The sequence below is a fragment of the Hyperolius riggenbachi genome, chromosome 1 (assembly GCF_040937935.1).
Source record: "Hyperolius riggenbachi isolate aHypRig1 chromosome 1, aHypRig1.pri, whole genome shotgun sequence".
Classification (NCBI taxonomy): domain Eukaryota; kingdom Metazoa; phylum Chordata; class Amphibia; order Anura; family Hyperoliidae; genus Hyperolius; species Hyperolius riggenbachi.
Genome location: NC_090646.1, coordinates 442,080,251 through 442,368,608, shown reverse-complemented (window position 1 = coordinate 442,368,608; position 288,358 = coordinate 442,080,251). Strand labels below are relative to the sequence as shown.

Here is a 288,358-nt window from a genome sequence, read left to right as displayed (position 1 = left end):
CATCAAGTCGGCCTTTCGCTTACTCCCAATTCACCCTGATGCTTTTAATTCGCTCGGTTTTCAGTTCCGTAATGCTTATTATTTTGATCGCTGCCTGCCCATGGGTTGTGCCCTGTCTTGTAATTACTTTGAAAGCTTCTCAACTTTTTTAGAGTGGGTACTTTATGCTATATCCAAGAGAGAGTCATTCATACACTATTTGGATGACTTTCTTTTTATGGGCCCAAAAGATGCTGATACTTGCACCAACTTATTACGGCTATTTGCAGCTATATGTGAGCATTTTGGAATCCCATTAGCTGGTGAGAAAACGGTTAATGCATGTACATGCCTTGAATTCCTTGGGATCACAATTGATACCGTTCACATGGAATTCAGGTTGCCTGATGCCAAAATACAAAAAATTGAGCGTTTAATAGCCATGTGCTTGCGCAGAAAGAAAATCCTGTTGAAGGAAATGCAAGTGTTGCTAGGAAATTTAGTTTTTGCAACCAGGATTATGCCCATGGGCAGGGTATTTTCGCGGCGTTTATTTTCGGCAATGAAAGGTTTAAAATCCCCTTATGCGCATATCAGATTAACTTCGGATTTGAAGGCTGACCTGATGGTGTGGGCTGAATTTTTGCAATCGTATAATGGCAGATCAATCTGGCAAGACGGGTTTTTATCAAATACAGAACTTGAATTCTTCACGGATGCACCTGGCAGTGTGGGCTGCGGTGCATACTGGTCAGGAAAATGGTTTTGTTCTCAATGGCCAGCAGAATGGCAGCAGCCAGAAGTAACAAATAATATCGTGTTACTTGAGCTATTTCCAGTAGCAGCAGCATTGTACATTTGGGGTGAGTATTTTCAGGGAAAACGAATAGTAGTTCATTCTGACAATAAAGGAGTGGTATTTGCCATGAACTGTCTTTCTTCTAAGTCCCCTTTGGTAGTTAGGTTGTTGAGAATTTTGGTTCTATACTCTCTGAAATTTAATGTGTGGATTAAAGCAAAACACGTGCCAGGTTCAAAGAATGATATTGCCGACGCTTTGTCACGATTGCAGATGAACAGATTCTGGCAGTTGGCTCCAACCGCTCAACCCCGTGGGGAAGAAATTCCGTCCTTTCTATGGAATCTGATATGGAACTAATCAGTATAGGAATTCAACAATCAGTTTCCATGGCGACCTGGCAGTCATACTCTGTCGCATGGAGGGAGTGGAAAATATTTGTTAACAGCTTGGGTATTAATGAATGGAACATGTCAGAAGCAGCGGTATTAAAGTTTATTGCAGCAGATATAAGGAAAGGTTACTCACATTCTCATATCTCAAAAAGGCTGTCGGGTATTTCATTTTTTCTTAAATTACACAACATTCCTTCCTGCACTTCTTGTTTTTCAGTGCGACAGCTATTGAAAGGATACAAACGGGCCACTAGTCGGCCAGATACTAGGCAACCAATAACGCTAGATATCCTCTCTTTACTTTGGGATAAGGTAGAAGCGGTATGTGAATCCAATTTTGAGTTGTTGCTTTTTAGATGTGCTTTTTCGTTGCTATTTTTTGCGGCATTACGCATTTCAGAACTGGTATCCCAAAGTTCAAGCAAGGACACAGGTTTGAGATATGAGGATGTGGGTAGATCTAATGGGAAGGTTAGTTTGTGGATTAAGAAGTCAAAAACAGATCAGGCGGGTAAAGGAATGTTAGTTGAATTGAATTCCTGGCCAGGCAACAGCAAGCTCTGCCCTTTGATAAACTTAAACCAATTTTTGTCAGTCAGAGGATCGGCCCCGGGTTCTTTGCTTAGACATCAGTCGGGTCGCCCTTTAACAATTTTTCAGTTCAATGCAGTTTTGAAGTTAGTCGCGCTGCAGGCAGGCTTAGATAATAGTAGGTTAACTGCGCATTCATTTAGAATAGGTGCAGCTACAGAAGCAGCTAGGTTAGGTTTAGATGAGAGTGTTATCAAAAGACTAGGGCGTTGGAAGTCAGCAGCTTTCAAGTTGTATATCCGTCCTTGACAAATTTTAACTATATTTTACAGGAAAGAAAACTATAGTGTGGATCGTTGGACACTCTTTCGTCTTTTGGGCATACGAGAGAGCCCGCAAGAGATCTTATACGTCCAACTTGAACCTGGACCCTCGTTTCTTTGCAGTATATTGGTATGGTGTACGTGGAATGTTGTGGTCTCAGTTAAAAGTTGAGCTTTTTCTTTTGTTAGAAGTTTTTCCAGTACCTGATGTTTTAATAGTACACCTGGGGGGGAATGACATTGCAAAGAAAAGACACTTGAACTATTTTTTAATATCAGGGATGATCTTAGAAGTTTTCAATCATTTTCCAAAGAAACTGCTATAATTTTCTCTGAGATTATTCCGCGGCTGAAGTGGTTGTCATCACCAGGTCTGGTTCCTTGTGAAAAGATTCGGAGACGGCTTAACCACCAGTTAGCAAAGTGTTTGCCAAAAATTGGGATCTTTACTTACAGGCACATTGACTTAGAAGGGGGTGTGGTTGGGCTTTATAGGCAGGATGAAGTACACCTCAGTGAAATTGGGTTAGACATCTTTAATTTAGACCTCCAGTACTGTGTTGAAATGGTCGTGGGTGGGGTGCCAGCCTAGGAGTCTGGCTGGTGGGGTCTTTTACTGATCAACCGTATCTGGGCTGTGGTAGTCAGATACGCAACTGTTGTTTCTTATATATCAATTTAATTGTTTGACAATAAAGTTTGACACTGACCTCAGTTATTTATTTATTATTACAGTTTAACGTTCCTTAATAAAGATGGCCACGGCCAATTTTCGCCAGTCTGGAGTGTCTTGGTATTTATTTTAGATTTAAGATTATAGTAGGATAAGAGGTATTGTCTACAGTCCCATAAAAAGGGCCTAAACCATAAATTAGGCCCTGCATGGGTCTGTGACAATCCTGAGGAGAAGTTAAGTTCAGCCTGTCATGAGGTGATTTTCATATTTCCCTCACTATGAGGTAAAGTCAGAGCTGATTGGCTGAGCTGTGGTGCAGTGAGTGTGTGTGGTAAACGTGTGCCTCACAGGTTTAGTTCCCCCTGATTGGTCGGCTGTTAGGTAGGTCTATTTCTGCAGGTGTTACTGAGGCCTGGGGCAGAGTTCAGCGACCAATCAGGGCTGAGTTAGGTGTATATAGGTAGGGTCCGTTCAACACTAGCTGCCTGTCACCTCAGTGGCTACTAGGTGAGCTCTTCCCACCCCCCCCCTTCCCCCTCTTTTTCCTTAAAATGTCGTGGTCAAAATCTTTATTGGAACGTTTGGGGTCTTTTACTGATCAACCGTATCTGGGCTGTGGTAGTCAGATACGCAACTGTTGTTTCTTATATATCAATTTAATTGTTTGACAATAAAGTTTGACACTGACCTCAGTTATTTATTATTACAGTTTAACGTTCCTTAATGAAGATGGCCACGGCCAATTTTCGCCAGTCTGGAGTGTCTTGGTATTTATTTTAGATTTAAGATTATAGTAGGATAAGAGGTATTGTCTACAGTCCCATAAAAAGGGCCTAAACCATAAATTAGGCCCTGCATGGGTCTGTGACAATCCTGAGGAGAAGTTAAGTTCAGCCTGTCATGAGGTGATTTTCATATTTCCCTCACTATGAGGTAAAGTCAGAGCTGATTGGCTGAGCTGTGGTGCAGTGAGTGTGTGTGGTAAACGTGTGCCTCACAGGTTTAGTTCCCCCTGATTGGTCGGCTGTTAGGTAGGTCTATTTCTGCAGGTGTTACTGAGGCCTGGGGCAGAGTTCAGCGACCAATCAGGGCTGAGTTAGGTGTATATAGGTAGGGTCCGTTCAACACTAGCTGCCTGTCACCTCAGTGGCTACTAGGTGAGCTCTTCCCACCCCCCCCCCTTCCCCCTCTTTTTCCTTAAAATGTCGTGGTCAAAATCTTTATTGGAACGTTTGGGGTCTTTTACTGATCAACCGTATCTGGGCTGTGGTAGTCAGATACGCAACTGTTGTTTCTTATATATCAATTTAATTGTTTGACAATAAAGTTTGACACTGACCTCAGTTATTTATTTATTATTACAGTTTAACGTTCCTTAATAAAGATGGCCACGGCCAATTTTCGCCAGTCTGGAGTGTCTTGGTATTTATTTTAGATTTAAGATTATAGTAGGATAAGAGGTATTGTCTACAGTCCCATCGAAGGGCCTGGTGAGATTGATTTAATTTTTCTTTCTCCGCCATCCACCTGTTTACTTCTGCTTTTGTGCTTAACCAATCTTTCCTATTTATATCGGTTGGGTGTTTCTGGAATTTTTTACTTATTTCTCTAACTTTTTTTACAGCTTCCATGTAGGCTATGTTTGCTTGCTTCTTTTTACCCGCTAAGTTTGAAATGATGTGACCTCTCATCACAGGCTTCGATGCCTCCCAGAACAGATAAGGGTTGTCCATGCTGGATTTATTCTCCTCAGAATATTGCATCCACCAGTTTTTTATCAGGGCTTTAAATTCTTCGTTTTCATACAGTTGCGTTGGGAATCTCCATAAGATGTCTGTGCCCCTAGGAATGAGTTCTCGAATCTCTATTGATATTGGAGCATGGTCTGATATGACCATATTGTGTATTTCGACTGTCAGTGTTTTCTTAAATGTGTTAGGGGATACTAGTAAGTAGTCCAAGCGTGACCACGTCATGGGGCTGTGAATAGAATGTATATTGTTTCTCACTTGGATGCAATATTCTCCAGGAGTCCAGTAGGTTCAGCTCCTCTGCAAAATTGCTGAAATGTTCAGCTTTCTTTCTATATAACCCCTGGATCTTTTTTTTCGTTGTTCTATCCTCTTGTAGGTCTAATACTGCATTGTAATCACCTCCTATTATGACATTGCTAGTATTCATTATTGTAATATTATGATTTAGTTCCTGTAAAAAAGAAGCGTTATCATTGGGAGCATATACATTATATAGATCAGTAGTTTCCGAGCCTTGTTGGATCTGAATCCGTACCCATCTCCCCTTGGCATCTGCGTTTGAATTTATTACTTTTTGGACTATTCTCTTATGGACTAATGTTATTACACCTGCTTTCCGGTCATCTGCGGCAGCACAATATACTTCTCCCACCCATCTTTTTTTTAAGAATTTTGCACTTAAGGTATTTAGGTGTGTCTCCTGTAGGAGTGCAATGTCTGCATGTAATTTCTTTAAGTGTCTCAGCACTTGTGATCGTTTGGCTGGGGTACGCATTCCTTTGGTATTCCATGAAATTATTTTTAGAGACATTGTGCCAGTAAGAATGAGTACGGATTTGGCTCACAACCCCTGTTCCTGCATGTTTTCTTTGTTCGCCTAAGTGCGCAGCAGAGAGTTCCCCTTTCCCTTTTAGCCCCTCCCCCTTTATAAACAGTTTAAGGTAAGTAATAATATAATTTTCAAAACAAAATACCCCCAATTTAACCGTGTAAATGACTTCACTTTTTTCCTGGTGAGTGAAGTAGCTCTCCATCATCTCTCTTCTTCACAGACTCTTGTGAAGCAGACTTACTCAAGACACAAGTCTTTTATATAGAACAGTGCCCCTCCATTTTAAGATAAACACTTTTTATAAAGTTACTCTCCTTCCTATGTATTGTCAGCTTTTGCTGATGTGCCTTGATCTTGGCTGGCTGTTAGATGTGCTGTGGTTGTCAGATATTTATCTGCCTCCTCTGGGCTTTTAAAGACATGTTGTTTCCCGGCACCATCTGTTACTCTCAGGATGGCCGGGTAGAGTAATGCGAACTTCCACTGTCGCTTGATGCACTGAGAGCATGCATTTGTAAAGCCTTGCCTCTGTTTAGATATCTCAATTGAGTAATCGTTAGAGACGGAGCGTGGCGCCCTGGTGTGTGAGAGGTTGCTGGAGTTGTCTGTCGGTGCGCATTATGAGGTCCTTGTCTGCGTAATCAAGATATTTGACCATTATTATCCTCGGGCCCTTGTTTTTAGATCCGTCTCTCGGTGGGCCTACTCAGTGAGCTCGCTCCACTTTGTAAGACGTAGGTAGGCCCAACAGTTGTGGTATTGTTTCAGCGCAAAATTGCATTAGTGTGGCTGCTGCATGTGATTCAGGCAGGCCTACTACTCTTACATTGCTTCTCCTCGATCCGTTTTCCAGATCTTGTAGTTTATCCTTCATGAAGGTGTTTTCTGTCTCAAGCTTTTTAATCTTCGTTTTGTATATTATGTGTTTATCCTCTAAAGATGAAGTAGGCTGCTCTACCTGCTTGATTCTGTTTGCTTGAGCTAGGATGTCTTTATGTACTTTTTGCAGGGACTGGGTCATGGCTGCGTGTATCATGGCCTGCAGATCTGGAGTGAGCTTCTGCACTCAGGGCCGGATTTACAGCTCAGGAGCCTATAGGCACAGAAGTTCTGGCGCCCTAAACTCCGCCTCTCAACAAAAGCCACACCTCCAAGTCACACCCCCAAATGTATGCAGCTTGAAAATGGACCAATCAAGTCCCACCCAGGTTTAAATTGATTGGTCCCTTTTCAAGCTGCATACATTTACATAATTATGCATAAACTCTGAACTATTTGCATCTCATTGATCATCCCTAATTTAGAAGGTAGCAGGTAACAGATGACACTGATAAATTGAGGCCTAGGCAACAAACCCTTTTATAAAGTACAGGGTGGTGCACAAAGGATCGTCCCAGTTGCCTGTCATAAAGGCAAGTATATAGGCAAATGCTGGGCAGCCTGCTGTGTGTGCCCTCTCAAGCTTTATTGAAGCCTGTGTCACCTGCATTTATGTAGAAGAGCATTACTCATACAGCAGCAAATACAGGCAACACAGGCTTTAATAAAGCTGGGGAGGGCACACGGCAGGGATAGAGCAAAAGGTGCACGGGGACTGGCCAGAGTCTGCCTGTAAACTAATGCACATGACAGGTAACAGGGCCGGTCTTTTGAGAACACCCTTATAAAGCCCCCTTAATGGAGTCATCAGGCAAAAAAATGGGTCCCCCGCTCTACTTACCTGGGGATTCCTCCAGCACCTTGCAGAAGACACGTCCCACGCCACAGCTCAGTGCTCAGTTTTTGGCCTGAGGTCCCCGCAGGTGAAGACAGCAATCTCCTCTAGTGTGCCTGCACTGCTGTCAATCAAGTCCACATTGTTCACGGTGTACTGCGCAGGCACAGTAGTTCTGCGCCTGCACATTACACCACGGACAACGTGGTCTTGATTGACAGTGGCACGGATACAGTAGAGAGGACCTCGAGGTCGCCCTCAGCACTGGCGAGGACCCTGGGCTGAAAACTGAGCGCGGAGCTGCGGCGTGGGACGTGTCATCTGCAAGGGGCCGGAGGAAGCCCTGGGTAAGTAGAGTGGTAGACCCATATTTTTTGCCAGATGACTCCTTTAAAGCCTACACAAGAACAACCCTTCCCAGGTCACTTCGTCCAAACAGCCCCTGGCCTAGGTATTAATACCATCCCCCCAGGCAAACTGCAGCCTGGACAATAGCCATTCCATTAACCCCCCCTTCCCCCACGCAATAAAGCATGCTTGTTTAAAGTAAACTTGAGAGGTTAAGCACTGTGGGATTTATACTTACCTGGGGCTTCCTCCAGCCCCATGTAGGCCATGGGCTCCATCCCTGTTCTCAGGGGTCGCTCTGTTGCCCCCTGGTCACCTCTGCACGTGTGCCCTCCCGAGGCACAGAGCACTCCCAGCCGCAGGAGTGTGACAGGGGTGCGTACACAGCAGCGTTGCGCATGTGCAGTGAAGCACAACTGGCCAATTTACCGGAGGTGACAACCGAGCGACTGGTGAGGGCGGCTAGGAAGCTCAAGGCCTACATGGGACTAAAGGAAACCCTAATTAAGTATAAAATGCTGCAGTATTTATGATCTCAATAACACTTTAAACAAACACACACAATACACACACACACACACACACACACTTACACACACTTTCATCTCTGTCAGAAGACTGGCTGCATCCATTTTCTCTGTATCCCCTCACCAGTGCACAGTGCTGCCACTGGACCTGTTCCTCCATTCCTGAACCAATTCAGCTTATTGAAAGGAGTGAGGGGCAGGGCAGAGTTGATCAGCTGGCTGCCAGCCTATAGGAGTAAGCGTTTTTCGGCTCACAGGAAGATGCTGCTGAACTAATGCCTGCACTCTGGCTGGCCACAATATACACACACACACACAGCTCACAATACAAACACACAATCACTTACTCCATTGCCAGCAGACTGGTTGCATCTATTTTTATCTGTGCAGCCTAGGGTCCAGCTTTTTTTTTTTTTTCCGTCTCTCTAACCTCCGATTACTCCTCATTCTGGGCGCAACGGTGCAGGCAGGGTAATTTCATCGGCATACATAGGCAGCGCTGCGTGCAGGCATGAATAGGCGGCCGGTGGGCGGGGAGAGCAGGATGCACTGGCTGCGTGTTTGACTAGCCGCCCGCCCCCTGACTGTAGTTGCAGCCGTGGCCGCCGGATCAGATGCAAGTGGGCGGGGCAAGTGGCGCTGTCATGGACGATCGCGTTCCAAGCCTTCAAATTAAGAAGGGGACATTATTAGAAGCCGCCCCTGCTCAATCAGGCGCCTGTAGGCACGTGCCTACAGTGCCTTATGGTAAATCCGGCCCTGTCTGCACTACAGCGGTTGCGAGGCTGTGTAAATGTGCTGGGTCTATGTTGCCATCCAACTCATCCTGCTGGTCTTCCGACTCCGTGTCCCAGTCCTTGTCTCTCGTCTTGGCTTGTTCCCACTCCTGCGACTGCTGTGAATGCTGAGAGCTCCGGGATGTCTCCTCATGCTGTTTGTGCCCGGCGGCCATCTTGGGCGTAGGCGAACGGCCTCCCCGCTTGCCGCGTTTCTCCTCCGCTGGCAGCAGGTAGCGGTCCATTGGCCTGTTTGTCTTGCCGGGTTTCCTCCGTGAGCCTCCCAGTGTGGCAGGTGAGCACTTGGGAAATGCTAAGAAGGATTTTCTCTTTTTTTTTACTGTAGAAAAATCACTAAAATCAAATTGTGGACAGTGCAATACATGTTATGTAAGTAAAGCAAGAATTTATCTACTTACGTATGTGTTTTTCTTTTCGAAGATAGTATGGCTGACAGCTCCTCTTTAAAAGGAAATAAATATGGCAGCCTAAATACCCCTCTTGCTTCAGTTGTCCTTTAAATAGAAACCATAACCAAGAATTGAACTTTATCCTAATCAGTAGCTGATACCCCCCTTTTACATGAGAGATCTATTCCTTTTCCCAAACGGATCATCAGGGGGCTCTGTAAGGCTGATATTGTGGTGAAACCTCTCCCACAGGAAACTGTGAGGACCATGGCCCTGGCAGTTTCCGGTCTGTGAACCCCGTTGCATTGTGTGAAATAACTGTTTACAGTTGTTTCCAACTGCCAAAAAAAAAGCAAGCAGCAGCTACTTCCAGTGACATCACCTGCCAGCAGTAAAAATGTCACCATGTGATAAATGTCAGGATGTAAATCAGGGAGAGGAAAGCTTTTACAATGGGAAAACACTGACTAAATCATTTATACATAATTATTGTGAAAATGAAGCACTTTTTATCACGTTTACTGGAGTTCCTCCTTAAAAAAGGTAATTTCCAGGCATCTTTAAAAAAAAAAAAAAAAATCTACTTACCCGGGTAAAATAAATTTTATATATATATATATATATATATATATATATATATATATATATATATATATATATATATATATATATATATATATATATATATATATAAAAAAATTTTCTTTGATGTCTGGACATTTCCTTTAAGTGTCCTCATTAGGGAGATGAGCCTGGATTCTGTGTGGGAGGTTTATCAACGCATTACCGACAGTCTTTTCTTCTTAATCTGTTCTAACCAGCAGGGAGAACCGTTCTGCATGATAAGAACCTTCTTAAATCCTAGGTAATAGTGGCAGTTTAGCATGCATTTCTAGAGCTGCACTACAGTTAAGAGAAGTGCAAATCCATCCCTAAACTTGTGCAGATTAAGAAGTGCTTGATAGTTCTACAGATGTAGAACTGCAAGCTAGACATGATTGCAGAGTGCAGGCTAGACATGATTTGTGAAGTGCTCCTCCCCCCTGCTGAATTTCCCCTCAGGCAGGGGTCACACTTGTCTTTCAGTTTCTACACTTTTCAGAAAACTGAAAGACAAATGTGACCTCTACCTTACAACAGCTAATGTAATTTATAGAGAAAACTGACAAATTGCGCAAGATGTCAGTTTTTTTTCTGCATGCGAAATCTGCATTAAAGTGTGACCTAGCTCATTGATTAACATGAGTTCGCAGTTGAAGTCAGTTTTTCTGTGCAGAAAACGCGTACGAAAGCCGGTAAGTGTGACCCCTGCCTCAGAGTCTGCTGCTATCATTACAGCAGGTATGTTGGTTACCTCAGCAACAGCAATTCCCCTCACACACTGCACTGTCTGAGAGACCTTCTTAGCTCCTCAATTTTACAACAGTTTTGGAAGGAATCTGCACTAACGATTTCTTAAGATGCCTGAGACAGTTCTGCATGGATTTCTAAAAACCTACTAATATTTTGTCTCAGACACTCTTGAAAAATCTGGCCCTGTGTGCTTTGTGTCTGCATAGGTAGGATGCAATACTGATCAAATGTTGTGCATAAAAATCAGTGGGAACACTATCATAGAAATCAATTTCTTCTATTTTTCTGGCATTGCATGATCATTCAGGGGCAAACGCAGGATTTTTAAGGGGGGGGGTTCCTGAAAGGTCCAGAAGCACATATGTCCCCGAGTGCTTCCGAATACAGGTGGCTCCATACTGCCCATGCACAAAAGTGCGCTGGCGTATTATGGAGCTGCCTATCTTTGGAAGTACTCAAGGACACTAGTGTTTCTGAGGGCTTCTGGTAGCAGCAAATTTGAACGGGGTACAGCGCTGGAACAACTCCCCAAGAGAGGAACAGGAGATAGACTTAGTTTGGACAATTCAGTGGAATATGCTACATAGTGTCACATAGCGCAAGCAATACCCATATGATGCAGGGATATATGCATCTGCGGAAGATGGCGGCGCTATATAAATACTAAATAATAATATTTTGCCTCACCAGGATTGCACTTTTATTTAGCTTTCCTGTATGACAAGAAGACACAGCCAGCCAGCACTAGGGGAAGAGGGAAACAAAGGTGAATGAAGGAGGCTGGTGCACACCAAGAGTGCTTCTGAGCGTTTTTCAAATCAACAGTGATTTGAAAAGCGCTTGGCTAATGTTACCCTATGTGGGTGTTCCCACAGCAGCGTTGTGATTTTTTCAAAATCGCAGGTATACTGCATGTAGCATGTTTTTGAGCAATTCATTAAAAAATCGCTCTGAAAATCACTTCACAAAATCACGCTCACAAATTGCTAGCGATTGCTATTGTCATTTTGGCGTTGCACTAGCCCAGAGAGAGGAGTGGAGAAATTGAGAATAGCCTGAGATGGAGCAGAGAACTTATCTGTATTGCAGTCCCACATCACACAGGCTACTTGCCTGTAATCGGACTTCTGTCCCTGTCAGTCTCTCACACAAGTCAGAAAGAAGCCCTCCTGGAGTCTAGGGACTGTCAAAAACTTTTCAGCTTGTTAAACACCTTACCCACACATGCAGTCATTATAACAATAGGGAGAGACCAGACAGATGTTTGCCCACAGACCCTGAGTCCAGGCAAGCTCTGCATCATGGTGTGCATATTTACCAGCTTGCCTGCACTCTAATTTCATCATGTCTGACACTTCTGTGCTGTGGAGAGTCCAGGACTCCATAATCAACATTCTCTCACTGCAGGCTGCATCTTCTTGTGAGGGAAGCTGGGCTGCCTCTCTCATTCTATTAGCTGGAGGGAGGCACCAGAAGTAAGAAGGGAGGGAGAATGAGGCTGTTTATATTATGCGGGCTTCCCTGGCTGAATACACAGCTCAGTGCAGGGGGGAGGTTCCAGACACCCGGAATAGCCCCCTCAGTTCGCCAGTGGAATCATGCTCCTGATGACATGAAGAAATGCATAGTTTAACGTTGATGTGAACTCAGCTGAATGATTGATCCTTGTCAGCTTGATTTACTTATCAGCAATTATTAGTTTCCAGATCTGTGCATCTTCAGATTGTCCTTTCAGTTATAAATTGTACAGCGCTTCTAAATAGCGTTTCAGTTTTTTTTAATCAACACATCACGCCAAACGATCAGATCTCCGTGACACGTCACCCTCAGACTCAGTATAGGTAGGTAGTTAGCCAAGTGTAGGAGCCCCCAGCATAGGAAGTCAGGTGTAGGAGCCCCCAGCATAGGAAGTCAGGTGTAGGAGCCCCCAGCATAGGAAGTCAGGTGTAGGAGCCCCCAGCATAGGAAGTCAGGTGTAGGAGCCCCCAGCATAGGAAGTCAGGTGTAGGAGCCCCCAGCATAGGAAGTCAGGTGTAGGAGCCCCCAGCATAGGAAGTCAGGTGTAGGAGCCCCCAGCATAGGAAGTCAGATGTAGGAGCCCCCAGCATAGGAAGTCAGGTGTAGGAGCCCCACCATAGGAGGTCAGGTGTAGGAGCACCCAGTAGATTTGAATGTGCAGGCAGCGGCCACAGATCACTCACCAGCCCAGTAGATTCCAACACTGACGTCTCTCTTCAGCGCCCACTCTGTCTCCCTCTGCTCATGTTTTCTGTATAGTTAGAGCAGGGCTACAACAAAATGTCCGCTGATGTCCACATTTGTGGACATCGATGGTAATTTTCTTGTAGCCTTGCACTAAATCTAAACGGAGCAAGGCAGAGCAGAGAGGGAGCGAGGCAGAGCAGGGGGATGACACATACCGGAGGCTGCAGCGACCAGCGGTGGTCTCACGAGTGATTACTCGTGATTCAAATGAGTTGTAAATGCAGCAGCTGAGCTTCTGGATGCAGCGGGGTTAATTACCCATAATGCTGCCATCCACCCTGCGTTTCAAAGAGCTATGGCACACTTCCACCTTTCGGGTTGAAGGAGGAAGTGCGCCATAGCGAGGCTTGCAACGTGGCCAATAGGACGCGTGCAAGCTCTTTGAAACGCAGGGCGGACGGCGGCATTATGGGTAATTAACCTCGCAGCATCCGGCCGCTCAGCTGCAGCAATTACAGCTCATTTGAATCACGAGTAATCACTCATGAGAGCACCGCTGGCTGAGACACATGAATATGTCGCGGCACATGGGTTGGGAAACCCTGTCCTAATGGAAGAGGTCATAGGTGCTTCTCTAAGCCCACTCAGAGTAGCGCCTGTGACCTCTTCTGCTAGGAGGCAGGGCCACAGATAGAAGCTGGACATTGGGACACCCAGAAAGTATTATTAACTTTAAATTTCAAATTGCTTGGCCCCCCATATTGCTGCAAAATCGCTTCTCAAAGTGATTTTGCAGCGCTTCTATTCTCACCATTGAGTGCAAACGCGCTCAAAATGCTGCATGTTGTGCGATTGCAATTAACCCTAATCGCAATCATACTAGTGGGTTCAGCCCCATTTAAGTACATTGCAATTTTTGGAATAGTCTGCAATCCAAAAACGCTGCCAGAAACGCCCTTGTGGGTCCAAGCCCTTATGGTTTTACACAGGCATGATTGCTTTCAGAATTAGAGCCTGTTTAACTTTGGGTTTAGTTGGGTTTTAGATGCAAAATTTCATGGAATCCAGCAACTATTGTTCATTGATTAAATGTATTTATTTATCTATTTATTTTAAGAAGGAAGTCCGTAATGGCAGCCTCCATATTTTTCTTTCAGTACAAATGCCAGCTAGCCAATGAATTAATCTACCAATCCTGATTCAATTTAATCTCCGGTAAACATTTCATGCTGCATATGCCATGGACAGTGTGTGGGAATTATTCAGAGCAGATCTTTGAAATCTGGGACTTCCTTCCTCCGAACTACTGACTACAATTGGCCCTCAGCTTCAAAATTTGTTGGAATCACAAAAATGTCATAACAGTTCCATTCTTCCCAATCTGCCAAGGCTCCAGAGGCTGAAAGCGCAGCAAAATCCTGCAAAAGGTGACAAAAAAAGTAATCAAAATAATATTAAAATATAGGTTCACATTATACTCTTAGGGCTCAGAAACACTGAGCATTTGTGATTAATTGCGGCAATCATGTACGTTTTTACGCTTACGTGATCGCGGCAATCTTTACCGCGATTTTAATGCAAGTGAATGGGAGAGATTTTAAAAAAGCGCTCAGAAAGTGCTAAAATCAATCGCAAACGCTCAGAAAAGCGCTTAGTGTGTCTGAGCCCTGACACCTGTAGTTGTTCATCATAGTCAGTTCATTTCTTACTGAATTTAGCAAATACAGGCTCCAAGAAAGACACCCATACACATTCCTGACCCACTGCTTTTTAGACCCTCTGAGGGCTGGTGCACACCGAGCGGCTTTCTCTGCGTTTCTGCAGCCGCTTGCGGCTGCGGATACGCTTGGTCAATGTATCTTAATGGGGTGGGTCACACCAGAGCGGGAGGCGTTTTGCAGAAAAGCACACTCCCGGGGTGAGGCATTTTTTGGATTGTGGATGCGTTTCTGCCTCAATGTTAAGTATAGGAAAAACGCAAACCGCTCTGAAAAACGGCAGTTCAGAGCGGTTTTGCAGGCGTTTTTGTTACAGAAGCTGTTCAGTAACAGCTTTACTGTAACAATATCTGAAATCTACTACACCAAAAACGCTTCACAAAACCGCAAAATGCTAGCTGAAGCGCTACAGAAAAAGAAAAAGCGTTTCAAAATCTGCTAGCATTTTGCGGATCTGCTAGCGGTTTTTGGTGTGCACCAGGCCTCAGTCCATGTATTCCAGGCCAATTACACCCTAAGCAACATAGCAGGACTTTGGATTAGTGCCACACAACCATCTGTGACCTCCATTATAAGGCCTCTTTCAGACTGATGACTGAACTGCATGCTTAGCGAGCCTGCCAGTGCAATTCGGGTGCAATTTAAATGCAGCTGATTTGCAGTGGTTATAAAGCCATGTGTATCCAGCACCATTACCGAGCACTAACCAACGCCCAGCCAGTGCAGGAGAGCAGCTGACATACGGTGAATTTTATGCCTATTAGATTCCCATCTGAAAGAGGCCTAAAGGCCAGTATACAGCCCCTGGCGACGCGTATTCTTGTTCGCATTGCCAGGGCTGCGCAAGAGCAGTGGCCACGCCGACTCAGAGTCGATGAAAATGAAACTAGCTGGCGGCGGGGGAACGGAGGATCGTTGAGGACCGGCACGGACACAGGGCGGCTGCAGGGGGCTGGTAGAAGCCCCAGGTAAGTGCAACTTTTTTTTTCAGGAGACCTAAGTATCCCTTTAAGTTTGTAGAAGTTTCCAATAACGACTTCCTCAGCCAATAATCAGGCATGTGTACGGCAGCTGGCAACCCCCAACCTGCAAGCGATCTGCCTGGCGGATCTACTCACCCCCAGGGATACCGATCCCATTGTTCGCCCCGCTCCCGTGCGTGACGTCATGCATACGCTGCTCGTCATTCCTCCGTTGCCTTCCCCCATAGCAACACAGCGTGTCGTCAGCTACACAGTGTGTGCAGTCTGACCCAGCAACTGAAAAATATATGGCGATTTTGATATGGATGCCAGTGGCAAGTTTCACAAAGGAAAGGTATGTTTCCATTGTGCTGCATTCCCTTCTAACAAGAACATTATGAACATCTGGAAATTAAATGTTGTCCCATTCTTGCTCGATTTAGTATGCTAGCTCATAGTTTGTGGCCTCCTCTCCTTAGCACCCAGCCAATAGCCAGTCTTTTAATAACTTGCATTGTCTTACTGAAATAAGCAAGAACCAGCACCACACATAGGAGATGAATCACAAAACTACAGGAAAATTGCCATGCGCAGGCAAAGCATAGCAGATTTACCAGTATTCACACAAACCATGTAATGTTGTAAACTTCCATTTATTCCAAAAGGTGGTGACACATCATATCAATACAGTGTATCAAAGGTAAACATACCATATACAGAGGCCGTGCGGTCACACAGCTCACAGCCTCCGTAGAAGCGCGCACTTAGCGCGAAACGCCGGAAGGCTTCTCTGGCCCAGCACCTACCACCACCGCACGGCCTCTGTATATGGTATGTTTACCTTTGATACACTGTATTGATATGATGTGTCACCACCTTTTGGAATAAATGGAAGTTTACAGCAAGTGCCGACTTATCCACTCTGTCCTCAACTGCGCATCTCTTGTATACATTTAAGCCTGAGCACGCTGTCTACACCAAAGGGCAAGAAGGCTGTGTTCCCAGCCACCTCCCTCCTGTACGCAGAGAGAGCTGTAGTGCCGACTCTCCTCCTCCTTTCCTGCCTACAACTTTTCACAAACCATGTAATGTCCGTTGCACACAGCACAACTCACATTATGTACTTGCATATACCTCAGAAATATGACAAGAGAATGGAACTATTCCCAATTGTCACCGAGATGGTAATGAGAACACTATTTTTGAGAGCTGGACAAGTCTTGGGACTCACTGGGAGCAATTCTGCAGCGCTCACCTTTTGCCTGTGATCTGCAATGTGCCACACCAGTGGAGCCTTATTGGCGTAGTTCTACTTACTGCGTTGCTTGCAGCATTTTGGGAGCAATCAAAATAGGACTTCCACAATTATGGAAATCATAAATCGTGGATCCCAAGCCTTAAAGTGAGTCTGAAGCGTAATTATAAAAACAAAAAACCCCCAGATATTTACCTAAGGAGAGGGAAGGCTCTGGGATCTCACAGTGTCCTTGTTCCTCTGCAGACTCTTCCATTTTCATCTCCTGTCATGGGAGACTTTGGAAGCACTCAGGCTCCTGAAGACCGGCGGCTCTGTACTGCACTCACGCATGTGTAGTACGGAGCGGCCCATATTTGGAAGCAAGAGTGCATCTGAAGACTGCTGAAGCCCACCCAACGTGGAAGAGAAGACCCATGCTTCATAGACTGTGAAAGGGGGAACCTGCGAAGTAACGTGGGGATCATGAGGAGACCAGGAAGGCTCTATAGGACCCAGAGCCTTCCCTCTCTTTAGGTATCTGTTTTTTTATGCTTCAGACTCCCTTTAATGTACGGTTAAAACCACTATAATTTTTATCTGTATAAGCACTGGAGCAATTTCTACTCCTACACTTCCAGTCCCAGCGGATAGGCAAAACTTTTTCATCAGAACTGGCATATCATATATTAAGCAGAATTGAGCTTCAATAGATACTTTACCTGTTCTGTTCAAGGTTCAGTTCTTTGGTCAAAAATGCAAAGAATTTCGAGCTGTGCCCTCTGTTCTCTTCTGCTGTCCCCACTACTCCAATGGAGGAGATTATCAGCTGGATACCTGGTGCAGATGAACCGCCAATCAGCAATGTGGCTCCACCCCTCACAGTCACATTCACCCTCTGTCAACAGAAAATAAAACAGGTTATACTGCATTAGGAAAATAAAGGCTTTAGCTGACCTCATGGTCTTCAGGGAGGATAAATATCTGCTACAGTGTAGCCAGATAAGCAACCTTTCATCCAGATACTAGACTTTGCTATGCAAATCAATCATTTCAGCCAAAAGCCTGCTGGCAGCCCTGTGACAGTTCATGCGTTCATGCCAGAGGCATAGAAGACTCTCTGCAGTGCCCGTACACTAGCAAATCTGACACATCCCTCTTGCCCTTACTTTTAGGCCCTCTTCACACACACACACACAACAGACTTAGTATGCGAATTGCATTTTTCCAAATTTGCGTTTGCCAGTCAATAACACCATATTAGCGTGGTTTAATGCAAATTTTTACATCCGAGTCTTCTGCAGAAAAAAAAAAAAAAAAAAAGCCTACGGCACATGTGCCGTATGCTTTTTTCTGGAACAGACATGCAAATTTCATAAAACGCAAATCAATGGAAATGCACATTTTTTTGTATAAAAATGTAAAGTTAACTACACACTGATTCGTGCATGCGGGAAAGAACATGCAGAAATCGCACTGACAAGTGTGAATGGCTTCAGTTACTCCATTTCAACCTCCATCCCACTTTTAACAAACTCTGAAAATTAGCAGTATGCAGCCTGGAGTTGGGCCAATTAAAATTTCCTGCTAACTATAACTGTGTACCTCATTAACCATTTCTATATATAACTTGATATGTGAAGTGAAAGTCAAAGGCTGGGGGCACACTAGGCAGTGCAGAAAACCATGCATTTTCTGCATTGTGAGCTTATAATTTTTTAGTGTCTTTTTTATGTGTTTGGCGTTGTTTGCGGTTGTATTTTGCATGTGTTTTTAGTTCGTTGGCATTTTTTTCAATATTTTCTGATTATGGAGTAAAATACAGTATCATATGTAAAAAAAAAAAAAAAAAAAAACAGTCCTCTGCACCACCATTGCAATATATTATGTGCGTTTTACATGCATTTTCAAAAACTATGCAGCAAGTCATACTTTTTCAAAAAAGCACATTGTAAACCGCCCTAATATGTGTTTGTACATGTGGCCCATAGACTTGCATTATCAGCAAAACGCTAGCATTTTCCGCATTGCTAGTATTTCTGCCTAGTGTGTTCCTAGCCAAAACATCAGTTTTTCTTGTAATTAGTAGCTTGTTCAATATATGTCCTTGTGAAGGACAAAAACTTAACTGGTGACAAGGTTATGGGGGCCCAAGGCACATGAAGAGCAAAGACTAGGTGCCCATTAACAGTGCGATTTCTAGTGAGCAACTATAGTTTAGATAGAATTATTCAGCTTGTAAGAAAATATATTTAATGGATTCAAACCACTAAGGAATCCAAATAATCATACTGAACCTAGCTGTGCTCATATCTATGAATAAAATCCACCATGGCGATAGATCATTATTTAAAGGGACTCCGAGCAGTGCAGAAACTATGGAAAGATGGATATCATTTTAAAGCTCTCTTTCTCCTCTTTCTAGTGACACCTAAATCGTTGCCCTACGCCTTTTAGTTTTCTTTATTTTCGCGATTGAAATCCCAGTCACTGCAATTTCAATCGCGAAAATAGCGAAAACTAAAAGGCGTAGGGCAGCGGTTTATATATGATTGGAAAGAGGAAAAAGAGAGCTTTAAAATGATATGCATCTTTCCATAGTTTCTGCACTGCTCGGAGTCCCTTTAAGGAAACCATTGATAATACATTCATTCAGTTTCAACTGGACCTACCAGCTTCTCTGTTTTCACGCAATAAAATATGAAAAATCTGATAAGAAATACAATCATTCGCTAAATTTGTATTGTTAATGGGCACCATTAAGCTAGTTAAACACTGGGGATTTTCGTTGTAGTTAGGGTACTGCGGGCAGCATGGTGGTGTAGTGGTTAGCGCTCTCGCCTTGCTGCGCTGGGTCCCCGGTTCGATTCCCAGCCAGGTCAACATCTGCAAGGAGTTTGTATGTTCTCCCCGTGTCTGCATGGGTTTCCTCTGGGTACTCCGGTTTCCTCCCACATCCCAAAAACATACAGATAAGTTAATTGGCTTCCCCCTAAAAATTGGCCCTAGACCAGGCATGGGCAAACTTGGCCCTCCAGCTGTTAAGGAACTACAAATCCCACAATGCATTTGCCTTTATGAGTCATGACTGTGGCTGTCAGACTCCTTCAATGCATTGTGGGGCTTGTAGTTCCTCAACAGTTGGAGGGCCAAGTTTGCCCATGCCTGCCCTAGACTATGATACATACACTACACAATAGATACATTCATAGACATATGACTATGGGAGGGACTAGATTGTGAGCCCCTCTGAGGGACAGTTAGTGACAAGACAAAATACTCTGTACAGCGCTGCGTAATATGTCGGCGCTATATAAATACTTAAATAAAAATAAATAAAAGAAAATCCTGGCTACCTATGCTGCGGCCACCTACTACCGGCTACACCTATCTCTGGCTCCCTATGCTGCGGCCACCTGCTACCGGCTACACCTATCCCTGGCTACCTATGCTGCGGCCACCTGCTACCGGCTACACCTATCCCTGGCTACCTATGCTGCGGCCACCTACTACTGGCTACACCTATCCCTGGCTACCTATGCTGCGGCCACCTACTACTGGCTACACCTATCCCTGGCTACCTATGCTGCGGCCACCTACTACTGGCTACACCTATCCCTGGCTACCTATGCTGCGGCCACCTACTACTGGCTACACCTATCCCTGGCTACCTATGCTGCGGCCACCTACTACTGGCTACACCTATCCCTGGCTACCTATGCTGCGGCCACCTACTACTGGCTACACCTATCCCTGGCTACCTATGCCGCGGCCACCTACTACTGGCTACACCTATCCCTGGCTACCTATGCCGCGGCCACCTACTACTGGCTACACCTATCCCTGGCTACCTATGCTGCGGCCACCTACTACTGGCTACACCTATCCCTGGCTACCTATGCTGCGGCCACCTACTACTGTCTACACCTATCCCTGGCTACCTATGCTGCGGCCACCTACTACTGGCTACACCTATCCCTGGCTACCTATGCTGCGGCCACCTACTACTGGCTACACCTATCCCTGGCTACCTATGCTGCGGCCACCTACTACTGGCTACACCTATCCCTGGCTACTTATGCTGCGGCCACCTACTACTGGCTACACCCATCTCTGACGCCACCAGAAGCACCCTTTTGCAGGAGCAGGGTGAGCCTTTTACAGTTTTACCCGGCGCCCAAATCTCCCGGCGGTTTAATCATATGTATGCTGAAGGAGTGGGGCACCCCACATTGGGGTGGGCATATTATTTCATGTAAGGGGGGAGGGCGGGTCCAAATAATTGTAAAATACTGTATACTGTGGTATTGTTTAGACAGTTATCATACTGTGGAATTTCATACCATTGCAACCCTAGTTGCAGTTGCTATAAAAAAAAAAAAAAAAGGATAAAAGTAGCATTGTGCACAATAGTTCACTGCCACTGTAAGCGTACATATAGTCCTGTATTGTACAGCAAGCCTCGCATTATGCTAACAGACCCCATCACAATGCTGATGTCTCTCTATGAATGTACTAATACAATATAATCTCATTGCACTTGCTAAGCAACTTGAAATTTGAAGTGTAATCATCTTGTCTGATCCATCAGAGGAACTGCTGTAGCAAATTGCAGACAAACCCTCTGGTAAAATGTGAGATTACACACAAAATATTGCAGCTTACTAGCTGCAAAGAAGTTTACACTTGCTAACTCATTCCACCATAAGCATAATGGGCAACACAAGAACGACAGAACTGGACAATGAAACTACAGAATAGGTGGTCTGGCTGATGAATCATGACTTCTTTGGGACTCCACATTTCCCAGATGTCAATCTGGCACAGTGTGATATGCAGAGAAAACATGTGATCTGGTTTTAATGTTGTGGCTGTATAACAGTATCACAATAAAGTACATTTGATAGCTGGAGGTCACAGCACATTTCTACTCACATCCTTGGGCTTGCCTAGGATGGTTGCTGCAGCTGCACAGAGATTTTCAGCAAAATCTGCTGGAATGTCTTGTTGGGGAATGTTGGTATCAAGGTCCAGGAAAGGCATGGTTAGACTTGGCCGCACACAGGAAGAAGAAGACAGGCTGCTAAACTAGCAGACGGTAGGAAAGGGCAAACAGGACGTATCTGATTGGCTGAGTCTGATACGCCTCTCAGTTGATGCATGCTTTCACTTAAAGGTGCATACACGCATAGCTATGGTGAATTTAGGGAACCTAAACTGAGAAGGATATTAGAGATGCGAAGTTCGGATCTTTTCAATGATCCGGATGATTCGAATCGGATCATTGAAAATATCCGGATCTTTGATCCGAATCTCGGATCATTTTACTAGAGAAGCATTCAGGGGAGAAATGACTAGCAGGACAGGAGTAGGGGAGTGGGGGGGAGGGGGGGTGGACACACAGAGAAGGGAAGAAGATGGACAGAGGGCAGGGAGTGGACAGAGAAGGGAGGAGGGACGAGCAGAGAACATAAATGTTTGTTTGCACACAATACCCACATACATGCTGCAATCATATGCTTTACATATATTTCACCTATATGTTCATCTGTACTCTTTGAATGCAAACGTCGCACAGTGAAAGAAAGCATTCCCCAAAGCATTCCCAGAAGTGAAGTGCAGCTGGCTAGTGCCGAGTGCAGGAGGATCATATTGCCCTGCAATCACAGTGCCTGCAAAGTTACTGAGCTGTGCTGAGCTGAGCCAAAAGTTTCCAATTTGTTCACTGTGCACAACTACAGAAAAGACAGCCTGTAATGAGCAGCACGTTATAGCCAGTATGTGTGCTCTACACATATCTGGCAGTGGCACCCATGTCCCCTCTCTCTCATCTACCTGTCCCTGGCTCCCCTCCAACAGAGCGATCTATCTCTGCTCTGCTTCCAGGACCCCGCTGCCCGTGGAGAGGGGGCGTGTTGATCCTGGCCCCGCCCCTTTTGCAATCCGAATCACTCATTTTGATGATTCGGATTATTCGACTCACAAAAGAGATTCGGATCAAAGATCCGAATCGTTCATGATCCGGACAACACTAAAGGATATGGATTTTTCCTTTTAAAATAATACCAATTGCCTGATTCTCCTGCTGATCCTGTGTCTGGAACACTTTTAGCCACAACCCCTGAACAAGCATGCAGATCAGGTGCTCTGACTGAAGTCAGACTGGATTAGCAGCATGCTTGTTTCAGGTGTGAGGTCCAAATACTACTGCATCCAAAGAGCAGCAGGACTGCCAAGCACCTGGTATTGTTTAAAAGGAAACATCCACATCCCTCTCAGTTAAGGTTCCTTTTAAGTCATCAGCATGCATTGTTATGCTATTAAATAATAATAATATAAAAAACCTTCAATACATAAAAGTACATTGTTTGGCGTATGTTGTAAATGGCTGAGGAGATTTTTATATATATATATATATATATATATATATATATATATATATATTTCCCTATGCTTCCATGTCATCACACATGGGTAGATGCCCCGCCCACTCTACCCCACAGGATCTTAATTAGTATAAACATGCGAAGCTGCTGGCCCCCCCCCCCAGTCTTTTTTTTGTCCTCGACTTCCTCACTCACCTCACACAAGATCGACGTGAGTAGGGCAAGATTTGCCTAAATATTTTTATTTTTCCCCCTACCTAACTGTGTTTACAGTTCTTTTTCCTATACTGCCTCCCATTCAACTATAAATTAGTTGGGGAGTCCCCCACTCTGCTGGTTCTCATGGGGATAGGGGACGCAGGATAGTGTACATAAGGTTTAAATAACCTGTTGCTGCGTCCCCTCTAATGGCCTACCTGGAGTCTTAGGCCCATAAACAATACTAAATGTGTTGTATTTCGAAACTGGAGATCCGTTTTTTTTCTCACCTATTTACTTCTCCCTGGAAGCGCCCGGGGCGGCAGCGGCGAGTCCGGCATGTCTTGTTTCCTCCTGTGACGTCAGCCGCATTGGACCTACGGACTCTGTATGGCCGGGCTGGCGTGCGCTCCACACTCGCATCCCTTCCGCGTTCCATCAGCACTGTGGACGCCGCCGTGGGTGCGGATTGGGCGCTTGCCGAAAGCGGTTCTAACTCCCGGAGGCTCCACGGAAGTATATTTAAAACCCATGGCGGCGGCAGCTCTCTGAGTTCGCTCGGGAGTTAGCGTCTGGATGCCGCCATGGAGGAGGATGCGGAGCAGACGGAGAGGCAGCAGAGACACCACGGGCAGCAGGCTGGAACATCCTCTGTGGGGGAAAGAGAGACAAATCAAGGTAAGGCAAAACGCTAGTGGCTCGCCTTACAGGGACTGTTCTTTCTCATATACATACTCATACTTACCTCCTTTCTTCTTTCTTCAGCTGTGTTAGCTGGATCTATGGATCCTCCAGATCCCTCAGCAGACCAGCAAAGGGCTCTAAGGTAGGGGGTCTAAAGGTAGGTTCTTAAGCCCTGAAAAATAAGAGAGCACAAAATTAATATGGTGATTCTCTCTTAAGTCCTAGAAAACATCACAAGAAAAAGTCAAGATCAAAATCCAAGACAAGGACGACGGATCCATCTACAGAGTGTAGAGAGAGGAGCAGATCACCACACAGGAGTCATTCTTATAGACTCTGTTGGGCTTGCAACAATGAAACCATGCCTGATAAAAATGTGTGTAGATCCTGCTTTGCAGATATGGCTAAACAGTCATCGTAAACTCCCATGGATAGAGGTGTAGCGAACGGTTCGCCGGCGAACGGTTCCAGGCGAACTTAGGGGGTTCGCGTTCGCCTGCACCAGGCAAACTTTTGCGGAAGTTCGATTCGCCCCATAATGCACTATGAGGCTCAATTTTGACCCTCTGCATCACAGTCAGCAGGCACAATGTATCCACTCAGGCTACACTAAGCCCTGGAGCCCCACCCCCCCTTATGTAAGGCAGGGTCTGGCGGCCATTAGCCTCACTCGTGTGCCTGCTAGAGAGAGGAAAGGGACAGCTGCTGCAGACTTTTTCTCCTAGGGACAGATTAGTTAGGTTCTAGGCTGCTTTGCTTGCTCCTGACTGATTATTATTGCTTTTAAAGGGAAGGTTCAGGGAACTCTTGAAAAAAATAAAAATCCCTATCCACTTACCTGGGGCTTCCTCCAGCCCGTGGCAGGCAGGAGGTGCCCTCGCCGCCGCTCCAGAGGCTTCCGGTCGTCTTCAGTGGCCGACCCGACCTGGCCAGGCCGGCTGCCAGGTCGGGCTCTTCTGCGCTCCATGGCCGGGCTCTTCTGCGTCCCACGCGGGCGCGCTGACGTCATCGGACGTCCTCCGGGCTGTACTGCGCAGGCGCAGAACTACTGCGCCTGCGCAGTACAGCCCGGAGGACGTCCGATGACGTCAGCGCGCCGGCGTGGGACGCAGAAGAGCCCGGCCATGGAGCGCAGAAGAGCCCGACCTGGCAGCCGGCCTGGCCAGGTCGGGTCGGCCACCGAAGACGAACGGAAGCCTCTGGAGCGGCGGCGAGGGCACCTCCTGCCTGCCACGGGCTGGAGGAAGCCCCAGGTAAGTGGATAGGGATTTTTATTTTTTTCAAGAGTTCCCTGAACCTTCCCTTTAAAGCACCCAGGAACAGCTCTTTTCAGAGCTCAACCTGTACATTTTTTTTTTTTCTGTGTGTCAAACTGACACTTTTGTTGCATGCACAGCCTTGCTAATTGATAGTGTGTGCCACTGCCAGCAGCCCAGCACATTCAGTGACTACCTGTGTGTGTGACAGGGATCTGCACATTGTACTACCCAGTACTGCATATACCCCAGTACTTGTTGTGTTTACTTAACCCACCTCATCACTGCATATACCTAGCGTTGTGTTGAGTGAACCCAGCTCACTGCATCTAACTACCCAGTACCTGTTGTGTTTACTTAACCCACCTCATCACTGCATATACCTAGCTTTGTGTTGAGTGAACCCAGCTCACTGCATCTAACTACCCAGTACCTGTTGTGTTTACTTAACCCACCTCATCACTGCATATACCTAGCGTTGTGTTGAGTGAACCCAGCTCACTGCATCTAACTACCTGTTGTGTTGAGTGAGAACCCACCTGGCCACCTCGCTGCATCTAACTACCTGTTGTGTTGAGTGAGAACCCACCTCAGTCACTGCATCTTAAGTACCTTTACTGTTGAGTGAACCCAGCTCACTGCATCTAACTACCCAGTACCTGTTGTGTTTACTTAACCCACCTCATCACTGCATATACCTAGCTTTGTGTTGAGTGAACCCAGCTCACTGCATCTAACTACCCAGTACCTGTTGTGTTTACTTAACCCACCTCATCACTGCATATACCTAGCGTTGTGTTGAGTGAACCCAGCTCACTGCATCTAACTACCTGTTGTGTTGAGTGAGAACCCACCTGGCCACCTCGCTGCATCTAACTACCTGTTGTGTTGAGTGAGAACCCACCTCAGTCACTGCATCTTAAGTAACTTTACTGTTGAGTGAACCCAGCTCACTGCATCTAACTACCCAGTACCTGTTGTGTTTACTTAACCCACCTCATCACTGCATATACCTAGCGTTGTGTTGAGTGAACCCAGCTCACTGCATCTAACTACCTGTTGTGTTGAGTGAGAACCCACCTGGCCACCTCACTGCATCTGACTACCTGTTGTGTTGAGTGAGAACCCACCTGGCCACCTCGCTGCATCTAACTACCTGTTGTGTTGAGTGAGAACCCACCTCAGTCACTGCATCTTAAGTAACTTTACTGTTGAGTGAACCCAGCTCACTGCATCTAACTACCCAGTACCTGTTGTGTTTACTTAACCCACCTCATCACTGCATATACCTAGCGTTGTGTTGAGTGAACCCAGCTCACTGCATCTAACTACCTGTTGTGTTGAGTGAGAACCCACCTGGCCACCTCACTGCATCTGACTACCTGTTGTGTTGAGTGAGAACCCACCTCACTGCATCTTAAGTACCTTTACTGTTGAGTGAACCCAGCTCACTGCATCTAACTACCCAGTACCTGTTGTGTTTACTTAACCCACCTCATCACTGCATATACCTAGCGTTGTGTTGAGTGAACCCAGCTCACTGCATCTAACTACCTGTTGTGTTGAGTGAGAACCCACCTGGCCACCTCACTGCATCTAACTACCTGTTGTGTTGAGTGAGAACCCACCTCAGTCACTGCATCTTAAGTACCTTTACTGTTGAGTGAACCCAGCTCACTGCATCTAACTACCCAGTACCTGTTGTGTTTACTTAACCCACCTCATCACTGCATATACCTAGCGTTGTGTTGAGTGAACCCAGCTCACTGCATCTAACTACCTGTTGTGTTGAGTGAGAACCCACCTGGCCACCTCACTGCATCTAACTACCTGTTGTGTTGAGTGAGAACCCACCTCAGTCACTGCATCTTAAGTACCTTTACTGTTGAGTGAACCCAGCTCACTGCATCTAACTACCCAGTACCTGTTGTGTTTACTTAACCCACCTCATCACTGCATATACCTAGCGTTGTGTTGAGTGAACCCAGCTCACTGCATCTAACTACCTGTTGTGTTGAGTGTGAACCCACCTGGCCACCTCGCTGCATCTAACTACCTGTTGTGTTGAGTGAGAACCCACCTCACTGCATCTTAAGTACCTTTACTGTTCAGTGAACCCAGCTCACAGCATCTAACTACCTGTTGTGTTGAGTGTGAACCCACCTGGCCACCTCGCTGCATCTAACTGCCTGTTGTGTTGAGTGAGAACCCACCTCAGTCACTGCATCTTAAGTACCTTTACTGTTGAGTGAACCCAGCTCACTGCATCTAACTACCCAGTACCTGTTGTGTTTACTTAACCCACCTCATCACTGCATATACCTATTGTTGTGTTGAGTGAACCCAGCTCACTGCATCTAACTACCTGTTGTGTTGAGTGAGAACCCACCTGGCCACCTCGCTGCATCTAACTACCTGTTGTGTTGAGTGAGAACCCACCTCGGTCACTGCATCTTAAGTATCTTTACTGTTGAGTGAACCCAGCTCACTGCATCTAACTACCCAGTACCTGTTGTGTTTACTTAACCCACCTCATCACTGCATATACCTAGCGTTGTGTTGAGTGAACCCAGCTCACTGCATCTAACTACCTGTTGTGTGAGAACCCACCTGGCCACCTCGCTGCATCTAACTACCTGTTGTGTTGAGTGAGAACCCACCTCGGTCACTGCATCTTAAGTATCTTTACTGTTGAGTGAACCCAGCTCACTGCATCTAACTACCCAGTACCTGTTGTGTTTACTTAACCCACCTAATCACTGCATATACCTAGCGTTGTGTTGAGTGAACCCAGCTCACTGCATCTAACTACCTGTTGTGTTGAGTGAGAACCCACCTGGCCACCTCGCTGCATCTAACTACCTGTTGTGTTGAGTGAGAACCCACCTCAGTCACTGCATCTTAAGTACTTTTACTGTTGAGTGAACCCAGCTCACTGCATCTAACTACCCAGTACCTGTTGTGTTTACTTAACCCACCTCATCACTGCATATACCTAGCGTTGTGTTGAGTGAACCCAGCTCACTGCATCTAACTACCTGTTGTGTTGAGTGAGAACCCACCTGGCCACCTCGCTGCATCTAACTACCTGTTGTGTTGAGTGAGAACCCACCTCGGTCACTGCATCTTAAGTATCTTTACTGTTGAGTGAACCCAGCTCAATGCATCTAACTACCCAGTACCTGTTGTGTTTACTTAACCCTCCTCATCACTGCATATACCTAGCGTTGTGTTGAGTGAACCCAGCTCACTGCATCTAACTACCTGTTGTGTTGAGTGAGAACCCACCTGGCCACCTCGCTGCATCTAACTACCTGTTGTGTTGAGTGAGAACCCACCTCAGTCACTGCATCTTAAGTACTTTTACTGTTGAGTGAACCCAGCTCACTGCATCTAACTACCCAGTACCTGTTGTGTTTACTTAAAGAGGAACTCCAGTGAAAATAATGTAGTAAAAAAAGTGCTTCATTTTTTACCATAATTATGTATAAATGATTTAGTCAGTGTTTGCTCATTGTAAAATCTTTCCTCTCCCAGATTAACATTCTGACATTTATTACATGGTGACATTGTTACTGTGGGCAGGTTATTTAGCTGTTTCTAGCTGCTCTGTCTGTTACAGACAGCTAATAACAGCTATTTCCTGTCTCTGAACATTGTTACATTGTGGCAGTTTGCCAGCCATACCGCGGTATTCAGAGCCTCTTGTGGGAGGGGTTTCAGCACAAAATCAGTCACACAGCGCCCCCTGATGGTCTGTTTGTGAAAATCATTGTCTTTCTCATGTAAAATGGGGTATCAGCTACTGATTGGGAAAAAGTTCAATTCTTGGTTGGAGTTTCTCTTTAACCCACCTCATCACTGCATATACCTAGCGTTGTGTTGAGTGAACCCAGCTCACTGCATCTAACTACCCAGTACCTGTTGTGTTTACTTAACCCACCTCATCACTGCATATACCTAGCGTTGTGTTGAGTGAACCCAGCTCACTGCATCTAACTACCTGTTGTGTTGAGTGTGAACCCACCTGGCCACCTCGCTGCATCTAACTACCTGTTGTGTTGAGTGAGAACCCACCTCACTGCATCTTAAGTACCTTTACTGTTGAGTGAACCCAGCTCACTGCATCTAACTACCTGTTGTGTTGAGTGTGAACCCACCTGGCCACCTCGCTGCATCTAACTACCTGTTGTGTTGAGTGAGAACCCACCTCACTGCATCTTAAGTACCTTTACTGTTCAGTGAACCCAGCTCACTGCATCTAACTACCTGTTGTGTTGAGTGAGAACCCACCTCACTGCATATAGCTAGCATACCCCCGAGATGGACAAAATGGACAAACCAGGTAGAGGAAGAGGTAGAGGCAGATCCAGAGGAAGGCCACCAAGCACCGGCAGGTCTGTGGCTGTGCGAGGTGGTGTTGCTGTGATTTCGTGCGGACTTGCCCCAAAATACAGTGCTCAGAAGAAGGCACGTGCCATCACTTCCCAAAATCGTGAGGAGGTGATTGAGTATTTAACACAGAACACCTCATCTCCCGCAGCCACCAGCGCTACAACAAGCACCACATCCGCTGCATTTGACACTTCGCAGGAGTTATTTGGTGGTGGTGGTGAAATCACTGATTCCCAGCCACTACTGCAACAACAACAAGAAGGCGTAGGTACACCACCTCCTACGTCTGAGTTAGGTGGCGATAGTATGGACGTAACGTGTGTGGATGGGGATGATGGTGGACCACCTGAAGTTGGTGCACTTGAGGAGGTGTCTGAGGAAAGCGCAGCTGGCCAGGAGGATTATGATGACGATTATACGGATACCACATATGTTCCCGGTAGAGGAGATGACCAGGTGGATAGTTCAGAGGAGGAGTCAGAGAGGAGTAGGAGGAGACGACTCCATGATAGAAGCAGAGGGAGCTCGTCCTCAGAAACAGCTGGGGGCAGTGTCCGGCGCCATGTATCACCAGCTATGGCCAGCCAGCCAACATGCCCTTCAACGTCAGCTGCTGATGCCACCCTAGCGCAATCACCCCAGGGGGGTTCAGCGGTTTGGAAATTTTTTAACGTGTGTGTCTCAGATCGGAGCAAAGCCATCTGTTGTCTCTGCCAGCAAAAATTGAGCCGTGGAAAGGCCAACTCTCACGTAGGGACAAGTGCCTTACGAAGGCACCTGGAGAGAAGGCACAAACAGCTATGGCAAGAACACCTGAGGAAAAGCAGCACCCCTCAAAAGACAAGCCACCCTCCTTCTCCTCTTCCTCCTTCAGGTGCATCGTCTTCATCCACTTTCTCCCTTGCACCTTCACAGCCACCCTCCTCCACACCGCCTCTTCCCTTGAGTGGTTCCTTCTCCTCTGCCCACAGCAGTACCCAGCTGTCCGTGAAGGAAGTAATTGAGCGGAAGAAGCAAATGTCTGCCAGTCACCCTCTTGCCTGGCGTCTGACAGCTGGCATGGCGGCACTATTAGCTCGCCAGCTATTACCATACAAGCTTTTGGAGTCGGAGACTTTCCGTAAGTTTGTGGCCATTGGTACACCGCAGTGGAAGATACCAGGCCGCAATTATTTTTCACAAAAGGCCATACCCAAACTGTACCGTGCAGTTGAGAGGCAAGTGGTGTCATCTCTGGCACACAGCGTTGGGTCAAGGGTCCACCTGACCACGGATGCCTGGTCTGCCAAGCACGGGCAGGGCCACTACATTACATACACAGCCCATTGGGTCAACCTGGTGACCGATGGCAGCAAGCAGGGAGTACGTGGCTGCGCAGAGGACCGACTTGTCACACCTCCACGGCTTGCAGGCAGGCCTCCAGCCACCTCCTCTCCACCTGCTATCACCCCTTCGCTGTCGTCATCCTCCTCCTCCTCCTCCTTGGCTGGTACCGCCATCTCCTCTCCAGCTACACAGCCCCAGCACCCCAGGGCCTATGCTGCATACCAGGTGCGACGGTGTCATGCAGTGTTAGACATGTCTTGCCTGAAAGCGGAGAGTCACACTGGAGCAGCTCTCCTGGCTGCTCTTAACAAACAGGTGGAGCAATGGCTGACCCCGCACAAGCTTGAGATCGGCAACGTGGTGTGTGACAACAGCAGCAATCTCATTGCTGCGTTGAATTAGCTGACACACATACCCTGCATGGCACATGTGCTTAATCTGGTCGTGCAAAGATTTGTGTCCAAGTACCCAGGCTTAGAGGACGTCCTGAAGCAGGCCAGGAAGTTGTGTGGGCATTTCAGGCGCTCTTACAAGGCCATGGCACGCTTTGCGGACATTCAGCGTAGAAACAACTTGCTGGTGAGACGCCTGATTTGCGATAGCCCGACTCGCTGGAATTCCACCCTGCTGATGTTCTCTCGCCTGCTAGACCAGGAGAAAGCCATCACCCAGTACCTGTATCATTACAGTACAAGGATTGTGGGAGGATGGGGATGTTGTGGCCCAACAACTGGACACTGATACGAAATGCATGCAGGGTCATGGAGCCATTTGATGAGGTGACCAAACTGGTGAGTCGCGATGAGGGCACCATCACCGACTTGATCCCCTACGCCTACTTCCTGGAGCGTGCCGTGCGTAGAGTGGTGGATACAGCTGTGGAGGAGCGTGAACAAGAAGAGTTAGGGCAGCAGGAGTCGTGGGAGCCATTTACACACGAACCCGATGTTTCCACAACACCGGCGGCAGCACAGAGGGGGGAGGAAGAGGAAGAAGAGGAGTCGTGTGGGGAAGGAGAGGAGTCAGACTCTGATGATGGTGATGATGAGGAAGGTGTTTCTGTGGAGGAGGAAGAGGCGGCGGAAGGAGAACAACCGCAGCAGCCATCACAGGGGGCGTCTGCTGCTCCACGTTCCCGTGGTATTGTTCGTGGCTGGGGGGAGGAAGAGGAGTTGCGTCCCGTCACTGAGGAAGAGCAAGAGGAGATGGAGAGTACGTCTGCATCCAGATTTGTGCAGATGTCCTCTTTCATGTTGTCCAGCCTGTTGAGGGACCTCCGTATCAAAAAACTCAAGACGAATGACCTGTACTGAGTGGCCACGCTACTAGACCCTCGGTACAGGCACAAAGTGGCGGACCTCTTACCAACTCAACAAAAGGAGGAAAGGATGCAGCACTTGCAGAACAAGCTGTCGATGATGCTTTACAATGCATTTAAGGGTGATGTGGCTGCACAACGCAATCAAGGTACCACTGGCAGTAACCCTGCTCCTCCCAAGTCCACGCAGGCAAGAACAGGACGCTCCAGCGATCTCAGGGTGATGTCGGACATGCGGACGTTCTTTAGTCCAACTCCTCGCCATAGTCCTTCCGGATCCACCCTCCACCAACGCCTGGACCGGCAGGTAGCCGACTACCTGGCCTTGAGTGTGGATGTAGACTCTGCGAAAAGCGACGATGAACCCTTGGACTACTGGTTGCGCAGGCTTGACCTGTGGCCAGAGCTGTCCCAATTTGCCATACAACTTCTCTCTTGCCCTGCCGCAAGCGTCCTGTCAGAAAGGACCTTCAGTGCAGCTGGAGGCATAGTTACTGAGAAGAGAAGTCGCCTAAGTCACGACAGTGTTCAGTACCTGACCTTTATCAAAATGAATGAGGAATGGATCACGGAGGGCTACTGCACGACCGAAGATTAAGTCAGTCCCCACACACAGCATCTCTGCCTGCAGGCCGCTTGACTGCCTTCTCCGCCACTACCAACAGGGTCCAGGACTCTAGGCGGATTCCTGAATTTTTAAGGCTGCTGCTAGCAGCGGCCGCTACACTAATTTTTCTGGTGCGTGTACATGTGCCCATCCCCCTTCGTGATCATTACCTTGCCGCGGTGAAGGGGCTTGCGCATCACAATGAAGCAATGACCGCCGGCTATTTGAGTGTCTCGGGTGGGGGTGGCACACAAAAGATAATAAGGTCGTTGCTTCATTGTGGTCAGACCAAATTTGATCAGCTGGACAGTCACTGTTCTGTCATTCAGCTACATCAGCCGGGCGAGCATATGGGCTGAAAAGCCACCATCACCTGCACTCTCATCATGGTGCGCACCAGTCCAGCACGGCCGTCACTACACAAACGGCAGTTTGCAGTCACTGCATACCTTTCACTGCATCTGTGACTGCACATTATACCTGGCAGTCAGTGCATAACTTGCACTTGAATGGATATACTTTCAAACAATTTAAAAATACAACCATCTAAACTTTCAAACAATTTAAAAATACAACCATCTATCATTTTCAAAAAATTAAAAAAAAAGGGCAAAAAAACTTGCCCTCCGTAAAACATTCTTGGCAAATGCTTTCCACTTGGTTTGTCTTCCTCTGGCTCAAGGGTCCATCTGACCACAGATGCCTGGTCTGCAAAGCACGGTCAGGGCAGCTACAGCATGGGTCTCAGCAGGCTCCCACTTCGGGCCGGAATCCAACCTTCATTCCCCGCGGTGACAATGGCACGCTTGCCCTCCATAACGGATTCCCGTTAAAGGATTTAAAGTTAATTCATTTCAATTAGGAAAGCAAAAGGTCCTCCTGAGTCCTGTATTGTTATTTTTGGTCACTACCTCGGAGCGGGCGTGCATGCCTGCCTGCCTCCCTCCTTGCCTGGATGTGTGGTGGTAGACGTTGATCAGGCTCCAACTCCGGAACGCAATACAAGAGGGAGCTCGTCCTCAGAAACAGCTGGGGGCAGTGTCCGGCGCCATGTATCGCCCGCTATGGCCAGACAGCCAACATGCCCTTCAACCCCAGCTGCTGATGCCACCGTAGCGTCATCAGCCCAGGGGGGCTCAGCGGTTTGGAAATTTTTTAACGTGTGTGTCTCAGATCGGAGCAAAGCCATCTGTTGTCTCTGCCAGCAAAAATTGAGCCATGGAAAGGCCAACTCTCACGTAGGGACAATTGCTTTACAAAGGCACCTGGAGAGAAGGCCCAAACAGCTATGATTGGCAAGAACACCTGAGGAAAAGCAGCACCCCTCAAAAGACAAGCCGCGGAGAACAACCACGGCAGCCGTCACAGGGGGCTTCTGCTGCTCCACGTTCCCATGGTATTGTTCGTGGCTGGGGGGAGGAAGAATGAATACACTTTGAAAGTTTAGATAATTGTATTTTTAAATTGTTTAAGAGTGTACCCTCGTATGCGTCATCACGTAGAGGACGTGAGGTCAGAGAAAGGGCGGAAGTACCACAAGGGTACTACCACTGAACCGCCCGCTGCCCGGCCTCAACGCGTCTCCTAGTAGTCACTGCCAGCCAGCCACAGCAGGTATTGTTAACTTTCCGCAAACTTTACAGCAGGTACTATTAACTTTCCGCAAACTTTTTTTTATGGGGAAGCGGGCAGAGGGGGGAGCGCTAGCGGAGGGGGTGGGGGGAATTTCCGACTCCCCCCCCCCCCCCCCGCGATCGGGGCATGCTCCCCCCTTATGCCTGCGACCCTATAGGGGGGCCGTATTCGGGCGAACAGGGCCTGGTTCGGCCGAACAGGGGCCCTGTTCGGGGGGCATTGAGTAGTTCGGGCGAACCCGCACTAAAAGGCCGAACACCATCAGGTGTTCGGCCGAACTCGAACATTACCCGAACAGGGTGATGTTCTGCAGAACCCGAACAGTGGCGAACACTGTTCGCCCAACACTAGATACCACACACTGAAGGTGCACGTTTCCGCTCTATCGGCATTGACTGGTACTCAGTGGGCCATACAACCTTTGATTAAGCAATTCTTGAGAGGAGTATTAAAGATAAGACCGCCTAAAAAGGATATCTTTCCTAAATGGGACCTGCCATTAGTCCTCGAAGCACTAACAAGACAGCCTTTTTACCCCACAGCTGATAACTCGCTATGGAACATAACCTTGAGGACTGTTTTCCTAGTGGCAATTGCCTCGGCAAGAAGGGTGTCAGAGCTACAGGCCTTAGGTTGCATGGAACCTTATTTGACCTTCTTTCCTGACAGAGTGCTACTTAGACCAATTCAGCAGTTCATACCAAAGGTTACCTCCACATATCACCTCAATCAAGATTGGACTCTACCAACATTTACTCAGGAAGGCAGAGAAGAAACTCACCCTCTGGACGTAGGCAGGCACTGAAAACCTATTTGCATCTAACATCAGATATAAGGAAAACTGAGAGACTGTGGGTAATTCCCGCAGGTTATATAAAGGGGCAACCCGCCTCTGCGAGAACAATAGCCACTTGGATCGTTAAGACGATTCAGACGGCTTACAAATCGATGGGGTTAACCCCTCCTCAACAATTAACCGCTCACTCCACTCAGAGTATGTCAACATCATGGGCGGCTTTAAACAAGGTGCCCGCAGAAAAAGTGTGTTAGGCAGCAAACTGGTCTTCAATTAACACCTTTATGCGCCACTATAGAGTTGATCTAGCGTCACAGTCTACTTTGATGTTTGGAAAAGTTGTATTGGATGATGCACAATATATGAATAATTAAACTATTTTTTTTTTTTTGATTAAGCATTAAATATGGTGTCCCTCCCTTCTTATTTCCTAGTTAAATCCCATGTGTGATGACATGGAAGCATAGGGAAAATGGAAAATTGTTACTTACCTATCGCTAATTTTCCTTTCCCGATGCTTACATGTCATCACACCGGTCCCTCCCTTCCTGTTAGCTTCGGTAAGTCGAGGCTTACGGAGACTGGGGGGGGGGGGGGGGGGGAGCAGCAGCTTCACATTTTTATACTAATTAAGATCCTGTGGGGTAGAGTGGGCGGGGCATCTACCCATGTGTGATGACATGTAAGCATCGGGAAAGGAAAATTACCGATAGGTAAGTAACAATTTTCCGTTATATATATATATATATACAGTATATATGGTACTTATCCGTTAGCCGGGCGCATCCGGTAGGTGACGACAAAACTCCACCAGAGTTACATCTTTCCCTACTATCCATGTCGGCCTGGAGGGGGAATAGTAATTAGCGCCACCTGCCGGATGCGCCCGGCCAACGGATAAGTACCATATACATATATATAATTTTTTTTTTACTATAGCCCCTTCATGGCTCTTCCTGCTACTATGGTCTTTGTTGCTTCTGGTCCAATCACACAACTGAGCAAACTGGCTGAACTCTTCCTCACTGGTTCTTGCAAACCTAGGGTTGGTTCACAGTTGGAAGCTTTTGAGGAGTGTTTCAGCAGTGTTAGGGCTAGTTCACACTCGGGGCTCAGATCGCCGCTAGCCCGCGATTGCATTCGGCTCGCAATTGCGATTTTAACAAAAAGTCCAGCAATTCTTGCGTGCTTTGCTCTTGTGATTCCTGTTGAATAGAACGGGAATCACGGCACAATGGCCCCCAAATTGTTGCATGCAGCAATTGCGATTTTAACAAAAGGTCCAGCGATTCTTGCGTGCTTTGCTCTTGTGATTCCTGTTGAATAGAACAGGAATCACAGCACGATGGCCCCCAAATTGTTGCATGCAGCACGTTTGCGATTAATCGAAATCGCAAGCGATGCAGTGTCAATGTATCCATAGGGATACATTGTAGCAGCGCTTTGCTGATCGCCGGCGATGAGCAAAGCACAGAAGAATTGCCCCAATGTGGATTAGCCCTTTATGGCAATCAGCAAAGTTCTGTAACAAATGTAACCCTATGGGACCATAAATTGCAAACGCGCTGCACACCACAGCACTTAAAGGAGTTATCAAGCAAATTGTGTAAAATTAGCTTTACTCACCTGAGGCTTTCTCCAGCCCCTTGCTGCCTACTGTCCCACGCCGACCGCTCTGCTCCCTGCCGCTGTCCTGGACTCCGTGGTCGGTATTCAGGCTGCGCGAAGTACCGCTGTCAATCATGGCCAGGTGGGCCGCGGCGAACTGCGCAGGCGCATAACTACTGAATACCGACCACGGAGACCGGGACAGCGGCGGGGAGCAGAGCGGTCGGTGTGGGACAGTCGGCAGGAAGGGGCTGGAGAAAGCCCCAGGTGAGTAAAGCTAATTTTACACAATTTGCCTGATAACTCCTTTAAGGCCGTTTTTAAACTGCATGTTGGCAGTAGCTGTGCAGTGCAGTCCGGGGACCGCCCCACTCTGCCAAAAAAAGTCCTTTAGGGGTTAAGACGCAGTAATCCCCTTCTGGCAGCAGGCCATACAGGAAGTAAGGCTCCCTAGAGCTTACTTCCTGTGACCGGATCGATGACATGCTCAGAAGTGTATTGTCAAAATACGATTCCATGCATACGCAACACAGAGAACTTGCGGTGGTTGTTTCAAAACATGCACGTCTCCATAGACTTACATGACTTCTAGTCCGCCACAGGTCGCTGCGGGAGCCGCATGGTAAACGTAGGTATGCGCTCGCATTAGATAGGGTACTTCTGGTGCAGTGCACCACAGTGCATCCAATGTGAACTACCCCATAGACTTTTATAGCCCAGTTCTGCATCAGTGTGAAAAGGCCCTGAAATTTGTATAAAACGCAAACGCGTGGCACAAACCATTTTGGTGATGATCGCAATGTGATTCTTGTTCCTCTGAATGAGAATCGCAAAGCGTAATTGCCAAAAATGTACCATTGTATTCTGCAATCTGAGTGTGAATAACGCCTTACATCCCCCTCACCCAGCCCTTCTTACCATGTTTGTAATCCCTTCCTCACAGCAGCTGAGCACAGAGCACAGGTGTCAAACTCAGGGCCCGCAGTCCAAATCTAGCCCTCGTCACCATTTTTATGTGGCCCTTCAAGAGCTTTAATTGTGCAACATTGTAAGCAGTAAAAGAATGACCACACACTGCCTTCCCATCCCAAAGAGCACACTGGTTATAGTGTTTCTGGTCCTGTACACACTGGCTGCCTTGTGCTGCATTTTTAAAGTCGCGTGCATTTTTTTAAACGCAAGGTCTTTTGAAAAATTATGAAAATCGTGATAACCTGTACACGGTGGTGCGATGCGATATTAAAAATATTTTCAAAATGAGATATCTTATATAATATATAAAGTATACTTGAGACAAATACAAACTAAGCATTTATACTTACCTGGGACTTGGCATTTCAGGGTAATGATGGTTGGTGATCCAAGCATTAAGAGTCCTTCAGTTAATCCAATTGCTAAAAAGTAAAACCTTTTGGTCAGTAGGATTGTAAGCCCGCCCACCACGTCACGGTAGACTCTTTTAGGGCAGGTCATACACGATACTACGCTTGCCTACTTTAATTGGTGCTAGTCACCCTAATAATCCTATGCTACTGTTGGATACATGTGTGCGGTATGTGTTTCCTACTCTAAACCTACATCTCCTGCTCTGATGAGTGTGTGAGTGTGTGTGTGTGTGTGTGTGTGTGTGTGTGTGGGTGCGTGTGAGATTAGGCCTAATCTAATCCTAATCTCATCTATGTGGTTAGCCCTACGCTACAGTCAGTCTATGGAGTGGGGTGTTAAGGTGCGTATACACCTATGGATTTTATGAGGCCCATTGGGGATCGGGAACTGATCCCCTTGGGCGACACAGACACGTGTCAGCTATGTAGCTGACGATGCATTATGTTGCTATGTGAGCGGTGTCACGATTCCGCGAACGCCATTGCGGCAAGCGCATGTAATTGCGCACAAAATCGGTTCTGGAGTACCCCTTTAAATGCCTTAGCCTGCTTTTAGAAAAATGAGTGTTCTTCCAGCTCACCAGCCCTGCAATGAGGAATGTGAGTGCTTATTTACACTTCCTGAGGATCCCCAATAAAACCCAAGAAACCAGAGCATTCACATAGCTCACAGATCTACTACAAGGAATTGCTGATAAGAAGCAGGATACAGGAACGCATCGTAAAATCATTAGGTGACATTCCTGCCTGTCCTGAGAACACCCAGAGACATGTCCCTGGCTTAATGAGCTTTTGATATCTCATTTCATAGTAGTCCATAATTCGATGGATATTGCGGAACCGTTTGGGCCCAGCGGTCCACAACTCACAGTACGCCATGCGACTAGCGCAGCCCACCTTCTGAGACGTTAATCGATCTCCTAGTCATCTCACAGCCTGAGATATCGATTACATAGGCAGGGAAGGTGGCACTCCAAGCGAGTTTGAGAATTATCCGGAGGTGGTATATAGATATCCTTAAAATTTTATTAAAATTTCTCCTTTTCTTCCTCTTTACAAATAAATTTTATAAATAAATTAAAATTTGGAGTTCATATAATTACCCAGATACTTGAGCATATATCCTGTAATCTATGCAAAATTGTGTTTTTGTTTTTTTTATTTATTTTCTTTAGCAAATTTGGCGTTTTTATAACATTTTTAGCACTTTAGCGTTTTTACCGCGTTTGTACCGCGTTTTTGCCGCGTTTTTCGCGCGTTTTGCCGCGTTTGCGCGTTTGTTTTTGACGCGTTTACGCGTTTTTTTTTTGACGCATTTGATTAGTGTACACGCGAAAATAGGTGTTTAGACGCATGTACCATGCGCGTAAGGATGCACATATATGTAAATTATGCGTATTCCATGCGTATTTTGAGCATATGGTTAATATAACTTAAAGTATGCCAATACGCATTAATTTAAGAACAAATAGTTGTTGAATAATACAATTGTTGGCCAAGCCATTTAGATAAATATCTTAGACTCTAAATTAGTTTTATTTAATGATCCTTTAGTTTTGAAATTTAACACCACAAGACTAGATATGCTCCTTCTACTTTTATTGTGGAGTATTTATGTTTGTAATATTTTTACTTTCTGTACATCTATGCTGATTGTTAAGAGTATTTTCAATGTTGTTTTATGTTAATATTATAACAATGTTACTGTATGAATATGTCCGAAACATATTGTTTGTAAAAAAAAAAAATTTAAAATTCCAATAAAAACGATTGAAATCCAAGCGAGTTTGATATCGATTGGTTCAGCGCATGCTGACGGAATGTAAAATGTTGGGTTTTATATGATATGTCAGATATCTGCTGAGTTATGGCATACTTGGAGAAACTGCCAATTCTGTCCCTCAGACAATAGGGGCGGACTTCAGCAGCCTGAGGTCACATTGTTAGGGGTGGAAACCTTTCTTGTTACCAGCCACACCCTCTGGCAGAGAAAGAGCTAAAACTGACTGACACTCAGCCTGGAGAGAGAGTCTTTTGCCCAGCCATCCTGTACCATCACGGATTTGGGCTGGATGATAAAAGGATTAATACCTATTCCACAGAACTTTCCAGAATTGGACTATATATCTCTGTGGGACCTACCGCAAAGGACACGGTAACTTGACAAACTGCTCAGACTGTAATCAGCTATTATTTTCATATTGAACTCTTATTATTTCTGTATCAAATTGTTTCTATTGCTATATTTTGTTTCGCATTATTTCTTTAAATAAACGATTTAAAAATCGTTCGTCTAAGTGCTGTTCTGAAACAAATCTCCGCCAAAAGAATTCACATCTTCAGAGAGACATGTTACCATAACTGTTTTGATATTAAATATTGTTAGTTTTGCTATCTCTAGAAAGGTTGTCTAATTAACCCTTTTTCCTACAGGATTTAGCTAGAGTTAGAATTAACGCATTCGCACGCTTTTATTGCGGATTGGTGGCAGCGACCTGGCCTCTATATGAGAGCACAGAGTGTATCGATTGTATATACAATCGAAATTGGACGGTGTGTGGACTCACCAACCAATCCAAAAGGTTACTTTGCCTGCAGTTCTGACTGCCTTCAGGATTCCCTCTGGGTCTGAGGCTTTATTGTAAACTGCCGCAAAGGGAACAGGAATTGGTGGTTGACTGCACATACGTCACATTGCCGGCAGCGGTGCGACCAATCTTTGGCGTCACTCTGTTCACCATATTACAAACCATCGGATGTGTCTATTCCCCGAATGGTAACGGTGTCAGATTAGACAAGATTGGCGCGCGTTGTCGCATTATTACCTGACGACCCAGCAACCGCTATTTTAACGTCAACTTGCTCACCGTCTTACAAGCCATCAGAGGCGATTAATCCCTGATGGTACTGGAGTAAGTTAGACGAGATTGCGGGGCTGTTCGTCACATTGGTGGCAGCGGTGGGATGGAGCCCAAATTGCTGTTAGTTTTTGCAGTTGTTTGGAGATCATTTTCAGAACAATAGAACATTGTTATTTAAGTAACTGTTCTACAGAGCTTAAGCTCTGAGCACATAGACGGTGCATCTTGATATAGCATAGAACCAGATTGTTACAGCTTTTATTTGGCTATGTCTGAGCAAGTCAATTACCAAAACATGTCCTTGCCCGACCTACAAAACCTTTGTCAGGCTCGGGGCATCGATTTTCGGGGAAAACCCCAAGCTACACTGAGGACCATCCTCATGGAAGCCGATGGCCAGGTGATGGATGCCTTGCCACAATCCAGTCCAGAGAGACAGGATTCTCCTGAGCCGGAAGGTGCTGATGTTGTAGACGCAGCTCAGGAAACTGAAAGTACCCACAGGGACTTTGATGCACACAGAGAGGCTGCAGGTGACACTCACAGAGAGACCGACAGCCCTGTTCCATCCCACCCTGTCTCTGATCCAGTGGAACAGCAGCTGCTGCAGCACCTGAGAGACACTGGCGACCAGGCATACCTGCAGTTCCTTCTCCAGTCCCGGAGAGAGGAGCGACAGTTCCAGCTCCAGAGAGAGGAGTTGCAGCATCAGCGTTCCCTTGAACTGGCCCGGATGAGACAGGCAGAGCAGTCTTCCACCCCTAGCCATCTTCTTGCAGGGGGTACACCGATGCTTGTGCCTGTGACCCCCAAAGCAAAATTTCCTGTCATGGAAAAGGGGGTGGACATTGATCTCTATCTGCGGTCGTTTGAGAAAGCGTGCCGACAGTTTCGCATCCCAGAGGCACAGTGGGCCATCCATCTGACACCCCAGCTGACTGGTAAAGCGCTGGATGCCTATGCCGAGATGCCCACCGATCAAGACTGTGATTATAAAGCTATCAAGGAGGCTATAATCGCTAAGTTCCAGTTAACTCCTGAAGTTTACCGGAAAAAGTTCCGTGCCTTGCAGAAGGCACCCACAGACTCTCACACAGATGTGGTTAGCCGTCTGGGCACCACCTTCCATCAATGGGTTCGAGTCCTTAAAGAAAAGACTTTTGAAGCTATTGCGGATCTGATGATCCATGATCAGTTCCTCGCTATATGTGCTGCAGATGTGAGGCAGTTTGTGTTGGAGCGGAAGCCTCCGTCTGCCAAAGAAGCTGCTGAGCTGGCAGACATGTTTGTTGCCACCCGGGTGCCAGATCTTCGCAAATCCGCGGCCCCGGAGACCCGCAGACCGGCGGTACCAGATATTCACCGGACCCTGGTACCTGATGGCCGTAAATCCCCAGTACCTGACTGGGACAGAGCCATGTCACAGAACTGGCGAGAAGGCCGGCCTGCTGGCCAGGCAAACCGTGAGTCAAGGAAGCCCTGGTGTGAGCTGTGTCACAGGCCCGGACACACCAAGCAAAACTGCTATTCGAGGAAGTCAGCTCAGCCATCTAGCCCACAGGGGGCTAGCAACTCCACACCACCATCTGGCCCAGCCGGGGTCAGCAACGCCGCACCTCCATCCAATGTGCTGCTCGTCGGTGGTCCCCAAATGCAACAGGGATCCAAAAATCACCAGCCTGTCGTTGTGAATGGGCAGACCGTCATTGGATTCCGTGATACCGGAGCCGATATTACCCTAGTGCGCTCAAGCCTTGTTAAGGAGGAGGATATCCTCCCAGGAAAGTACCTCACCCTGACAGGAGTCGGAGGTACTCGCACCCATGTTGCCCAGGCCCGAGTTGCGATCGACTGGGGAGTGGGATGCCAAGAGCGGGTTGTCGGGATCTTGGATGATATTCCTGTTGAAACCGTGCTTGGCACGGATCTGGGCACCCTTGTGTGCCGTTACGAGTACCCTGCTGACATGCAGGAGGCCCAAGCCAGACTCCCTGAACCAAACCAGGTACTGTGCAAACCTTTGGGGAAACAGGGGGACGGGGACACTTTAACTGTTTTTTCTACCGTACCTAACGCAGCTGTGCGGGAGGTATCAGATTTAAACGTACAGCCCACTGATTGTCATTTACATGTTTCTACACCTGTCGTTACTGATGAAAATGCATGTGTCCATGATAACTGTGATGTGAGTTGTACTGTACCTGTTCTAGCCATTACCCGTAATCTGGCTAAGAGCCTGAGCTCAGAGACACCAGAGGAGGTCTCGGCCTACTCTGATCACTTTGACAGACAGGCTTGTGATAATGTTGAAAGTCATATACTGGTTGAGAAAAATGCATGTGTCAGTATTAACAATTGTTATGTAAATGCTGCTGTACCTGTTCTGGCCAGTACATTAGCCAAGGCCAGCCGCATGAACTCAGAGCCGACAGGAGGGATCCCCTCGGACGATTCTGACCTTCCGGCGGGTGACACTTCTGCTAAATATGACATGTCATGTTATGCAAATGTTTGTGATAATGTTGTGCATGATTTTGAGAGTACGCTGGATGATGCTTGCAGTGTCCTCAGCAGTCTGGACTCAGGACTATCTGGAGAAGTCTCGGTTTCCCCTGATATCTCTGACCCCCAGACCAATGTCAATATTGACGTGATTTACACAAAATGTAATGAAGATTGTGTTGTGCCCACTTTAGCCAGTGCATGTCATATGGCTAAGAGCCTGAGCTCACAGCCACCAGAAGGGGTTCCAGCCCACTCTGATCACTGTGATCACCAGGCCTATGACAAGTCTGTAAGTGACATATTGTGTGATGATGACAATCCCTGTGTAACTGTGCTGGAAAACACTCCCAGTGTTTCCAGTAACCTGAGCTCAGAGCTCACAGGCATGCCTGTCAGCTCTGACCCCAGCAGGGAGTACGTTTCTCAGCAGCTGACCTCAAACCCTACTAAACCGCTGACTGAGACTTGTAGTCCCACCTCCGTGAGGATACTACAGAGCAACTCCAACCTGGATGTGCTTGCGGGCCTGACCGCTAAGCTGCCAGCAGTTGCAGCTCAATTAAAGGTGTGCAGGGAGAATGGTAAATACTCCAGTGACCCCATTCTCCAGGTAGCAGACACCCCAAGTGAAAGCATGATCCCTGTGAATGTGTTAGGAGCCCATGCAGACAGAACACGGGAAGTCCTAGGAGTGTACAGCCAGTTAGAACAGGAAGAGACAGATTCCCTGTTAGGCTTGATAGCTCCCACACTAGAAGTGGCGGATGATGTGAACGTCACCCCCCACCTCTCTTACTCCCAGAAGGCCTCGCTGGAGCGCACTGCGCACCCACAGCGAAATCTTCGCCAGGACCCTGGGCAGACCAATACAGCCATTCACAGAAGGGACGCAGGGACCCACAAGCCCTTAGGGCAGATCCCCTATCTCACCGCTCCTGCGGTGCAAGCAAAAGAGAAAAGGAAGTTTAAGGAGATGTTACAGATAGCTGTCTTCCAAAAATCCTCTAGCCCACAGGCCACCAGGTTCTGTGAGGTCTATAGGAGGCCGGACGACATCACCATAACCGTTGCATATTTCATGCCTCAAATCGGTGATCTGTTGGATTGGCTAGCGTCTGCCAACTATCTAGCAATCATGGATCTGAGTCACGGATACTGGCAGATTCCAAGCATGTCCGAAGCGTGCAAGGAATCCGCGTTCATCATGCCCTTTGGCCCACATGCATTAATGCAGATGCTTTCTGGTGTGATGAATGCCCCAGCCACCTTTCAACAAGCCTGGAGTGACCTGTTGAAAGGCCAGCGCGGTTGTGCAGACGCTTACCTGGATGACATCACTGTGTTCCGCCCAACATGGGAGCAACACCGCGATCCCTCATCCCTGGTACTAGGACAGCTGTCAGCTGCAAATCTGACTGTTGGAACAGACACAGATCAGATTGCCATGACTGAGGTGAAGGGAGAGAGTGGGAAGATGCTGCAGTCAGGAGTCACCCCGTCTACCGGAGTAAACCCCGGATCAGATGGTCTTTCTCACTGTGGCGAACCCTACAACACCAAAGAAGTAAGTTGCTCAGTACAAGGCATTGTGGGAATGCCTAGCCCACCGCAACGAGTTCGGGGGGAGGTGTCACGATTCCGCGAACGCCATTGCGGCAAGCGCATGTAATTGCGCACAAAATCGGTTCTGGAGTACCCCTTTAAATGCCTTAGCCTGCTTTTAGAAAAATGAGTGTTCTTCCAGCTCACCAGCCCTGCAATGAGGAATGTGAGTGCTTATTTACACTTCCTGAGGATCCCCAATAAAACCCAAGAAACCAGAGCATTCACATAGCTCACAGATCTACTACAAGGAATTGCTGATAAGAAGCAGGATACAAGAACGCATCGTAAAATCATTAGGTGACATTCCTGCCTGTCCTGAGAACACCCAGAGACATGTCCCTGGCTTAATGAGCTTTTGATATCTCATTTCATAGTAGTCCATAATTCGATGGATATTGCGGAACCGTTTGGGCCCAGCGGTCCACAACTCACAGTACGCCATGCGACTAGCGCAGCCCACCTTCTGAGACGTTAATCGATCTCCTAGTCATCTCACAGCCTGAGATATCGATTACATAGGCAGGGAAGGTGGCACTCCAAGCGAGTTTGATATCGATTGGTTCAGCGCATGCTGACGGAATGTAAAATGTTGGGTTTTATATGATATGTCAGATATCTGCTGAGTTATGGCATACTTGGAGAAACTGCCAATTCTGTCCCTCAGACAATAGGGGCGGACTTCAGCAGCCTGAGGTCACATTGTTAGGGGTGGAAACCTTTCTTGTTACCAGCCACACCCTCTGGCAGAGAAAGAGCTAAAACTGACTGACACTCAGCCTGGAGAGAGAGTCTTTTGCCCAGCCATCCTGTACCATCACGGATTTGGGCTGGATGATAAAAGGATTAATACCTATTCCACAGAACTTTCCAGAATTGGACTATATATCTCTGTGGGACCTACCGCAAAGGACACGGTAACTTGACAAACTGCTCAGACTGTAATCAGCTATTATTTTCATATTGAACTCTTATTATTTCTGTATCAAATTGTTTCTATTGCTATATTTTGTTTCGCATTATTTCTTTAAATAAACGATTTAAAAATCGTTCGTCTAAGTGCTGTTCTGAAACAAATCTCCGCCAAAAGAATTCACATCTTCAGAGAGACATGTTACCATAACTGTTTTGATATTAAATATTGTTAGTTTTGCTATCTCTAGAAAGGTTGTCTAATTAACCCTTTTTCCTACAGGATTTAGCTAGAGTTAGAATTAGCGCATTCGCACGCTTTTATTGCGGATTGGTGGCAGCGACCTGGCCTCTATATGAGAGCACAGAGTGTATCGATGGTATATACAATCGAAATTGGACGGTGTGTGGACTCACCAACCAATCCAAAAGGTTACTTTGCCTGCAGTTCTGACTGCCTTCAGGATTCCCTCTGGGTCTGAGGCTTTATTGTAAACTGCCGCAAAGGGAACAGGAATTGGTGGTTGACTGCACATACGTCACATTGCCGGCAGCGGTGCGACCAATCTTTGGCGTCACTCTGTTCACCATATTACAAACCATCGGATGTGTCTATTCCCCGAATGGTAACGGTGTCAGATTAGACAAGATTGGCGCGCGTTGTCGCATTATTACCTGACGACCCAGCAACCGCTATTTTAACGTCAACTTGCTCACCGTCTTACAAGCCATCAGAGGCGATTAATCCCTGATGGTACTGGAGTAAGTTAGACGAGATTGCGGGGCTGTTCGTCACAAGCGGCGCGGAGGGAAAATGGAGCAGTGTGTGCCTGATGTCACGTGGTGGGTGGGGGAGTGACGCAGACAATGCAACCGGCTGTCGCAGGGGTGAGATGATCACTTGGGGGTCGGCAGCTGCTGTACACAGGGCCGGTTTAAGCAACAATGGGGCCCCAGGGCAAAATAAACCTGGGGGGCCCCCCCAACATATACCCCGGAACAAAAATCGGCATTAGGGGACCTTTTTTGCAGCTGGTATAACAGGGTGTGAAGTCCCAATCGGTCGGAGCTCCACATTCTGGCTATCCCAGCCTGCATGGGGGACAAGGGGTTAAAAAGTTTCAGGAGGGGGGACCCCACATAATTAAAAAAAAAAAAATCCCACACTCTACACCAGGCTTTCTCAACCAGTGTTCCCTGGAACCCCAGGGTTCCTTGAGGACTCTGCAGGGGTTCCTTGGCATTTTACCCCATCGCGGGGGAAGTATAATAGAGCACACTATAATAGGTGGTAGTGTAACAAGAAGCACTACATTGGGGGGTCAGGAGACAGTATAAGTGGCATTGTAATAGGAAATAGTGAAATTAGCAGCCTAACCTACTTTAAAACCATGCTTCCTGAAAAATAAATGCAGGGGTTCCTCGAGACCAAAAAATTGTTTGCAGGGGTTCCTTGAGATCCAAAAGTTATTTACAGGGTTCCTCCAGGGTAAAAAGGTTGAGAAAGGCTGCTCTACACATAAAAAAAAAATTGGGAAAATAGGAAAAAATGCCAGGGATCTTCATACAGTCATATTGCGGCTGTATAGCGATCCCTGGCCAAAGCGCTGCGGCTGTGTATAGACCCCCTGGAAACCCCGTCAGGAAATTTATTGCGCTTTTGTTTGATGCATGTAAAATTACACTACCGTTAGGTTTGCTACTAAAAGTGACATTTACCGCATTTAAAAGTATACTTTTTTCCTTCGAAACTTTAAAATCGATTTTCTCAAAAACTATAAGGTCTTTTTGAAAAATTGTTTTTTTTTCTCTTATTCCTAATGATCTCCTTAACGTATCCTGCAAATTTAGGGTTTCTAGCATTTAAGGTGGATTTGCTATTAACCATTAAAGTCGGCAGGTTTTTAAATGTGTATTGTTTTTTTCCTTTGAAACTTTAAAATCGATTTTCTCAAAAACTATAAGGCCGATTTGAATTTTTTTTTCCTCCTGTAGCCACTGGGGGCCCCTACAAGCTCTGGGGCCCTGGGGCAGCTGCCTCCTTTGCCTTAATGGTAGCGCCGGCCCTGGCTGTACACATGCCTGACTATTGGCTCATGCAGTCGTTATTGGCCGCCTTAGTCAGGTGTGTACTTATAATTGAAGGTGACGTTCACTGCAAGAGATGACAGTCACTGCAGGAGATTAGTTGAAGGAGACGTACACTGCAGGGGATGGCAGTCACTGCAGGAGGAGAGGACATCCAAGAGAAGACAGGACCAGCAAGGATTATCAGGAGTAGGAGGAGATGGTAGGAGCTGGTGACTGCAGGAGTTGCAGATGGTGATCAAAGCTGCTTGAAATGAACAGCAATGGATGAGGAAGAGGAGGTGCTAGGAGCTGCATGAGAGGGCTGGAGCTGCTGTAGATGGTACAAGCTGGAGCACATGTGAGAGGATGCAGGAGGTTTCACTGCAGATATTCACAGTCAGTACAGAATACAGCCAGGGCCGGCCTTAGGTTTCACAATGCCCTGGGCGAAACTAGACTTTGGCAGCCCCCCCCCACCCCATATTTGGACCGCCTTGCCACTAAAGATTGCAACGCCCCTACAAAGAACAGGTTAGTAACGGCTATAAATGGAAACCTGGGAGCTGGGGAGCTTGATAAAATAGCGGGTGTTGGGGCCACCCGCTATACACACTGTGGCCCTTTACAGTCGCAATTTGTAAAGTGGCTGGCCCCAGCGCCCAATAGCCTATTAACATGAGTGCCTATGGTGTGTGGAAGAATTTGATCCCTCTTAGATCAGATTTGATCGGAAAAAGATCAATCTCATGGTCAAATCTGGTTTCCATCTATTATTGTATGACAACCTTTAGGATAATGTAATCCTTTACATCGCATTTACAGCACCACCAAATCAAGTCTGCAAATCACTCCGTCTAGTGCCCAGCTGTCACCTCCTCTCTTAAAACAATTTTATAATCTATACACAGTTGTTAGTTTGGTACCTGTCTGTATCTCATAACTTACTGACACAAGTGACGAAATCAAAGCTACACTTGGTGGATGGTGCCTGTCTTCTGTTTCTCCTGAATGGTGAATTTATGTATGCTATATGTTGTCCCAAATTAGTGGTAGTCTAAGGATCAATGTTGCTCACAATATGGAATCCAGCAATAGCCATACATTGATCCTTCTTTAGTAGCAAATCCATAATAGTCTAAGGGTGCAACATTGCTCTAAACAGGGAGTCCAGCATATGCTATATGTTGTCCCATATACAGTGGCAAATCCTTACCTGTATTGGGGTCTAACGTCGCTCTGTGTAAAGAGCCCAAAATGTGTATACGTCCCTCATCAGGTGGCAAATCCATAATATGGGATCCAATGTTGCTCTTTGCAAAGAGTCCAGGATGTGCCATCCATTGTCCCCGATTGAGAGGCAGCACAACATGGGAAGCAGCAGAAGAGACATCTCAGTCTTGGCAGTCTCTCAGTCTTCTTTTGTAACCAGTTGATTGGTCGTATTCTCCTACCACTTCTCTCCTCCCCATTTGTGTCATGCTCCTCTGCCTGATGTCCGGGGTCCTCAAGCAGATACTTCTCTTACCTCGCAGCATCTCCTTTAGCTAGCCAGCTGCTTGGTGTTCTGCATTCTGCTTTGTGTTCCCCAAAAGAGTTACTTTCAATAGTAGAAAGGCTTGGTTTCCATTTGCAAATTTTGTAGTATGCCTCGTCTTCTTCCGTCCTCATCAGAATCTTCCTTCTCTACCTAAAATTCCTCTGCTTCATATTCCTCCTCTTCCTCACCCTCCTCTTCCTCCACTTTTAATGCGATTCTGTTCTCGCATGTGGCTTCCTTCACATGGATGATCCATGTTGATTTTGTTTCTTCCTCCATATTTTTCGTATGAGATGTGGGGTTTAAATGCAGGTACTTTGGGTGCGGGTACTTGTTATGTGGGTGCTTGGTGCAGATAGTCGGTTCCATATGGACGCGTGAGTAGTAGGTGCAATGTCAGGCCTGGGTGCAGGTACTTGGTATCATGTGAGTGTGAGTACTGGGTGCCAGCTATGGGTGAAGGGGAGTGGATGGATGTTGGAAGTAGAGGTCAGTGTGGGTGCTGCAGGAAGGGGAAGTCATTGCGGGTGCTGGGGGAGTGAGAGATCACCCGGGGGTGCTGGGGAGAGATATGTATGCACATAGCTTAAAGAAAACCTATAATGAAAAAAAAAACCTCTAGGGCAGTGGTCCCCAACCTTCTTTGCCCCAAGGAACACTTCAGCATCAGGAATTTTTTCCAGGGACCGGCGTTGCGTGCGAGTGACCGGAAGGGAGGGGGAGGGTGTCAGTGTCATTACATAAAGAAGTCCTGGCAGCACCATCCCTACCCAACTACCACCATCATCACCCTCAGCAATTTGGAAAGATGCTCTGCTGTATAACCCACCAGCACAAGGTACATTTGTTGTGACAGCCAAGTTGTGAAAGAGGGGGGTACTTTCTGGGCATCCCTATCTACTGGCACTGTCACCTTCAGCTTTTTCCCACCCCACAACCCATCCCTCCTCCCCAGACTCACTTCACCTTTCCCTCCTCCCCACACTCACTTTCTTCCCTAAGCCTTCGATTCTTACTGCACCTGCTAGTGATGTCCGGTTCATGAGTGATTGGTTCATTTGAACCGGTTCTTTCCTGTGAATCGAGTGATCCGACTCATCACACTGAACTGAATCAGTTTAGTGGATGAGTCAGGAACTGCAGCTTCACAGGGTCCTTTTCCACTGCAAAACGTTTTTGACCAATTTTGATGTGCGTTTTTTATGCGTTTGCATTTTTCTAATTGGCAAGTATTGTCTTGATTTTTCAAAAATAGATACTAGTGGTTAAATCAATACAGAAAGTAAATTGTTTTTCATGCGTTCCTATACTTTACATTGAAACGCAAAGCGCATCATAATCGCACAGACATGCGTTTGCGTTTTTTAGAAATCAGAGCGCAGCAGTGGAAAAGGATTATTATTTTAAACAGACTGCACTTAGGGCTCTTTCACACTAGAGCCCTTTTTCTGCATTTCAACGCAAAGTTAATACTTTGCGTTAACCAAGGTAAAATGACAGTCCATAGGCTTTCATTTTACCTTTCACACCCGACACTGCGTTTCGATGCGTTGTGGCATGACGCACCCGGGAGCTTTTAATCGTTGGGAGCCGGCGGTTTCCCGTCGGGTTAATTAATTACTACCGCCACTGATTGCGTCGCACCGCAGATTCCCGACAACACGCCGCAGGTTATTCAACGCGTGCAGGAGAACAGCTCCTGCACGTGTTGTCTAATGTGAAAGAGGCCTTAGAATCAGCAAACACATGCGTTTTGCGTTTTTGGCAAAAACGCAGCTAGTGGAAAAAGGCCCTGTACACACACAGCCAGGCCCAGATTTACCTCACAGGAGCCTATAGGCACAGATGTCCTGGTGCCTTAGATTTCGCCCTCCATGACCCTATAAACCCCCACCAAACCGCACCACAAGTGGGCTGGCTGTCCCAGCTGTCCCTTCTCCCTTAGAATTAGGTAGCAAGACGTACCCTCAATATTAAGTAGCTAGTAGTGCCCCCAAGTATTAGATTGCTAGAAAAACCTCACTATTAAGTAGCTAGAGATTCCCTTGACTGAAGGTAAAAAAAATACATATATCCAGGCACATCGCCTCTAGTTAGGACATTAAATAAGTTATTAAGGAAAGGGAGGTGCTGAAGGGGGTGTGGCTAGAAAACAGCAAAAATCTATTAACCCTTCGCACTCTCACATGCAAATGTTCAAACAAATGCATTCACAGATGCACTCATCCAGGCACAACTGTTATCCCTACAGCTAAGTTAAAAGCCGGGGTTTTAGTTCACAGAAGAATGCATTCTTATGCTTAGTCACCTATACTGCGCAGAAGTACCCAGGTAAACATAGGTGTCCTAACTCTGGCCCTGTAACATGCATATTGCAGACATGCAAACACATTCATTGCATCAAACCTCTCAATGGATCAGGAGCACACATCCTGACGTCCTCTCCTGGGACAGACAGTGCATCTTACCAATCGCACAAGGGAGCTAACGTTATGTGTCCATGTGCACTATGCACATACACCAGCATAAGTTGTGTGCATGCTGACAAACACATACAGGGGAAGGAGGGAGTGCACCGAATTAGACCCTAGCCACAGGAGTCAGTAATAAGAAAAAAATACATATATCCAGGCACATCGCCTCTAGTTAGGACATTAAATAAGTTATTAAGGAAAGGGAGGTGCTGAAGGGGGTGTGGCTAGAAAACAGCAAAAATCTATTAACCCTTCGCACTCTCACATGCAAATGTTCAAACAAATGCATTCACAGATGCACTCATCCAGGCACAACTGTTATCCCTACAGCTAAGTTAAAAGCCGGGGTTTTAGTTCACAGAAGAATGCATTCTTATGCTTAGTCACCTATACTGCGCAGAAGTACCCAGGTAAACATAGGTGCCCTAACTCTGGCCCTGTAACATGCATATTGCAGACATGCAAACACATTCATTGCATCAAACCTCTCAATGGATCAGGAGCACACATCCTGACGTCCTCTCCTGGGACAGACAGTGCATCTTACCAATCGCACAAGGGAGCTAACGTTATGTGTCCATGTGCACTATGCACATACACCAGCATAAGTTGTGTGTATGCTGACAAACACATACAGGGGAAGGAGGGAGTGCACCGAATTAGACCCTAGCCACAGGGGTCAGTAATAAGAAAAAAATACATATATCCAGGCACATCGCCTCTAGTTAGGACATTAAATAAGTTATTAAGGAAAGGGAGGTGCTGAAGGGGGTGTGGCTAGAAAACAGCAAAAATCTATTAACCCTTCGCACTCTCACATGCAAATGTTCAAACAAATGCATTCACAGATGCACTCATCCAGGCACAACTGTTATCCCTACAGCTAAGTTAAAAGCCGGGGTTTTAGTTCACAGAAGAATGCATTCTTATGCTTAGTCACCTATACTGCGCAGAAGTACCCAGGTAAACATAGGTGCCCTAACTCTGGCCCTGTAACATGCATATTGCAGACATGCAAACACATTCATTGCATCAAACCTCTCAATGGATCAGGAGCACACATCCTGACGTCCTCTCCTGGGACAGACAGTGCATCTTACCAATCGCACAAGGGAGCTAACGTTATGTGTCCATGTGCACTATGCACATACACCAGCATAAGTTGTGTGCATGCTGACAAACACATACAGGGGAAGGAGGGAGTGCACCGAATTAGACCCTAGCCACAGGGGTCAGTAATAAGAAAAACATACATATATCCAGGCACATCGCCTCTAGTTAGGACATTAAATAAGTTATTAAGGAAAGGGAGGTGCTGAAGGGGGTGTGGCTAGAAAACAGCAAAAATCTATTAACCCTTTGCACTCTCACATGCAAATGTTGAAACAAATGCATTCACAGATGCACTCATCCAGGCACAACTGTTATCCCTACAGCTAAGTTAAAAGCCGGGGTTTTAGTTCACAGAAGAATGCATTCTTATGCTTAGTCACCTATACTGCGCAGAAGTACCCAGGTAAACATAGGTGTCCTAACTCTGGCCCTGTAACATGCATATTGCAGACATGCAAACACATTCATTGCATCAAACCTCTCAATGGATCAGGAGCACACATCCTGACGTCCTCTCCTGGGACAGACAGTGCATCTTACCAATCGCACAAGGGAGCTAACGTTATGTGTCCATGTGCACTATGCACATACACCAGCATAAGTTGTGTGCATGCTGACAAACACATACAGGGGAAGGAGGGAGTGCACCGAATTAGACCCTAGCCACAGGGGTCAGTAATAAGAAAAAAAATACATATATTTCCTTAATAACTTATTTAATGTCCTAACTAGAGGCGATGTGCCTGGATATATGTATTTTTTTCTTATTACTGACCCCTGTGGCTAGGGTCTAATTTGGTGCACTCCCTCCTTCCCCTGTATGTGTTTGTCAGCATGCACACAACTTATGCTGGTGTATGTGCATAGTGCACATGGACACATAACGTTAGCTCCCTTGTGCGATTGGTAAGATGCACTGTCTGTCCCAGGAGAGGACGTCAGGATGTGTGCTCCTGATCCATTGAGAGGTTTGATGCAATGAATGTGTTTGCATGTCTGCAATATGCATGTTACAGGGCCAGAGTTAGGACACCTATGTTTACCTGGGTACTTCTGCGCAGTATAGGTGACTAAGCATAAGAATGCATTCTTCTGTGAACTAAAACCCCGGCTTTTAACTTAGCTGTAGGGATAACAGTTGTGCCTGGATGAGTGAATCTTGACTGAAGGTAGACCTCATTAGTGGAATGCCGAAAGCAGGGCAAGTTACTTCTCATTTACGCTCTCATCAGGATACTGCATAGCGAAAGAGGGAGGCACTCTGGGAGAGGAGTGAGCCATCTTTCCATCATCATGCACCTGTAGGCAAGTGCCTACAGTGCCTTATGGTAAATCCGGCCCTGCACACAGCTGAGATAGAAGGAGCCAGGAGGAGGAATAATAAATGTCTGGGCCAATTAGCAGGGGAGGGGAGTGACTAGCAACCAGTTACTGCTAGCTACACCCTCCCCAGTGAAATGAATCAAATGATTTGAATCATGATCTGGTTCTTTTTAATGAATTGAATCAAATGAATCGATTCATTGAAAAGAGCGGGACTTCCCATCACTAGCACCTTCTGCTCAGTGCTCACCTTCTGTGCTGCCTCTGTGGCTGGTAATAGACCAGAGCGTCCCAGTCATCCTCACTGCTGCCACCCAGTGTCCGCATAGACAGAAAGCATACTGTAATACAAATTACTGACACCAGGTGGCAGCAGTAACAACGGCTGCAGACGGCTCTGCTTTCCTAGTATCCTGTCGAGTTCAGTGACTCACTCGCTACTTGCAGCTTCCTTGCACTGCAAAGTCAGATGAGTACGGCCCTGCTCAGCACATCCTGCGGCCCGGTAGTGGGCGGACTGAGGGTTGGGGACCCCTGCTCTAGAGGATACTTACCTTGGGCGGGGGAAGCCTCTGGATCCTAATGAGGCTTCCCCCATCATCCGGTGTCCTGGCAATCCAGCGCTGCAGCCCCTCGAACAGCGCGGAGGTAAATATTTACCTACCGCGATCCTGCACAGGCACACTAGTGGCTCTCCATTTGGGTTAAGGCGGAAATAGCCAATCCTGATCGTATCTGCTCTGCTGCGCAGGCTCGAGTCCTTTGCACCTGTGCAGTAGAGCGGATATGATCGGTTTCGGCTGGATGGTGGATGGCTGGATGGTGTAGTGGTTAAGGGCTCGGCCTGACACAGGAGACCAGGGTTTGAATCTCAGCTCTGCCTGTTCAGTAAGCCAGCACCTGTTCAGTAGGAGACCTTAGGCAAGTCTCCCTAACACTGCTACTGCCTATAGAGCGCATCCTAGTGGCTGCAGCTCTGGCGCTTTGAGTCCCCCAGGAGAAAAGCGCGATATAAATGTTATTTGTCTTGTCTTGTCTATTTCCACTTTACCTGAATGAAAAGCTGCTATTGCGCCTGCGCAGGATCACAGAGAGGTAAATATTACTTGCGCATTCGCTGCATTGTCAGGATTTGTTGAAGGACTTTTGGGGGAGCCAGCGCTGGATTGCCCCAAGCTGGGGAGGATGGGGAAGCCTCATTGGGACCCTGAGGCTTTCCCCTCCGGAGGTAAGTATCCTCCGGAGGTTTTTTATTTTGTTACATGGTCTCTTTAATGCAGGTTATGCTAGCTATGGGTGCATTGCTAGTATTGCAAGTTGTGCTACTGATGAAAGGCCTGCTATAAAACTTGCAAAAGTAGCTGTAAAAGTACTATGAGCTGCCTATGCACAACAATTTTACTGCTATTTAGTGAATATGCCCCCAAATGTCTCTTGCTCATGAATTCAGCAGTGTATAAATGAATAGAGATGCTCCATGTTCTTATCTCAGAGACTTGGCAGGTTTGCTAGAGCTGTACTTTCTAAATTTGGATCTGAGTGGATTGGTGTAGTTGTCCAATCAGACGGATCCCTGGAGAGTCAAATTTTTTTAAACCAAGTTTTAGCTCAGAAAATTGCCCCTCTCCTGTACTCTTTGCTGCAGTTCTCTACAAAAATTCCATATATCCCTTTTCCCTACAGCTATCAGTATGAATTCCTCCAGTGATTACAAAATTGAAGTGGATGATGACCAAACATCAGGACTCCAGACACAGAGATAATTTTGCACAATTGTTAAAATGTACCTGAGGTGACACGTAACATGAGGAGATAAGCATGTGTATGTACAGTGCAAAACCTATTAATAACCTGGCTGTTGTCCTAGTTTTATTTTGCTGCCTGAAAGAGATCTTTTCAGGCATGGAAGTGACATCTTCTGTCCTGTCGGTACCTTGTAGGGAATATAGTAATCAATTAAAACCATAAAAGTTTTCCTAGCAGAATACAACTTCTAAATGCAGGGTAGAGATAGAAAAAGGTCAATAGTTCATGTATGTTAACGCTAAGACAGTTAATAGGCTGCCATTAAAGCGGTATAAAACCCTGACATAATATTCAATAAAAACGTTTTCCTATTTTTTATATGTCCTACGGTTATCATATTTGCTTTTGTGCATAAGTGTTATTATTCATTTAGAAATTATACGTTCCCAAAGTACACTTTTTTTGCTCTGAAGGCTGACTTTGTATTTTATTCATAACTGCTTTATTCATCTTTTAACGTAAGCAGAAATGCTTTCTGATTGTCTCACTGTCATCAGGAGAGTTTGCAGTGTCAGAGAAGGGTTTGTTTACATTTCTTACTTGATACAATTAAACACAAGATAACATTATCTCTAGTTCAGATTCATCCAGCTTTACTTGCAGGGAATCTTCTAAAGCCTGTGTTTAACCATTTGAATGCTGTTCTAGTGAAAAAAATGCTGCTTGTATATAATATGATGTAAACAATCTATTAGAGCAAAGAAGAAATGCTGGGTTTCATTCCGCTTTAAGCTGAGACAATAAAACATTCAATATACTTTGTAAATGTTTACGTACAAAATAAAACCATAGGATATCTAAAAAGTTATTTTTAGGCGTAGGAGGATACCTACAATTGTTTATCTAATTAGTTTATTTTCACCTTGGGTCCACTTTAAAGTACAGTTTTATATGTTATGGCCAAAGCCAGAAGTGTGGCCAGTTCCCAAATTGGCTAATAATTGTGGAAAGTGCGGCCAAGAGATGTGGGCAATGTCAAATGTAAGAAAATACAACGTACCTTGGCTGGTGAGGTGACAAAAAAAAGAATTACTAACGAATATGTGACCTGCAGGCCTATGCCCACTACTAACTGTCACCTCTCTATTGCCTAACACTAATATCCCCTTTCCTCTGCTTAAAATTAACCTCCACTTTTCTATGCTTATCACTAACCTTCCCCCTTTCCTTTGCCTAACCCTAACCTTCCCACCTCTCCAAATTCTGTCATGTCCAAGAAAGTGACACAACATCAGGCAAAGAGTAGAATAGCAGGAAAGCCATTTGGCACACTGGCCGGCCAATGTTGGACTTTAGCCGGTGATGTTACATCTAAATTTGCCATTTGAGAAATGCCCGACCAGTTCCTACTTTGGCTGACTTCTGGCTTTGGCTGTAACGTATATACTTTATCCTTCCTTATTGTTTCGATGTTAAATAAAAGTCATTAGCAGCTGGCTGTGCTGATTAATGTGCCTTGATGTTTTATTGAGGTAACAGCTACGGTTTATCATTACTTTGATGGGCAATCTCTAGGTCTGGGCCTGGTCTGTCAATGGCGTATGCCAGGAAGATGTGATCTCTGCATGAAGGTAGAATGGCCTGGCCAGGCCTTATGATCTCAAAGCCGATGTATGAGAAAGTTCGCAGCAGTTGCCCTATGGAAGAGAACAAAGTTTGAGTAATCAAGATACAGGGGACCTTGGAGGGGTACACCATCTTCTTTATAAAAAATAATAATTTGTAGTCTGCATTTCTTGGAGGTAAAATGTAAAAAAAAAAATCTAATTTACAAGCAGCTCAGAGAGCCTCATTTCTATCTGTGCTGGTAACCCTACTTGTCCCACACTATTTACCACTGTATATCATAGCGCAGCATTTACTCTGTATATACTAGACTGCTTTATGAGCATATTATTGTAGATTATGTTTAGATCTTTGAGACTAATACTATTAGCAATTTTTCAGTAGAGTAAACATTAGTCCAAAACAACACCAAACCAGATACTATTACACTGGGGGGCTAATCTGGCTACCTATATTAGGGGGGGCTCTCTGGCGCATACCTTTAAAAATGGTGCATGATAAAAATTGCATCAGAGAATGCCGGTAGTAGAATATCAGTAAAATTACCGATATTCTAATAATTCCTATAGTAAAATGTGCTGACTATCTTTAAAGAAGTGATCCAAGCTAATAAAAAAAAGAAAGCTCCACTTACCTGGGCTTCCTCCAGCCTGTGGCAGCCGTCCTGTGCCCTCGCCGCAGCTCCAGTGGCTCCCGGTCTTCGCCAGGTCAGGTTCCGGGTCGGCTTCTTCTGCGCTCCACCGCGCGGGTCACGTGGTCTCTCCGACGTCATTAGGACGGTATTTAGGACAGCTGCCATGGGCTGGAGGAAGCCCCAGGTAAGTGGATCTTTTTTTTATTAGCTTGGATGTATCCTTTAACCAATCTCCCCCTCCTGTGCCTAAATGTAGCCCCCCTCCGTGCCTAAACGTAATTACCCCATGCCTAACCTTACCCTCACCCCGTGCTTAACCTTAACCCCGTAAACTACCCCACTTCCGCCACAGGCAGCAATAGTAAAAGCCGTGAATAGTGCCAATGAACGATAACTATGGCGCCTGATAAATCGCTATTTATTGGGCGCAATAATTACAGTTCATTGCCACTTATCACAGCTATTTTTTTTTACTATTGCCGCCTATAGCAGGATCATTTTTACATAGCTGCTTGTGCGCCATATTTACCTGATCCGCTCTCTGGCTTCCTATACTGGAAAGGCTCTATGGCTACATATACTGGGGGGTACCTCTGGCTACCTATACTGGAAAGGCTCTCTGGTTACATATACTTGGGGGTATCTCTGGCTACCTATACTGGAAAAGCTCTCTGGCTACATATACTGGGGGGTACCTCTGGCTACCTATACTGGAAAGGCTCTCTGGTTACATATACTTGGGGGTATCTGTGGCTACCTATACTGGATAGGCTCTCTGGCTACATATACTGAGGGGTACCTCTGGCTACCTATACTGGAAAGGCTCTCTGACTACTTATACTGGGGGATACCTCTGGCTACGTATACTGGGCGGGCTCCCTGGCTGCCTATATTATTATTTATTGTGTTTATAAAGCACCAACATATTACGCAGTGATGAACAATGAATACATACAATGATACAAACAAACGGTACAAGATAAATGATCATGCAATTTTGGGCTGGTTAGGTAGGCCCAATAATACTTTACTACAAGTATGTGGATGTCATACCTACTACAGAAGTTTAGTAAGCTTGTACAATTAAGATTGTATCGTTGTTGGACACCTTTAGACCACCAATACAAGACTCAGTACCCCATCACTATCTCTAGCAGATTGGAGTCTTCATCAATAATAAGGGATTCCCGGTTACCTTTGTTCTCCTGTTCTCTGCGAACACTTAGAAGCACCCAGATCACATCCATCTTCAGTTCTATAAAATTCATCAAAGCCACCAAGCTGTGAAAGAGAAAAATAACATTATCTAATGAGTTCAGTGTTATAAATAGCTGCTAAAAGGTGGATAACCCATGTACGCTTGCGATTCAGTCAATCATGCTGTGCCGTTTGGCTGGATCAGTTCATGAGGAAGATGACAACAATTAAATCTAATACTTATCTCTACTTGAACGTTAATATGATCATCTTAAGCAGTGTTATAGGAACAGGAGTCAAAGAGGCTGCAACTGGGCTCCTTCTTCAGGGTTGCCCATCTAGTCTAGCACTTCTCTCCTCATCCTTCATGTGGCAAGATCCCAATGATTAACACTCTGCTATACCTTAAAGCAGTAGGATTAGCCATACTATGCCAGGGGGAAAAACACATATATACTGTAAGTAGATAAATACTTGATCTACTTACATAACACATGTATTGTACTGTCCACATTTCAGTGAATGTTATATAGTAAATGAAGATAATTCTGTTCCTGGTGGGGGCCATGTCTTTTTCCCACAGTTTAGGCTAAATCCTGATGTAATTTCTGCCCTTTACTTTTCTTTCTTTTCTCCTCCAATCTCTGAGTCACCTCAGCCTCGCTTGTAAACACAAGTGAACAGGGGATTGTGTTTCAGATAAGCAGCTAGACAGGGAAATAAACGGAAGAGGAGGAATATATTATAGATAAAAAGAACCCCCAGCATGCAACTGTTTGGCACTGACTACTAAAGGGCCAGTGCTCCTTAAGTATGTGATAACTCCAAATCATAACAGCAGAAAAAGTTTTGAAAGTTTTGAATGCAGGATTAGCATTTTTATTACTTAATACACTCAGACCAGTTGCCGTTGAAATTTGATTTTTATGATAACAATCCCACTTTAAGCTTCGTACACATCTATGACAGTTCTAGGCCAAGCCGGTTGGTAATCAAGCATGTAACAGTGGCCACCCAAACCCCTCCTTTATGTGTTGACAGTTGATCTGCCAGGCAGATTCAGCCAGGCACTGGACTAGGGCATTGTCCTCTGCCTACTCTGTTGTGTGCCGCAATGTCAGCCCTCCTCCCCCTCCATACCAATAGAGCATACAGGCTAGCAACAAGTCTACATAAAGTAGGCCCGTACTGTCACCCAATCCCTCCTGGGCTCAGGGCTGTGGATTCAGAGTTGGAGTCAAGGAGTCGGAGCAATTTTGGGTACCTGGAGTCGGAGTTGGAGGTTTCATAAACTGAGGAGTCAGATGATTTTTGTACCAAATCCACAGCCCTGGTAAGTATTAGACTACAAAGGAGTCAGAGTCGAGGAGTCGGAATCGGAGCCATTTTGGGTACCTGGAGTCAGAGTCGGTGGTTTCATAAACTAAGGAGTTGGAGTTGGATGATTTTTGTACCGACTCCACAGCCCTCCCTGGGCTGCATTCATTGTATGTGTGTACCCAGCTTTATGTGACTGATTAGATGAAGCTAAAAGGCATCCCTGAAATCCCAGGAGAACAGTCTCGTCTAATAAAATCTTAGCGGGGCAAGAAAGGCATGCCGTGCATATAGGCAAATATTATCAATATATATTGCCAAGTCAGCATACAGTACTTGAGTAGTAGCAGCGGCGTAGCAATAGGGGTTGCAGAGGTAGCGACCACATCAGGGGCCCTTGGGTCATAGGGGCCCCAAGGGGCCCTCCCTCAAGCTCAATATTAGCTCTTTATTGGTCCTGTGCTGGTAATAATCACTTCTATAGATGCTTAAAATAGTAGTAATCATTAACAAACTGTTCCCCATCCCCTACTTGCACCTCTGACACTGTGGAAATCAGGCAGCACATAGCAATTTTACTGTTACTTGCACCAACTACATAGCGTGTTGCACAATTAGCCAACCCGCCTTACCTGGGTAATGCTTGCGTTGCTAGAGTAATGCACACTATGCTACTTGTGAAGCGTGCATTACCCCAGCAATGGTTGCACTGTGACGCAGTGGTTAGAACTCTTGCCTTGCAGCTCTCCCCATGTCTAGGTGGGTATTCTCTGGGTACTCCAGTTTCCTTCCACATTCCAAAAACATACAGATAAGTTAATTGGTTACCCTCTAAGGCCTGGTGCACACCAGAGGAGTTTTTCTGAGCGTTTTGAGTTTTTGAAACCTCCTGCTAATGATATCCTATGTGTCTATGCACACTGGAGCGATGAGGTTTTGTAAAAAAACAACCCATGGCATTACATTGGGAAGAGCTTTTAAAACCTCTAGCGTTTTGGGAGCTTTTCTGGTGTGTCTCAGCCCCATAATTGGCCCTAAACTACAATACATACACTACACAATATAGACATATGACTATGGTAGGGATTAGATTGTGAGCCCCTCTAAGGGGCAGTTAAGTGGTAAGACAAAATATTCTGTATATCGCTACTGAAGATGTCAGCGCTAAATAAATACTAAATAATAGTAATGTGGATTTTGCTTATTGTGCAATATACACTATGTAGTCAGTGTACATAAATTGCCGTGTGCTGCCTGTGTCCGGCAATCTTTCTAATATTTGGTTAATTTTGCCCATTATTACTCAACAAGATGTTTATATACTACAGCCAGTCAAGCCTCGTACACACGCCAGATAAAACTTGGCGAGACGGCATGAGTACAGCCACCCTTGATTCCACTCAACGTCTTGGCCAGCCATCATCCCAGCGGTATTCAGTTTTACACACTGCCATCACTTATTTCAGTCAATTATTTCTTAGTTTCTGAATTAAAGATCTCCTAATTTACATACCATTCAATACATTTGTTAGAAACACAATCGCAGTGTAAGATTGTGTAGACAGCTTGTTACAAAGATGTTAAGATATATACAGTGTGTTGGTGTTCTATAAGGCCTCACCTCTCCCGATCTCCACAGCTCAGAATATTGGCTGCAGAATCTAATAGCAGTCGCTGATTGGCCAACAGTCCATTCCAATTTAGTGTCTTAGATCCATGCCTGAACTGGAACATCACCAACGTTGGGGAGGCAAATGAGAGGCAGTCTGCAAGGACTCTTAGACTTCCAGCCTGCAGAGAAACATGAAATGAAACAAATAAATAAGGACTACTGCACAAGTGCACATTAACTTCTTGCTATTGCAGAAGCGTACCTAGGGAATTTGACACCCGGTGCTGATTATTTACAGACACCCCCCCCCCCCCTCCCACCACCTCCCCAAAAAAACAACCAATTTTTTTTTTTTTGATGGGTGGGTTGACGGGTTGGGGCGCTGAGCGTGTTGCTGCAAATTTAGGGGGATTTTGGGGGAAAATGAGTCGTCAGCATGTGGACGGAACTAACCGTTATGAAACTCTGTACTCCATACAGTGTTGCAGAAGATGTCAGTGCTATATCAATACACGATAATATTATGGTAGGACATTAGACTATGACTATCAGAATCAGAATTTATTTCGCCAAGTACAACGGTGGATTGTACCCGGAATTGGTTTTGGCGGATACAGGGTCGTTGATGAAAACAAGAAAATAGCATGGTTAAGCATGGTACATACGTAGACGTGGGACAAGCATACATTGGACAACATTACAGTTTGTGCGTACATTTAAGCAGTGGGTCATATACAGTTAAGCATGGTACATACGTATAAACAGTAGAAGCAAAAACAAAAGCAAAACAGAGAGCATTACAGCATACACGTACAGTTAACGTAATTCAAACAGAGCATTGCAGCATACACGTACAATTAGCGAATACAAACATAGCAGACATACACTGATAGCAGGAACAGAAAAGAGTGGGACTGGAGGAGCAGCCTGAGAGCTGATACGAGCGCTGCCATTTTCGGCACTGGACGCTACACAGCGACACGCTCCCAACTAGACAGGTGCTACCAATTGTCCACGAAAGTAGAGAGGGTAGTGAAAGAGAGAGAAAGAGAGAAAGAGAGAAGGGATAGCTAGAGAGAGAATAAGGAAGAAGAACAATGAAAGTGAGAGTGGGAGTGGGGCCCCTTGGGCAGTGCGGTGTGACTGGATAGCGTCCCGTTTGGCTGTCTATGCCGCAGTGGTGTGGGATGGAGCTGGTGGGTGCACGGGCCCTGCCATGAAGCTGATGGTTGCAAAGGGCCATGCAGCCGGGGCCGATTTGGTGGAGCAGGGAACAGCGTAGGTGGAGCAGGTAATGGCAGCCGAGGGGGCCCAGAGGTCGCCAGCAAGTTCAGCCTGCCCAGAGGACAGAGAGAGCTGCAATGGGGAACTGGGCCAAAAATCCATATGGATGGTGGTTACAGGCAGAGGGGACCTCGTGCTCCCGGCAGCTGAAACCCAGAGCCAGGACTGTAGAGAGAACCAAGCTCTCCAGGGCCCATGGGGATCCAGGGCTGCCATGTGGACAAAAAGGATACTCCGGCCTTGGTGGATGAGGCCTGCCCTGGCTTCTCCCACATGCAGTGAGGGGGCTGGGGGCAGCAGCGGAGGACCAGCTGTGACCCACCTCTGTGCAGCGGCCTGGATCCTCCGGCAGCGCTTGCTGGCTGGCTGTGAGCGGTGGGGGAACAGCTGTGCGTTCCCTCCTAGTGTCCTGGTCTCCATAGCGGCGGCTTCCTGGTCTCCATGGCAGCGGCTTCAGGGGACGGCTGTGGACGCTGGAACCAACCAGTGGAGCCGTCCTGGATGATGCTGGGAGCTGTTCTGGGTGACAAGCTGCGGTGCCTGGTGGAGTCAGCGCGGGTGATCCGGAGGTGGCGGCGGCCGATCAGCGAGGTTCCGTGCCGCCTCTCCCATGCCTGCACGTGGTCCCCGTCCATAGCGGCGGCTTCCTGGTCTCCATGGCAGCGGCTTCAGGGGACGGCTGTGGACGCTGGAACCACCTAGTAGAGCCATCCTGGGTGATGCTGGGAGCCGTTCTGGGTGACAAGCTGCGGTGCCTGGTGGAGTCAGCGCGGGTGATCCGGAGGTGGCGGCGGCCAATCAGCGAGGTTTCGTGCCGCCTCTCCCATGCCTGCACGTGGTCCTTGTCCTCACGCCGACCCGCAGGCTGCGATCCGTGACCGGTTCGCAGCAGGATCAGCCATGCCCATGTCCCTCGCCTCCCACCTCAGCAAGAGCGGAGCTCAGAGGTGAGTGTAGGCAAAGATAGTGCCTTAAAAAAGCAGAAAAGGCCGGAGCCCTGGCGTCCGAGTCCGGCGCCATCTTGTTGTTAATGGTATGATTAGATTGTGAGCTCCTCTGAGGACAGTCAGAAAAAGGGGACATACGAAAGAAGGGGATACATAGGAGAAGAGGGGGATAAAGAGGTAGAGGCACAAGACAGAGCCTGCTGGGAGAGGAGAAATGGCAGGAAGGTCTCTCATCAGGACTGAAGACATCACTAGTGCTGTTTGGCAGGGACATGCTATTAAAATCTGAAAAGGGGAAAGGGTTATGGGGGAAGACAAGGGGGTGGGAGGGGGAGCTGGGAAATGAGATAAGATTACCTGCAATCAAGCTAATCTATATTGCCTGAAGCTTGCTTCTCTGCTCACTACAGAAGTCGGCTGTCAGCACCTGTATCACTGGCTTCTGCAACAGTAGACTGCCCTGCATTATTGATTAATTATGCTGATCAGCATAAATAATCAATAGTCTAGGGCACTTTGTTATTGCAGCAGTCAGTGCACATTGCTACTAATGACAGGTAACTTCTGAAGCACTAAACACATCCTGCCACCTCTGCCCGCTAATGTCCCAGCTGCAGCAGAGCAATCATTTTTTCTACTCACCCTGCTACTCTGCACATTCACTCACTGCAGGCTGTGTGTAGAGAGCAAGGAAACACATGGCCCACAGGGACAGGAAGGGGGGGGGGGATGCTACATCTAGAGCAGGAAGTAGTACAGTCCCCTGCACTGCCTGCTGCTATTTTCCCAAATATTGCCCAAACTATGAAAAAAGGTCCCAGGTGGAAGAACACAGTGATTGAGTACCACAGCGGCACCCCTAGCCATGGCTACACCCGGTGCTGTGAGCACCTGCAGCATTATGGTAGGTACACCACTGTGCTACTGTTAATTTACAAAATATTACCTTGATTTGAACGAAACTTGGTATGCAGATCCCTTACTACCTGGGATGATATGTTCTGGGGGTCTCGCGTCCCCCCTGCACACCTGGGCGGAGCTACAAACAGCAAATCAGATTCCACCCATTCAAGTCAATGGAAAAAATGGAAAAGGCTGCCATTCTTGCAGTATTCAAGCCAGAGTCCCCACACTTGGCACAGTTGGTCACTTGGTGACCGAGGTTACAAATCCAGGAAAAGTGGGCGGACCATAAAACAGCCAATCAAATTTCAGCCATTCATTTTAAATGGGAAAATCTCAACTGCAGCCATTCTTAGACTCGCAGGGTTTTCAAACTTGGCACCCTTGGTCACTGGGTGACTGGGATTAATATTCAGGAAAGTGGGTGGAGCCTACAACAGCCAATCAAAATTCACCTATTGATTTTCAAGGGGAATATTTAAACTGCTGCTATTCTTACACTTTTAATGGCAGAAGCTTCAAACTTGCTACAGTCATTGGGTGACTGGGGTCCAAATTCACTAAAGGGGCGTGGCCACATACAGCCAATCAGATTTCCTTGGTGGATAAACTGCTTCCATTCACACAAATTTGATGTCATGAACCTGACAGCTCACAAACTTGGTCATTAAGTGACTGTGTGTCCAGGTTACAAAAAGTGGGCGGAGCCAAAACAACTTTTACTGGGAGAATATAAACTGCAGCCATTCTTACGCCGTTAATGGTAGGGTTCTCAAACTTTGCATAGTTGGTCATTGGGTGACAGATTAAGATTTTGGAAGGTGGGCGGAGCCTACAACAACCAATAAAAATTCACCTTTTGATTTTCAAAGGGAATATTTCATCTGCTACCATTCTCTTATACTGGTAAAAGCAGATGCCTCAAACCTGGTACAGTTGGTCACTGGGTGACTTGGGTCCAAATTCAGGAAGGGGGCGGAGCCACAAACAGCCAGATTTGTTTATTTTTCAATGGGAATATACAAAGTATTGATACCAAAGACCCCAAAGCTGATAAACTTGATAATTGAGTGACTGTATGTCAAGGTTAGAAAAAGTGGGCGGTGCCAACAACTTCATTTTTTACATTGAAGGGTTCCCAAACTTTACACAATTGGCCACTGGGTGACTGGGATGAATATTCAGAAATGTGGGTGGAGCCTACAACAGCCAATCAAAACGTACCTATTGATTTTCAAGGGGAATATTCACATTGCTACCACTCTTACACTGTTAGTGGCAGAGGCCTCAAACCTGATACAGTCAGTCACTGGGTGACTGGGGTCCAAATTCACTAAAAGGGTGGAGCCACAAACAGCCAATCAGATTTGTTAGATTGATTTCAGCCATTCTGTTATTGGCAGGGTTTTCAAACGTGACACAGTTAGCCACTGGGTGACTGGGACTAATATTCAGAAACGTGGGTGGAGCCTACAGCAGCCAATCAAAATTCACCTTTTGATTTTCAAGGGGAATATTTACATTGCTGCCATTCATGCAGTCTTAATGGCAGAGGCCTAACATCTGCAACAGTCAGTCACTGGGAGACTGGGGTTTAAATTCTGAAGGGAGCGGGCCAAAAACAGCCAATCAGATTTGTTTAATTTCAATAGTAAAATGCAACTTATTGATGCCAAAGACCCCAAAGCTCATAAACTTGGTCATTAAGTGACTGTATGTCAAGATTAGAAATAGTGGGCGGAGCCAAAAACAACTAACTTTTTACATGGGGAAATGTAAACTGCAGCTTTTCTTACACTGTTAATGGCAGGGTTCTCAAACTTCACACAGTTGGTCACTGGGTGACTAGGATTAATAATCGAAAAGTAGGCGGAGCCTACAAGAGCCAATCAAAATTCACCTATTATGATAGAGAACAGAGGCGCCAAAAGGATAAAAACAATATTTAAAAGTTTTAAAATTATTGCTTAGGAGGCAGTGGTGGACTCACCTCCCACAAGCAGACACAACAACTGTGTATTCACAAAAGGGAAATTTATTGGTATACTCCAAATAGGATCGCAACGCGTTTCGCAGGTCAAACCCGCTTCATCAGGCAATTGAAGCGGGTTTGACCTGTGAAACGCGTTGCGATCCTATTTGGAGTATACCAATAAATTTCCCTTTTGTGAATACACAGTTGTTGTGTCTGCTTGTGGGAGAGGTGAGTCCACCACTGCCTCCTAAGCAATAATTTTAAAACTTTTAAATATTGTTTTTATCCTTTTGGCGCCTCTGTTCTCTATCATAATACTGATTGTATCCACCTTTGGTGGAGGGGGATACCCCTTCTTGTTTTTCAAGCCTACAGAGAGCGACTTCTTAATCCTGAGTGGGGACAGGCTAATCTCCTCACCTGCCTATACAGTGGTTACCTGGAGGTAACCCTGGTTTGTGAGTATACAATTCATACTCTTTCTAATAATCCAATTATCTTGACATACTACACCATATCGGGCTCTCGGTTCTTCTCTTTTTCAAAATTCACCTATTGATTTTCAAGGGGAATATTGAAACTGCAGCCATTCCCACACTGTTAATAGCAACCCTCAAACCTGCTACAGTCAGTCGTTAAGGGCTCTTTCACATCAGACAACGCGAACAGGAGCCGTTCTCCTGCACGCGTTGTCTGCCTGCGGCGTGTCGTCGGGTATCTGCGGTGCGACGCAATCAGCGGCGGTAGCTGGTAATCAAACCCGACGGAAACCGCCGGCTCGCGGGTGCGTTGGAGGAAAAACTGCGCCCGGGTGCGTCGGAACCGCAACGCATCGAAACGCAGCGTCGAGTGTGAAAGGTAAAATGAAAGTCTATGGACTTTCATCTTACCTTGGTTAACGCAAACGGCTTCCGTTTGCGTTAACGCAGAAAGTCTTCCCTAATGTGAAAGAGCCCTAAGTGTTTGGGGTTCCAATTCAGTGAAGAGGCAGAGCCAAAAACAGCCAGATTTCTTTGCTGGATAAACTGCTTCAATTAGCACAATTTTGATGCCAGGAACCCAAAAGCTCACACACTTGGTCATTGAGTAGTGACTGTGTCAAGGTTACAAAAAGTGGGTGGAGTTAAAAACAGATTTTTCTGGGAAATTGTAAACTGCAGCCCTTCTTCACTGTTAATGGCAGGGTTCTCAAACATATCATAGCTGGTTACTGGGTGACTGGGATTAATATTCAGAAAAGTGGGTGGAGCCTAAAAATGCCACTCAAAATTCACATGTCACTTTTCAAGGAGAATATTAAAATTGCTGCCATTCTTGCACTGTTAATGGCACAAGCCTCAAACCTGGTACAGTTGGTCATTGGGTCACTGAGGTTCAAATTCAGAAAAGGGGACAGAGCCACAAACAGTGAATCAGATTTGTTTCATTTCATGGGAAAATACAAATTATTGATGCCAAGGACCCCAAAACTCACAAACTTGGGCATTGAGTAGTGACTTTGTGTCCAGGTTACAAAAAGTGGGCGGAGCCAAAAACAAATTTCACTGGGAAAGTGTAAACTGCAGCCCTTCTTACACTGTTTATTTCAGGGTTCCCAATCTTTTCCCAGATGGTCACTGAGTGACTGAGATTAATATTCAGGGAAGTGGGTGGAGCCTATAGTAGCCAATCAAAATTCACCTGTTGATTTTCAAATATTTAAATTGCTGCCATTTTTACACTGTTAATAGCAGATGCCTCAAACCTGCTACAGTTGGTCATTGGGTGACTGGGGTTCAGATGCTGGAGAGGGGTGGAGCCACAAACAGCCTATCTGATTTGTTTAATTTCTATGGGAATATACAAATGATTGATGCCAAGGACCCCAAAGCTCACAAACTTGGTCATTGAGTGTTTGTGTGTTAGGGTTAGAAAGTGGGCGGAGCCAACACCAGTCAAATACATACCCGGGCAATGTCGGGTCATAAGTGGGTGGAGACAAATACAAATGTCACTGGGAAAATGTAAACTGCAGCCATTCTGTTAATGGCAGGGTTTTTAAACTTTGCACAGTTGGTCGCTGGGTGACTGGGATTAATATTCAGAAAAGTGGGTGGAGCCTACAAAAGTGAATCAAACTTCACCTGTTGCTTTTCAAGGGGAATATTTAATTGCTACCATTCTTGAACTGTTAATGGCACAGGCCTCAAACCTGGTACAGTTGGTTATTGGGTGACTGGGGTTCAAATTCAGAAAAGGGGGTGGAGCCACACACAGCCAATCAGATTTGTTTCATTTCAGTGCAGATTATTGATACCAAAGACCGCAAAGCTCACAAACTTGGTCAGTGAGTAATTGTGTGTTAGGGTAAGAAAAAATAGGCGGAGCCAACACCAGCCAAATACATACCCGGGCAACGCCGGGCAATTAGCTAGTAAACTATAATTACAACACGTTTGCATAGCTCTGACATATGTCACAGCATTGTGAAGGGCTCACTGATCCATTACATCAGTTTCTGCACCATTTACAATCGCTTTCTTTCACTGCACAGGCCTGAACTCACGTTTGCACAGTTCATTAATTGCTCTGCACTGCTCAGAGGAACTTCCCGGGTGGGTGCAGAGGAGTGGGGACAGAGAGGACCAGGGACGGAGGGGACCCCAGTGACAATGAGCAGCAGCAGCAGCACACCGAGTGAAATGTAATCTAGCCCACCATGGGCTTTATTTCACACTTTTAACACAGTTCCGGGGTACTTTAAAGGGAAGGTTCAGGGAGGGGATTAAAAAAATAAAAATAAATTTCCACTTACCTGGAGCTTCCTCCAGCCCGTGGCAGGCAGGAGGTGCCCTCGCCGCCGCTCCGCAGGCTCCCGGTGGTCTCTGGTGCCCGACCCGACCTGGCCAGGCCGGCTGCCAGGTCGGGCTCTTCTGCGCTCCATTTCCTGGCACTTCTGCGTCCCACGCCGGCGCGCTGACGTCATCGGACGTCCGCCGGGCTGTACTGCGCCTGCGCAGTACAGCCCGGCGGACGTCCAATGACGTCAGCGCGCCGGCGTGGGACGCAGAAGTGCCAGGAAATGGAGCGCAGAAGAGCCCGACCTGGCAGCCGGCCTGGCCAGGTCGGGTCGGGCACCGGAGACCACCGGGAGCCTGCGGAGCGGCGGCGAGGGCACCTCCTGCCTGCCACGGGCTGGAGGAAGCCCCAGGTAAGTGGAAATTTATTTTTATTTTTTTAATCCCCTCCCTAAACCTTCCCTTTAAATAATATAATCAGATTATGTAGGTAACCTCTCATACTACATGGTGGTGGTAAAATTAGCCAAACATTGACAATTTAAAATTGGATATGTGTACCCTTAGTTCCAGAGAAGCTACCATTATGTACTGGGTATTATTATTATAGTACTATACACTATACTATTAGTACACTACAGTATATAGTACTATAGCACTACATATCTCCCAACTTTTTGAGATGAGAAAGAGGGACACTTAAGCTACACCCTTGACCATGTCCCCATCACACCCCCTAGTCACGCATACCATAAAGATTTCATAAGAAAAATATGGGTTTTATCATTCTACACTGGTCCTTTCTGGTTCATTTTCCTCCATATTAACAGTTTAAAATTAGAAATATATCAAGTTAAAGGATGGGGATAAAGTTTAGAGTCAATCAAACATTTTTTTTAGTAGAGAAATATATATATTTACATACAAAGAGGGACAAAGTCCTGAAAGTGGGACAAATGAGGAGGAGAGAGGGACAGGGCTCCCAAAGAGGGACTGTCCCTCCAGAAGAGGGACAGTTGGGAGCTATGGCAGTACTATACTTACTGAATGCAGTTGTCTAAGAAGTGACTGCCCCTTTTTTGCTCTCAGTTGGTGACGCCTCAACTCAGGAATGCCACTGGCAGCACTGGCAGTAGGAGACTATTGGTACGACAGGTAACATTACGTACAGAAAACCAGAGACGGTGGTCTCTCTCACCTAGAGACCACTAGGTGCTGACCGTGTTGTGAATGCTGGTAAACCTCGGCAGTTATGACGCGTATGGCAACTGAGAGACTATCTCTGAAGCCAAAGAAAATGATGCCATATAATAAAATAATTAGTATGTTATTATACAAATGTAATGCTTGACACAATATAACAGCAACAGACATAAAATGAATGCAGTTGAAACTATTCAACTTGGCGTAGGATGGCTGCACTAATTCCTCCGGCCACCAGGTGTCGCCCTTCCTCAGCTGAGTAGCTGACAAGTTATGCTGCTAGTAGTTCTCGGAAAGGAGAAGGAAGTAGGGAGGGAGAGTGCAGGTAGGTCTGAGGTCGCCCACAGTACGGGACGTATACGGTGTTGGGAGGTGGGTTTTGGTAGGGAACTATGGGTGGCAATCTGTGCATAGCTCAGGGAAGCTGCTGAAAATATGTTCTCCATCGGAGACCAGTGTTCTCGGGATTTGTGGGACTACAAGTCCCATCATGTCCTTGCGGCCATTGATCATCACTGCCTAGGTACTGCCTGCCCAACAGCAGTTGGAAAACACTGTGTCTTGTGTGTATTACAAACAGGCTGTCAGTTTTTATGTTGTGGTAAACTTAAACAATGTGCTGTGGCAATAGTCATGTGTTTACTTGAGATTTGGGTCTGTAATGCCCACTTAGTTTGCTTCCTGTATGGTGTTATTCACCTCTGCTTTACATTTAAAAATGAAAGTGATAATAACCATCTCCCGGAACCTATCATAGTCTCATAAGCAGTTCTTGTTTTTAAAGGCCTGAATAAACAATGAATGTTGATTCAAATGACCATTGACAATCCTATTGGGTGACAGTTCAGAGCTACAGAGAGCCCAGCAAGCTCATGATGAACCAGAACTCCTAGGAGTGTGTAAGGGCCTTCTTATTAAAATGCTATATGCAAAACAAAAGTTTGCCTTCTTGAAGGACATCCCAGGTGAAAATAAACTAATGAGAAAAACAATAGTATCTATACTCCTATTAAAATTACTATTTTTTTTTTTTTTAGATATCTCATAGTTTTATTTTCTGTTTAAATTCAGTTTATTATGTTTTTACTGTTTCATTGTCTCTGCTCAATGACCCTTTCATTAAAGGGGTTCTGTGGTATTTGAAAATTGAAAGAAGCTGAAACTTACCTGGGGCTTCCATCAGCCCCCTGCAGCGGTAATGTCCCACGCCGTCCTCTTCTGATGCGCCGGTCCCCGCCACCAGTCCTGGTGTAATCACGCGAGTGATTACACTGCAGCTGCGCGTCTATGGCCACGCGTGTCATTGGGAGCTTACTGCGCAGACGCAGTACAAAAAAAGTTTGGTTTGCGCAGTAAGCTCCCAATGACAGGCGTGGGAGCGAGCATTATTCGTTTGTTTAGACGAATATTAGACATGGACCGGCGGCGGGGAACGGATGATCGGAGGAGGACGGCGTGGGACATGACAGCTGCAGGGGGCCGATCGAAGCCCCAGGTAAGTGTCAGCTTGTTTGATTTTTACAATACCACAGAACCCCTTTAACCCCCCTGGCGGTATAAAAAATTCTGCCAGGAGGGAGCGCAGCAGTTTTTTTTTTTAAATTTCTTATATCATGTAGTGAGCCCAGGGCTCGCTACATGATAGCCGCTGCTCAGCGGCATCCCCCCGCCCGCTTCGATCGCATTCGGCGATCTCCGATCAGGAAATCCCGTTCAAAAGGGATTTCCTGGAGGGCTTCCCCCGTCGCCATGGCGACGGGGCGGGATGACGTCACCGGCGTCGGGACGTCATTGGGAGTCCCGAACCACCCCTCAGCGATGCCTGGCACTGATTGGCCAGGCAGCGCGCGGGGTCTGGGGGGGGGGCGCGGCGCGACGGATACCGGCGATCGAGCGCAGGGCGGCGGCGATCGGTGTGCTGACGCAGCTAGCAAAGTGCTAGCTGCGTCCAGCATAAAAAAAAAATTAAACAAATCGGCCCAGCAGGGCCGGAGAAAACCACCTGCGCGGCTTACCCCGAACCGCCAAGGAGGTTAAAGTATGCTAGAACTCAAATCTATTAATTATTGACCCTTTTTATCACTTTTCTGCTCTCAGAAGTCATTAACTGACAGAAAAGTGGTTTATGGATGTAAGTAGTTATCAGTGAGGTTTATGCTACAGTCTGACCTAGTCTGACACAGTCCCGACCCAGACAGAAACTGTCACATGCATACCTGAAGTTTAACTCTTTCAGGCAGAGAATGAAAAAAAGGAGCACAGCATATTTATTTGTGTGCTTGGCATTGTCCTTTAAAATATATCAGAACCAAAATAACCTGGAGAAAGGGGGGGGGATGGAAGGGAGCAGGCATTTAGGCATTGCTGGAGGGAGATTTAGGTAGGAAGCGGGGACAGAAAGGAGAATGGATGAGCGATAGGAATGATATCAGGTCGCAGTATATGCCTGCTTCCCTCCCCCCTGTTTCTCTAGGTTATTTCAGCTCCATTATTCTTTAAAACAGAAGGTATTTGTGATTATTTAGCTTGGAGTGAGTATATGAGGTGTCCCATAATGCATCACTGCAGAATATTCAAATCATCTTTGTTATCCCTGATAATAAAAACACCTCCAGAACCACGGAATGCAATAATGTGTCAGCTTGTTAATATTACAGAGCCAAACTAATCCAACACGCATACAGACTGTTTTGTCATCAGTGCATGGCATGGATTAAAGTGGAGCTGTCAGCCATACTATCTCAGAAAAAAAACCACATATATAAGTACTGCTAGGTTTCAGATAGGTTGTACTAATAGGCCAATCATAATGCTTCTCTGCTGTAGAGGGTATTGTGATTGGAGAACTGTACCCTATGAGGTATGCTGCTGGGTCCCCTAAACTAGATTGGTGGCATCCCCCAATGTGTATAGACTGGTTGTTGCCAAACAGACATACTGGAAAAGCAGGGCTGTGGAGTCGGTACAAAGATCATCCAACTCCGACTCCTCAGTTTATGAAACCACTGACTCCAACTCCAGGTACCCAAAATGACTCTGACTCCTTAGTCTAATACTTACCGGGATGTGGATTTCGTACAAAAATCGCTGTATAGTGAATCAAACCCCTGTGTGTGCTGTGAAATACATGCAAAATCACAAACCCATTGTGCTTTTTTTTTTTTGTACACATTTTCATGCTCATTCTCTACAGTGACAGGTACCAGGCGGAATTGCACGCCAAAATTGTTCTTGAAGTCTTCTTCAAAAGCGTGCTGTTTACATTCCCTATAAGGCCTGGGACCCACTAGCAGCACTTTTCTAAGCTCTCGTGATTTGTAAAGCTCTTGCTAATGTAATGCTATTGGGGGTTTTAGAAAATCACATCCCTCAAGTGGGATCACACGGATAGCATTACATTAGCAATAACTTTTCAAATCGCAAGCACATTTTCAAATCCTGCTGAGGTAAAATGTGAATAGTCTATTTTCAAACTGCGTGAATCTGCATACAAAATGTGCATAATCCTGCATCAACTTCAAATTATTTGCATATCATTGGCCATCATTACACTGGAGGCCAATTCAGTGGAAAAATGTACATATACAAAGGTTTTGTCCATGTATTTAGTGTGCACAAAGCCTAAGGTCAGAGATGTGCAGCAGAAATCATTTGATGCATGCACTTTCAAAAGTAAAATATTTTTGTGTGTTTTTTAGGCCTGCTGTCGTGGCTTCATAGAAAAAGCCATGGCAACGGGGCAGCTCAGAGATGTTTTGGAAACTGCCTTAATTCATCAGCCAGACAAAGTCACAACTGAATTGCTGGACAAGATGTTAGACATTCCTTTCAAAGATCGTTATCGTAGGCTGGATATGCACAGTCTTCTTCCAAAAGGAGCACAGGTACATTTTAAAGTTGTGTTTTTTTTGTTTTTTTGTTTTTTTTATTATCAAGCTCGACCACACCTTTAATAACTAACATATTTCTATGTAAGTTCTGCTACTGTGTTTCCCCCGAAAATAAGTCTTCTATCAATTTTACCCCCAAAAGATGTGCTAGGGCTTATTTTTGGGGAGGGCTTATAATTCTGAGGCGTGACACCAGGGCTGGTTCTAGACTTTTTTGCTGCCTGAGGCAAGCTTATGAGGACGCGCCCCCCCCCCCCATCTTCCCCTTCCCGATTTGGAATGATCGCACAGCACCCAACAATTTACTCTGCTTAATTTAATGTTCCTGGTCAGCAAGGGAGCATATGCAACAACTTGAGACATGACATGCTGCAGCTCAAAACAATAACACATTAGCTGGCTGTGATAAACAACTGCTCGCCCTCAACCAGTCGGCCATCCTCCATTCCTCCCCAGTCAGCACAGCAGTGCCACTTCCTCTCTTCTACTGTGCAAGTCAAATGAAACACTGCTGCTCTCCTGCCTCCCCTCTCCTCACTCACTGTCAGACTCTTTACACTGCACAGCCAGCTGCTTTCCCCCAATGATGACCTCTTCACCTCGCTAACTCTTCTCTCACTTCTCCACCTATTCTGACAGCATGCTGTAAGTAAAAACACACGATTGGTTCGCACTATGGCCAGGGGCCCCGGACCTCTCTCACTGGCCGGGGCCACAAGGCCAACATGCGATACCTTGAGGGGAGTGCAGGTGGGCCTGGACCTCTCACACCCAGGCTCTGGACCTCTCACATCCAGAAAACCCACCAACACTGCCTCCATACTGAATGCTAAATTCAACACACACAAGCAATAGAACACAGCAGTACATGCATCCAGCTACATTTAAAGTGGTCAGCACTTGCTCATCAGCCAATCAGGATGCACTATCATACACCCTTTACCTGCCATACCACATCTAGCAGCCATTAGCATTCAGGTCGGAGGCTTCAGTTGGACGCCATCGCAAGATTGCGTCGCTAGCAGGACCGCCCCGTGCAGGCATCCCTCCCACAGGGGTCCCTCCCTAACCGCTCACCTGTCCGCCATGTCCTAGAGCTGAAAGAAAACGTTTAAAAACACACGATTGGTTCGCACTATGGCCAGGGGCCCCGGACCTCTCTCTTGCGATGGCGTCCAACTGAAGCCTCCCATCTGAATGCTAATGGCTGCTAGATGTGGTATGGCAGGTAAAGGGTGTATGATAGTGCATCCTGATTGGCTGATGAGCAAGTGCTGACCACTTTAAATGTAGCTGGATGCATGTACTGCTGTGTTCTATTGCTTGTGTGTGTTGAATTTAGCATGCTGTAAGTGTAAACACACAGTACAAACATGCTGTTCCTGCATTCTCTCTGCACCTGATGCAAGTGTTTTAGGAAAGACAAGTCTAAGGATGCACACCCCTACTTAAAAATGTTTATAGTATACAATTATTGGGTTCAGTGTCAATATAGCTATAGTAACAGTATATATACAAGGACATGCACACCATGTGAATACATTTGCATTGAAAGCATATATTTTGCGAAGGACCAAACAATCGGTCAGTGAACAAGTAACAAATATACAAATTTACATAAACATCAGCAGTAGTAACAATAATCAGATTCACTTGTGATAGTACAAGATAAATATAATGAATCCTGCATAACGGCAACTATAGCAGATACTGGTACAACCATAAGATTATATTGCTACCTTGGGCCGCACGGTGGCGTAGTGGTTACTGCTCTTGCCTTGCAACGCTGGATCCCCGGTTCGAATCCCAGCCAGGTCAACACCTGCATGGAGTTTGTATGTTCTCTCCGTGTCTACGCGGTTTTCCTCCGGGTTCTCCGGTTTCCTTTCACATCCCAAAAACGTACAGATAAGTTAATTGGCTTCCCCCTAAATTGGCCCTAGACTACAATACATACACTACACAATACATACAGTACATAGACATAAGACTATGGTAGGGATTAGATTGTGAACCCCTCAGAGGGGCCCGGTTCACACTTGCGGTGGCCCTCCGGAATCGCCGTGCCGGAGCCGCACCGCCTGCAGAACGGACGGAACGGACGCACGGCATAGCAATTAAAGCCTATGCGTCCGTTCACATGGGTCCGTTCTGCAGAACCGGAGCCGGACCGGATCCGGGCCGGATCCGGACTCCGGCCTCCGTTCCAACATGCGCTATTTTTTCATCCGGCCCCTCCGGCAGCCGTATCCGGGGCGGAGCCGGACTGCACCATCCGGCTAATACAAACAAATGGGAACCGGAGGCCGCACAACACACTGGCTGAGAAATCCGGATGTTCTACCCCACTTCCTATGCGGATTTTTGCGGCGATATTGGCTGGGGACACATGGGCAAGCATTTTGGAGTGGAGCAGCACGAGCTGGAGATGTTGGCAGGATGTTGGCAGCATGTCGGAGGTGGAGGTGAGTGCTAAACAGCAGAGGGCCTGATTCCACAGGTCCCCCTTCTGCTGACCTCCCAGACCCCAACATTTTTTTTTTTTTTTACGTTAACTTTGCCAAACGGATCCGGATCGCATCCTGATTACCACCTGATGCAACCTGACCGGATCCGGATCAGAACCGTACGGTTCCGATCCGGATCCGGTCCGGATCCGGTCAGGTCATCCGGTCCGTTTGGCAAACAACCGCTAATGTGAACCGGGCCTAAGTGACAAGACAATATATACTCTGTACAGCGCTTTGGAAGATGTTGGTGCTATATAAATACTAAATAATAGAAATAATTTGACAATACACAAATGCAAAATGAAAATATACACATAGTTTGGATAGACAATGCATGAAATGCAACATCAGAGCGAGATATAGGAGAACATTAACCGCCCATATTACCTAGATGTTGTCATTTAGAACTCAAAAAGTCCTTTATCAAACTCAAAATGTCCTTTATCAATGGGATACAGCATAAAAGTAAATCAGCAACAGAAGCAAAGTGGCGGCTGCCACTTTTCTTCTGTTGCTGATTAACTTTTATGCTATATCCCATTGATAAAGGACTTTTTGAGTTCACACATGGGGCTTGATTTAGTAAACCGTGCTAAGTGTTAGCACGCCTGTGAAAAGCCCTATATCACGCCTAAAGTTAGTTTAGGCATGATAAATTCACATCACCCAATGCGACCTTATAGACGCATCGGGTGCACCATTTTGGTCGCACCGCGATGCGACGCTTCGTGCGCACTGTGCTGTGTGCACGCAAAGTTTTTGCACCCGGGACTTGAATTCAGTAAACTGTGCTAACCTAGTTAGCAGATATTCCACCGAGACACTGCGCTCCCAGCTTCAGAATGCCTTCATTACAGGATTATAGCTCGGGAAGGGAGACATAAAGAAACATAGCATAATACTGCTTCGATAGCTTGATCCTTCCCACAACACCCAGTGCTGCAAGCAAACAAACTTGTGTATAGACACCACACGGGTATCACAGGTCCTCACCATATAGTGTGGCTGCCAGGTCACAGACAGCTAGATAAGCCTTATAGTGCCACCAAATAGACAGGTACTTTCTCCTCCGCAATAAGTGACACTCCTGGATATCCCAACACCAACACACATGGACTCTCACCTATTCCAAATGCTATCCAAATTATAAGACAGCATAAACGCTTTTCATACTCTCATATCACATCAAGAACGTCTTCTCTGCAGATGGATCTTTAATACATCCTTTACTCTGATTGCCTGATGAACTAAAGAGCCTCATATAGTGTAAAAACGTACTTTAATTTAAAAGTTTTAAAACCAGTGCACTCACATGTTCCGGATAAATACAAGCATAAAACAATGTCCTCCACGCCAGCTCTGCACGCCTGTAGCTCCGCCCTACGCGTTTCGTGCATGCGCACTCATCAGGGGCTTGAGGCGTGTGTCCAGGCCGGCGCCTTAAATCTCATGTATCCCACTATCTCATCCAATGGGCTATCCTGCCCATATCCAACATGGCCGCTAGACAGCTTCCGCCCTTCCATATTACGCTACTTCCGCCTATCAGCGTTGCCAAATTACCCACAACCCTTCTATCCACGTCAGACTGGGCAAGGCTAGAATCCATCTATTACAGCCCAACCTCCGCAATCCTTACGGAAAGCATACCGTCATTAAGACGTATGAGGTCCCGCCCAGCTCCATCATATCGTGGATGCTCCGTAACTCCTAAGCCAATCACTTACTCATGCCAAACGTCTGCTACGGAGATTGGCTCAAATTCAGCAGTGATTGGACTTAATGCACGTCCAATGCTACCCACATCTCTCTACTCACACTCTCCTCAAACCCTTGATGACACAAATAAAACAGTCTCCACATACGTTAGCATACATATATCCACTTAATGAAATCATTACAATTCCAGCATATTCAGTACATAATGACTCCCAAATCCAAGTTCTTAATAGAATAGCCACATGCCCACTCTCCCAATCAATCTAAACAACGATTCATCCCAAACGTTGGGCAAGCCAGCCACACAATAGTCATGGCTGGCTGTCCATCCCCCTGTCCCTCACCCCCTGCCTGGCATCATCCATCCCACTACCAACCCACAAAGCATATCCCCACCCCACCCCCCTCCCCCCAAAACACCAACCCGTGGGACACATGCATGTCCCAAACTTAAAAGGGGGGCATGCATGTATCCCACTCTCAGTCATCAGAAATGAAACAATTGAGGTCAAACTCAACATTCAGACCTCTTGGATGTAGAGTTTTCATCTCGTATATCCAGCGCGACTCCATCCTGGACAGCTCCCTCATTTTATTACAGCCCCGCCACTTGGCTCGCAGCCTATCAATACCACAGAATTTCATTAACCTGGGGTCGCATCCATGTTTCTCAGCAAAGTGTTTGGACAGATTGTGCCCATTATTCCCTTTCTTAATATTCCTTACATGTTCACCGATTCGTTCCTTCAGCCTCCTAGTGGTCCTGCCAATGTACTGGTGCCCACAGGGACACCAGCACATGTATACAATGTGACTTGTGTTACAGGTAATGCAATCTCTGATTACATAATTCTTGTTATTGACATTCCCCATAAACCCATTTCCCCTATTTGGTCGAGCTTCCCTACATCCAACACAATCTCGACAAGGAAAAAAACCTTTATTCCCCCCCAAATCTCCCCTGCTGATTTTGGGGCCATCTACGAAGCTTGGGACCAGAATCTGCTGTAGATTTTTGGCCCTTCTATATAAGAAACGTGGTTGTGCAGGTATCACCTTCCCCAAAACCTTATCAGCCCTCAAAACCCCCCAATGTTTCTTAAAAACCTTTTCTACCTCCGCATGTCTACAGTTGTAGTCCAAGGTCACCGCATAATCATATCTATCCTCTCTTCTTCGTCCACCTCCACCTGACATCACCATTAGTCCTCTGTCCTGCCTTTCTGTGGCCTCACGTATTTGTATAAGTGTCTCTCTATCATAACCCTTCTCTACAAACCTATCGATCAACATGTCTGTTTGCTCTCTAAAGTCAGTGATCTCAGTGCAATTACGTCGGATCCTATACATCTGCCCTTTGGGAATATTTGTTAGCCACTTCTTGTGGTGGCAGCTAGAATACGGAATATATCCGTTTCTATCCGTCTTTTTGAAGTGTGTCCTCATCTGTAACCTGTCCCCCTTTTTATATAAATCCAAATCTAGGAAGCAAATTCTGTTTCTATCATGTTCCACAGTAAGTCTAATCCCTTTTTGATTATGATTAAGCCATTCAAAATATTCATTCAAATTTTCTTCATTACCCCTCCATATAACGCACAAGTCGTCTATATAACGAAACCAGTGTCTTACTGGGTTACTCCTGTAATCATCCAGGACACTCCTCTCCCACTCATCCATAAAAATGTTCGCCAGGCTTGGGGCGAATTTCGCCCCCATAGCACATCCCGTGATCTGCCGAAAAAACTCCCCGGCGTACCAAAAATAATTGTGACGTAACACAAAATCCAGTAGCTTTAGTATAAACAGAATTTGCTCCCCTTTTATATTCCCCTCATTCCCTAGGGCCTTTTCAACTGCCCTCATCCCTTGATCATGTGGTATTATAGTGTATAGTGAGGCCACATCTGCCGTCACCAAAATGTCATCCTCCTGCACACGTATTTTTTCTACCTCCTGGATCATTTGCTTGGTGTCTTTTATCAGATAAGGTAATTGGCTCACAACAGGCTGTAAAAATTTGTCGATATATAAGGCTTATCTAGCTGTCTGTGACCTGGCAGCCACACTATATGGTGAGGACCTGTGATACCCGTGTGGTGTCTATACACAAGTTTGTTTGCTTGCAGCACTGGGTGTTGTGGGAAGGATCAAGCTATCGAAGCAGTATTATGCTATGTTTCTTTATGTCTCCCTTCCCGAGCTATAATCCTGTAATGAAGGCATTCTGAAGCTGGGAGCGCAGTGTCTCGGTGGAATATCTGGACTACATCTCATGCTTGGTGACTGACGCTGCGATCCAGAGGACTCATTTTGTTAAAGAGGAGCTGTTAGGTATAAGGTCTCAGAGAAAATAAACACATATATCAGTAGCTAAAGATTGGCTGTACTTACATTACATATGCATTTCACTGTCCACGTTTGGATTTCACAGAATTTGTATATAGTATATGCAGAGAATGATGCTCCTGACAGCCCATGGCAGGTTCCATGTTTGTGAAGCCAAATGTGTCGTCATGTCCTGCCTGCTTCTGATCACAGAACAGCTCCTACAGAATAACACAGTGTGCAGTGAATATTAATGAGCCATGTGGCTAGGAACAATAGCGGACTCCTGCAGAGTAATCTTCCCGGAGATTTATCTGTGCTGTGAGTTTAGAAGCTGCTGAAACTTGATCCCGTCTTCTCCTTAGCAGCCGAGGGGAGGGCCCCAGAATGCTTTGCAGTATGGAATGCGGCTTGCGTCCTCCTTAGGAGCTTAGCTTTGGTGATAAGCACACATTAAATGTAAGAGAGATTTTTATCTTTAGTAATGTCTTTTGGCTTCTGTCTAAACTGTTTAACACAGGAGAATAGAGGTTTAAATTAGCTTCTGCAGCCTGACAGTTACTCTTTAAGTAAAAGGACTCTTTTTGGGACTATTGAGTGAGCGCACTGATACATTGTTGGATTCTGTAACCTAGTTAGCACACTAGCTATCACGTCCAAAGTCTTTATGCGTGCTAACTGGGTCAGCACCGTTTGCTGAATCAAGCCCATGGTGTGCATGTCCTTGAGTACCGTATATACTCGCAAGCAAGCCGAATTTTTCACCCCCCAAAAGTGGCCCAAAAGTTGGGGGGTCGGCTTGCTTGCGAGTCATGTGCCAGTATGGGTAGGTGGGTGGGTAGGTAGTGCCCCTCCCCGCTCCCACCGCGGCCGCCGCTGCTATTACCTTAGGCGGCACCGCTTCCTCTAACCCCGTCCTGCTCCGGTAACTAATTTACAGCAGCGCGCCCCTCGGTGGCTGCTGTGATGACGGAGGAAACCATAGAGAGCGGTTCCCATAGTAACGGCGATACACATTGCCGCTACAGGAAGCTGCTCTCTATGGTTTCCTCCGCCATCACAGCAGCCACCGAGGGGTGCGCTGCTGTGAGTTAGTTACCGGAGCAGGACAGGGATAGAGGAAGCGGCGCCGCCTAAGGTAATAGCAGCGGCGGCCGCGAGGGGAGCGGGGAGGGGCACTACCTACCCACCCACCTACCCATACTGGGACTATACTAGCCATACTGGGCACAATGCTAGCTATACTGGGGCACTATGCTAGCTATACTGGGCACTATGCTAGCTATACTGGGCACTATGCTAGCCATGCTGGGGCACTATGCTAGCCATGCTGGGGCACTATGCTAGCCATGCTGGGGCACTATGCTAGCCATGCTGGGGCACTATGCTAGCCATGCTGGGGCACTATGCTAGCCATGCTGGGGCACTATGCTAGCCATGCTGGGGCACTATGCTAGCCATGCTGGGGCACTATGCTAGCCATGCTGGGGCACTATGCTAGCCATGCTGGGGCACTATACTAGCCATGCTGGGGCACTATACTAGCCATACTGGGGCACTATACTAGCCATACTGGGGCACTATACTAGCCATACTGGGCACTATACTAGCCATACTGGGCACTATACTAGCCATACTGGGCACTATACTAGCCATACTGGGCACTATACTAGCCATACTGGGCACTATACTAGCCATACTGGGCACTATACTAGCCATACTGGGACACTATACTAGCCATACTGGGACACTATACTAGCCATACTGGGACACTATACTAGCCATACTGGGACACTATACTAGCCATACTGGGACACTATACTAGCTATACTGGGGGACTACCTACCCATATTGGGCACTTTACTAGCTATACTGGGCACTATACTAGCTATACTGGGTCGCTACCTACCCATACTGGGACACTATACTAGCTATACTGGGACACTATGCTAGCTATACTGGGACACTATGCTAGCTATACTGGGACACTATGCTAGCTATACTGGGACACTATACTAGCTATACTGGGACACTATACTAGCTATACTGGGACACTATACTAGCTATACTGGGCACTTTACTAGCTATACTGGGCACTTTACTAGCTATACTGGGGGACTACCTACCCATACTGGGGCACTATGCTAGCTATACTAGGGCGCTATGCTAGCCATACTGGGGTGCTATGCTAGCCATACTGGGGCGCTATGCTAGCCATACTGGGGCGCTATGCTAGCCATACTGGGGCGCTATGCTAGCCATACTGGGGCGCTATGCTAGCCATACTGGGGCGCTATGCTAGCCATACTGGGGCGCTATGCTAGCCATACTGGGGCGCTATGCTAGCCATACTGGGGCGCTATGCTAGCCATGCTGGGGCGCTATGCTAGCCATGCTGGGGCGCTATGCTAGCCATGCTGGGGCGCTATGCTAGCCATGCTGGGCCGCTATGCTAGCCATGCTGGGCCGCTATGCTAGCCATGCTGGGCCGCTATGCTAGCCATGCTGGGCCGCTATACTAGCCATGCTGGGCCGCTATACTAGCCATACTGGGACGCTATACTAGCTATACTGGGACGCTATACTAGCTATACTGGGCACTTTACTAGCTATACTGGGGGACTACCTACCCATATTGGGCACTATACTAGCGATACTGAGTCGCTACCTACCCATACTGGGACACTATACTAGCTATACTGGGCACTTTACTAGCTATACTTGGGGACTACCTACCCATACTGGGCACTATACTAGCTATACTGGGACACACTGGGGGGGGATCACGCGGCCAGCATTTCCTACCCCCGGCTTATATGGGGGTCAATCATTTTTTCCTGTTTTTTTCAGGTAAAAGTTGGGAGGTCGACTTACATGCGGGTCGGCTTGCTTGCGAGTATATACGGTATATACTGATGCAAGTGTTTCACCTTGCTTCATGAGAGAACCAGCCCTGGGTGACGCTATGTGCTCCCTGTAGTAAAATTTTGTGTCCCGGTGCCCAGCCGCAGCCCTCAGCCAGTTCCCTTCCTCCCTGATGTCCTTCCCTGTAGTCAGGTCTCCCGGTCCCCAGTATAGGCAATCCCTCCCTCTGCAGGCAAACTTATGGCATGCAGAGCATTTCCTCCTTTGTTCCCTGAAATGTCCCCCCTTTGCTCCTTCCCTCCCCCTGCAGACTGGCAAGCAGAGCATTACCGATACAGCAAAAGAAACTCACTGGCTTCCAACTTGCCAGTGTTAACATCTCTCCTCAGCAGCGCCCGGCTTCCTTTCCTTGACAATGGCAGCTCTTGTCATGTGATGCGCCAGGACGTGCACGCGCCACATGACAAGAGCAGCCATTGTCAAGGAGAGACCAGTGAGCTGCCCTCCTTGCAATAAGCTAGGTCTTATTTTGGGGGAGGGCTTACATTTCAAGCATGTTTGAAATATAAGCTAGGTCCTATTTTCAGGGAAAGACGGTAGCAGTCATCTATTAAATGTTTAATGTTAACATGTCATACACTCTTCCAGGAGCCATATCTGCGGTCCGTTATTACTGCTCTGAATATCCTGGAGAAGTATGGCAAGAACCTTCTCTCGTCACACAGGCCTAAGTTCTGGAGAAGTGTTAAGTTTAACAACCCTGTTTTCAAGACCACAGTGGATGCTATTGAGGTACCATATCTTCTAATAAATTACAATCAGTGTGTTTTTTCAGTGGACATTTATTTAGAAGTATTACCATCATATTTATTTTAGAGTACACCTATTTTAGTCGAAACTTTGCCGATAAAATGCATCCCAAACTAAGCATCAGTGCTGCTCATCCGGATATCCAGGTAAACCGGATATCCGAACTTTTGGGGGCTATCTGACCGGATTCAGATTCCGGATACCTGGGCCCAAATCCGGATAGCTATCTGCGGATATTGCGGGTATCTGGATCCGAAATACTGTAACGAAGGAGATGACGTCCTGGATCCAATCAGAGGGCTCCCAGCAGAATCCCTAGCAACCAATCACAGAGGGGAACCTTGGCCAGCCCCACCTGACCTCATTGAGCCAATCAGAGGCCTCGCAGCCTAAGCCCTGGCACCCAATCACAGAAAGGAACACTGGCCAGCCCCCCTGTACAATAAGGAGGGCTGCCATGATGAGACAGATCGTCCTAGCTTGCTGAATGCTCACTGTGAGACATGCTCCAGTGCTGATGGCCTACAAAGGGCTGTACGCAGTGATAAACCTAAGCTGTTCAGTGATTAACCCCTTCACTACTATCACTACAATATTGTTAAATCGTTAATTAGCTTGATTGATGTCATAGTGTGGCAATTAGTGTGTGCTGCAGTGCTGCTAGCCTAGTAAGGGCTGTACCCAGTGATAAACCGAAAGCTGTTAAGTGATTAACCCCTTCACTATCACTTCACTATTGTTAAATCATTAATCAGCTTGATGTCATTTGTGTGACAGTCAGTGTGTGCTGCATGCAGCTGCTATGTGTCTGTGTGTGTGCTGTGCAGTGTGCACAGGCCAGCTGCTGCCTGCTGGCCAGCGATTAGCCTTAGGTATAGGTTAGTTTAGGGATTAGGGGATAGGATTACTGTGTTATTGTGTAGTTAGTACTGTAGTACAGCAGTCAGTGCTAGTAGTTGTTAGAGTAGTAGTACCGTGTTAGCTTTCTACAGAACTGCTGTACTGTGAGCAGTGCCAGTGTTGACAGTTAGTGTGCACTAGTGTCTTCTCCTCTGCTGTCTGACTGTCATTCGGCACTTGCCACGTGTCACGTGTTTAACATGGACACTAATTTTTACTTGGTAAAACTGCATCAGACCTCTGCACAACTGCTCTTCATATCTTACTGCTGATACTGGGAAAACTTTCACAACTACTTTCTTAAACTTGAAAGTGGTAAAATTGGCCAATCAAAATTGGATGTGTGTGCACTATAAAGCTTGTTCACAATACCACTTCTGCAAGATTATGCATGTTACCACCTCTATGTATTATGAGGGTTTTTCCTACACAATCGAATATATTTATTGACCTTCATACTAAATGGAGGTGGTAAAATTGGTCAGTGATTGGCCAGTGATTGATAGTTGAAAGTGTGTACCAGGCTTTATTCACTGCTGAAACTGTATTTAGAAAACCACAGATTGCAGTATACAATGTGGTCATGTGAACTGGCTCAAAGTAAACAGTAGGGATGGTCAATGAGATGCAAATCATTCCGAGCTGAAAAATTAGTATGCAAATAAAAAAAAAAATATATCCTGTCAAATTCCCCTTTGATTGGACTGGTCTATTTTCAAGTTGCATACATTTGCATAATCCCACATCAATTTAACCATTGTTGGACCACGTCACACTGATAGGCATGGCAGCCCAGGACCGCCTAATGCCGATCGGCGTAAAGTCCTGGGGCTGGCTTTTGCAGGAGATTGCACGCATCTCCTGCTTGGTAGGCGGAGCTCCGCTCTACCTTCAGTCTCCCAGCGGCGATCGCCATTAGGAGACTGTTAGACGGCGACCGCCGTCTATTTAGTACGCAGAGCACTGCGATATTAGGCAGCGCTGTACAGGGGACAGCCGTGTCACTCGGCTGTCCTCTTCAGAGGGACAAAAGCGATCCGCTGTGACAGGCTGAAGCCTATCACAGCCGATCGCACTGATTGGCTGGTGGAGGGAGGGGAAAAGGGGGGGGGGGGGGAGGTAAAAAATATTACAAAAATAAATAAATATTTGTAAAAACATACGTTGGGGGAGCAAAAGGAGGGGGGGGATTCACTTGTGTGCTGAGTTGTGCGGCCCTGCATTGAGCTCTTAAAGCTGCAGTGGCCATTTTTGTGAAAAATAGCCTGGTCTTTAGGGGGGGTAAAGCCTGTGGTCCTGAAGAGGTTAAGACGCTTTGCATCTCAGTGACAATTCCTAGTAAACAATCATTTCTAACTGCATCGTATACTCTTAGGCGGGGAGCACACTTGCATTGATGATTTCACTGGCGCTTCCGGGAGTTTGTGGTGCTCTTCGTTTGCGATTTTTTCCTACTTACTTTTTTCCTCATTGAGTCACAATTTTTCAGATTACAGACTCAACTTATCTGTCATAATTGTCAATATTTTGTCCCCAAATTTTTGGATACAGGGGCAGTCCCAGGTCATATGCTCAAATGTGCCCAGGCTTTGCCCACACCTCCATCAAATATCACTTACACCTCTCGAAAACTTAGAGATTTAAACAGGAGTATAATATCTGATGAAACCAGCGCAGATGAATCAGCTTATCTCGAGAGTTTGAGATATCTCACCATCCCGCAGCTTTTGAATTTTTAGTCGTGAAATGCCCCAACCATTGGTTACTAAGGGCATCCATCACAAATAATGTGATTTAGGAGAGGGCTGCCCAAACTGTGTCTTTAGGAACAAAAAAAATGGCTTTAGCACATTAATTGGACAGAAAACCTTAACAATATTACTTTACCTTTAAAGGTAAAATTATTTTAATTTATTTCATTTGTTGTGTTTTTAATTTAATAAACCACCTTTCTGTTCTGTCAGTCCTTGTATTTGCATATCTGTTCTTGTGTCATGAATTGTTGGTAACTCCTGATTTTTCCTTCTGCCTGTCTAGGGTGGTCGCCATGTGCTGTCACTATATGGATACACACATTCTCTTCCAGATGGACTTAGCTTTCCAGAATCTATGCAAGAGCCTGACAGTGCAAACGTTGCAGCTGTAACTGCTGATGTCATTATCCTTTATCGGGAGCTCAACCTTCTAGTCTCTGTGAGTATTGTGTATTAGTTAGGTGGGTACTTGTGTATTAGCCTGCCTACCTCATAATCCGCATGAATGCCTATTAATCAGAAGATCTAGTATTAGCCATCAAATAATTGAGATTAGTGTTAGGCATATGAGAGGTGAAGTTGATGTTAGGTATAGGAGAGATGAGGTTAGTATTAGGAATTGGAGAGATGAGGTTAGTATTAGGAATTGGAGAGATGATGTTAGTTTTAGGCATTGGAGAGAGGAGGTTAGTAGGTCAGTTAGTTAGGCAGAGGAGATAGGAGGACAGTGTTTGGCACAGGAGAGGGTAGTGTTAGGCATTGGAGAGATGAGGTAAGTATTAGGCATTGGAGAGATAAGGTTAGTATTAGGAATTGGAGGGATGAGGTTAGTAAGGCATTGGAGAGAGGAGGTTGGTATTAGGAATTGGAGAGATGAGGTAAGTGTTAGGCAGTGGAGATAGGAAGACAGTGTTTGGCACAGGAGAAGGTAGTGTTAGGCATAGGAGAGATGCGGTTAGTGTTAGGCATAGGAGAGATGAGGTTAGTGTTAGGCGTTGGAGAGATGAGGTTAGTGTTAGGCGTTGGAGAGATGAGGTTAGTGTTAGGCGTTGGAGAGATGAGGTTAGGCGTTGGAGAGATGAGGTTAGTGTTAGGCGTTGGAGAGATGAGGTTAGTGTTTGGCGTTGGAGAGATGAGGTTAGTGTTAGGCATTGGAGAGATGAGGTTAGTATTAGGCATTAGAGAGATGTTAGTATTAGGCATTGGAGAGATGAGGTTAGGGTTAGGCAGAGGAGATAGGAGGTTAGTGTTTGGCTCAGGAGAGGGTAGTGTTAGGCGTTGGAGAGATGAGGTTAGTGTTAGGCGTTGGAGAGATGAGGTTAGTGTTAGGCGTTGGAGAGATGAGGTTAGTGTTAGGCGTTGGAGAGATGAGGGTAGTGTTAGGCGTTGGAGAGATGAGGTTAGTGTTAGGCGTTGGAGAGATGAGGTTAGTGTTAGGCGTTGGAGAGATGAGGTTAGTGTTAGGCGTTGGAGAGATGAGGTTAGTGTTAGGCGTTGGAGAGATGAGGTTAGTGTTAGGCGTTGGAGAGATGAGGTTAGTGTTAGGCGTTGGAGAGATGAGGTTAGTGTTAGGCGTTGGAGAGATGAGGTTAGTGTTAGGCGTTGGAGAGATGAGGTTAGTGTTAGGCGTTGGAGAGATGAGGTTATTGTTAGGCGTTGGAGAGATGAGGTTAGTGTTAGGCGTTGGAGAGATGAGGTTAGTGTTAGGCGTTGGAGAGATGAGGTTAGTGTTAGGCATTGGAGAGATGAGGTTAGTGTTAGGCGTTGGAGAGATGAGGTTAGTGTTAAGCGTTGGAGAGATGAGGTTAGTGTTAGGCATTGGAGAGAGGAGGTTAGTATTAGGAATTGGAGAGAGGAGGTAAGTATTAGGAATTGGAGAGATGAGGTAAGTGTATGGCACAGGAGAGTGTAGTGTTTGTCATAGGAGTGGAGAGGGGAGCGTAGTGTTGGGCATAGGAGAAAGGAGGTTAGTGTAAGTATTTGGAAAGGAAAGGTTAATGTCAGGCATCGGAGAGGTTAATGTTGGGCATCAGAGTGGAGAGGTTAGTGTTAGGCAGAGGAGAAGGGGGGGTTAGTGTTGGACAGGTGGCAACATGTTTAGTACTGGTAGGTTATCGCAGCAGAATGTTTGTTTGCTGAAAGATCTAATGCCAGTAAAAAAGGTCTCTGGTATCCCAGAATGCTCAGGAAGGGGGTGTAAAATTCTGCATAATAAAAAGCCTAGGCTAAGCCTCAGTGGGACGGTGGGCTACACACCAATATAGCTAACGGAAGTGTTTCTGATGTTGAAATATATTTGCTGGACTGGAAATCCAGTGATGTCCCCTTAATTGTCATGTACCAGCTCAATGCAGAGGCCATAGAGCAGTCAGGTGGGTTAAAATCTGGACTGCATACAAATTACTACCTGTTCTTAGCAGTCTTTCTGGAAGCTCTGTACTCACTCAGGAAATGTCACTCAGCCTGTTATTCCATATATGGGTTGTGGGGAGAACGCACAGGAGGAGCCATGTTTTAGTGTCATATAAAACTGTACCACTAACGATGTTCTACGACAGCTATACTCACGGCTGGATTTCTGGAAAGGCCCTATAGGCCTGGGCCTTGAGCAGCTGCTGCCCAAGGGGGCTGCTGGACACGGAAAAGATATTGCTGCATATGGAAAAAGAAGCTGCTAATAGAGAGGGGAAGCTGCAATGAGAATGAACACACGGTAGGGGGCAGCTTTTTGTACCTATTTGCTAGACATGGAAGAGGGGGCTGCTACACGTGGAAAAGTCGCAAGAAGAAGAAGTTGGCCCAGGGGTGGAAATAGCATAAATTTGGCCACGTCTATACTCCTGCTATATTTTCAAATAAGGTGATTACAAACTATCATGTTGGGTGACTAAAATATAATGAATGTATACGGTTTTAACGTGGACATTAGCGATACAATTTGCCAAATGATAGTTCTTTTCTGATCATTCGTATCATCGATCTGAAACAATCGTTCAGGACCACTAACTGACGAATATCTCCTAATCAAACCCATCAGATTGGCGCGATTGATCCAAAAAAACTATTTCATTAATCCGATCGGATTTGTTAGATTTTTGTCCATTAGTGGACCGAACGGATCATTTTCAATCGATAAACCAATGATTGGAAAGAATGATCGCTTTGCCGAATTGTATCGTTCATGAAGAACAGCAGGTTTGGAAGCCTACAGTTTATTACTGGAATTATTACAGTGCTTTGCATAACTTTACTGGCACATTTACCATTTAAATTCAAGATACAGTAAGGATTTTTGTTGCCAATAGTTGATTTTCTTTACCAGAATGTACTAAATATTAGATTAAAAACTGTACATCATAACTGCATGATAAACAATGTTGCAAATAGTGCTATTACGCAAAGAAAAACTGTGTCACCGTGGTGCATATTAAATGAAAAATGATTCTGTTGACATAAAATCACTAAAATGCTGATGTACCTTTGCAATGAATTTCCCTTGCAGAATTCACACCCACATCAAGAAGAAGCTGTACGAGACCTGGGAGCAAAACTGCCACAGGTGAGATATAAGGCAGGAATAAAGCTAAAATTGTGGTAAATAATGGGAAACTCAAGTACAAGTAAAAGTACAAGTAAACAAAATTGTTTCCACTTTCATCATCCCTTACTTGTCAGTGCAATGTGTTTACATAGTTTTGATATTTTCTGTTTTGTGATAGACTGCATGAGGTGAATTTTTGTAAAAATCCTTGGAAAAGTCATTTTCAGTGGCCAAAGTTGAAAAAAAAAATACTTTACCACTTAATAAAGTTATGCAGTTCACCTACCTTTTCCTCTTTACAACCCCAGTGGAAGCCACTATCATAGTAGATCTAATATCATAGGTCCCAATGACAGTCCATGCTGCATGTTCTGCCCTTTTGCGATATCCTGCTGTCACAATTGCCTGACATCACTTGACTGACAGCTTATGCCACCTGGAAAGCTGCATGGTCACTTAATGATTTCATTTTAAAGTTTGCATCAGACTGTCACAGCTACTGCTTAGAATGCACATTCTGCCTTGTTAAGCTGAAAAAGAAGCAGAAATAATGACCCTTTGAACTTTCCTGCCATAAAACCACATTGTCTGCCTTTTCCTTCACAAATAACACTCTTTTGGCTTTCATTTACTTTTCAGGGGACTTATTTCACAAGCTGTTCCACAACCTTTTTTTTGCATGGATTACCTTCTTTTACTCTTCCTGTACTGGAAAACAGAAAAGGACTTCAGACAATTAGAACTAGCACTATATGTACCTATGGTTATCTCATCATGGGGTTGATTCACTAAAGAATATTAATCTTAACATATGCAAATAGTGCGTGTTAAGATAACCGACATTTATGCAATTAACATAGCGACTTGCGCAAATTTTTGTAAGTCAATAAGTACGTTGCATGAATGTCTGTAATCTTAACGTGCACTTTCTGCACAAACTAAAATTAATGGTCTTTAGTGAATCAAACCATGTCACATGTCACTTCAGGAATGCTTTAAGAAATGATCTGCTATTAGGTGGCAAAACATTGCAAACCTTCCCTGAATCATCTTAGATCATACTGCAGAAAGGATTTAAAAGTTAGTCAAAGGTAGCCATTCTGTTAGTTAGACGCACGCATAAGAAATAAAAAAAAACTGAATTTATCACAAAATGTTACCTCCACAGATGTATTCACTTAAATTAGATGTCACATCTGCTTTTTCACTACATTTTCAGTAGTCCTTGGTATGTCCCATGTGAGGATTGCAGTGTTATTATTGAACAGCACTTCACTGCTCTACAGCCTTGGAAAACCGTAGCAAGTCAAGTTTATTGTGCCCTGTTTTGTAGGACAGTAGGCGTATGCCAATGGTACAGGAATTCAGGTTTATTGATCAGTTGAAGATGTGTCCTACCTAGAAGATCACACGATTTTTCCATCAATAGCTTAGGTTTTGTAAATAATTTTTACGTTAAGACATGGTAATTTAAAATGTTTTGTGTTTGTCCAATAATACTATCTGTCTCCAATTTAGATTTAAATGAGGTCTGGTAACTTATTAGGATATTTTCAGGCAGAAATGTATTATGCATAATCATTCTCTGTATTTTGAATACACAAAAGATTGCAGAAGGAATGTTTTAAAACACAGCTATCTTCTTTAAAATGCTTTGTATTGTTTTCTGCCCTTCTAGCAGTCCTTGGTTACAGATTCCATTCCCATCTCACAACCTCACAAGTCAGGTAAAAAAGATACTTATTTACAGTGAATTTATAGTTAAAAATATCTAGTTAAAGAATAATGCATTTCTGCAGACTTTTTTAGTTAGCGGTGGCTGGATCGTGTACTGGTTAAGTAAGGGCTCTGCCTCTGACACACGAGACCAGGGTTCAAATCTCTGCTTTTCCTGTTCAGTAAGCCTGCACCTATACAGTGAGGAGACCTTGGGCAAGACTCCCTCATTCAACTTCCTTTAAAGCGAGCCCTACTGGCTGAAGCTCTTGTGCTTTGAGTCCACCAGGTGGAAAGCGCAATATACATGTGTCTTGTCTTTAGTTTCATTCTACCCTTTCTCTTTAATTAAACTACCCACCAAGACCTCCATTACACTCAATGTTTGAGATCACGCTATTCCCACTCTGCATTGCACTTTAGCGTTTATTGCACTTTACTGGTTCTGCCCCTCCATAAGCCCCCTGCGCTGTGTCCCAGAACCTCCCATGCTGATCTAGCATCGCCCCCCCACCCCACCTAGACTGGAAGGGGATGATCACTGGCTGTAATAGCCACTCCTCTTTGGAATGACACAAGTGGCATGCCCCCACTCAGAAGTAACAGTAGAATGCTGGGCTGTAGCAATCATTTGGCAGCCTGGCTCCCAAGGCTGACAGAGACCTCAGTGTCACTACTTTGCTATTACATTGCAATTCTGCATCAGCATAACTGGGTTTTGTGGGTGGGGATATCATGCTGAGTGTTAGTGAGCATGTGAGGGTAGTAGGAATAGAAAATGAATACAGCTAGGCTGTAAGATACGTTTTTATTGGTGTCACTTATTGCCTGCCCCTATGGTTACCAGTAAAGCAGTGGAGATCCCAAAAGAATGAGTGACGCCGTACCCTCTAATGGAGGATGTAGACAGCATGAATAAACCGACATGTTAAAACCTCTAACTACTCTATTTAAAACTCACACAAGTGATTTGAGCTCTGTAATGCATTCATGTGTCAGATTACTTATGCTGCAAACAAAGCTATTGATTAGTTAATAATTTGTATTTCAAAAGGTGCCTCAGCTGGATGTAGCCTCTGTGGTATGAAGAATAATTGCATATTATGCTCTTCCTGTAATGAAACCCTCTGTGTGGCGTGTGATCAGAGAGTACACAGTCACCCCAACAGATCAAATCACCGGCGCTCACCGTGCACCATATCGACTACTCTCAGGTACTGTTTTCTTGCATGTTTGTCATTTTGCCTTTAGCTTAGTTATTTAAGATTGGCATATTATCATCTTGTTGGTTTTGTTTTTCCTTCAAGGCCCAAGGAGGAGGAGTTTATTTCCCACGTGTCTTCTCGTCCTCCCTGGTCATGCATGACTTGTCACACATTAAACAGAGGAGGCTCAGTATTATGCATGACATGTGAACGTCCCCGAGGGTGTAACAGCCAAATGTCTAGCATGGTATCAGACAGCTCCATACAGAAAGACATGTGGGAGTGTCAAGCATGCACCTTACAGAACCCCTCTTCTGCTGTACTCTGTGCAGTTTGTGACAGACCTCGATTAGCCCGAAAACCATCAAGAGAAATGCCTGAGCCCAGTACATCATCATTACCTTGGAAAACTGGCATAGAAACTAAAGATCACTACAAAACAATGCCAAGCCCTAGGAATACAAACTCACTGCTGTCGGAGAGCAAAACAGCAACACCGGTTGCACTTGGTGATAAATTGCATAGCATGGACCCAACTAACCTAAAGTCAGAGGTATACCCATCAGGAGATAGCCGTGCTTTACCAGTTAAGGACATCTTCAGCAGTGACTTTGACCTCTCTTTAAAAAACAGCTTGGCAGTTTGTGACGAATCTGCAAGAGAAAGCACTGAACATGAAGTAAAACTGAGAAGATTGGAGGTAACAGTGTTGTGTGTATCCCAATTATATGGTATGTTATTATGTTCAGTAGAATGTATTTAACTACTGTCACATTATCTCTAGAGTTGGCAGTGCCCCCACTGCACCTTCTGCAATACACATAGTGGACATGTCTGTGAGATGTGTGCCCGCACCAGTGAAGTGGTTATTCCTGCTGGAGGGAAGAGCACTTTGGACTCACAGAGTCAATCTCAAAACCAGGAGTTGATGAGACAGAAGCAGCTGAAGGAGAGTGGAGCTAAATTAGTGGCCTTGATTAAGGTAGGAGGTGTTAATCACTATGCTACACATCCTGAATTGCCTATTTATAACACTGACTGAGGATTAGTTAATCACTTACAGAACATTTAATACTCCCTATAAGTGTTAGTGGATGACTGGCTTTAGATATGTAAGGAAAGGGACCAAGACTGAACATTGTGACGTAAATTGCCTTTCACAACCTGAAATCTGAGTGGGATCAAGTGAGTGATCAGTAGATTGCAGGTTAAAGTGAACCAAACTCTTGCACAGTAAACGATGAAAAGTCTTTATTCCACATACACAGTAGTTGCTGAAGAAATCCACTGCTCTGTGATGTTTACCCAGATCAGTTTCTAATTAGTTCTGATCAGCAGTGGTGAATAGACTGCAGGAGCAAGCAGCTCTCTCTCCATACAGTAAACATCGAGCCTTAACCCATTCAGTGCTCCCTGCAAAGTGAAACCATGTTCTAAACTATTTTTTCAAGGATTTTCCATAGTGAAGAAATGTTTTTGTCCATAAAAGTTATCATGCTAATCTTTTTGAGCAGAGAGGAAGTTCTGAGTTTAGATTCACTTCAAGCAATTATTGGCTCATGTGGCTAGGTGTAGACAGAATTTGGACAGTAAGGGCTTGATTCACAAAAGAGTGCTAACTGTTAGCACAGCTGTTTTCGCGCGAATTTTCGAATTGCGCGCAATCGCGAATTTTCACACTAAACGATAACGTTTTCACGCGCAAACGATATCGATTTCGCTGTAAAATTCACGTTTGCGCGCGAAAACATCGTTTCGTGCGAAAATTCGCGATCACGCGCAATGCGAAAATTCGCGCGAAAACGGCCGTGCTAACAGTTACCACTCTTTTGTGAATCAAGCCCCATAATTATTGAATGGAGTGATGAATCAAATAGTCTGTGGTTCAACTCTGCACCATGTTACTTATATAAAATATCAGTTCTTTGCTGATCTAACCTTTGTATAAATCCTTCACATCACCCCAGAAAAAAGTCTGAAACTGAATATTTTACATTTAGGCTAGACTTGGTGTTTAATTTGCTTCTGTTCATTTCAATATTTTTTCCTGTGACCAACAGGAAGGGGAGGCAAATGGTGTTAGCCCTGAAGAGGTGTACAGCGCAGTTCGATATTCTGGGACTGAGGTGCCCTTACAGTGGCTGCAGACAGAACTCCCTTATGTCCTGGAACGAGTGATTGATGCAGCACAGAAAGTGGCGTCTGACCTGGGAGCTTTCACAGCAGAGGAAGCACGTAGTGCGTGGGTGGCAAGTGGTGGCGACCTGGAGGATGCTGTGCATTTATGTATTATTCAACGAAGGAATAAGGTATTATGAAGAAGATTGTTTTTGATTTTCGTTTTTCATTATAAAATAAGCCTGCCTCAGAATGCTCTATTTCTCCTTCTCCACAATGCTAGCTCTTACTACAATTCCTGAGCATACCATTCAGACTCCTGCATCAGACCACTGCGCATCCACAGACCCCCAACCATTGTACATAAATGTCTATACGTATTCCTTTTCCCCTCCACAACACTTGGCACTATATTGGTTTTAATTGTAAAGTCCCTGAAACTTGGTCTGCCTCAAAACCTGATTTTTGCACACAATGTTTTTCTGGCTCTGTGTAACAACTTATTTTCATCTGTGCATAGGCCTAAAGTCAAGTGAAATACTTTAAAGGACAACTGAAGTGAGAAGAATATAAAGGCTGCCATATTTATTTCCTTTTAAACAATACAAGTTGCCTGGGATTCCTGCTGATATCTTTGGATGCAGTAGTGTCTGCATCCCACATCTGAAACATGCATGCAGCTAATCTTGTCAGATCTGACAATGTCAGAAACACCCGATCTACTGCATGCTTTTTCGGGGTCACGACGCTGAATTCACAGCTTGGTGCCCTGGGGAGGGGGGGGGTGCAGACAGTGGGTACATAGGGGGACACAGAGGCATGTAATGCCGCAGGGAACATGCCTCTTTCCCATCTGCTCCCCATGCGCAGCCTCGGTTACACTTTAAAAAGGAAATCAATATGGCAGCCTCCGTATCCCTTTTACTTCAGTTGTCCTTTAAAGAGAGTCTGAAGCGAGAATAGATCTCGCTTCAGACCTCATAGCTAGCAGGGGCATGTGTGCCCCTGCTAAAACGTCGCTATCCCGCGGCTTAACGGGGGTCCCTGTCCCCCCAAATCCCCTCCGTAATGCGGGGGAGCGCTTCCGCATTGGGGCAGGGCTAACCGCCGCAGCCCTGACCCACGCGCGTCTGTCAGCGCGTATCTCCGCCTCTCCCCCGCCCCTCTCAGTCTTCCTTCACTGAGAAGGGCGGGGGAGAGGCGGCGATGCGCGTCTGATAGACGCGCTGTGAGGCAGGGCTGCAGCCGTTAGCCCTGCCTCTAGGAAGGGCTAATCTGCGACCAAGAAGACGACCAAGGTTTGCGGGGGGTGGGTTGGGGGGGTCAGGGACCGTCGTTCAGCCGCGGGATAGCGGCGTTTTAGCAGGGGCACACATGCCCCTGCTATATATGAGAGCTGAAGCGAGATTTAGTCTTGCTTCAGTGTCTCTTTAAGGGCTTTTTTCCACTGCACCCAATTTTTTTATTGCAATCCCATTTTGCCAATTGCAATGACCGTTGAGATCACTTTGCTTTGAGTATATATGCTGTTCATGACCCTGCTATACTAGTCAGTAGAAATTTGTACTCAAACTAAAGACAAGTAACCATGTACACTAGCAACTGAAGTCAGATTCATACATAAAGGATGTTGAACTGTACCTGGCCAGTGAATCTGCACTGGGCTTTGCGGTAGCAGAGACTGAAGGCCACAATTTTCTCAGACATTCCTGTCTGTATCCCAGCCTACTGCAGTTTGTAGATGCAGACAAAGGCGCCAGAAGAATAAAATGTTCTAAAAATGGTAAAAACGAGAGGAGCCAGTGGTGGACTTACCTCCTCCAAGCAAACACACACGAGTGTTGTGTATATTCAAAACCACAAAGATTGTTTTCGCAGACAGAGGTTACTGAGCTTTGTACCAGACCTGTTTGAGTTTTATGCTCCTTTTCTATTGCCTGATGAAGTGGGAGATGCCTGCGAAACGCGCTGCATTTGCACTTTCTGGAATAAATAAATCTTTGTTGTTTTGAATATACACAATACACGTGTGTGCGCTTGGAGGAGGTAAGTCCACCACTGCCTCCTCTCGTTTTTAACATTTTTAGAACATTTTATTCTTCTGGCGCCATTGTCTGCATATACTGTACAGTTCCTGAGTCCACCCTTGGTGGAGGGGTGTTGCCCTTACTTTCTATCTACAGAGAGCAACTTCTTAATCCTGAGTGGGGACAGGTCTAATCTCCCCACTTGTTGATATAGTGGTTACCTGGAAAGTAACCCACGTTTGTGAGTATAAATATGTACTTACCTGTCCTATCCATTTACCAGCACATACTACACTATATTGGGCTCTCCGTGTCTCCTATTTGTGTTCTTACTGCAGTTTGATCAGTGTGATGATTTAGAGGCAATACGTTTTTAAAATGGGATTTTAGCTGCAGTACCTTTTTTTTTTTTTTTTTTTTTTTTTTTTTTTTTTTTTTTGGCTGGAAAAATATGGCAGTGTGTAGATGTTTTGGTAACTAAGTTTTCAGACTGTATGTGTGGAAGTCTAATCTCCATCCATTTGGCAGGTGGAAGAGCTATGTGCTATGGGATTTCAAGACATAGATAGGGTTGTTGCTGCCCTTTTTGAAGGTGCTGGAGATGTTGGAAGAGCACTCTGCGTATTACAAAGATGCCTTTTGGAGCCTTTTCTGAGGCGAGTATGGGAAGATGTAGATGTTCCCTTGCAGCTGGATTCAGCAGACAAACAGGTAAATCTACAATAACTGTAACACTAACCTGTTGCCCACATAAAGTGTAGGGCACAGCCCATTCATTGAATGGAATAGTATATTGTATGTTTGTGTTTCCACAGGCACTTCTCCGCAGATTGCTAGCAGAGCACTCTCTACATAGCTGGGGCCGAGCTGAGCTGGCTTTATCCCTGCTTCTGGAAGGGGAAAATCGTTATAATGTACAGGATGTTGTTGAAGCTGTGAAAGAGTCACAGGACCGAGACTTTATAAAGAGAATGCTCACCCAGGAGTGTGCTGTCTGTGGATGGGAGCTTCCCCGCAACAAGGTGAGTACTCCTCCACACACTCCCATAACCTATTGCCACCTGTCACTTCTTTACTACGATACAATATTATAGACAGGAGACGATTAACACCACATAAAATCACGTCTCAGTGTAGACCATTGTCAAGCTCAAGTACAAATTGGGTCGACATGTAACCCAGGGACCAAGTCACAGGCCAACCTCAATGTCTAGTGGCAACCTCACTCCCCTGTTAAGTTCCCAGGTGTCTAGTGCTCCCCTTCCATCACCTATACAGTTCCTTGGTTTCTAGAGGCCTCTTGCCTCTTTTCTACCGTTCCCTGGTGTCTAATGCCTTCATCCTCCCCTATACAGTTTCCTGGCATCTAATGACCCCCTTCCTCCCCTAAACAGCTCCCTGGTTTCTAGTGGCCCCCCTCCCACCCCTAAACAATTCCCCAGTGTCTAGTGCTCTCTCTCCCTCCCCCCCCCCCCCCCCAATATGGCTTCCTTGGTGATCTAGGGCTTTGCCTCTAATATAGCTTCCCTGGTGGTCTAGAGTGGGCCAAACATGATGCAAAGATGCAAAGTGGGGAAATCACTTGTGGGCCTGCAGCCAGAGTTTAACATGTATAGTATAGACCAGGGATCAGGAACCTTTTTGGCGAGAGGGCTATAAACGCCACATATTTTAAAATGCATTTCCCTGAGAGCCATACAATATGTTTCAAACTGGGACAGTGTGCATGCGCAGGAGAGGGCTTTCCCTGTTGCCATGGAGATGTGTATACAGTTGATTCGCCCGGCAGCAGAAGTGTCACACACGTCTTCAGCTTCTCTTGGATTTCAGCAACATCAGCAATTTCCCCGAGAGCCAGGCTGGAGAAATACCGATTAACAGCTTGTACATTTAGCTAGCTGACTTAGGCTTTGATTCACTTTGTAGGACAAGATCCCCGCACTTTAGCCCAATAGGCTGCCTGTTCAATGACTTTGTAGAATGAGTATCTCGTTCTACAAAGTCACTGGACTTGACAGGGTCCAGGGTGGGACAATTGGACCGGCTGTTAGTTGGGGGGGGGGGGGGGGGGGGGGGGGAGGAGCGAGTAAGTTCGTAGTACCTGTTACAGCAGTAGAGTGCCTACTTTGAAAATTTTACTTGTGCTGTCACACTAAGTTACGCTGCTTGAGCAGTGTAGCTTAGTGAATCAACCCCTAACTGTGAGCCAGGTGTAGCCATCAAAAGAGCCAAATCTGGCTCCTGAATCATAGGTTTCCTACCCTTGGTATAGACAACTTATTTTGACTAGGGTTTGAAAAGATATTTTATTTTGATTAAGGTATGAAAATTACTCTTGTGATAAAAATCAGCTGAAAAGTGTATTAAACCAGGGCCCAGATACCATGGTAGTAAAATAAGTACCATTCACATTTTTTTGCAACTGAGCTAGTTAAATAAAATTAATTGAATTCAAAGAGAGAAACAGAAATATGGAGAATACCATCTATGTTCAAATAGTGTTCCCCGACTGCTCCGCTCGTCTGTTTAGATTCAGTAGTGTCTGACTCACGCCTGAATCCAGCATGCTGCCGCTAGAGTGAAACTTGCATCTGATCTTCATCCTTGTTCTGGGCTGTGGCTGGAAGTCTTAGATGCAGAGGATTAGCAGGACAGCCAGGCAACTGGCATTTGAAATATAGCAGATTTCATAGTCCTCGTACTATGGCACTCCTGATTATCAGATGTCACAAGTTATTTTTCTTCAACCCAGGTATAATATAACCAAAGTTTCTGTATAATCTCTAATTTCATAAGGTAGTTTATATAAAAAGTGATAATGTTTCACTGAAATACACATTGGGTGAATAGTGCAAGGTGTTTTGAGCCTTTCCATTTTAATGCTTGTTTTTAAGTCCAACCATCCAAGAGCTAAAACCCCATAATGGACACTTTGTGGATAAATATATTAGCAAGTGAAAGCTTGTAGGACATCATCTCCTCTATGTTGGAACATAATATTCACATTCTAGGATGTGTCTCTACAGGTAGTCCCCGGTTAACGAACGAGATAGGGACTGTAGGTTCGTTCTTAACCTGAATCTGTTCTTAAGTCGGAACACTGTGCCATCACTGTCCCCTGTACTTCCTCTGTGCCTCCAGTGCCCCCCTCTGTGCCACATCTGTTCTCTGTACGTGCTTATACAAGTTTAAAAGCCATTTTTTCTTTGAATTTTTTAAAATCAATTTTCTCAAAAACTACAAGTCCAATTTGAAAATTTTGGGGGGGCTTGTTCCCGTGGAAAAACTGAATCCATGCCGTTCGTAAGTCGGGGACTACCTGTACTATGTCTTAAAAGCATGTGAGTCTATCTGCTTATTAATTGCAATTATGAACACAATGCTGTACACTCTTCCTAGTAACATGTTCGATTACAGGTTCCATGTACTGTTAAAATATTTTACTTGGAGGTACCGGTACATTTTATTTGTCAAGGTGTTTGCAGCGTGACCATTTGCCACAAGCATTCAGACAGTCTTGTCTTCAGATTTTCAGGGTACTAGTGTAATATAGAGCAACCAGGAAACACCATTTTGGGTGGCGGCTTAGTGCAGTGGTTGTGTGCTCGTGCAAATGTGCATAATTACAGTCACTGATTTGTATATAGGATAAATTCAGAATCATATTGGCTGCTCTGGCCATCAAAACCATACACTTTGAAAAATAAGATCCGAAGGTCTTTTTTTTTTTTTTTTTTTAGCGTTGCAAATAAATTAACATTATTATAAAGCTGGAGGCATCCTTACCATAATGCTCAGAAGGTTATGGCTTTTGAATACAATAGAAGCAATTTTCTGTGATCTGAATATCCATGCTGTCCTACAGAATAGGTCCAGTGACCAGACCCAGCTAACCTTCCTGCTTTCTTCTGTAGATGCGCTCTCTGACCTCGTGTGAATGTTGTATCTGCCCTGACTGTTTCCGGATGCACTTCACAGTTGCTTTGAAAGAGAAGCACATTAGAGACATGGTGTGCCCAGCATGCGAGGAGCCTGAAATCAGTGATGAGGGGGAACTCCTGCATTATTTTTCTACACTGGATATTCTGGTGAGTTTATTCAAACTGCTTTTCTTGTCCAGGTGACACCAATGCCCACATTCTGTGTGTAAAATGATTAGAATATATCTTCAACTAGGGAAGCTATCATTTAAAGCACAACTTAATCTAGAATTGAAGACCCATTGGGAAAACCTTTGTTGGTTATAGACTAGTGTTATTGCAGCTATAGCTATTTTTGCTGGATAATCTGTCATATTCTTATTAATGATTTATAAAGCGCCAACATGTTCCGTGATGCTGTACAGAGAAAGAAGCAAACATCGGGTACAAACAGTGTTGGACACAAAATATAGACAATGGTAAATATTACAGATTTGGTAGCCATAGTAATTTCAGTGACAAATGTAACAGGATTATCAAAATGTATAGCAAATTCCAAGAAACAAAAGGATGCAAGAGCCCTGCCCTTGTATGCTTGCAATCTAAAGGCCACACTGACCAATACTGACTCTTTCACCATTACATTACAATAGCTGCATAGATGTTTTACAAGAGGGATTGGTTGGTTTTGCCATGTAAAGGTTTCATCACATGCGGAAATACAAGTAGTAACAGCTAATATCACAGCTTGCTGACTAATTTTGTGTAACAAGGGTGCACCTCTTGCTTTGCCAGTTTTGTTTTATTGATTTTGGTGGATTCTTTGCTGGTCAGTAAGAAGTGGATTAAACTAATATTTTATACTGCAATATCTTGGGGTTTCCAGAACTCACAGGTCACCAGTAGTGAATCAGCATCCTTTGCTATTGTCAGCAGGTACCAGGAGCAATGTAACCACATAACATAGCTGTGTCATGAGTGATTGTGGACTGTATCTTGAGGGACCACCCCTTTTCCAGCTTATACTCGTAATGTACTGCTAGTGTATGTTGAGGTGACTGCAAGTCATTGAACAAAATATAAATTCTAAAGACTGGCAAAATAGCATAGAGCCTAGTTTGTTTGTTTGTTTTTTTAGTTATGCCCCCTATCAGTGTTTTTATGCTGGCATTACACGGCTCTATTCTCGGCCATTTAGATGGCTCGATAGATAATTTCCGACACGTCCGATCTCCAGCCCGATTGTTTCGCTGCTCGATTCCGCATTGAGGACAATGTAAAAAGATAAGAAAAACGAGTGGAAGATAAGAGAATCGCCTGTGGAATCAAGCGTGGAATCGATCGAGTGCGAGAATCGAGCTGAAAAATCGAGCCGTGTATGCCCAGCATTAGACTCCTTAGTTTGTTGCAAAATTGGTGCATTATGGGAGCAAATGCCCAGAGGAAGGTTTCTAATTGGTCCATGCGGGCAATTGTTTCACGTATGCATTTTTTTTTTTCACGAGTTTTGCTCCAATTTTCCTTGCACTGGTTTTGATAACTCTCCTTCACTGTTTTTTCATTTGCACACATTCCCAAAAAGCAGCTGGTTTTGAGTTTTAGGTATATTCAATCTGGGCAATCTGTAGAATCTTGTTATAGTAAACTCCGATATAGTAAACCTCTGACTATAGTAAACACAGGTCCCGACCATGTGCCTGTATGAATATGCAATGTATGACCAATTCTGATATAATAATCTACTGATCTAGTAAACTACAGCACTTGGTCAGGTCCCTTGAAGTTAACTATAAAGGGATTCGACTATATACAGTAGTTTAAATGCTCTGTATACATCACAAGCATTAAGGGGTCCATACACTGGTCGATTTCAGCGATCGATTCTATAGAATTAATCGATCAGAAATCGATTCTTTCAAATCAGCAAATCGATCAATTTGCAGCTGATTTCGATCGATTTGATCTATCTGACAGGATGGAAAATCTGGGTCAATCTGCTGCTGGCAGCAGATCGATGGCCCATATAGTTGCATTGGATCTAATGGTGCATGTGCAATAATGCATTTAGATGGGTTTTCAATAGATTTCATTCATTGGAAATCTGTTCATAGAGTGTGGCACACATCAGATAGATTCCTGTCAGATTTGACTTGACAGGCATCTGACAGAAATCTATCTTATGGTCGAATCTGCTGCAAATATAAGTGTATGGCCACCTTTAGCAGTTACACAGGAAGATAAGAATGTGCTGTAGTTGCTCCCTCAAAACAAATAGATCACACACATTCCTGATGTAGCAATGTAAAAATTTTTTTTGTCATTCTCTACCTGTTATTTGCGCAATTACTACCTGCTACATTTCAAATTATTTTTACTGACGAAGATGTAAAGATTTTTTTCAATTTACTTTTTTTTTTACTGACAACCATGCTCCGTGCCAAAAAATGGTTGTGGTTATGTAACAGAACTGTCTCTGCTTACTTACACCACTCTCTCACATTGTTGTTGTTTATCTTTACTTTGTTGTCTAATCTTTACTGATATTTGACTATGTCTTAACCTAACCCTACTCTCACTCAGAACCCTCCCTCTATCCCTCTACCAATGCCTAACCCTAAGACCTCCCTCTTCCTATGCCTAACACTTCACCCCCAACCCCCTGTGGTTCATAACACTTGACCACCACCACCTCCTAACCGTAACCTACGTCCTGGGGGAGGGGGGGTAAGGGGAGTGGCCTGGCACTATTAGTGGCTACTGGCTCATCTCATGCTCTTCCTGTCCCCAGCAGCTGGTAATGACAGACAACTCACTTGTCGGAGGCGCGTGTGCGTTCACAACTCCGGGGCAGTGCTTCCTGTATGCGGTGGGAAAGGGCGCTGGAGTTGGTGTCTGGGGGGTGGAGGGAAGTGGGACAGCGAAGGACTGGCCTGGCACTAGTAGTGGTTACTGGCTGCAGCAGTATGAGCCGAGGGGTGGGATTAACTCGCAGCCACATCCCACCCCGGAAATTAGCCAAGTGCGCATGCGCGCAGTGCCAGTTTTGAAGCCAGCAAAGGCTGCCACTATGGCAGTTACAGATATCACGGACACAGACATTCAACAATATATTTAATACTCCGATAATCCGTAAATATATGGACGGTTGACAACACTGTTGCAGAGAAACTCTGATCCTCTGCTGGACATGTTTGATAATGGAAGTCCGAGGATAATGCAGTGTTGCTTCCGTTTTGCAATCCACGATTGGGCAGTGAGTATACCATTTCAAAAAATATTGGGTTTTCCAAGCTGTATTGCTATGGAAGAGGAAGCATGGCCGAACTGTCAGTCACCACCCTTCCAAAACAGGACAATGTAGGAGGTGTGGCCAACCCTCCACACATCCCCCTTTCCTTTCAGGTCTAGAGAGGGCTGTGGCCTTGAAAATTGGAGGAGGCATTTTACGAATAGACCAGCTTAGCCAGTCTGCTGAGAAAAGCTGTCCTGAGACTGGTGAACTACTGGGAACTATTCCAATTGACAGTTGAGGTGTTTGGGGTGCAGGGATATTATTACTTTCTCTTCTTATCACATTTTATTGAAAGGCATGTAGTGGCAGTTCCCATAAAATCCAAGTCTTCATACCAAGTAGTTGTATTTCTAGACCAGTCTCTTGCATGTCAAGACGTCCATGCACTTATCACATTTCTTATTATCACTCAATTGAAAGTGATGTTTATGTCCGGTGCTAATTTAATTAACCACGCAGGTTATCATTCATAAGTTCCAGATTTATTACGAAATTCTACCTTCGTAGTTCAGTTTTTAATTTCCTTATCATGCATTTTAAAATGCCACAAGTTACATATTGTACTTATTCCTGAATGTACTGGTTCTAGTTTAGAAGTTAGTGAAGTGTTCTGTAAAGTTCTCTCCTCCTTTCTGGAGAAGTTACAGTGTACCTGTGTCTTCTGCTTTTCTCCACAGTTGCGGGATACTCTGGAGGTGGACGCATACAATTTGTTCCATAAAAAGCTGACTGAGAGAACTCTCATGAAAGATCCAAAATTCCTTTGGTGCACCCATGTGAGTATTAAAGAGAATCTGTATTGTTAAAATCGCACAAAAGTAAACATACCAGTGCGTTAGGGGACATCTCCTATTCCCCTCTGTCACAATTTCGCCGCTCCCCGCCGCATTAATAGTGGTCAAAAACAAATTTAAAAAGTTTGTTTATAAACAAACAAAATGGCCACCAAAACAGGAAGTAGGTTGATGTACAGTATGTCAACACATAGAAAATCCATACACAAGCAGGCTGTATACAGCTTTCCTTTTGAATCTCAAGAGATCATTTGTGTGTTTACCTTCTGTCCCCCTGCAGCTCTCATGCACGGAAGAGTAACAGGCTTCCTGCAGACAGCTCTGCCTGTGCCTGTGTTTGTAATTCCTCAGTATGTGTCAGCCCAGCTCCTTTCACAGCCTTAAGGCCCATACACATGTCTGATTTTTCGGAACGACTGGTCGTTTCAACGTCCCGTCGTTCAGACGTCTGCCCGCTAAATCGAGCGTGTGTACAGACTGTCGTTCGCGTGATAAGACTGAGTTTGAGCGATCCGCCCGGGCCTTAACAGAGGGGCCTTAACAGAGGAGGATTTATATCCAGCTCTCTTTCACTGATATCAGATAGCAGAGACGCTGCTGGCTTATGTAAATAACACACACTCTGGAGTGTGCATAGAGGGGCCTGGAGAGGGTTGTGCATAGCAGATCAGCACGGAAGAGTTGGCAGCCTTCCAGACACAAAACGACAAGTCCGACAGGGAAAAGATGCATTGATTTATTACAGAGACAGTGATAGTAGAAAGTGCTGCAGTAAGCCAGAGCACATTAGAAAAGGTTTAGGAACTTGTAGCATGGTAGAACAAAGCATGACATTTTTGTTAGAGTCTCTTTAAGTATATGAATGTCTGGCCATGTATAAGTTAAAATAGATGCTTGCATATGATCTCCATAGCAAAGACTCTCCAAAGTGAGCAAAGGTTAAGTTGCATTTTCCTTTGTTCATCTGGCCTCTTATTCGCTGGCAGGGCTAGGTGCATAAAGCAGATAAGGGTGTGAGGACCTGAGAGGAAGGAATGTGGGGGGTATACAGAGAACTCTGCCTACTGTACTTGCCAGCTTTGCCATTCATCACTTTATCAGCCACCAAAGATACCAATTGTGTTTTGGCATCTTATCCTTTCTAACTACATGCCAAAGGTGGCAGGTTCATATGCCAGACCTTTATATTTGGAATTTTCAGCTGCCCTCATTGTATGATAGGAGACACAAAAGGCTCAGCATGAGCATCAGTTTATTTACAAAAATCCTCGAGGTAAGTGTGTATATCTGGCCAGACGTGGTATCACAAGCTCAAACTGTAACATGCACTGCACCTACTAAATATGAGTGTACTGCAAAACTAGTATCTGTACTAGGCATTTTAGTATTAGTACTAGTACTCTAAAGGTATAGAGGACTGCTTAGGCTCATATTATTATTATTACAGATGTGTTGTCCATCCTTGAGTAATAGGTTGCTTTTTGCTGCGGTTGCTTGGTTGTTGACGGTGCCTATTTCTGTTAAATAAAATCAAATGATTTTGGGTATGCCCAATATTTTTGATAGAAGTAGGCTACCATGCATAGGTAGTAGATTTTACATATGTGTTAACTATCTTATTAGTTGTTATCAGCAACTGCCAGTAGACTGCAGGATAACCCTGCCAAGGCAGCGTTCCACATAGTAAACACTGATGCTTAACCCTTTCAGTGCCTTCTGTAAAAGTGAAAACAAGTCAGGATTTTTTAGGATTTCCATAAACTATAATGAAGACTTGTTTTTCATACAGGTTATTATACTGTGGCTAATCATTTAGAGCAGAGAGGAAGTTCTGAATTTAGTTCCACTTTAATTAGTTAAAGATATTGTGGCATGGAAAGTAAAGCACTGGTTGTTTTTCTGTTTTAGTGCTCATTTGGATTTATTTACGAACGAGATCAGCTAGATGTCCAATGTCCTCAGTGCAAATGTAGCTTCTGCAGGAGCTGTAAGAGAGCGGTAAGTGCTGGAGCCATTAATGTATAGTAGTGATCAAACTGTTAAAGCTTGAGTTTGAATTCTTCCCCTTTTGCCTGAGTTCTAATGGGCAAGCTAAGGATTGAATGAGGATGTGTTTAACCCAGCTCACTGTTCATCCTCCTTAGCGGTGTTCACTCAGCGTAATCCCTTCTCCTGATAAACGACTCATTAGTCTTTATCTAGTCCCCCCTGCAAAATTGTTTTGTTTTACAGGGTGCATCTGTTATAGAAGATGTACCCGACATTAACTCCACTGCTGCTGCCCCTTGGATGGGCGTCCTCCACTATTTCATAGTCCCAGGGCTGTTAATTCTGTGATTGTGAATTCTGAAAGGGAAATATAGTTGTATTTTCTGCACTTTTATAATTAAGCTCTTAAAAAGCCTATGGAAGCATGTTTTAGCATCCAGGAGATTAATTTTAATTTTGACTGATCAGCAAATGAAGCATCAGGGCTCAGAAGCTGCTTGTGAAATCATACAGTGTACAAAGACATTCCATAAACATAACCTGCATATTGTTTTGCCTTTGGAAGTTTTTTTTTTCCTGTCTGATTTCCAGTGCAGTGTCATAACTAACTCCTTCCTCTTTGTACGTCTATCTCTTTTATTACGGTCATTCAGTGGGAGGAGCAGCACCGAGCTCTCAGCTGTGAAGATTTTCAGAACTGGAAGAGAGAGAATGATGCTGAATATCAGGCACAAGGCCTGGCTGTGTACCTGCAGGAGAATGGCATAAGTGAGTGCATCCTTTTCCAGTGCCTCTCCTCTTCATCCTGCCTGCAATGGTTATAGATCTAATTTGTCTGTGTGTGCTTCATTTTTAGCTTGTCCACACTGCAAGTTTTCTTATGCCCTTGCACGAGGCGGTTGTATGCACTTTATTTGCTCTCAGTGTCGGCACCAGTTCTGCAGTGGATGCTACAATACATTTCACCTCAAGAATGTGAGTCATTTATGTAATGATATATTCCTATAATATTTTAGCAAAAGCTTCTCTGTTGCAGTTAAACTTGATAAACGGACTAGACTCTTGGGTGATGTTACCTCAAGGCCATTTCTGTCAAAATCAGCACATAGGACCTAAGATGCATTTGATCATTAGGGATGATCAGCGAGATGCAAGTAATTTCTCCTTTCCTTCTAATTTCATATAAAACTTATTCTGATTGGCCTAATTTCAAGCTGCATATAATTTACATGAAATTTGATTTCAAGGTAAAATCATTTACATCTCATTGATCATCAATACTAACTATAATTCAAACCAAGGTTTATAAGGGAAGAAAAAAAAATCTAAATTGGAGGCGCAATCAGGGTGCTGGAGCACCTTCCTCCCCTCGCCCCGGAGCTATCAGGTCTCTATCAAAGGTATCCAGCTGTCTTCTGGTCTGTCAGGTCTCCCGCCAGCCCTGCAGTGCCCAGAGTAGGTCACTATTAACTTTATAGAGGGCGGAAAAGGGCTTGGTTGGGGTAGACCTGGCTCACCCCTACTGTATATTTGGTTCATAAGATGCAGACATTATCCCCCCCCCCCCCCCCATTTTTGAGGGGAAAAGTCTGTCTTATGGAATGAAATGTACAGTGGTCAATCATCATGAGGGCAACAAGCTACCAACTAATACATTGCAAGTATTAATTGGAAGTACTTTTAACATGTATCCCCATTGTTAGTGTACCAGAGCAGTCAAAAAACAAAGAATTGATACTTACCCTGGGCTTCCTCCAGGCTCATAAGCATGTGAGTCCCTGGTCCGCCCTCCCACGGTCTGGCACTCAGTCGCAGAGGTCCCGCCCATGCGCAGGAGACCACGACTGACGCAACTGAGCCAGTTACCAGGGCTGATCACAGCTGAACGGCGGACAGCGAGGGACTCACACGGGCTTATGGGGCTGGAGGTAGCCCCAGGTAAGTATTGATTCTTTTTTTTTTTTTTTTTTACAGCTCTGGATTCCTTTAGGGCACGTTTCCACTATCGCGAATCTGCATGCGTTTTCTGCACGCAAATTCGCACAACCAATACAACTTAATTAGCCTGTTTCCACTTGTCAGGAAAACGGAGCGTTTTTCTGTGCAGGAAAAATCTGCACAGCAGGGCCATCAGAATTCTTGCGGTGTGCGATTCGCATACAATGTAATAGGAAATTCGCTTGTGTTTTCGGATGCGAATTGTACAGCGAATTTGCGTACGTTTTCTCAGGAAATCTATGTAAAAGCACACAGGCACTGACATGGTTAAATTTGCATACTTAAAAAAACGCGAAAACGTACGCGAATTTGCGGTAAAATTTGCATCCTTATTATTTAGTATTTATATAGCGCCATCATCCTTCTCAGCGCTGTACAGAGTGTGTGTGTATATATATATATATATATACACACACACACACACACACACACACACACACACACACACACACACACACTATATTGTCTTGTCAATAACTGTCCTTTAGAGGAGTTCACAATCTAATCTACACAATCCGCATGCAAATTTGTTTTCGCGTTTTCCGCAACGAATTTGCACCGCACAAGTGGAAACGGGCCCTAAAAATGGGTAAGAATGCTCAGGGTCACACAATGTCACAACCAAACACTTGTATAGGTGTACACTCCCACAGCTAATAAGCATATTTAGAAGGGAGGGGCTGGAGGAAGGAGCTGGACGGCAATTGGCACATGCCAACCAGCATATGGAGGTACACTCCACCAGATAGCAGACATAAAATGACAACATCAGACCAGTAAAAGAATACATTGATTCCTTTATTTGCATTAGAGTAGTAATAGTAATAAGAATCATGCCTTATGTAATAGTTAATACATTTCTGTGACTGCACATAACCTGCAGCTCCAGTACATAGTGTGTTTTATTGTCAGCATTCCTCTTTGTCACACAGAAATGTACAGTCCAGTCTTGTGCAGTGAGGATGTCTCTTCATGCCCATCATCCCAGAGACTGCCTGTTCTATCTGCGGGACTGGGAAGTCTCTCGCCTGCAGAGACTTCTTACAGTAAGTAATCATTTACTCGCCTTTACTGGTCGTGTTACACGGAAAGTCTGTAATGTTCAGAAAGTGTTTATTCTTCGCAAATCATGAACAGCTTTGCGGAATCCATCGCTGCCATGTTTGGAGTGCCAGCACCGTGCACATCACCTTGGCAGAATTATGTTCTCTCTCTTTCTCTGCACAGTGATTGGACTGGTTTATGTGAGTTATTTGTTACTCACAGCAAATGCTGAAGAGAGAAATTTTTTTTCCAATTGAAACATCTCACTGAAAATATTGTTAGCAGATTATTTTTGTATCTGCATTGCTTATCTTTGCATAACGTTTTCAGCAATATTAAGCTGAACATCTGTATGTTTTAACTGATGTCTTATTAGAAATTATTTGCTAGTGAGAGGTGTACTTTTAATAGCCTCAAAAAGAAATTGATCAGGCTGGATTCACACTGTACCGGATCCGTTTAAATGGTTCCGTTTCTTACATTGTGCACCAGTCTTTCATCTGTTTTTTCCGATCCATTCCTTCCGCTACCCGCATTCTCCTCCTGCTGCCACTGGGCTCCCATTGGTTGCAACAGACCAATGGAAATTGTCCCTTCCCAAGAATGAAAGATTTTCATTGGTCCACAATGAACCAATGAAAACTTCCATGGGGAGGGATGACTGATTGGTCTATTGCAACCAATGGGAGCCTGAGATGTTTTTGTTGGTGCCTCGGAATCAGCAGCGAAATGAGAACGGACACCATCTGCTCTCATAGGTTAGCATTGATTCCTTCAGCCTCCGCCACCATCCATCGATCTAGAAAAATTCTGCTGGACCCATCCTTGCTTTTCGCTGGATAGAACACACCAAACAGATCCCTTACAAAACGGACTGATGTGTACAGACCCTATTGCTTAAAGGGAACCAGAGAGGAACGGTAATAAAAAATAGAACAAGCTTTTATACATACCTGGGGCTTCTTCCAGCCCCATAAGCCTGGATCGCTCCCACGCCGCCTTCCTCCGCTTCCTGTATCGGCGGTACCGGGTCCCGTCACTTCCGGCGGACGCGGCCAATTGTCCGCATCACAGGGGCTCCCTCTATACCCGTACGCATGAGCCTGCGCAGTAGGCAGCCTCATGCGTACGCATATGGAGGGAGCCCCGTGTGATGCGGACAATTGGCCGCGTCTGCCGGCCAACTGGCCTACTCGCGGCAATGACGGGCTGTTGTCTGATCTGTAATCTGGTAATAAAACCGAGCCTCTAGAAAATGTCACTGAAAATAATGGATTGACTTTTTTAAGAGAAAAAGTTATAAACATCGATAAATTGATGGTACCACGGGACAAAAAAAGAGACCACAACATTTTCTAAAATAACTTGAAGCTGATGAGTTATTGGCACCCATCATTGTTTCTTCTGTATATAACAAAAATCAGACTGCTTTAGAATTGGCACAACCTTAAAGGAATACTATCGATGTATGCATTTATTTTTAAATGCTGTATGTTGTAGCACACATTAGGGCAAGTACTAGGAGCAATTTGATTCCTCACACAGCTGTTCCTCTCAGCTGTAAAATCCTCTGTCAGTTTTGACGTCAGTGTTGGATACAAAATGTATCTAATACTGAGCTCCCAGAGGGCTAGACCATATCTCTGCACAGGGGAGTTGCTATCAACTCTTCAGTTTATAGTTTAATTATCACCTTGCTGAAAGAATCTTATTGATATGGTGGTAAGGGGTTAAAGATTCTAGCAATGTGTGTTTATTATCTTTGCTTCTCTTGACTGATAAAGATACTAATAATGCTAATTGTAGACAGTGGTCTGCCCCTCTCAGCAGCTTGTAAAGTGGATGCAGCCTGGAGTGAATGCCTCAAGCAGGCAGCCAGTCTGAGTGTAAACACAGACTCCTGGTATAGCTAGTTATATTCCAGCAATATTCCAGCTCATTTAGTTACCTGTTACCACCTCAGCTCAGCCTATTTCTCATGTCTGCTGCATGCTGTGAGTGACACAGTGAAATATATTTGTGAGCTGTGTGACAGAGTAACCAAGCAGCTCAGGGTGACCCAATCTACTATGAGCTGTGTGAGAAATGAATTTTTAAGCAGGGATAGTGAGAGAGAGACCTGGGTGAATAAATAAAGTGCCCCTAGCACTAGTGGTAATGTGTACACTAATATAGAGTATTAAAAAAAAAAAAGTCGTTTCAATCGATAGTATTCCTTTAAGAGCAGGGATGCTCATCCGGATCCGGGTACCTGACCATTTTTACGATATCTGGGTCGGGTATCTGGCTGCATAATCTGGATACCCTTGGGTACCCGACGGATATCCGGATCTGGGTACTGTAACAAGGGAGATGATGTCATTGAGCCAATCAGAGGGCTCCCAGCCAATCAGAGGGCTCCCACCAGAAGTCCTAGCAACCAATCACATAGGGGAACTCTGGCCAGCCCCACCTGACCTCATTGAGCCAATCAGAGGTCTCCCAGCCTAAGCCCTGGCACCCAATCAGAGAAGGAGACCCTGGCCAGCCCCCCTGTGTAATAAGGAGGGCTGGCATGATGAGACAGATCGTCCTTGCTTGTGTGGCTGGCTGGTCACTGACAGACTTGCTCCAGTGCTGTTGGCTTAGCATGTGCTGCCTGTATAAAGTGATAAACCTAAAGCTTTGAGTGCTAAACACCTTCACTACACTATTGTTGATTTCATTCACTCAGTTAGGTCCTGTCTGTGTCTGTGTGTGCTTTGCTGGCCAGCAGGACAGTATAGGTTAGGGAATAGGATTACTGTGTTATTGTATTGTATTATATAGTTAGTTAGTACTGCAGTTAGTTGTTAGAGAGAGTAGTACTGTGTTAGCTTACTAGAGATTACTGCAGTGCTGCTGTGCTGAGCATTGTCAGTGTGACAGTTAGACAGATAGTGTGCACTGTCTGTCCTCTACTCTGCGGTCTGTCTCTCCGTGCTGATTTGATTTAAAGTCTAACCCCGATTTCATTAAAGTAAAAGTATCCCACATCATCTGGTGACATCATCCCGTATAAGTTGTACTATGTCTGCTGGCACCGGCAGCCGGGGGAGGGGCAGCAAGGGCAAAAAGGACAGGGAGCAACATTACGGCCACCCTCAGAAGGTCTGCCATGTCAGTGTCGACCCCAGCGGGCAGCCTACCCTCAGTCAGCGAGCTTTTCACTCCAGGCGCCACGATTGAACTCAGGGCTGTTAGCCGCAAGGAGTTTGAGGAGGATGTTCTGGGTTTTGAGGAGGGGGGGTATGATGTTGATGATGGGATGAAGGACCGTGACTACCATCCACAGGATGGGGATGTCCGCTCTGACTCTGAGGAGGATGCGTCGGTGAGTTTGGCACGGAGGATCAGCATTGCAGACAGTGGCCGTGGAATGCGGGACCCACATCCTTCTGCCGCTACCACCAGCCGCACCACTCAACCCCCAACCGCCACAGGGAGAAAAGCAGCAGCATCCCATTCAGGCCACAGGGGAATCTTCACCTCCCCAATCTGGCGGTTTTTCACTCTGCCCTCATTGGACAGCAAGTTTGCCATATGCAATGTGTGCAAACTACAGATGAGCAGAGGTTGTGACCCCTGCAAGTATGGCACCTCCAGCTTCATCACCCTTCTGGCCAAAAAACGTGTTGTTAAGCATGAGGAGTTCAAGAGGCTGAAGCAAGCTGGCGCTGGCTCCCACTGCCACGGTGCCCCAGGCCACTGCTGCTGCTACCACCACCTATATTCAACCCAAAACACAATTGCGGTGTCATTTTTTTGGAGGTGTCTGGGCTGAAAACTGTCATGTCCCAGTTGTGCGATTGGACTTTAGACACAATGTGGGCTGCACGACCGCTGTCTAAAACCTAGTCCTGATGTTAATTGACAGCTTTTTTTTTTTTTTTTTTTTTTTTTTTTTGTTTTATGTCCACCAAATAATAGATTAGTGTTTCCATTTAAAAAAACATGATGCTACATGCATCATTTACCCTAAAAACCCTTTTTAAAGCTATTTAAAGGGCACTTCCGATTTTTCTATCCAGATACCCGAATAGGTCGGGTACCCGCGGGTAATTTGGTTGGATACCCGAATTCACTCGGGTATCCGCAAGGTCGGATCCGGGTACCTGAATTGGATCCAGATATATGGGTACCCGGATCTGGGTCCGGGCGGGTATTAAAAAGTACTACCCGAGCAACCCTGCTTAAGAGGCAATCACTGCAAACATTCTATTCTACTTCACATATAGTAGCGCTCAGCTCAGAAGTTCCTTCTGGAGTTGGAATCCACCCTTAAAGTGAACCTGATAATAAAAAAATAAAAAAAAATCACTTACCTGAGGATTCTCCCAGCCCTCTGCATCCGTCCTGTCCCACACTAGTCCGCAAAGAACCTCCGGTCCCCGCCACTGCTCCATTTCTTCACCACCGACTTACAAATCGACGGCCATTGTGCCTGCACAACCCTGGCCCCTTGCATCTTTGTTCACGCTTCTGTGGCTGGGAGCGTCCTGTGCAGACGCAGTACGAGAAAATCTCGCCTGCGCAGGATGCTCCCGGGAATGGGAATGAGGACAATGCACGGACAGGGCTGTGCAGGTACAGTGAATGGCAACGGAACAAAGAGAAACGGAGCTGTGGCGGGGACCACAGGATTGTTGTGTACTGGCGTGGGACAGAACGGCTGCAGGGGGCTGGGGGAAGCTCCAGGTAAGTGAATCTCTTTTCTTGAAAACTTATTTCAGGTTTGCTTTAAGTAAACATAGCAAGACACAATAGTGCAGCCCATTTCAACCTGAAGAATCACCCTTTTTCTGACAGGCACACCTGATTTCCAGTGATAGGGCAAAGACATAAGAAGTTCCACCACCTCCCGGGTCATTCACTCCCCCCCCCCCCCCCCCGTTTCCCCTGCTCACCAGAACTAGTCTTTCACACAAGCCAATGTCCGCCACCATGGCTTACAAATAAGTTGCTCTGCAGGTAAACTCAGACAGCTATCATGTGTAAAACCTCTTTTTAATAAAACATATAAAATAAGTAATTGTCCGTACATGGTAATAACCTATATGGCTCTAAATGTCACCATCTCCCTGCTGAGTAGATTGTAGCATCCCGCTTGTCCTCTCCTTCGGACCCTGACTCCAGGGTCACGCATCCTGAGCCAGCTTGACAGAGAGGAGCAGTAGAGGAAGAAAGATCCTCTCATGCTTGTCTCCTGAGCAATCTGCTCCTGCTCTGTAAGGATTGAAGTGTGTCTGCATGGTTCAGTTCTTTTGGAGCTTATATTTTGATTATCATCCGTTCCTGGGTGCTTTTAGCTGTGTATTTTGGGTCATTATTCTTTTGGACTATGTCTTGAAACCTTTCTGACACTGGGCAGTGCATTTTGCTCTAGAATGTCTTCGTAGACTTGGCATTTAATTTTCTCCTGTACAGGCTGATGGCACACTCCGAAACAGTGAATTTGGGCGCTCAGCACACCTGGTAATTTTGGGCACCACCATATCCCACAATGTAATTAGGGGCTATGGCAGTGCTTGCAGGATAGTTTGGGCGAAGGGTACCATATTTCTGCTATATAGCCGAACTCCAGCTTACGACAGGAATTTGCTGACTGCTTGTCCGCTATATCTTATTTCATGAACTCTCGCTTCTTAAAACGTAATACCGAATGAGTAAAACAGAAATTATCCTTTTTCCACCGTCTCTGTCCACCTTTCCGCCTAATATAACAATAAATGTTAACAACCCCATAACTTCAGTTCCCAAAGCACGGTGCTTGGGGGTAATATTTGACTCCTCTCTCTACATTTGGACTATAAGAAGCAGTGACTTTTTTCCCCCACTTTTGTGATGAAAAAGTGAGTCCAAGAAATACAGTATATTGATGTACGCTATTGTCTGTATTATTATGTACCCTATGTTTGTTTCTTTGTACAGCACCACATAATATCTTGGTGCTTTATAAATCAATATTAGTATGGGTGCTGGAGTTCAAAATCACTCTGTCTGCAGTGGATATATAGGCCATGGAGTTTGACTATTATATAGCTGGAGTCCAGGTAATGCGGTGGCGAATGAGGCATAGCAGCTGTGTTGCGATATTCGTGCTTGGATATACTGTAGCCAGGTGCCAGTTGTCTGATTTCAGCCCTGGAAATAGGGGTGTTGCTTAGTTGTAGTATAGTTGAGGGACGGAAATGCAGTAAATCTGCAGTTTGGAGGTACATAACTGGACACCTGAGTTTGGCTAGGTAAGGGAGGTTAGTGTTAAGGTGCGTACACACGCCGGACTGGAGGCAACGACGGGTCCGTCGTTACCTCCCGCTGGGTGGGCGTGCCAACGACAGTCCGGCGTGTGTACGCACTGTCGGCACACTGATACGGCTGCTTATGAGCGATCCGCCGGGCGGATCGCTCAGAAGCAGCCGTATCAGTCCGCCGACAGTGCGTACACACGCCGGACTGTCGTTGGCACGCCCACCCAGCGGGAGGTAACGACGAACCTGTCGTTGCCTCCAGTCCGGCGTGTGTACGCACCTTTAGACATATGTAGGGGGGAGATTAGTGAGATAATTAGGTTAGTTAAGGTAACTTAGTCTCCTGGTTTCGCAGTAGGTATGGTGTACTTGCAGCTATGGAGCCCTGCTGGGTCTTCTTTCATTAAGCCTATTAAGCCCACTGTCAATCAAACCATGAAAGATACTGCCATAAGAATTGTTAGTATCTGTTCTTGCCATGTTGTATTTCATGCATATTGAAACAGAATAGACATTTTGTACTTTCTACTGCAATGGAACACTATACTTTATTTGGCTACAGTTTTTATATTAAACTGCATGTATACTTTCAGAATAGCAGTTCACTTGTATTTAGCAGAAAAGCTTATGGCCGGAGAAAGCCCATGATATGCTAATGATTTTGGTGTGCATGCAAATATAATACTGATTGTAAGTGTCTTGGAACTGGCCCAATACAATAGCACGTGCATTTGATTGGTTCAAGTCCAAGATGCAAACAGTTTGTATTAAACCTGCATGCAAGCTGGAAATAGTATAATACAATTAACCCTTTAGCATTCAATTTATTTAGAGGCTTGCAAATTCTTCAGGCACATTTTATTTTAGCACATTTTTTGTATTGGTTACATTTGCTTGCTACTAAATTGTACTGCTGTAATGTGTAGTTATGGTCACTTTCACTAAGGGTCAGTGTGAGACAATAACGGGACTTCTGCTTACAGTTTCAGTATTTTTTGCTAGTAGAGAGAGATCAAAGCATTCCAAGAATTTACAGCACAAGTTCTCCCGACTGAGGTCAAAAGCAGTGTACTTATCTCAAGCAAGATAACTCTATTGAAGCTGCTAATGGGTTAACCATATTTACTTAGTGGCTGGGTAGTGTAATGGCTCAAATCTCAGCTCTTCCTATTCAGTAAACCAGTACCTATTCAGTAAGGAGTTCTTGGGCATGGCTCCCTAACACTACTACTGCCTACTGAGCACACTCTAGGATAAAAGCACCATGGAAATGTTGGAATTACTTTTGACTATTAACACTGTATTTTCTTCTTTATTAAGATTTCTAATGTGCAGTTTAATACGGACCCTCCTGCTGGAACACAAGCTGGTCCTGGAGGTGAGCAATAAACAATGCATTGTAAAAGTTGTCTTGAAATGCTCAATGGGGTGATGGTGCATAGAAATACATATACATTGTATACATAATATAGGAGGTGGGAAAGGAGCGATAAATTAGGTTTACTAATACTATACTATAGATGTTTTCCAATTGTATAGTCACCAGTAATTTCAACACCTAACCTGCCACCTAACTTAATCCCTGTAGTTTTGCCTTTGAATTACTGAAATTAACTTTTGCACAATATTCTAATTTTTTTGAGTTTCACCTGTAGAGGGTAGTAGTGGGGTTGAGGCACTGGGGGGGGGGGGGGGGGGGGGACCAAAGGGGTCCAAAGGGGTCTAGATATAGCAAATAATTATGAGCTTGCCTGATATGTTGTTTCTTGAGGGCACTTTCGAAAATTTCCAGGCTTGGAGCATGACGGATAGGCTGAGTTAGGAGAGTTGACACTTGTGAGAAGTCCTATTTGCCTAGCCCCATTATCCTAACCTTAGCTAATGAAACTAATGCTTCTCTACCCCATCCGATACTCTTTCCTTTTACCCCAACATTAAATCCAACCATGGGGAGCCATTATCTACAAAGATACTATTTCAGTTTTGCACCAGCTGAACACTGGTACCCATATCAATGTATGGTGTTTGGTTATGCAACATCTGAGCACTGATGCTGAAATTATGTGCAGTCTAAGGCTGCATTTCCACTTGTGCGGTGCGAATCGCCGCGGTAAAAATTTGCATGCGTCATCCATGCGAATTTTTATGCGAATTCGCATGGATGACGATGTACAGTGGAGGAAATAATTATTTGACCCCTCACTGATTTTGTAAGTTTGTCCAATGACAAAGAAATGAAGTCTCAGAACAGTATCATTTCAATGGTAGGTTTATTTTAACAGTGGCAGATAGCACATCATTAGGAAAATCGAAAAAATAACCTTAAATAAAAGATAGCAACTGATTTGCATTTCATTGAGTGAAATAAGTTTTTGAACTTTCTAACAATAAAAGACTTAATACTTAGTGGAAAAAACCTTGTTTGCAAGTACAGAGGTCAAACTTTTCTTGTAATTGATGACCAAGTTTGCACACATTTTAGGAGGAATGTTGGTCCACTCCTCTTTGCAGATCATCTCTAAATCCCTAATGTTTCGAGGCTGTCTCTGTGCAACTCTGAGCTTGAGCTCACTCCATAGATTTTCAATTGGATTAAGGTCCGGAGACTGACTAGGCCACTCCATGACCTTAATGTGCTTCTTCTTGAGCCACTCCTTTGTTGCCTTTGCTGTATGTTTTGGGTTATTGTCGTGCTGGAACACCCATCCACGACCCATTTTCAGTTTCCTGGCAGAAGGAAGGAGGTTGTCGTTCAGGATTTCACGATACATGGCTCTGTCCATTTTCCCATTAATGCGATTAAGTTGTCCTGTGCCCTTAGCAGAAAAACACCCCCAAAGCAAAATGTTTCCACCCCCATGCTTGACGGTGTGGACGGTTTTTTGGGGGTCATAGGCAGCATTTTTCTTCCTCCAAACACAGCGAGTTGAGTTAATGCCAAAGAGCTCTATTTTGGTCTCATCAGACCACATTACCTTCTCCCAGTCACTCACAGAATCATTCAGGTGTTCATTGGCAAACTTCAGACGGGCCTGCACATGTGCCTTCTTGAGCAGGGAGACCTTGCGAGCCCTGCAGGATTTAAAATCCATTGCGGTGTAATGTGTTTCCAATGGTTTTCTTGGTGACTGTGGTCCCTGCTAATTTGAGGTCATTCATTAACTCCTCCCGTGTAGTTCTAGGATGCTTTTTCACCTTTCTCAGAACCATTGACACCCCACGAGGTGAGATCTTGCGTGGAGCCCCATAGCGAGGTCAATTGATGGTCATTTTGTGCTCCTTCCATTTTCGAACAATCGCACCAACAGTTGTCACCTTCTCTCCCAGCTTCTTGCTAATGGTTTTGTAGCCCATTCCAGCCTTGTGCAGGTCTACAATTTTGTCTCTGACATCCTTGGACAGCTCTTTGGTCTTTCCCATGTTGGAGAGTTTGGAGTCTGCTTGATTGATTGATTCTGTAGACAGGTGTCTTTTATACAGGTGACTAGTTAAGACAGGTGTCCTTAATGAGGGTGACTAATTGAGTAGAAGTGTCTAACCACTCTGTGGGAGCCAGAACTCTTAATGGTTGGTAGGGGTTCAAAAACTTATTTCACTCAATGAAATGCAAATCAGTTGCTATCTTTTATTTAAGGTTATTTTTTCGATTTTCCTTTTGATGTGCTATCTGCCACTGTTAAAATACACCTACCATTGAAATGATACTGTTCTGAGACCTCATTTCTTTGTCATTGGACAAACTTACAAAATCAGTGAGGGGGTCAAATAATTATTTCCTCCACTGTATGCGAATTTAACCATGGCAATGCTGGTGTGCTTTTCCATTCTTTCTATGCGAATTCGCATGAAAATTCGCATACCCAAACCTCATGCGAATTTCCTATTAAATACATTGTATGCGATTCGCATAGCGGTATGCGAATTCTGATGGCTCTGCCATGCAAATTTTTTCTGCACAGAAAAACGCAAAGGAATCCTGACAAGTGGAAACAGTCCCATTCACTTGTATTGCTATGCGAATTTCGCGATAGTGGAAATGGGCCCTAAAAGTTGACACCAAACCAGCTGTTCAGCTACTCATGCACTATAATTATACACTTGGCGCTTCTGAGTCCGTCAACCCTGTTGTGTCTGTGGTGGTGCCGAATGCCGTGCACCTGGTTTAACTGTTTCCATGGGAAGAGGAAGAATGATAGAAAAGTTTTCTTACTACATTTCATCCATTAATGTTTTTTGAGAAGTCACTCCTGATTTGTTATTATTTCTGTGTTAGGCACCCTGCACACTGCAAATCTGATTTGCGTTTCCCAAAAAAACGCAGCATGCAGTACTGATTCAAAATCGCAAATCAGTATTGCATGTAAAATTGCATCGAGAGTGCAGATCAGAATCGCATGTAGTGTGCAAGAGGCCTAATAATGCACTTTGCTTCCTAGGTGGGTGTCGTGTAATGGAGCAGAAAGAAACTCTTAATGGATTGAGCGATGAGGCTTGTGGAAAACAAACTGCACTGGGATATGCTGGATTGTGTGAGTGAGTATTCCACTCTTCCAGGTGTTAGTATAATAGCCTAGTGATCTACTGGATAGCACACTTACCTGGCAACACTAGGGCACTCTGGCTATATGATAAAATCAGCCCAAATTAGCCCCAGATCTCTCCAGATATTGGCATAAAAAGTCATTATACCAAACTAAACTCATGGAATTTGTTTTTAGTTGACAGAGCAGTAAAATGATATAACAAAAATGTTGACCTTTGGGGCCATTTCAAATATACTTGAGACCTTTCCTACTTACATTTTATGGTTAGAGGACCACTGGTGAAGCCTTGGCATCAACATAGAGCTGTCCTTGCTTCCTATCTAGTACCTTCCTATCTTTAGGCTAAAAAGCAGGTGAAAATTGTTCTCACAAATCAGAGTTGTATTGGAACTCTGCATTGCCACATTCTGAAACAGGTGGCCTGTCTGCTTAATCTAGCCTATACTTTGTAAGCATCTTCCATTTGACTTCAGCAATACCAGTTGCCTGGCTATCCTGCTGATCCTCTGCCTCTATTGCTGGGAATACACGGTTAGTTTTTTAGCTGTTTAGATGGTTCGATAGATAATTTCCGACATGTCCGATCTCCCTTTCGATTTTTTTTTGCCGCTCGATTTCTGGCAGAAATCAATGGAAAAAGATAAGAAAAACGAGCAGAAGATAAGAAAATCGACTGCAGAATCAAGCGGCAAAAGCGATCGAGAGCAGAAACGCATGGCAGAAACGAACTATGTATTCCCAGCATAATACTTTTAGCCACAGACCCTGAACAAACCTGAAGCAGATCTGGTGTTTCTGAAATTATTGGCAGATCTGAAAAGATTAGCTGAATGCTTGTTTCTGGTGTTGTTCAGACACTACTGCAGCCCAATAGATCAGCAGGGCTGCCAGACCACTGGTATTGTTCAAAAGGAAATAAATATGTCTGCCCCAATATTCTTCTCATTTCAATTGTCCTTTAAGATTATTACATTGTGTACTGGAGTTATTTGATGTCCCAAGGTGCTAGGGAGACAACAGTAAAGTATGGTTTCCAGTTGAAGGAGGTTATGCCGTGCTGGAAAAAAACTTTATGAAAAACTGTGTGCAGCAGTCACATTTTTACTAAATTAAAATACCCAGACAATGGTGTGTTTATAAAGCATGTGTGTGGTTTCTCGCAAAAGGTGGTTATTCAAGTGTATTCAAGATTGATTTTTGAGACTGGCATATTTACAAATGAATTGTGTGACTTCGGCTTGCTTGTAGGTTTATTATAAATGCAGATGCATACAATTTAGGAGCAACAGGTTCCAATGCGTTTCACACTATGACGTGCTTAGTCATGGAAACCATGAGTGCTTACTTATGAAACCATTAGTTTCCAGACATTTTTTTACGGATATTGTTCAATGAACATTGCCAGAGACTATTTGTATTGCATCAGTGAGCAATATCACTGTATCTATATTCTACTTTGGTCAGCTACTGACATCGCTAGGACATCATCTCAAATCTCCCAGTAAGCTGGGAGCTAAATTCAGATGCTGATTAGTCTCTGGCTGTTTTTTTCTAGTATACATCAGGTGTAATCTCCTGGAACTCTATTCCTGCACCATTGGTTACACCACACCATGTGACGCAGAGGACTCCGATATGGGGAGTGTACCAATCAAACAGGGCAATCTTCCTGAATGTCTACATAGATATGTGTCCCACTTCACAGTCACACAGTTCAGTCTCAAATTATCAATTTGCTATGACCAATTTGCAGTCATAGGTTCTAATGGTATGGATCCTGGTCACTGCTTCCTTGTCTGCATAAAGTAATCAGTCCAGTTCCATTGTGTTTCCCTCATAAAACAGAAAAGACGTATATACATCCATAGCACAACCCTGCTTAGTGGTTAGTCAAGTCACCAGCACCCATTTTCACGCCATTCAAAACCCGTGATAACACGTGATAGTGAGAAGAGGTAACGCCTGACCCCCTTTGTAACATTCAAATCTGCTCACCGCTTTAATTGCTGTTTCATCACAAAACCAGTAATATGATGCTCAGAGAGCTCTTGCTTCTGCAGAAAAGATGCACTAACTTCAGTGCTAAATTATGTGCATTCCTCCTAGCCAAAGCCTATGTGTCAAAATTGTATCCGTACCATACTTGGCTGTGATAAAGGTGCACTAACAAAGGATATGGTTGACACCATGAAACAGTGTTTTTAACTTGTTGTATCCACTACACTCATTCTGATGATTTGGAACCAGGGAGATTCCAACATTTTTGCGAACAATATTTAGTGATCTGCTTTCTTGATCGTTTCTTGGTGGAGAAGGACACAGTTCATTTCATGAGCTTTATCATTACTACTGGATTTATATCTATGGAGTTTCAGAAAGTGTTAAGGTGGGTACACACGTCAGATAAAAGTCTTTGGAAAATGAAAGATCACAGACCAATTTTACCCCCTTCCATGTAGTATGAGGGCATACTCTACACAGTCTATTCTATGGAGCTGAACTCTCCATCAGACATAAATCTTTGCAAGATGCTGCACACTGTAACGGACAATTATCTGCAGATCAGATCCACCAGGATGGATCTTCAGATAGGCAGATAATTGGCTGATCTGCAGATGAATGTCAGTTAAACAAGGTGTGTATGAGATCTGCAGATATCATAGACTATCAATGCATTTCGCAGGAACTGATATTTGGCAGGAACAGATCTTTTGCAGATACTGATCTGTTGCATGTGTACAGCATCTTTGTGTGCAGCATCTTGCAAAGATTTTTATCTGATGGGGAGTTCAGCTCCATAGAATAGACTGTGTAGGTATGGCTCTTATACTACATGGAAGGGGGTAAAATTGGTCTGTGATCTTTCATTTTCCAAAGACTTTTATCTGATGTGTGTACCCACCTTTAGTGGTCTTGGATTGGCCACGGCCAGCCCCTACAGCTTCCTGGGAGTTTGAAAATTTCTGACATAAATTTTATAACTACTTTTTTAAACCGTTGTAACCCCCGAGCTTACTAGTTGTAATGTCTCCTTCCAATAGCCCCTCAAAGCTTAATCAGTACTTTACAGACTGAAAGCACTTTTTATTTTTATTTTTTACTACAGCCTCTATTTTACAGCATCCTAAAGATGATGCTAGCAGTTGTAAAAAAATAAATAAATAAATAAAAAAAAAGGTTGGTGCATCTGAATCCACAGTCAGTGCTGTCCCCTTTCAAAGATATGGCCCTAAGGACATTTAGCCTATGGCCTTCTCATATAAGATGAACTCTGCAGAAAAGAATTACGATATTGTCAAAAGGAGGTCATTACTAAGATTTAGAACACTGGCACTACCTGCTGGAGACAGCTGCACACCAAGCACTCATTCTTATAAATCATTCACTTTGAATATTCTTTAAGCCCCAACAACTATTACTCTGCTTTTTTTCCTTGAGTTTCAAGTAACTTGCCATCCTGAAACTGGAACATGAGCTAATCATGTCTTTTAAGTTGTAGAGCATGTTATAACAGCCTCTTACAAAACAAGTATGGTATAGTAAGCATTGACCAAGTTAAGCAGACACTGACTGCTACAATATATGAGAAAGTGGAGGACACGGGTGGTTTTTATTAATGCATATTGTCAACAGGGCTTTCATTGAAGGAATGAGGTTGTGTGGATTTGTTTTTTTCTTTTACATGAAGTATATTGAGGTTTTTTTTTTAACATCATTAGAATGTTCTTCTGAGAATTAATTAAAAATGTTTGAAATTTATTCCAGAAAATGTTCACTTATGCACCCGCACTGTACCATCTCTTCCAGGTCCCACTATAAGGAGTATCTGGTCAGTCGGATCAATGCCCACTTTCTGGACCCCTGTGTTCTGTATGACTTAGATGAGGCCATCACTGTGTGTAAGCGCTATTTACCTGTGTGCCCTCCTAGAGATGACAATGAAGATGATGGCAATTTCAGAAACCGCCTTTTACATGTATGATCGCATTTTATTTACTCTGGCATTATGTTTTACTGCTAAGTACTCAACTAATATGTTTCTCTAATGGGTCTCTACCCTTAGGTATTGACGACTGAAATCCCACTGAATCTTCACGTCCAAAGAAGTCATCACTCTTAGCTGCCTTCTCTCTGTTCACATTATGTCACAAGAGCTTTAAAATTAACATGAGCTGAATTCTAAGAATCAAACTGGCAGAGAGCATTACAAGCCGCTTTACTCTCCCTTGCCTGGCACTTGTTAATATTTTCTCTCTGGAGTAGACTTATTATGACTGAGGCAATAAATTGAAAATCGTAGAAAACTCCTGAATAGAATGCTTGCTTTATCTATCAGCTGAGAGCAGATAGGTAACCCTAAGCAAATGTTCCAGTTTTCTTTGCACCTAATTTGGATGGCTGTCCCTCTCTGCACCCATGTAGTTGGTTATCTGTAAACAAAAAAAATCTTGATGATGCCAGTACATGTGATCACACTTTGGACTCTATTGGTGCAGAGGTCAGCACACTTTTGGGAAGGGCAGGCAGAAATAGGAACCCGCTGGTGCTCATAAAGTATCTTTACAAGCATTTGCCATACTTATGCAAGCTTACAGCTAATACAATCTGGCTTTTTTTACTCATTCAATTCAGTTCTGGGTCAGGGTAAGAGTCTTGTATGCAGATATAATATCTATGTTCATTTATGTATAATCCGAAGAGCTTGAAGAATATTGTACAGAATAAAATTATCTTTACAAACTGATGTGTTATGCATTATTTTAATATTGTTCTCTAATGATGGACTATAACTGCTTGCACATTTGTAAATGGCACACACTATTTTACTATCTAAAACATATTAAAACCTAACTTTTAATAGATCAGATATCTCAATACCATTCTGGGGGAAGGGAATTAGGAATCCCTGAAAACCATGCATAGTCTTTATTTAGCGCTGATCAGCAATATGGTCTACCCCTTTTCCCCGGACTGATATAATTACTACATGCTATACACACCTCACCCCACCATAACCTGACATGTTTCACCACCTTTAAAGGAGGGGCTTCATCAGGGGCATATATAAAAGTGCAAGGTGCTACCAGTGTCAATACATAAAAAAAACTTTAAGATTTACATTTGTAAATGGCAAAATAATTAGTGTTACCCAAAACATTACAAAAATATTACAGTGCATATTGAAGCAGGAGTGGCAATATGTAAGTGCCAGTGGAAGAGAAAGCCAACAGTGGGCCCCTATGCAGAATAAATGTAGGGGACCCTGTGTGAGTGGGCGTGGTCATAGCAGTTCATGGGTGTATCCAAAAATTGGCAATAACATAAAAATGTGAACTTGGGTTGCATTTGTTGGCACTGTATTAATGTAGCTCATATTTTCTACCTATCAATTATGTCTCATACTCATGCAGCAGTATCACCCATGTTCCTTATAAAAAGATGAAAACTTGTAAAAATGTAATTGTTAAAACAGAAAATCTACCATTATTATTATCATTCTGTATCTATCTAGATTGATAGATATATAATTGATAGATATATGTACAGGAAACAATGTAAGGGCTGGTTTCCACTTAGCAGGGCATATGCCGGAACTTGCTGTGAATACAATAACATTTGTAAAGCGCTTTTCTCCCATAGGACTCAACGCGCATAGTTGTGTCTCAGATTAATACAGGGTTGCAGGCTGGGTTGTGTTACAGAGGAGATAGTCAGATGTTCATGAATGCCAAACTGAAGAGGTAGGTTTTCAGTTTATACTTAAATGCTTCCAGGGATGGAGCTGTCCTGATTGGGTGTGGCAGGGAGTTCCAAAGTGTAGGGGCAGCATGACAAAAGGCTCTGTCTTCAAAGGTTTTGAGGTGGGCTCTGGGGGTGACCAAGGTGTTACGTCCTTTTTGATCTAAGATTGTGGGGGGTGTGATGCAGTTGCAACAAGTCCTTCAGGTATCCAGGGCCCAGATTGTGCAAGGATTTGAATGTCAGTAAGTCAATCTTAAACAGAATTCTCCATTTTATCGGTAGCCATTGGAGTGAGCACAGGGTTGGTGTTATGTGGCAATGGCGGGGTTGGCTCGTTAACAGCCTTGCGGCGGCATTCTGTACTAATTGCAGGCGGCATAAGTCTTTCTTATGCAGGCCTGTGTAGAGGACGTTGCAGTAGGGTATACAGCTGAATGGCTTAGCCGTGCCATACTCGTCTATAGGGATTCGGGCGCATGTTGCAGAAAACTGTAGCATGTCGTCCAGAATTGCACCGAAGTGCGTTTCGGGCTGCAAAGCATTGGAGGAATAGGCCGCCTGAGTCACCTGCAGGTAAATGCTGCAGGTTTGTGCCAGATTCAGCCCTAGTGGAAACAGGCCCTTAGATTTCTTCTCTATGTAACTGCAATGTAACTATAACCGGCTTCTCTATGTAACTGTAACTGGCTAGCAGATATCTAAAGCTTGCTAATGTTTCTAACGTGAGCAGACTCCTATTCAAGGTTGAAAAACAACTTGTTGCAAATGTAAGAACAATGGTTTAGCTGTGAGCAGCTGAACTGCGTTTTATTATTGCCTGAATTGGGAGGCTAGACAATCAAGGTTGAAAAACAAGCGCAACACAATAACTGTAATTATCTGAGCTATAAAGCATTATAGTCTGAATAAAGGTGCCCATTAACGGTACAATTTTTTCCTTCAGATTCACTTTTTATGATCGAATAGTATAGAAAACTGCGCAGTTTGTGGCACAAATCAACATGATATAATTGTTTGGCCGATCGGAAAAGGAAAAATTATCAATCCGGAAGTTGGATTTTCTGATCGAATTGGAATGAAAACCTTCTTAAATCCTTCCATTTATGGGAACAATCGATAATTGCCTTCCAATTAGTTATGATCGTTCAAATCATGTCGAATCTGATGAAAAAATTGTACCGTTTAAGGGCGCCTTTTGAAGGATCGGCCAATACAATTCATTATGGTCTGAATTAGAAAGTTCGGTCAAGTGCAATGGATTATGGTCTGAATCGGTCGGCTCAGCCTACTGCAAGGTATTAAACTGAGTTGATTGAGGTAAAGCATGCACAAGGGAGCTAACGTGATGTATCCATGTGCACCATGCACATACACCAGCATAAGCGGTGTGCACTGGTTTTAAACCCTGGCCACAAGGGTCAGTAACAAGAAAAAAACACATATTCAGGCACATCGCCTCTAGTTAGGACACCTAAATTCCTTCCCCTGTTTGTGTTTTTTTGTCAGCATGCACACAGCTTATGCTGATGTATATGCATGGTGCGCATGTATACATTACGTTAGCTCCCTTGTGTGATTGGTAAGATGCACTATCTGTCCCAGGAGAGGACGTCAGGATGAATGTTTGCATGTCTGCACTATGCATGTTACAAGGCCAGAGTTAGGACACCTACGATTACCTGGGTACTTCTACGCAGTGTAGGTGACTAAGCAAGAGAATGCATTCTTCTGTAAACTAAGACCCCGGCTTTAAAGGAGTTCTGTTAGGGGTTTCTGAGGAGGAAAACAGACACTTACCTTGGGCGTCTATCAGCCCCCTGCAGCGGTAATGTCCCACGGCGGCGTCCTCCCATCTGCCGTTCTCCGCCGCCGGCCCCGGTCTAGCGCGGCATGGGATCCAACTGCGGCTGCGCTACAGTGGCCGCGCACCCGCTCGCTTCCGCCTGCGTCATCGGAAGCTTACTGCGCAAGCGCAGTACAAGGCTCCGTTGTACTGCGCCTGCGCAGTAAGCCTCAGATGACGCGAGCGGAGGCGCGGCAATGCGCATCATTCGTCTGTGACAGACGAATAATAGCCCGGTGCTGGCTGCGGGGAACGGCGGATGGGAGCAGGGCGGCGTGGGACATTACCGCCGCAGGGGGCTAATAGAAGCCCCAGGTAAGTGGCAGTTTTTTCTCCTCAGGAAGCCCCACAGAACCCCTTTAAACGTAGCTGTAGGGATAACAGTGGTGCCTGGATGAGTGAATCCGTGAATGCATTTGTTTGAACGTTTGCATGCGAGTGTGCGAAGGGCTAACTGTAAATAATTCTAAACTGAGGCAGGATTCTGCAAATTTTTTATGTAAATGTATGTAGCTTGAAAATAGGCAAATCAAATTAAGCCAAACGGTTCCATTTTCAAGATGCAAAAATTTGCATAAGCCTGCATGAACTGCATGAATTATTTGCAACTCATTAACCATCCCTAAAAGGGAGGGAAATTTTCTATAGCTTGGACAGTGACAAATTAAGAAATCCAAACCCTTCATCCTACACCCCTGTAGCACCCTTAGGCTGGGTTCACACTGTACCTGATCTAAACCGTATCCCTCAGAAACTTAACTGTTTTCCATCACGACTGATCCATTGACACGTTTACGTACGTTTTACATATGTTCCGTTCCACTGTAATATGTTCCGCTATAATAAATGAAGGAAATCAATTATCTTTTTGTATGATGCAGGTATGTTTTCAAGCCAGTCTGATCAGTATTGTCCGATTTCCATTAAGATACATTGCATACGTCAATCCTTCAGGACCGTGTCAGTTCTTTAAAAATGGTACAGGTCGGGAACATCCGATCAGTTTAGTGGAATGTAGAAAGCGGATCCGTTTTAAAATACCAATGTGAACTTTCCCATTAGAATTGCATTGCATCCATTTACAGATACGCTCTTACGCTCTGCTTAACGGTACGGTTTTAACCCAATGTGAACCAGCCCTAAAAGTATACCTGACCTGACAGACAGCAGTGGATGGACACAGCACATCTTACATAGAATCCACTGTCACCATCCACTTTGGGAATGTGGTGAAGTGTGGACCTAGCCTACGTGATTCCATAACCATGTGTGCATTATTAAAGTACACCTGACCCAAGACAAAGCTTCCTAATGGTGGCCATACACGGTACAATAAAAAACGTTCGATTTTACCGTTTATTCGATCTAAATGATCGAATTGAAAGTTGAAAATAATTTTTTTTCGATCAAGAAATTTGAACGATTATCCCGTTTTTTCGGGAAAAATGATCGGACATGCTGGAAAAATCTTTATATTCGATCTAACGAAATAATCGAACTAAATTATCTAATTGAAAAATTGTACCATGTATGGCCACCTTTAGGTAAGTACAGAGATATGCTCATGCTGGATCCACATACCTCTTTTCTTTCTCTTATATGGCTAAAGTAACATTTTCAGACAGGAAGACATTGGCTTGCCATGATGATCCCTCCTATCACTCTCCCTTGGGGGGGGGGGGGGGGCTGTCTGGCTGTGGGAGGTGAGGCCACCGAGCTGGAGGGGGTAGCAGCCAGGAAGAGGGAGCAGTGGGGAGGGGGATCGAACCCCCGCTCCCTCACCTGTGGCTTAGTGATAGTGTAGAGTAGGACCTGCCCAATAAGAGTCTACTTTAGCGTGGTGGCAGGCTTACGGACTTTTGGCCAAAAATGTTCAACAGAACTGGGTAGCTACAGCACCATAACAAAAGCCGGAAACACAACCAGATTCTGTTCTAAATTTGATCCAGTGTGAGGCTTTATCCAATCTAACTTATCTGGGCCACTGGACATTCTTCAGCCCAAAACTTGGGATCACATGAGCCAGAATTAACAGTTGGCATAACACCAGATGCCATATAACAGGCATGATTGAAGGGGGGGGGGGGGGGGGGGGGGGGGGCTGGCCAGTGTTCCTTTCTGTGATTAGGTGCCAGGGCTTAGGCTGGGAGCCCTCTGGCTCAATGAGGTCAGGTGGGGCTGGCCATGGTTTCCCTTTGTGATTGGTTGCTAGGGCTTCTGCTGGGAGCCCTCTGATTGGCTCCGGGACGTCATCTCCTTAGTTACAGTATTTCGGATCCGGATATCCGCGGATATCCACGTTATGCACCCAAATATCCGCAGATAGCTATCCGGATTTCTACAGAAATCTGGGATCTGGATCGGATAGCTGAAAAATGGTCGGATATCCGGGTTTCCCAGATATCCGGAATTCGGATGAGCACCACTGGTGATAAGTGCTGTACATTAGGTTGTTTATTCACAAAACGTATCTCACAAATTATCTTGTCATTCTTATTTTTCAACTCATCTCACCTCAATTCATTAAATTAATCTGATAACTTCTAAGTTGTATGTGTTTACGTGTATTTTACATTTTTACAATTTTTGTGATAGTGGTCCTTTAAAGAATCCAATTTGCAATCATGTCTAACCTATTATTGATCATATGTATGAAAAAAAAAATCTTGTTGTGCAAATTGACCAATACAATTCTTCAGGATCGATTGGACCCACAAGTTCCTCTGTTTTCATTCAATACGATTTTAATACTCTGATTGAAAATAAGATCGTTCACTAAAAATTGTACCATTAATGGGCTCTTTTAGGGCTGGGTCACACTGCTAGCACACTTTTTAAAAGTTACATGAGAGAAAAGTAATAAATGCTGATTACTTACCTGGGGCTTCCTCCAGGTCCTTAAAGTCTCTGTGTCCATCACGCATCTCAGCTGGCAGCTGCTCTTCTGGGGTTCCCTCCTTAGCGGGCGCCAGCCAGTGGCGTAGCAATAGGGGGTGTAGAGGTAGCGACCGCATCGGGGCCCTTGGGCCAGAGGCCACACTCAACAACAGTATTAGCTCTCTATTGGTCCTATGCTGCTAATAATCACTTCTTAGATGTATTTATTAGTAGTAATCATTAACAAACTGTTCCCCGCCCCTTCCTTGCGCTTCTGACACAGTAGTTATCTTTGGCAGGTTTTGGTGCACCGTATCAATTGTTATGTATAGAGCGCTGGGGGGGAGGGGGTTGGCCAATGTAAACCTTGCATCAGGGCCCACAGCTCCTTTATGGTCGGAATGCCAATTTCCGATTCCGTTTTCCGCTACCAATTTCCGCATTCCAATGCGGAATTTCCGCCGGAAATCGCGGAAATTCCGCCCGACTTTAACATCGATTTTCTCAAAAACTATAAGGTCTTTTTGAAAACTATTTTTTTGCATCTTGTTCAGAAGATTCTGTTTAATAAACCCTGAAAATTTGGTGTTTCTAGGACTTACGGGGGCTTTGCTATTAACCGCTAAAGTCGGCGGATTTTTACTGTAATGTAAATGCAGAAAATAGGCAGATGCAGACTTTCTGCATTTTACATTACAGTAAAAATCCGCCGACTTTAGCGGTTAATAGCAAAGCCCCCTTAAGTCCTAGAAACACCAAAAAAAAGGTTTCAAAAAGACCTTATAGTTTTTGAGAAAATCGATATTAAAGTCGGGTGGAATTTCCGCGATTTCCGGCGGAAATTTCCGCGATTTCCGGCGGAAATCCGCTTACGGCACTTGCATTACCGATTTCCGCATTCCGATGCGGAAATGCAATTTCCGATCAGAATCCGAATGAGCATCCCTATTACCTATGCCACTGCTCAGAGGTAAGTTGTAGTTGTATAGCTTTCCCATCCCCATGCAAGCCGAGGGTAACGATCTGGGTACCTGTGAGCTCATCAGTAGTTTTGATTTTTACATTGCAGGAAAAAAAATCCTTTTCTGCAGTGCAACTTTGCATGCATATTTTCTGTTGCATTCTTAGCAAGAAGCATAAACAATTTGAAAATGAGTTATGGCTTTAAGTATAGTTACTACTATTCCAACTTCGTATTTTAGCATGCTACTTGAGAAGAATGTGTTAAAAGTAGAAGTGTCAGTCTTTCGAGTGGATTACACATCTCTCTCCTCACCGCAGCATTGCCCTTTGAAGTCTAGCAGTGTGGGACAGGCAAGCTGCTGTTGAGACTGTTGTGAGCTCAGAACAGATCACGTGGTTTCTGGGAAAAGGAGGAAGCATTAGAAGTAATACATAGCAGTGACAGGCATAGAAGAACTGTGGGCGGTGAGAGACGAGGGAGAATAGAAACTGAGAGGAGCAGATTCTAGAGTGGAAATCAACACTACACACAGGCGTAAGGTAGGTGCTGTGGTTTTTCTAATGTGTCTTGTTTCTATTAATCTGATTCCCAAGTGGTGCAGTAGCTGATGTGATGTAGTTCTGAAAAGGGTCTCCATGGACAGACAGAGGGGGAAGATCACCCACGTTCTGTTTATGCAAAAGGAAACTATAACAGGAAGCAACTGGGTTAAGGTTCAGATGAAATGCTACGAGAGCCCATAGCTTTATCTTATGTGCAGAAATGACTGTATCATGTGGCTACTGTATAAATATTATGTATTTATGTAGCACTGACTCTTACATTGTCCTTTACAGAGTACTGTACAGTCATGCCACTAGCTATCCCTGAGAGTGAGAGCAGCTAATAATCTAATGTTCCACACAAGCAAATGCTATGTACACACGGTGCAATTTCCAGTCAGATGGTCAGGTAATCTGACGGGAAGTTGCATCATGTGTACATGTCCAAACTTCTCCCAATCTGTAACGGGATACATTTTCAGAACTTAACTGCACAAAATCAATCCAGTTGTCGATCAGGAAAAGATAGGACAAGTTGGAAATGATCGGTGCAACCCATCGATCTGACAGGACATTGAACCGTGTGTACCTAGCACGAACCAGGGAGCACATGGCAAAGCGCACACTGCCACCCTGGAGGTTGAAGTCAATGGCCTGCTCGGGCCGCCTTCTGCCTTTTTCCACGTATGGCGTGTGGCCCAAAGTATAATGTATTTCATTGCAATCTGGAAAATTACAAGTAAATGTGGAAAATTGAGCATGGGAAACGCAAACGCGATCACAGCGCCAGAAACCCCCAAATCGACCGCAAAATGCTAGGGCAAGCATGCTTCCTGTTCATTTATAGTTAGCACATGGCGATGGCCATAACAGATTGTAATACAGTGCTACATGCATTTCTTTCATGGACTGCACATTGTAATGAAAATGATGACTATAAATGTAACATACAAACTCCATGCAGACAGTATCCTGGTTGAAATCCAAACATGAGACTAGCGCTGCAATTCGGGAGTGCTGTACACGATGTCACCATGCTGCTCCACACTACAGCACTTTTATGCTACAATTATAGAATTGTTGGCTGTGTTGCTGCTGTCCTTCCTATTCTAATACCTGTTGAAAAAAAGAGTCCACGAAACATAAAAGTATCCCCAAGTTATATCCCTTTTTGCAATTCACTTACTAACACCTCCCCCCCCCCCCCCCTTTGTAAAGTTAAGCTTGCCATACACTATTTGATTTTCTCAGTGGCGTAGCTAAGGAGCTGTGGGCCCCGATGCAGGTTTTACAATGGGGCCCCCCAAGCACTCTATACATGACAATTAATACGGCGCACCAAAACCTGCCAATGGCAACTACAGTGTCAGAGATGCAAGAAGGGGATGGGGAACAATCTGTTAATGATCACCACTATTCAAAGTATCTATAGGAGTGATTATTATGAGCACAGGACCAATAGAGAGCTAATACTGTGGTTGAGGGAGGGCCCTTCGGGGCCCCTCTGGCCCAAGGGCCCCGATGCGGTCGCTACCTCTGCACCCCCTATTGCTACGCCCCTGGATTTTCTTATTAAAATACATGTTATATTCAATAACATTTGTATTCAATAACATTTGTATTCAATAACATTTGTTAAAAACAAAGGCCCTCTTGATGGATGGAGTGGGAAAGGCCTTTCTTATTAGTATTGAGTGGGGTGCGACTGATGGTGATACAACGGTGGTTGTGCTCTGATCAATATTCATCTAAATGTGATCAGTTACCTAGTGGTGCAGGGCAGTTATCCAGGTAAACAAGCTCTCCACTATCTCTATCCCCTGTACATCTTCTCACTAGTTTCCAGATAGCCACCCAACTGCAATCTCAGGTCTGCACTTGACCTTCTTTATTCCTCCTGCAGAATTACCTCTTCGCATTCACATATACAAGATTTCGCATGTGCTTCACCCCTCCTCTAGGATGCCCTTCCACAGCACATGAATACCACCCGATAACATTGCGGGGAGTTAATAGTTACCAAAGCAGGGTTCCCTGCGGGCTCAAATTATTAAAATATTTACTCGTCCAATGGGGTTGCGTGGGCAGGGCCACAACCCAATGTGCTGACGTAGATGCATCAGGAAAGGAAAATTACCGGTAGGTAAGTATTCAATTTTCCGCTATCCAGTGGTTTATCATATTAGTAGTATTGTATACCCCAAACCTTCCCCCCCCCCCCCCCCCCCCCCTCCATTCCTTTAGATTGTAAGCTCGCAGGTGCAGGGCTCTCTCACCCTTTTGCATCTTGGAATTCGTTATATATTTTATTCATCATGTTAATTGTGTCACTGTAATTACCAATTCTGTATTTTGTATATTGGTGTATACTATTGTCTGTATTATTATGTACCCCATGTTTGTTTCTTACTTTGTACAGCACCACGGAATATGTTGGTGCTTTATAAATCAATAATAATAATATCAGGAAGGTTTCAATTGTTTAACAAAAATAAAGAATGGGAGGACCTAAGTAATCTTATTAATGGCAAGATCAACCTGCCATAACACAGTTACCAAGCCATAAAAAGCTTGAGCAGGGAGTGCATGAAAATTAAATTAATAATTTATTAAATAATTGTAAGTTCTATCCACATATGACAGGGAAAACTATTCACAGCCTGATTGTGCATAAAGTGTAAATAAATAGTGCAAACAGGTAAAAACTAGTTGAGGCAACAAACAATATGCATAATTTGTTAAATTCATGCAACAAGCACTTAGGCTGCTTTCACATTAAGACGTAAATGTAAGGAAAAAGGAGGGTTGGGGAGCATATGTCACAAATGACAAAATCCAAAAATAAGTGAAAATTTACAAAAATTTATTAATGTTATAATTAAACATATTAAAAAAGCACCAATGTAACCTGCCAAGAAGCCACGCTCGGCCACCAATCACACATCAAGCACACCACTGCCTGAGACCACCTAGTGTGGTCAGGGATCCCAAATAACATATAAAAATAGGCCTAGACAAGTATGTAGTAAAAAATGGGGGTAATAGGAAAATGATGGTTGAAGCAGGCCGGTACAGATAACAGAAGCAGAGTGAGTCAATGCATCCAGCAGAGGCTAGAAAGCCAATATCGCATCTGCAAATCAACAGTTCAGATGAAACAGCACAGCCAGCATGGACAGATGGAATGCAAGTAGCAACAAGCACAGATCAAAAGGAATGGCATAAAGCATGAGCCATACTATACCCAATCCTGGTACAGCGATGCGGAGTCCAGTTAGCTCCTAAAGGTTGTCTGGTCGCTCAGCCCCATGTGTAGAAGCCCAAGGCTGGGGAAGTGATTAAGAATCCGGTAAAGGAGTCAGGTCCAATATGCGGGTATGGCAGGCTGTAATGGCTGTAATGATCAAGCAGAGTCCCATATGGCAGAGTCTCATGTGTGCAGGAAGCTAGTAGCCTTTCCAGGTGGAGGTCAGAAAAGTGCCTCAGGCCAGCAGAGGGTGGATGCGGAGGGTGGGCGGGTGGCAGAGCAAGGCAGTCATGTGCTAGCACCACGCCGGCAGCCCTGACATGTTTCGCCGGGTCTACCGGCTTTTTCGAAGGGAGGCGTGGCTAGAGACGTGTGCCGCCCGAGGCTCCTTATAGGGCAGCGTCATCAGCCGCGCTCACGCACGCATGCGTAATTACGTACGCGTCAACCAACGCGCACGCGTACACATGCGCACTAACGCGGCGACGGACACGCAGCTCAGCCTCGCCCCCACCAGAGCCCAATAGGCAGGCCAGACAAATTAAGTCGGCCTGATGCGTAGGATGGCCAAAATACGTGAGAGGGCAAGGCGGGGGCGAGGAGAAAGGGGGCCATATGGCGGCACACGAGAACAAAAGAATTTTTTTATATATGTGTAAACAACCAAACATATATGAAAATAAAGTAGTGCAAAATCATGCAAACACAACAGACACAAGCAAACCAGAAGAAATGTATATATAACATAGCTCAGAGTCAGCAAATATTATCATGCTACCATCAGCGACTAAAGAAGTTGGATCAAGGGGGACTGTGAAAACACAGTGCCAAGATCCAAACCGTGCAAGAAATCAGCGCACTCAGAGAGCAAAAAAACTGAGCAACAACATATGCCAGCTATAAACGGCGAATGTCACAGGGGAAAACACATGGAGGCAACAGTTCGGAGCATATACAAGCCCGCAAACACGGGGCAGTGGAGGAGCAGAGCAGCGGAGGGGGGCAGGGAAAGGGACAGCAGGACAGGTAGGAAAAAGTGATGAGCATCAGTTAGGCAGAAAGGCAGCAAAACCGACCGTTTCATTAAGGCCAGGATATTCAGTGGCCTCTAACTCGTAGATCCACCTGGATTCTTTCTGTAACAGTAAGCGATCGAAGTTACCCCCTCTGATCGTAGTATGTATACGGTCGAGACCGACAAAACGTATACCTGAGGCCCTACCACCGTGCTCAGATCTAAAGTGCCTCGCAACGGGTGTGGTGGATGCAATGTTTTTAATATTGGCGATATGTTCGCCAATTCTAGACTTCAATTCACGTCCGGTCTTACCTATATAGAATGCGCCACAAGGACACAATAGGAGGTAGACCACAAATTTGGTATTGCAATTCACAAAATGTTGTAAACGCCAGTGATGACCGTTGGGGAGGACAACCTCCCTCCCAATAAATAAAAAGCGGCAAACAGTGCATCCACCACAGCTGTATGTCCCGGTTACAGTGCTTTCACATTAAGACGTTACAGGTGCACGTTAGTGCAGCCTGTAACGCAGCCCCACCGCACAATAATGAAAAATCAATGGGCTGTTCAAAGTGCCCACGTTGCATTACATTGTAACGCAGCACATCCGTTGAGAGTGCTGCATGCTGTGTGCGGCGATTGGCCGGGCGGGACCACGTGATGCCGCATGCGTCCAAGAGTACGCATCACGGACGCCAGAGTGAGCTGCACAACGTGGCTCACTCTGACGTCCACATCAGCGAGCACCAGGCGTTGAGTTAGGGGCACGTTATGTGCCTTATAACGTCCCCTAAATGCAACGTCCTGGTGTGTAAGTAGCCTTAAAGTGAACTAGAGGTGGCTTTAAAAAAAAAAAAAGAAAGCCCAAACCCACCTTGCGATGTTTCCAACGATTTTCCGGATGACAGGTGATTGTTTGAGCGGCGAGCGGTAGTTAGCGTGATCACGCAATGTTGGTACAGGCGCTCAATCACGTGAACGTCGCTAAGCGTCGCGCAGCGATAACGGCTGTCAGGGCTAATAAGATCTTTAATATCCCCGATGACTCCCGCATAAAGTACTGCGATTGCTTGAAGTCTCGTTGCGCCCGTTGTGTAACATCATGCATACCCGCTGGCCGGAAGATGGGTCGAGGGAGTGCTCATCGTCAGGGAGACGGCGCTGGATCCATCTCCCTGCGTCGTGAGACGTGTACTTAGCATTAGGTACTTCCCTAAGTAGATGGAAGCATTTGAATAGTCCAGAGGCTTCCCCTGACCACCTAGCCCCCCAGTTTTGCCTCACACGAAACCATGTGGGCACGCTCCCAACTGTGTACCAATGCAGCTGTGCTGTGCCTGTGCGATTACGCCTGCATGCTCCCAACCGTGTACCAATGCAGCTGTACTGTGCCTGTGCGATTACACCTGCATGCCCCCAACAGTGTACCAATGCAGCTGTACTGTGCCTGTGCGAGTACACCTGCATGCTCCCAACCATGTACCAATGCAGCTGTACTGTGCCTGTGCGATTACGCCTGCATGCTCCCAACCATGTACCAATGCAGCTGTACTGTTCCTGTGCGAGTACGCCTGCACACCCCCAACCGTGTACCAATGAAGCTGTACTGTGCCTGTGCGAGTATGCCTGCATGCCCCTAACCGTGTACCAATGCAGCTGTACTGTGTATGTTCGAGTACGCCTGCACGCTCCCAACTGTGCACCAATGCAGCTGTACTGTGCCTGTGCGAGTACGCCTGCATGCCCCCAACAGTGTACCAATGCAGCTGTACTGTGCCTGTGCGAGTACACCTGCATGCTCCCAACCGTGTACCAATGCAGCTTTACTGTGCCTGTGCGATTACGCCTGCATGCTCCCAACCGTGTACCAATGCAGCTGTACTGTGTATGTGTGCGAGTACGCCTGCACACCCCCAACCGTGTACCAATGCAGCTGTACTGTGCCTGTGCGATTACGCCTGCATGCTCCCAACCGTGTACCAATGCAGCTGTACTGTGCCTGTGCGAGTACTCCTGCATGCCCCCAACCGTGTACCAATGCAGCTGTACTGTGCCTGTGCGAGTATGCCTGCATGCCCCTAACCGTGTACCAATGCAGCTGTACTGTGCCTGTGCGATTACGCCTGCATGCTCCCAACTGTGTACCAATGCAGCTGTACTGTGCCTGTGCGAGTACGCCTGCATGCCCCCAACAGTGTACCAATGCAGCTGTACTGTGCCTGTGCGAGTACAGCTGCATGCTCCCAACCGTGTACCAATGCAGCTGTACTGTGCCTGTGCGATTACGCCTGCATGCTCCCAACCGTGTACCAATGCAGCTGTACTGTGTATGTGTGCGAGTACGCCTGCACACCCCCAACCGTGTACCAATGCAGCTGTACTGTGCCTGTGCGATTACGCCTGCATGCCCCCAACCGTGTACCAATGCAGCTGTACTGTGCCTGTGCGAGTATACCTGCACACCCCCAACCGTGTACCAATGCAGCTGTACTGTGTATGTGCGAGTACGCCTGCATGCCCCCAACCGTGTACCAGTTCAGCTGTACTGTGCCTGTGCGATTACGCCTGCATGCTCCCAACCGTGTACCAATGCAGCGGTACTGTGCCTGTGCGAGTACGCCTGCATGCCCCCAACCGTGTACCAGTGCAGCTGTACTGTGCCTGTGCGATTACGCCTGCATGCCCCCAACCGTGTAACAATGCAGCTGTACTGTGTATGTGCGAGTACGCCTGCATGCTCCGAACCGTGTACCAATGCAGCTGTACTGTGCCTGTGCAAGTACGCCTGCATGCTCCCAACCGTGTACCAATGCAGCTGTACTGTGCCTGTGCGAGTATGCCTGCATGCCCCCAACCGTGTACCAATGCAGCTGTACTGTGCCTGTGCGAGTACACCTGCACACACCCCAACCATGTACCAATGCAGCTGTACTGTGTATGTGCGAGTACGCCTGCATGCCCCCAACCGTGTACCAATGCTGCTGTACTGTCTGTGCCTGTGCGATTACGCCTGCATGCTCCCAACCGTGTACCAATGCAGCTGTACTGTGCCTGTGCGATTACGCCTGCATGCTCCCAACCGTGTACCAGTGCAGCTGTACTGTGCCTGTGCGATTACGCCTGCATGCCCCTAACCGTGTAACAATGCAGCTGTACTGTGTATGTGCGAGTACGCCTGCATGCTCCCAACCGTGTTCCAATGCAGCTGTACTGTGCCTGTGCGAGTACGCCTGCATGCCCCCAACAGTGTACCAATGCAGCTGTACTGTGCCTGTGTGAGTACACCTGCATGCTCCCAACCGTGTACCAATGCAGCTGTACTGTGCCTGTGCGATTACGCCTGCATGCTCCCAACCGTGTACCAATGCAGCTGTACTGTGTATGCGCGAGTACGCTTGCACACCCCCAACCGTGTACCAATGCAGCTGTACTGTGCCTGTGCGAGTACACCTGCACACCCCCAACAGTGTACCAATGCAGCTGTACTGTGTATGTGCGAGTACGCCTGCATGCCCCCAACCGTCTACCAATGCAGCTGTACTGTGCCTGTGCGAGTACACCTGCACACCCCCAACAGTGTACCAATGCAGCTGTACTGTGTATGTGCGAGTACGCCTGCATGCCCCCAACCGTCTACCAATGCATCTGTACTGTGTATGTGCGAGTACGCCTGCACGCTCCCAACTGTGTTGCAATGCAGCTGTACTGTGCCTGTGCGAGTACGCCTGCATGCCCCCAACAGTGTACCAATGCAGCTGTACTGTGCCTGTGCGAGTACACCTGCATGCTCCCAACCGTGTACCAATGCAGCTGTACTGTGCCTGTGCGATTACGCCTGCATGCTCCCAACCGTGTACCAATGCAGCTGTACTGTGCCTGTGCGAGTACGCCTGCATGCCCCCAACCGTGTACCAATGCAGCTGTACTGTGCCTGTGCGAGTACACCTGCACACCCCCAACCGTGTACCAATGCAGCTGTACTGTGTATGTGCGAGTACGCCTGCATGCCCCCAACCGTGTACCAGTGCAGCTGTACTGTGCCTGTGCGATTACGCCTGCATGCTCCCAACCGTGTACCAATGCAGAGGTACTGTGCCTGTGCGAGTACGCCTGCATGCCCCCAACCGTGTACCAGTGCAGCTGTACTGTGCCTGTGCGATTACGCCTGCATGCCCCTAACCGTGTAACAATGCAGCTGTACTGTGTATGTGCGAGTACGCCTGCATGCTCCCAACCGTGTACCAATGCAGCTGTACTGTGCCTGTGCGAGTACGCCTGCATGCCCCCAACCGTGTACCAATGCAGCTGTACTGTGCCTGTGCGAGTACACCTGCACACACCCCAACCGTGTACCAATGCAGCTGTACTGTGTATGTGCGAGTACGCCTGCATGCCCCCAACCGTGTACCAGTGCAGCTGTACTGTGCCTGTGCGATTACGCCTGCATGCTCCCAACCGTGTACCAATGCAGCGGTACTGTGCCTGTGCGAGTACGCCTGCATGCCCCCAACCGTGTACCAGTGCAGCTGTACTGTGCCTGTGCGATTATGCCTGCATGCCCCCAACCGTGTACCAATGCAGCTGTACTGTGCCTGTGCGAAGACGCCTGCTCACTCCCAACCGTGTACCAATGCAGCTGTACTGTTCCTGTGCGATTACACCTGCATGCTCCCAACCGTGTACCAATGCAGCTGTACTGTGCCTGTGCGATTACACCTGCATGCTCCCAACCGTGTACCAATGCAGCTGTACTGTGTATGTGCGAGTACGCTTGCACACCCCCAACCGTGTACCAATGCAGCTGTACTGTGCCTGTGCAAGTACGCCTGCATGCCCCCAACCGTCTACCAATGCAGCTGTACTGTGCCTGTGCGAGTACACCTGCACACCCCCAACAGTGTACCAATGCAGCTGTACTGTTTATGTGCGAGTACGCCTGCATGCCCCCAACTGTGTACCAATGCAGCTGTACTGTGCCTGTGCGAGTACGTCTGCATGCTCCCAACTGTGTACCAATGCAACGGTACTGTGCCTGTGCGAGTACGCCTGCATGCCCCCAACCGTGTACCAGTGCAGCTCTACTGTGCCTGTGCGATTACACCTGCATGCCCCCAACCGTGTAACAATGCAGCTGTACTGTGTATGTGCGAGTACGCCTGCATGCTCCCAACCGTGTACCAATGCAGCTGTACTGTGCCTGTGCAAGTACGCCTGCATGCTCCCAACAGTGTACCAATGCAGCTGTATTGTGCCTGTGCGAGTACGCCTGCATGCTCCCACCCGTCTACCAGTGAAGCTGTACTGTGTATGTGCGAGTACGCCTGCATGCCCCCAACCGTCTACCAGTGCAGCTGTACTGTGCTTGTGCGAGTACGCCTGCATGCCCCCAACCGTGTACCAATGCAGCTGTACTGTGTATGTGCGAGTACACCTGCATGCTCCCAACCGTGTACCAATGCAGCTGTACTGTGCCTGTGCGAGTACGCCTGCATGCTCCCAAATGTGTACCAGTGCAGCTGTACTGTGCCTGTGCGAGTACGCCTGCATGCTCCCAACCGTCTACCAGTGCAGCTGTACTGTGCCTTTGCGAGTACACCTGCATGCCCTCAACCGTGTACCAATGCAGCTGTACTGTGCCTGTGCGAGTACGCCTGCATGCCACCAACCGTCTACCAGTGCAGCTGTACTGTGCCTGTGCGAGTACGCCTGCATGCCCCCAACCGTGTACCAATGCAGCTGTACTGTGTATGTGCAAGTACGCCTGCATGCCCCCAACCGTCTACCAATGCAGCTGTACTGTGCCTGTGCGAGTACACCTGCACACCCCCAACAGTGTACCAATGCAGCTGTACTGTTTATGTGCGAGTACGCCTGCATGCCCCCAACTGTGTACCAATGCAGCTGTACTGTGCCTGTGCGAGTACGTCTGCATGCTCCCAACTGTGTACCAATGCAACGGTACTGTGCCTGTGCGAGTACGCCTGCATGCCCCCAACCGTGTACCAGTGCAGCTCTACTGTGCCTGTGCGATTACACCTGCATGCCCCCAACCGTGTAACAATGCAGCTGTACTGTGTATGTGCGAGTACGCCTGCATGCTCCCAACCGTGTACCAATGCAGCTGTACTGTGCCTGTGCAAGTACGCCTGCATGCTCCCAACAGTGTACCAATGCAGCTGTATTGTGCCTGTGCGAGTACGCCTGCATGCTCCCACCCGTCTACCAGTGCAGCTGTACTGTGTATGTGCGAGTACGCCTGCATGCCCCCAACCGTCTACCAGTGCAGCTGTACTGTGCTTGTGCGAGTACGCCTGCATGCCCCCAACCGTGTACCAATGCAGCTGTACTGTGTATGTGCGAGTACACCTGCATGCTCCCAACCGTGTACCAATGCAGCTGTACTGTGCCTGTGCGAGTACGCCTGCATGCTCCCAAATGTGTACCAGTGCAGCTGTACTGTGCCTGTGCGAGTACGCCTGCATGCTCCCAACCGTCTACCAGTGCAGCTGTACTGTGCCTTTGCGAGTACACCTGCATGCCCTCAACCGTGTACCAATGCAGCTGTACTGTGCCTGTGCGAGTACGCCTGCATGCCACCAACCGTCTACCAGTGCAGCTGTACTGTGCCTGTGCGAGTACGCCTGCATGCCCCCAACCGTGTACCAATGCAGCTGTACTGTGTATGTGCGAGTACGCCTGCCCACCCCCAACCGTGTACCAATGCAGCTGTACTGTGCCTGTGCGATTACGCCTGCATGCTCCCAACTGTGTACCAATGCAGCTGTACTGTGCCTGTGCGAGTACGCCTGCACGCCCCCAACCGTGTACCAGTGCAGCTGTACTGTGCCTGTGAGAATACGCCTGCACACTTCCAACCGTGTACCAATGCAGCTGTACTGTGCGAATACACCTGCACGCCTCCAACCATGTACCAATGCAGCTGTACTGTGCCTTTGCGAGTACGCCTGCATGCCCCCAACCGTGTACCAGTGCAACTGTACTGTGCCTGTGCGAGTACGCCTGCATGCCCCCAACTGTGTACCAATGCAGCTGTACTGTGCCTGTGCGATTATGCCTGCTTGCTCCCAACCGTGTACCAGTGCAGCTGTACTGTGCCTGTGCGAGTACGCCTGCATGCCCCCAACCGTGTACCAATGCAGCTGTACTGTGCCTGTGCGAGTACACCTGCATGCCCCAACCGTGTACCAGTGCAGCTGTACTGTGCCTGTGCGAGTACACCTGCATGCCCCCAACCGTGTACCAGTGCAGCTGTACTGTGCCTGTGCGAGTACACCTGCATGCCCCCAACCGTGTACCAGTGCAGCTGTACTGTGCCTGTGCGAGTACACCTGCAACTGCGCAGTAAGCCGAAGCTGCTCATTCTGTAATCAGTGGATGGATTTTAGAACTTACAATTATTGAACAAATCATGAATTTGAATGCACTCCTTGCACTTTGATTTTTTGCTATGTTTCAGTTGTTTACTTGATCTACCAAATATCTAAAAGTCTATGACCAGCTATAGCATGTTTTTGCTTTGCACTTAACCCTTTGCAGTCCTATTTCCCAATCACCCACGTCTCCCCCCAGCACTTAAAGTAAACCTGTAGGGAAAACAAGGAACCTGGGGGGACTTACCCCAGAAGGAGGAAGCCTCTGGATCCTAATGAGGCTTCCCCGTCCTCCTGGGTATGCCCGATCCAGCGTAGGAAAAAAAACAAAATAATAATAACATTCCTATTAACCACTGTGCGCACGCCCAGTAGCGGCTTCCCTCTCAGGCTCCAGCAGAAATAGCCGAGCCTAATCAGGTCCACTCTACTGCACAGGCGCGAGGTGCCGCCATTATTATGGGGGTCCTAGTGGTGGATCCCCCCTACTATGGAGGACTTTAAAATTCAGAGGCTTGCCCCTCCTGCTATAAGTGGTACTAGGGGTACTTTTTTCAGTACAGGTTTACTTTAAGTTTTTCCCAACTGTTCGTTGGAGATGTGGGTAATGGGGGTGTACTACTGCTCCAGGGATCCGGGTGGTCTGTGCCTCCTTGCACTAGAGCAAGGAGGTGACCTGGCATCAGAAGGGTGGGGCAGGACAGTGCCAGCACAAGTGCTGTAGCTCCACCCCCTTGCACGCACACCAGCGTAATTTTGTTTTTACATGGTGCTGGGGAGGATCTGTTGAACCACATAGGAAGATTCCGTTCCAGACTAGATCCAGCAACAGTGACCCCTAGTGATCAGCCCAAATGCGCCCACGTAATATCTATATTATTTGTTGCATTGGTGGGGGGCGGAGCTAGCGAGGACTTAGTCCGACACTTTGATCTGAAGGGGCTGACACCGTGGCCCTGTTTTACTGTGCCTATATTAGACATTGGACCTATAGATGGACCTGTAGATGAAAAAGTCCATGATATAATTTGACATACAAGTTTTTTTTTTCTTTTATTTATTAAAAGGTTATTCTTTCGTCAAAAGGTTGTTTGCGCTTTCTGTGCTAAGAAATATAGATAATTTCTCCCAACTTTCCAGGCAAGCTCTGTTGGTCTTCATGACTCTATTAACTCTGAAGCTATTTCTTAAAGTGACCCGAGGTGAGAGTAATATGGAGGCTGCCATATTTATTTCATTTTAAGCAATGCCAGCTGCCTGGCAGACCTGCTGATCCTCTGCCTCTAATACTTTCAGCCATAGATCCTCAACAAGCATGGAGCATATCAGTTGTTTTAGCAGATCAGTTGTTTCTGATAATGTTGTCAGTAATGACAAAATTAGCTGCATGCTTGTTCCTGGTGTAATTCAGACACTACTGCAGCCAAGTACATCAGCAGGACAGCCAGGCGACTGGTAATGGTTAAAAATAAATAAATATTGCTGCCACCATATCCCTCTCACATCAGGTTCACTTTAATCTATCTCTGACTAAATTTGCAGGCATTGATCAAGTTTATTACTTAGACATATGTAATGAAAATGATATGGAGGCTGTCATATTTATTTGCGATTAAGCAATACCAGTTGCCTGGTTATCCTGCTGATCCTCTGGCCCTAAAACTTTTAGCCATAGACCCTGAACAAGCATGCAGCAGATCGGGTGTTTCTGACATTAATGTCAGATCTGACAAGATTATCTGCATGCTTGTTTCTGTTGCAAGTCTGACACTACTGCAGATAAATAGACCAGCAGGGCTGCCAGACAACAGCTACCGGTATTGTTTAAAAAGAAATAAATATGGCAGCCTCCATAACCCTCTCATTATAGTTATCTTTTAACGCTTTTTAGAATTTTTCCTTTAACATTTCAAAGAAAGAAAATGTATAGTTATAAATTAAAATTTAATTCTTTAGTTGAAGTCATATGTAATATGTAAACTTTCTTGTGGCAATTAAAATGTAATCTGCAGAATATGTTTGTGCTAGTTGCCAAAAGGGTTGACGTGCTTTAGTGCAATGTGTTGCGGTCTTTTCAACACTGGGCATGTTGTCACTTCCTCATTTCACAAGCAAGCCTTGTACTATAGGAATATGGCTGCTGCCTTTGCTGACTTTTTCTTTTCCTTCTTTTAGGAGTTACTGTACTACTGGGCGTCATGCTTATCCTGTGGCTGAAGTAGTTAGGGGCATGTTCAGAAAGAGTCACATTTACTATTGAACAACTTTTTGGTGTTTGTAAGCTAGTCAAAAGAATTATAAAATCTTTATCAACTTACAGAAGGAAAGCTTCCAGTCTGCACCAGGCACAGCCCCGTCCCACACAGGGTTGGGTTGTAGTAAACACTATTTAGCACACTCAGCAGGAAGTTTTGAAACAGGATGATACCATTTATTGGCCAACTTTGAAAAAAAAGAAGAGTGAGCTTTTGGCTAATAAGCTCTCTTCAGACTCAGATGCCTTAAAGCGGCCCCGCACTCATACCTCCTCTCTGTTCTAAAAGATACACAACAGCATAATAACCTTTAGGGCTCGTTCACTCTCAGGCTCGGTTCACATTAGCTTTTGCCAACGGAACCGGCCATACGGTTCCGTTCCCCGTTCCGCTGAATGGACAAAAAAATGCAGCAGGACCCAATTTTCCGGACCATTTCTCTCAGCGGAATGGAAACGGAAGGTTTTGCAGCTACATAGGAACAAATAGAAGACCGGGCCTAAGGGCGTTTTGCCCTTTTTTTCAAGCGCAGGCGATTTTCAAAATCGCCCTAAAAACTCTTTTGCAATGATTCCCTATGAGAGAGTTTACAGCTGAGCAGTTCGTTTGCGATCCGCTCAGCAAAGCGGTGCCTGTACCATTTTGAGGCGATTTTGCCTCAATGGTATAGGAAAAACGCAAAACGCTTACAAAATCGCTTTGTGCAGCGATTGCATGAGTGTTTATAAGAATAAATACATTGTATTTAGAGTTCACTTCCTTACTTGTGTCAGGGAGTGAATTATAAAACCCCTCTGGAAAATTGCTTTTACCAGAAATGCAGCATGCAGTGGAGAGCCAGGAGGGGAAAAAATGCACAAAATCATTCCAATTTTAGGTGTGAATGAGGCCTCAAACAAAAAAACATGTATTTGTTACACATGATACGAATCCTAAAATACATTTGCTCAGTTTCTACTTCCTGATTCATGGAAGCAGACATATTGTTTACCTCCTGTGCTTTCAAATGGGTTTATCTGCTTATTTGCCATAGGCAGTCATGTGACACAGGGGAGGATCAAATTGCAACTTATGATTAGACACAAATGAGGGGAAATTAAACAGGCTAAACTCTCTAAATACATACAGGGTGCATATCTCTACATTTTCCTTCTGTGCTGTGCAAGAGTTCAGGTCCACTTTAATTACAACAGGACATCAGAAAGGTTTTTGAAAGGACGTTTGCTAATTTATGACAAATAGATAAGACTCTTTATTTACTTAACCCTCACATAACCTATGACTCAGACTGACATAGAGAGATCATACATTCCAAATGCAGAAGTAAACTTGGAAAAATAGTAGGGGAAACAATATTTGCTATAGGCTAAAAAGAAATGTGCTATTTGAAAACCATCAACGTCATAAAAAATTTCTATCCTTGTTCAAGCCTCTTATACTGTACTTGTTTTCAACCAATGCATACATTTTGTTTCACCCATTAGTCTTTCTTTATGTGACTAGAACCCTCCCATTAATACAGTAACCATAAAGTTTTTTAATCTGTGTCCCTGGAAACAAAAATGTGCATTCCTTAGGACACGGGTGTCAAATTTAAAGAGAAACTCCATTGAAAATAATGTAATGAAAAGTATTTTATTTTTACAATTATTATGTATAAATGATTTAGTCAGTGTTTGCCCATTGTAAAATCTTTTCTCTCTCTGATTTATGTTCTGGCATTTATCACATGGTGACATCTTTACTGCTGGCATATGATGTTACTGGAAGGAGATGCTGTTTGCTTTTTTGGCAGTTGGAAACAGCTGTACACAGTAAAACAGCTGTTATTTCCCACAATGCATCAAGGTTCACAGACAGGAAACTGCCAGGACCATGGTTCTGTGGGAGGGGTTTCACCACAATATCAGACATACAGAGCCCCCTGATGATCAGTTTGTGAAAAGGAATAGATCTCTCATGTAAAAGGGGGTATCAGCTACTGATCGGGATGAAGTTCAGTTCTCGGTCACAGATTCTCTTTAAGGCCCATGGGCTGAATTCGGCCTGCCATACCATTTTATGTGGGCCTCAAGAGCTTCAAATGTGTCAAGTTTTCCAAAAGTAAAAGTTAGATTGGATCTTTCAGGGTCATCCCTGCCTCACCTCTCTGTTCCAGCGCTGTTTCCTCCCAAAGCATGCAGCTGCGCTCGAGAACAAGGGTGGCCGCACTGCGCCTCCGCAGTAGCACGGACCAGCTCTGGCTTGCCAGTGGAGGACACAGTACTGTGACAGCCGGGGAAGGAAGATGGGTAAAGCCTCGGGATTAGGCAAAGGCTTCCCTTTATTGAGGTATGTACCCATTTGGGGCACTTTTTTTCCTACAGGTACACTTAATAAAAAGAGAGTAGGAAATTGAGAGCAGCAACTTGTGCTGTATACTTGTGCTTATACTGGTGGCGCCTGACGTTTCCATGGAGATGGCAGGCTATAGCACATCCACATGTAGTTTTTTGGCTTCGTACGTATGCATGCACCCTCACCATCTCACATTGGCATTGGTCATATAGAGTTAGGGGACAGATATACAGTTGGCCCCCATTCACAGCACGCAATTAAAAGCACAACGTTTTTGCACTTCCTGCCCATACCTCCAAAAGCTGCATGCAAGCCTTCTTTTTAAGTAAAACAGCTGTAAGTTGTTTAGAGCTGCTGCCCTTGTCATCCACTTGCTGTGAGCTCTAAAATAGCATGTGTTGTTGATTACTTTTCCACATCTCCTAACACTCATATCCCAAGAAGTCTTATTAATATGATCCAATTTCCTATCCTTCTTATTAGGCCTGAATGATTTTAGGAAAAAATTGAATTGAGCGATTTCTGTCTGAAATTGCGATTTCGATTCAATTCACGATTTCCTTCAAATCAAGCTTTGTTCCCCTTTTGTGTCTGTTTGTTTCCCCTGTCATCGTCTTTTTTTGTGTCCCCTTTGCCTCTTTATGCCTCCTCTGGGTCTCTCTCTTGCCCCCTTTGTGTCTCTGTTCCCGCTCTGTTTCTCTCTGTGTCTCTCTTTGTGCCCCCTCTGTCTCTGTGCCCACTCTGTGTCTCTCTGTGCTTCCTCTGTCTCCCAAGCTGCATCAGTTCTGGACATAGCTTCCAGCACGAGTCCAGCAATGCCAGTCTATCTACTTCGCCTCCTGCAGGCTCTAATGCACGGAATACTTCCTGTATGTCATGTGACATACAGGAACCTGGAGTTTTGCCAAGCACAGTCGGCAGACGGCGACAGCGTTGGACTCATGCAGAAGGTATGTCCAAGGCTGCTGGCCGCACGGGCTGGGACTTTGTGGAAGTTTGAAGCCACTTCTTCAAACTTCCCCATATGGAAATGATGTGATCGCGATAATTGCCGCTTTGACGATTCCAAAATTGTGATCATGGTGATCGCGATTTCGGTTTAAATTCGATCTATCTTTCAGGCCTATTTCTTATTCTCATTGCTGGTGCTTTATAGAACATAAACCCAATACTCTACAATCTACATAGCTATGGACACTGTAAGTTGCTGCGGAAGATATCAGCCCAATATAAGTATACCATAATAATACAGTACACATGAAATATCTTGTTATCTCCAGTACCCTCACTTTCACTGGCAAGACAGAAAACTGCATGATATGGCAAGCAATCTATTAGTCCAATCAAGCAGTATTATCTTGCCCACTCACTCTCAAATTCTCATTCTAGTGTTAATATGGGTCTAAGCTCAGCCAGGCTCATGACGAGAACGTGATAATAAAAATGCACAAAGTTCAAATGCTTGCACGAACCTTGGCAAAAGAATGATCCGCACCAACCACCATAAGGCCTCTTGCACACTGCAAGTGATTCCGATTCAGATTCCGCTTTTTAATCAGTTTTTACATCCGATTCAGATTCCGATTTGCAGTGTGCAGGGAGCAAAATGCAAATCTGAATCTGAATCAGATGTAAAAACTGATTAAAAAGCGGAATCTGAATCGGAATCACTTGCAGTGTGCAAGAGGCCTAAGTGTGCTCAATGCCCGCAATGATGTAACAACTATACTCCCAAAGAATGGGCTCCACTTATGAGTCTGCATTCTTGTGAACTATGGTTGTTTTATTATTATTATTTAGCATTTATATAGCGCTGATATCTTCTGCAAAACTTTTCAGAATACATAGCTAAGTCACTAACTGTCCCTCAGGGCTCACACTCACTAGCAGCCTTTTCTAAGCGCTAGTGATTTGAAAAACTCTTGCTAATGCATTGCTATGGAGGTTTTTTATAAAATCACATTGCTCAAGTGGGATCACACCCATAGCATTACATTAGCAAGAGCTTTTCAAATCACAACTGCTTAGTAACTTAATGATAATGGGTTCCAGGCCTCAGAGGAGCTCCCAATCTAATCCCTACCATAGTATTTTGTAGTTGAGGGCCTTATTCAATTCAGATCCTTGGTAAGGCCTTTATTGTATTACAGCAGCAATATGGACAACAATAGTTCATGCGTTTCAAGCCAAAAGGTGTGTCTCAGTCATAATGCTAATAATAAAAAGGCTTAACAAAGATCTGGCTGGTGCTGGCCCTCATGCTTTGTGCATTGTGCAGGCTCCCTGCGTAGGAGGGCAATTGCTGCATTGCCAAATGGTGCATCCACAGGTTGAGCTGAACTTGTTTGCTTTTCACATGATAAATATGAAATTAAATGCACAACCGATAAATTAGCAAAAAGGATAAATTAATTATTATCATACATAAATAAAGCCCCATCTACACGATACAATTCTTTGTACGATTCGATTACGATTCTGTTTACGATCCGATTAAATCCGACATGTCCGATCGGGATTCGATCCGATTCAGTTCGATTTGCCATTATTTTGCAATGGCAAATTGAATCGAATCCCGATCGGACATGTCAGATTTAATCGGATCGTAAATAGAATCGTAATCGAATCGTATCATGTAGATAGGGCTTTATATAGTGCATCTATCATACTTATTCAGAAGCTGAGTTAAGAAAATGATACATACCGTAGTAATTATTATAAATTGATTAACAATTCTAGTTGATCTAGTACATTTTTTCAATGTATTTGTAAAAAAAAAAAAAAAAAAAAAATGAAAAAAAAGAACAAAACAAAAACCAAACCTGTGACTTTGTATTACTTTGTAAGTAGAGTGTATCATTTGTCTACATATGGTTTTTACACACCAGTTCTTGATTTTGCTTTAAAATTATAACTCCAACTGAAGATATTAATATCAATTTATACCATCCTTATGCTTGGATACTGAAAGAGTCAAATAGTTGTTCCTTGATGGATCTAATCTGGCTCCTTAGATCAAGCAAAATGGTAAATTTGTAGTTATTCACTTACTGTACGTAATCATGTTCAACACAGTGTTACCTTTTATTGCTTTAGTTTCATTTACCAAAGCAACCACATGAAAAGTACTGTTGTTCTTATGAAAGCTGCACTGTGCAATGCTGTGTACAGGTAGTAAGTAGAAGAATTGGTTGGAGGATTCACGGTATGGTTATTTGCAGATGGCCAACGGCCGGGCTCGCAATACACGGAAGCTGAAAGACTGGTTAATAGAACAGATTGAAAGTGGAAAGTACCCTGGACTTGAGTGGGATGATGACCAGAAAACGTGTTTCCGAATCCCATGGAAACATGCAGGGAAACAGGACTTTCGGCATGATGAAGACGCTGCCATCTTTAAGGTGATTCTTTTACCACAGACATTATTTTTTTTACTTAGTGAATCTGAATAGATATTTCACGTTTTTAAAGTTTTATTAAATGTAATTTTATTTCCAAGTTCAGTAGTTGTTTAAAGCTCCTGTCCAGGAAAATATGTTATTAATCCTATGGCTACCCCCATTGCCATTAGACTAGCAATCTGTGTGTAAACGTCAGAAAAAGTCTGTACTGGACTTTATATTCTTGCTTGATAGTGTTGTGCTGCCTTTTGTGAGAGGACGTTTTGCTAAGCTGCAGCCATTGTTTGGAAGGGTCTTCTAAAGAGAGTCATCCCCTTCATTTAAGGAACACAACAAATTATCTTTGTAGCATTTACATAATCACCACAATTTACTATTTTAAATAAATGTATTTACATGCATTTAAATATATTACTAGTATATTAAAGTGGAATATAACCCAGTATTTTTTCTTTGCTATATACTAACACAATGTTTTTTTTTTTTTGGTAAAACAGCATTTAAAGAGACACTGAAGCGAAAAAAAAATTATCATATTATGATTTGTATGTGTAGTACAGCTAAGAAATAAAACATTAAGATCAGATACATCAGTCTAATTGTTTCCAGTACAGGAAGAGTTGAGAAACTCCAGTTGTTATCTCTATGCAAACAAGCCATTAAGCTCTCCGACTAAAAGTTAAGCTGGCCATACACTGGCCCGATTTACCGCCGTTTCGACAGCAGATTCGATCACTGGGATCGAATCTGCTGCCAATCGTTCGCGCTACACGCCGAATTTCGATTCATTTCGTCCGATCGCGCCGTGCGGAAAATTACCGTCGATCGCCCGCGGGTAAAGAGCGCATCGCTAGCGGCGTTCGAGTGCCCGACGACCGACGCAATAGAGCCGCATACATTACCTGCTCCGCCGGCGCGACTGCCCCCGCTCGTCTCCGCTCTTCTCCGCTCTGGTCTCCGGCATGCCTTCACTTATTCCTGCCCGGCAGGAAGTTTAAACAGTAGAGGGCGCTCTACTGTTTAAACTTCCTGCCAGGCAGGAAGAAGTGAAGCATGCTGGAGCCGGAGACCAGAGCGGAGAAGAAGAGCGGAGAGAGACCCGGGAGTCGTGCCGGCGGAGCAGGTAATGTATGCGGCGGGGGGGGGAGCAGCAGCTCCACCACCACAACAGATTGTGATCGGTTTCAGGCTGAAATCGGTTCACAATCTGTTTGCAGTAAAGGTAGCCATACGATCCCTCTCTGATCAGATTCGATCAGATAGGGATCTGTCTGTTGGTCGAATCTGATGGCAAATCGACCAGTGTATGGCCACCTTTAGTTATGGAGAGGGCTGTTATCTGACTTTTATTATCTCAACTGTTCCTGGACTATTTACTTCTCCTCTGCCAGAGGAGATGTCATTACTTCACAGACTGCTCTGAAAGAATCATTTGAATGCTGAGTGTTGTGTAATCTGCACATATTATAGAATAATGCAATGTTAGAAAAAACACTATATACCTGAAAATAAAAGTATGAGAATATTTTCTTTGCTGCGAATCTTCTAGTAATTATTCATAGTACACAACCAATTCATTATATCATATTTTTTTTTTCCCTTCAGTGTCTCTTTAAAGGGTTACATCATAGGACTGACTTTTTCTTCTGCAGGGGCTGCTGCATCGGAACTGGTGATTAGCTTATCTTCTGTATACATTCTTCACTTGATACAATTAAGTAAACATTCTCTGGCTGTGCAGAAACTTATGCTAGTGAGTCCTGGAGTGAAACATAGGTCAGAAATCACTGATGGCTGCATTTAAAACAGAATTACAGTTATACAGTTATGAATAAAATGCACCAGCAGCCTTCAAAGTAAATAAACTGAACTTTGGGAAGTTATAATATATAAATGAATTATAATACTTGTGCACAAAAGCAAATATGATAATTGTATGGGTTATAAAAAGTAGGAAAACACATTTTTTTCAATATTTTGTCAGAGTTTTAAACCGCTTTAAGAGGGAAGAAAATTATTAGTCAAATTACATTTGTGCCTAGATGCTGGGGCTTTAAGTGTTAATTTTCTGTGCACATGTCAGATTATAAACATAAAGGGCTCGATTCACTAAGAGTTTTCAGTGGTGATAATTATAATTTCTAGAGATATTTGCTTATTTGCACATGATTCATCACCGAGGTAAATTCACTAAGCTCTTTGTTGTTATTTTACCACGTGCGGTGCTAAAATAAAGACTATTCTCAAAATACAGATAAAATTCATAAATTATAGACTAAATTCATAAATTACTGATGACATTCATAAAATAAAGCATGTATGTCTCCCTTACCTATGGAGAGACAGAATAGTTATGTGGAAGTGAAGCCTTTTGAGCATGTTTTGTACAGTACATTTTTAAAAGGCTTCAGAGAAGGTGGCAGACAAGAAGAGTCTGTGAATAATATAAATTATTTTATTCGATTTCTTATTATTTTATATTGATTCATTAGGGACCAGTCTTTTTCTATTAATTATATTACCAGTTACAAGAACAAATGTTTTACCTTGACAATAGGAAGTTCTTATCCTTCACAGAACAAGTGTGCATTGTGAAAAATCCCCCAGTGTTGTTGATCAAGTCTGTTAAAATGTGTGCTATTTGCTAAAGGAGATACCCATTGATCTTGTGACCACTTATGAAAGCTAGAATGCATTGTTTCTATGAGTCTTTCTATTGTGTTAAAGTAGAAAGCATTGCTATTGGGTATGTAAATATAATGACAAACTAGCCAAACATGTATGCCATCCTGTAAAAAGTATCTGATTGCTCTGTAAACACACTGAAATGTTTAAGCAGCTGATTGGACTGTAAAATCCTGCATTCACTGACTATCTATATATGCCCTCTTTTCAAATACATATATCAGAGCAATATCGTTGTACTTAGGGTGTGCTTCGTTATTGTTCTCCTGCGCAGAAAGATCACACTCATGGGCAACTTGGGAATTTGAGGGTGGAGCTAAGAAAGGCGAGTTCTATCAGGGTCTGTGTCATTTTTTCAGCTCTTAAAGAGTAACTGTTAGCCCCAAAAATGAAATTGAAATCTCTATTGCAATGTTTTATTTAATATTTAAGTGAACCAAAAAGGCAATGCAGAAGTTAAAAATCAATCTATTTTTTGTAGCCTTTTCCCCAAGCTCCGGACGCAAAGCCGCATATCAGATACTGATGAGCATGCAGAGCATGCCTATGTCTGCCCGACCCCCCTCTCTCCCCCAGGACCAGGTGCCGATATATTCTCACCCCAAACAGCTGACCGCTCTGACAGAGAGAGAGCGGAAGCACTTCCAGCGCCGCCACCGCAGAGCAGCCGCCGCCGTGCATCTCTCTCCTGCTCGTGATTCTCTAGCATGTGACTCGGCGGTGGCAGCTCTGCGGTGGCGGCGCTGGAAGTGCTCCCGCTCTCTCTCCGTGTCAGAGCGGTCAGCTGTTTGGGGTGAGAATATATCGGCACCTGGTCCTGGGGGGGGAGAGGGGGTCGGGCAGACATAGGCATGCTCTGCATGCTCATCAGTATCTGATATGCGGCTTTGCGTCCGGAGCTTGGGGAAAAGGCTACATAGTAAAAAAAATAGATTGATTTTTAACTTCTGCATTGCCTTTTTGGCTCACTTAAATAGTAAATAAAACATTGCAATAGAGATTTCAATTTCATTTTTGGGGCTAACAGTTACTCTTTAAGATGGCCATTAACAATACAATTTGTCGAACTACCTTTTTACGATCAATTCTTCACATGAACGATCAGAAATGATTGTTTGGAACCACTAATGGATAACCAATCCGATCAGATTGACAGAATCAATACGAAAATTGAATCAATTTAAAGGGACTCTGAGCTCAAAATAAAAACAAAATCGGTATTCACCTGGGGCTTTCTGCAGCCCCGTGTAGGTCGGGAGGTCCCACGGTGTCCATCCGGCGGCTCCTGGCAACACTGGGCCCTCTTCCTGAAACGTCACGGCTGTCGTCACCACGCCGCCCGCCTCTTCATCACGGCGGGCGGCGTGACAGTATGGCGCATGCGTGATTAAATCGCGCATGCGCAGTACTGTCATGCCGGCCGCCGTGATGACGCGAGGCGTCCGGCAGGATGACGACACGTGATGTTTCAGGAAGAAGGAGCCCGACACTCGGGCCCAGTGTTGCCGGGAGCCGCCGGGGAGCCATTTCTGACCAGGCCCTGGGTGAAGAGCCAGATGGACGCCATGGGACCTCCCGACCTACACTGGGCTGCAGAAAGCCCCAGGTGAGTACCGATTTCGTTTTTATTTTGAGCTCGGAGTCCCTGTAATTAATCTGATCGGATTGGTTAGGAGGTTTTTCTCCATTAGTGGTCACAAACTTTGTTCATACAAAGAATCCCTCATAAACGATTGTTCAGCAAATTGTGTCGTTAGTGGCCACCTTAAAAGATTATAGTGATTTTGAACATATCACAAATTACAATTAGCCAGATCCCTGCAAACGACAGTCTTTGTATGTGTGTGTATGTATCTGAAGGGTCTGAGCACATCAGTGCATTGCTGATATGCAGTGACATCAGAAAGTGCATAAACAGCGCTGTCTGATGCTCTGGAGGTTTCAAGCAGCATAAATTTACACAGAAAATGTGTATCACCCTGCATTAACATTAACAATTATTTGCATCTCACTGACCGTCCCTAAGAAATACAGTTTATAACAAATGTTAATTATATCGCAGCTGGTTTCTATTTTTTATGTACTGCAATAATGGAGTACTACCACTTGCATCCTCAATAAAGAATGAAATACCACATGAATTCTTATATGACACACCACATGTATTCTTGAAAGAAGAAATCCATCTTTAACCACTTGAGGACCGCAGTGTTAAACCCCACTAAAGACCAGGCCATTTTTCTGTTAATTGGCCACTGCAGCTTTAAGGCCTAGCTGCAGGGTCGTACAGCTCAGCACACTCGTTTCTCCCCACCAACAGAGCTTTCTGTTGGGTCTGATCCCTGCTAGGATGTTTATTATTTTTTTTTATAAATATTATATTTTTTAAAAATAAATGTCCAGAGGGGACAGCCGTGCCCCTGTACAGCGCTGCCTTAGATCGCAGCGCTGTACCCTGTTACAAGACGGTGATTTTTGCCATCTAACAGTCTCCTAGCGGCAATCGTTGCTGGGAGAATGAAGGCGGAGCTCATTGAAGTGGGGATGCGCGCGCATTAGTGAGCGTGATCCGCTACAAACTCCGCCCCCCAGAATGCACACCAATTGGTGTGGAGCGGTCTTCAAGTCGTTAAATTAAAGCATGAGGTGAAAGCCATTGCAAATTGACATGAAAAGTGTGCTAATTTGCTGTCTCTAAAATATCACCAGTGAGGAAATACAGGGAGTGCAGAATTATTAGGTAAGTGGTATTTTTAAGGAATAATTTTATTCTTGAACAACAACCATGTTCTCAATGAACCCAAAAAACCCATTAATATCAAAGCTGAATATTTTTGAAAGTAGTTTTTAGTTTGTTTTTAGTTTTAGCTATTTTAGGGGGATATCTGTGTGTGCAGGTGACTATTACTGTGCATAATTATTAGGCAACTTAACAAAAAACAAATATATACCCATTTCAATTATTTATTTTTACCAGTGAAACCAATATAACATCTCAACATTCACAAATATATATTTCTGACATTCAAAAACAAAACAAAAACAAATCAGTGACCAATATAGCCACCTTTCTTTGCAAGGACACTCAAAAGCCTGCCATCCATGGATTCTGCCCGTGTTTTGATCTGTTCACCATCAACATTGCGTGCAGCAGCAACCACAGCCTCCCAGACACTGTTCAGAGAGGTGTACTGTTTTCCCTCCTTGTAAATCCCACATTTTATGATGGACCACAGTTTCTCAATGGGGTTCAGATCAGGTGAACAAGGAGGCCATGTCATTAGTTTTTCTTATTTTATACCCTTTCTTGCCAGCCACGCTGTGGAGTACTTGGACGCGTGTGATGGAGCATTGTCCTGCATGAAAATCATGTTTTTCTTGAAGGATGCAGACCTCTTCCTGTACCACTGCTTGAAGAAGGTGTCTTCCAGAAACTGGCAGTAGGACTGGGAGTTGAGCTTGACTCCATCCTCAACCCGAAAAGGCCCCACAAGCTCATCTTTGATGGTACCAGCCCAAACCAGTACTCCACCTCCACCTTGCAGGCGCCTGAGTCGGACTGGAGCTCTCTGCCCTTTACCAATCCAGCCACGGGCCCAACCATCTGGCCCATCAGGACTCACTCTCATTTCATCAGTCCATAAAACCTTAGAAAAATCAGTCTTGAGATATTTCTTGGCCCAGTCTTGACATTTCAGCTTGTGTGTCTTGGTCAGTGGTGGTCGTCTTTCAGCCTTTCTTACCTTGGCCATGTCTCTGAGTATTGCACACCTTGTGCTTTTGGGCACTCCAGTGATGTTGCAGCTCTGAAATATGGCCAAACTGGTGGCAAGTGGCATCTTGGCAGCTGCACGCTTGACTTTTCTCAGTTCATGGGCAGTTATTTTGCGCCTTGGTTTTTCCACACGCTTCTTGTGACCCTGTTGACTATTTTGAATGAAACGCTTGATTGTTCGATGATCAAGCTTCAGAAGCTTTGCAATTTTAAGAGTGCTGCATCCCTTTGCAAGATATCTCACTATTTTTGACTTTTCTGAGCCTGTCAAGTCCTTCTTTTAAACCCATTTTGCCAAAGGAAAGGAAGTTGCCTAATAATTATGCACACCTGATATATGGTGTTGATGTCATTAGACCACACTCCTTCTCATTACAGAGATGCACATCACCTAATATGCTTAATTGGTAGTAGGCTTTCGAGCCTATACAGCTTGGAGTAAGACAAGATGCATAAAGAGGATGATGTGGTCAAAATACTCATTTGCCTAATAATTCTGCACTCCCTGTAATATTACAGCCTTAGTGAATTGAGCCCAGCGTGTTTTCTACTTCCTTTCTGGATTCCACAGAAAAGTGCCTTTTTTGCACTAGTTGAGTTTTGATGCTGTCACCATAAATCAGCATCCATCAGTTCATCATACCTGGAGACTTTCCTGCATGTCGGTGCAGGTAAATTAAGAGAGCAGCACCTGTAGCTGTCAGGCATGAAGTGGATTGCCTGGCTGCGGTCTTCTGTAACACTTCCTTCACTTACCAGGAACAAGTGCTAACATAGGGAATGTCAGAATGTTTATTCAATTAGTATGTTTATTCAATGTCAATGTCAGAATTTTTATTTAATTAGTTATGAAATGTTTCATCAAGGTCAGTTCCTGCATGTCCTTATCTTTTTGTATTTAAACAAATGTAAAATGCTTTATTATGAAAAGCACAGCATAGCTAAGCCCAAAAAACAAATCAGTTTTACAAATATGAGCTTAGTTTATCAGGTTCAGATTATGACCACATACTGAACATTTCATATCTGGAACAAGATAAGCAACACCTGAAGTCTAAAAGTCCTGTCTTGCTTGCTTCTTCCAGATCAGTGAATCACTAGCTACCTGTGTTTCCCATGAAAAAAAGACAGTTTCTTATATTGATTTTTGCTCCAAAAGATGTGCTAGGGCTTATTTTCAGGGGATGCCTTATATTTCTATCAGGAAGTGTCTCTCAGCAGAACATTTCCTGTTCCTTTGTGCAGTGCTGTTCCTGTGTGCCCTCCTGCCTTCCCCACTGTGCTGCCTCTTCCTCTGCTGGGTCCGAAGGTATGCTACTGTACTGATCAGGCACCTGCCCTGTCATCCCTGCACACAGCTGATAACCTTGCTGCATGCTGGGATGACAGGACCATTGCCTGATCAGCATTGTACCGCTTTGTCCCCACTTGCTGGCCGCCTCTTCCTCCTCTTTGAATGCCGCTAGGGCTTATTTTTGGTGTAGGGCTTACAGTTTGAGCATGCTGGAAATTCCAGCTAGGATTTATTTTCAGGGTAGGGCTTATTTTCTGAGAAACAGGTTACGAAAGTAAAGCTAATAAATATCTCAATTAGGCATTATAAAAAAAAGCATCCCTCAAGATATAATTTTCTTTGTAATGAGTACTTTAATTACTTTAAAGGGAACCAACAGTTTAAAGAGGATCTGTATTTAAAAAAAATACCCTCTGGGGGATACTTGCCTCAGGAGGGGGAGGCTAACGAGGCTTCCCCCGTCATCCGTCCCTCCGTTGCTTTGCCAGGTCCCCCGGTGAGGTAAGTATTTACCTACCGCGATCCTGCTCAGTTGCACTAGCCGCTCTTCATTCAGGTTAAGGCAGAAATAGCCGAATCCGATCTATCCGCTCTACTGTCCAGGAGCAAGTCCTATGCGCCTGCACAACAGAGCGAATCTGATCGGGCTCGGCTATTTCCGGCTAGCCTGAACGAAGAGCTGCTAGTGCACCTGCGCAGGATCTCGGAGAGGTAAATAAATCTCTGCTTGTCAAGCTCGTCGGAGGAGGTTTCGGGGGAGCGAGTGCAGGATTCCCTGAAGCTGCAGAGGAGGGGGAAGCCTCATTAGGACCCGAGGCTTCCCCATCCCAAAGTAAGTATCCCCCAGAGGGCTTTTTTTTTTAAATACAGTCTCTTTAAAGTCACAGCTGGTGGAATGAGCATCATCATCAGATGTGGACAACTGGTGCGCTGTTCTTCCTCAGATAGGTTGTGTGGACTTCACTAGTGGATAAGGATAGCTAATTATTGTCTGGTGCTGCCAGAATAGTAAACATTAGGTAAAAGCATTGTGACTGACAACTAGAAACCGCATGGAGCCTTGTTTACTTTCAGGCTTGATTCACAGTGGTCAGTTGCATAATGCACGCATCAAAATGTGTGTGAACTGCATTGCAGACAGGACATAGCATTTAATTAAAGCCTGCATTCAGTAAGTTGGAATAATGCAATTAGTTACAACGCAGTACTGTGAACAGCCTCATAGCATTGTATGGGCAGTGAGTTGACCTGCAGAATTAATCTGCAACCTTACTGAACGCTGTGAACTAGCCCTTAAAGGGACTCCGAGCAGTGCAGAAACTATGGAAAGATGCACATCATTTTAAAGCTCTCTTTCTCCTCTTTCCAATGATATATAAACCACCACCCTACGCCTTTTAGTTTTCGCTATTTTCGCGATTGAAATTGCCACGGCCGCGATTTCGATCGCGAAAATAGAGCAAACTAAAAGGTGTAGGGCAACGATTTAGGTGTCGTCAGAAAGAGGAGAAAGAGAGCTTTAAAATGATATCCATCAAGCCATAGTTATATTGTATTACACAGGACGACACTTTCCCCAGTGTCAGCAGCTCCATTCTGCTGAATGCAGCTGCTGACTTTGACAAAAAGTCGCCCTGTGTAATACAATATAACTATGGCTTGATGGATATCATTTTAAAGCTCTCTTTCTCCTCTTTCTGACGACACCTAAATCGTTGCCCTACGCCTTTTAGTTTTCTCTATTTTCGCGATCGAAATCGCGGCCGTGGCAATTTCAATCGCGAAAATAGCGAAAACTAAAAGACGTAGGGTGGTGGTTTATATATCATTGGAAAGAGGAGAAAGAGAGCTTTAAAATGATGTGCATCTTTCCATAGTTTCTGCACTGCTCGGAGTCCCTTTAAAAGCATTTCTTAGTTGCTATTTATTTCTGTAGTACAGCAAGTTTCACTTTATTTATTTTGAAAACAGGCATGGGCTCAATACAAGAACAAATACAAGACTGGAGATAAGATTGAGGCAGCTGCTTGGAAGACAAGATTTCGGTGTGCGTTGAATAAAAGCCCAGAATTCCAAGAGCAACCAGGGAGATCTCAGCTGGATATATCGGAACCATACAAAGTTTACAGACTTGTTCCACCAGAGGAGCAAGGTGAGATTGATAGGACTGAAGCCCATTGCAGAATACCCTCATAATGCTAGACTTTCACACCTATTGTACTATTTCCACGCTCATTAATGACTAAATTATAAGAAAAAGAGCTTAAAGAGACACTGAAGCGAGAATGTGTGCCCCTGCTAAAACGCCGCTATCCCGCGGCTAAACGGGGGTCCCTTACCCCCAACCCCCCCCTGCAAAATCTACGACCACCTTGGTTGTAGATTTTGCTGCTGTTGAGGCAGGGCTAACGGCTGCAGCCCTGCCTCTCAGCGCCATCTATCAGCGGCGCATCGCCGCCTCTCCCCCGCTCCTCTCAGCAAAGAAAGACTGAGAGGGGCGGGGGAGAGGCGGAGATACGCGCTGACAGACGCGCGTGAGGCAGGGCTGCGGCGGTTAGCCCTGCCTCTATGCGGAAGAGATCCCCGCAAAGAACGGAGGGGATTTGGGGGGTAAGGGACCCCCGTTTAGCCACGTGATAGCGGTGTTTTAGCAGGGGCACACATGCCCCTGCTGAATATGAGCTCTGAAGCGAGATCTATTCTCGCTTCAGACTCTCTTTAAAGAGGAACTCCAGTGAAAATAATGTTATAAAAAAAAGTGCTTCATTTTTACAATAATTGTGTATAAATGATTTAGTCAGTGTTTGCCCATTGTAACATCTTTTAAACCCCTGCTTTACATTCTGACATTTATTACATGGTGACATTTTTACTGTTGGCAGGTGATGTAGCTGCTGCATGTTTTTTGGGCAGTTGGAAACAGCTGTAAACAGCTATTTGCCACAATGCAGCAAGGTTCACAGACAGGAAACTGCCAAGAGTAGTACTCAGAATTTGTTTGTGGGAGGGGTTTCACCACAGTATCAGCCATACAGCACCCCCCGATGGTCTGTTTGTGAAAAGGAATAGATTTCTCATGTAAAAGGGGGTATCAGCTACTGATTGGGATAAAGTTCAATTATTGGTCGGAGTTTCTCTTTAAGTGCATAAAGTCAGGAGAAAAAAAAAATATTTTGAGTTTGCTAAAATGATTTACGCTGTTGTTTATGCATCAACAATGTATTGCTAATCTTGGATCCTTTGGGCCAGTTTTACAGCTAGCCAATGCGTTTGCCTCGTCCTCGTCGCTTCACACTGCAACACAGCAAAATGTCAATCATATGACCATGTGGCAGAGTGCGTCGACAGGGTCATATGCATAGCATATTCCTGCTCCTCCATGACTACCTCCTGTGGCTGATGATGGGATAGAGCAGGGGCCGGAATCTGCAGCTCCTGAACTGCATGTGGCTCTTTAGGCACTTGAGTGCGGCTCTGCTAGCAGCGAGGGCTAGTCTGACATTATGCTCTGTCCCCCTCCATGTAGTTGCCACTTGGTGCAGCCCTCCCGAGCCCTGCAAAACCCTCTATCTCCTCCCCTCTTGGCCCGTGTGACTGTGAGTATGATGTCACCTGTGTAGCCGCCCCAGTGTAGCCCAGGCTGTACTGCACTGCGCAGACTTTGCAGTACACAGCCTTATTCAGAGCCTCCTCCAGACTAGTCCCCGACTCTGCCAGCAAAATCAGCAGCAGCGAGTCATAACAGTATGTTACCCGGGCTGCTCCAGCCTGTAATTAAAGCTCTTAATGTGTTTGATGCGGGCCGGGCGCTACTAGGAGGCCACAGTTTCCATCTTAACTAGTGAACGGCTGAAAGTTCTACAGTTGGTCAGTCAACATTATTCAGCTTACATGGGACCACAGCAACCAGCAGGTTAGTTTATATCATCAGTTCTTATTACATAAGTTGAAGGTGCACATCTGCACATGGCCACAACAAGTGCATTGCCAAAGATATATTGTGCAACACATCGCTGATATACTGTATATTTGTCAGTGCAATGTACCTTTGAGCTGACCATAGGTTTTCCCCCTTGTAGCACGGAGTTGAGGAATTCTAAGTTATTATTTTCTTTATCTCTCTGTGTGATTTAGGTGTTTAGTAAATAATTATACTTCATGCTCTCATTTTGATCTATGTATGGTCTGCTTATCGGAACCAATGAGTAGGGGCCTATGTATAAAGCAGTAATAAGGCGAAAAAGTATTTCTATATTTTCACTTTCTTCATGTATCTCTGTTTTTGGTGTATAAAGTAGTGATAACTTTGCTGTGATGTGATTTAACATGCTTTTTCTATCTGTTTTTACCATTGTCCTCTACTTGAAAGGCAAGGTTTTCTACACTTCCAAAGCAGTAGTAAGGGCTCGTGCACACTAAGGGCATTTTTTGCCCTTTTTTCAAGCACAGGCGATTTTTAAAATCGCCCTAGAAACGCTTGTGCAATGATTCTCTATGAGAGATTTCACAACTGAGCGGTTTGTTTCCGATCCGCTCAGAAAATCAATGCATGGACCATTTTCAGGGCTATTTTGCCTCAATGTAAGGTATAGGAAAAATGCAAAACGCTGACAAATTCGCTTTGTGCAGCCATTGCGTGAGCATTTTAAGACAGTTCAAAAGAGTTCACTTCCTGACTGACATCAGGAAGTGAAAAAACACAATCGCTCTGCAAAAGCGATTAGAAAAGTGCTTTAACAAAAAATGCACCCTGCAGGTAAGCGCCAAAAAACACCCAACGCGAATGCAATCAGAACGCAATGTGAACAAGGCCTAAGTGTGAGACTGAACTGCTGTACATTGATATTGTCATTCTGAAGGTGGCAATATCAATGCAAGTGAATGGGAGAAAGCAACATGATAGTCTTCCCTGCTTGCATCCATTCTAATGCTCTTGAAAGGCTATATTTTCCTTCTTCATCACTGCAAGTCATTGCTAAACTATCCTGTATTGTGGGTTTATCGCAGGGCCGGATTACCGACCAGGCAACAAAAGCAGTTGCTTGGGGCCCCATTCAGAGTCAAAGGGGCTCCATCAGCACATAAACCAGCCCTCGCCATCCTGTCAGTGGTGGCTGGATGGTATAATGGTTTAAGGGACTCTGAGTAGTGCAGTAACTATGGAAATATGCATATCATTTTAAAGCTCTCTTTCTCCTCTTTCCAATTATATATAAACCGCCGCCCTATACCTTTTAGTTTTCGCTATTTTTGCAATTGAAATCGCGGCCTCGGCAATTTCGATTGCGAAAATAGCGAAAACTAAAAGGTGTAGGGTGGCAGTTTATCTATCATTGGAAAGAGGAGAAAGAGAGCTTCAAAATGATATGTATGTTTCCATAGTTACATTGTATTACACAGGGCGACTTTTCTCCAAAGTCGGCAGCTCGATTCAGCACAATGCAATGAAATATAAGGAACCCAGGGGGATATAATTACAAACATCATGCTGGTAGGTGTGAGGATGTAATTAATTAGTTTTGGGTATGCTTAAAGGCATACCCACAGGCACTGCTCTGAGTCTCTTTTAGGGCTCTGCCTCTGACACAGGAAACCAGGGTTCTTATCTCGGCTCTGCCTGTTCAGTAAGCCAGCACCTATTCAGTAGGAGACCTTAGGCAAGACTCTCTGTAACACTGCTACTGCCTATAGGGCGCGTCCTAGTGGCTGCAGCTCTGGTGCTTTGAGTCCACCAGGAGAAAAGCGCGATATAAATGTTATTTGTCTTGTCTTGTCAAATGATGCCGTGCGCTGCTGATTGTCTTCAGAGCCAGGCTCTCCTCCTAGGTCCCTGTCCTGCTACTGTGCGCTCTGCCGCTGCCCACCCCTCCCTCCCTTCCCACAGAGAATCATAGCTGCAGCAAGAATGATAGCAGCAGATGGCAAACGCTCACTCACCTATCCATGATCCAAGCAATAGAGATCCCGTCATCTAAAACCCATCTGTCTCTTCTACAGTGCAGCCGCTCGCTCTGAACTCTCTGATTCTCAGATCAGACAGGAAGTAGGAAGTAGTAATAGTAGTAGTAACAAAGCAGCGGTGAATGTGAGTCATCTGGTGCTGTAATTCTCCCCCGCTGCGGCTGCCTTCTCTGCTGGACTATCGTATTCACTGGGATGGAGGCTGCATGGTGGCTGTATAGTTTGGGAGAAATCGGTTGTTCAGTGGTGGGGGTGGTTATGTAATTTTGTCTGGGGAACGGCTTCCGGTTTGGCGGTGTCCAGAGCTTTCTGCTATTGCCAGGCTGGAGATGCAGGGGGAAAGTGCTGCTGCTGTGATATCTGGCACCCTCTTCACAGGGGTGACCCAGCCCCTGAGTGCAGATTTCCCAGCCATTCAACTCTCACTCTGCATTCCTGCATGTGCACCCACAGAGGAAAGCGGGTGTTGCCCATAGCAACCAGTAGCTCGGCTGCCCCGGTGTGTGCGGCATGTTGCTGTGCAGCTGCATCTTCTGATTCTATTACGACATAATGGGGGTCCCCAAATCGGTTACTTTGCTTAGGGCCCCATTTAGCCTTAATCCGGCTCTTATCGATACCATGATAAATGCTGGCAGAACTACAGTGATATCACGGGAAATAGCAGTCACCTCCACATCAATGATTGCTTTAATAATGCCTTCCTGTTCCTCCTCCCCTAATTATAGGAATGCTTCTGTGGGAGGCCCTGGGGATCCCATGGCACATTGTTTTTCTGTCTATAGAAATTATTGCTGAAGTAATTGTAGGCTACTATCCAACAAGTAACATGCCTGCTATAATTCGGGTTTGGCTCAGCTGGTTAAGGTTTTACTCCGCTTCAGACATTTCCATATCAGTCTCAGTTCCCACTGCAGTAGGCATAAATGTGAAAATGATATAGGGGTTGATTCACCAACCTCTGGTAAAATTGCTATGGACGTATATTATTTATGCAAGTGACGTAGTGTGTGTGTTGTACATACAGCACAACTCACATTATGTAGGTAATGCATGTGTTGCTAGAATAATGTGCATAGAAGGGATGAGTACCTACCTACATATCAAGCGCTGTGTTACTTGCATGAATACCGGTAAGATTTGCCAATGCGCTCTCTGCACCCTGCAATTTTGAATCATCACAATAGTAAGATGTATTCCTCTCTTCTGCTGCTAATGTTGTTCCAGAGACCTTGTTGAGGAGTGTTTGGATAATCCAAAGAAAAATCTGGATAATGAAGGTCAATCCCACAGTAGCGATTACGATTTCAGGAAGTGCAGTGCCTGCAGCACTTTAGGAGCGTTTGCGTTTCAATACAAACTATAGGATTGCTTTTCAATCTTTGTACAAAGCAATTTTGCAGCACTTTTACCACCAAACCTATGGACATCCCAAATCGCTATAGAAACCCCAAATACCAACCGTTGTACAAATCACTTGCATTCAATTCAAAAACACCAGAGATTGCTCTGACACAACGCTGCAAAAGCTGCCAGCAAAAGCGCTCAGCGATTGTTATAGCGATTTGCGCTTTCTAGTGTGTCCCAGCCCTAGATACAGAGCTGCTAATGCTAGGTACACACCATACCATTTTCTGGCAGATTTGCCTGCCAGACCGATTATTTCCAACATTTCCGATCTAAATTTAGATTTTTTTATTTTCCGTTTTTTTTTTTTAATCATTTTTTTATCGATTTTCATAGAACTGAACGGAAATCGATAAAAAAAAAAAAGATGAAAAATCGAAAAATCAATTGAAATTTAGATTGGACATGTTGGAAATGATCGATCTGGCAGGGCAGGTAAATATGCCAGAAAATTGTATGGTGTGTACCTAGGGCTGTGAGATCAAGAATGAACAAGGCATCTGTATGAAATGTGTGAATGAGGGCTGGTGCACACTACAAGAGCTTTTTAAACGCTAGAGATTATAAAAGCTCTTGCTAATGCAATGCTATGGGGAATTTTTACACAATCACATCGCTCCAGTGTGAACGCCTCACGTAGGATAACATTAGCAAGAGCTTTTAAAATCACAAAGTGCTCAGAAAAGCTCTTCTGGTGTGCACCAGCCCTGACTGAGATTCTGTATTTCTTCTCCCTTTTCTATAGCTTCTCCCTTGTATATAGTGTCTCCCTTTTCTGCCTCGGTAACATATTAGAACTTGTTAGAAACTTACTGGCTGGTTGTAAGAGGAGACTCAAAGTGGCCACACACCATACAATTAACCACCCTGGCGTTCTATTAAGATCGCCAGGGCGGCTGCGGGAGGGTTTTTTTTAAATTAAAAAAAAACTATTTCATGCAGCCAACTGAAAGTTGGCTGCATGAAAGCCCACTAGATGGCGCTCCGGAGGCGTTCTTCTGATCGCCTCCGGCAGCCAAAAGTAACACGGAAGGCCGCAATGAGCGGCCTTCCGTGTTTTGCTTGCTTCGTCGCCATGGCGACGAGCGGAGTGACGTCATGGACGTCTGGCCGGAACTATTTGTTCCGGCTGCGCAGGGCTCAGGCGGCTGGGGGGACCCTCTTTCGCCGCTGCACGCGGCGGCGATCAGGCAGCACACGCGGCTGGCAAAGTGCCGGCTGCGTGTGCTGCTTTTTATTTGGTAAGAATCGGCCCAGCAGGGCCTGAGCGGCACCCTCTGGCGGTAATGGACGAGCTGAGCTCGTCCATACCGCTAAGGTGGTTAAAAGATCCAATTTTACACCAATTCGATCAATATGATCGCTTGTCCTGAAAAGTCAAAAGCTTTTATTTGTTTTCGATCGAGAAATCCAATCAAATTTTCAGTTTTTTTTCAATTTTTTTGAAAATCAGATCAATTTTATTAGGAATTGTATGGTGTGTGTGATGGATTGGGAAATTGTATTCAACCAGAAAAAATTGTATGTAACTATTTAGGACATACTAAATTTTATGTATTCACCTTTTTCTCTTCATTTTTCTAACCAACCAATTTTTTCGGAGTTTACGATCTTTTATCCCGAAATTGCGTCAATCTTGAAAATATGTTTGTGGGACCTCAAAGATCCTGATCGAAACTTCCGATTAATGGAAAAATTGGATTGGGATGCTCAAATTGAATTGAAAAAAATAATTGTATAGTGTGTGGCCACTTTTGGCTTTTCTCCTGTCAGTCACTACAGACACCGAGCCCCATACCAATGCCTGGAGACATTCACCTCATCTGTTTCATATTTCTGATTTTCTCTCACTCCAGAGGTCCCATCTTCTACAAAACTATCCAAGAAGAGGAAGAGCACTGCAGAGGCAAAGGGCAGTTCATCCGATGAAGCAGATCTTATTGAAAAGAAACCACTTGTTAAACTGGTAAGACTGAAGTACCAGCGAGCTCTTTCCTCATCGTGTTTCCTTCTCTGCCTGAGGCCTCTTTCGCACTTTATTCTAAGAAGGTGGATGGAGACGCACATGCATGTATTTTACCCATTATTCCATTCGCTGCAGTGCATTTTGTGTATCATGATGTGATTTTGTGTGCGGATTACTATTTTTGGTGGCAGAAGGTTTTTTCTTTTCATGTCAAAGTTATAAAGTCATGCACAAATGGACAGGGGACATGTTCATGCATGGCTTAGATTGTGTGCAGTGCGTTTGAGATTTGAATTAGAATGTGCACCACATAATACATTTATCAGCACGTGTGAACTATTATTTGAAAGTCTACAGACTCTCATATATCCATATAGTTTACACCACCACAGGATATTCAATAAAACCAATGACTCTGCACACCTAGTGCACAATACTTTTACTGGCATTTCTGCGACTCAAAAAAGTCCTGCATTTTCTCTTGCTAGCATCCGGTGAAAATTGGAATCAGAAATCGGATTCACAATTTGCAGTGTAAAAGAAGCCTCAATAACATAAATAACAGTAAAATTGCTGCATACTGTGTTCAAAGTGTTATTTTAATGGCACTTAGTGAATGTGCCCCTATATGCGCTGAGTTAAAAGTGACTGCAGCACACAGTGTGAATAGACCCTAACTGTTATTTTCTCCACTGCAGGAACTATCTTCTGATGCGTCGCTGGAAGCGCCTCGTTGTGCTTCTGCAGATTCTGGAAATGGGAGTGACAGCAGCAACACTGATGCACTTTGTGTAAATCCGCTCCAGGCCAGCCCTCACATCAATACACTAAGTGAGTCATAAAATAAATAATGAACATATCCTTTATAATTTTTCTTTTGTATAGTCTCATATAATCAAGATATTGTGTTATGACAATATTAGTTGGACCTTATTGGGAGTGACATATAGGAGCTGACAGCTGCAACCTTGGTGACTGTATCCTGTCCTTTGTTGCTTACTTAGTAAGTCACTGACCACAGACAAACTGCTTACCTTGTTTTGTGTATACAGAGCACATACTGTACATCCCCAGTGTTACTGACAGAAACTGCAAACCAGCTGCTAATCAGCCAGTTAGTGGAAGTGTAAAAAACGAGTAATGTCCTGCTCTGTGCAGGTTATAAGCAGGGAAATGATAGCTGCCCATACTTCAGAGAGAGTACAGATTCTCTGCTGGCATAGAAGTGTAATTTGAGCTTACAATTGGTTTGGAAATTCAGAACGGGCTACAAATTGTTATGGAAAGATTAGCTTTTTTTTTGGAGGATGCCAATCTATATTGCAATAAGTGCTGTACAAACAACATTTGTAAAAAGTTGTCTGTGGGCACTCTATACAATGAACCCTTTGAACATAATAGCTCTTACTAAGAACTTCCCACAAGTTTTCAAAGCCCTCTAGAGAAAAGCAGCTGAGTTACAGAGCTAAGATCAATCCTCAAGGTGCGTACACACATGCGACTATAGTCGTTTGAAACGATCGTTTCCCGATCTTTACCAACGACGATCGTTACAAAAAACGAACCAACGACTATTAAGGCAAACGACGAACGAGGCAAATCGCTACAAAACAAAGTTCTGTCTTGGCGGATTTTTACCACCGACGATCGTTAGCAAAAGTGGTACATCGTTGGAAACGATCGTTCGTACCAGGCTGGACATGCGCATTTCACTTTTTCTCCAAGGAACTTTACAATTTTATGCGCAGGCGCATTAAGTGCTTTTACGTGGTGTAACGTTCGTTCTAACGATGTGATCGTTACACACTTTTTACAACTAACTTTACTTCGGTCGTTCTTTCGTCAATTAAAAGATCGTTCGTCGTTGACAACGAACGATCGTTGTCGCATGTGTGTACGTAGCATCAGATAGAAGCTTACCGGAATATACTCCGTAACTGTAATTAGCCAGGTAAACAGTCATGTTCACATGTGGATAACAAGCTGTTCTAGGAAAGAAGCAGGTGATGTTGCCCACAACAAGAAATCTGCTCTACCCTGTCTTTTTCTAGAGTGGATTTGAAAAGCAAATGAAAGAAATAATGACAAGTTATAAACCTAGAGACTTCAATTGTACCTTATTAGTAAAAAAAAAATTAAGCATGTATAAATGATTTACATTAAAATTGCGGTAAAATCGCAATAGCACTAGAATCGTGCGATTTTACCGCAAATATAATTCCTTTAGCTCAAATCATTATCAGGAAAAAATAATAATTCAATAAATCATACCGACTTTCCTGAAAATATCATGCAAACTGTGTGCAGCTTGGGAATAGGCCAATCATAAGCACTTCCTGATAAATTTGAATGGCTTAAAGGGACCCTGAGTTGTCGCTTAAAAAAGAAAACCGGACTTACGGCAGCGGCACAATGACATGACAGCTACGTAGCGAGGACGAGCATGCGCAACTTCACCCAATGTCGGCGTGTTACCAGAGCCGCCAGCGGGACTGCGGAGGGGGCCAGGAGGATGCCGGGGACCACACGGGCTATGGTGGGCTGGAGCAAGCCTCAGGAAAGTCCGGTTTGCTTTTTTAAGTGACAACTCAGGGTCCCTTTAATATCATACTGCATAAAATTTGCATTACATCTCCATGCAAGCTTGAATTGTTTGCATTTCATTCACCATCTCCAGTGGGGAGATAGACAGCAATGCATGTGACAGCCGTTCTATCCCTGCTCACTCTATGCAAATCTAAAATGACAAAAAGGCTGGAATTCTACCAGCTATGAAAAGCGCAGGGAATATATTATTACTATTTAGTATTTATATAGCGCAGACATCTTCTGCAGCGCTGTCCAGAGTATATTGTCTTGTCACTTAAAGGGGAACTTCAGCCTAAACAAACATACTGTCATTAAGTTACATTAGTGATGTTAATTAGAATAGATAGGTAATATAATCTCTTACCCACCCTGTTTTAAAAGAACAGGCAAATGTTTGTGATTCATGGGGGCTGCCATCTTTGTCATGGGGGCAGCCATCTTTTTGGTTGAAAGGAGGTGACAAGGAGCAGGAGACACAGTTCCAACTGTCCTGTGTCCTGATAACCCCTCCCAGCTGCACACGCTAGGCTTCAAATGCCAAATTCAAAATGTAAAAAAAAAAAAAAAAAAAAAAATTGCACCAAAACAGCAGAACAAGAACAACAAAATCAGAAATCCCATCATGCTTTGCACAGCATCAGGGGAAAAAAGCCCGGGCAGTTTTCTTCTGTGCAGCTAAAAATGAGGCTTGTACAAGAGAAACAAAGTTCTGGTGCTGTGAAAGTGTTAAAGAAACACCAAGGCTTTTCAGTGCTGCTGAGTAGATTTTTAGTCCGGAGGTTCACTTTAACTGTCTCTCAGAGGGGACCACAATCTAATTGCTGCACTACCATAGCCATCCACAGTCATTTGTCTATATTGTATAGTGTACGTATTGTAGTCTAGGGCCAATTTAGGGGGATGCCAATTCACTTATCCGTATGTTTTGGGATGTGGGAGGAAACTGGAGTGCCTGAAGGAAACCCACACAGACACAGGGAGAGCATACAAACACCCTGCAGATGGTGTCCTGGAATTTGAACTGGGGACCTAGTGCTGCAAGGCGAGAGTGCTCACCACTACACCACCATGCTGCTTATATTATGATAATTGATTGTTATATATTACTGAAAATCAACCTACCTTCCCTGGGGATAGTAACAGATTTTATTGTGAATGTAGGTTTATGCACAGGTTTATAAATACATTACTTCATCTCACTGGTTCTAGGGCACAGGAAGAGAGAAGGAAGAATGGACCAGTGCACACACACACTGATGGAAAACTAGTGCAGTACTACTCTACAGAAAGCATAAAGCAGGGGTGCCCATCAGGTAGATCGCGAAGGCCTTCATGGTAGATCCCGACCCCAGTACATTTTCCATTCTGTATATACAAGTGTGCTCCTAAAATTGTACATAGGTAGATCACTTTGACTTGCTAATTTTTAAAAGTAGCTCACGAGCCGGAAAAGTGTGGGCACCTCTGGCATAAAGGATGTAAAAGTTATTAAATGTACCCATGTATGGCAAATAAGGAATTTGACAGATATTAGTACACTCCCCCGTTTTAATAGGCTCTTGATAAATATTAAATGTATTTTTTTTCTACTTTTAAGAGTACATAAATTATAAATTACAGTTTGCTTTAAATTTAATAAGTTGCCAAGATACTGTGTATAAAATCACACATGATAAAATGTGATTTTCCCACCCCCAGGGTCCGTATTCAACATATGGTCTTGAAATCCCCGCCCTCAGTAAGAAATTGGGCCCTGGCATATTTTTTTCTTTCCAAACCATAGGTGCAAAGGATGCTGGGGGATTGATGTCATAACTCCACCCCTCATGTCCATGTGATCTAGTCTAGGCAGACAGACAGACATCTGAAATAAGAATTATTGCAAACAGACATGCTAAGACAGGCTACAGCAGTTCTCCTTTGTCTCCTCTCTGTTACACCCTGTGAAAAGAGAAGTAATTTGATCCAGGCAGGCAGAGAGCAGGGAAGGGAGGGGAGGGAACCAGACTGGAGGGGGAGACACAAAGCTTCAGCATTAGGAGAAATAAGGAAGTGCTGCTACAGATAAAAATGTGAGTCTGTTCTATCCACTGTGATGTACCAGATGTAAACTTTATATGTTCATCTAACTGTACACTGTGCCTAGACTATATACAGTATATGTATTGTCATTCAGACCTTTTTCTGGCTGGAGTTGGTCTTTAAATTTTACTTTTTAGCCACTGGATGGCACTATACACTCTCCTGGAAGTTACCAGGAAGCATACTATCTTTTTTTAACTACTTTTTTACTTTCACTTTTATGAGTCAACATGCCTCCTGAATCCAGGCATGTTCATTCATTCACAGGAGCTTCGGTTGGCTCAGGGGAACACTAATTCAGGTGTGCTTTAAGAATGATTTGTCTATGATCTGGACCATACACCACCAGGCCTACACAGTATCAGTAAATGCCAGAAGTAGAATGATGGTGTGCACCAAGCCATGATAACTATTACACATTTTTGTATGTTCCATAAGCACTATATAATGTTTGTACCTGCTATGTATGTATTCCTTCAAAAGATATGGGCTGTGCACATCCTCTATAATAATCCCTAAGTGTCTCTACGTCCCATGTCCGTGTGTGTGTCCCTTTTGAAAGGGAGTGACACGCGGCAATGGATGACAGGCCAAGGGGTGGACGAATGGGCATGCGCGCGGCGGACATGTGCGCGCACAGCGGGTGCATGCACAGTGACAGTCCTAGCCCATTTTTAAACGGGCTAAGGTCACTAGTTTTAAATACTTTGTATCCAGCTGGCCAACTTAGCTGTTTGGAAAGTCAGGTGATAAGCAGACAAGTAGTTTATTTTCCACTGCAGCTTCAGGGACCCATGTGGTTACAGCCATGCCAGATATCAGCAAAGCAGTGTAAAACTGTAGGAGGAGAACATATGACATAAAAACCTCACATGTAAATGAGTCAGATGCAAGCCAAAGAGTGCACCAGACATGTCTCTCCACTACTGGGTCATCCTTCCCCTCTCCAGCAATGTCTAGCAAGTGGTACAAGTTTCACTTTATGTAATACTGTGCTCTATACACCACAAGTGTCTGACAGCCAGCCTGTAGTCAGCAAAACAGAGCAATGCATAGACTGCCCCAAAAGGTATGAGTTCTAAAGCTCTAGGTTACCAGGCAACTCCTCCTTGGTTATGTGATCTGGCATTTCTGCTGCTTACAGGAAAATGTAAGAACAGGCTTTGTGCTTGTTAATTAATCCTTGTGATCCTATCCAGTCAGTGTGGATATTAAAGTGAAACACTGGTAAAACCACACTGGCTCATATGCAATTAACTTTTTCACCTGAGTTTTCTCCTAGCTGAAATTTTCAAACTTGTTTATAAAATGTCTTTTAAACCACCAGAAAGCAAAAAAATACTCAAAATAATTTTGATAGTACTTTCCCTCCTACTTTTTGGTACTTTTTCCATTGCAAAGTGATAAAAAGTTATTCTAAATCAAAGAAGAAAAATTATCTCCTGGGAGAAAAGTCAGGTGAAAAAGTGAATTGCATACAGGCCACTGACTTTGAAGAGAAACTCCGACCAAGAATTGAACTTTATCCCAATCAGTAGCTGATACCCCCTTTTACATGAGAAATCTATTCCTTTTCACAAACAGACCATCAGGGGGCTCTGTATGACTGATATTGTGGTGAAACCCCTCCTGCAAGAAACTTTGAGGACTGTGATACTCCTGGCAGTTTCCTGTCTGCGAACCTTGTTGCATTGTGGGAAATAGCTGTTTACAGCTGTTTCCAACTGCCAAAAAAGCATGCAGCAGCTACATCACCTGCCAACAGTAAAAATGTCACCATGTGATAAATGTCAGAATGTAAATCAGGGATTTAAAAGATTTTACAAAGGGCAAACACTGACTAAATAATTTATACATAATTATTGTAAAAATGAAGCACTTCTTTTATTACATTATTTTCACTGGAGTTCCTCTTTAACATTACAAGATTATACATAAGGGTACCAGGTATAATTTAAAATGTATACATTTCATTAAACGTTTGCCAGTACAACATGTCTGTGTTGAGGTGGCTATATGTAATACATAATCAGTGTTAAGCCTTGTATACACTTGCAGCTTTAGTCTTCCCTGTTCAATATATAATGACGCACATAGCCCTTCCCACATCCTCCTCAAAGTGTTTACAAAAGCCTTATGTACCTCTAATGACCCTGCCCTGCCTCTCACACCCTCTGATCCATTCTGGCTTCCCTTGTTGTATATCTGTTCTGTTTTCCCGTTGCTCTCTGTTCTGGTCCTTTGCCTGCCCTATTTCCATCATGCTTGTATCTTCTCTTTCAGCGTGACACAGCTCCTGGTACATTCTCCACTCTCTCTTTGGGTGCATGCGCAATATGGGTCACAGCTTAATGATGCAGGCAAGGAGCAAAGCCACAAGTTTGTGTGTCAAGCCAGGGCTATGTAAAACATAGTTACATACAGTGGTGTGAAAAACTATTTGCCCCCTTCCTGATTTCTTATTCTTTTGCATGTTTGTCACACTTAAATGTTTCTGCTCTTTAAAAACCGTTAACTATTAGTCAAAGATAACATAATTGAACACAAAATGCAGTTTTAAATGATGGTTTTTATTATTTAGTGAGAAAAAAAACTCCAAATCTACATGGCCCTGTGTGAAAAAGTTATTGCCCCCCTTGTTAAAAAATAACTTAACCGTGGTTTATCACACCTGAGTTCAATTTCTGTAGTCACCCCCAGGCCTGATTACTGCCACACCTGTTTCAATCAAGAAATCACTTAAATAGGAGCTATCTGACACAGAGAAGTAGACCAAAAGCACCTCAAAAGCTAGACATCATGCCAAGATCCAAAGAAATTCTGGAACAAATGAGAACAATAGTACTGTAATTGAGATCTATCAGTCTGGTAAAGGTTATAAAGCCATTTCTAAAGCTTTGGGACTCCAGCGAACAGTGAGAGTGAGAGCCATTATCCACAAATGGCAAAAACATGAAACAGTGATGAACCTTCCCAGGAGTGGCCGGCCGACCAATATTACCCCAAGAGCGCAGAGAAAACTCATCCGAGAGGCCACAAAAGACCCCAGGACAACATCTAAAGAACTGCAGGCCTCACCTGCCTCAATTAAGGTCAGTGTTCACGACTCCACCATAAGAAAGAGACTGGGCAAAAACGGCCTGCATGGCAGATATCCAAGGCGCAAACCACTTTTAAGCAAAAACAACATTAAGGCTCGTCTCAAGTTTGCTAAAAAACATCTCAATGATTGCCAAGACTTTTAGGAAAATACCTTGTGGACCGATGAGATAAAAGTTGAACTTTTTGGAAGGTGCGTGTCCCGTTACATCTGGCATAGAAGTAACACAGCATTTCAGCAAAAGAACATCATTCCAACAGTAAAATATGGTGGTGGTAGTGTGATGGTCTGGGGTTGTTTTGCTGCTTCAGGACCTGGAAGGCTTGCTGTGATAGATGGAACCATGAATTCTACTGTCTACCAAAAAATCCTGAAGGAGACTGTCCGGCCATCTGTTCGTCAACTCAAGCTGAAGCGATCTTGGGTGCTGCAGCAGGACAATGACCCAAAACACACCAGCAAATCCACCTCTGAATGGCTGAAGAAAAACTAAATGAAGACTTTGGAGTGGCTAGTCAAAGTCCTGACCTGAATCCTATTGAGATGTTGTGGCATGACCTTAAAAAGGCGGTTCATGCTAGAAAACCCTCAAATAAAGCTGAATTCTGCAAAGATGAGTGGGCCAAAAGTCCTCCAGAGCACTGTAAAAGACTCGTTGCAAGTTATCGCAAACGCTTGATTGCAGTTATTGCTGCTAAGGGTGGCCCAACCAGTTATTAGGTTCAGGGGGCAATTTCTTTTTCACACAGGGCCATGTAGGTTTTGAGTTTTTTTTCTCACTAAATAATAAAAACCATCATTTAAAACTGCATTTTGTGTTCAATTATGTTATCTTTGACTAATAGTTAACGGTTTTTGATGAGCAGAAACATTTAAGTGTGACAAACATGCAAAAGAATAATACATCAGGAAGGGGGCAAATAGTTTTTCACACCACTGTAGTTACATAGTTATTTTGGTTGAAAAAAGACATACGTCCATCGAGTTCAACCAGAGAACAAAGTACAACACCAGCCTGCTCCCTCACATATCCCTGTTGATCCAGAGGAAGGCGAAAAAACCCTTACAAAAACCTACTGAAACAACACAGGGTGGTGTTTGAATTATATATATCTTGGCCTCCCCACTGCCTTCCTTCTCCACACTGCAGATTCACCCTTCTGTTCTTTTCAGCGGTTGAGTAACTCAGTGAGTCATATCCTGGTAGGACAATAGTCCACTGCTCACTAGGGGTAGCTGGTTATCAGCCACTGAACCCTTAAACACGAATCCTAAGGCTAGGTTCACAGTGCTCAGTTTCATTGCAGACAAAGTATTCATGTCAACTCACTGCCCATACATTTTGATGGGCCTGTTCACAGTAACGGATTGCGTTTTTCTAACTTGCCGCATGCACGCTTTGCATTAAAGTCTATGGCAGGTCTCCATTGCGGTTCCAAGTCATTATAACTCATGCGTTATGCAACTGACCACTGTGAATCCAACCTAAACATTCCTGAAATCTCACAAAGTACTGAATTCCCCCACCAAGTATAAGGTCCATTGTGAACAATAGACATTGTATCTCTGAGGAGGAGTTTGAGAAATATAATTGCTTTGTTTCTCATTAAACATATACAGTATCTATATATTTTTTATAACTTTAATTTAAATGTTTATGTCTTCCAGTTTCCGCAGATTTCTTAGAAATGCCAGTGCAACAAATCACACACACAGGTATTTATTTAAACAACTGTAATTGTCAAATGGATGATATAATATGTGAATATATCACAGGCATACATTTCTGCAGGTCTGTGCTGATCCAGTTGATGTCATGGAGAGTGTGTGCAGTGTGTCATATATCTGATATCAGACTGCTTTCATTGGCTTCAAACGCAATAGACAAGATTAGCATTCCAAAGTTCATCTTAAAATGTGGGAACAAATAGGTGTGTCAGGATCTCTCCTGTAGCATGTTCTGTCGCTTGCAGTGGAGCTTCAACTGGGCAGTTCTGATTTGTCTGCTTGCATTCGGTTGTCTTATTGTCATTTGCAATCTCTCTGCAGTTCAGAGCAGTTCAGGATGCTGTCAGGATTCCTCCTATGGTTTGCTGCAGTTGAACTGCAGCCAGATAGCCCTGGATTTCCTGCATGCATGTTGTTGCATAGTACTGCATGTATTTGTTATGATAGTCTTTCAGCTTGCAAATGGTAATCAAGCCAGCTCAAGATTGAATGCTTACCATTCAGCTATGTGGAAATTTGCATACCTGCATCCATTGGCTGATGCCGGCATAAAAGTCTGCCTCCCATTTCAGACTCTGCCCGACATAACGGTCAGTACGCTGGTCTGCTGGGCGCTTTGTCACTCTGTAATAGATCTGTTATTGTAGTTCACTCCGACCTTATTACTTGTGCTTTAGCTAGTTCTTGATAAATATATATGCAGACTTGTTAATACATATTTATCCGTTAGTTGAGCCGTTTGTTATTTTTCTGTATTTTTGTGTATTGCCTTGTTTCCATGCCTGATGGACGTTCGCTGCATCCGCGGTGGGTCGGTAAAGTCTACTATCCTGATAGCTTGGATTCTGCCATCACCACCTTAGTGACTGGTAGTATTCCTGCTACTCTAGTTTCTGGGAATGTTACTATAGGCTGCGGTTGCTATTAGTTACGTTCTTTCCTGTAGCCTTCCCTGTGTGGATGCTTGCTGGTGACTGGTTGTTAACCTGCTTGCTCTGCTTCTGTGGATGTGACTGTGAGCTGCGGTTGCTACTAGTTACGCTTCAATCTATAGTCCTGTCTTGTACCTGTCTGAATGCTTGCTATCGCCAGTCTTGCAAGCGTTCTGTCTGTCTTTCTTGTATTTGTTTTGTTACTTAGCCAGAGGCTCAGATGGCATCCGCCCAGTCTGTCTGTTCCGTCTTTGGTTACTCAGACCGTAGGCAGCGCAAAATCGCACTGCGCTGCCATTGTGTCTTATTTGTAGCAGTATCGGAAGGCCAGAGCTGCAGTTGCTCTGGGCAACCTGTGTAGCCTCTTCTATTATTCAGCTACTAGCCTTGTTGCTCTGGGTGGTCAGAAAGTATACCCCCAGGCATTATATTATGTCAGGCCTAACACAAACCCACATAGAGGAGGGCTCTGACACAGTGAGTTATGATTCCTTGTTTTTTCAAAGATTTGAAAAGCTTGACTGTGAAACAGCAAGCAAATGTATGCCAGAATTGGTTAGATTTTTGTTAAACCCAGATTTTCAGGCCACAACTTTTTCTACTTGGGCTGATCAGATAGTTTACACTCTGTTCAAAGGTAAACTATTTGATTGGGCTGTTGATGTTTTGAATCACACTACTCTAGAATTTATAGCCTTTGTGGTCCATAACTGGTTAAGAATATCTCCACTACCTCATCCTCTCAATGAACTCCTAGCAGCTAGTCAGTCAGCTGCATCCAAAAACAATCAGGATGCAGGTGATTCCAATCAGCTTTCTCAAACTGCAGTGTCGTTGCCCATAGCAACCAGTCATTTGCGTAGTCATAATACCTTAAAGGGGTTCTTTCGCGAAAAAAGTAGGCAGTTAAAAAATGTGACAGATGACAGGTTTTGGGCCAGTCCATCTTTTTAAGGGGGATTCTCAGGGCTTTCTTTGTTTTCAACAGCATTTCCTGAACAGCAGTTTAACTGCCAAAATAGCAAGATACCAGCCGGCCTCCCTAATCACTTGCACACTATTATGTCAGTTAGATTTTGCAACTGTTGTTCAGGAAATGCTGTTGAAAACAAAGAAAGCCCTGAGAATCCCCCTTACAAAGATGGACTGGCCCAAAACCTGTCATCTGTCACATTTTTTAACTGCCTACTTTTTCGCAAAATAACCCCTTTAAGACATTCCGTTTTTGATCCTGTGATGCTGAGAATCCCTAAGCAATTACCTTCTGTAAAGAAAAATGCTCATTCTGTTTTGTTATTGCCCTTAGCAACCATGCATCAGGTTCCTAGTAATAATTCAGTTAGTCAAGTTGATTCTCTGTCAGAAGTAAACCAAGCCAAGTCCACTCCAGCTAGCTTCCTGCAGACTGTTCAAGCTGTAAATTATGCCCAGAATAATTGTTTAGTTCCTGACAAGAATGAATGGGATCCTCTGTTTGAAAAATGGGAAATTGAAGCTTTGATTTATGAATTGGACAATGATCGAGACTATTTCTATGAATTTTACACTGCTAAGAGTGACATAATTTTGCATGCATGCATTGAGTCCACTTTTTCTTTGATTGAAATGAAGCTGTGTGTGCAAGACTTTGTGATTCCGTTAATTGATGCATGGAATGATATCTTGAATGATCGCTCTGGGAGTCAGTGTGAGCAACACTCAGTAACCAATATCAATTCTGTCTCTCCGTTGCCCCTAGCAACGACATCACCTGGTAGCCTTGTTCCAGATGCACACCTTACTTCTCTAGCCCGTTATAATGGCAGAAATAAGTATTTTTTTAATTTCTTGCAGAATTGCAAAATTTGTAATTTGTGTTCTTTCTTCAGATCAGCTACAGCATTTCAGCAGTCCAGGTTTATTGTGTCATACCTGTTTGATAGCCAGATGAGAACTTGGGCTGAGGAAGTTGCTGATAAAAATGAGGAGGTTTTTGATGACCCCCTGGAATTTGTTAAATTGATTGCAAACGTTTTGCGAAAAAATCCAAACAAATTCCTACTTATTTTTTTTCTGCATCCTGCAAGCCATATGATTCAGCAGACACCAATAGAGGCACTACATCAGTTCCTGAGTCTCAGCAATCATGTTTAGTAACCTTAGAACCCCAGCATCTGAATTTTCCAACTTCACAGTTGAAGAACTGTGGTTCAGATTTGCAAACTCTGTATCCTGATCCTCCTGTTTCAGCACCTTGCTCTATTTCCGTAAATGGTTAAGAGCATCTGTTATGTGAACCTGAAATCACAGAATCATTGCCTTATCCAGAAAATGTTCCAGTAAATTCGCCCTGTACCATGAATTACTCAGTAGTTCTGTCCAGTGAAGCTCAGGTCACAGAATCATTATGCTGTCCAGCAGGTGCTTCCATGGTTCTGCCCTGCAACATGGATTGTTCAGTGATCCTGCCCAGTGACGCTGAGGTCGCAGAGTTATGCTTCACCCAGTTCTTTGGATGCTTCAAGATCTCTATCAGAAGACTCAGGCTCTACTTACTTCAGTTGGTGTTGCAGTAATATTCACCTGTTTAGCAGCTGTCTTAGAATTACAGTCTGCTCTAGTAAAACTTGATGAATCTCTGTCCAGTGAAGCAGAAGCCATTGAAGCATTGTCCTCATCAGCAAGTGTGTTAGATGCCTTACAACAGTGGTTCCCAACCTTTTCCGGCCCGGGGAACACTTTCTGACCATATTTTTCTCCGGGGAACGGCGGGGTGTGTGTGTGTGTGTGTGTGTGTGTGTGTGTGTGGGCACGCGGGTGTTTGCATGACCTAGTGGACAGTGCCGTGCTATGGGGGGGCTGGGGTGCGGCTGCATAGCTAACATAGTTGCCCCAGTATAGGGAGTTTAGTTGCCCCAGTATGGTTAGTATAGTTACCCCAGTATAGTGCCCCAGTATAGCTAGTATAGTGCCCCAGTATAGCTAGTATAGTCCCAGTATGGATAGGTAGTGCCCCAGTATAGCCAGTAAAGTGCCCAGGATAGCTAGTATAGTGCCCAATATAGCTAGTATAGTGCCCAGATAGCTAGTATAGTGCCCAGTATAGCTAGCATGGTGCCTAGTATAGCTAGCATAGTGCCCAGTATAGGTAGGTAGTGCCCAGTATAGGTAGGTAGTGCCCCAGTATAGTGCCCAGTATAGCTAGTATAGTTGCCCCCAGTATAGCTAGTTTAGTTGCCCCCAGTGTAGGTAGTTTAGTTGCCCCCAGTAGAGCTAGTTTAGTTGCCCCCGGTATAGCTAGTTTAGTTGCCCCCAGTGTAGGTAGTTTCGTTGCCCCCAGTATAGCTAGTTTAGTTGCCCCCAGTATAGCTAGTTTAGTTGCCCCCAGTATAGCTAGTTTAATTGCCCCCAGTATAGCTAGTACAGTTCCCCCCAGTATAGATGCCCAGGAGGGGGGAAGCAGCGCTAGAAGGAGGGGCAGTGGAGGCAGCGGTGGGGAGGGGGGAAATATCCCCCCCTCCCTCACCTGGGACCCCTCCTTCTGCCTCTCTCCCCCTCCATTTAGCAGTGGCAGGTGCGGGCTCGGCGGCGAGGAGACATGCGCAGAATTACTCACCACTTCCACGTTCCAAGCGCCGGCAACGTCATGTCGTCACACATCTCCGCCTTCAATGCCGCCCACTGTGCTTCCGCTAATCAGGAAGCACAGTGGACGGCATTGAAGGCGGAGATGTGTGACGACATGACGTTGCCGGCGCTTGGAACGCGGAAGTGGTGAGTAATTCTCCGCATGCCTCCCCGCCGCCGAGCCGCACTTGCCACCGCTAAATGGAGGGGGAGAGAGGCAGAAGGAGGGGTCCCAGGTAAGGGAGGGGGAGGATATTTTCCCCCTCCCCACCGCTGCCTCCACTGCCCCTCCTTCTAGCGCTGCTTCCCCCCTTTTGCACCCTACAGTAGGTACAGGTCTGGCGAGAGGCCAGACCTGTACGGCACACCAGGCAACATCCCGCGGCACACCGGTTGAAAAACGCTGCCTTACAAAGTACACAGTCCAATGTAGCTAATGTTGTTGAATCCCTGTCTGATGTTGTAGCAGCCAGGGAACTCCTGCTCTGTCCTCTGAATGTTTCAGAAGTCTTGCCCTGTAACATGGATAATTCTGACTCTCTGGTAAAAATAATATAAGTCTCAGAATTTCAGTCCTGTTTAGTGATTGTTCCTGAAGTCCTGCCTTTTATCTTGGAAAATTCTGGTTCTCTGTCCAGTTTGGCAGAGGTTCCAGAGTCCCCTTCCTGTCTAGTGAGTTTATCAGTCTTGCCCAGTTCAGTGGGGGTTGCTGCAATACTGACTTGTTTTGCAGCTCTTTTGGAGCTCCAATCCAGTGTAGTAGGTGATGAGTGGTGATGAGTCTCTGTCCAGTTCAGAGGAAGTTGTGGAGACTATATCTAGTTCAGTGCATACATCAGAAGATTTGTCCTGTCCTGTTAATGCCCATGAACATGACTTGTTAATAACCTTGGTGGAATCAGTGACACCTAAGTCTGATTCTGCATTCTTTAATGAGAGTCCAGTAACTGTAAAGTCTAATCATGATGATTTTCTGCCCAGTCCTGGTTTCGGTCCTATTGTGACTGACTGAGGTCCGCAGTTCCTTGCCATGCCCAGAAGTTTCTCTTGTACCAGTGTGCCCAGATGTGCTCTGTGAGCCAGAATGCCCAAGTGTGTCTTGTGTGTCAGCGTACTCAGATGCTTCCTTAGTGGTGACATGTTCTGATATTGCCAGTCTGCCTGCATGCCCAGAGATGGTTCTGGTCCCTGAAAGCCCTGTGTTTGTCCTTGTAACCCTGACTCTGGAATTGCCCTAGGTTCCATAGGGGTTCTTGATAGTTTTCCATGTGAGCCTAAAGGGCGTTTTAACCTCTTGGGATCTCTATGGAGCTTCAAAGTGTTCTGGAAGATTTCTGAGGAAACTTGTCCTGGTGCCTTGGACTGGTTCGACAGTGGGTACTGTGTTGGAAATGAGAGTTCCGGTGGGCATTGCATTAAAAGGTTTGGCATTTTTGGAAAGTCCCTGGAAGGTGGTGGGTATCGCTCAGAGAGTTTCGGGGGGCTTTTCCGGAAAATCACAGTTCTGATGGGTATCACACTGGGGCTTGTAGTACTGATGGGCATGGTTCTGGAGGTTCTGGTTCTGATTGGTTCAGTCTTGGTGTGACTGATTCTAGAATTTGGTCTTGTCTTTCTGTCCCGACCTTCATGAGTTATCAGTCAGATCAGTTTGCTGGATTTTCTGCATCTGATTTTCTGGTTTGGGTAGTTCAGGAGAATTATGCCAGATTCTATAGGCATCTGGAAGCCACCTTTAAAGCAGGGGGGTACTGTCAGAATCTCTCCTGTAGCATGTTCTGTCCCTTGCAGTGGAGCTACAACTGGGCAGTTCTGACTTGTCTGCTTGCATTCGGTTGCGCATTCGCAGTGAGTCTTATTGTCATTTGCAATCACTCTGCAGTTCAGAGCAGTTCAGGATGCTGTCAGGATTCCTCCTATGGTTTGCTGCAGTTGAACTGCAGCCATATAGCCCTGGATTTCCTGCATGCATGTTGTTGCATAGTACTGGATGTATTTGTTATGATAGTCTTTCAGCTAGCAAATGGTAATCAAGCAAGTTCAGGATTGAATGATTACCATTCAGGTGTGTGGAAATTTGCATACCTGCATCCATTGACTGATGCCGGCATAAAAGTCTGCCTCTCATTTCAGACTCTGCCCGACATAACGGTCAGTACGCTGGTCTGCTGGGCACTTTGTCACTCTGTAATAGATCTGGTATTGTAGTTCAATTAGACCTTATTACTTGTGCTTTAGATAGTTTTTGATAAATATATATGCAGACTTGCTAATATATATTTATCCGTTAGGCCCGGTTCACATTAGCGTTCGCTATCCGGATTTTCCGGATCTGATCCGGACCGCATACTGTACAAACGGAACGTACGTTCCGCATAGCAATGCAAAGGCTATGCGGACGTTCATATACGTACGTTCCGTACAGTACGGAGCCGAACCGGATCCGGACTCCGGACAGTTTTCCAACATGCGCTATTTTTTGGGTCCGGATCTCCAGCCCACGCACCCGGACCGGAGCCGGACCTGAGCCTGACAGCACCATCCGGAACACAGTAACCAATGGGGAACGGAAGGCACAGAACACACTGCCTACTAAAACCTGACGTTCTACCCCACTTCCTATGCGTATCCAAGCGGCCATTTCGGATGGGGACACATGGGCCAAGCATGTCTGGAGTGGAGCAGCAGTGACAGACGTGCTGGAGCTGTTTGGCAGAATGTCGGAGGTGGAGGTGAGGCCTACAGCGGAGGAACCTGATTCTACAGGTGCACCAGGTGCACCTTCTGCTGACCCCAACATTTTTTTCTAAAAATTTCGCTATTTTTTGCCCACGGATCCGGATGGCAGCCTGATGCATGCCTGATACAAACGGACTGGATCGGATCCGGATCGGAACCGTACGGTTCCGATCAGGATCAGGTCCTGATCCGATCAGGATCCGATCAGGATCCGTTCCGTTTACTTGCCAAAACGCAAGTGTGAACGGGGCCTTAGTTGAGTCATTTGTTATTTTTCTGTATTATTGTTTATTGCCTTGTTTCCATGCCTGATGGACGTTCGCTGCATCCGCGGTGGGTCAGTGAAGTCCACTATCCTGATAGCTTGTATTCTGCCATCACCACGTTAGTGACTGGTAGTATTCCTGCTACTCTAGTTTCTGGGAATGTTACTATAGGCTGCGGTTGCTATTAGTTACGTTCTTTCCTGTAGCCTTCCCTGTGTGGATGCTTGCTGGTGACTGGTTGTTAACCTGCTTGCTCTGCTTCTGTGGACGTGACTGTGAGTTTCGGTTGCTACTAGTTACGCTCCAATCTATAGTCCTGTTTTGTACCTGTCTAAATGCTTGCTATCGCCAGGGCAGCGCTTAGCTTAGTCTTGCAAGCGTTCTGTCTGTCTTTCTTGTATCTGTTTTGTTACTTAGCCAGAGGCTCAGATGGCATCCGCCCAGTCTGTCTGTTCCGTCTTTGGTTACTCAGACCGTAGGCAGCGCAAAATCGCACTGCGCTGCCATTGTGTCTTATTTGTAGCAGTATCGGAAGGCCAGAGCTGCAGTTGCTCTGGGCAACCTGTGTAGCCTCTTCCATTATTCAGCTATTCACCCTATTGCTAGGGCAGCGCTTAGTCTTGCAAGCATTCCGTCTTTCTTTCTTGTATCTGTTTTGTTACTTAGCCAGAGGCTCAGACGGCATCCGCCGTGGGCAACAGTCAGTCAGTCTGTCTGTTCGTTCTTTGTCTGGTTACTCAGACCATAGGCAGCGCAACATCACACCGTGCTGCCATTGTGTCTTATTTGTAGGAATATCATAAGCCCAGAGCTGCAGTTGCTCTGGGCAACCTGTGTAGACTCTTCCATTATTCAGCTACTAGCCTTGTTGCGCTGGGTGGTCAGAAAGTATACCCCCCAGGCATTACAAGGTGTAACTGTACACCACACAAAGGGTTAATTTACAAAACTTATCTCATGAATGATATCCCTTACATATTTTTTACATTTTAAAATAACTATTCAGCATTTTCCAAACAAAAAAAACAAAACAAAAACAAACACTTAAAACAAATGGTTTCTGATTAATTTAAATTGTATATTGCTTTTCTTGCATTATTTTGATACATTTTTACTTGTTGAGTACTTAAAATTTTTTATATAGTTAAAGGACAACTGTAACAAAAGTAGTATGAAGGCTGCCATATTTATTTGCAAATACCAGTTGCCTGGCAGCCCTGCTGATTCTCGGCCTTCAATACTTTTAGCCATAGACCCTGAACAAGCATGCAGCAGATCAGGTGTTTCTGGCATTATTGTCAGATCTGACAAGATTAGCTGCATGCTTGTTTCTGGTGTTATTCAAACATGACTGCAGCCAAATAGATCAGCAGGGCTACCAGGCAACTGGTATTGTTTAAAAGGAAATAAATATGGCAGTCGTTTAAGGCGAGAAACAGATAAAGTGAGATAATTCATGAGAAAAAGCTTTGTGAATCATCCTCCTAAGGTGCCCATACATGACTTGATTTTCCATAGAGCGATTAAGAGATCGACACTATTTGGCAATTTACTAGTTACTAGTGGCCCACATGCTACATGCGGACCCTGTCGATTCTCCTTCACTAAACGATCAAACATGTCGCTTTTTTTGTATCAGTGTTACATGCGCTGAAACCAAGGCATTGATTCTGTGTTGGTCAAAACTATGTGAACATCAGCCAATTTTCTTTGGGGTCGACCGATATGTTTCATTCTGCTTGATAGAGTAATTTGTTGGCGGTGCAGCATGCATGCATGCAATGACGTGAATACAACGGGGAATCCCAGTGATGTACGTCCTGTCCAGCAGGAAGTGCGTCAGTGGGCGAGGGCTGTGTGTGGGCGACGCTATGCATATGACCCTATCGGGGCACTCTGCTGTAGGGTCATATAAATGACCTTTTTTGTTATACGATGGGGGCGGACTTCGCAATGCAATGGCCAGGTGTAAAACTAGCCTAAAGAATACATAAAGCAAATAAATTAAAGTCAGATTTACTTACTTGGGGCTTCCTACAGCCCCTAGAAGCCTATGTGTCCCTCACTGCAGCTCTGCTCTCAGTCAGTCTCCTGGGGTCCCCTCTGTAGCAGGAGCCAACAGGCCGGCGTCTTCTGTGCATGCGTAGGACACTCCCGGCCGCGCATGCCCAGTAGTCGGCGGCCGCTATGTAGGTGATCCCAGGAGACTGGCTGAGAGTGAAGCTGTGGTGAGGGACACATAAGCTTCAAGGGCTGGAGAAAGCCCCAGGTAACTAAATCTGATTCATGTATCCTTTGGTAATTAGTTATATCCTAAGTGATATATGCACATCGGGTTCCCTTATCAGGAAAAAATTTGGAGTAATTGGCTTTCAGCTCATGATTATGCAGATCCTGATCTAATTGAAGATCAAATCCTCTCTGGCGTTGGCGCGTGTGGAAGAAATGTGGCTGCCCTTGTACCATAGCTTGCAAATACTCTGTCTTTTCCTTCTTATCAATTTTTGTATAAGCTTGAGGTTTAAAATCCTAATTAGCAAATAATTTCTGTATACTACCTTTACTAGTTTTCACCTGCGCTTATTTAATTTTCTAAAACAAGACATATTTTATGAAGGTTTTACTTAGCCCCTTGCCCAATAGTGAGTGTACAACTGATAGGTTTTGTTCAATTGTGAAAAATTGGCTCACTATATAGTATCATAGTATCAGTATAGTATCATAGTATAGTATCATAGCCCCCCGAGCAGCTATTAGTCATATGACCACGCTGCTGCTGGCCAAATTTCAGATATTTACATTTGTTGACATTTTCCTGTGTCTTAATCAGTGGCGTAGCTAAGGAGCTGTGGGCCCCGATGCGAGTTTTACAATGGGGCCCCCCCCCAAGCACTCTATACATAACAATTGCTATGGCGCACCAAAACCTGCCAATTGCAAGTACAGTGTCAGAGGTGCAAGAAGGGGATGGGGAACAGCTTGTTAATGATTACCACTATTCAAAGTATCTATAGAAGTGATTATTAGGCGCACAGGACCAATAGAGAGCTAATACTGTAGTTGAGGGAGGGCCCTTCGGGGCCCCTCTGGCCCAAGGGCCCCGATGCGGTCGCTACCACTGCACCCCCTATTGCTACGCCCCTGGTCTTAATATACTATTGACTGGGTGGGGACTTTGTCATAACCATTGACTATAAAAGGGGGTTTTATGAATAAAATCAACTGCAACAGATTTGTGAGTGTCTGAACTATATTTTTATAGCAGCATATCCACTAGGTTAACCTAATGAACCTATGCATCTCTCGGAGGCTTTCTACTATTGCAGCATCACATCTTTTATTGGTCTTTATTATGTAAGGATTATATTTTAGTTTCAGACATGAAGATTACAGTGATGTACAGCGGGGTGGAGATATTACAGACCTTGGTACATAGTGGAGAATGTAAGCTGTCTGCTAAAGGTCCAACTCAGAACTCTGCTGGATCCATGGAGCATGTCCTTCTCCCACCACCACGTGAGCCACTTGGCACAGACATATGTAACAAGACAAAGAATCTTCTCTCATTCCTCCAAGCTGGAGTTATGTTGGCTAGCAATACTCACGGAATCTTTGCTCAGCGACAAAAAATGTGTTCTGGGCGCATTTTCTGGACCGGACCATGTGCAAATAATCAAGGAATTATTAACAAACTGGAAAGAGATGAACACGTTAAACTGTTTGACTTACAGAAATTCCTGCGAGGTAAGAGTAAGCAAAGTATGTGAAAAATATGTTGTCAGACAGGGCCGCCCATAATCAAGAATGACCTGTGCTATGCAGGAGGAGACCACATGCTATTGTTTTGGGATAGAATCCTTTATTTGCTATTGGTGTTGATTTATGAAAAGTTTGTAAAATAGCGTGTTACAGAAGTATTGCGCAGTGTGAAAATAATTGTGGTTCTGGGGAATGTTCAGCTGTTCTTTTCCGGAATAGTTTTCATATTTGTCCTGACTCCTGCACTTTTTTCTATCTTGCTGCTAATTAAAAAATGCACAAAAAGTCAAAGTAGGGCAGCATAAATAAGTTAATTTAGGAAAAAAAGGACATATGGGGCGTAGAATTGCTGAGGCTAGTTAAATTAGGTAAAAAAGTTATTAAAATTTGACTGCCCCTTGCTTAAAAATGGTTAATTTGCATATATTCAGCAGCGTTGCTCTGGGAGACATCTCAAGCTCACTCCAACCTGAATTATCGCAAATTCTTTCTGTTTTAGGAAAGCAAACTTTTGTTTTGCTTAAAAGATACTTACTCTCCTTTGGAAATCTACATAATGTTGGAAAGCCGAGAGTTTTGGCTTTCATTTGCACTGTGCCCTAACATATGCACTATGTTAGGGGGGTTTGAATGATTGGTGTCTACTCCTTTTAAAGTGATATTCCCCGCTTTACTGGAATCATTGTCCCCTTACCCAAGTTCTTCACTCACTGGGCTGCAGAGGAAGGGGGAGATGGGAGGGCTTGGTCCTTCGTTTCACTTTTTATACTAACTCTTATGTCCACTTGGATATTGCACAGTGCACACCAGGACCCTCGCCCGATCACTGTGCTTCGAACTTGAAATTGGGATTGCCAAGTTATTGCTGCTGGCAGCCAGACGCAGTGGACACCCCTCATTCAACACCCCATAACTAGGGAAGAGTGCAGATATGGGTCATAGTGTAAATGAAAGCCAAGATGCTTGCCTTTCCAACAATATGTCGATTTCCAAAGGGGAGTAAATATCTTTTAAACAGGGGGCAGTCAAATTCTATGGACAGTATAAAACGTACGTACAAAGAAAAACTTTTTTGAAATACTAAAAATCTCCTAACTGTAAGGTACCAACACAATTATGTGATATCCACCATTAAAAACATTAAAGCCAGTATATAGAGAACTAAAAAAAACAAACAGATACCTAAGGAGAGGGATGGAAGAAGCAGTGAAAAAGTAGCCCTGCAAGCACCACACTGGACAGATATATGAAAGCTCAATACAAAAACATTATACCATCAACAATTATTAAAAACATATAAAAACAACAACATGGGTCTGGGGTCCCAAATGAAAATCAACAAATATGTACTTGCACTGAAAATTCATAGGATGAGTACTAACACAGTGCATGATAATTACATAATAGATACGGACAATCTCTCAACAATTGCCAATGAGGTAGATAAAACAGGGTAAGAAAAGTGGACACAATGAATAATCCAATAAGCGGGCGTCCTCAGAAGCGGGCGTCTTTCCCGCGAGGTGCACTAAGGCTTTCATGTGAGCCTGGGGTCCCCTCCTTCTCTCTCCCTCTTGCCTTGTACCTTGTGAGTATTCCGTTTTTCCATACCACTTTGCGCTGCTTGATGCATTTTTGCACCTCCTACATCCCATCAACACGTGTTTTGTACACATTAATTGTTGCTACTTTTTGCACAGTGTACTTATTTTACTGTACACAGGTTTATTTGTTGCACATTGTCACTTTGTATGGTCATTGATGCTTTGCACGATATCTAATTTATATTTGTTCTACCTATATATATTTATTGGATTATTCATTTTAAACATGGCCATTACCCCATAACAGCTTCCTGGTCAGCACACTGTTAAACTGTAATATTGCCCTCTTGAGCCATAGGGAAACATGGACATTACCTTGCACATTCAGTTGTAACTGACAGCTGCTGACATATAACTGACAGCAACTGGTATATTTCTGTTCTGACAAAATATTGTCAGAACTGGAAGGGATCACTGTAAGAAGAAAATGGTGAGCCTCTGAGAGGAACTGACGGTGAGGTTAGTATGTAATATTCATTTGCAGCCACGTCATGTGTTTATTTTAAATAATTTTACTCGCTTCAGGTTCCCTTTAATTGATTTTTTTTGTTTTTTGGGACAGAGCTGGAAATATACAAAACACATGGTGGGACCCCTCCAGATTCTCATGTCACCTTATGTTTCGGAGAAGAGATCTTAGACCGAGACCCTACTGAAGATAAATTGATCACAGCAAAGGTACGTATTTTTCATATATACATACAGTATATTGTAAGTCACTACATTGCTCAGCTTAAAGGTTGGCTAAAGCCAAAACTGAAAGCAATTTTGACTAGTAGTCATATTGATTAGTGTGTACCGTAAGTATTAACTTTGGAACGGAACTTTTATGAAATCAACACACTTTTTCTCCCCCAAAAGTGTGTGTGTGTGGTGGGGGGGTGTCAGCACGTCTGATGGTCCGAATACTTCCTATTTGGCCCGGCTCCAATGCAGCTGTGCTGGTGAGCTGTCACTCACTCCCACCTCCCAGGTAAGCCCCTACCATACAGGGGAGTCCTGCACCTGACCCCGCGTTCTCTCCACCCCCTGTCTGGCATCGGTGCATTATGCACATTTCCCGGGTATCCCGGGCCTTTCTGTGCACACTCCTCATCATGCAGGCACAAGCAGCTCTCCTCCGGGGCTTTCAGCTAGCTATTGGTGATGTCTTGTGAGGGAAAGAATCCATCGACCCAATCCCCACTAGAAGACAGCGGCGCGAGCATGGTGGGATTCCAAAGCATTCTGCGGTCTCGCCCCTTTATGGCAGAGCTGAGCTTATGTGGGCAGAGTGCACAGTACACAGTGGAGCTGAAGAGAGGAAGCAAGTTATCTTTCACTTAGAGATTCGTGCTGTTCAAATGAAATCTCATCAGCCAGATCATCTACTGCGTAGTAGTAGTTTGCCTTTCACAATTTTGGTACAATACCTAGGTACATCTTATGGTCTAGAGTGTCTTATGGTCCGAATAATACAGTATCCTTTGTGTTGCTGTGCTTGCTGAAGCTGTACACTTGTCCATACACGCTGAAGACCTCTCTTGCCTATTATTTCCTGTTAATGGAGTTGAGATGTCCATACACACACCCAACAAAAGTCATAAAAAACAGATGGCTGTTGTCTCGGGACTTTTTCAATAGATGTCAGGCTGAAATCTGTTGAAAATGTATGTGCACTGTGTGGTAGGAATCGATCTTTCTCTGATCAGAATCTAGATTTTCCATCCTGTCCAATCGATACTTTGGATTAATTTTGGAGCAAAATCAATCGAAATTGGATCCACCAGACATTTTGGGGGAATCGATTCCCAACAGCTTCAGTCAGTGTAATCGGGTCTGCCATTGAACTGGAAAATTAATGTGTGTATGGCCACCATAAAACTTGTGCAGCACACAAGGTTTGAAGGAGGAAAACGTTTTAGAAGGTATAAATGTGCAAATGTTATTCATGCAGAGTGCACTTCATAGAGTTCTCCTTTAACTATTTCAGCCATATGGACGTGAGTCTTACATCTGCGGCTGGTGCTGCTCTAGCTGCAGGGACGTTGCGGGCGGGGCTGTGCACAGGATCGTGCAGGCGGAAGCCCACAATTGCGATGCTCCTGGCGACAGGGGGCATTGGTGACAGGAGTCCCCTGAGCAAATCCGTACTGGTGCAGCGAGAATGATCACTGTTTTTGTTAATTCTCAGTTGTAGGAGCAATTGTGCCACCACGATCCCTCCCGCTCGTTCCCGCCACCTATTGTTAAACTAATGAATGGGAATTTTGTTCCCATTCATTCATCTCCCCTCAGGTCTCTGTGATAGCCAGCATCAATGAGACGCCTGCATCACTTCCGAAGTAACACAGCCACGCATGACTTCCTATTTGCGTACTTATTGTACGTAATAGAAAATAATGTGCGAGGACATCTTGTGGCCAAATAATAAAATTACATCTACAGACATAAGGGAATAATTTTTTTAAATATGTATGTAAAGAGGGTATATTACTATTAAATGATGTGCTTTAAATTAGTGATGGATGTAAAACTTAAAAAATGCACCTTAATTTCCAAATAAAATATTGTCACCATACATTGTAGTAAGGATATAATTTAAATGTTGCAATAACCAGGACAAATGGGCAATTGAAATATGTGGCTTTTATCCACAGTTTTACTTTTATTTTAAAACTATAATGGCCGGAAATGGAGGAATATTTTTTTCCATTTTTTTCTAATTATTCCCATTAAAATTCATTTAGAATAAAATAATACTTAGCATAATTTACCACCCACAGAAAGCTTAATTGGTGGTGAATAAAACAAAGTATAGATTGTTGTGTTGAGTAGTGATAAAGTTATTGGGGAAAGAAAGGGAGAAGCGCTGAAATGTGAAAATTCTTCTTGTCCAACACGGGTTGTGAAAACAACCCGTGGGCTGCAGTGGTTAAGCAAAGTCTGAACACCAGGTTTGTATAGTTTCTGTCAGATCAGTGAAGTAGCAAGTTACCTCTCACCAGGCTTTGAGTGTATTAAAGGACAACTGAAGTGAGAGGGATATAAAGGCTGCCATATTTATTTCCTTTTAACTGCTTGCTGACCGCGTCAGCCCCATCAGGGCATCCGCTCCGCCTTCAGTCTCCCAGCTAAACCACCATCTAATTACCTTGTACAGCACTGCGATCTTCAGCAGCGCTGTACTGGGGACAGCCGTGTGACACTGCTGTCCCCCTGGGACACTAGAGATCGATCGGCTCTCATAGGCAGCAGCCTATGACAGCTGATCGCCATGATTGGCCATCTGCGGGGAGGGAGGGGGAAAAAAAAATAATAGCAACATTTATTTATAAAATAAACATAAAAATATTTTACAAATAAACTCTGGGGAGCGATTAGACCCCACCAACAGAGAGCTGTTGGTGGGGAGAAAGGGTGGGGGGAGTCACTTGTGTGCTGTGTTGTGCGGCCCTGCAGTGGCCTATTTAAAAAAAAAAAATGGCCTGATCTTTAGAAGGGGTTTTAACACTGTGGTCCTCAAGAGGTTAACCACTTGAAGACCGCAGTCTTTTCACCCCTTAAGACCAGACACTTTTTCTCCATTCAGACCACTGCAGCTTTAACGGTTTATTGCTCAGTCATACAACCTACCACCTAAATGAATTTTACCTCCTTTTCTTGTCACTAATACAGCTTTCTTTTGGTGCTATTTGATTGCTGCTGCGAGTTTTACTTTTTATTATATTCATCAAAAAAGACATGAATTTTGTCAAAAAAAATGATTTTTTTTTTTACTTTCTGTGCTAACATTTTTCAAATAAAGTAAAATTTCTATATACATTTTTGTCCAAATTTATTGTGCTACATGTCTTTGATTAAAAAAAAAACCCCATTCAGTGTATATTTATTGGTTTGGGTAAAAGTTATAGCGTTTACAAACTATTTATAACAGAAATTTAGATCAATATACACAGATATGGATCCATATTTTATATACTGTATACATACAGATAAATAGATCTATATAAACAGATATATAGATATATATATTATATATGCACAGAAAATATATAGATCTATATACAGATATATAGATCTATTGTTCACAAAGAAAATATATAAATATATATATATATACACACACATATATCACTAAGGGGTCACTGGGGAAGGGATCAGAGGGTTAATGAAACTGTTAAAAAGTGTTTCATTTCACATTTTTGCTCAGTGGAGCACAGCATGTCTATCCCTGTCAGGGAGAGACAGGCAGAGCAGCTGCTTATGTGAGTGATCGCTGTGACTGGCTCACAGCGATCACATGTACAGGAGCCAGGCTCCTGGTTGTTACTTAGTAACAAAGCTGTCTAATGCCCGCACTGCTTCTGAGGGCTCGACGTAGAAGATACGTTGAGTCAGAACGAGGCTGCCACCTGCTGGACGTAGAATTAAACTACGTCGGTCCGTAGGTGGTTAAACAATACCAGTTGCCTGGCTATCCTGTTGATCCTCTGCCTCTATTACTTTTAGCCAGACCCTGAACAAACATGCAGCAGATCAGGTGTTTCTGACATTATTGTCAGATCTGACAAGATTAGCTACATGCTTGTTTCTGGTGTGATTCAGACACTACTGCAGCCAAATAGATCGGCAGGGCTGCCAGGCAAGTGGTATTGTTTAAAAATAAATAAATATGGCAGCCTCCATATTCTTCTCACTTCAGTTGTCCTTTAAGGATTTGCAAGCCTAGCCAAGAGAAAGTACTCTTATGCCCATGAGTCTGCTTTTTTTTTACAGGAAACAAAGAAAAGTAGAACATATTTGCTGAAAGGTGGCATTTAATATTTTGATGTTGTAAATACTAATAGTTTTAATGTTTTGTTTCTATAGATAGAGCAAGTTGTAGCATCTGAATTGGTGCAACAAGCAACAGAATATTGTGTCCCGGAGGAAAATCCCTGTCTTATCACCCTCACACCTGTGGATACATCAGATGTTTTTTGACAAACTTTGGACAAAAGACTGAACATTGTTATGAGCTTTCCGTAACAAAGCACAAGCTCAGGTTACTTGTTCTTTATCAGGGGTGACCAAGGTCAGTTTTTCAAGTAAAGTCTCTCTGACTTTATAAAGTAAACCTATATATTTTACATTTAGCGGTTTGTGCATAGGTTAGCTATAGAATCTCTGAGGGACTAGTATAGCTTACAAATTCAATATGGGCATTCTTGTTCTACCTCCTGCATTACTCTCCTTACCCTGCTCTGTGAGCATTCACATGTACTGCAGTGTGTCAGTGCTGAATGCCAGACCAATTTTCTAAATGTATATTATTGGTTTACTAAAGCCTTTACTTCATTAGTAGAATTGCTGCTCCGTACGACTCTTCACCAAGCTTGGTATAGTCCAGCGTGGTATGTGATATTCAATAACAAAGTCTATCTTGGTTAGTCATTGGCTGGCAAGAATGACTTATTATTTTGTTTCGTTTTTTTTCTTCAGATTTTTTTAAGTCATATACATACATTAGATATTTTTACAGCATACATTACAGCTCATGTTACTTTGTCTGTTTTTTTTTGTTTGGTTTTTTTTTTGCACTCATTATTGGACTGTAGTTGTATTTGCATAGCCAGAAAGTGATAATGCTATCATACAGTACTATAGCCATGTCAGTGTGTTTTAGTTACAGTTATATTCAGAGTTATTGAGCACAGTTGCATAATACAATTACATGTGTACCTTTTCCAATAAACGCGCACAAAGCTGAATATTGCTCAATATTTTTACATTAAAGTAGCGCTTCAACTTGCTGCATTCACAAAACAGGGGCATATATATATATATATATATATATGTATATAGTGCTCTGAAACACAGTGAATCTGCATCCAACTATTTATGAGGTGGGACTGGAGTTCTGATCTGTGCCTGCTTCTTACTCCCTCACTAAATCTAGGTACACGCTAAATCTGAATCTAGTGTGTTTACAGCCCCCCACCCAATGCTTACTGCAGATCCAACTGACCCCAAGAGCATAGTTCTCCTACTCAGCTAGTACTCCAGAAGCCTCTGCATTTTGCATCCACAGTAACAGTCACTAGCTTCTAGCTAGCATCTGTACAGCACACAGCACCAAACTGTGACCAGAGGGATTGCATTCTAATCCCTGCGAGCGAAAGTGCTTGTACATATATATATATATATATATATATATATATATATATATATATATATATATATATATATGAGGTTTAAGCTGTTCCCATTGGCCAACTGTAACTGTCTAGTATGTGATATTGGTGGCAGCATTGGTGGGTACCAGTCTAGTGACAGTGACAGTTGGCCAATGGTTACAGCTTGGTAAGAGGGAAGGAATGGCCACAAGTCCTGAGTCTCACTTCATATACAGTTAAACATGGGTTCACTTTAAATAGCATTACTAACTACAGTCCAACATGTACACAAAGTAAGGAGGATTATTGACCAAAGCAAGTTGCTTTATCATGTTTACTATTTTGGTCTCAAACAAACCCTGTGAACATTAATATGCCTCTGTAAGGTTTATCTGTGGTTGCTCACATCCTTTTGAGAGAGATCTTGAGGCAGATAGACATAATTCTACAAGTGAATGTATGTCCTCTAAGCACATATATACACCATGGTAGACCACAGGGGTGCATATTCCTGTACACATGGGCAGAGTGGGGGGTGGGGGGGGCTAGGCGTGGAATGTTTCTCCCATCTGTCTTTTGAAAGTGATCTAACTAATTACTGATTTTTCATAGAAATCTGCTTGAAGTAAAGAAACTAGGGGTGTAAGCAGTCAATAAGAGTGTAATGCATTGCATATAATGTATTGCATTCTGCTCTTTATGTACATCATTCTGCTTAACTCAGTTTACTGCATACAACCCGCAGAGTCAGACTGGTACACTGTGATGAAGCATTTTGTTCCATTTGAGAGAAACAATAAAAGGGATTAAACTAAAAAATTGCTAACATTTTTGGTAACTGCACGCTGCTATTTGCACATTGCAGTGCTCGAATCATGTTTAAATGTGGAGAGGACTTATTCGGTTTGAAACTGTTTTGTGTGACATCGAAGCATCTACAGTAATAACAAATAGATTTTATTTGGATGGTGCGTATCTTTAGTGACACTAATGTCTTGGGATGTAGACTAGGTATCACTTTGCATTCAAATATGCAAACGGAATTATGTATCTGCTTTCAATATGTGGCAGATTTTCCACATAATAATGTGGAAATGAGCGAATCAGATACAACTGTATTATGCATGACAAGACATTATTTTAGTACTATGGCCCAAGTTCCCTACACCTCAGTGAGGCAATTTTACCATTACTTACACAGACTATAAAGTGTGCATTGCGCTATAAGCCCAACCTGCTTTACCTTGATACCGCTCACATTGCTAGCGAAACACTTGCTAAGCAGGTAGCATAGCATATTTTACACTAGTAAAGCAAGTGTTACCCAGGTAACATGGTAGTGTAGCGCACATTACCCTAGAAACTCAAGCGTTATCCAGCGTAATGTGGGTTAAGCTAATTGTGCAACACAAGCTTTGTAGTCTGTGTAAATAATACTTAAATTGCAGTATGCTGCCTGTGCATGGCAATCTTACTGAAGTTTAGTGAGTTATGTCCTGTAGTACTGGAATAATGTTTTGTCATGGTGGCCCTATGTCCCGTGAACAGCAGAGATATTACTCCCTACCTATGAAGTTAGCGAAAGTGTATCTGTTTGGCCTTGTGTCAAAGGTGCTGATAACTTGTGAAGAAATTGAATCTCATGTACTTGGACAGTGGGAAAGTTCAGGGCCGGTTCTACACTTGTTGCTGCCTAAGGTAGACTTGTGAGGATTCTGCTGCATTTAATGTTCTCACATGACATGCTGCAGCTCAACACAATAGCTCACTGGCTGGCTGTGAGTCTGTGACAAACAAACTGCTCACCCTCAGCCACTCCTTTGCTCCTCAGTCAGGATGGCAATGCCACCTCCTTCCTTCTGCTGAGAAAACACTGCTGCTCTCCTGCCTCCCCTCCTCACTCACTGTCAGACTCCTCACACAGCACTACAAGCTGCTTTTCCCTAATGATGACCTCTTCGCCTCGCTCTCCTCTCGCTTCTCCTCCTACTCTGACTGCATGCTGTAAGTGTAAACACACAGTACAAACATGCTGCCCCTGTCATCACTGCGCCTGATGCAAATGTTTCACCTTGCCTCATGAGAGAACCGACCCTGGGGATGTTTAACCGTGGTGGAATATATAGATACACAGAGGTATATTGTGGTCTAGGGAGGAAAGCTATTTGCAGCAACAGAACATCCAGTGATGGAAAATGGATAGAATACATACAAAGGAGGGTCATTTCCTGGCACAGGAATGGACACAAGGGGTGGGTGTGACAGTGGCTGCATTACTGTGGAGAAGAGCAGGGGGTCCAGTGGCATCAGCAGGAGGAGAAGCTTTAATGCCCTAGTTCTCCCTCCTGGCTTTTTCATTGATCATAAGGGTCCCATTATTCACAGTTTACATATTCAGCCGTTACAGAGAAAATCCCTTGACCTACAGATCTGTGTATGTATAGAGCTGCCAGCAAAGCGGGAGTCACTTTCTCTGCACACGGCTACCACCTGATCCCAGGAGGGAACACAGGAAGGAGGTGGGGAGGCTGCATAAACTTGCATAATCCTGCATTAACTCAGATTTATTTGCATCTTATTGGCCATCCCTATTAAAGAGGCAGAGAGGAAGCTGGAGCAGGTATTTGAGAAAATGATCAGGTGAATGAAGGAAATCTCTAGGTCGCTCCCATTTTTCTTATATCCAGCTGGGGGCGTCATTAACATAGTCAGGATTTTTGTTTTGTTTTGTTTAGGTAGCAAACCTAAAGGCACACTATTTTTGACAGATGATGACAATGGGCTTGATTCATTAAGCAGCGCTGCAGTAATGTGAAGGAGCGCCCGCTGTGCATGCCTTACATAACTGCACTTGCTACTATGTAAGGAGCGTGCCTTCCTTAGTTACACGCTTTGTTTACATAGCAACGCGCATAACTTTAAATGCGGGGGGTCCTGTGAAGTATCGCTACAGCAATACTTCATTAGCGGCCATTACTATGTTAATTAATATAGTTACAGTAACTATGTAACATAGTAGCGGCCGCTAGTGAAGTATCGCCGTAACGATATTTCACAGGACCCCCCGCATTTAAAGTTATGCGCGTTGCTATGTAAACAAAGCGCGTAACTAAGGAAGGCACGCTCCTTACATAGCAGCGAGCGCTGCTATGTAAGACATGCATAGCAGGTGCTCCTTCACATTATAGAAGCGCTGCTTTAGCAGTTCAGCTTAATGAATCAAGCCCAATGTGAGAGGATGGCTATAATATGTTAAAATCAGTACTACAGTCTTATTTAGTAGCAATATGCAAACATGAAAATGCTTTAATGCCACATAGATGTAGAATATGTTGTCCTCATTCTGGCAATATTATGTCTTTGAAACCACTAAAAGGTTAGTAAGTTGCTACACTACTGGATAATGCTATTGATGTTTAAACGTAAAGCCTTGACTATTTCTTTATTACATTTTATCATGTTTTATCATGTTTATCATGTTGTATGTTTTACAAAATGTGTTAGTGTTTTGTAGCAATAAATATTACGTTTGCTTTTGGACCATTAATTTTGTCTGTGTGTTTTTTTTTTATTGTTTTATTATATTATTGTTGTTAGTATTAATGATTGATATTGCACCAGCATTCTCCGTGATGCTGCATGCCGCCCCTATTTATATTTTGCACATGCTTGCCAGAGCCTATACTTTTAATGCCCTTTTGTTCTTAATGCAGTCCATTGCGTCTCAAAATAACGCCACATCCCGTCACAGAAGCAGTGATAGCCCTATGGGGCTATTACATTGAAGGCGGTGCAACAGTTTCCATGATGATGCCGCAAGAGTAACTGTGCGTCATGCTTTATGAACCTAAGATTCAGGCATACGTTTATTGGAGAGTATGCCTCACAATATGGTCACATTACCACTGTTGCGACTGTCATATAACAATCGCACTGCAATGAGCCATATTAAGTGTGAAAGGGGCCTTAGGATGCCTCATTCTTCCCATACACTTAAGCCAAGTACACACATGCGACCAATGTTGCCTAGTAGTGATCGGGAATCGAGCCCCGGTGCAACAGTTTGGGGCTGATGCTGTACAGATGCAACACTAGCTCCCAGGTTAACGACATGTTATTTTGGAGGTTGGCGGAGGTGCAACATGTGGTGGGCAGCCATTGGGCAGCATGCTGGTTTAGCATGTAAGGTTTATGAATTAATTTTCCTTGCACCTCTGTTTTCCATACAGCTCTCATGATACAACAGCCCCATTAACTGTGACTAATCATTAATATAAGTAATTTGTGCTGCAGTAGAGAAGGAGCAGCATTGCTACCTGTGGAAATAATTGCAGCACCTGGAGCGGACAGTATTTTGTGTTGGGCTGCAGGTGAGTGGGTTAGAGTAGTGCAGCGGTCCGGGCCACAGCTGCGGCCACTACCCCAGCACCTTGATGTTCTAAATGCAGCAGTGGCTGTGCCTAGGCAGCAGGTCAACACCACAGCTCACTAGCAACCTGAAGAATCCACTACAGTGGACAGGCCTGTGAGCTGCAGCAGCAGCTGAGAGCTGTGGGGTGGTGATGGGCTTCTGCCAAGGCACTGCCCCTGCCGCATTTAGAAGAGTTGGAATTGGTCACAGTGATATCCAATCGGGATACTGGGTATAACTGTGGCCAGGACAGCTGCACTACTCTTTTTTTACTTTTATTTCATTCTTATTTTTAAATGTTGTGTCTGTGTCATTCTTACTAGTGTCCTGCAAGCATGGAGAGCGATTGCTTTGTTTCTTCTTCTCACTCCAGATGGGTCATGCAACCCGTGTCCACCTGTTCAGTAACAGCAGAACCAATCTCAGTGCATAACAATGGGCTTGATTCACTAACGATAGCGCAGTGTAACAGTGTGAGTTAGCTACTGTTACACGCGCTTCTGAATCACTGTGACCTAATAAAGGCTCCCTGCATGCTATGCATGCTAGTTGCAGAGTATCGTGCGTAATCAGGCGAGCGGGCACTCAGCGCACACTATGCTGCGTGTAGTGCAGCATAGCGAGAGCTATTAACTTACTCCCACTCCCTACAAATAACAAGCACCCCACTGGTCCTACCCTGAGCCCCTGCAGGTCCAATCACTTTAATGGACGCTATCCTTGCACTTTGATTGGCCCAATAGGCTGCCTGTTGACAGCATGTGCTGAGTGCCCGCTCCCCTGACTGAGCCTGATTACACATGCTCCGCTGCCACTAGCGTGCCTTCATGAAGTCGTGGTGATTCACTAGTCACTAGTGTTTCCCAACCCTGTCCTCAAGGCCCACCAACAGTGCATGTTTTGTGGAAATCCATAGAGGCGGATAATCAGATCTGCTGAGACACTAATTACCCCACCGGTGCATGTTTGTTGTTTCCTGCAAAACATGTACTGTTGGTGGGCCTTGAGGACAGGGTTGGGGAACTCTGCACTAGTGCACATAACAGTAGCTAACTAGCACTGTCACGCGGCGCTATCATTAGTGAATCAAGCCCAAAGTCACATAGGCGTCAGTTTTTGACCATCTCATGACTGACATGACAGCGCTGAGCCACAATGCAGCTTTTCAATCCCAATATCTTGCATTAAAATTGTGTTCGAGATTTTTTTTTTTTTTTTTTAAATCACGATCGTGGCTATTTTGAAGCAATTTTACCATGATTTTGATGCAAGTCAATAGGAGCATGTTTTTAAATATGAAAGCGGATCAAAAAGCACTCTGTGGTGTAGCGCAGCCCAGAGGGTATATTTAGTATCTTGGTAATGATAAAAACATTTTATCATCTTGTAATTACATTCAACTGCTAGAAAAATTGCATACTGTAATTACACCATCACCAAAAAAGCATGTGTATCTATCATAGATGGATGCATTAAAAAAGGCACTATAAACATTGCTGAACACCTGTGTGTTACCTATAAAATGGTATGAGCTACTTTTTTCTTGGGAAAATTGTTATTTTATTCTTTATCTAAAATGTTTTTACTTTTATGTATTATATTTATTTTTTTATCATTTGTTATGTAAAATCGACACTCATCTTTCTTACATACTATTCTTCTTTGCTTATAAATGAACCAGAAAAGCATAAATCCTCAATGACAAGGCTGGGTCATATTTACATTATGAGCCTGTGTGACATGATTATAGAAGCTAACCAGAGAGCTCCTTTTATAGTGCTGCTCTGATTGGCTGTTTGCAGACACCCTGGGACTTGGCCTGCCCAGTGTAGAGGTGAATAATAGTAGGACATATACAGTATTTATGGCGTCCCATCACAAGGACTGCCTTGGTGGCAATTACTATAGGGTCTTGATAGGGTTAGAATATTTTTAAAATTACAGATTTATTTAGATATTCTTAGCCAGGGTTCACACTTTTAATTGTGAAAAACTGAACAATTTTTTGCATGTGTTTTTCACATTTGCATGCAAGTTCATATGCACAGCTAATGAAAATAATTAGGAATTTGCATGTGATGTGAACAATAATGCTGCTAGATTAGTAAGTGTTTTTTGTTTTGTTTTTTTGCACATGTGAAAATGCTAACGTAATTTCATACATTTTTGGCATTTAATTGTGGCTATTATGTTTCCTCACATTTGCACATGAATTATAAGTGTGATCCCTGCCTTTAAAGGACACCTGAAATGAGAAGTATATGGAGGCTACCATATTTTCTGCCATATTTACCATATTTCCTTATAACCAATTTCCAGTTGCCTGGCAGACCTGCTGATCTATTTGGCTGCAGTAATGTCTGAATAACACCAGGAGACTGCCATATTTATTACCTTTTATACAATACCAGTTGCCTGGCATCCCTGCTGATCTATTAGGCTGCAGTAGTGTCTGAATAACACCAGGAACAAGCATGCAACTAATCTTGTCAGATCTGACAATAATGTTAGAAATACCTGATCTGCTGCATGCTTGTTCAGGGTCTATGGTTAAAAGTATTTAAAGCAAAGGATCAGCAGGATAACCAGGCAACTAGTATTGCTTGACGGATACATACAGGGACTTTAAAAATAAAATAAATCCACTTACCTAGGGCTTCCTCCAGCCCCTGCCAGCTGTCCTGTGCCTTCGCCGCAGCTCAGCTCACCGCCGATGGCCCGGCTTCCCCTCCGGCGCAGGATGTCCACTGCGCCTATGCGAGCGGCTCTGAGTTGCACTGACATCATCCCGACTGTACTACGCAGGCGCAGTAGTTCTGCGCCTGCGCTGTACAGTCCGGATGATGTCAGCGCGACCAGTGAGCCGCATGCTGGAGCGCAGAAGAAGCCGACCTGGCGAGGTCGGCATCTCCACCAGAGGGGACCAGGAGCTGCGGCGAGGGCACAGGACGGATGCAGAGGGCTGGAGGAAGCCCCAGGTAAGTGTTTTTATTTTTATTTTTTTTAGTTGTTCGGACCTTCCCTTTAAAAAGAAATAAAAATGGCAGCCTCCATCCTACTCTTGCTTCAGTTTTTATTTAAGCAATAACAGTTGCCTGGCTAGCCTGCTGATTCTCCGTCTCCAATACTTTAATGCCTGGTACACACCATGCAATTTCCCGTCAGATCGATGGGTGGTATCGATAATTTCCAATTTGTTTTCCGATTGTTTTTTGGATTGATTTTCCAGTCACTTCTATTCAAAATCGATCAGAAACATTATCAGAAATCAGATCGGGCCTGTCACAAATTACCAATTTGACCTGTCGATCTGATGGGAAATTGCATGGTGTGTACCAGGCATTAGCGATAGACCCTAAACAAGCATGCAGCAGATAAGGCGTTTCTGGCATTTTTGTCAAATCTGGCAAGATTAGCTGCATGTTAGTTTCTGGTGTGATTCAGATGCTACTGCAGCCAAATAGATCAGCAGGACAGCCAGGCAACTGGTATTGTTTAAAAGGGGAAAAATATGGCCTCCATATACTCCTTGCTTCAGGTTCACTTTAAGTCATTGGTAAGCATGTCAATCTCAGTCTCTATCCCCTGCTCCTCTTTCTGTCTCCCTCTGGTGGGTTGGTAGGATTCAGAAGGGTTTTACTAAGATAAAAATCACAGGTGTCTTAACTCAAAAAATTACCTGTAAAAAAATGGTGTTTACTCAAGGGAGATACTTTTACAAGTGATAAAAATGTTCAGAGAGGTCCCTAGAGCAGTGTACTTCTATTGGGGGAACATTCATGCAGGAATCAATGTAACACAAGACCCAATATGAATACAACTGCAATTTTTTTTAAAGAAAACAATAATAATATAAAGCTACCTAACAAACGTAAGTTTCCCATGATCACATAGTGTGCATTCAGTGTAGTAATCTTGGAATTGTTATTTGGTATGAAATGAATCCCAAACGAGTGTATGTAACACAGCAGCAGAGCAGCCCAGCACCATCCATGAGGCATCCGACACAGAAGGACGCGGGAAACTACAGGTAGAAACAGCCCAGTAACTGCTTTCCTATTGGCTGATGAGATTACTGTCAAACTCCTCGGGGTCCTGGCGCTGCATAGAGAGACCGGCCTGTCACTGACTGAACCATGTCTAAAAATAGTACTAGAACGGAGGTGTCAACTTTACTACAGTTTGCTGCATTCTGATTGGCTGGAGTGCGGCAAGTAAATGACAGGGGATGACTGAAAGACATCACTATGAATGAGGAAAGCCGGCTGGAAGAGATCGCGCTGAGACTGTGACCGGGACCTGCTGCTTTACCGATTCCTGAAGTCCTCCCAGCAAGCCAACCGTTGTCACATACATACACACAGCACCGATCTCTGGACGATCTCTTATCAATATAGCCAGCTATCTTCACTTCTATACAGCACCGATCTCTGGACGATCTTTTACCGATGTAGGATCTGACAGGCACACCATCAGATCTCATATTCTAGATATACACTAGAGCTTATCTGCACAAATGTCTCATTAATTTCCACTTCCAGTATTCTATTTATTTTTTAATATATTTATATATATGGAAGTGTTTTACTCAACTTATTTATTGAATAATTTATCTTGCTATTTATTGTCACCTCTTTGAGCTCAGGCTTTCCTTTTTTTAGTATAGCTTATCTACAATAGCTGCTTATCAGTTTATTCACTTGTATCACCAGAACGCTGAAAGGAAAAGTTTTGTGAATAGAGCAGGTGTCATTTTATTTTAGAGACCATGTTTTACTACCCAAACGTGCTTCAAAGACATACTGGCTGCTTCTCCACAATATGGTTAGTATTTGGTACATCTTATGCTCAGTAGTTTACAGCATGAACTGTTACACCGTTATTATCATTGATGTAAATAGAGGAATGTCTTCTATGGTACTGTGTTCACTCTGGAGAAACAACAGTAATGCAGATGAATGTCACCTCTTGTAACTGTACATAGATAGTGATGTGACAGTAAAGTACATTAAGAGATAGGAGTCCCAGGATCTACTCTGTTTCTCTGAAAGGGAACCCGAGGTGAAAGGAATATGGGTGTTGCCATATTTATTTCTTTGTAATCAATTCCAGTTGCCTGGCAGCCCTGATAATCTGGCATAAGTAGTGTCACAACCCTGGAACAAGTATATGGCTAATCCAGTAAAACCTGAGTCAGAGTACCTGATCTGCTGCATGCTTGTCCAGGGTCTGTGGCTAAAAGTATTAGGGCTCGTTTCCACTATTGCGGTGCAGAATCGCCTGGATTCCACCGCTTTTGAAATTCCATGAAATAGCATGCGGATGCAAATTTTTGCGCGTTTTTTGCCGCGAATTCGCATGCGAATTCGCATAGGTGAGGGTATATGCGAATTTAACCATGTCACTGCCTGTTTGAATTACATTGGTACCTATGCGAATTCGCATGCGAATTCGCATGAAAATTCGCATACCATAGCCGCATGCGAATTTCCTATTAAATACATTAGCGGCGATTCGCATGCATTCCACTCGCAGGCGAATTCGTTGGCTCTTTTGTGCGTTTTTTATCCGCTGAAAAAAACGCACCTCAACAACGCTACAGTGGAAACAGGCCCATCCACTTGCATTACATGTGCGAATCCGCATGCGTTGGACGCATGCGGATTCGCGATAGTGGAAACGAGCCACAGGATCAGGAGGGTTGCAGGGCAACTGGTATTGTTTAAAAGGAAATAAATATTGCAGCCTCCATATCCCTCTCACTTTGGGTTCCCTTTAAGTCAAAGGACCAGGATAGCAAACTTTCTGGCATTCTGCTGCCACTCTACTCACTGAAGTAGTAGTAGCAGTAGAATATGCTTTATGCTAAAGATTTTGATTAAAAAAAAATCTGTGACAGGGATCCTCCTTTTTAATTGGTCTCTACTACCTGTCAGGATTTGTAACAGTCATTGCATCACTTGATACAGCTGCTGACATTTCAGTTACTACACTGATGTAATAACTCTCAAAATTCTTGTCAGGTGAAAAAAGACAGACTGAAGAGAATTTCCCTGCATTCCTCAGCAGCCCTGCTGGCAGATGAGTTGTCACATACTGAAAACTGGCATTTCCAATTTCTGAGCATTTTCTGACGCAAAGTACACTAGGGATTTTACTGGTCAAATGGCTAAAACAATAGCAAAATGACATTTCTGCTAGATAGGTCCTTTTAAGGGGCCCATACACTGGTCGATTTCAGCCACCGATCGATGACCGATTCGACCGCTCTGATCGAATCAGCTAGAAAACGATGCAGCAGGAAGCATGATCAATCAACCGATCGATCAATTTCCAGCCAATTTCGATTGATTTACTCGATCGGTCCGGGTGGAAAATCTAGGTCGAGCGGCTGCTGGCAGCAGACCGATGGCCCATAGAGTTGCATTGGATTGAATGGTGCAATAATACATTTCGATAGATTTTCAATAGATTTTATTCTGAAATGTATTGGAAATCTGTTCCTAGTGTGTGGCACACATCAGATAGAGTCCTGTCAGATTCGACCTGACAGGCATCTAACAGGAATCTAACTGATGGTCGAATCTGCTGCAAATCTATAAGTGTATGGCCACCTTTAGGCAGGGAGCGGGAACACACTTGCTGGAATTGTACACATTTGTCAGGGATGGCAAAATGTGCACGGCCGCACTGGCTATTAAAGTCAATAGCTATGCTTGGGAAAACGCACGTCGTGAACTTTCGTTCACATTTTGCACTTGCGTTTTCTGCCCGTTTTCAAATCGTACAGCTTTATGTTTTTTTCCTGCACGATGTGTTCATTCGCAATTACAATGTATTCCACCACATATGAAAAATCGTGGAACGAAAGCAAAAAACACTGGAGACAAACGCAATCGCAAAAGCAATAGTATTGTGGGCGGAGACCTGGGAATCACAGGAAAAAACACCCCTGCAAGTGAGTTCCCTGACATGTATAAGGTGATTGTCAATCAAGACTGGGGCCCAATATGGGCGCCTTTCCCAGATAGGAATATGCTTGCAAAACACTGCAATTTTGTGCTAGATTCCCAGAGCGATCTTGAAGGTATGCTGTTTGACCCAGGATTCCTTCAATGCAATTGCACCAAAAATACTGCATGCAGCGCTTTTGTGATTTTTCCACAATTGCAATGCCACTGTGAAACCACTCTCATAGGGTTCCACAGTGCTGCTGAGAACTCTAGTGGGCCCCCGATCTCACTGTTCATCGCTTTAAAGTGGAGGCTTGTGTATTGAGCACTTACAGTTGCCCAGTCATGTGCCTGACTCTAGAGGGAGCAGTGTTGTCTATCTTAACCTCCCTGGCGGTGCATTTGTGTCTGGAATTATATCAAAAGCAGTACATTTGTTTCTAGATTTTCGGCCTCCAATTCTTAAATCATAATTTACCAAAATATGACAAAATTAAAAGCCTGGTAGACATTCTGCATATAAATAAAAGACTAGAGCACAAATTTTGTGAATTAATTACATTTATGAAGACACAATTTTGTAACTGTACAAATAAGAGAATAGTCAAAATCAGGGCAGAGGTCGGTGCAGGCGACAGGCAGAAAGTAGTCAAAACCAGGGCAAAAATCGGTAACCGTATGGCAGAAGCACTTAGCTCAGAAGCAGTCTGGAACCAAATGGCTATATTACCATCCTGTGCTTTCAAATAAGCTTTTCTGCCATCTCTGCCATGGCAGTCAGGTGACACAGGGGAGAGATCAAATTACAACTTGTGATTAGAGACAAATGAGGCTAATCTCGCTCTATATATAGATGTACATACATACATGTACATACATACATGCACATACATACACATACATACATATACATACATGAACGTACATGCATGTATGTGCATATCTGTAGGTACATGCATGCACACACATGCATATACATGCATGCACACACATGCATATACGTGCATGCATGTCCAAGCATATACACATACGTGTGTGTGTATCCACTTTAAAAATTAGTCCCGCCCCCGCTGCTTGCCGTGACACGGCGGGGCTAATTTTTAGCCCCCGGCGCGCCTTGATTGGCCGCCGGGTCCCCGGAAAAATAGAGGGGACTTGAGGATCCCGGCGGCCGAAAAAGTTGACAAAAAGTTTCGGGGGGAGGAGCCTGGGTCCTTCTGGCAGCGCTGATCGCGCACGGGACCCAGTTCAGCATAGCAGGAGGCAGATTATTGACAGCCCAACCTGAGCACGGGCATGCCGCTGCGCACATGGAAATCACAGCCCATGCTCAGATCGGGCTTACCGCCAGGGAGGCTACAGAGGACCTCCAGAGTAAATCCTAAAATCTGTCAGCCTGCAAGTAAAACAAAGTACCTTGCCTGCATCACCCGACTTCCGCCACCTGGCCCCACCTCCTTTCTGTACCCAGAGAAAACCGCCTAACTATTTCTCCGGGGAGAGAGTGGAGGCGGGGCCAGGCGCCGGAAGTCGGGTGATGCAGGGACTTCAGGGCGGCATCGCGGGACAAGGCTTCACGGGTAAATATAACTTTGTTTTACTTGCAGGCTGATGGATTTTAGGATTTACTCTGGAAGTCCTCTATAACATATTCCTATTAAGTGACCAAAACAATCTTTATTCCAGATATTTTCTTGCTGCGGCAGTAGCTGCTTAAGGCCTCGTTCACATCATGGGCTTGATTCACTAAAGTGTGATTACTGCTTTCACAGCGAAGGTTTGCGCGCGATCACATGCAGATTGCGTGATAACTGCTGTGATAGCCGTTATCACGCTTTAGTGAATCAAGCCCCATATGCGCTGCCATGCGCATTTCAGCAGCGCGTATGATGAACAACATGCAACGGCAGAAGTGCATAGACAGCACTTCTGCCATTCAGATCATATGCGCTGTGCAGCAGTGTGATGCGCTAGTGTACTTCTGCATGCATATTTAGGCCACTGTAGTGAATGGGATCAGCGACGTAACGCACAGTGGCGCAGATGGTGTGCGATCGTGCACTTTGCGTTCTGATCGCACGGCCATTCTGTGTTAATGATGTGGATGAGGCCGAGATCTGTGTCCCCTGGCACTGTGACCTGCTCACTCCTCCAACCTGACTTACTCCTCTGCCCTTCCCTTGGTGCAGAGGGTGGTGCAAAACTACTGGGACAGCCTTATATGCCTGGCTGATCCCATACCTGCCACAAGTAATAACATTATTGCACATGCAAACATGCAGGACGAGGGGGTCATAAAGCAACCCTCTCACAAGCAAGAGGCCAGATGCAGTCATACTGTACTTGGAAGTTCAGTTATTGGGCTTACCAGCCCCCTTTAAGGAAAACTGGAGATGGATGGGAGAAAAGGATTTTTACTTACGTGGCTGGGGCTTCCTCCATCCCCCTATAACCTACCAGCTCCCTCAATGTCCTTCTGGTCCAATTCACTGTGCTCCTGTGAAGTTTGCAATCCATCTGGGTTGCAGGCCACGCCTCCTCCATCTCGCTCCCATGGCCAGGAGCATACTGCGCAAGTGCAGTTACAGTCTTAGGCTCCTTTTACACTTAATCAGTTGCTCTCAGTTAAAACGGAAAGAAAACTGATTTTCAAAGTAATGCCCATGTTTTCCTATAGCTCAGTTCACACTATATGCGTTTTAACTGAAATCTTTGTCACAATGCACTGCTATGGAAAAAACGCGTGCCAACGCATACTAACGCACACTAACGCGTACCAACTGAAGTGTAAATGGGCCCATAATGTATCGCACATATGCAGAATACTCCCAGCACATGCTGCACTGTGCAGAACACCGCACATGCTGAAATCTATAGAATATCTATCAAACCGCTGCAATTATATTGGCCATCGACCTACCGCTGCTACTGCCCGCCTCCGATCAATTAAAATTTTCTGTCCTGTCTAATCAATAATATTGCGGCCAAAAATTGATCTTAACTTACAAATGGGGCAATAACTTGGCTCAATACTGAGCATATTTTCTCATTTTAATCAAATCTGCCTGTAATTTTCTGTTTCATGGCTAGAAAGCTTTCTAGAGAAAATTGATAGGATGAGTAGTTGGGCCAGCTGGGACATTTTTATTGGGGATAGACAGGTAGAGTAGAACAGTAGTAGGTTTGTACTGTGTCTGATTGTAGCAGACTAGTGTAGAAATGAAATAAAAATATAAAGTCCCTGTAATTAGCAGTCTGGTCTGCAGGGGGCAGCACTGAGCCATTTTTATGTCTGTGCCAGCATTACTGTACTTTCCCCGATCAAGTTACACAGTTATGCTATTTTTATGTGGCTGAAAAGTCCAAACACTGTAACATAGCATGACAGTGAATGTCTATATGCACACAGATCAGTTTTTCTTGGTATATAACTTAATACAGTAGAATGTTATTGATGTATTTAGCTATTTAACCGCTGCTTTTATTAGTAGGCATGTCTCAATGTGATTCTTTTTTTAATCTCATTTGTCAGGATGATCAGACTCCATAAAGGTTCTTTTTGTAAACATGAATTTGTATAAAATTTGGGTGTAATTTTTGTGTCTTAAACAAGTGATATATTATTGCCTAGGTTGGCCGCCACTAAAGGTACCAAGATTATTAAGCGGGAATACCTGAAAGTCAATGTCATGAACACATGGTAGGTATATTGATAATGTTTTTATAATCTTGTCATTTTTTCTTGTCATGTTCTTAGCCAGTGTTTTGGTTTACACCCCCTGATATAATCTTACGCCAGCTAGTACCCATTGTAGAGAAAAGATCATCTCAAATACCCCCTGATTACAGTATATACATCAATTAGTAGTACACCGTAATTGTATATAAATGATTTCCAAGCATTCCTTATTGCTTTCAATTAACAAAGTGGCTCATTTCTAATTTGTCTGGTAAATCTCACCTTCATTTTCATGTCAACCATAATGAGAAATAATTTACACAGGAAATGTCGGTAAAACTAATGTGCACACAGTGCACAGCTGTTTTACCTGTATGACATAACATGCGTAGCACAAATAGCACAGCTTGCGTTACCTAGATAATGCGCACACTGCTACTTGCATAATGCATGCTATGTCAGTTGTCAGAATCTACCACAAGCAGAGGTAAATTGTTAAAGTGTATCAGAGCTCAAGCAAAGAGCTGCCAGTTGGGGCCAGTCTACGCAGGAGAAGTGCGCTCTCTACGTATCTCTCCAGTGGCTGCTCTTATGTCAGACTGGCTCATTATCAAAAATAACTTCAATTTTACCTTTTCTTTTTACATCATTTAAAAATTTAGCAGAGGCTTTTTACCCTACTTCTGAGGCCTGCCCGACCACAGAAACCTCAAGCAGATAAGATCTGATGTAATAATTTCATTTGCACACATTAGCATTAGCAGAGAGCAAACAAAAGCTTTCATCAGTGACAGGGGGTTGGGGGGGGGGGTACATAGGACACTGTGTTTCAAAGAGTTTAGAGAAGCCACAGATGCTATCCTCACACCTTACTCTGGATAAATAACAGGCAGCTAGACAGTGAGGGGGGGGGGGGGGGGCATGTCAGCTCCTATAGCTATTAGAAACCAGGAAAAAAAAGTGGTTTTTGGTTTCCTTTAAAGGCGAAGCCTTTTACATTGACAAATGTTCACTCTACTTGCTCTGCTTAGCTCTCTCTACCTAAAGCCCTACCAAAAATGGTCACAACTGAAGAAACCAATAGAGGAGAAATGACTGTGTACAAAAGGCCTGTAGATATCACTGTCTATTATTGGCATTAACAGTGCGCTCTTTCTTCCCTTTTCAGCAGGAACATCATACAGTACATTCTTGAGCAGGTTCCCCCTCCATACCAAGGATGTCCCATCCCTCGGCTGTCCTTGTATCTGTCAGCTCAGCTCAGCTATGGTGTGGTTCGTGTCTACCACCGCCAGTGTGATCTACTTATAGGTAGCTGCATCATGCAACATGTGCATAACAGCTTTTATATCTGTAACACCATTTACATATATAACACGTGGAAGTGCACCGATATCACAAGGCTGAAAACAGATCAGAAATAACCAAATCTGTTGAGTTTTTTTTAATTTGCTTGGGTTATTGCATTTTTATAGTATGTACCTTGCTATTTGCAGTGCCCTGTTTATTATTATTACGTATTCATATAGCGCTAAACTGGAAGGTTGCAGTCCCAGTAGTTACACTCAGTCACACTCACTCCACAGAGCTGGCCCTTAACCCCCCCCCCCCCCCTTTCTGCTAAAGTCAAATTTTAAGGAAGGAAGAAGTTCACTTGCTGCAATGTTTCCTCAGATCCATTTCCCATTTTCAACCCTCAACATAGGCAAACACAGGGGGGATTACAGCTGCCCAGAATCCCCCCTCAGACCAGGGCCGGTGCAGTGTCTGGGGACAGGCACAAGTTGAGACACCAGAATATCTGCAGGTATCTTACAGCTCACAATGCTGCCCCCTTTCTTTCCCTGCTACAGTTGACTTTGGATGTAGCAGCAGCGTGTGTAGAGCATGGAGCAGCTCTGGGGAACTTAACAGAGTCAGGTATGAGCAGAGCCCCGCACCCTGCTGTGTGAATGCTTAACTTTCCCCTTCATTAGCAATGTTGGCTGTCCTCATTATTATCTGTATCCAAACTGCTCCTGATCAATCCCCTTGTCGATCAGGAGCAGATCGGACATTTAGGAAATCATTGTCAGATCCTGTCAGTTGGACGGGAAATTGCATTATGTGTACCCAGCATGATGTCCTACCATATTATTGTACTGTATTATGCAGGGCTGAGGGGGACCTTTCAGGAATCCCCCCTTAAAAATCTGCCCTGCCCTGCTCAAGGGAGTGAATGGAGCAGGGAAGAGGAGGAAATGGGAGGGGTGATAGGAGGGAACATCACAGCAAGCCCACCTTTCCCTGTCTGAAAATTTGACTGTAGTCGGAAGTCAGATTTTTCAAGGAGTTATTACAGGGACTTTCGGGGGGGGGGGGGGGTCAAGGAAAAGAATGGGCAATGCACTGAGGTATGTGGATCAAACATGAATATACCTCTGTTCTTACCTTTGGTGGCTTTGTCTGAGGTCAGGTATACTTTAAGAAGTCACACTTATACCAGCCCTAAACATGTATACATGCACTCAACATTACGTTGTAAGCAAATAAGGCTTTTTTCTGTTTCCAGCGGACATATTTATGTCTGCTGTTGTGGTCTTTGTATCTTATGCTGCTACTGTATGGATTTTTAATCTCCTTTTTGGCACACAATTGTTATAGACCACTTCCAGCACCACTACAACCAGCCTGTCTATACACAGGTATACTGGTGGTTAGCTGTCCATGTATGTTGTCACAGATGTGGTGTTTGCAAATACAAGTATTACAATTGCATACACAATTGCTATTTGACAGACTTTCACGGGCCTGAAATTCCCCCATTTTTTGTTATGCTTCATCCTGCACTATATAATTTTAGATCAGAGAAAATATCACATCACTGAAGCCTTGTACACATGCTAGATGGTTCTGAGCCGAGGCAGCTGCCATCTTTGTCGAGAAGCTAGTGTGTGTACAGTGGCCCTAGACCTCACTATGTGCTTTGGTTCTCCAAGGGCATTGTTATCTGCACTCAGCCGACCCTGCTCTGTGACACCCCTCATACCCTGCTCTGTCAGCCCTCCAAAATAGCCCCCTTCCCAGAGGCTAGCAATGTGTCTGTACATCCTAGCCTCTGCACTGTTGCCCCAGGAATCAAGTCTCACTCTGGCAAGAGTCCTCACCTGTGTCTACAAGGCTTAAAGTGTACCTGGGATGGGCCACAGCAATAAAATATACATACCTGGGGCTTCTTCCAGCCTGATCGCTCCCACGTACTCTTCTGACTGCCTGTTTGCCAGCAACTAGCCCTGCAAAACCCTCCAGTTGGGGCCAGTTGGTGCATATGCAGTTGGTGCTCCTGTCGCTAGGAGCGATCTGCACCTGCGCAGTCACAGAACGCACCCGGCGACGTGAACGCGGCAGGAGCACGCATGCGCATTTGGCCCCGGACCGGAGAACTTCTCGGGAGCCAATCGCAGGAAAAGAGTGATAAGAGGACGGTGTGGGAGCGATCAGGTCGGAAAAGGCTGAAGGAAGTCCCAGGTATGTATATTTTATTGCTGTGGCCCCATCCCAGGTACACTTTAAACAGTGGGATGCAATTCCATATTTACTGAAAAAGAAATTCAATAAGAAATTACTTATTTAGCTTATCCTGTTGTTCTTAGTATTCACTGTCAGATTTGGGAGAAATGTGATATGAAATAAAGAAAATATTTCTGCTGGTTTCCATCTTTACTGTTTCTCTGTGATGCCAAAATTTATATAACTCCCCACTCCCACACACAGTATTTTCAACCCAGCTCAGTGTTAATTTCCCCTCCCTACTGCCACAGCTTACTGTCCCTCTGCACAGCAAACATCACCTAGAAAACAGGCTTACATCACTGTGTAAACTCTTTAAAGGGAAGGGGTATTCAATTACCTTCGGGTCATAGTGTCTTTATCTTATCCGAAGTAGGAAACTTTCTGGATTTGCATGCTGAGACAAGCTTATTACTGTAGCTAAAAAAGCTTTCCACAATCCCACTGGCACTGCACGTTTTACAGTTAGGTAAAGGCAACCAGACCAAGAAAAACAAATGGGGGACATATAGGCACCTATTTTATTTAAAAAAAAAAAAGGGGGGGAGGTTGCATATATTTTTGGGTGCTATTTTTGACAATATCTTTTTTAATTTTAGATGTTAGAACTTCATGTAAAGCATGACAGAAAGCCCCAGTACAGAGTATTGATTATTATACTGGTGATATAAAGTGGTTAGCTAAGCACAGTCTCCTTTAAATTTAGTGGAAATATGGGAGAGTTTGCTGCTTTTGGCTTTTTTTTGGCACCAGTAAGGATTTTAGTTTGTCACTTCTGCATATGGCTCCTGCAAATAGTGTTGATGCATAAAAAGACCTGTATTTGCTCTGCCTTTACACCAGCCTTTTAATCTTTTAGAGGAAATGAAGGACACTCTGGAGCGCTTGCATAGAGCTGGCATGCAGCTGAAAATTGATTTATTGCAATCAGACCAGTAAGTATATTACATGGCACCTATTCTTCTCTTTCCCATTACCTTTCTTTAGCTTATAATGTGTGCCTGGTTTTATCACAGATGCACAGAGAGAATCCCCCCAATCAGTAGTGGTGCTTGCCATTGCTATCTGGTCACACAAACTCTTTTTTTTATTATTTACAGAGATGAAATAACAACATCATTTGTTGATCTTGTCATTTGTCACTGAGTAAAAGCAAATATCCATTGTAAACAACCATCCAACAAGACAGATGCTTCTCCCCTCAGTACACATAGCTGATGAATGTCTGTCATTATTATTGAGTCCCAAGGCAAACTGGCAGTGCTGAATGAGGTAGTGCAAAGTTCAGCAAATTACTGCAGCTGCCCTGATTGGCTGCTATGAGTTTGCATATTGCCCTTTGCTCTAGCAAACAGGCTGTTTGTAAATTACATGTGTCATTAGGACTTGAAAAACCAGTAAGATACTAAACCCCAAGGCAAACACTTGTCTTTTAGACAGCAAGGGTATGGCAAGGTCTTCCATTACGTTTTCTTTGTTCTGTGTTTTTTGGGTGCTCTTTTCAGATTTACCACATGGTTAAAGGCTAACTAACGGCAGGTTAACATTTTTCTTCACATGAAGTTTATTTTCAGTCACTAAGGGCTCTTTTCCAGTTTCAATTTCCACCATGCGATTGCGATTGAGCTACTATACTCATTATAGTCCAGCTCAATCGCATACAAAACGCGGCAGGACAACGATTGCGCTTTGACCAAAATCGCATCGCAATCGGATCGCACTAATGGAAATTGCTGCTGCAGTTTCCATTAGTTTAATGTACCTTGCGATTTGCGATCAGAAGCAAATCGCAAATCGCAGGCTAGTGGAAAAAGGCCCTTAGTTGGATCTATGAAACAAATAAGATCTGTGTACATGAGCAGTTTTTAGTTGCCATCGCCAGTCTCTATAGAAGTGATCCTACATGCACCACAAGGCACCGTAGTGGGTCCCAGGCCAGAGATTTTGCTACTATAAACAGAACAGTTTCAGGGATTGCGATTTTGGGCCCTGCATTCCCTGAATTAAATTGTTTCAAAAATTGTTTCTGACAAATTACAATGGTTCTTGTAGAATCACTAACATAGGCTTTCATCAAGGCCAAATTTATACTTTTTTTGCCCCTAGGCCAAATAGGTTATGGCTAACCTTCCATGTTTAGTCCCGTTTTCCACGTGTAACATTCATGTACTGCAGCCCTTCTCTTTCACAATACAGCTCACTTGGGCATCAGTTTCCCTTTTTCATGTGTTGCTCTCCATTTGCAGCCTCCTCTTACTTATGTAGCAACCCCTATTTCATGTGTAAATGCCTCCTTAGGCTACAGCAACCCGAGGCCCGGGCCTTTGGGGTCTTTCCAGAAATCCGGCCCTGGCTTTCATCGGCCTAGACAAACTCTAGGTGAAAGTGGTCAGGGGCAGAGGGACATATAGGTCTGTTTTAGGAATCAACTAAAGCAACTTCATAACAACTACGCATACCCGTTTGTAATGAGAGTATAAAAATATATAATTACTTTATTAATCAGAAAATTACAAAAAGAGTGCTTTAAAATCAACATGGGATGGCCATCCCGCCACAGCCACCCAAAGATCCTTCCACATACACCCACATGCAAACACGCTACGGTCGTCAGATGAGCACGCCCAAAAAAATCAGTCTATGGCACAAAAAATTGCTTGCACAATGTGAACTCTGATCAGCTCCATAGGTCTGCACCTCCACAGCAGGGTATCTGTTAGTCCAGCAAGCTTAGGTAGTAGCTAGAGCGTAGTTAGCCGGTCAGTAGCTTCAGCACATGCATTATAAGCTGGTGTCATACAGGCGGACAGCGCCGCAATCACCACAAAGGACAGTTCCAGCTTCACAGTATAACACTTCATTGTATATGATGACACTGTATATTTCATCGGCCTAGCCCTTTTGGAATCGCCTGCAATTCCTAGAAAGCACAAATCATTACTGAAACAGCTGTAGTGGGTCCCAGGCCCTACATTGCTTGTAAAGATATGCATATACAAAAGATTAGTAACATATCAGGTGAACTATTAACATCTACATGGTCTACCACCTCACACCAGTAGAGCACAGACACACACTTTGCAGAGTACCCTTGTCCGATGCTATGTTCCCCACCTGCAATGCCTTGGAGGAGGTGTGGGTAGGTGATAGTATGTGGTATACTTATGACAAAATATAAAATCATCATAAATAAAGGAGACTCCAGGTATCTTCCACTCCTAGGTAAAACAAAAGATAAAAGGGGTCATTTATAACTCCTTATCTATTTACTATCAATAATAAATAAGAAAACACACAACATATTTCAATTAAAATAAACACACAATAAAAAGTATTAAAAATAAATGTAAAAAAATGACTTCTTTTTCCCTATCTGTATACTTCTTTCTTCACAGTTGTATTGTTTTTTCTACTGTTCTTCCAAATCCTTCTGTTACTTTCTATCATTTTCTGTAAATTGTCTGTCTTTGTTCTTTTCCTCTTCTTTCTTATTTGTGTATCTTGCTAGAGGCATGCTGCCAGCTGCGTATATTTGTGTATCTTGCTAGAGGCATGCTGCCAGCTGTGTATATTTGTGTATCTTGCTAGAGGCATGCTGCCAGCTGTCTGTCCGCTCTGCACTAAGACGGTAGTTTTGGAGCAGTGCATCCTGGTAGTGTCAGAGGATACATTTGTCAGGGTGTAATGCAGTATTGGTTATCAACAGCAGGGTGTCATTTAGTCGCTGATGCTCAGCTATTATTCAGCCAAGTACTGCAGGCCATTGGCTATGTAATAGCGGAGTGCAATCTACTAAATTATACTCTGTTGCTGAAAATCGGCACTTGGCTGGTTATGCTGCACTGACGGGGATCGGCTGAGGTCAGATAAGTGCACTTTTTGGTTGCTTGAGACTCAAGGTTATAAATAGGCCTACCTAATACAGTACTATACCCCACTCTACATACCATGAACTCTGTGTTAAATGTCAAAATACAGTAATTGAGGGTATATTAATCTTGGGGGAACGGTGGAACCCGGTCTTTAAACAAACCAGAGCCCACAAGCAGTCTAAGGAGTTTGCATTCACCACCATGAGTACTGCTTGTGATTTGTGCCGATTGGTTGAGACTGTTGGTAAGAGTTACGGATAACCGGGACTCTACTGTACTCTGTTTTCAAATTAAGATCTTGTTGGTGCTCGGCTATACTGTAACCAAGAGTGGATTTGGCCCTGTGGGTCAGCACTACAGAAGGCGAGTACTGGTTAAGGATGGGCTCTATTTTCAGGGATTGAGGTGAGCATGGTCCTTGTAACCCAGAACCTGTCACAATAAACTCACATTGTCGCAGAAACTGTTGGTGCCCGCCACTTTCATCTGGATGTATAACATTCATGTTTCATCCTGCTGCTCTCTTTATTAACTTATACTGTATATCTGGAAAGTTTTTCTTCACCTGAAGATAAAATAATGGTGTTATTTTCTTCTGTTGCCACTAGAGGGCTGTAGGGAGTAAGCTTGTGACACCAGGCTGCAAGTTAACAAGCAGGGCATGAATGATTTATTTATGCTCAGCTGGGCATGTGTAAAGAGCAATGACATAAATCATTTTTTCTTTGTATACGTAAATCAAAATGTGCAAATAACTGCTTAGTTGCCTTTGCATTTGTCAGACTCCTGCTGATCCCGGATAGTCTGTCACTCATGCAATCTCTGGAGCATGCCCCCGATCCTTTCTTTGGGATTATGGATGTTCCGTCAGAGCTTCCTGATCCATTGATGATTCCACAGGTAAAATGTAGCAACAGTCACTTGTTACAGTTGTAAATATGTGGTATAAACTAAATCTGTGCATGTTATAAACTCCCATAAAACTAAGGCCAAGCACATTTCATTCTACATAGTGGAAACAAGGGCATCTCCTTTCTTATAGTATGAATGGGGAAGTTCAGAACTACAGAACATACATTTCACATGTACTTTAAAGTACACCTCAACTGAGTGGTATATGAAGGCTGCCATATTGTTTTCCTTTTTTCCTTTTAAACAATACTAGTTGCCTGGCAGTCCTGATGGTCTCTATGGCCTCAGACGTATCTGAATCACACCCATGAAACAAGCATACAGGTAATCCATTCAGGCTTCAGTCAGAAACATTTGACATGCATGCTTGCTCAGGGTCTATGGCTAAAAGTATCCGAGACAGCGGAAAAGCAAGACAGTCAGGCAATTTGCATTGTTTAAAAGGAAATAAATATGGCAGCCTTCATCTCCCTCTCAGTTCAGGTGTCTTTGACGTGTTAACCAGTTTAATGGACAACACCATTTAGCAATTATAATAAACGCATTTCTAATTCAGCTAGTTAAATTACCAGAAATCATCCTGATGTAAAGATAAAGTTAGATTTTTGTAATTGCCTGCCATGCAAGCAGATTGGATGTCTTTTACAGAATTGCAAGAGTGTAGATGGGTGCCAGTGGAATTGTGCTGGCCCTGACCTCACCAATTGCTGATACTGATCATCACCCAGACTGGAGAACATTAGTTGGATAGAACAGCTTTTTTTGTAACCTACAATCTTCTGTTATTTACAAGCATGTAATGTTTAGAGAGAATGACACACGCCCCTGCACATGCTTTTCATGAGTGAATGGGAAGGTTTATTTGCTAATTGGCTGCACTTGCAGTTAGAGAGAGGCAGTTGGAGGGGCCCCCAAAGCCTCTGGGCCCCCCTGAGATGTCAGGGGTCGCAGGGGTGATTGCTACACCCATGCCAGTGTCACTTCCTTCAGTGAGACTTTAAAAGGGGGGTGAAGGTATTACCAGAGCCGGGACAAGGTCCGTCAGCACCCAAGGCTGAGACACCAAAGTGCGCCCCCCCCCCATCCCTGCCACCCCAGCCATCACACACTGATTGCTATTAGACTAAGAGGCGCCACAGGGCCCATAACCTCCCCAACACCTTAATATCTAGTTATCTGGCTTGCAGTCACTGCCATGTATCCCCTTTTCTTATTTCTTTCTGCTTCAAACACAATTAGGAATGACAGCTGAATGAATTCTGCGCCCCCTCCTACACTGCACCCTGAGGCTGGAGCCTTTCCAGCCTATGCCTCGGCCCAGCCCTGGGTATTACCAAATACAAATGACTACATTACAACTTGACATTTATTAACCTAAACCAGTCAGAGCGATCAGATTTTACTGGCTACTGTAAGTGATGGTAACATAGTAAAAGACAGTAGTTTATAGTGCTCTCTGAGTCCCCTCATTGTGCTGCTGCCCTCTCTGAAAGATCTACGACTGGTACTCAGTTGTGCTCCCATGGCCATAAGCATTCTGCGCTTGTGCAGTTACAGGTCTATACAAAGTGTGCATACACAGAACACACCTGGTGGTGGGAGCTTGATAAAGGAGGTGTGTGGATGAGACTACGCATGCATAGTGCGGTGGCTGGAGTTCCAGTCACATATCTTTCATAGGGGGCAGTGGCACAACAGAGGGGACCTACAAAAAAAAACACAAAGGGACCTGAAAGACTATGGAGGAGGCTGGAAGAAGCCCCAGGTAAGTAAAAATATCCTCCTTTGTTCCAATTCAGGTGTGCTTTAGGAGAACCTGAAATGAAAATAAAAATTCAAAATAACCATACACAGGTCATACACACCTCCTGTGTAGTCTACTCCTCGATCTCTTTCTCCTCTGCTGCATCCCATTTGTCCACTGTGATCAATGAAATTCTCCGTCCTCCATTGTAAAAATGCCCATTACCTCCTAACAGCTTCCTGGTCAGCACACTGTTAAACTGTAATATCACCCACTTTAGCCATAGGGAAACATGGACATTACCTTGCACATTCAGTTGTAACTGACAGCTGCTGATATATAACTGACAGCAACTGGTATATTTCAGTTCTGACAAAATATTGTCAGAACTGGAAGGGATCACTGTAAGAAGAAAATGTTGAGCTTCTGAGAGGAACTGACGATGAGGTAAAGGGGCCCATACACTCAGCCGATTTTCTGGCCGATCGATCAAAATCGATTGATCAATTGCAAATTGGTTGACCGATCGACCGATTGGCGGCCGATTTCGATTGATTTCAATCGATCTGGCAGGGTGGAAAATCCAGGTCGATCTGTTGAGATTGCTTATCATTTTGCATTGTCCCTAATGGAAATCTGATGACAAAAAAATGCCATCAGATCGATTTTCAATAGATTTCAAACTGAAATCTATTGGAATTCTAATCCTAGTAAAAAATGTTCCTAAACACATCAGATAGATCAGAAATCTATCTGATGATCTATCTGCTGCTAATCTGACGAGTGTATGGCCACCTTATGTAATGCTGGGAATACACCATACAATTTTCTGTTAGATTTTTCTGTTAGATTTTCTGTTAGAATGCATAATTAGATTATTTTCTGTAGAGAATAGTCATTATCTCTGGTGCATTGTCTTCTGGTTATCTCCTACTGAGTAGAACAATGCCTAATTGCTTGGCAGATCGTAAGATAGATACATTTCCAACATGTTGAACTTCATCCATCTGGAAGGTAAATCGAACAGAAAATTGTATGGTGTATTCCCAGCATTACTATTAATTTTCTGCTTCGTCATGTGTTTATTTTAAATAATTTATCTTGCTTCAGGTTCCCTTTAAGTGAACTTTCATTTTATATGCTATTTATAAGGGATGTGTGGAATCGTTATCTGCTGATATTTTTCCCTATACAATACAATTATATGAACCTATGTACCCTCCCTCAAGGTCCATTAAGTTTCAGTAATAATATTTTTTTTTTAATCACAACTGTGAGGAATAAACACAGTTCCATTGCTTTTGAAAGTGCTACTTACCTGGCTGTTGTGTTGCTCCACTGCCTTTTTATAATTTGTCATCACTGACTAGAATGTGTATACAGATATGGTGTGTGACATATTACTGAAGCCAAAGGATTGGCACAACACCCAGGCCAGACAACTAGTCATTTTGGAACAGTTAAAAGCATCAGTATTCCTCTTGAGCTCTTGGTACACCTTAATGCCACTATTGCCATCTTTTACCTGTGAATTAGATCCGCACACTCTTGGAAACTTCAGATCCTGAGGTCGTCAGATTGGAGAGGACTCCTGCTAGACGTGCAAGAAGAAGTCTGAGAGAAGGTGAGATGGGGAAGGACAAATGGCAAGAACAACAGGCATTTATAGCCTGTAACTCCAATCCAGTATTTCACAGTTGTGAATAGAATATTACATGCACTGATTTGCATGCTGACATCTCTGTGTCTTATACTTACTAATACATGATGATTAAAGCCCATTTCCAGCTTTTACTTTTATCTGCCTCCTTCCATTGGTCCATTTTCCAGGCTGCATACCTTTGCCCCCCTCCCCTTTCCTTAGTATACTCAAAAAGGAATAAATACGTTGAGTGAGTGATTTGCTCACAGTTACCGGTATTTGATTGCTGCTGCACCCGGTGGTCCTCCTTTCCTGCTTAGCTGAAGAAGCATTGCATTCTGGGAGAGGGAAATTTGGCTGAGCTGCTTCTCACTGCTGTTCTTTGGCAAAATGCAGGTGGGCAGACATATGCATAGCTGTCATTCAGCTTCTCTCATGTCGGGCAAAATACAGGGGACTCATTTTGACCTGATGCACCAGGTACCAGTGGCAGCCTTACTGGGGATTGGTAAAAGCAATGTAGCAATTGGTGGTCATTTGGTTGTCCTGCTTACTGCAGAATTAAGGTATTCACAGCTGTTCAGGGTTCACACTTAATGAAAATCGGATCGCAGCACGTAAATTATTTCAGATCATTTGCACATCTCTTTCCGCAATTTTTCTGCATAAAAAAAAAAGCAACTGTGCCTTTCCCTTGTGCGATTCGTGTTTCAATGCAAGCCAATGGGAACACAGAAAAATTGCATGCAATTAAATTAGTTTAGAATTGGTATTTTTGAAGAATTAGCATTGCAATTTTTTATATCTACAAACACATTTTAAAGATTGCCAAACCACACGCAAAAACACCTCCAAACTTGCCAGCACAGAAACATGTATGAGAAATATCGTACGCTTTTATCTCAAGGTCAAGACTTAAGTGTGACCCCTGGCAAATTTAGACGTTATAAATCAGTGCCACAGTATAAGGTACAGCCTCAATATCTATAAAAAAAATCAGGCATCTATGCAAGAGCCGCAGCTGAAAAGTCAGACAAGTCCCAAATGTCCATAATGGAATGTGCTTCAGGTTTTCAGCGCTGGCTATCCCCAATCAAGAGTTCCAAACAGCAGCAAACAGGTAAAAAATTCAAAGGCTTACCAGCTGGTGACAACCCACATACAAGGTTGTATATTGAGCGTGTATGTTGGTATCTGCGGCGGATCTTCAATCCACTCCTTCACAAGTGGCAATAGAAACCACCTCCTCCTTATGCTTGAATACAGCGTATCCTCATCAATAAGGGTAGTGTGTGTAGCAAATAAGGGAATAGAACGATCTAAGTGTAGTGTTTATTTAGATCAAAGATATAGAAACAAAATCCATAAAAATCGATCAAAATCAAATTACAGATGGGGGACCCGAATTACAGGGTGCCCCAATGCAAGAAAGCGCTTTTCGATCAAAAGATCCCAAATAAGGTGTCCTTGGGGTCCCAAAGGGCACGGCACCCTAAGGATACCCCATGTGGGATCTTTTTATTGAAAAGCGCTTTCTTGCCTTGGGGCACCCTGTAATTCGGGTCCCCCATCTGTAAGTGTGACCCCTGCCTAATTCAGAACTTAGTACAGCAGTAAAAGAGGTGAGGAAGCAGTTGGCCAATATAAGCTTGGCCTTGTAGATACACAGATAATATGCCATGTATGTGACTTGTCTTACCCACCAAAAGCGCTGTTTATCCATCCGGTCTTGCGATGCAGATTCTGTGAGTCCAGACTTCAGCGCACTCCATCACATGCAAACATGCTGTTTAGAGTGGAAGAAGTGACAGAACACCATGGGCACCATTTACTAAGGTTTTCCCAAGCCAATGCCAAAGGTTCATGAATTTTACCATTGCGATATTGCAATTGACTGCAAGGCAATCAAAAGCAAATTATAGAAAATTAAAAGGCGTGTGTGTACTCCAGCTGGGAGTGCACATACTCTGATTCAAAAGCCATTTAACAGTTGTTTCTATGTTCCTATTTTGCCACATCAAAGCAAACAATATGATTGAATAAATTCAGGTTGCTTTGCAGATTCTCTTATGTTCTGCATCTGAAGAAGACCTTATTCATCATATGTCATCATAATGCCCCCTTCGCCTTTAAAGAAACTCCCAATTTCAGAGCTGCTATGCAGATCATTACAGCAAGCAGTCAGGGGGTTAATACTAAATGTATAAAAAAGCACATGAACGCAGAATTGGTTTACAGTGCATTTTTTGTTTGCATGGAGTTCCACTTTAATTTTTTAATATTTATTTTTAGATAGTGATCATTTGACATCTCCAGAAGCTATAACTATGCGAGAGGAGGAGCCAATTCTATTGCCAGCAGAAGAGGTGAGAACTAACTTCCACATTATATCAGTTGCATTGCACAATAATTCTGCATGACAACTCACTGCCAACACAATTCTACAGGGCTGTTCACATACAATTCTGTAGGCCTGTTCACATACAATTCTATAGGCCTGTTCACATACAATTCTACGGGTCTGTTCACATACAATTCTATGGGCCCATTCCCAGTACTGCGTTGTAACTGATCATGTTATTCTAACTCACTGCATGCAGACTTCATTGCAGTTCACAATTCTACGGGTGTGTTCACATACAATTCTATGGGCCCATTCCCAGTACTGCGTTGTAACTGATCATGTTATTCTAACTCACTGCATTCCAGTCTTCATTGCAGTTCACACTCATTTAACCACTCAGCTATCAAACCTATTTGTTACTGGTGTCTATATGCAATTTAAACATCAAGACAATGCACTAACAAGGACAGTTAGCAAAGAGCCGTATACTCGTTTAAGAACACAAGAGCACATGTGGAGAAGAGAAGACAAGTGAGATAATGCAATAAAACAATGGGCATCCATAAACATTATTATTTTACACAAGATTTTGGTAATAAGAGAGTTATCAAGGCACACATACACACCATTTCAAGGTATAGCATAAAATGAACGTTCCATTCTGTACAATACAGATTATAGTAGTCAACAGTCATACAGTACAATGTTGATACTAATTAAGGTTTATTTAAGATGTAGGGTTAATGCTTAAAAATCCAACCTTCCCAGACTAAGTTAAAAGTTCATTCCCTATTCTTGATTCTGTCTCGATTCACCAGTATTTTAAATGGTAGGAACTGGTTTACTCTGTTTCATTCACCAGTGGTTGGGCAATCAGGGGCTATGAAAAACGTATCTGTCTTAAAGGGAACCAAGCACCACTTTTTTCCCTGGTTTCTAATAGCTATAGGAGCTGCCATGTTTGCCCTTCCCTTCTAGCTGTCAATTATTTATCCAGGAGAAGCTGTGAAGATAGCATCTGAGACTTCTGTAAACCCTTTAAAGCACAGTGTCTAATCTGCCCCCCCCCCCCCCTGGTGATCAACAGCCTTTCTATTTGCTCTGCTAATGTGTGTAATAAAATAAATTACAGCAGTCCTTATCTGCCTGAAATTTCTGCGGTCGGTTGGGCAGGCCGAGGAAGTAGGATATTAAAGGCCTTTGCTAACATTTAAATGTAAAAGAAAGAGGTAAAATTGTTGTTCTTTTTTTTTTTTTCTTTAATTAATGAGCCACATTGTTGGCATACATATTTAATGTGATATTGAGATGCCCTGGGTGCTAAAAATGGTGTTTGGTTCACTTTAAGGTGCATACACACCTTTGTGCAAAGTCAGCCATCAGGGATTGTGACCCTTGGGCGACATCACTGGGCTGTCTGCACAGAAAACGGACTGAGGTGGTGCTTGCAGAAAATGTGGCTAACCTGCCTGGTGTAAGGTATGCCTATGGTCTCCCACCTTACCCTTCCAACTTAAAGCCATAATGTCATGTGTCTGGCTTCTGTCCCTCCCACCTCCACCATAGCAACAGAACTTGTCGGACAGAACACAGGATTGTACAGAAGCCTTCTATCTGGTCTGATAAAATCTGAATGAGTGGTTGCCCCGGTAATGAGACCGCACTTTTGGCCCGTACCCACCACGTGATTTCCCCAACAATTTTTCTAACTACCAGTGATTTTTTTTTGAGCAACAAGCGATCATTTCCACGATCTTGTGATGTGCGTACAGGCACACAATCACACTAACATCATTTAGCGTTGCGTGAAGATAAAGACCGTCATGGCGGAATGGATCTTTAAGATCCCAGACGACTCCGCGCAAAGTAACACGATCGCTTGACTTCCCATTCACGCTCATTATGTAATCTCATGTAGTGCAGTGTGACATCGCCTGGAGGAAGATAGATTGTGAAGCGCTCGTCGTTGGGGGGCGTCGCTGGATCCTTCTTCCTGGGTCGCTGCGGTGAGTATGTAGCTTTACTCCTGTGCCAGCTGGACATTCACACAGCTGCTTATACCATAGCCAGAGGCGCCCCAACCAAATTCTCCCTGAGGTCTCCGCATATGAAACTGCCACAGCAGGATATATCCTGGTATCCAATCAATGCATATAGAACAGTATGCCACAGCGCTGGTAGTCAGGGTATCCAATAGCAGCAACACGTCCCACTCTAGAGATCCCTCCGTGATGGCATCACACCTGTATATACACACTCAATGCAAAAGAGCAAATAGGGATTCTATCAGTGGCTTTTATAGTTTAAAATTAGTTTATTTAGAGTAAAAACAACCAGTAGCAATAAAGGGTACACTCACATATCGAGGGTCCTAGTCCACTTAGGACCCTCCCTGGTGTATTGCGCTTACCACTCCTGTGTGGTACTACAAACCCTCTAGCTGGCACTCTCCAAGAGCTGCCCGCTCTCATCCCTTTTTCACACAGCTGCATCTGGATACACAGACACAATGCACGGTGTTCAGTCAGTGAGCAGAATTATTCTTTAGACATATAGGCCCATATGCAGTTACCTTTTTCTCCTGAGTTTTCTCCTGGGAGATAATTTCACTTTCAAAATTATTTAAAGAAAACCTGAACTGAAAATGAAAAGTCAAAATAACTATACACAGGTCATACTTACCTCCCGTGTAGTCTACTCCTCAATCTCTTTCTCCTCTCTTTTGTCCTGTTTGTCCATTGTAATCAATAGAATTCTCTGTCCTCCATTTTGAAAATGGCCATTACCTCATAACAGCTTTCAGGTCAGCACACTGTTAAACTGTAACATAGCCCACTTGAGCCATAGGGATACATGGCACATCAGTTGTCCTCTCAGCTATAACTGACAGCAACTGATATATTTCAGTTCTGACAAAATTTTGTCAGAACTGGAAGGGATCATTGTCAAAAGAAAATGGTGAGCTTCTGAGAGGACCCGATGGCAAGGTAACTATGTAATGTTCATTTAAAGTTACCTCATGTGTTTATTTTAAATATGTTTTCTCAGTTCAGGTTCCCTTTACGTATTTTCTTGCATGCTGGTGATTTAAAAAGCATTTTATTTACAAGTTATGTAAATATCACATAGGAGAAAACTCAGGTGAAAAAGTTAATTGCATATGGGCCATTAAGTCCAGGCCACCTCTGAGTTTTATTCAACAGCTTGATTTCACTATCCTGAAAGTAGTATATAGTATTTACATACACGTGTACATAGTAAAAGTCATATTTACCTCATGGACTTGTTTAAACAAAAGCTTGTCAAGGTTTACAATGCAATACAATTTGGCTTTTGTTCTTTAATGTCGGTCTAACAAAGCTAGTATACAATGACTTGCAGACTTACGGAGAGGCACTGGTATTGATTTTAAATTGTCACAATACATGCATGTTATTCATCTAGTCTAGTTATTTTTCCCCACTGGTTACCTTATAGATGGGCCAAGAACTGCCAGAATTGACTGCCCTTGACTTTGAATTACTCACATCTGATCTCCCTACATTTCCTGAAGACTTGCCAGAGCCACGCAAAAGAGACCTACCTAGAGAGGCACCACCAAAAGACAAGGATCTGCCCAAAAAACCAAGAAAAGAAAAACCCAAAGAACCCCATATAGAGAGAGAAGATGTAACTGAAGCAGAAGTCCAAAGGCCTGATGTAGATAGAGACTTGGAAATGGAGAGGGAAAGAAGTAGACAAGAACTTCAACAAAAGGAAAGGGAGATAGAACGTCTAAGGGAAGAGCAAAGGGTCCTTGAGCAGCAGAGGCAATCTGAAAGAGAGCATGAGAGGAGAGAGGCTGAAGAGCGAGAGAGGAAACTCCTACAGGCAGTTGAAAAAGAAATGCAGGGTCTGAGAAAAGCAATACGAGAGCTGGAGGATCTGCAAGAATCTGGGGCTGCAGAGCAACTACTGCGGGAACAGCAAATTGAAATCGAACGCCTCAAAGAGTTACAAAAAGAGAGAAAACGTCAATGGGAAAATGAAAAGGCAATGCAGTCTATACTAGAAGAAGAAAGAGAGAAGGAGCGCTTACTACAACGTGAGAAAGACAGAGAGCGACTCCAAGAGGCTCAACAGGAGATTGACCATCTGAGAAGGTCTCTGGCAGAAAAGGAAGAGGAGGCGAGGAGGACGGAAGAAATAAGGGATTCTGAAATGCTGGGTAAGAAATTAAAGGATATGTAACGTGAGAGGGATATATGGTGACTGGCATATTTATTTCCATCGAAACAGTACCAGTTGCCTGGCAGTCCTGCTGATCTTTCATGCATCAGTAGTGCCTGAATCACACACCTGAAACAAGCATGCAGCTAATTCCAATCAAACTTCAGTCAGAGGAACTGATCTGCATGTTTGTTCAGAGTCTATGGCTAAAGGCTTATACACACGTACCAATAATCTGTCCAACTATCTTCCAAACTTGTCTGTTGGAAGATAAGTTGGTCGTGTGTACGTCTGAAGACCAACTGATAACAGGTTGTTTGCCAGATCCAACCGGTGGATCAATCTGACCAACTATCATGCAGATTGGACTGTGTGTACAAGTCTTTTGAACAACTTTGTTACTTTTGAATGGGGACATGGTGTGCAGTTTGTTATTGCACGCATAGTTGGTTGTTTAGTTGTTAGGCGTGTGTATACGTACTTTTCAGGTAAGCAACTTGTTGTGTGGTTGGTCATGCATTAAGTTGGACGTGTGTATGAGCCTTAAGTGGTAGAGGATCAGCAGGACGGCCAGGCAATTAGCATCATTAAAAAGGAAATATTTAATATGGCAGCCTCCATATCCCTCTAGCTTCAGGTGTCCTTTTACTTACTTGGGGCTTACCTGAGCCCTAGCAGTCTATCTGGTCCAGTGCTGCAGTTCCATTGCCCTCCAGTGCGTCACTAGCTACTCCAAAAGATATCTGACCACAGCTGTGGTCTCAGGCTTTTGTGTATACATGGGTGAATCCGCGCAATTCTCTCGATCACGCACCCGTGTCGATGAGCATCCTGTGCTTGTGCATTTTAAGTCTTTGTGAACTGTGTAAACCCAGAATGCTCCCTGCCATGGAAGCACGATCAAGAGAGGCACAGAGATGCACCCACTCATATGCAGGAGCCTGCAACCATAGCTGTATTTGGGGATCTTTTGGAGGGGCTAGCAGTGCACTGGAGGGTAGTGGAACTGCAGCGCTGGACCAAATAGACTGCTAGAGGCTGGAGGAAACCCCAGGCAAGTAAAGTTTCACTTTTCTCTTTCAGCTCAGATGTCCATTAAAGTCAGGCTTATGGCAGTTTTGTATCTTTATTGCAGCTGGTTCAAACCTTATTGACCCGAGTATATCTTATAATTTAGTTCACTCAACAGCTAAATGCCTAACTGCTTATTTCCACAAAAGTTACACTGTTTTGGGAGGAGAAGCAGAGATTATATTGGTAGCGTATTATAAAATGAACATTGCATGTATAAAAAAAACAATACCAGCCATTAGTGAATAAGCCTTATTCTATCTATTGTACACACACATTTATCATATAAATCCCATCCAGCAGGTTTGCTTTGAGAAGTGCTTGCGACTTAACATTACATGCTTATCATTGTTACCATTAGGGTTTTTTAAAGAGACTCCGTAACAAAAATTGCATCCTGTTTTTTATCATCCTAAAGTTCCAAAAGCTATTCTAATGTGTTCTGGCTTACTGCAGCACTTTCTACTATCACAGTCTCTGTAATAAATCAATGTATCTCTCTCCTGTCAGACTTGTCGGCCTGTGTCTGGAAGGCTGCCAAGTTCTTCAGTGTTGTGGTTCTGCTATGAACTCCCCCTTTCAGGCCCCTCTCTGCACACTGCCTGTGTGATATTTAGATTAGTGCAGCTTCTCTCTGCTCTCTTATCTTTTACAAGCTGGATAAATGGTCCTCTGAGCTGGCTGGGCTTTCACATACTGAGGAAATTCAGACAAGGGCAAAGCTGTTTGCAGGAAGAAACGAGCAGCCTGAAACTTCAGTGCATGAGAACAGGGGGAAAGAAACACACAAATGATCTCTTGAGATTCAAAAGGAAGGGTGTATACAGCCTGCTTGTGTATGGATGTATTTTGTATGTGTGGACATACTGTACATCAACCTACTTCCTGTTTTGGTGGCCATCTTGTTTGTTTATAAACAAAATTTTTAAAACTGTTTTTAACCACTTTTAATGCGGCGGGGAGCTGCGAAATTGTGACAGAGGGTAATAGGAGATGTCCCCTAACGCACTGGTATGTTTACTTTTGTGCGATTTTAACAATACAGATTCTCTTTAAAGCTTTATTGCTACAATTAATACTATTTTATTATTTTTTGCAGAGCTTATTGATGAGGCACGTGAAACATTACCAGAGCTCCCATCAGACAGACATTCACCTAGGCCAAGGTGAAGTGACTTTCAATCATTGTTAAATTATTATTACTTTTATAGAACAGTAACATTGAAGAAGGAGAGCGTCAACACCCAATAATAATAATAATACAGTGTTAATAATTTGTTCTTATTTTGTAATCAAATACAACACCGGTAATTTTATCACATGCGGATTAGCTGCATCACTTCTGCCAAGATTGAAGAAACACCCTGATTATGAAAGGAGACGTACATGTATGGCACCATCATCAGGAATGCTGCTGGTCACTGTGTATAACGTCCATAGCCATCAGCTGAGCAGTGTGAATCATACATACAGTGGGAGGTGAAAGTTTGGGCATCCTTGTTAATTGTCACGATTTTCCTGTATAAATCGTTGGTTGTTACGATAAAAAATGTCAGTTAAATATATCATATAGGAGACACACACAGTGATATTTGAGAAGTGAAATTAAGTTTATTGGAGTTACAGAAAGTGAGCAATAATTGTTTAAACAAAATTAGGCAGGTTCCTCCTGCTGCACATTTGCGGTTTGCTAAAAACCTCAAACCGCCGGTGTGCACCAGCCTATTGAAATACAATAGCCAAGCAGATTTACAGGCGGATGCGGCCGACGGATCGCATCCAAATCTGCTCGGTGTGCACTGGGCCAAATCTCTGCAATCTGCACCAAAAACCGCTAGTGTTTTGTGGATCTGCTAGCGGTTTTGGTGTGCACTGGGCCATAGAGTGTTTTGACATGAACAATAAATTGCTGTACCATATCAAGATAAAGTATACAGGTTGTTTTTGTAGTAGAACCTGTTCTGTTTGTCATAAAGCACATATTTAGCTAATGGATAAATGATGCATTATCCAACAACCCACTCACCACTATCACTAACCCTATAGAGCTATAAGCAACAGCCATGATGGCTCCACATACTTGCATTGCAGGTGCACAGGCATTTGTTTTCAGCAAAGTAGACAAAGCTGGAGGCAGGACATAAATACTAGCTTTCAGATCTATTGCCATTTATTTTTTTAGTACTTCATGAAAATATAGGGCAATATCTGCACAGAGTTTGTACACTCTCCTAGTGCTTGTGTAAATTTCCTCTGGGCTCTCTTGTTTCCTCCCACATCCCAAACATCATTGCCGCCCCAAATTGGCCCTACACTATGATGAATATAGTGTGGGGGATTTGATTGTGAGCCCCTTTGAGGAACTGTCGGTGACATAATTATTTACTCTGTAAAGTGCTGAGGAAGATGTCAGTGCTATAGAAATACTACATAATAAAAATAACAATAATCCGTATGTGCTATAAAGGCAAGTCATTTAACCTTTTAAGATAGAATGGGTGGTACAATTGCAGTTAGGTTTGAAGTGGTGGCCATGCTTTTGCAGCCATATTCATGCACTTGCTGCTTGAACTCATTTAAAGCATATCACCTAACATATGACTAAAATACCTTTTAACAACTTAGCAATCCGAGTGATCAAATGTTACTGTTTTGTTTTTTTTAAATGAGGCTTATGTAGCTGACGTTCTGTCTTAAAATCTTGATCGCATGACTAGATGATTACATTGCATCATCCTGCAGTTTAAACGGCATAAGCCAGGCACAGACTGAATCTTACAGAGCCTGTAGCCAATAGCAGCAACAGTCTGTGGTGCATGGAAGCAGCGTGTGACTGGGCTTCTGAGCAGGTGCTTTAAAGGGGAACTGAAGAGAGAGGTATATGGAGGCTGTCATGTTTATTTCCTTTTAATCAATACCAGTTGCCTGGCAGCCCTGCTGGTCTATTTCTCTGCAGTAGTATCTGATTAAAACCAGAAACAAGCATGCAGCTAATCTTGTCAGATCAGACTTATAAGTCTGAACCACTGAAACACCTGATCTGCTGCATGCTTGTTCAGGGGCTATGGCTAATAGTATTAGAGGCAGAGGATCAGCAGGGCTGCCAGGCAACTGGTATTGTCTAAAAGGAAATAAACATGACAGCCTCCATATACCTCTCTCTTTAGTTCCCCTTTAAAAGTTATTTGACATCACAGAGAAAAACTAGTTCTACAACTAACACAAAGCAAGGAATACCTTTATGCCTGGAGTGGTACGCTAAGTATATTCAGCAATTATTTAACAACATTCTGGTTGAAGATATGTGCGAGCAATGGCAGCAACACAAATGCTAACTTAATAAGCTATCAGCAAGCTTCCCTGTGGAACCATACCACCAAGGTGAATGCTGCAAGCATCTGTCACTTCATACCAGAACATGTTTTTTTTAGTAATTCAGACAGGGTTTGCAGCAGGACTTGGTGTTGAGCTACCATTTGTAAAGTGCTTTTCTGCTTCAGAACTCAAAGCGGATAGGCAGCAAAAGAGTATTGGCCATCTAGGCAAAACTCAGTAAGCAAATCCGTTTGTATCTCAGTCATAATCTGTTAACCCCAGCTAAAATGTAGTATTGGTTTCTTTAGGGGAAGCTAGTTAATCTATCAGTGTGTTTTTGGAAAGTGGGAGAAAACCAAAATCCCACGTAAACTCAGGGAGAACATACAAACTCTATGCAGATAGTGTCCAGGCCAGGCATTAAACCTGGACTTCAGCACAAGCAAGAGTGCTTGCTATGCCACTGTATTACCCTCTTAATGAACTCTGGCGATGGAGAACCTGAGAATCTCAGCTCCACTGGTGGTCCACCCCATGGTCATTGGCAAACTAGTATTTCCTAAATCCTGCTTTGTAGTAAAAATATGTTCAAGGTGTTTAATTTTGAGAAACAAGGAAATTGCTACATCATTCCAGAGCACTTCATAATAAGCAAGCTGCATTAATTCCAATCATAATGTCCCAACCTACCTCTGCTTAAAGGGGAATTTTAGCCTAAACAAACATACTGTCATTAGGTTACATTAGTTATGGTAATTAGAATAGATAGGTAATATAATCTCTTACTCACCCTGTTTTAAAAGAACAGGCAAATGTTTGTGATTCATGGGGGCTGCCATCTTTGTCACGGGGGCAGCCATCTTTTTGGTTGAAAGGAGGTGACAAGGAGCAGGAGACACAGTTCCAACTGTCCTGTGTCCTGATAACCCCTCCCAGCTGCACACACTAGGCTTCAAATGTCAAATTTAAAATGTAAAAAAAAAAAATGCACCAAAACAGCAGAATGAGAACAACAAAATCAGAAATCCCATCATGCTTTGCACAGCATCAGGGGAAAAAAGCCCGGGCAGTTTTCTTCTGTGCAGCTAAAATTGAGGCTTGTATAAGAGAAACAAAGTTTTGATGCCGTGAAACTGTTAAAGAAACACCAAGCCTTTTTAGTGCTGCTGAGTCGATTTTTAGTCCGGAGGCTCACTTTAAGGAGGGAATGTCTCTTAGAACAGACAGGAAGAGAGGAAGAGACAGAATGTTCAGTTTTCAACTTCCTTTGAAGTTCCTGCAAACACAATAGCCAATGGAAAAAAGTGATCCATCCAGTGGATATCTGGAAAAGTGGCCAGTGACATGAGGGATCACTGGGACACACTTTAGATGTTTAGCCAAGATGATGACAAACAATGAAACCAATTCTATAGTGCAGCCCTTTTTCTTTCCTCTCAAGGAACCTTTTTTTTTTAACTTTTCAGATCTCATGAAAATAAAGTGTGTGTGTGTGTGTGTGTGTGTGTGTGTGTGTGTGTGTGTGTGTGTGTGTGTGTGTGTGTGTGTGTGTGTGTGTGTGTGTGTGTGTGTGTGTGTGTGTGTGTGTGTGTGTGTGTGTGTGTACAGTATATGTATAGATAACCTACTGTAGCAATTGTTACATCCCAAATAATATGTGCAACCTTCATTAGCCCACAAGTATCTCACGTGGCAGTTATCACCATCAAATATCTAATGTAGCCATTATGATTAAATGCAGAAATCATTACCCTTAAGTTCTAAATGCAGCAGTCATTACCCCCCAAATATCAAATTCAGCAATCATTAGGCTACTTTCACATCAGGACATTGCATTTGATGAGACGTTAACGTCGCACAACGTGCCCCTAACGCAACACATTGTGCACTATAACTTGAACGTTATAGTGCATTCTTTAGCCCTGCATTTGGTGAGCCGTTTTCATCGCACAGTGATGGAACGAAAACAGCGCATGCGTTACATTAAAAAAAACAAAAAACATTACTGAGCATGTGCAACACAACTAACGCAGCAGATTCATTGCTAAACGCACAGCATGCAGCACTTTCTAATAACGCCTCACGTTACACACAAACGCAACGTGTGCACTGTGAATTTCACACAGACTTTGCATTGCTGTGCGTTACTCTGCGTTAAAGTATTTTATAACGTGCGACTTTAATGTCGCACTGTGAAAGAGCCCTTAGGCCTAGTTATCAAATGTATCAACCTTAACCCCCAATTATCAAATGCATCAATAATTACCCCCAACATGTACAGTAATCATGGCCCTGATGTAACTAGTGAAGCAATCATTTTCCTTACATTAAGTGTGTCCCATGAGCCCCCCTGCCCATGATAAGAAGCATGGGCCTTTTATCCCTGGTGGCCTCAGTATTCTCAAAGTGTGGCCACCCTTTGAAACAATTTTGGCCTCAATTTCCCCCTTTAAGACAATTGTACTTCAATGTCCTTCTTTAAAACAACTGTTGCACCTTTGTCCCACTTTGAAACATTTGAGTCCTCAATCCCCCGCCCCCCCCACACACACTCAAAACAATTGTGGTGTCAATGTATTCATTTGAAACAAATGGGGCCTCAGTGAACCCCTTTGAAACAACTGTGCCCCTGTGCACTTTTTGGAACAATTGTGGCCTCAATGCCCCCCTATGAAATAAACTATAGCTTCAATTCCCCCTTTTGAAACAATTGTATCCCCTTTTGGAACAATTATGCCCTCATTGATAACAGGTTCCTATCCCTCATGTATATTGGTGTTCAGTGGTACCTGTTAAAAAAAACCCCATCATCATACTGACATGCGTCTTTTTCTTCAGTCTGACGTTACAATCTTGCTTAAACTCCTACACCAAGCTGGAGCTACAGGACTGACTTTGGGAGAGGTGGCTGCAGCCACACTGAGGGATGTGAGTGGAGGACCAAAACGTCCCACAGCAATGGGGGAAGTGGGACTTGTTAGTCCCAATGAAGTGTGACATGGGACACCTGAAGAGTTCTCCAAGAATCCTGGTTGTTAATCCTTGCTATAGTGAGAAGAAAAACAGTACTCACTTTTACTTGGAGAGTGCAAAACAGGCATTTAACAGTTTCTTGCTCAGGTAGAAGAATGTGTATCCTGATAACATACAATTGACATACAGAAGTTCCATGTACTGGATTACAACATCAGGAGGGTCTCACATGGACTCTAGTTAATTTATGACAGATAGATAAGACCACTTGTTTGCTTAAACATTACATACCACAGATTCAGTTTGATGAGGAGACATTATAAATCGTTCAAACATTACTTGGTCAGGCTACAATGTTTGTTATAGGCTAACAATTGTGGGTTCTAAGAACGCGAATTAACACACAGAGGCTGGGTCTGCATATACTACCCAGCCTCTGTTGCTATACTGATCCCCCCACAGGCCCCCCTGCGCTCTGCTGTGCCCTTCATAAATTATACACTGAGCTGTCAACACGTAGCCGGCTGTTTACCTTCTGTCACTCTCACCGCTCCCCCACCTCCTCCATAGTGCCGGTCCCCGTCCCTTCCCTTCCCGCTGATTGGAGTGAAGGGATGCAGGCGGGGACCGGAGCTATGGAAGAGGCGGGAGAGCAGCGAGAGTGATAGATGAAAGGTAAACAGCTAGCTGTGACACGCTGCGTGTCGACAGCTCGGCGTATGATTTATGGGGGGTAAGCAGAGTGCAGGGGGGCCTGTGGGGGGATCAGTATAGCAACAGAGGCTGGGCAGTATATGAAGACCCAGCCTCTGTTTGCAATTAGCGTTCTTAGAACCCACCTCGGGTTCTCTTTAAACTGTGGCCACGTGAGCAGAAATGTATGGGCACTGGGAGATCAGTATATTTGTTATTGTATATTTTCTTGTTAATGTTGAACCTGTGATGGTTCATACGCTCATGTAGAGTTTGTCTTGCTGCTAAATATATGTGTGGTCAGTTTCTCAGTCTTCTTTTCTTACAGTCTCCCTACAGAGATGGCCTCCGAGCTTGATGTTGCAATGCAGCTGGATGAAGTAACAGGAGAACAATCTTCTCTGTTTCCTGGTGAGATACCCCATTGTGTGCTGATCAAAGGATTCTTTGGACAACGGCAAGCTTGCTGGCCAAACATATTACAAAGAGATCATACAGCTCATGGCATTTATAGAATGCTTTTTGCTTTAAAGTGTTAAGTGACATGTGGTGAAGTGACATAAGCTTATGTTTTAAGCAGAATCTCTCTTGCTTGTGTCTGTTTTAATTGCCCTGTACAGGACATGATTGGTGGGTTTGTTTTGCCTCAGTTTCTCCTAAATTACATCTTAACTAGCATAAGTACTGGTACATTTTCTGTGCACTACATGCCCACAGCAAATATCCTGTAGTTACTTGAATGCAACCCACAGCCCCATTTTGTGAGATCATACTTACTATTAAAATGTGAACAGGTCCAGATTTACATCACAGGAGCCTATAGGCACAGATGACCTGGCACCCTAGACTTTGCCCTCCATGAACCTACAAACCCCTGCTGAACCGCAAGTGTGCTGGCTGTTCCAGTTATCACTTCTACCTTAGTTCCCTTGCCCGTCATAGGTACAGTAGCTACAGGTGCCCCCAGCAGAATTTTCTGGGCCCTATACTTGGCAAACCTACAGGGCCCCCCTCACGGCAAGTAACAATCTGATAGGTAGGTTGTGTGGGGGCAGAGCCATGGTATGTGGGGTAGAGTCAAAGCAACTTGCCTGTCGCCCATAACAACCTCCCCCCTGCATTGATGCGTGTTCACCAATCACACAGCAGGGAAGAGGGAGATGACCACACAACTCCTGTTATGTCATGGTAGAATTGCCAGCAGAGGCTCAAGTGGCACTGCTACTGTTTGGGCCCCAGACTCTTCCTGGACCCCATACTACTGTCCCTCTTGTACCCCCCTGATGGCTGCCCTGGGTGCCCCTCAGCATTAGATAGCCAGAGCTATCCTCAGTATTAAGTAGCTAGAGGGACCTCCAAGTATTAGGTAGCTAGAGGTGCCCCCAGCAGAAGGGAAATCTGGTCAGGGGAATGCCGAGTAACCTCTCATTTACACTCTGCTCAAGACTCTACATAGATAAGGCCGGTAGGAGGCATGTGGGGAGGGGAATGAGCTGCCTTTCCATGATCAGGCACCTGTAGGCACATGCCTACTGTGCCTTATGGTAAATCGGGCCCCGAATATGTATTTTGTTTAAATGATATACGTTGCAAATCACATAGGCATCCTGACAAATTCATACTGTAAAATTACATTTTAAACAGTAAGGGCTGGTTCACACTGCAAGAGCTTTTTCTAAGCCCATGTGGTTTTAAAAACTCTTGCTAATGTAATGCTATGAGTTTGTTCTCACTTGTTCAATGGGATTTTATTAAAAAAAAAAAAAAAAAATCACACATAGCATTGCATCAGCAAGAGCTTTTCAAATCACTAGTGCTAAAAAAGCTCTTGCTGTGTGAGCTAGTGCAGTGTTGAAAAAAACTCCAAAAGTGGTTACAGTTAGGCCCCGTTTACACTTACTCAGTTGGTACGCGTTATTTTTTCTTCTCCATAGCAGTGCATTGTGAAAAAGATTTCAGTTAAAATGCGTTGTGTGTGAACTGTGCCATAGGAAAACATGGACATTACTTTGAAAATTAGTTGTCTTTTCAGTTATAAGTACGAGCAACTGATTAAGTGTAAACGGGACCTTAAAGGACCACTATGGTGAAAAAAAGTAAGCAGTTAAAATCTGACAGAACCGACAGGTTTTGGACTAGACCATCTCCTCAGGGGTATTCTCAGGGTTTTCTTTGTTTTCAAAGAATTTCCAGGACGTCAGTATAACTGCCAAAATAGTAAGGTATCAGCCAGCCTCCCTACTCCCTTGCACACTATTTTGGCAGCTGCTGCTCAGGAAATGCTGTTGAAAACAGAATTCCCATGAGGAGATGGACTAGGCCAAAACCTTTCGGTTCTGTCAGATTTTAACTGCTTACTTTTTTCGCCATAGTGGTCCTTTAATCTCTCTACAATGACAACCATAATGTTAGTGTGATTATTCCACAAAACTTTTAATAGAAACTGTCACATAGGCGTTCTAGAGTTTGCTACCAGTCAGTGGTCTAGTGCAGGTGGAAAAGAAAAAAAAAAAGCTTTCTCCCATGTAAAGTTACTAGTACAGCTATGAATTCTTGGACACACACAGCAATGGGCCACTTTGGGCCCACCCTTGATGGCTACCTAGATTTTTTGGCAAGATTTGTTGGGGCAAGCATAAACCGGGCCCCTAGACTCTCTTCAGGCCTTGTGGATAATCCAGCTCTGTGTGTGTCCCTCTGTGCCTCACTCTGTCCCACTATGCCTCCATCTGTCTCTGTGTCCCACTATCTGTTTCCATCCCTCCCCTGTACTTCCCCAGTCCAGTGTGTAAAGGCAGAGTATAGCGCAGCAGAAGCTTGGCTTTAATCTCCCGTCTGTAGTCCAGTGCTGTGCCTGTGCGACCATTCTGTCGGTTTTCTGCTCCCTCTAGTACTGTCTCTCCTCATGTAGCGCGTAATCATACTACATGCAGTAGGAGATGCTGGCCACTGGAGCGAGTGGTTCGCAGACAGGCAGAAGCACAGCACTGGACTCCAGCGGAAAGGAGAGAGCACAGCTTCTGCTGTGCTATACTCTGCATTTACACACTAAGCTGCAGTAGTGCAGGATGGGAGTATGCAATGAAATGCAACAGGATCAGCGGGTTGTTGGCAGATCATGGACTTCAAATCAGACACGCAATGCTGGCGTTGGTCGGAGCTATTTCAGGGTTTGCCATAGGTGCGATTTAACACAGATACGCCCTTCTCCTATCACAGCTTTGAGTTTAGAACAAAAGGTAGTATGTAAAACTCCAATATTGTTAAGAAGATATTGATTTCATTTATTTATATTTAGTAATACTGAAACTGACATATTTCTTTTTAGAAATGGTTCCAGAGATACAGCCGCCTCAGTTCGCATCTCCACAGGTATTGCTTTTGTTACAGTTATGCCCTCACCCATGACCACACCCACATTCTATTGCATGGCCACACCCATCTTTTGGCTGGAGTGCCTAAAAGTGCCGAGGATCTCTTAGGATCCTAGGAACGCCACTGCCTACACACATACTGTAAGGCCCATCTTTCACCGCAATGTTCTCCTTATTACAGCTGCAGCTGCCGGAGCTACCTGTGGAGGCTGCTGGCCGACCTACATTCAGGCGCTCTGCGAGAAGGAGCAGGCTAATCATTGATGAAGACATACAGATTGCAAGCAAGATAATGCGGGAGCGAACCAGTGACCCACATATATACACACAGCCAATGGTATGTCAATGAACAAAACACTGCAAAGTTATGACAACAAATATCAGGACCATATAAAACTATAAATGTTCCTCAGAATTAGTATCCTCAATACTCATCTATTACAGACATATTTGACTCGTCTCTTGAAGGGTTTCCTTCCGCTGTGATGCATTGGCTTTCTGAAACTGTATTGAAACCTATTTTCAGGGACCAAAAGAAAAATATTTTTTTATTTTGATTAGTGTAGAAACAGGTTAAAAACTGTTGTGGGGTTTTATTGCTGTTTACATCTTCATTAAAAAGCAAGTGTCCCCTAGTAAAACAGCGAGCAGCAACCAATAACCAAGATATTGGTCACTTGCATTGTGTGAAACCTAATGCACAGCATAAGGAAAGTGGGTTGGGAAGACATCGTTTACAGTGGTGCGTTGTGGTGTAACAGCCGCTTTGTAACATGGCCTACCACACTGTAAGGTACCACCTATGCTATGTACTCAGGGGGGTGGGTGGGTTGTGGTACAACAAGTTGCGGTATGTATGCAGTGCATCACCAGTAAATTTGTACACATTAACAGTGATGTGCTGTATGTCTTTTTGTTGCGTTGTGTTGCTTTCCTGTTAAAAGGGAGCGCAATGCAACGTTCCACTGTGAACATGGCATAGGTTTACGGCAGGGCGTTGCAGTGCGACATAACAGGCTTCTTAACGCAGTAAGACCCACTGCAATAGACTTTGGGCCCTTTTCCACTGGCCGTGATCCGCTTGAACAAGCAGATCGCCTGCGTTTTGCCGATCGCTGGTGCACCGTGAATTCAATGTAAATCATGGTGCACTTTTTCCATTAGCGCATTTCGATTTTTCCCCAAGCGCAATCAGAGTGCTGCGCGATTATTGCCGCCATTACGTTTCACTCCCGACGGTTCATAACGCAATCGCGTGGAGTGGAAAAAGAAGCTTTTTCAAGTGGAAAAGAAGCCTTACTATGCAACATTCAGAGTGCACCCAGTGCAATACAATCCATTGGACTACAGTATCCCAACACACTACATGCAGTGCGTTACCACATAACAAGCACATTGACAGTGAAGCATACTTTTCATTGACTATATGCTTAACTGTATGCGATGCAAAGCTTGCATAATATGGAATGCGGCATCTCAGTACGTTGCATTCCTGTTTTTGCAAGGAACACAACGCAGCTCCCTGGGAACCTATCCTAAATCCTCATATCCATTTACCGATAACTGAAATTATAATTATTGAATTAATATTGCAGGCCCCTGTAACTCTTCCCTACATAAGGCCTAGAACTGCAGCCTCACTCCTTGAATCTCCGACCTATGGTGAGTAGCCACTGATTCCCGGACCTATTCAGTCAGGTCTTCTCATCTTTGCTGTCCTGTCACATATACATTCAGTTATTAACTTCCCACATTTCTGCATCAGATTTCCTATTTGTATGTTATTGTTGTTTCCCCTCACACTAGAACAATTCATGGCGCCAGAGCTGGTCTCACTGTGGTCTCAGTGTGCGGTGCTAGAGCCATTGCAATACATCCGGGAGAGAGAAGAAACCGCAAGTGAGCCGGAGGTGAGAGCTGCATAAGGATAGCAGACAATACAGCATAACAAATGGCACACACAACTGAACTACAATTGCATGGCAATCTTAGGGATCATGAGGAGAGGGGGATACGGCAGGTGACATTTATTTCCTTTGAAACAATTCGTATTGCCTGGCTTTCCTGCTGATCCTATGACTATAAAGTCAGAGTGCATACACACATCCAATTGTGATTGGCCAATTTTACCACTTCCATGTAGCATGAGAGCTTAACTACACAATGTGATCATAGTTTTAAAGTCTGTTGGCCTTTATACTACATGAAAGTGGTAAAATTGTCTAATCAAAATTGGTTGTGTGTGTGTACCCTTTAAGCACACAAAATTTTGAATGGCCAATCACTGACCAATTGTACCACTTTCATGTAGTATAAGTCAACAGACTTTGAATGCTATGAACAGATTGTGTAGGTAAGCTCTAATACTAGATGGAGGTGGAAAAATTGGTCAGTGATTGGCCAATCATAATTGAAAGTGTGTACTAGGCCTGGCAAAAACATCCAATTTTGATGGTCCAATTTTAAGGCTGGTTCACACGGACGTTTTCCTGGCATTAAACGCAGCATTTTAAAAGTAACATTTTTAGGGATCTACCGCCCTCCCATGCAAGTGAAAAGGAGCGTTTAGTACAAGCTTTTGCAGGCTTTCATGAAAGCCTGGCAGTTGATCCCAGCGTCTCATCTCAAAAGCAACATGCAGCTTCTAGAAGGCGTTTGAAAGCCAGCAAAAGCCACTGAAAGCAAATGAAAGCCCACAAAAGCCAAAGAGAGCCCATAAAAGCCCAGCCTTTCCATATACTTCCTGCAAACACTCTCCTGAAAGCCATTAAAAGCCTTCAAAAGACATTAAAAGCTAAGCTGTTAAATGCTGGCATTCTTGAAAGAAAAAAACCTCAGCGTTTGAACAAGACGCTGAGCAGAACCCCTGTGTGAACCAGCCCTTATGCTGGGGATACACGGTACGTTTCTGTACCGTGTATCGACCAGCTGATCCGGCCAGCTGATAATATTCAGCTGGCCCGATCATGCTGCTCGACCCTGCTCGACCCGCGCCTGCTGATAAGGAAGCGCCGGCGGGGACAAGTGGCAATCGATCCGCGTGGACGAGCGGGGATGCGCTGGCTCGATCCAGCGCAAAAAAACGAGCCATCTATGCCCACCATTAGGCCCGGTTCACATTAGCGTTCGCTATCCGGATTTTCCGGATCTGATCCGGACCGCATACTGTACAAACGGAACGTACGTTCCGCATAGCAATGTAAAGTCTATGCGGACGTTCACACGCGTCCGTTTCGTACGTATCGGAGCTGGTATGGATCAGGAATCCGGACTCTTTTCCAACATGCGCTATTTTTTGGGTCTGGATCTCCGGCCCACGCACCCGGACCAGAGCCTGACAGCACCACCCGGAACACAGAAACCAATGGGAAACGGAAGGCACAGAACACACTGCCTACAAAAACCTGACGTTCTACCCCACTTCCTATGCGTATCCAAGCGGCCATTTCGGATGGGGACACATGGGCCAAGCATGTCTGGAGTGGAGCAGCAGTGACAGACGTGCTGGAGCTGTTTGGCAGAATGTCGGAGGTGGAGGTGAGGCCTACAGCGGAGGAACCTGATTCTACAGGTGCACCAGGTGCACCTTCTGCTGACCCAACATTCTTTTATTTAAATTTAACTATTTTTTGCCCACGGATCCGGATGGCAGCCTGATGCATGCCTGATACAAATGGACCGGATCCGGATCGGAACCGTACGGTTCTGATCAGGATCAGGTCAGGATCCGATCAGGATCCGGTCCGTTTACTTGCCAAAACGCAAGTGTGAACGGGGCCTTATCCTCTCCATTTGCAATGAAGGCCAACAGATTGTGAGTACTATGAACAGATTGTGTAGGTAAGCTCTCATATTACATGGGATTGGTAAAATTGGCTAGTCATTAACCAATCAAAAGTGTGTACCAGGTTATACTTCTGATCAGGTGCTCTGACTGAATTAGCCACATGCCTGTTTCAGCTGTGCGCTTCACACACTGATACCACAAAGATCAATAGGACTGCCAGGAACCTGGTATTGTTTAAAAGGAAATAAATATGGCAGCTTCCATATCAGAGACATCGCTCCTTAAAGGGACATGAGCAGCGCTAAAAAAAAGGAAATCTGGACTTACCGGAGGCTTCCTCCAGTCCAAAGCAGCCCACAAGGTCCCTCGGCGACCTCTAGGTCCCCTTTATTGTTGGCTACGTTAACCCGACGATTTTGGCTAAAGTCGCGCATGCACACCTTGTCCACACATCTGGCGCCCCTTCACCGGTGGGCGTAAGTGTCCTGGACATGTGCGGTTCTCAAATTTAATTTAACCACTTGCCGACCGCGCACTCATACCGCGCGTCGGCAAAGTGGCAGCTGCAGGACCAGCGACGCAGTATTGCGTCGCCAGCTGCAGGCTGATTAATCAGGAAGCAGCCGCTCGGGCGAGCGGCTGCTTCCTGTCAATTCACGGCGGGGGGCTCCGTGAATAGCCTGCGGGCCGCCGATGGCGGCTCGCAGGCTAAATGTAAACACAAGCGGAAATAATCCGCTTTGTTTACATTTGTACGGCGCTGCTGCGCAGCAGCGCCGTAAGGCAGATCGGCGATCCCCGGCCAATCAGCGGCCAGGGATCGCCGCCATGTGACAGGGGACGTCCCGTCACTGGCTGCACAGGACGGATAGCGTCCTGTGCAGCCCGGATCACCGGGGAGGGGACAGGTAGGAGAGGGAGGGGGGAATTTCGCCGCGGAGGGGGGCTTTGAGCTGCCCCCCCCCGCCAGCCACATGCAGGCATGAGAGATCGGACCCCCCCAGCACATCATCCCCCTAGTGGGGAAAAAAGGGGGGTGATCTGATCTCTCTGCCTGCTACATGATCTGTGCTGGGGGCTGCAGAGCCCACCCAGCACAGATCACTCAGCACAGCGCTGGTCCTTAAGGGGGGGTAAAGGGTGGGTCCTCAAGTGGTTAACACCAGCGCCTAAACATTTCTAGCTGGCTTATGTATTAGGCAGAGTTCTGAACTTCACATTCATTTGCCCAGCCCTGTGCACACACATTACACTAGAAACACAAAACCTATAATAAGACTGGAGATGGTCAATTCATTCATAAGTTAATAATCCATGCTTGCATGCAAGTTTAAACCATCTTGGAATTGGAGTAATAAAAATCTGCAGCATGCATGGGATTGTCCCAGTTCTGAGCTGCATACAATTTGCAGTAAATTATTTATGCACACCACCATTATTAATATATAGTTCATTATAGGACAACAGCCCTCAAATCATCAGCACAATTCCATTGAGGGCCCATTCACACTAGAGCTTTTTGCCGGTGATTTTGGCAAAACGCTCAAGCGCTAGCGCTTTTTAAATGCTAGTGCTATAATACCCTATGGGCCTGTTCTTACTTGGGCGATTTGCGTTAATTGCCGGCGATTAACGCAAATCACCAAACGCAAACGTGTAGCCTGCACCATTTTCAGGCGATTTCCCGGCAATTGCGCTTCAGTGCTATAGAAGCGCTAAATGCGATCGCGGGAAAATCGCTGCAGTGTCCAGTGATTGTGGAAAAATCACTCCTGCGTTTTTAAGTGTGAATGGGCCCTAAAAGTCTCCTGATCAGCAGTTGAGGAGAATATACACGCTATCCCCCCTTCAAATTAATGCCCGTCTGTGTGTGCGGGAAATCGGCCACCCCCAGCCTCACTCGCAATCAGCTGGGCCCCTCCTCTGACTCCCATCACCAATCAGTGATAGCATCTTCAAATAAGAAAAAAAACACTCCCCTAGTTTTAAAGTGCCAATATTTGTTGTAGAACCAAAAGTTTAAAAATATCCAAAAACAGCCTTGTAAAACAGGTTTACAAATGTGCTTGTTATTAGCGATACCGCTCTCGCGGCTCAGGGTCTGCAGATGGCAGGATGAAAGGCTGTGCGGTGCCTGTGTTCTGGTTAATGTTAATGTGTTCTGGTTAGCCTGCATGCTAGCCACAGTCAGCTCCGGCCAGTAACAGACTCCAAGTCTTGTGTGCAAACAACACTACTGTGTCCGGCTCACATTATATGCCGACCACGTCACATGTATCGTTGGAAAAGCAACTCATTGTAGCAGAGTAAAACAGCCGTGGGGACAGCAGTGAAGTATGGCTACCTGTGTAGCTGAACCTTGTAGCAGTTCTGTCCCAACGGATAATACAATCGCTTCCTAACGTGATAAAATCACGTCTATGGTATGTTCATGTTGACACATCAGCAGTGTGGTGCAGCGGGTTCTGTCGCGATAATGCACATGCAGTGTGTTTACGGGGCAACATGCATGTTTACAGGATCAGTGATACTTTGTTTTTGGAAACAATAGATTTTTATTGAGAAAGGTGCTCAAGTAAAACAACAATACACACTGCACACATCTATAAGACAAACACAGCCAAATAAACAGTGGTACTGCATACCTCATTGTATGCGTTGTATTGCACTTCTAATGTACGCTGCAACTTTAAGGCACCATTGTGATCACAGCTCACATATAATTTTAGTGTGTATTTCTCCTTAGGTGGTGCGTGCAGTCACAGAATCTGTAGCTAGCTTCATGCTGTCCTCAGGTGAGTCCAGCCATTACTTACAGATTTCTGTGTGCTCAGTTCATGTGTATGTTTTTGCATGGATGTATATACATAAGCAGTACCATTCCCTTGCTTCAACAGTATGTCATCCTTTTACTATAGGGATATTGGTCTCAATTCACTAAGCATTACTGCATGCAGTAAAGCAAAAGAAAAAAAAAACACTGATTTTTACTGAATGTCCTTTCACAAAGGCTTTTACCACATGAAAAATAGAAATGACCAACTAGTGAGGTACCGTATTTTTCGGCCCATAAGACGCACTTTTTCTCTCCCAGAAGGCAGGAGAAAAGGTCTGTTTTGTCTTATGGTTCGAATATAGCCCCACATCCATGCAGTTGGCTAAGAGAGGCTCCAAACATAGCTGCAGCCCACAGCCCAGCTGGGTCCTTGTGTTCTCCTTTGTCCCCCTGTGTGCCTTTGTGAATTCCTTAGTCCCTTTCTGTCCTGGTGTCCTCCTCTTTCCCCCTGCAATCTCCCCCCCTACCAAAGCTGCCCAGTGTTTCCCACTGTGGCTTGGGGTGCAACAGTGGACTGGAAGGGGTGCCTGTCGTGGGAGTACTAACAGAATGTCCCCAGCTTTACCATGGTCCTGTGTGCTGAGCTTGGAGCGGGCACTGAACAGCAGAAACCAGTAGGACACTGGAGCAGATTCAGTGCGCTACGTGGAAGAGCCAGTAACTTCGAAGGCTTTTTCTTTTGACCGACACCAATGGACTCCCAGACGGGACAACACAGCTCCATCATTGAGACAATCAATGCACTCGCTGAGAAGAGTCGCCACGCTGCTAGCTACATGTTCTCCAGATACTTTGCCATCTCAGTGTACTCGTTCCCCAGACACTTGGCTTGTAAAAGTATATGTATCCTAAGACATTTTTCTCTCACATTATGTTTTCCAAGTGCCCCCAAGACCATTTGCCTAAATTAATGCCCTGCTTCTGAGAATGTTGGAAAACAAAGCTGCCATTGTACACAATGCAATTAAATAGAGGAGTGGATCACTTCCTGTGAACAGCTATATGCCCATTGTAAGCGATTGGAAGGCGATTTGTAATGTGCAGCTTTTAGCGGATGTAAAGTTCACATAACCTGACATTATGGTGACTTGAAGCACAAGGCAGTTCTATCATTCTTTTTTTACTTTATTTCCTATAGAAATGTCTCTTGAGGCTTCTGAAGAAGACCGCTCCAGACCCATTTCATTCACCCCAGAGGAGAGAAGGTGAGTGAGGCCTAAAAAAGTATCAGTAGCAGCTACAGGAATCCTTATACCTATAGGCCCAACACCAGGGCAATGTGATAGCTAATAGGGCACAGAACTTGATTCTCCTTTGAAAGAACTTACCGTAAATAGGAACTTTAACTTTTCATACAAATCAGTAGCTGATACTTCCTTTTCCACAAGAAGTCTTTGCCTTTTCTTGGAAAAGATCATCAGGTACATGGAGGATATTGTGAGGAAACCCCTCCCACAGTGTGATGTCAGGACCATGGCCCTGACAGTTTACTGTGTAACCAGTATGCATTGTGGGAAATAATGGCTGTCTCCAACTGCCAAGCAAGCCACATCTCCCTCTGTGGATTGTCCTGAGAATTCTATGCACAGAGATCACCAGCCATTACTAAAGTTGTCACCACCTGTTTTAAATTTCAGAAGGTAAATCAGGGAGAGGAAAGATTTTAAAATGGGCAAACACTGACCAAATAATTATAATAAATAAATATTGTAAAAAAAAAAAAAAAAAAGCAATTTTATTCATTACATTATTTTCACTACAGTTCCTCCTTAAAGAAGACTTTACTGACTGACCATTTTACACTAATGTAAATACAGAGTCATGAAATTACCACAAATTTACATAGTGCAGCCAGAGAGCTTCACAACACTCTTGTCACCAACTGTGACTTTCTGGAGGGTTCCCAATCCAATGTCCCTGCCACAGGCCAAAGCCAGTCTTTGGAAAGCGAATTACAGTAATTTGCTAATCTGTTTGTTTTAAATAAACCAATTCCTGAGTTTATCTTAGATAGATCTAGCATTCTTTATGACACACACATAACAGCCAATAGATAATGATACCCTAGGAAATAAGTTCCGGCTTCTTGTGCTCCGCTGTCTTTGGCAAGTACTTGTGCCATAAACTATCCAAGAATTGCAGCTTCAGCAGTAAGCAGATGAGCAATACACACTACTGTACAGAGATGCCACGCCAGGCCGCCTGCCTGTGAGAAATTACAAGTCACTACATATTCTGGCAGCTTGCTTGCCTCAGCAGCTGAAGCGCTGCCTTCTGCCAGTCCTGGTGGAGTGTTTGCATGCATGAGGTAACCTGCGTCTTGTACAGCAAAGTCCTAAACAAATATTGTCATTGTTCGGCAGTTGTGTCGCAAGCAGAGCCCTAGAGAAACCACAGACATAAAATAAACAAAACGTTTATATGTATTTAATACTACACGATTGCTGGAAGACAGTGGCTATTCTCTACGAGAAGTCATCCGGCTATTCTAAATACTAAAGGAGCCATTGGCATAAACCTTAGCAAGTAATGGGCAATTATTTAGCCTAATTAACAAGTGGCCAGAATCTTTGTATTCCCATTAAAGGACAATTGTAGCAAGAGAATCAGAATCAGAATCATTTTATTTATCACCAAGCACGACTTGGTCGTGCCCGGAATTGGGCTTGGCACAAGCAGGTACAGAAAAAAGGACAGGCAACACAGATAACAGAAAGCATACATCAAGCATAATGTAGTACAGTGGTGGTACACAACAGAGAAAAACCTTGTAGTACAGTGGTGATACACAACAGAGTAGTACAGTGGTGATACACAACAGCGAAAAACCTTGTTCGCAGTAAATATGTAGATCTGCTGTGCAGACATGCTTAAGGGACGGTTCTGGTTAGTTGAGGGAGAACGGTTCTGGTTAGTTGAAGACTAGACTGATGGGAGGATGGTGCGGTGGTGGAGGGGGGTGGGAGTGAGTCTAGAGAGTTCAGTGATTTGACCGCTGAGGGGAAGAAACTGTTCCTGTGTCTTGAGGTCCTGGTGTAGATGGACCGATACCTCTGGCCCGAATGGAGCCGACTGAAGAAGCGAGAGCCTGGGTGTGAGGGATCGTTAGCGATCCGCAAAGCTCTGGAGCACAGTCTGGTGTTGTAGAGGAGGTCCAGCGGGGGGAGAGGTTTTCCAATGATTCTCTCCGCCGATTTGATGACCCTCTGTAGCTTGTGTCTATCACTGGCAGAGGAGCCCGCGTACCAGACCAATATAGAAGAGCACAGGACAGACTCAATTGTGGCTGAGTAGAAGCTTGTCAGAAGTTTCCGGTCCATACCGAACTTCCTCAGTTGGCGGAGGAAGAATAGTCTCTGCTGGGCTTTCCTCTGGATGGAGGTAGTGTTGGCCTTCCACCTCAGGTCGTTGGAGATGGTTGTGCCCAGGAGACGAGTGCAGGGGACTTGTGCAACTTCCGTGCCTTCAATATGGATTGGGGGTGGGATGGGGGCGCGCTTCCTAAAGTCTATGATCAGCTCAACAGTTTTTGCAGTGTTGAGCACCAACCCATTCACCCTACACCAGTTGCAGATACTTTCGACCTGGTGACGGTAAGCCTCCTCATCGTTGTTGGAGATGAGTCCAACAATGGTGGTGTCATCCGCAAATTTGATAACTTTGACGGAGCTTTCAGTGGATTCGCAGTTGTTTGTATACAGAGAGAACAGGATCGGTGACAGGACGCAGCCTTGTGGGGCCCCTGTGTTGGTGGTTCTTGGTTGAGAGAGGATGGCACCCAGCTTGACGACCTGGGATCTGTTTGTGAGGAAGTCAGTGATCCACAGGCGCAGGGAGGGGTGGACATTGAGCGCTGCAAGGTTCTCCTGAAGTATTTTAGGGCTGATGGTGTTAAACGCCGAGCTAAAGTCAAGGAGGAGGATCCTGGCGTATGAGTTCGCTCTGTCCAGGTGCTCGTAGACTGACTCCAGGCAGATGTTGATGGCGTCGTCGGTGGACCTGTTCGCTCTGTATGCAAACTGGTGTGGGTCTAGCAGGGGCTCTGTTGAGACTTTTAGCAGGGGCATGACCATGCTCTCAAAAGTTTTCATAATGACGGATGTGAGAGCCACAGGTCTGAAGTTGTTGAGGTCGGTGACTCCCTGCTTCTTGGGTACAGGGATGATGGTCGACCTCTTGAAGCAAGCAGGAACTTTACCTTCCTGGAGGGATCTGGTAAAGATGGCAGACAGAATGGGAGCTAGCTGTTGTGCACCGGTTTTCAGGCATGCTGGTGACACACCATCTGGGCCTGAGGCTTTCCTAGTGTTTAGCCTTGACAGGTGCCTCAGGATGTCATCCTTGTTCACGGTCAGAGACGGTGAGTTTGGGCATGGAGCAGGCGGGGTGGAGGAAGGAGCAGGTGGCTCCGGGAGCCCTGCACATGCTGCTCGGTTCTCGAATCTGCAGTAGAATTCACTGAGGTTCTCAACAAGCTCAGTGCTGGGATTTTGCATGTTGAGGGGGGGGCTTATAGTTGGTGGCAGCCCTGAGACCTTTCCATACAGCTCGGGAGTCGTTTGAGGAGAGTTTCTGTTTCAGCTTTTCCCCATAGCTCTTTTTGGCATCTCTCAGTTCCTTGTTCAGGTTGTTTTTTGCCTCCCTGTAGTGCTCCTGGTTACCAGTCCTGTGTGCAGCTTCCTTGCAATACCGCAGGTGTCGTAGTTTTTTGGTGAACCATGGTTTGTCATTTGGATAAAGTTTAAAAGTTTTTGTTGGTATACACTGGTCCTCACAGAAGCTAATATATGATGATACGTTGTCCGCCCACTCATCTAGGTTTGGTGATTCCAGGGCCTCCCAGTCCGTGCAGTCGAAGCAGGCTTGAAGTTGTAGCTTAGCCTCACTTGACCATACTTTGGTGGACTTCAGGACTGGTTTTGCAGTTTCCAGGCGCCTCTTGTAGGTTGGTATCAGGTGGATGAGGCAGTGATCGGATGAGCCTAGTGCTGCCCACGGAACGGCCTTATATGCACCTTTCAGGACCGTGTAGCAGTGATCAAGGGTGTTAGTGTTTCTGGTGGGGCAGGTAATATGCTGGTGGAAGCGTGGTAGCTCTTGTTGGAGAGCTTGGCCCTATTGAAATCCCCCATTATAATGAACAGAGAGTCCGGGAGGGACGTCTCCCACTGCGTGACTGTGTCGCTGAGAATGCGCAGGGCAGATTTGACATCAGCATCCGGGGGAATGTATGCGCCAACAAGGACATAAGAAGAGAACTCCCTGGGCGAGTATTGTGGTCTGCAGTTTATGAGGAGAAGCTCAAGTTCCGGGGAGCATATTTTGGCGAGTATGGAGGTGTTGGAGCACCAGGTGGGGCTGATGTAAAAACAGATACCTCCACCTTTCCTTTTCCCAGAGAGGGTGCTGTCGCGGTCTGCTCGGATGAGGCTAAATCCTGGGAGATGAAGGGCGCTATCGGGGATGTTGTTGTGGAGCCACGTTTCTGTGAAGCAAAAAACTGGTGTGTTGTTGCCGAGTTCTCTCTTATCAATGAGGAGCTGCAGTTCGTCCAGCTTGTTGGGGAGGGAACGGACGTTTGCTAGAAGGATTGCGGGGATGGCTGACCGCAGACCTTTCCTCTGCAGTCTCACCCTGGCGCCAGCCCGACATCCTCTTCTCCGCTGGCCCTTGCTGGGCCCACGCGCAGAGGGAGTGATTTCCTGGATATGGTTCCAGACAGACTCATACAGGAGCCTGCCCACTGGGGACAGGTCTGCATTTTCCCATTAGAGGAGCTGCGACCTGGTGAAGGAGGTGCGAGGGGGAAGGAGTGATGCTGGGGGCATGGATGTAAGTGCTGCCTCACCGCCACCAAGGGCACGGTGGCGGTGAGGCAGGTATATGGAGGCTGCCATATTTATTTCATATTTCATTCTCTGCCTCCAATATTTTTAGCCATAGACATGTCAGGTGTTTCTGACATTATTGTCAGACCTGACAGATTAGCTGCATGCTTGTTTCTGATGCGATTCAGACACTGCTGCAGCCAACTGGTTTTGTTCAAGAGGAAATAAATATGGCAGCCTCCATAATCTTCCCCCTTCAGTTGTCTTTTAAAGCACACCTGAACTGTATTTTTTGTTTGCTGGCTTTTACTTACCTGGTGCTTCTTCCAGCCCCCCGGAGACTTTCAGGTGCCTCTCTGTCTTCTGGGTCCCCTCCATTGTGCTGCTATTACTCTAAAGGTGGCCACACACCATACAATTTTTTAAATATCTGTTGAATTCAATAATTGCAATCAATTTTTATGACTGACTGTAATATTTCAAAAATATGACCAATGTACAACACACCTATGTTCAGTTTTTCCCCAATCATGATAAAAATGATTGGAAATTCGGAGAAAATTGCTAGGGTGTGTATATTAACCACTTTACCCCCCCAGTGCTAAATTTCTCCGTCCCTCTGCGCACTGCTTCACCCCCAGGGACGGAGAAAGGCGCACTTATTTGTTTACTGGCTGGGAGTGGGCGGGGACCTCGCGCGCACACTCCAGCCAGCCAGCACAGCAGGTGACTAATTGGATGTTAGGAACAAGCGTTCCTAAATCCAATTAGACGCGCCGATTGCGGACACAATGGAGACTGCTTCAAACAGAAGCAGTCTCCATTGATAACAAATAAATGTAAACAAACGTGTAGCGCGCGATCGCGCGCCCCCGCGACCCGCGCGCGCGCGCACACACCCCCGCTCTGCAGTGCAATGATTGGTTATGGGGACCCCAGTCCCCAATAACCAATCATATCACAGTAAAAAATGAATGGAAGCAGCGCTGCAATGTACAAATTGCGCTGGTGCTTCAGAGGTAAAACCCCTCCGTTGTGAAGTGGTTAATAAATTGACAATTTAACACACCATACAATCTTTATAGAAAAACTGAGGAAACATTTCCAGCGTTCTGGATCAATAAAAAAAAAATCGGAAAAAAAAAACGGGAAAGCTGATCAGATTTTTCAGTCAAATGAAAAAAAAAAAAAAAAAAAGGTTTCAATTTTTGGGGGGAGATCCGATCATATTTATGGAATTGCCATAAAATCGGATCATTTTATTGTATCGTGAGTGGCCAACTTAAGAGAGATCTCCAACTAGTCTAGTCACAGGCTACTGTGCATAGGTGCTCCTGTCCTTGTGCCCCCTCGTTCATGCTCCCGTCGCCAGGAGTGTTCTGCGCATGCAAGGCTTGCAAAAGAATCGTACCGTGCATGTGCAGATCGCTCCTGGCGATGGGAGCGCGGTTGAGGAGGTGCACGGAGGAAATCGTGCATGTGCAGTAGCCTGCTACTAGACTGATTGGAGATCTTTCTGAGGGGGATAGTAGCACAAGGGAGGGGACCACGAGGACACTGAGCGACCTGAAAGACTATGGGGGATGGAAGAAGCCAAAGATAAGTTTAAAAAAAAAATCTATTTTTTTATATTTCATTTTACACAGTATAGGTGTAAAATAGATCAATATTGCAACAAAAAAAATGTAAATAAGTGTGTGCAGACATGTCCGAAGTACATTTGTCCCAGAGTAAAATGCACTATAATTTTTCTTTTTTGATCAGTGGCAGTGCATGCATCACTTGAGTACACAAACTTTTTACGACTGGCTAGCCTTCAGTGAACGGAAGACAAAGGTGTACTAGTGCTCACAGAATTTATTTTTATGTGTCCTGGCTGGACATTTGCACTGCCTTTGTCTGTGCAGTTATAGTTAGTGCTGCTTCACACTCTTTTCTACTGTAAATGCGTTACTGCACACTTGAAAAGCATGCAGACAAGCATTCGAGCCATTTTTCTCCCCCACAGGGGTACATTGAGGAACAATCCTGGAAGCTACACGTTGCTTCCAGGATCGCCTAGATGTTGGGCTGTTTGCATGAGCAACATTAAATGGTATTTATTTGAATGGGCAGCGCTGAATGACAAGAGCTAAATGATGAGACATTTCCAGCTCAGGAAATGTCCGTGTTAACTCGCCGAAACAGACTATGCCAAATTATACATAATCTATCCATTTTTCCATTATCCAAAGGTAAATACTACAGGTTTTCTCACACCCCCTTCTTAAACTGACTAAGCAAATATGGAAAGGAGGCCAAAGTTTACTACTAAATTCTTATGAACATTTTGGTTTATTTTCTGGCATAAATCCTGTAGCATAACACTAAAGCAGGGGTCAGGAACCTTTTTGGCTGAGAGAGCCATAAACGCCACATATTTTAAAATGTAATTCTGCGAGAGCCATATAATATGTTTCAAACTAGGAAGTAGGGCTCACGTCTCTGTTGCCATGGTGATATGTATACAGTTGATCCGCCGGGCAGCGGAAGTGTCAGCTACTGTCAGCTACGTCTTCAGCTTCTCTTGGGTTTCAGCAATATCAGCAATTTCCCAGAGAGCCAGACAGGAGAAATACCGACTATCAGAGCTTGTACAATTAGCTAGCTGACTTGGGGGTTGATTCACTTTGTAGGACGAGATCCACGAGGACCTTGTTCTACAAAGTCACTGGACCTGACAGGGTCCAGAGTGGGACAATTGGAGCAGCTGTTAGTTTTGGGGGAAGTGCAGGTAAGTTAGTAGTGCATGCTACAGCAGTGGTGTGCTTACTTTGAAAATGTTACTTGCATTGCCACACTAAGCTGCGCCGCTTGAGCAGTGTAGCTTAGTGAATCAACCCCTAGTGATTTGTCTGTGAGCCAGAAGTAGCCACCAAAAGAGCCACATCTGGCTCCCAAGCCATAGGTTCCTTACCCATGCACTAAAGTATTGTTCCGTGTTAGCCATCAGCAAAAGTAAGACGCTTTCCATTACTGGTAGGATAACACCATCTTTGGTACGTAACAGTAGAAAGGCACGCTGTACCCACCAAGGCCAGCTGCTAATAAATATAAATATTATATATATATATATATATATATATATATATATATATATATATACATATATATATACATATATATATATATATATATATATATATATATATATATATACACACACACACACAAAGTTTGCAGCACACAATGCTCTTTTGAGCTCAGACTTCAGCAGTGCAGCTTATGCATCAACAGTTTCGAGTGATCCTCAGCCTTTATCAAGATGGCTAATAAATTAAAAAACCAAGTATATATGTATTCTCGAGCCGAAAGTGACATCACAATTGCCATGGTAACCATAGTAAACAAATGAACAAAACAGGAAAATTGCATTGTTAAAGATACAGTAGCACTTATCTGACAGCAGTCAGGTACAGACAGTGCAAGGTTGACACATTCCTGTATCCATATTCAGTGGAAGTCATTACATTATGTCTGTGGAGAAACATGAAATTATAGAAACCGATGTAAGTCAGAGTTTGATCATGAATTCAGGTCAGTATCCACATGCCCAAATTCTCTGCTATGGTTGCCCACTGCGTGGAGTACGTACCAAATATTTATGTTAAGGAAATCTGTCGCATGCTTTTTGGATGGTTTCACCCACATACCACAATTTAGAAGGACAGCAGAGCATGTATACAGTATATAGTTCATATAAGGAGTCTAGCGCTACACCTTACACATACAAGGTTCTAAAATATAGAGTCCAGCAATAAAAGTTGAAGCTGCCCCTTCTGGTCACACCTTTATACACTTAAAACAGAAGGTATGGCGCTACACAAACAAGTTCATGTGATTAAATTTGCATAAAGAGGCATCAACCGCTGAGTCCGCATCTGAGGATCACAATATAATAACTTCTTATCTTCATCTATCCTCCACCATCACCCGGTGTGCAGACACTCACCAGAAAGACAGACCTCAATTAGGTCTATCAGCGCTTTGGGACACTTCGGGCCGTCCCCCACCACACCGAACTGCTGTATGTCACCACCGGAACTGATTCTCCTATACTTTCCCCTTCACATTAGATGCCGACTTCCATGCACTTGTTACCTCAAAACAAATGCCTCACATAGTGTAAAACCAGCGATGTTTATTTTTATATGAAAAAGATTGCACTTACAATTTTCCTTCTTTTAAAAAAAGCACAGAGTTTGTTTGATACGGGCTCTCCCCCGTTTTGTTGGGCCCCGGCTGGCACTTGTAGTCCCTCTGCTGTGTACGATACGGTGTGCACTCCCGCTATCCCCACTGCTCAGGACGCCGCTCTGCCCACGTGGATCAGCTGTTTCTTCCGCATCAGTAACCCCGCCTTACATGTTTCATCATAATGACTCATCAGAGGCTGGGGAACTGTGCGGAGAAACATCCTTTTATGCAAATCTACCTTCCCTTAGCGTCATGGCGCCTTTCTCCACCCTCCCAAGTGCTCCCCTCCTCCCCACGCCACGAGAGCCAATCGTCAGGCCTCGCGCGGCAGCCCCTCCTACACCTACGTTCCCTTCACATGTAGTGATGGCGCCGCTGCGTTCCACTGAAGCGTTCCACCACTCCATCCTACGAGTGGGGACGCAGATCAATCCCAGCGCGGCGTATCAAAAGGTTTATATATACAGGCGGCAGAAAAGAGAACCATCCACAACAATATCCCCACAGCCCATAACTGTCAATAATATTACAAAACCTTGCCCAACACAACAGAGGAAACTCCGCTTACAGTATAACATTCAAATATACAAAATATTAAAACTTTTCCTGACGACCATAGGAATTAACATATGGGGGTTCTAATCCCCCAAAAAACACTTAATATCCACATCAATGTTCAGCCCACCAGGGGTTAAAGTACCCAAATTATAAATCCATCTGGTCTCCTCCTGGGAGATGGATTTTAACCTATCACATCCCCTCCAGTTTGGAATCAATTTATATATGCCACAAAAAGATAATAGACTAGCATCACAGGAATGTTCTTCTCCAAAATGTGCAGATAAACTATGATTTTGAAAACCTTTTTTAACATTACGTGTGTGTTCCCCCATGCGCTCCTTAAGGGTGCGTGTGGTACGACCCACATATTGCCACCCGCAGGGGCACCAGGCCAGGTACACCACGTAACGATCATTACAGGTTATAAACTGTTTGATTTTAAAAGCTTTACCATTAGCAAAAGAGACAAAATTAAAAAAACAGATTCAGGGGCGCTGTATGTTAAAAAGTACCCAAATACCGGGATAGGGGGATATAAATTATTTCCTGCTGCTACCTTATATTATGGGGGTACCTCCTTCCCCCACTAAAAAAAGTGAGTCAATCTAAAAACAAAATAAGGAGCGCAAGATGTACATTAAAAGTTTCCTATTTTATTATCAATAAAAAAAGGTAGTATATAAATATATACCAGTATATTAGCAATTACATATGTTCCCACAGGTCTGCAATCTAATCAACCAGTGAGTTACACACATATAACACTCCACCATGTACTCATTAGGACACATACACGCTCATAAAGCACCCTCTGGCGACCCTTTTGGGGGAAAAAACGTTGTATGCATAAGTCTATAAAAAAATCTCCTTAAAAAACCTTAAAAAAAGGGGAAAAGAGAAGGATGAATGTATAGATTTGCAGTTGCACTTCCAAAGCGAGAGTCACAATACAGTCAGTTCCTATATGGCTCCTCAAAGGATTTCCCCGTGCACAGGGACTTATTAACTGATGTGCCTCTCGTAGTGATCTTACGCTATATTGCAATAAATTTCCTCCGTGCAAGTCAATGGCCACAACAAGCCTCTGAGTTCAAAGAGGTTGCTTGCAAAATGCACCCCAAAGGCGGTAGGATCCACCCTACAGTTACTCACTTGTCCCCCTGTAGTATCTCTCCACAGGATCCGAGCGATGTCCGCACAGGGATCTGTTAGGGTACCGTAGCGTGTCCTCGCTCGCATATGCCGCCCGCAACACTCGCGGCTGCACTACAGATCTCCACGAGTCAGCTGGTTCAGGGTCTGACGTCACTTCCGTGCGTTCCGGCTCCTTCTACTTCCTGAACCTCTGCGCTCCGGCTGGCTGCGTTATTCTCAGAATCTTCCGCACACCACTAAGACACAGATGGTTACAAGTAGAATTCAAACAGCAAGATTCCAGTTGATTAAAGGGGCGCCCCACTCAATCAGTCATCGACATGTTTCGACATCTACGGATGTCTTTCTCAAGATGTTTGGAATAATGCTTGCCGGTGCCTCCTCTTCCTTTATAGTTGACAGATCCTCCCCTTGCTTCTCATTTAAAGTGGTAGTCCCCGATTAATTATAGTTTCCCTATCAATATTACTGTTAATACTTTTTCACATAGGTGTCAGATACCAACACCTTTATGCAACCCCAGGGTCACCAGTCCCCCTCTAGAGGGGGACTGGTGACCCTGGGGTTGCATAAAGGTGTTGGTATCTGACACCTATGTTAAAAAGTATTAACAGTAATATTGATAGGGAAACTATAATTAATCGCAATTGATAGGGAAACTATAATTAATCGGGGACTACCACTTTAAATGAGAAGCAAGGGGAGGATCTGTCAACTATAAAGGAAGAGGAGGCACCGGCAAGCATTATTCCAAACATCTTGAGAAAGACATCCGTAGATGTCGAAACATGTCGATGACTGATTGAGTGGGGCGCCCCTTTAATCAACTGGAATCTTGCTGTTTGAATTCTACTTGTAACCATCTGTGTCTTAGTGGTGTGCGGAAGATTCTGAGAATAACGCAGCCAGCCGGAGCGCAGAGGTTCAGGAAGTAGAAGGAGCCGGAACGCACGGAAGTGACGTCAGACCCTGAACCAGCTGACTCGTGGAGATCTGTAGTGCAGCCGCGAGTGTTGCGGGCGGCATATGCGAGCGAGGACACGCTACGGTACCCTAACAGATCCCTGTGCGGACATCGCTCGGATCCTGTGGAGAGATACTACAGGGGGACAAGTGAGTAACTGTAGGGTGGATCCTACCGCCTTTGGGGTGCATTTTGCAAGCAACCTCTTTGAACTCAGAGGCTTGTTGTGGCCATTGACTTGCACGGAGGAAATTTATTGCAATATAGCGTAAGATCACTACGAGAGGCACATCAGTTAATAAGTCCCTGTGCACGGGGAAATCCTTTGAGGAGCCATATAGGAACTGACTGTATTGTGACTCTCGCTTTGGAAGTGCAACTGCAAATCTATACATTCATCCTTCTCTTTTCCCCTTTTTTTAAGGGTTTTTTAAGGAGATTTTTTTATAGACTTATGCATACAACGTTTTTTCCCCCAAAAGGGTCACCAGAGGGTGCTTAATGAGCGTGTATGTGTCCTAATGAGTACATGGTGGAGTGTTATATGTGTGTAACTCACTGGTTGATTAGATTGCAGACCTGTGGGAACATATGTAATTGCTAATATACTGGTATATATTTATATACTACCTTTTTTATTGATAATAAAATAGGAAACTTTTAATGTACATCTTGCGCTCCTTATTTTGTTTTTAAAAGAGACAAAATTATCCACCTTTTTAGGGCTACCTTACCGACAAGCCTTGCAGGTTCTACACGGGACAAAACCCGGTCTCTGCCAATCCCTAGGGATCAAATTAGACCTGGGGGGGGGGGGGGGGTCCACACAGCTGGGTGCTATCATATTTCTTAGATTTCTAGCTTTTCTATATATAAATTTCGGTTTTTCCGGTATGATACCCCTTAGAACAGGATCTGTTTTTAAAACCCCCCAATGTTTCCATATTATATTTTGCACACAAAAGTCATCATGTTGGACTATGCTGTACAGTGTACATCCTGCAACATGTATGCATGCCTTGATCAGCGGATTGAGGGTGTTTACTGTTGCCCTGGGTGTGTGCGTGTTGCTCAGTTAGAGGCGGAAGTCGCAGAGCTAAATAAGCATCTCGCAACACTGAGAAGCATACACAACATGGAGAAGAGCTTGGATCTCACGATCCAGACACTGGATGGAACCGTTGAAGATGAGGAGGGTGGAGTACAGCCGGACCAAGAAGCAGAGGCAGCCGCTAGTTGGGTCACAGTTAGAAGGGGTAGGGGAAAAAGTGGCAGGGAGGCTAGTCCCGAGTTGTCCCTCACTAATAAGTATGCTTGTTTGCGTAATATTGGGGAGGATGATTCAGGAGTAGCAATGCTGCAGCAGGATGTGCTCCTTAGCAACCAAGGGGCAGACTGCTGTATTGAGAAAGGGAATAGGAGTGCAGCTAAGGCTAGACAGGTACTGGTGGTAGGGGATTCAATTATTAGGCGCACAGATAGGGTAATCTGTCGAAGAAACCGCGAATGCCGTACAGTCTGTTGCCTCCCGGGTGCTCGGGTTCGGCATGTAGCGGAAAGAATTGACAGATTACTGGGTGGGGCTGGGGAAGACCCGGCTGTCATGGTACACATTGGCACCAATGACAAAGTTAGTGGGAGATGGAAGGTCCTCAAAAATGATTTTCAGGTACTTGGAGATAAACTTAAAGCAAGGACCTCCAAGGTGGTGTTTTCTGAAATACTGCCAGTGCCACGTGCTACATCTGAGAGACAGAGGGAGCTTAGGGAGTTAAATAAGTGGCTGAGAAATTGGTGTAGGAAGGAAGGGTTTGGGTTCCTGGAGAACTGGGCAGACTTTGCAGTCGGCTACAGGTTCTACAGCAGGGATGGGCTGCACCTTAATGGGGAGGGTGCAGCTGCATTGGGGGAGAAGATGGCTAAACGGTTGGAGGAGATTTTAAACTAGGATCTGGGGGGAGGCGGGAGGATAAAGTCTCAATACATAGACAAGATGAGGTAAAAAGACAGTGGGAACCTATCATTATGGAGGGTGGAGAGGGGGGTGGGGACAGTGTAAAGATTAAGGAGGTTGGTAAAAATTCAAGTAGCCAATTTCATGTAAACAAAATTGGTAAATGTGGTGGTAAAAATATAAAGTGCATGGTAACCAATGCTCGGAGCCTTGCAAATAAAATAGACGAACTAGAGTTCATTCTGAATGACAAAGGCTATGACATTGTGGGAATAACAGAGACATGGATGGATGAAAGCCATGACTGGATAGCTAATTTAAAAGGATACAATGTGTTTAGGAGGGATAGAACAGGGAAAAAAGGTGGAGGGGTTTGTCTCTTTGTTAAGAATTCTCTTACAGCTGTCCTCAACGATGAGATGGAGGAAGATTGCGAAGATGTGGAGTCCGTTTGGGTAAATATTCATGGTGGAAATAAAAGTTGCCAATTGCTTATTGGGGTATGCTACAGGCCACCTCTTATTAATGAAGCTGCAGAACTGCGATTACTACAGCAGATTGAAAAAGCTGCAGGTAAAAATGAGGTCATAATTATGGGCGACTTCAACTTTCCAGACATTGACTGGAGTATTGAGGCTACCCATTCTGGTAAAAGCAGCAGATTTCTGGCAGCACTACAGGACAATTACTTGACTCAAATGGTAACTGAACCAACTAGGGGGAATGCGTTACTGGATCTGATCATTTCTAATAGACCAGATAATGTATCAAATGTGCAGGTTCAAGAACATTTGGGAAATAGTGATCACAACATGATAACGTTTGAGCTGGTGACTGATAGGCCACGGGGCAGCGGGACCACTAAAACTATGAACTTTAGAAAAGCAAAGTTCACTCAAATTAGGCAGGCACTAAGTTTGGTGAACTGGGATAATGTACTACAAGGGGAAGACACTGAAGGGAAATGGCAAGCTTTTAAACTTATACTCAATCAATACTGTAGTATGTATATCCCATATGGAAACAAAATGTCTAGGAATAAAAAAAGGCCTCTATGGATGAATAGAAAGGTTAAAGATAAAATGAAGAGGAAAAAGAATGCCTATAAGGTCTTAAAACAGGAGGGGACAGAGGCTGCACTAAGCAATTATAAGGAGTGCAATAAAAATTGTAAAAAAGAAATTAGGCAGGCAAAGATTGAAGCTGAAAAACAAATCGCTAAGGATATCAAATCTAACCCAAAAAAGTTTTACAAGTACATTAACTCTAAAAAAAGAAAGGTTGACTGTATAGGACTCCTAAAGGATGAGGATGGGAACTCAATGGTGGATGACCAAGGTAAGGCAGAGTTATTAAATGCTTTCTTTGCTTCTGTCTTCACAAAAGAAACAGCACTGTTGCAAACTACAGAGGCGGAAGAGTCTCAATCTTCTAACTGTAATATTAAATACTTAACGCAGGAAGAAGTGAAGGCAAGACTAAATAAATTAAAAATAGACAAGGCACCTGGCCCGGATGGCATGCATCCTCGGGTCCTAAGGGAATTAAGTTCAGTTATAGATAAACCCCTTTATCTTATCTTTTGTGACTCTCTTGCAACTGGCAGAGTCCCAGTGGATTGGCGTACAGCCCACGTTTTCCCATTATTTAAAAAGGGCAAAAAATCTGATCCAGGAAATTATAGACCTGTAAGTTTAACATCAGTTGTATGCAAACTATTTGAGGGGTTACTAAGAGATACTATACATGACTTCATAGTAGAAAATAATCTTATTTCTCAGCATCAACATGGGTTTACTAAAGACAGGTCCTGTTTGACTAACATGCTCAGCTTTTATGAGGTAGTGAATGCTAATATGGATATTGGGAATGCTGTAGATGTGATATACTTGGACTTTGCAAAGGCCTTCGACACTGTTCCCCACAAAAGTCTGGTGCAAAAGTTGAGGATGCAAGGACTGGGGAAGAGTCTGTGTTCATGGATAGGGAACTGGCTAATGGACAGAAAACAAAGAGTTGTGGTCAAAGGATCATACTCAAAATGGGAGACTGTTAGCAGTGGGGTCCCACAGGGGTCTGTTCTGGGTCCAGTGCTCTTCAATTTATTTATTAATGACCTAGTAGATGCAGTAGTGAGCAATGTTGCTATTTTTGCAGATGATACAAAATTGTGCAGAATCATTAACTCTCAGGAAGATAGTGTCATATTGCAACAGGATCTGGATAGGATGGCTATATGGGCACATACATGGCAGATGAAATTCAATGTTGACAAATGTAAGGTCATGCATTTTGGACGTACTAATGGTCTAGCACCATACAAAATAAATGGGATACAGTTGGGGACATCAAACTTGGAGAAGGACTTAGGAGTACTCATTGACAACAAGTTAAATAATCGTACTCAATGCCAAGCAGCTGCAGCTAAAGCTAACAAAATTTTGGGATGCATTAAAAGGGAAATAAAAACTCGAGATGCTAGCATAATATTGCCCCTGTTTAACTCTCTAGTAAGGCCACATCTGGAATATGGAATTCAGTTCTGGGCACCACATTACAAAAAAGATATTGCAGTTTTAGAGCAGGTGCAGAGACGAGCAACAAAATTGATGCGTGGGATGGAAGGTCTCACTTATCGAGAAAGGTTACATAAACTGGGTTTATTTAGTCTAGAGAAAAGACGCCTTAGAGGGGATCTAATTAACATGTATAAATACATCAGAGGGCAATATAATACCTTGGCGGATAAGCTTTTTGTCCCTAGGCCTTCTCAAAGGACTAGAGGACATGATCTGCGCATGGAGGAAAAACGTTTTAGCCATTTATTTAGGAAAGGGTTCTTTACAGTAAGAGTGATTAAGATGTGGAATGCATTGCCACAGGAAGTCGTTATGGCAAACTCTATACCTGCATTTAAAGGGGGCTTAGATGCTTTCCTTGCGTTGAAAGACATCCATGGCTACAATTACTAGGTAATGCCTAATGATGTTGATCCAGGGATTTTATCTGATTGCCATCTGGAGTCGGGAAGGAATTTTTCCCTTTAGGGGCTAATTGGACCATGCCTTGTAAGGGTTTTTTCGCCTTCCTCTGGATCAACAGGGATATGTGAGGGAACAGGCTGGTGTTGTACTTTATACTGGTTGAACTCGATGGACGTATGTCTTTTTTCAACCAAAATAACTATGTAACTATGTAACTATGTAACCATTTATACTGGTCACTATAACCTGTAATAGACGAGCACTCGTATTTGTTAAGATTATCCCGATTTTTTTGCCCATTAATTAGTTCTAATCTATTTCTATCCCTTACCTCCCCAATTTCCCTCTCCAAATCATGTGCCCCATAACCTTTCTCCTCAAATCTTTGTTTCAACACCAATGATTGGGCCTCATAGTCATTAATCTCAGTACAGTTCCTGCGAAGGCGCAGAAACTGTCCTTTCGGTATATTCCTTTTCCACTGAGGGTGATGACAGCTTGTCATAGGAATGTATCCGTTTCTATCAGTAGGTTTGAAGTAATTTATAGTGTGCAATGAATGACCCCTAACAATTATTTCTAAATCTAAAAATTGAATTTTTTCACCATTAAATTGGGCAGTGAGTGTGATACCCCTATCATTATTATTAAGTGATTCCAAAAATACCCCTAAACTATCCTGTCCCCCCTTCCACACAAAGAAGAGGTCATCATCTATGAATCTATACCAGATTCTAATATTGCTATTATTAACTATCCCCTCCTCCCACATCCCCATGCACAAATTTGCTACACTCGGTGCATGGCTGGCTCCCATGGCACAGCCCTTATGTTGTGTATAATATACTCCCTTATGCCAAAAATAATTAGACTTAAGTGCAAAATCCAGTAACTCAATAAGATAATTTGCCTGTTCCCCCTTAAGATCACCATCCTTTTTCATATAATATTCCACAGCTTTTTTGGCCCAATCATGACCTATATTTGTATAAAGTAAGGCCACGTCGGCCGTTACCAATAAATCACCCTTTTCAATCTTTACTCCTTCCAAAACCTTCAATAGATGCGTTGTGTCTTTCAGAACCTTAGGAAGGCCCATCACCAGTGGCTGTAGGAAATAATCAAGATATTGTCCCAACCTGTGGGTAACGGATCCAATACCACTGATGATGGGCCTCCCAGGAGGATTCTCAGCATTTTTGTGAATCTTGGGGATTTGATACACAATTGGCATTCGTGGGGTGTTGGGGATAAGAAACCTAAACTCTGTATCTGTAAGCATTCCAGAGTCCAACCCCCTCTTCAATATGCTTCTGAGTTCACTCATAAGCTTGCTCGTGGGGTTACCCCGTTAATTCCTATGGTCGTCAGGAAAAGTTTTAATATTTTGTATATTTTAATGTTATACTGTAAGCGGAGTTTCCTCTGTTGTGTTGGGCAAGGTTTTGTAATATTATTGACAGTTATGGGCTGTGGGGATATTGTTGTGGATGGTTCTCTTTTCTGCCGCCTGTATATATAAACCTTTTGATACGCCGCGCTGGGATTGATCTGCGTCCCCACTCGTAGGATGGAGTGGTGGAACGCTTCAGTGGAGCGCAGCAGCGCCATCACTACATGTGAAGGGAACGTAGGTGTAGGAGGGGCTGCCGCGCGAGGCCTGACGATTGGCTCTCGTGGCGTGGGGAGGAGGGGAGCACTTGGGAGGGTGGAGAAAGGCGCCATGACGCTAAGGGAAGGTAGATTTGCATAAAAGGATGTTTCTCCGCACAGTTCCCCAGCCTCTGATGAGTCATTATGACGAAACATGTAAGGCGGGGTTACTGATGCGGAAGAAACAGCTGATCCACGTGGGCAGAGCGGCGTCCTGAGCAGTGGGGATAGCGGGAGTGCACACCGTATCGTACACAGCAGAGGGACTACAAGTGCCAGCCGGGGCCCAACAAAACGGGGGAGAGCCCGTATCAAACAAACTCTGTGCTTTTTTTAAAAGAAGGAAAATTGTAAGTGCAATCTTTTTTATATAAAAATAAACATCGCTGGTTTTACACTATGTGAGGCATTTGTTTTGAGGTAACAAGTGCATGGAAGTCGGCATCTAATGTGAAGGGGAAAGTATAGGAGAATCAGTTCCGGTGGTGACATACAGCAGTTCGGTGTGGTGGGGGACGGCCCGAAGTGTCCCAAAGCGCTGATAGACCTAATTGAGGTCTGTCTTTCTGGTGAGTGTCTGCACACTGGGTGATGGTGGAGGATAGATGAAGAAAAGAAGTTATTATATTGTGATCCTCAGATGCGGACTCAGCGGTTGATGCCTCTTTATGCAAATTTAATCACATGAACTTGGTTGTGTAGCGCCATACCTTCTGTTTTAAATGTATACAGTATATGTATATGATATATGTACTTTGACAGGTTTAAAAATGCTTAATCTCAAACTGAGTATCAGCTGTGGAGTTACGGAAAAAAATGGCCTTTAATCAAATTACAGCATTTGCGACACGTAAGACAAAGGAAGCAGCCAAATAGTTTCTGTCCAAGTGAGTAAAGTGACCGATGAGATAGCTTTATAAATATGGTCTGCCCAGATCAATTGAATCCTCAGTGTGGGGTTCTTGCGATAAGCAGGAAAAGGTGGGCTGGCAAATTCTTCAATTTCACGGTACGGGCCACGTAATACGGTATGTGTCAATGTCTCCTGATACAGTCCAAAACTGTGGTTGCAAATGAGTGATATTTCTGGGTATGGCACTTTTTGGGGTTCTGACAACCATTTCAGCCTGTAAATGTTTTGGCGGATACCCTATCTCCGTGAACTTCTGAAACATCTCTTCCTTATAAACCTGTACCTTTGCCCCATCTACACGATACAATTTTTTGTGCGATTCGATCGGATCGAATTAAATTGATCGATTAAATTCGACATGTCCGATCGGGATTTGATTGGTAGTGTGATCAATTTGCCATTGTTTTGCAATGACATTCCACCACACTATCGAATCAAATTCCGATCAGACTGGTCGGATTTAATCGATCAATCAAATTCAATCCGATCGAATTGCACAAAAAAATTGTATCGTGTAGATGGGACTTTAAGGAGATCGTACAATCCTATTGATACGCATATATTGGCCTTTTGCTGCCGATGTAAACTCATAAGGCCCCGTTAACACTTAACCTCCCTGGCAGTACAATAAATCCGCCAGGGGGTAGCGCAGCAGTTTTTAAATTTTTTTTTTTTTAAAAGCATGTAGCTAGCCTAGCGCTAGCTACATGCTTCCCCCCTCCCTCCACTATCCCTCCCACCCCTCCGATCGCCGCCGGCGCTTTTACCCTGCAGGGAATCCCGTTCTGAATGGGATTCCCTGTATGGGCTTCCCCATCACCATGGCGACAATCGCGATGACGTCACCGACGTCATCGCCGTCGTGATGTCAGCGGCCATTCCGATCCACCCCTCAGCGCTGCCTGGCACTGATTGGCCAGGCAGCGAAAGGGGTCTGGGAGGGCGGCGCGGATAGCGGCGAATCGGCGGCTAGCGGCGCCGATGGTCATGCACGCGCAGCTAGCAAAGTGCTAGCTGCGTGTAGCAAAAAAAAAAATTATGTAAATCGGCCCAGCAGGGCCTGAGCGGCACCCTCCCGCGGCTTACCCCGTGTCCAGGGGTTACCGCTAAGGAGGTTAATCAGTTGGTGTGCGTTGGTATGCGTTAGTGCGCGTTGGTACGCATTTTTTCTATAGCAGTGCATTGGGAAGAAGATTTCAGTTAAAACGTGTTAAGTGTGAAAGGTGCCATAGGGAAACATGGGCATTATTTTTAAAATCAGTTTTCTTTCAGTTATAACTGAGAGCAACTGATTAAGTGTAAAAGGGCCCTTAGGGGGGTGAAAGTTTTCACAGCTTGACAGTTGGTTCCTGTCTGCAGGCTTACAGTATAAGTCAGATACCAACTTATGTCTCATGTGTTTAATCATAACATCTAGGAAAGAAATCTGCTTCTGATCACAGGCCTTTTAAAAATAAATGTTAGATGTATATAATTCAATGCGGTGTGGGACCACCTGTGGGATCCAATGTTGCCACACCATATACCAAACACGTCATCTATGTAATGCCACTGGGCACGACATTGCCTAGTGATCGCCATATGACCATATGTATATGTGTTGCATCTAAAAGCTGTGGATGAAAGCACCTGCAAAAGATGGTGCGACATTAGATCCCATCACCGTCCCATGACACTCCAAAAATAAATCATCCTAAAAAAAGTTATTCTCAAGGACAAAATGGAAACAAGGCACTCCCTAATCAGCTTTAGAGAAACCTGAATATCCTCTGATTGTGGTATGGATGTTTAAATATCCCAACTCGCCAACCAAAACTCTTCATTGGGTACTAACATAATCTCCAACATTTTCTGTAAAAAGTAATTTGTATCCTTCAGACACGACATCATTGGACCCTTGTACCACCGGGCCAGTACCTTATCCAAGAGGGTGGCTGGGGATGTAAGGACCTTTCCCAGCCACAATCGTGTGGCCCGGGGGCTTGTATGGATGTTTATGATTCTTAGGCACTATACTGTATACAATGCCAGATTCATGGGATGCTATACCAATAGATCCCTGGCAATTATCTGTTTTTAAGGCTGTCCCAGAATGTTTTTTAACATGTTTCTGAAGTTAATCACAGGTCACAGGATCTCCAGGGAGTTTTTTGAATACAGAATCATCTGATAATTGTCTGTGAACCTCATTCTCATAATCCGTGACATCCATCACCACCAGGATGCAGGTTTACAAATTATACCTTTATGTTTCTATAAATTGTCTAGGGCTGTCCGTTCCTCCATCTTCAAGTTATGTAGGTGATGGTCCCTAGGTGAGGAATCCACCAATTTATCAAGATCCCTGTACACCCTTGCAATAAAAGTCTCAGTTCCAGCATAGTTGGTAGGTAGTGTGAATCTATTCTTTAGGCAACCTACTAGTCAGTACTCCAGTAGTTGAATCTTTACTCCCACTATATACCATAACATGAAGTGGGTCGTTAATCTAATTTGCCTGTAAAGTCTGTACAGGTATGGTTTTAATGTAAATGCATTCACATTAGTTTTTGGAGAAAAGCCCAACCCCTTGTATAGCACATGTACCTCACTGTCCATCAAGAGTAGCGGAGAGATTGAGGACTATGTTGGATGATGTTGACTCCGTGTGTTTGGGCTATCTAGTCGATTTTTTGGTTGAAAAGTCGTCCTGCCAGTGTCTCCTACCTGCTCTGTGTCCATGACATGCCTGCAAGGATTGGTAGAACTTTGTTTGCAGCCTAAAAAACGAGCACTGCCGGGTGATGAGGAAGAGAATGTAGCTCCAAAGGATGGTATTGATGGACATTAAGTGTCACGTGCAGCCCAGCATCCCTGCCGCCTAGATTCGTTCTAAGTGTAAACTTTGTTGCACTGATGGTCTAAGTCAGTGATCTGCAAACTTGGCTCTCCAGCTGTTAAGGAACTACAAGTACCACAATGCATTGCAGGAGTCTGACAGCCACAGTCATAATTCATAAAGGCAAATGCATTGTGGGACTTGTAGTTCCTTAACAGCTGAAGAGCCAAGTTTGCAGATCACCGGTCTAAGTTATCACATTTAAAATTGCCGCTCTTGCGTTCCTGTATGGCAGGATCGTGCTGTGTCGCATGTGCCCAGGAGGTGAATCCAGGTTTACTAGATTCCCCGCCTGGTCACATTATACCCAAAAGGGTTAACTACCTCAAGACCGTGTCACACCAATGTGCCTGTCTGTGCTCTGCACCAGTCAGCTGTTCTCTGCCCTCCTGATTTCCTGCACGTCACATGCTCACCGTGAGGTGCAGAAGAACAAGAAGTCTGCAGGAACCCATAGCAGGTGAGATACTGACTGTTGTGCCGTACTCTGCTTAGTTAAAGGGACTCAGGAGGGGGAGAAGAGAATGAAGAGGCTCGTCAGCACCATAGCAATGGACGCCAGCGCAGCTAAGGATTCGGGCACCATGATGGGCACTACATGCACTGACATTCAGGGCACAGTGGCTCAAACTTTCAGCCCCAATGCACCTGTTCACAGTACTGGCACCATAGGTAGTTTCAGCAGAAGCACACATAGTGAAGGCTGTCACTAATCCCTGGAGCAGTGCTTCTCAAACTGGTCTATCCCCAGAACATGTGCTGCAGGTGAGTCACTGCATACACAGGTGGGGAAATCAGTATCTCAGCTATGCGATTAACATACATAGGACTTCAGGACAGCTTTAGAGCCGGTTCACACTGGCCATAAAAAAATGTCAGTTTATCAGACAGGACACTAAAGGATGTGAATGTTAATCAAAAGAATCTGTTCATATTGCTTCGTTGGAACGAGTTTGGCCTGAGCAATTTTACTGGATCGATGGATGCGTCGCATACACTGCACACTAATGGAATGGAGGGTCGTAGTTCGAAAACTGATGCCCATGAAAATTTAACGGATCAGTTTTCACATGGATCAGAAGAAAGACTTATGTGCCCAATTCTGTCTTACCGAGATAAGTCATTACTGGAAGTGCAGTACAAGAGGAGCTGATGGCAGAAGTAATTTGCTCGTTTTTTGATGATGAGAATATGACGAGAATGTTAAGAAGGTACACTGCCAACACAGGATACTAAAAGAAGAGATACACAAGTATGAGGACAGCATTGAAATGCATGTACACAGAAGCACGGCGCACATACACACCAATTAAGGGAAACCTAAAGAAAAAAAAAAAAGTTAACTTGCCTAGTGCTTCTGCCGCCCCCCCTGCAGCTGCCCTGTGCCCGCACCAGGGCAAACCAATCCTCCGGTCCTCCGCAACCTAACACAGTTTTGTTTCTGGCAACCACGCATCCTGGATCGCATCCTGGGCATACACAGTATGAGAAAATCCCGTACAGTGCCAGGCATACACACATTCCTTTTATTCTTTCTTTGCCTGGAAGAGTTAACATTTATGTATGCAAGTGTTTCTTTCCGGAATCTAGTCAAACTATAGCGTAATACTCACTGATCAGGAATTACAGCCAATAAAAAAAAACTCTTGCCTGGCGGAAAACAGCTTCTGAGTGCAGGGAAGGAATAAAAAGTTCATAGATGTTATCTCCAGCATACTTGAAAGACTGTGTGTCATTGAGCAGAGACAATGAAACATTAAAAAAAAAAAAAAAACCTTAAAAAGTATATTATAAACAAAAAAAAAAATGGGTAAGCACCATCAACCCAACCCCAGAAGGTGAGGGGTAGTAAATGGGTGTGCAGAAGGGAACTGAATGCAATATAGACCACAAACAAGACGTTCCCTGCAAAAACCGCACCACTCCATACAAATCAATGTAAATTCATCTTTATTCAAAATAGCAATATAATAAAAACACAAAAAACAAAAGCCATGGGGGGGGGGGGGGGGGGATTGAAAGGGGTAACTGACAACTGTATACCAATGGAATATCACAAAGTGTATGAATACATGAAGGGTACAGTACAAAAGTTGGATCGATAACACCTAAGAATATACATAAATTGGTACAATGTGTCCACAAATTGTATGTGAATAAAATTAATCACGAAACATAATATGCAATGTGGGTACAAACAAGTAAGTGTCAAAAAAAAATGTGCAAAAAGATAAAGAGATGACTAGTGAAAAGGTCTGGCATCACCTGATAAAGTGCAAAAGTACCATTAGGGCAAGAAAGTACTAAGCACTGTCACTTTTATTTGTACTGCTGCAAAGTGCATAGGGTGGTGTAAACGTACACCACCAAAGTGAAAGAGGCTAGCCACAAAGAGAAAACATGACAGGTGTCAAAGTCAGAACAAACCCTTCCCCCCCGTAAGGGCGTCTTACCGTCGCAATTCGCCACTCAAAAATCCAAGGTGGCTTCCTCTGGGGATGAATTTACATTGATTTGTATGGAGTGGTGCAGTTTTTGCAGGGAACATCTAGTCTTGTTTGTGGTTTAAAAAGAATATTAAAGTGGATCCGAGACCAAATATTGCTGCCTTCATTTTTAGCCCCTTATATATACTTTAGTAGACATTCTTCCCCCAAAAAGATTTGTATTTATTTATTTCATACCTAATTTTTAGTAAAACTGATGTGTCCCCTCCCCCAGTGTCTGGCCAGCGCCTCGGCGTTCTGTCCTGTGCCGAAAGAGCATCTGGGAACTCAGCCAAGAGAGGAGGAGGCTTCTGCAGGAGGAGGAGGGGCGTTACCAGCCAGCCCGGCCATATGCTAATATGCAGATCAGCGTGGTGACTCTAATCAGGGAAGCGAGCAGCGTTCTGGCTGTCACAGCTCTGTATACTTCACACACAAGAGCTTCATGCATGCTTCCTGTGTGTACTGTACAGCGCTGTGACAGGGCACTGCTTGCCTCGCTGGTTACATGGAGTCTCCGCGCTGATATGCAGAGATGTGCCCGGCCAGTGTAAACATCAATCAGGAGGCACAGAGATCAGAGCTGGCTTCCATGAGCTGCATACTCCCAGACACTTCACAGAGTTCATGACCTCTCCAGCCCCCAGACAGCCAGCATGTTTCTGCAGAGGAAGGGGGAAGCAGCTGGTGATTTATTCACAACAAATGTAACCTGTTAGTTGCTGGATTGTGCTGCTTACTCATCATCATCATCATCATCATCATCGCTTTCCTCTCTTTCTAACTTCTCTTGTGTTCTGTTACTGCTGAATAAAGAGCTATAACTACAACTCGGTGGTGCCGACCCTTCTATATCTTAGTCATTTAGGGGGGTCAGCCGCTCTGTAATGAGGTCTGATTTTATTGCATATTATGTGGGGATGGTTGCACTAAGGGGCCTACATTGCACGGCAGTGGGGTGCGGTAAAAATACCGCACCACCTCGGTGTGAAAGGGCCCTAAAGGTGGCCACACACTATGCAGTATGACTGTTATATCTTTTTTCAATCTTACCAACATCCATGTACTATAGCACCAAGAGGTTCACTGTGACTTGTGTCTTACTGTGAGGGTCCATTCACACTTCAGCGTTTTGCCGGCGATTTCGGCAAAACGCTCAAACACTAGCGCGTTTGAAAGCGCTAGTGTAATTAAACCCTATGGGCCCAAAACAAAACTGTGGGATATGTCAAAATATTTTTTTTAGAGAAGAGAAACAATTGCTTAATTTATCAGTTTATCTTTATCTCAGGTTCTTTTTAAAGGAATACCGAGGTAAAATTAAAGGTTGTATTTATGCTTCCCATGAGATGCATGGGGGCTCCCTCACTGTCCTCTCTGGCCGCTCAGTCTTTTAATCAGCCCCGGTAATGTGGCCAGCCACGCTCTTCTGCGCATGCACGGCTCGACCCCGCACGCACCCAGTCGTGGTCCCGCAGCCGGGAGCATTCTGTGTTTGCTCAGTATTACTGCACAGAACGCTCCCAGGCACAGGAGCGCGGCAGGAGAGCACACGTCCCTGCAGCACATACGTAACAGCACGCGACTGGCCAGATTAAAAGACAATAGTGTCCCCAGAGAGGACAGTGAGGGAGCCCAGGCACCACACGGGGCTGCAGGAAGCCCCTGGTAAAGTATAAATCTAGCCTTTATCTTCATGTCAGATACCCTTTAAATAATACCAAAATACTATGCTGTGTTGTTCATTAAATAAAAAGATGTCGCTGACGAAGGCTGCAAGGCCAAAAGCTTGTTTATTCTTATTCATTTGTAGTTAGCCAATAAATGGTATCATCCTGATTTAAAACTTCTTGCTTTCATTAAATAAGGGGTCTGCATCTATGACAGAGGGGGATAACAGATTTTAGCTACATTTTAAAGTTAATTGTTTACACCAAGAAAGCAGTAGGAATTATTATGTAGTATTTATATAGTGCTGACATCTTTCACATTGCTGTACAGAGTATATTGTCTTGTCACTTAACTGTCCCTCAGAGGAGCTCACAATCTCACCCCTTATTGAAGAAAAGCAAATTATTCAGAATTAATGCAGGATTATGCAATTTATATATAAGAATGTACACAGCTTGAAAATATGGCAATTGAATTACACCTTGGCAAAATTTCATTGGCCTATTTTCAAGCTGCATAAATTTGCATATTTCTGCATGGACTTTAAGGGCTGGAACCCACAAGAGCGGTTTTGTGAGCATTTCTGGAGCGATTCAAAACGCTACCGTTTTGCAAAACCGCTCAGCTAATGTTAATGGATGGGGCAACTTCCACTGGAGCAAACGCAGGACATGCAGCATTTTGGGAGCGTTAGCGCTTCAATGTAAAGTATATAAACGCTGGCTTAATCGCTCATTAAAACCTGCATGGAGCATTTTTGCTAGAGTTTAACCTTACCACACACTGTAACAAAATTAAAATTAATTGAAAGGACCAATCAGACTTTAAAATGCTAATCGCTAATCGCTACACAACCGCAGGCAAATTGATACACTTTGTAAAATCACTTCCTAAAACGCTCATGAAACCGCTGACAAACTGCTCATACAAAATGCTAGTGCTTGCGATTAGCGATAGCGTTTTGCAGTGGGTTCCAGGCCTAAATGATTTTCCTCTAATTAACCATCCCTAATCAGCCTTGTTCCTGAAAGAGCTCATAAGATCTGCACAGGGCTGTGGAAAGCAGGAAGAAAATTCTCAACAGCAGAGAAGGGAAGAAGCATTTCAATCGCAGCGGCAGTAGCTAAGGAGCTATGGGCCCCAGTGCAAGTTTTACATTTACTAATCAGCTAATTAATCCAAAACACCTGCAAATGGGTTCCCATTTCATGTATTAGTTTCCCCTTTTAAGTGGAATTACTGAAATAAATGGACTTTTGCACAATAATCTAGTTTTTCGAGTTTCACCTGTATTTAATATTTAATAAAGTAGGTTTTTTTTTTCTTGTTTTGTGGGAATGTTTTGTGGTTGCATTCTTACTTGGAAGTTTCTATGGTATTATTTCAAAAACACATGCTTATTCCAAAACATCAGCTTACAGAACCCCCATATAAAATAAATGAGAGGTGACGGCGCAGAGAATATTGTGCCTCACTCAGTGGCCACCTGGTTACTTTCCAGGTTTAAGAAAGACCAGGAATAGTTCTAGATCAGTCTTCTATCAGTCTAAACTATGGGTATATGAATAGCTTTTAATTATTTTGCACATGCTTAAAAGGAACCCAATATGAGAGACCTATGGACGCTGCCATATTTGTTTCCTTTTAACAATACCAGTTGCCTGGCAGTCCTGCGGATCTTTCTGCTCAGTAGGGTCTTAGTGTGCATACACACATCAGACCATAGTCTTTGGAAAATGAAAGATCACAGACCAATTTTACCCCCTTCCATGTGGTATGAGAGCCATACCCACAGTCTATTCTATGGAGCTGCACTCCCCATCAGATGGAAATCTTTGCAAGATGCTGCACACAAAGATGCTGTACACATGCAACAGATCAGTATCTGCAAAAGATCTGTTTCTGCAAAAGATCTGTTCCTCCAAAATGCATTCATAGTCTATGATATTTGCAGATCCTCATACACACCTTGTTTAACAGACATTCATCTGCAGAACAGACAATTATCTGCAGATCCATCCTGGTGGATCTGATCTGCAGATGAATGTTTGTTAAACAAGGTGTGTATGAGGATCTGCAGATATCATAGACTATGAATGCATTTTGCAGGAACGGATCTTTTGCAGATACTGATGTGTACACACCATTAAGGTGCATACACACATCAGACCATAGTCTTTGGAAAATGAAAGATCACAGACCAATTTTACCCCCTTCCATGTAGTGTGAGAGCATACTCTACACAGTCTATTCTATTGAGCTGAACTCCCCATCAGATAGAAATGTTTGCAAGATGCTGCACACAAAGATGCTGTACACATTCAAAAGATCAGTATCTGCAAAATGCATTCATAGTCTATGATATCTGCAGATCATCATACACACCTTGAAGCAAAAAGAAGGAGAAGTAAAAAGGCGCTACTCTGTCTCCCTATCCTCCCAATCAATCAGCTGCTTAATTCTCAAGGTGTGGGTATCCCTTTAATCCCCACCAAACATAAAAATAGACAAAAAACAGAGAATAGCGCTCGTATCCAAGTTTGTAATTGATAGGGCTCTAGGAGCATCCACGCAGTGTTCCTACATTCTGCAACAAAAGCACGTACAGTACAAGGTGCATGGTTGCATATGGGAGTTCTGAAAGCAGGAAATCGCATTGGAACGCTGGTTGGAACGCAGGAGCCCGGAAAGGGAAGTGACGTCACTCCCAACTGGCCAATCACCCGGAAAGCTGTGCAGCCGGAGCGCACGGAGCTGTAAGGAGCTTGCAAACGGACGCCATACCGGGGGAGCGGCGATACGGAAAGAGAGAGGAGTCCTGCTTGCGAGGCTACCGGCCGGAGCCCGCATGTGAAAATTAGAAAAGCTGCAAGACGCGTAAGTGACTGAACGCACAAGTGATTGAAAGCGTCCTTTGCGGCAGGTGGATAGACACTCTGAGATAACGGAGGGGACTGCTATAAACGCATAGGCGGATTGACCCAATACACTTATCTACACGGATTTTACTGGAGAATTTTTTATGGGGAATTTTTATTAGAGATTCAGGTGGCTCCATGGTATGCATGACAGTGTGCATGGCATGAATGAAGTTATATTGTTCCACTTATTATTCTTTTTTTAGAAGACATATGCAGGAGGGGATATAGTGGAGAACTTTTGAAGTGATCTTGTATATGAAACCCTTTATGCTTATATGGTTTTAACTCCAAAGGCTAGATATTTTTTATGCATAGATAAATAAACTATCAATTACAAACTTGGATACGAGCGCTATTCTCTGTTTTTTGTCCATCATACACACCTTGTTTAACAGACAATCATCTGCAGACCTGAAAATCCATCCTGGTGGATCTGACCTGCAGATGAATGTCTGTTAAACAAGGTGTGTATGAGGATCTGCAGATATCATAGACTATGAATGCATTTTGCAGGAACGGATCTTTTGCAGGAACGGATCTTTTGCAGGAACGCACACTTGTATTTTCTCCTATACAGAAGATGCGTTTCCCCATAGAGGCCTATTTTGGAAACGCATCTGCTCTGAACTTCACCAGATCAAAACGGACCATCGAAGTGTAAACTACAGTCTGCGCCTGCTGGCCATTGGAGATACTGCTCAAGTGGTAACTTGGTCTTAACCACTTGAGGACCCACCCTTTACGGACCTTAAGGACCAGCGTTATTTTTTGTGATCTGTGCTGGGTGGGCTCTGCAGCCCCCAGCACAGATCATGTTTCATGCAGAGCGATCAGATCGCCACCCTTTTTTCCCCCCTATGGGGAATCATGTGCAGGGGGGGTCTGATCGCTCCGGTGGGCAGGCATGTTGCGGGGGGGGGGGGAGGCACCTCAAAGCCCCCCTCCGCGGCGAGATTCCCCCCTCCCTCTCCTACCTGCTCATCCCCGGTGATCGGGGCTGCACAGGACGCTATCCGTCCTGTGCAGCCAGCGGCAGGCTGCCCCCTGTCACATGGCGGCGATCCCCGGCCGCTGGTTGGCCGGGGATCGCCGATCTGCCTTACAATGTAAACAGAGGAGACAAATGTCTCCTACATTTACATTTAGTCTGCGAGCCGCAATCAGCGGCTCGCAGGCCATTCACGGAGACCCGCTCCGTGATCTAACAGGAAATGGCCGCTCGCGCGAGCGGCCTTTCCTGATTAATTAGGGAGGCACCTGGCGATGCACAGTTGCGTCGCTGATCCTCCAGCTACCACTTTGCCGCCGCACGGTATGAGTGTGCGGTCGGCAAGTGGTTAAAGTGGTCTGAAACTGACATAACATTCAATAAAAATGTTTTTCTAGTTTTTATTATTCATACAGTTATCATATTTGCTTTTGAGCACATGTAATATTGTGCGTCTACAAATTACAAGTTTCCAAAGTGTAGTTTTTCTTGCCCTGAACTACTACATTGTATTTTATTCTAACTGCTTTTTTTATTATATATTAACCTCCCTGGCGGTAAGCCCGAGCTGAGCTCGGGCTATGCCACGCAGGAGGATTTCTCTGGCTCTACTGGGGCGATTCGCCCCATTCAAAGTGCTGTGCGCGCAGCCAGCATTTTGCTAGCCGCGCGCACATCTTGATCACCGCCACTCTGCGGCGATCGCCCGCACGCAGCGGCGAAAGAGGGCCCCCCGCCAGAGGCCTGCGCTGCCCGGACCAATGAGTTCCGGGCAGCGCTATGGGCTGGATCGGGTGCGCCTGACGTCAGCTGACGTCCATGACGTCATCCCGACCGTCGCCATGGCGACAGGAGAAGCCAAACGGGAACGCGTTATATACGCGCTCCCCTGTTTGCTATTAGTGCCGGCGACGATCGCACTAGAGGGACACATGCGCCCATTCTTATAGCTCTGGTAGCTTTACATGAAACAAAAAAAAAAAAAAATTAAAAAAAAAAAAAGGATTTTTGCCAATTTGGCAAAAAAAATTAACCGCCAGGGAGGTTAAAATCTTCTAATTAGTTGTTCCTGAGCTGTGTGTGTGCCTGGAGCAGAGGCAGCTTCTCAGAAAGCATTTTTTACTTGTTATACACAATGTATCTACATTGGAATGTAAACAAATATACTGTTATCTCCAGTTTGGATGCAGATTTGAAGCTGAATAGCAGGACAAAGTGCTTTGTTTAACTATTTCAGTGATGTTCTGCTAAAACAAATTCTGGAATAGTAGGTTTAAAGCTGTGAGGAATCTTTTAGAGCTAAGTAGAAATGCTGACCACTTTAATCAATCTGCTTCAAACATATTCTTATACTTTTCCTCTTACAGAACAATCCCAGTCCAGGATGATACACTTCTACCAATGGTTTCAGAGGTGCCAGAACCTATTGTGGAGATGCCGCAAACTGAAGGCGTTTTACTGGAAGACATAGAAAGGTGCGCAAGCCCATCTGTGCAATTTCACTGTCGGAAAACAATTTTATTTATTCCTCATTCCACAAAATGTAATGTTTGCAAGCAATTAAAGTAGGACCTGACTTTTTTTTTTCTTTGAGAGACAAGCCATCCTCTCCTGGTTAGTGTGAGCATAATAACATTGTACTACTGTACAGCAAATGACTCATGCAATATGATGAGGATTCTGGAATCTTCTGTATACCAGTGTGCTGTTACCATTGTTGGGGAAAAAATAGAATGAGCTCAACAATTGTAAAACATTGAAATGGAAACATTTGATAATACCTTTAAATTAGAAAATGATGTATATGCTACATTGAAATATATAAATGTATTAAGTCGCCCTTTAAAGGATACCCGAAGTGACATGTGACATGTTGGAAATAGACATGTGTATGTACAGTGCCTAGCACACAAACAACTATGCTGTGTTCCTTTTTTTTCTTTCTCTGCCTGAAGAGTTAAATATCAGGCATGTAAGTGGCTGACTCAGTCCTGACAGGAAGTGACTACAGTGTGACCCTCACTGATAAGAAATCCCAACTATAAAACACTTTCCTAGCAGAAAATGGCTTCTGAGAGTAGGAAAGAGATAAAAAGGTCAATAGCTCATAGATTTTAGCTCTGGCATACTTCAATGAATGTGTCAATGAGCAAAACCAACAAAACCGTTAAAACTTAAAAAGTAGATTTAAACATAAAATAAAACTGTGGAATATCTTAAAAAGTCATTTTTAGGAGGAGGAAGATAGATACAATTGTTTATTTCATTCGTTTATTTTCGCTTCGGGTGTCCTTTAATCTTGTGGTTGTTACTAGCATACTACATTAGGCTATAATAATGTTGTTGGCTTGCTGTGGCTGTTCTCATGTGTCTCCTGTCTATGTGTAGGAGGTTGTATGATCAGATTGACAGTGACGGCTATGTGGAGTTCCTCAGCCTGACTCCCCCTTCTCGCTTGCTGGTGTCCAGATTCTTTTACAGCTGCCTTGGTGAGTGCTCATAAGCCACTTATAAACCCATTCTTCTATTAGCAGGTTTATAGAAGCCATAAACAGTACAGGTAGCCAGGCATTAATAGATTGCCACCTTATGTAGCAAAAAGATTTTCAAGCATTTTATTAGATTTCAGCATGAAAAGTCTCACTTTAACTGATTTAAGGGTTGGATTGGATTGCCAAACACTGGGTGCTCACTCAACTAGCAGAAACCGCACAGAGATGTTTCCATTAGTGCGCTGCATTTGTGACGTGATTTTTCCCAAACGCAATAGTTGCGTCTGCTGCATTTTTCGTGTGCTTGAATTGCTATACAAAGGATTGGAGCGCAGGAAAATCACATAGCAATCATGCCCCTATGCCATTTTTCCAATATTTGGCAACCCCCTATTTTCCTGCCCATTTTTTTTTCTTCTGACCGAAATCGCAAGCACACCACAACACGTATACAGTAGCAGACTATAAACTGGTTGACCGTTACATTTTTTCAGTAAGCTGATGCTTTGCCAATGTGTGCTTTATAGAATGCTATCATTTGTCTATGGTCAAGTGAATGAACCATGCTTCACCCATAGGTGGGGTTATTGGGGAAAGCTTAGCTCCTCAGAGGAGAAAAATATCACAGCTTGAGATGCAAGTTCATTTCTGGCTGTTCAGCATTTTAAAACTGTACTCAAGACTCTAGATTTACTAATTATATTTACTTGACAGAACTGTGGACACAGAAAGTTATTCGTATGGAGCAGGCGGAGCCATACGGACGTATACTCATCAGTTGTGGAGATCGCTATTCACAAGAATGAAGGAGACCTCTGTCTACTCGCACTGTTCAGTTTCACATTTTTTTTTTCTTAAATTGCTGTTATGCTGCTTCTTAAAATGTTACTCTTTTACATTTTATACTGAATAAATATTTTGGTTTCCTTTGGACAAGATGTTATTTAAGCTATATACACATGTAGAAGTTCTGTCAGCTGAACATGGATAAAGAAGGGGGAGATGATCAGGAGGCGTCTGTGGAAACTTCTGTAGCAACTGGCTAAGGATTTTCCAACTTGGCAGATTACTGAAGAGGAACTAACATCTGGTGACATCGATAAGCAACAGACATATTATGCAGCTTTAGTTTTAATGCCTTACAAAAGGTTTTTCACAAAAGATCACCACCAAGGCGTGTTATATCGAGGATTACTCCATGTAATGCACTCTGGCAGGGGCGTTGCTAGGCTCCTATGAGATCCGGGGCACTTTTGGGCACTGCAGCCAGAAAGAAAATGGGTGTGGCCACGCACCAGAATGTGGATGTGGCCATGAGTGGAACCAAATTTACATGAATCTAACAGTGGGCTGAGGACTGCCCAGCAAATTGTTGGATAAAGCCCCCTCTCCAATAATACCCCCCCCCCCCCCCCCCCCCCAAAAAAAAAACAATAGGCAGTGTCACTTAAACATAACTGGCAGAGTTACCTGGCTTTTTGTGCTGGCTGGTCTGGCTTTCTGCTGGGTAAGCGGGCCTGCTGTAAGGTTTTCTGGCAGTACCCCCACAACATTCCCTTACCTTCTAGTGGACCTCCTCCCATGCTGCCACGGGCCTCATTGAGGCACCACAACTCACAGCATGCCTCTATTGAAGAACCACAGCTCCCTGCATGCCCCCATAAAGGCATCACAGTGCCCAGCATGGCACCACAGCACCCAGTATGCCCAGAGGCACCACAGCAACCAGCATACCCCCGATTGATGCACAACAGCTCCCAGCATGACCACCATTGAGGCACCACAGCTGCCTGGGGGACATCCGGGGCACGTGTCACTGATCTTTGGGGCTAGGAATGCCCCTGCACTCTGGGACAGATTACAGTCAAGCATGTGGTTTAGGCCATCAGCTTTTCATAATCTGCTTTATTTTATAAACGATAGATACCCTGACACATCCTGCATGACTGAGGACTGTAATCTACATCACAGCGCATTAATGAGAGAATTCCAGAACTACAGTGAAGCTCAGAAATTTCAGCTGGAAGTAAGCCACTTGCAACCTGAAGACTCACTTACAGTAGCAAGAAAACGTATGTAAACCCTTTGGAATTATATGGATTTCTGCACAAATTGGTAAAAAAAAATGTTATCTGGTTGTCATCTAAGTCTCAACAACAGACAATCACACAGTCTGATTAAACTAATACCACAGAAATAATTAAATGTTTTCATGTGTTTATTGAACACACCATGTAAACATTCACAGTGCAGGTGCAAAAGTATGTGAACCCTTGGCTTTAATAACTAGTTGAACCTCCTTTGGCAGCAATAACTTCATCCAAACATTTCTTGTAGTTGCAGATCAGACGTGCACAATGGTCAGGAGTAATTCTTGACCATTCCTCTTTACAGAACTGTTTCAGTTCAGCAATATTCTTGGGATGTCTGGTGTAAATCGCTTTCATGAGGTCCTGCCACAGCATCTCAATCCGGGTAAGGTCAGAACTTTGACTGGGCCACTCCAGAAGGCAGATTCTCTTCTGTTTCAGACATTCTGTTGTTGATTTACTTCTATGCTTTGGGTCTTTGTCCTGTTGCAACACCCATCTTCTGCTGAGCTTCAGCTGGTGGACAGATGGCTTTACGTTCTCCTGCAAATTGTCCCGATAAACTTGGGAATTATTTTTTTCCTTCGATGATAGCAATCTGTCCAGGCCCTGACGTAGCAAAGCAGCCCCAAACCAGGATGCTCCCACCACCATACTTCACAGTTGGGATGAGGTTTTGATGTTCGTGTGCTGTGCCTCTTTCTCCACACAGTGTTGTGCGTTTCTTCCAAACAACTCAACTTTGGTTTTATCTGTCCACAAAATATTTTGCCAGTACTTCTGTGGTGCTCTTTTGCAAACTTTAAACGTGCAGCAATAGGTTTTTTTGTGAATAGTGACTTCCTCTGTGGTATCCTCCTATGAACTCCATTCTTGTTTAGTGTTTTACGTATTGTAGATTCGCTAACATGTTAGCATATGCCAGAGATTTTTGTAAGTCTTTAGCTAAGACTCAAGGATTCTTCTTCACCTCATTAAGCATTCTGCGC

The 288,358-nt window shown here is 44.4% G+C and overlaps 5 protein-coding genes and 1 long non-coding RNA gene across 9 annotated transcripts; 3 read left to right on the top strand and 3 right to left on the bottom strand.

Moving 5' to 3' along the window:
• Nucleotides 1-13,696: 13,696 nt before the first annotated feature.
• LOC137553566 (D-dopachrome decarboxylase-B-like) lies at nucleotides 13,697-21,628 on the bottom strand. The gene is made up of 3 exons (XM_068271457.1): nucleotides 21,472-21,628; nucleotides 17,259-17,434; nucleotides 13,697-14,040 (listed from the first exon to the last, which is right to left on the bottom strand). The coding sequence occupies exons 1-3, from the start codon at nucleotides 21,577-21,579 to the stop codon at nucleotides 13,968-13,970; spliced, it is 357 nt and encodes a 118-aa protein (XP_068127558.1). The 5' UTR covers nucleotides 21,580-21,628; the 3' UTR covers nucleotides 13,697-13,967.
• A 1,788-nt stretch (nucleotides 21,629-23,416) lies between these two features.
• LOC137553555 (uncharacterized) lies at nucleotides 23,417-38,139 on the bottom strand. Its single transcript, XR_011027266.1, has 3 exons — nucleotides 38,068-38,139; nucleotides 23,866-23,976; nucleotides 23,417-23,771 (listed from the first exon to the last, which is right to left on the bottom strand). It is a non-coding gene; the product is annotated as an uncharacterized lncRNA (long non-coding RNA).
• Nucleotides 38,140-57,779: 19,640 nt separating this feature from the next.
• LOC137519268 (ornithine decarboxylase antizyme 3-like) lies at nucleotides 57,780-72,024 on the bottom strand. Of its 2 annotated transcripts, none has more exons than XM_068238180.1 (4): nucleotides 71,744-72,024; nucleotides 62,669-62,838; nucleotides 59,729-59,814; nucleotides 57,780-57,970 (listed from the first exon to the last, which is right to left on the bottom strand). In XM_068238180.1, the coding sequence occupies exons 2-4, from the start codon at nucleotides 62,779-62,781 to the stop codon at nucleotides 57,813-57,815; spliced, it is 357 nt and encodes a 118-aa protein (XP_068094281.1). In that variant the 5' UTR covers nucleotides 62,782-62,838; nucleotides 71,744-72,024; the 3' UTR covers nucleotides 57,780-57,812. The 2 variants fall into 2 exon arrangements, with proteins under 2 accessions (XP_068094281.1, XP_068094271.1); XM_068238170.1 differs by having other exon boundaries at nucleotides 71,590-72,023.
• Nucleotides 72,006-127,725, top strand: RNF31 (ring finger protein 31). 3 transcript variants are annotated; one of them, XM_068238157.1, is made up of 22 exons: nucleotides 72,006-72,073; nucleotides 75,447-75,632; nucleotides 85,709-85,852; nucleotides 88,808-88,963; nucleotides 92,027-92,083; nucleotides 93,747-93,792; nucleotides 94,836-94,995; nucleotides 95,089-95,686; nucleotides 95,771-95,968; nucleotides 97,047-97,295; nucleotides 99,660-99,842; nucleotides 99,947-100,153; nucleotides 103,046-103,219; nucleotides 107,021-107,119; nucleotides 109,046-109,135; nucleotides 109,780-109,894; nucleotides 109,983-110,101; nucleotides 112,057-112,170; nucleotides 119,758-119,815; nucleotides 122,874-122,970; nucleotides 126,789-126,957; nucleotides 127,045-127,725. In XM_068238157.1, exons 2-22 carry the CDS (start codon nucleotides 75,477-75,479, stop codon nucleotides 127,099-127,101), a joined length of 3,246 nt encoding a protein of 1,081 aa, XP_068094258.1. In that variant the 5' UTR covers nucleotides 72,006-72,073; nucleotides 75,447-75,476; the 3' UTR covers nucleotides 127,102-127,725. The 3 variants fall into 3 exon arrangements, with proteins under 3 accessions (XP_068094258.1, XP_068094238.1, XP_068094248.1); XM_068238137.1 differs by having other exon boundaries at nucleotides 93,744-93,792; XM_068238147.1 differs by lacking the exon at nucleotides 72,006-72,073 and adding an exon at nucleotides 72,088-72,120 and having other exon boundaries at nucleotides 93,744-93,792.
• A 7,067-nt stretch (nucleotides 127,726-134,792) lies between these two features.
• On the top strand, nucleotides 134,793-203,081 carry IRF9 (interferon regulatory factor 9). Its single transcript, XM_068238124.1, has 9 exons — nucleotides 134,793-134,946; nucleotides 154,422-154,601; nucleotides 164,327-164,507; nucleotides 171,580-171,689; nucleotides 172,388-172,520; nucleotides 181,129-181,176; nucleotides 192,104-192,475; nucleotides 194,657-194,772; nucleotides 198,946-203,081. Exons 2-9 carry the CDS (start codon nucleotides 154,422-154,424, stop codon nucleotides 199,057-199,059), a joined length of 1,254 nt encoding a protein of 417 aa, XP_068094225.1. The 5' UTR covers nucleotides 134,793-134,946; the 3' UTR covers nucleotides 199,060-203,081.
• Nucleotides 203,082-208,740: 5,659 nt separating this feature from the next.
• Nucleotides 208,741-286,188, top strand: REC8 (REC8 meiotic recombination protein). The gene is made up of 19 exons (XM_068271455.1): nucleotides 208,741-209,466; nucleotides 215,227-215,295; nucleotides 216,443-216,585; nucleotides 219,683-219,758; nucleotides 223,478-223,595; nucleotides 226,888-226,975; nucleotides 229,286-229,359; nucleotides 232,815-233,544; nucleotides 235,717-235,783; nucleotides 241,927-242,009; nucleotides 244,927-244,970; nucleotides 245,154-245,309; nucleotides 246,568-246,634; nucleotides 246,779-246,882; nucleotides 251,506-251,554; nucleotides 252,734-252,800; nucleotides 284,155-284,262; nucleotides 285,176-285,276; nucleotides 285,994-286,188. The coding sequence occupies exons 1-19, from the start codon at nucleotides 209,411-209,413 to the stop codon at nucleotides 286,083-286,085; spliced, it is 2,292 nt and encodes a 763-aa protein (XP_068127556.1). The 5' UTR covers nucleotides 208,741-209,410; the 3' UTR covers nucleotides 286,086-286,188.
• The last annotated feature ends 2,170 nt before the right edge of the window (nucleotides 286,189-288,358 follow it).

Excerpts from the sequence above, each read along its gene's own strand:
- LOC137553566 (XM_068271457.1), bottom strand. The coding sequence starts at position 21,579 with ATGCCTTTCCTGGACCTTGATACCAACATTCCCCAACAAGACATTCCA. Across the intron at positions 17,435-21,471 it reads TCCTAGGCAAGCCCAAGGAT|AGGGTGAATGTGACTGTGAG; the intron begins GTGAGTAGAAAT and ends TTCTGTTGACAG. Across the intron at positions 14,041-17,258 it reads CTGAACCTTGAACAGAACAG|GATTTTGCTGCGCTTTCAGC; the intron begins GTAAAGTATCTA and ends CACCTTTTGCAG.
- LOC137519268 (XM_068238180.1), bottom strand. The coding sequence starts at position 62,781 with ATGTTCCAGTTCAGGCATGGATCTAAGACACTAAATTGGAATGGACTG. Across the intron at positions 59,815-62,668 it reads AGCTGTGGAGATCGGGAGAG|CTTGGTGGCTTTGATGAATT; the intron begins GTGAGGCCTTAT and ends TCTCTTTCACAG. Across the intron at positions 57,971-59,728 it reads CAGAGAACAGGAGAACAAAG|GGCAACTGCTGCGAACTTTC; the intron begins GTAACCGGGAAT and ends TCTCTTCCATAG.
- RNF31 (XM_068238137.1), top strand. The coding sequence starts at position 75,477 with ATGGCAACGGGGCAGCTCAGAGATGTTTTGGAAACTGCCTTAATTCAT. Across the intron at positions 85,853-88,807 it reads CCACAGTGGATGCTATTGAG|GGTGGTCGCCATGTGCTGTC; the intron begins GTACCATATCTT and ends CTGCCTGTCTAG. Across the intron at positions 92,084-93,743 it reads TGGGAGCAAAACTGCCACAG|CAGTCCTTGGTTACAGATTC; the intron begins GTGAGATATAAG and ends CTGCCCTTCTAG.
- IRF9 (XM_068238124.1), top strand. The coding sequence starts at position 154,422 with ATGGCCAACGGCCGGGCTCGCAATACACGGAAGCTGAAAGACTGGTTA. Across the intron at positions 154,602-164,326 it reads AAGACGCTGCCATCTTTAAG|GCATGGGCTCAATACAAGAA; the intron begins GTGATTCTTTTA and ends TTTTGAAAACAG. Across the intron at positions 172,521-181,128 it reads CCCTCACATCAATACACTAA|TTTCCGCAGATTTCTTAGAA; the intron begins GTGAGTCATAAA and ends TATGTCTTCCAG.
- REC8 (XM_068271455.1), top strand. The coding sequence starts at position 209,411 with ATGTTTTACTACCCAAACGTGCTTCAAAGACATACTGGCTGCTTCTCC. Across the intron at positions 226,976-229,285 it reads AAGAAGAAGTCTGAGAGAAG|ATAGTGATCATTTGACATCT; the intron begins GTGAGATGGGGA and ends ATTTATTTTTAG. Across the intron at positions 242,010-244,926 it reads ACAATCTTCTCTGTTTCCTG|AAATGGTTCCAGAGATACAG; the intron begins GTGAGATACCCC and ends ATTTCTTTTTAG.